This window comes from Coenobita brevimanus, chromosome 62, assembly GCF_032717465.1.
Source record: "Coenobita brevimanus isolate Jiangsu-jjx chromosome 62, ASM3271746v2, whole genome shotgun sequence".
Classification (NCBI taxonomy): Eukaryota; Metazoa; Arthropoda; class Malacostraca; order Decapoda; family Coenobitidae; genus Coenobita; species Coenobita brevimanus.
Genome location: NC_137015.1, coordinates 11,899,238 through 12,187,595, shown reverse-complemented (window position 1 = coordinate 12,187,595; position 288,358 = coordinate 11,899,238). Strand labels below are relative to the sequence as shown.

At 42.1% G+C, this 288,358-nt stretch overlaps 2 protein-coding genes and 1 non-coding gene across 3 annotated transcripts in view; 2 read left to right on the top strand and 1 right to left on the bottom strand.

Annotated features, from left to right (window-relative positions):
• sl (small wing phospholipase C gamma 1) overlaps positions 1-5,911 on the bottom strand; it is a gene marked incomplete at its 3' end in the record, with an annotated part of 811,582 nt that extends 805,671 nt beyond the window's left edge. Inside the window, exons 1-2 of the mRNA XM_080275567.1 lie at positions 5,740-5,911; positions 2,247-2,450 (exon numbers count right to left, since the gene is read on the bottom strand). Coding sequence (XP_080131693.1) covers positions 2,247-2,450; positions 5,740-5,911 — 376 coding nt within the window. The remainder of the gene's footprint in view (positions 1-2,246; positions 2,451-5,739) is intronic.
• A 69,484-nt stretch (positions 5,912-75,395) lies between these two features.
• On the top strand, positions 75,396-271,500 carry LOC145404107 (beta-1,3-glucosyltransferase). Its single transcript, XM_080275722.1, has 12 exons — positions 75,396-75,601; positions 75,892-75,951; positions 78,110-78,213; positions 104,156-104,229; positions 134,638-134,749; positions 152,363-152,499; positions 192,286-192,463; positions 213,475-213,610; positions 241,836-241,977; positions 265,345-265,489; positions 266,898-267,023; positions 271,216-271,500. Exons 1-12 carry the CDS (start codon positions 75,583-75,585, stop codon positions 271,459-271,461), a joined length of 1,479 nt encoding a protein of 492 aa, XP_080131848.1. The 5' UTR covers positions 75,396-75,582; the 3' UTR covers positions 271,462-271,500.
• On the top strand, positions 97,622-97,740 carry LOC145404198 (5S ribosomal RNA). Its single transcript, XR_013898130.1, has one exon. It is a non-coding gene; the product is annotated as a 5S ribosomal RNA (ribosomal RNA).
• Positions 271,501-288,358: the final 16,858 nt, after the last annotated feature.

Below are 288,358 nucleotides of genomic sequence, written 5' to 3'. Positions count from 1 at the left end.
AGGGTTATCTGCATTAACATGTTATAGTAATTACGAAAATTTGAGGTACCACTCCCTACATGGAACATATATAGGTATACCCTGGTATAACAATGCAATTGGTAAAGTAGAAGGCCATCATTAGGCAGGGTATCGTATCTCAGGATAGATTTAACATGTAAAGTATAGTGATGCATTTTTAAGCCTTGGGTTTCCCCCCTAACCAAGTCCTAAACCCACCCAAATGAGTTGAAAAAAAAGTTTCTAGCTAACCTAAATCCTCAAATAGCTTTAAATCTATCTATCTATAGCCCGACGCCCTAATCCCGCAAAGGGCGGCCGCAGACAAAACGCCTCCAAGTCACTCTGTCACCCACCATTTGACTACCCTCCCCCCAACTCACCCCCCCCCTCCCTCATATACCTCTCAACTCCATCCCTCCACCTCATCCTCAGTCTACCTCTCCCTCTCCCTCCCTCCACCTCACCTACATACACCCTCTTAGTCAGTCTTTCATTCTCCATTCTCTTCACATGTCCAAACCACCTCAGTGTATTTCTCCTAATCTTCTCAACCACATCCACATCCACCCCACAGCGTTCCTTCACTTCTTCATTCGTCAACCTGTCCCTCCACGTCACTCCACATGCTCCTCTCAAGTAACTCATTTCCACTGCTCTAACTCTTGATTTGTTCCCCTCTTGCAAGGTCCATGCCTCGCTTCCATACGTCAGGGTAGGGATCACAATACTATCATGCAGTGACTTATTAACTTCCATACTCACCTCCCTATTTCTCATCACTGCTTTCAGTGTACCAACGACCTTCGTTCCCTGCTGTACCCTTTCACGCACTTCATCTCCCAAAGTTCCATCCTTACTCATCACACTACCCAAGTACAGTACTTGAATGCACTCACATTCTCCATATCCTCACCATCCAACCTCACTGGACACTCTGTGACTTCATTCCTCTCAAACACCATAACTTTACTTTTGTTTACATTAACTTTCAGATTCCTCCTCCTACACACTGTCCTAAATTCATTCACCAAACCTTGCAACTCCCATCCATCTTCACTCAACAGTACTGTATCACCAGCAAACAGCAACACCGGAAGCTTCCAAAGCTCACCCTCATTCATTAGAGCCACCCCCACATCCACTGCCCTACCCTGCACCTCCTTTACAACCGCATCCATGTAAATATTAAACAGCCATGGAGACATCACACAACCCTGTTTCAGTCCCACATTGAGATTAAAGAACTCACTCAGCTCACCATCCACTCGCACCGTAACCCTAGCTCCCTCGTACATACTCTTCACAGCACTCAACAATTTCCCCTCCACTCCATATATTCTTAATACCTTCCACATACCTTGCCTATCTATTCTGTCATAAGCATTCTCCAAGTCCATGAAGGCAGCATACACTTTCCATCCCTTCTCTAGATACTTCACCACTAAACATCTTAGAACAAATATCAGATCTACACACCCTTTTCCCTTCCTAAATCCCCCTTGTTCTTCTCCAACTAGCTCCTCTGTCATATGCCTAACCCCATCAATGAGTATTCTACCATATATTTTACCAGTCACACTAAGTAGGCAAATACCCCTATGGTTACCACATACTTCTCTCTCTCCTTTTCCTTTGTATAAAGGAACAATTATACCTGATTTCCAGTCCTCTGGAACCCTTCCCTCTTCCCAAGCCAATCTACACAACTTCCTAAAAGCAGTTTATAACTCAAGCAAACCCAAAAATAAAATTTTCGTCAAATTTATCTGGAAAAAATCAAACAGTAAACTGTACCCCAAAATGACAATGATCATCCCATATGACTAAAACACATTAATCTACAGTTAAAAACAATTTACAACTCAACGTAAACACAAAATTTAAGTCCAAATTATCATAAAATGTGGTTAAAAAAAAATCAAAACCCATCGTTAAACTGGGGTTTGGCCATTGTCTGGTGAGGTATGGTGGTATTTCTACCCTCATCTTAAGCCAGGGTGTCACATCTAGGGGTATTGTATCTCAGAGTATACCTGTATTACAAACAAAATCAACACCATTCTAAACTAGCTCCTCACATTTACATGGAGTGGAGAGATGTATATCTAGCTGCTGAGGAGGGTGGCTTCCATTCAAACTCCCACAATTTTATGACATACAAAGGACTGCTGGTACATGTATGCTAATCTTTCTACCCTATGATCATGAAATCACATACTAAGTATCACTACATCCAAACTCACTGATAATCTCCACAGTATTCTGTGCTCCTTGCCATATTATGTGTCCTGTTTCACGCCGCACTCGTAACTTCCCGGATTCTGGTCTGTGTCGCCAAGAAAAGCGGCGGACAACCTTGCCATTCTCCAGCTGCTGTGCTATCATTTCTCCTTCAAGGTGGCACAGCATAGCTACATCCAGGGCACACCTGTCCTGCCTTACCTCACCTGTAAGAGAAATGACTTGATTAAAACTGTACACATAATTCTTAACTCCTTCAGATAAAGGATATGAGTTAGCTACTAAATATTTTATCCGACTATTGCCTAAAACTTTTGCTTAGCTCTGAACAGAACCCCTAAGTTGAAGGGGGTAAATATTTGAAGTCAACTGCTGCTGAGACTGTCAGTGTTACATCATATCTATTCTTTGGCTGAGACAGTCACAGTCACATTAAATCTGTTGTTTGGTTTGATACTTCTGCACCTACTGTAAATGATATATATACATGGTATACTAAATGATTTCAATTATAAAAACTACATTGTGTTGAACAAATATAGATAAAATATATCTATATCACCCTTTTTGGGTCCCAAAGGGCATAAAACAACGTAAATGTTGTCAAAATCAATTTAGCCACAAGAGGCTACCTTAAGCTCCTTAGTTTAAAAAAAAAAAAAAAAAAAAAAAAAAAAATCAACCCTCGGGTTTCTTGGATTTGAACCAATAGCATAATGAAATGGGAACTTAATTGGTTTATGCCAGGCAGAGGGACCACTGATGCCATATTCACTGTTTGACAGCTTCAGAAAAAATACATAAGAAAGAAAAGGGAACTGTACTTTGTTGATTTTGAGAAGGCCTTTGACAGAATCCCTAGAGAGGTAGTGAAGTGAGCAATGAGAAAGCTTGTAATCGAGGAAAGGCTGGTTAGGTTAGTTATGGCCATGTACGTGGGTGCTCGCACCCAGATAAGGGTGAATGGAGTTGAGTGAGGAGTTTTCCGTGAATGTTGGCGTGCATCAGTGGGCAGTTTGTGCCCATTGTTGTTATTATGGTACTTGAATCCTTCTCACATGACTTTGGAAATGGACTCCCATGGGAGATGTTTTATGCTGATGACTTGGTGCTGACTGCAGAGAATGAAAGGGATGCAGAGGAAAGATTTAGGAAATGGAGAGATGGTATGGGGCACAAGAGCTTAGGAGTAAATGCAGATAAAACAAAAGTGATGGTACGTAGGGCTGGGGGCAGTACTGTCAAAGAAGAGGGAGAATGGCCGTGTGCGATTTGCCACAAAGGTGTGGGAAATAACTCCATCTTATGCAGTGTTTATGATAAGTGGATGTATAAGTGATGCGGTGGTATCAGATGTAGATTACGAGGTAATGCTGATTTAATATGTGCCGTGTGTCGGGAACAGCATGTGGAGATTGCCAGGCGTGAATGAAATGAACTTCCTGGTGAGTCTCTTGAGTGTGTGGTAGAGTTTTGTTATTTGGGAGACATATTATGCGCTGGAGGTGGGGCTGGTGCTAGCTCTGTGGCTATAGTGAGGAGTGGTTGGAAGGAGTTCAGGGAGCTGTTGGCTCTTCTGACACTGAGAGGGCTCTCCCTTCATGCTAAGGGATCTTTGTATGCGACATGTGTTAGGAGTGTAATAGTGTATGGTAGTGAGACCCAGGCAGTATAGGAAGAGGATATTCGCAGGCTCAAACGTAAAGAAATGGCAATGATTAGATGGATGTGCAGTGCGTCCCTGAGTGCAAGGACTGAGGGGGCTAGGTTTACGATGGAAGAGTTGAGAGGTAGGATGACTCTGAAGTGTATTGGTGTTGTGATGGGGAGGGGCAGCCTGAGATGATCTGGGCATGTGGAGAGGATGGGGGATGATAATTGGGTGCAGAAAGTGAGAAGTGTTAATGTTAGGGGTAGGGCAGCAAGATGAAGACCAAAAAAGACTTAGGACGAGATCATTGAGTGTGACCTCAGGGATAAGGGACTAAATAGGGAAGCTGCCAGAGACTGAGCAGCATGGACAGCCACCATCAGGTATCCAAGGCCGACACATGCAAGCATGTTGGAGCCTTCAAAAGTGAAAATGACAAAAACATATTGGAAATGTTATTTTTTTTATTTACTTTGACACGTTTATGGAACTGGAAGGGGAAGGGGGTCTTCTCTGTTTCATCCGTTGGAAATGTTTCTTTTTCTATTTAGCAAATCTACCTTGTACATTAAAATTACAAAGGACTAGAAAGGATGTATACAGGGCAAAATCTGTATCTCAGAGAGTTTTTCTGGATAACCTAATTTCTTTTTTTTTTTTTTTTATAACAGAACAGAGGAAGGAAAAACAGAAACAAAAAAAAATAGCACTGAAAAAAAGAATAAGGTATTTAAGGTGGCAAATCAGATGAGGAGGAAAAGCAGGGATATCACAAGTGAGCAGTGCGTGAAGAATGATGAAGGAAAGGTAGAAGCAGACAGCGAAGCTAGTAAAGAAAGCATCATAACCAGTTGCTGAATGAGGAGTCTACTGCAACAGGAAAGGTTTGGATTTCAGTGGATTCACTGTTTGTCCTTGGCCTTTGACTGATGCTGCTGCTTTGAGCAGGAAAATGGGCAGGATGCAGTTAAGGAAAGCAGCAGATGTGTCTGGGTTGTGCTGATGTGCTGAGGAACTCAGAAGATATAGTACTGGGTTTAGTTACTGATTTGATAAATAAAATTATATATGAATGAGTTGTCCCAGATGAATGGCTGAAAAATGTGACTGCAAATGTGTACAAGAGGAGGGGTGATGTCTTGGAAAGTGGAAGTGATAGCGGTATAAAAGTACTGGACCAGATAATGAAAGTATGAAGGGAGTCCTAAAGAGAATGATTATGGAACGAGTGAATATTAATAAGATGCAGTTTGGGTTTATTCCAGGCAAAGGGAAGGCTGGTGTCAAATTCATTGTGTGACAGCTTCAGGAAAAGTATAAAGGAAAGAAAAGGGAGCTATACTTTGTTTTTGTTAATATGGAGAAGGCCACTTACAGACCACCTATGGAGGTGGAGTACGCAATGAGAAAGCCTGGGATTGAGGAGTGGCTAGTTAGAAAGGTTCTGGCAATGTATGCTGGAGCTCACACCAAGGTGAAAGTGAGTGGAGATTTGAGTGATGAGTCTTCCGTGAATGCTGGCATGCATCTGAGGTCAATCTTGAGCCCCTTGTTGTTTGTTATGGTGCTTGAAGCTCTCGAACTGACATTAGGAATGGACCCCCATGGGAGATGTTTTTATGCTGATGACTTGGTGCTGCTTGCAGACAGTGCAGCATTCTCGTGTATGTGATGATGGCCCTACCACCACCCGAAAAATGATAGAGGAAGGTTTTGACTCCGGAGAAGAAGTGTGGGATATTGAACAAGATTGACATAGGCTGGACCACTTGACACATTCTGCGGGAATATGATCTGGCCTGTTCAATCTTGTTTGACATCACGAAATCACAGGCCAAGCTGACTCTGTGTAGACAGGACTATGGCAATCCCACTCGGAATGGCGACAAGAAGGTGATATCTCAGACCCGCCACGCTGCCATCGATCAGTCGACTTTGGTTTGGATTCGCCAACAACGGGGTGCGGCGTGCTTGTACATGGGACCAAGTTGAGGGTGGCAGCTGAGAAGTTTGCATGCCTACACAACGTGCACGACTTCAAGGCATCTGAAAGTTGGTTCTTACGGTCCAAACTCTGACATGGACTTACTGGCTGTACGACACATGGCAAGGCTTAGGACTCGACAGCGGGGGATGCTGAGCCCTTTTCACCAGAAAGTGCAGCGTCTGATCAAGGACGAAGGCCTTGCTCTCGGTCAAGTCTATGATGCTGACAAAACTGGCCTCTTCTATTGCCCCTTGCCCACCAACATCATGGCAGAAGAGAAGATGACTGTGCCTGGTCAGAAGCTGTCCAAGCAACGTGTCTCAGCTTTAACCCGCCGCATCCTGGCAGATTTTTCAACAATGACCTGCCCCCACAATCCTGGCAAATTTTCGAATTTTTTTTTGGGGGGCTCAAACCTCCGCTTTTTATGAGAAACATTGGAAAATATAAAAGAAAGTTCTCACCTGAGCTTATAAGTGCACTATACAGGTGTCCCTCTGAACACCTGGTACTGTCTTCTCTAGGTGCACACTGCTGCTGTCACGTTTTCTATGGCAGGGGTAACCATTGCAAACCACTCAGAATAGGTAGATATTTGTTCATTTGGTACAAATTTATATGTAGTACAAGAATATATTGGTTTCACACAATAATATAGGTGATATAAACATTGTTTCACTCACCAAACACATCAACATACCGCAACTTTCTTGGTGACGGTACCTCCTCATCACTGCTGCTTGTTTCTTCCTCCAGTGCCACGTAATCTTTGTCTTCCACATTGTCATCGATTGGGGAATCACTCTTGCCTGTGAAGGCATCAAGGGCAGCCTGAATTTCGTCGTTGGAGAGACCGCAGTGTGACATGTCTTTATTGGCCAGGTCACTGCTAACAGGTGAGTTGCCAAGACAATGGCGTGCGGGGGTCATGCGGGGTCAGGCGGTGTCACCGTCTGGTGGCTGGTAGAGGAAGGTCTCCTACATATGCCTACCAAAAATCACCCGCAAAACTTGAAAAATGTGCAAATGACAGGCCCCACAATTGCAGAACATACCGGTAAGTCGTCAGGTCTCAGCATGAAAAAAAGTTGTGACCCATACGTCGACGGGACGCAGCGGGTTAAACTGCGCCAATGCTAATGGGATGCACTGCTTCAAGCCCGTTATTGGTGGACATGCAAAACAGCAACGCTGTCTCCATGGGTTGATGGAATACCTGCCTGCTATGTGGTGCCATTCTATGAAGGCCTGGTTTACCGCAAAGATCATCAGAGATTGGTTCCATAGACACTTTGTCAAGGAGGTTATCCGTTATGAAACAGAGGAACTTGGTACCCATCACAACCAGGTGAAGGCACTCCTGATCCTTGAAAATGTCCCTGCGCATCCATCTGAGAGGGAATTAGTTGCCGATAACAGTCATATCAGATGCATGTTTCTGCCACCTAATGCAACTGCTCTCATTCAAACACTGGACCAAGGTGTTATCACGGCAGTGAAGAGACTGTACCACTCAAGGTTCCTTGACAAGATGATGGTGGTGCTAGAGGAAGAGGAAGGGGTCAACAGATGTGGGGAACAGACCTTGGAAAATCTTTGGATTTACAACAGCAAGTCTGTGGTAAACACTTGGAAGGAAATCTCTGTTAAAACCCTCAAAAGTGGTTGGTCTCATCTCCTTCAGGGATACAAGGCCTTGCACGACTTTGAAGGATTTGACATGGATGATTTCCACTTTTGTCTATGTATGGCAAGCGAGGATGTGGACGTCAACAATGTGAGGGAGGGGTTGGATGATGACGGCAACCATTCTGGTTATCAGACGTTGCCTGATGAGATCGCCCGCTGCTGTCTCTGTGGGGCTGACAGAGGACAATGACATGGACAAAGATGAGGACCCTGACTCTGAGCACCCCGCCACTCTATCATCATGGTGTGCTACGTGCCGGTATAGAGCAGGTGCTGGAATATGACGACCACCCACATGTCGACAGGGAGTTGGTGCCACTGAAGCTGGCAATGGATCTGTGGGCAGTCAGGGATGCTGTCATCCTCCGTCAGAGTCATTGCTCCATCACTCCCTCATATTAGTGTGCTACATGCCAGCATAGAGCACATGCTCGAATATGCCTAGCACCCGCCCTGCAACAGAGAGTTGGTACCACTGAAGTTGGCGATGAATCTGTGGGCAATCAGGGACACTGTCATCCTCCGACAGAGTCATTTCACCTATCATCAGACCAAGATACACTCCTTTTCCAAGCCCACCACCCCCAAGCTTGCAAGCCTATTCTCCCCACCACCACCACCACCTCGTCCCCAGGCTTCACTCTTGGACCCACAACCTTGCACGTCAACAACCATTAAGTCACTGTTAGACATGAGCTTGCAGCTGTCTTCAGAGTCTCCTGAGGTGAGTAGGCCTCCATCACCTCACTGCATGTACCCACTCATCGACCAGCTCCAGCGGATAGAGGAGGAGGAGGAGGTGTCTGACATTTGTTAAGCAATGTTGATCGCCACTAGACCACATGCGATTACTGTACACTGGCTGGAGGCTAGGGTGGTTTTTCAAGAATACTCCCCCAGTATCCCTGCTTGTCGTAAAAGGAGACTAAAAGGGTTGGCGGAGGGTTAGTGCCCCTACCCGGAAAACAACTAACTAAAAAGACAAACAAGAAGCCTCGGACAAGGACTGACCAAAAGATGACAACCAAGGACAGGACAAAGGACACGGTAATCGGAACATGGAATGTAAGGGGAGCAAATGATGAGGTGAGAGAGAAAGAGATTGTCCAGGTGCTTGAGGGTGCGAAAGTTGATGTAAGCGGAATAACTGAAACAAAATGGAGAGGTGAGAGTGTGAGAGAATGGGAGTATGGATGGGGTATATGTGCAGGAGTAGGTGAGAATGAGAGAGCAAAAGAAGGAGTATGTATAATTGTGAGTAGAAGATGGAAGAGCATAAGAGAGTATGGATCAGTTGGGTCAAGGATTATGTGGGTAAGATTGAAAGTTGGAATACAAATGTGGGCGATTGTGTGAGTGTATGCGCCAACGCAAGATCATGCTAGCAGAGTAAGAGAAGAGTTCTGGACAAATGTGGAAGTGTGCATGGAAAAATTTGGAAGGAATGAGAGAGTGTTTTTGATTGGTGATATGAATGGTAAAGTAGGGAATGTGAAGGTGGATGGAATAGTTGGTGAGTGGGGTGTGCCTGCTGAGACAGATGAGAATGGCAGTGCGTTGGTGGACATTTGTGCTGGGAGGGGGTTGGTGACAGCCAATACCCTCTTCAGGCACAAAATGGTCACCAGGTATACATGGCGAGTGATGAGAAGGGTGGGTGGTGAACTGAATGAAAGGAAGGCAGTGACTGATTATGTGTGTGGATGAAAGGATGCGAAAATGTGTAATGGATGCAAGAGCTCATAGAGGTTGGGGGAGTGGACTTTCTGACCACTACTTGGTGGTGGCCAGAACCAAGGTCATATTAAAATGGAGAAATAGAAGAAGGGAAGGACGGGAAAAAGGAGTATTTGTAAGGAGAGTGGAAAGGTTACAAGAAGATGAGAAAAAGGCAGAGTTTGAGAGAAGTGGAGGAACGATTGGGCAAATATGAATTGGAGCAGATGGGGGACGTGGAAGGTGTGTGCAGGATATTTACAGAAGAAATATGTGCAGCATGTGATGTGGTGTGTGGGATGAAGCGAAGACGGAGGGGTGTGCAAGGAACAGCATGGTGGAATGAAGAGGTGAGACAGGCTGTGGCACAAAAAAAAATATATATAAAATAATTTGGTTTTACGCCAGGTATCCCCGAAGGGCTAAGGTGTTGCCCCTTGGTAGAGGACTTTAGGACTGGAGCGTGTAGCATTTTATGACCGGATGCCCTTCTTGATGTCTACCAATGACCCTTGGGTGGATTCGATCCTCCGACCATTCGGTCAGAGCGGAGCGAAGCGCTCTAAGCATACAATGAATCGATGAGAATAGGGGCGTGGAAGAAGTTGAGAGGCGGAAGAGAGAGTTATATGTAGAAAGAAAGAGAGAGACGAAAAGATTAGTAAGAGAGAGTAAGAAGAAAGCGGATGAGGAATTTGGAAGGAACCTGAGTGTAAAGTGGAGGGACTGTAAGAAAATGTTCTGGAAAGAGGTGAAAAGAGTAAGACAGGGTGGAAGTGAAGTTAGCAGGGGAGTGAAAGATAAAAATGGTAGATTACTAGTGGAGAAGGGAGAAAAAGTGAGCAGATGGAGAGAACACTTTAAGGAATTGTTGAACATACAGGAGGGAAGTAATGCAAGTATATGTGGCTGGGGAATGGCTGGGAGAAGGAGGGCGGTGAGAAGACAGGAAGAAATCAGTAGGATAGAAGTTGTGGAAGCAATGAAGAAAGTTAAATCGGGGAAAGCCCCAGGAATTGATGGAGTGTGTGGTGAAATGCTGAAGTATAGGGGAGATAGTAGTACAATGGATGTAGAAAATGTGCAGATTGGCCTGGGAGGAAGGTAGAGTCCCGGAGGATTGGAAGTCAGGTATAGTTATTCCCTTGTACAAAGGAAAAGGAGAAAAATAAGTGTGTGGTAATCATAGGGGCATCTGTCTTCTTAGTATAACAGGAAAAGTGTATGGTAGGATACTTATTGACAGAGTTAGAGAAAGAACAGAGGAATTAGTTGGAGAAGAACAGGGAGGTTTTAGGAAGGGAGGAGGTTGTGTAGATCAGATATTCATTCTTAGATCTTTAGTGGAAAAGTTTCTAGAGAAGAGAAAGAAGTTGTATGCGGATTTCATGGATTTGGAGAAAGCAAATGACAGGGTGGATAGACAAGGATTGTGGAAAGTATTAAGAATACATGGAGTATATGGGAAGTTGTTGAATGCTGTGAAGAGTATGTATGATGGTGCTAAAGCTGCACTGGGTGTGGATGGTGAACTGAGTGAATTTTTCTCTTTGAAGGTTGGGTTGAAACAGGGATGTATCATGTCTCCATGGTTGTTCAATCTGTACATGGATGGGGTGATAAAAGAAGTACAAGGTAGGGTAATGGATGTTGGAGTGGCCCTGGTGAGAGAGGGTACCAGTGTTTGGAAACTTCCTGTACTGTTGTTTGCAGATGATACTGTGTTGCTGAGTGAAGATGAAGGGGAGCTGCAAGGCTTGGCGGATGAGTTTGGGAGAGTGTGTAAGAAACGGAATCTAAAGGTGAATGTAGGGAAGAGTAAAGTGATGGTCTTTGAGAGAGGTGAAGTCAGTGAATGTACAGCGAGACTGGATGGTGAGGACTTCGAAAATGTGAGTACGTTTAAGTACTTGGGTAGTGTGATGAGTAAGGATGGAAGAATATTAACCACACACTGAGAAAGCGTTTGTGGCTAGAGAATTATGCGTTTCTCAGATTCAGTGCTTATACAGACTCACCTCAGGCATAAAATGAGATTTACGCGACCACACAGATCTTCTTTCTCGTCTTAAACGTCATGTCACCTCAGAACTTCCCCTTCCAGATGTAAACAGATATTTCTTCTCACGTTAGTATCGTTCGCTCTCCTCCCATTGGCTCTAAGAAAACTATACTTGCTGTTAATTCGCTGGTCGGCATCAAAGAACGAAACTGTTATGTGGTTGGTGGGAAATGCAGCCTAACAGCCAATAGGACAAACAGTTTGTGTTGTGTTTATGTCGGTGTCGGCACCCGGGCAGCGGGCGTGGCGGTGCTGGCAATCAGTTTTGCACCTCTCTGTCTCGCTACGGATCCGGTCGCCTTTCCCTGTGTAACGTTACAGGTTTAGCAGGTAGTGCAAGCATGTCTTACCGGACTGCAAACCATGCATTAGACCTCTCATCCACCTACTTGGGCCGCTTTCGCATTGACTCCTCTGCACACCCCTGGACTCGCCACCCACGTCAGGATGTTGATGTTCAGTTCAGTTCAGCTGCTTGGCGGAGGCCTTGCCTTTGCAACGGCGCCCCCCTAGTTTATTTTGCCGTTTTTTTCACATGTTTCTTTGTTGGTTGTTGCGGCCTAACTCTTGGCTTTTTGTCCCATTCCCCCCACACCGAGCTTCTTCCTTGTGTTGCCTAGACCCGGTTGCCATCGGACGTCCAGTTCAGTTGGTATGCGAGAGTATTGCCTTTGCAGCGGCACTCCCTGATGTGTTCATCTTATTCTTTTCTGACTAGTTCATTGAAGTATATGCCATTTTGACCGATTCTTTTTTAAATCTTCTGTTGTTTTGTTGTTGTTGCTGCTTTCCTTTTAACCATATTCAAATTTTTGTTTTTTAATTTGTTTCTTTAATAATTGTTTTCTTTTTTTTTCCACATATTATAGAGGACTTCCTTCTTCTCTTCCAGATTTTCATTCTGAAATAAAAATCGGCTAATTATATCTATCTCCTCTTCATGATATGGTCGCTGTAGTTCTACTGCTTTCATTCGTTCATTAATAATTTTCGGACATCTTAACATAAAATGTTTCAAGTCTTCATATTCACGTCCACATAACTTGCAGGCTACTTCTCCATGAGAGTGTCTTTTCATGTCATTTATAGTAAGGTCCCATTACTAGCCTTATTCCAAATGCACGATGATAGTCTACTATCGCATATCTGTTTTTCTTCTGTTTTCTTTTTCCATCTTTTATACACTTCTAGACTTACTATTAAGAAGCCTCGGACCAGGACTGACCAAAAGTTGACGACTAAGGATCGAACAAAGGACATGGTACGGATAGCTACATGGAATGTAAGGGGCTCAAATGATGAGGTGAAAGAGAGAGAGGGATTGTCCAGGTGCTTGAGGGTACAAAAGTGGTTGTAGGCCTTTGTGGATTAACCGAAACTAAATGGAGAGGTGAGTGTTTGATAGAATGGGAATATGGAAGGGGTATGTGCATGGGAGTAGGTGAGAATGAGAGGGCAAAGGGAGGAGTGTATATTGTTGTGAGTAACAGATAGAAGGAGAATATAAGAGAGTATGGATCACTTGACTCAAGGATTGTATGGGTAAGATTGAAAGTTTGTACTACAAATGTGGGCGATTGTGTGCGTGTATGTGCCAACACAAGATCGTGCAAGCAGAGTGAGAGGAGTTCTGGATAAATGTGGAAGTGTGCATGGAAAAGTTTGAAAGGAATGAGAGAGTGTTTTTGATTGGAGATATGAATGGAAAAGTAGGGAATGTGAAGGTGGATGGAGTAATTGGTGAGTGGGGTGTGCCTGCAGAGATGGATGAGAATGGCAGTGCTTTAGTGGACATTTGTGCCGGGAGGGGGTTGGTGAAAGCCAATACCCTCTTCAGGCACAAAATGATCCACAATTATACGTGGCGAGTGGTGAGAAGGGTGGATGGTGAAATGAATGAATGGCGGACAATGATTAATTATGTGTGAATGACAGGATGAGAAGGTGTGTAATATATGCAAGAGTTTATAGAGCTTGGGGGAGTGGATTCACTGACCACCACATGGTGATGGTCAGAATCAGTGTCCAAATGAAATGGAGAAATAGAAGAAGGGAAGGACAGGAGGAAGTAGCTCATAGAAGGAGGGTGGGAAGGTTACAAGAGGATGAAAAATGGGCAGAATATGAGAGAGAAGTGGAGGAGCGATTGGGTAAATATGGATTGGAGCAGATGGGGGATGTGAAAGGTGTGTGCAAGATATTCACAGAAGAAATCTGTGCATCATGTGAGGTGGTGTGTGAAGAAAAGACAAAAGGGGGTGTAGGGAACAGCATGGTGGAATGAAGAGGTGAGAGAGACTGTGGCACAAAAGAAGAAAGCATATATATAATGAGTGGATGAGAAACAGGGGCGTCAAAGAAGTTGAGAGACGGAAGAGAGAGTTGTACGTAGAGAGGAAAAGAGAGGTGAAACGATTAGTAAGAGAAAGTAAAAAGAGAGTGGATGAGGAATTTGGAAGGAATTTGAGTGTAAAGTGGAGGGAATATAAGAAACTGTTCTGGAAGGAGGTAAAGAGAGTTAGACTGGGTGCCAAAGAAGTTAGTTGGGGAGTGAAAGATAAAAGTGGTAAATTACTAATGGAGAAGGGAGAAACAGTGAGTTGATGGAGAGAACACTTTAACAAATTGCTGAATATAGAGAATTAAAGTAATGTGAGTATAAGTGGCGGGGAATGGCTGGGAGAAGGAGGGATGTGAGAAGAGAGGAAGAAATCAGTAGGATGGAAGTTGTGGAAGCGATGAAGAAGGTTAAACTGGGGAAAGCCCCATGAATTGATGGAGTGTGTGGTGAAATGCTGAAGCATGGGGGAGAGATAGTACTGTAGTAGAATAGATGTGCAGAATGGCCTGGGAGGAAGGTAGAGTCCTGGATGATTGGAAGTCAGGTATAATTATTCCCCTGTACAAAGGAAAAGGGGAAAAAGAAGTATGTGGTAATCATAGGGGCATTTGTCTTCTTAGTGTAATAGGAAAAGTATATGGAAGGATACTTATTGACAGAGTTAGGGAAATAACTGAGAAATTAGTTTCAGAACAAGGAGGTTTTTAGGAAAGGAAGAGGTTGTGTAGATCAGATATTCATTCTTAGATCTTTAGTGGAAAAGTTTCTAGAGAAGGGAAAGAAGTTGTATGCGGCCTTCATGGATTTGGAGAAAGCATATGACAGGGTGGATAGACAAGGATTGCGGAAAGTATTAGGAATTATGGAGTAGATAGGAAGTTTTTGAATGCCGTGAAGAGTATGTAGTGCGTGTGGATAGTGAACTGAGTGAATTTTTCTGTTTGAAGGTTGGACTGAAGCAGGGATGTGTCATGTATCCATGGTTGTTCAGTCTGTATATGGATGGGGTTATAAAAGAGATATATACAAGGTAGGGCAGTGGATGTTGGAGCAACACTAGTGAGAGAGGGCAGTGTTTGGAAACTCCCTGTACTGTTGTTTGCAGATGATACTTTGTTGTTAAGTGAAAACGAAGGGGAGCTGGAAGGCATGGTGGATGAGTTTGGGAGAGTATGTTTTCGTTTTCGTTCGTTTTCGTTTTTAAAGGCTCCAACATGCTTGCATGTGTCGGCCTTGGTCACCTAATGGCGGCTCTCCACGCTGCACGATCCATTGCAGCCTCCCTGTTCAGTCCCTTAACCCTAAGGTCACACTTAATGACCTCGTCCTATGTCTTTCTCGGTCTACCCCTCATAACCCCACCCCCAATATTAACACTTCTCACCTTCCTCACCCAATTATCATCCCCCATCCTCTCCACATGTCCAAACCACCTCAATCTACCTCTCCTCATCACAACACCAATACACTCCAGTCCCATCCTACCTCTCAACTCTTCCATTGTAAACCCAGCCCCTCCAGGCCTTGGACGCAGGGACGCACTGCACATCCACCTAATCATTGTCATTTCTGTACGTCTGAGCCGGCGAATGTCTTCCTCCTTCACTGCCCAGGTCTCACTGCCATACAGCATTACACTCCTAACACATGCTGCATACAAAGACCCCTTAGCACGTAGGGAGAGCCCTCTCAATGTCAGGAGAGGCAAGAGCTCCCTGAACTTCTTCCAACCACTTCTCACCCTAGCCACAGAGCTAGCTCCAGTATGTAAGAAACAGAATCTAAAGGTGAATGTAGGGAAGAGTAAAGTTATGGTCTTCAAGAAAGATGAAGTCAGTGAATGTACAGTGAGATCGGATGAGGAGGAAATGGAAAATGTGAGTGAGTTTAAGCACTTGGGTAGTGTGATGAGTAATGATGGAAGTTTAGAGGGTGAAATGCTTGAAAGGGTACAACAAGGAAGATAGGTTGCTGGTTCCTTGAAAACAGTGATAAGATACAGGGAAGTGAGCATGGAAGTGAAAAAGTTACTACATGACAGTATTGTGATACGTATGGAATTGAAGCTTGGACCTTATTGAAGGGACAGAAGTCAAGAGTGAGAGCTGTGGAAATGAGTTATTAGAGAGGAGCATGTGGAGTCACGTGGAGAGATAGACTGACAAAAGAGGAAGTAAAAGATCGTTATTGTGTGGATGTGGATGTGATAGGAAGTGTTAGGAAAAACACATTAAGGTGGTTTGGTCATGTGGAGAGGATGGAGAGTGAGAGACTGTCGAGGAGAATGTATGTGAGTGAGGTGGAGAGGGGAAGAGGGAGGGGGAGGCCAAGGACGAGATGGAGGGCTGGAGTGGAGAGGTATATGAAAGAGAGGGATGTGAGCTGGGAGCAGAGCAGGAAATGGCAGGGAACCGGGCGGCATGGTGGCAGTTTGTTTGTGGCCACCTCTTACAGGATTTAGGCATCTGGCAAGGGATAGATAGACATTTTTTTTCATCCCACTTCCTTGTTTTCTCTTTCATTTCTTTTTTCTCCATTATGCTCCACTCCACCTGTATTATATTTACATCATTCATATATACTTTTGTTACCCTCACCCATTTATTGCTAACATCCTCATTTATTGTTCTTAGAATCTCTTTTAGTAATTCATTTTCACCTTCTTTGAAATTTTTCATATATTGTAAGCTCCCTTTTAATATTCTAATCTTCATTAATGAAGTGCCTATTTCTCCTCTCAGTGTGCACACTGGAGCTCTTTTTGTTGCTCCCAGTATCTGTCTATACTCCATTTCCTGTTCTTTGTAACGTTTGTATCTCAGTCTCTGTCATATTTATTATATAGCTTCCATATAGTATTGCCGGTATTGCTATATTTTTCCAGTAGGTCTTACCAATTATCTTTTATTACGGCTCTTGGCTATCACTGAGTAAGTATTATTTGCTAATTTACAGGCCTTTTTTTTATCATTTCATTCTTTTGGTATTTAAATAAATTCCCTTTGTTTAATTTTGGTATTTAAATAAATTCCTTTTGTTTTCTAAATATATTCCCAGGTATTTTATCTGTCACTTTCACTCCTTCTGTCATGTCAGGCTGTTTTTTCATATTCCCTATCAGTATAGTACTCTTGTCTTTATTTATCTCCAAACCACACTTTTCATTTATGTCCGTTAGTATTTTCAATTTGTTTTCGCATCCACATTTTCAGCTAGCATCAAACCATCTATCTGTCTATCTATCTATTGCCAGACACCTCAATCCCGTTTGGGGTGGCCACAAACAAATCGCCTCCAAGTCGCCCTGTCCCCCGCCATTTCACTCCCCTGCTCCCAACTCACACCCCCCTCTCTCATATACCTCTCCACTCCATCCCTCCATCTCATCCTCGGCCTCCCCCTCCCTCTTTCCCCCTCCACCTCACTCACATACACTCTCTTCATTAGTCTTTCACCCTCCATCCTCTCCACATGGCCAAACCACCTCAGTGTGTTCCTCATAATGCTTCCTATCACATCCACATCAACACCACAACGCTCCTTTATATCCTCATTCGTCAGCCTGTCTCTCCATGTGACTCCACAGGCTCCTCTTAAATAACTCATTTCCACTGCTCTCACTCTTGATTTGTGTCCTTCCAACAACGTCCAAGCTTCACTTCCGTACGTTAGAGTTGGTATCACAATACTGTCATGTAGTAACTTTTTCACTTCCATGCTCACTTCCCTGTTTCTTATCACTGCTTTCAAAGAACCAGCATCCTTTCTTCCCTGCTGTACCCTTTCAAGCATTGCACCCTCCAAACCTCCATCCTTACTCATCACACTACCCAAGTACTTAAACGTACTCACATTTTACAATTCCTCACCATCCAACCTTGCTGTACATTCACTGACTTCACCTCTCTCAAAGACCATCACTTTACTCTTCCGTACATTTACCTTTAGATTCCGTTTCTTACACACTCTCTCAAACTCATCCACCAAGCCTTGCAGCTCCCCTTTGTCTTCACTCAACAACACAGTATCATCTGCAAACAACAGTACAGGGAGTTTCCAAACACTATCCTCTCTCACCAGGGCCACTCCAACATCCACTACCCTACCTTGTACCTCTTTTATTACCCCATCCATGTACAGATTGAACAACCATGGAGACATGACACATCCCTGTTTCAACCCAACTTTCAAAGAGAAAAATTCACTTAGTTCACCATCCACACGCACTGCAGCCTTCGCACCATCATACATACTCTTCACAGCATTCAACAACTTCCCCTCTACTCCATATATTCTTAACACTTTCCACAATCCTAGTCTATCAACCCTGTCATATGCTTTCTCCAAATCCATGAAAGCCGCATACAACTTCTTTCCCTTCTCTAGAAACTTTTCCACTAAAGATCTGAGAATGAATATCTGATCTACACAACCTCTTCCCTTCCTAAAGCCTCCCTGTTCTTCTCCAACTAATTTCTCTGTTCTTTCTCTAACTCTGTCAATAAGTATCCTACCATACACTTTTCCTATTATACTAAGAAGACAAATGCCCGTATGATTACCACACACTTCTTTTTCCCCTTTTCCTTTGTACAAGGGAATAATTATACCTGACTTCCAATCCCCCGGGACTCTACCTTCCTCCCAGGCCAATCTGCACATCTTCCACATCCATTCTACTAGTATCTCTCCCCCATGCTTCAGCATTTCAGCACACACTCCATCAGTTCCTGGGGCTTTCCCTGATTTAACTTTCTTCATTGCTTCCACAACTTCTATCCTACTGATTTCTTCCTGTCTTCTCACCTCCCTCCTTCTCCTAGCCATTCCCCAGCCACTTATACTCGCATTACTTCCATCCTCTACGTTCAACAATTCCTTAAAGTGTTCTCTCCATCTGCTCACTTTTTCTCCCTTCTCCACTAGTAATCTACCATTTTTATCTTTCACTCCCCTGCTAACTTCACTTCCACCCTGTCTTACTCTTTTCACCTCTCTCCAGAACATTTTCTTACAGTCCCTCCACTTTACACTCAAATTCCTTCCAAATTCCTCATCCACTCTCTTCTTACTGTCTCTTACTAATCTTTTCACCTCTCTCTTTCTTTCTACATATAACTCTCTCTTCCGCCTCTCAACCTCTTCCACGCCCCTATTTCTCATCCATTCATTATATGCTTTCTTCTTTTGTGCCACAGCCTGTTTCACCTCTTCAGTCCACCACGCTGTTCCTTGCACCTCCCTCCGTCTTCTCTTCCTTCCACACACCACATCACATGCTGCACATATTTCTTCTGTAAATATTCTACACACACCTTCCACGTCCCCCATCTGCTCCAATTCATATTTGCCCAATCGTTCCTCCACTTCTCTCTTATACTCTGCCTTTTTCTCATCCTCTTGTAACCTTTCCACTCTCCTTGCAACTACTCCTTCCTCTCGTCTTTCCCTTCTTCTATTCCTCCATCTTACTTGAACTTTCATCATTTCTTTTAAGGTGGCTTTCTACTTCTTCCTTCATTATGTTCATGAATAATTTATAAGATATATTTGTTAGCGCCAGCAGTCTTAATTTTTTCACTGTTGGTGTTTTAGTTTTCGGTAACATTCTTGTTTCTGTCGTGTTATTAACCGTCTTGATCTCGGGTGCTTAACCCATCTTAGCCAATAACCATCACAATCACCTTGTTTTAATGTATTGTGCAGAGTTATGACTTTGCTGCAACTTAATATAAGTCTGTATCGACCAGGTGTTAGGCCGGTGTCCTATGCACGGAGTGACTTATTTAGGAAGTTACCGTTCCCTGCTCTAGTTAGCCTAAATTAACCTAACCTAACCAAACCTAAACTAATGTTTATCTGACCTAACCTAGACCTATCCTAGATCAACCTTACCAAAATAAACCTAAACTAAACTAACCTCAGTTCATGAAATGACTGATTTCACAAGCTGTCTGTAACGTACATATACCGTATATATATTAATTTACATATACCGGTATCTATATATTGACCTAGAGTTACCTATATGTTGATAAGACTTCCAGCTATTTTCCTGACACATGTATTTCATAAAATGTTCATAAATGGCACAATACTTGAGATAACATGCAGATAATTTCAGCATAGCAGCTAAAAGGGCACTCACGCATGCACACTGAGCGGAATGGTAACTTCCAGCATAAGTCACTCCTTGCATTCTACACTGGCATGGAATCTTCCATGACCAGTTTCACCACTCAAAACATCCTTATGGACCTCACATCTGCTGCTGGGGAGGTTACTGTTTCTGGCAAGAGGGTGAGGACGATTTCCACTGCCAGTGATGAGGGTGGGGTCCCTGAAAAGTGGATACGCCCTTCCTCCCCAGACAGCGATGTCACCAGCCAAGCAAGGAGACTTGTCTACATTGTAAGGTCAGCAGACAACACTCCCACTCTTTGGAATCCCCACTATCGTATTTCATCCACAAGTCACCACTGGGGAAGTACTGTATTGAGGAGTCTTCTTAGGGTTGTGGGTAAAGGGTCAACCATTAGATTTTGTGTATCTGCTGATGATGTGGCCAAAATGACTGTGCTACCTGGATCACTCACAAAACTTGGGGACTGGCCTGTCAGGTGCTAGATGGCTTGCTCAGCTTCCAGTGGCCTGTTGCTCCCGACATCTCGGAGGAGGAACCATTAAGTTACCTTCGCTGTCTTGGCAACTGTTTCTCCCAGTTAGTGGAGGTTGCCCGCTTCATGGTCCATCCTCAGGATGGTGAGAATGCAGTGGTGGCCAGGGTGGTGCGACTTAAATTCAGGGGCTCCCTGCCAGAGCAGGGTATCTTTGGACACTCATGCTGCTGTGTAAGGACTTATACTTTTCCCATCCTGAGATACTATACATGCCATTGCTTTGAGATACTATACATGCCATTGCTTTGGGTGTGGCACAGTCTCCTGTAAGAACAAAGTTAGATGTTCTAGATGTAGTGGATTCCATCTGTGGAAGACCCCATTGGGTGGTCGGTGTTCCAATGACCCCAACTGCTTTTTCTGTGATGGTGCCCACCCTGTTGCGTCCTGCACTTGCCCAGTCTACCAGAAGGCACTTGCCACCTGTGATGCTGCCAGAGCAGACTTTTCAACCCTGACGGACGTCAACACCCATCTCCATGCCCTCAATCCATCCAGACACACCCCTCCCAGCTGTATCCCTTTGACAGCATCTACTGTATCCAGTCGGACTTCCCGGCCCGCCCAGGTGGGCCTTACCAATGCAGTGGTGGTCAGCAACCATTTTTCAGCTTTGGGGGACCTTACTGGAACATCTGGTGGAGAGTCTGCTGTGGAACCAAGTGAGGTGGAACACATGACTGCAACCCAGTGCCTCAGTCAGCAGTGCTGCTCTACCTTGCCGCTTCTTCCAAACCCCGCCGTCAACGTACAGACCCAACACATACCTCTTCCCCCCATGCTGTGCAAGAACCCTCAGGTCCCTCCCTCCGGCCTGATATCTTGCCTAGTATGTCAGCCACTTCTACATTGTCATTGGATACTACTACTGCCACTGGTTCTAGCAAGCCACTTGCACCCCCCCCCCCATTTTAATGAGACAGCCTCTGTACTTGGTGATTTTCATGCTCCTCCACATATGAAGGGCAACCTCCTTAGCTTCCTCCCATGCCAACATCATTGTGGACCTCCTGCTAATACAGTAGTCCTGTCCATGTAAAGAAGTGGACAGTCCTTTTATTGACATCTATGTCAGCCTCTTGCCTTAACTTTTCTCCCTCTCTTCCCAGTGATGGCCCCTCCACCTCTTTGTAGATTCCTTCTCTGGAATGCCAGCTCCCTTCTTCAGAAAACTTCCAATTTTAAACAAATGGTAGTGGACCTTGTCCCAGATGTTATTGGTCCGTGTGAGACTTGGCTTTCTCCACATATTCGTCTGTCACTCCAGGGTTTTAACATATTGGGCTGATCGTCAGGGTGTCGGAGTTGGTCTGGCTGTCATGGTCAGGGAGGACATGCCCAGCTCTGTTCTGTCTTTGACCTGGTCCCCTCAGTGGGTGTTGGAAGTTCTTGCGGTCCGCCTCTCCCTCATGACTGGTTGGATCACTGGCAGTTTGCTACAAACCTTGTAAGAACATTGGCCTAGAAGAGCACCAGGCCTGTCAAGACCAGCTCTTTTCACCCTGCCTCCTCGTGGGTGATTTTAGCGTCAGACATCCCCATTTAGATTCTTTCTTGGTGCGGGGATCTGGCAACAGGTCAGGATCTTCTCTCTTCCAGTTTCTCTTGGAGAGTGGTCGATATTCCCTGCTCATCCCGTTGGGGTTACAGACCGGAATAGACCTGCAATCAGGCTTGCCTTTCACACTTGATCTCTGTGTGGGGGACTCTCTTTGGTGGCTCGGCCATTTGGACTGACCCATATTTGCAGTCCGACCATCTTCCAGATGTTCTGGATGTCCCTGACCTTCCCCCACCCTGCCCTGCCCTGCCTTGTCGGCACTGGATCCTCACACGAGGCTCCTGGTCCTCCTTTATGGCAGCCCTTGATAACACTGGGGCTTTGCCAGGAGGACCCTTGGTTGAACGTATGGTGGTCTTTACTTCCTCTGTGATCTCAACAGATAAGGTGACCTTCTGAAAGTCCTCAGCATGTCCCTGAGGCACTGCTGCGGTACCTTAGTAGTCGGGGGATTGCACCAGGGTTGTCCAGGCTAGGCGGGTCATCCTGGAATGCCTGGCAGAGATGTCCCTGCCCTAACTACCGAGACCTTCACTGCTGTGGGGATGTGGAATGCAAGAGAACTCTCAGCCGGGCTTGGCATGCAGCTTGGTCAGCTTTCTGCTCAACCCTTTCATTCTCCAGCTTACCATCCTGGACTTGATCCTTTAATCAGACATTACCCTACCACCTACTCAATATCCCCTGGTGAAGGAGGGCAGCCTTCTGGTAGGATTCTAGGACAAGGCTGCCATCTTGGCCACCTTCTTTGGGTCTTAATTTGGTGCCCCTGCTCCACTTTCAGGTTCCCAGTGGTTGCCCAGAGTCATTTGGGCAGGCATCTCCTCCTCCCTCCCTGCAGGCTTAGCCTCCTCCTTTACGCAGGTGGAGCCTTCCTCCACGCTGTGAACCGTAACACCAAAGAAAGTGTGTGGCCCAGATTTTGCTCCCAACGAATTTTTGGTAAATCTGCCCCTTCCCCATCGGGTCTCTCTCCTAGATATATTTAATAACAGTTGGGCATTGGGAATCTTCCCATCATGCTGGAAAACCTCTGACCACCTCCCCTTCTCCAAGCCGGGGAGGGACCCCTCCTGTCCAGCTTCGTACAGGCTGATGGCATTGCTATCTAATGTCGGGAAGGTGCTTGAGATGATGGTGTGCCTTCGGGTTTCTTGGTGGCTGGAGTGTGACTGCCACCTGTCTGAGGTTCAGTGTGGATTCTGCTGAGGGAGGGGGACATCCGATGTCCTCCTCCAGTTTGATCGTCACATCCTTTAGGCATACAGTCATCAGCAGATAATCCTGGCAGTCTTCATGGATCTCCAGGGAGGCCTTTGACTCTGCCTTCCATGATGGGAAACTGGACAGGTTGTGTCGTCCCGGTGTCATGCGATCTTGCCTGGATTAGGATAAGGAGCTTTTTGGAGGTGCGATCCTTCAGTGTTTCTCTTGGGGGTACCTACTCCTTCCCCACCCCAGTGAGGAGAGGAGTACCACAGGGATCAGTTCTCAGGCCCTTTCTTTTTAATGTGTTAATATCTGACCTCCCTCATCTTCCTGGAGCTTCAGTCGTATCCTGTAGCTGATGATGTTTCCATCTTATGTAGTGCTGCCTTACAAAGGGATGCCTAACATCGCCTCCAGCAAGCTGTGGATGCTTTTGCCACCTGGGCTAAAGACTGGGGATTAATAATTAATACACACAAGAGTGCTGTCTTGTGCTTCAGCAATCTAAGGCTCCCCTCTATGCAAAGGGTTCAACTTACCAGAGAGCCTCTTACCCTACATACCTGGCACAAGTTTCTGGGCCTTCATCTGGATGCTCCCTGTCACACCTGGGGCACCCACATTGATCACCTTCAGTCAGCATGCCTTAAGCGCCTGGACATTATGAGGTATGTAGCAGGGGTTTGCTGGGTTGCTGATCGAAGCTTCTCCTCTGCCTGAATCTAGCCTTCATACGCTGCAGGATATCGTATGGTTCCCCACATTATAGATCGGCAGCCCAGACCCACCTAAAAAAGTGGGTTGTTGTCCAACACACTGCACTCCGCATAGCCCTAGGTACTTTCAAGTCAACCCCAGTTGTTTCACATCACACGGGGTCTGGGATGATGCTCCTCTTCATCTAACGCATGGAGTTGGGCTGTCAGCTGCTCCACCACATTTCTGCCCTTCCCTCCAGCCACCTGGTCTCCTCCCTCTGCTGCCTCCCCGCGGTCCTTCGCCAGCCCCCAGACTGGCCATGAGAGCAGTTACCGTTCATTCTCTGCAACATTCAGGCTTACCACACTCTATCCCTCGACCTGCCCCAGTGGCCCTTCTCCTCCCTGCCCCCCCTTGGATGGATTTGTCTCTATTTATCTCCCCCTGTATCCCAGTGCCTTTCTTGAAGTCAGCAGATGCAATCTTGGCATGACAGCTCTTCCTTAGTATGGACTCCTCATTTCACAAGGACTCCTTCAGAATTTACACGGATGGGTCCAACTCCTTCACTTTCCTTTGCCTTGGCAGCCTACTTTGAGGACCTTTCCTTATGCCGAACTTGGAATATCAGTGGGCGGTGTGATGTCCTGACTGCAGAACTCCTAGCCATCCCCCAGACCCTTGAGTTTTTACGGACCTTCCTTCCCCCCCCCCCCCAACCAGTGGTTTTACATACCAACCCCCAGTCCTCATTTACCCTCCTCCTCTCTGATTGTCATGTGACCTGTGTCAGACTTGTCCATGCTGTTTTGGAGTACCTCCTTCTCCTTGCTGCTACTCCCTGGCACTTCCCCTTTCAGTGGATTCCCTCACATGTAGGCATCCGTGGCATTGAAATTGCAGGTGCAGCAGCAAGGCGGGCACTGGTCTCCAACACATTGGTATACCGTATGTGGCACCTGATACTGCCGCATTCTCTAACCTCGCACACAATGCCTGCATGTCTAATTTGAATTCAAACCACGCAACCAATCTTCCTGTCTCCCACCTGGGACATTTTTGCTATGACTCTGCCCACCCTTGGGCTCACCATCCTTATTGGAATGTTGATGTTGCCAATACCAGGTTACAGTTGGGCCACACATCCTCATAAGCCACCTGTACCATTTGGGTATGATAGAGCACCCATGATGCCAGTGGTGTCCCCAGGTTGAAGAAACCATAGAACATTTCATGCTGTGGTGCCCTGGATTTCACTCTCATCTCACACTTTTGAGAGTCTGGCATCTCTAGGAGTTTTTGACCTATCTCTTCACATCTTCCTGGGAGGGGGTAATGGGGACCTTCAGTTATGACAGCGTGTCATGTGGTACACGTCTGACTTCATCTGTAAATCTAGGCAGCTCTCCCGCAAATAATGTTAGGCCCTAATTAGTCTGCATTGGAAAGGCATTGAGCCATTGTTTTGGCTGTGTCCCTCAAACCCACAAGAAGAAGAGGAGTATATTCCCTCCTTTTCCTTTATCCTCTCAGTACTAAAGAGGAAATCCCCAAAATTTTATTTTTATTTTCTGTATATGGCTGTTGAAAGTCATTTATTTCCTTCCTTTTTTCTGCCAGTGCCTCACAATCAACCAAGAAATGATAAATATCCTCTTTATCCTTCCCAAATAACTCACAATTTCCTTCTCCCATCCATTTTACTTTTCACTCTCTCAGCAGTAAACTTCCACATCTTCCTCTGAACATTATTAGCTATTGATGATTGCCTGTTATCATACCAGTTTTCCTCCCTAATCTTCTTTTCCCTCTCCCAGTATAGTTCTCGAGTTTTTTTTACTTCTTACTTCTCCTTCCCATCTCCTTGTGTCCCATTTCTTCACTAATTCTTTAAGATTCTGTATACTCTGAACACATACTTCATTAAAGTTTGTACTTGCTGCTTTCATATATTCTTTTACCTTCAGCCACTATTTACACTTTCTGTCTTCCCTCATATATCTTAGTATATCCTTCAGCAGCCCATTTTCTCCCTTCATGATGCCATTTATGTAGCTACTGCAATTTCCCAACTATTCATGTCTTCATTTGAGAACTTCCTATTTCACCTTGTAAAGCACAGATTACTGTATATCTTGGCACACCTAATATTCCTCTGTATACTCCATTTTCTACTTTTTGTAATGCCCTTACCTCATCCTCACTGAATGATATTACATTTGTACCATACAAAACTGATGGTAAAATTATACTTTTCCATAAGTTTTGGCTACTAATAATTACAACTTTTCTCCATATCTAGGTGTACTGGTATCATATTTGCTGCTTTTTGTGCCTTTTGCAGCATGTTTTTTTTGTGCCCTTGAAATGAATTTGTTATTTTTAGCCTTTATTCCTAAATGCTTGATATGGTTGCCGACATTTATTCCATTTATTTCCACTGGTTGGTTTTTCATATTAATGATTATACTGCAATGCTACTTTTTTCCTTAACAATCTCCAGGCCACAGCATCTACTACTGTAATATCCTTAAGTACAGTAACTTAATATTTTCTTTAGCTTTCTGGATTGTTTCTGCCATAAGCAGTCCATTGTCTGTGAAAAACAGGGTTGCAATTTTCAGATGTTCATTTTTAAAACCTTCCCCTTTTTCTTTCAGTACCATCATTATAATGTACCATATGTTATTACAGTACCTTGAACAATGTTGTGGATCCTCTACATCCCTGCATTATTCCACTTGTTATTTCCATTTCTACTTGTCTTTCTTCCGCCAAATCATTAATGTTCCATAACATACAGTTCTACTACTGCAGCCATTATTCTCGGGTCAGTTTTTTATTTTATCATTACTTTGATCAATTTCTCCCTTTTTACTGAGTCATATGCTTTACTGAAGTCCACTGATGTTACCATCAATGGCTTTTTCATCTTGTAGCTCTGCTCAACACAATACTGCAAAATAAACATATTGTCTTCAATTTTACCTCCCCATTGTGAAACCAGCTTGTGTTTCCATTACTTCATCATTACTTATTAAATGTTTTCCTGTAGTCTTTTACCATCATCATGAAAAATTTATATATTTGTCAGTGCTATAGGTCTGAAATCCTTTGTAGTGGGTTTCTTCTTTTTTGGTATTAATTTTTTTCTGGACTTCTCCCATCCCTCTGGCTTATGTTTATTCTCCATCCTTTTGCATACACCTTGTTAGAGCTGCAACTCCTTCCTTACTTTTCTTTAATGCTTTATACCATTCTGGTTTAATATTAAATGGACCTGCAGCCTACCTGTTCTTTAACCTGTTCCAACAAATTTTTATTTCTTCCTTAGTTGTTTTACTTTCTCCATGGGTATGATTTCCTATTCTGTTTTTTCCACCATATCCTCATGCTCTCTGAAGATACTCATACCGTGTATTCTTTTTACTCTCATCCACTTGTTCTCTCTTCATCTTCTCTTTGTAGCTCTGTTTTCTTTCCTCATTCCATACCTCCTCCAGCTTCATTTAATTTTTCTTATATATCCCACTCCAAAATTCTACTGTCTTTTCCTTAGCTTCTTCATCTTCCATCTTATTTCCATCGTTGTCATACATCTCTACCCTCTCGTTTTTGTTAATTTCTTGTGTCTTTGGTTTATTAATGTGTTCCCACATTTTTCTCCTCCTGTACTTACTTTCTCTGAGCTCCCTAGTTAATATCTTCTCATGTTCTGTTATCACCCCATACACTGTGCCTTGTATTCTTTTTTTCTGTTCTAAATGTCTTTCATTTAGTTTTCTTTACTCTTCCTTGTTTCTTTCATTTCTTTTTAATCAATGTATATACTTTCTTTCTTTCATCTCCCTTCTGATATTGTCATTCATCCATGGTTGTTCCTTGGCAATTCCCCGTTCTCGGACTCCTCTTCTGTATTTCTTTAGCTTTTCATCTGCCACACTTTTTAGGATTTCATTCATTCTTTGGATGTGAACTACCTCTTCTTCCTTCAGCTTGTTCCCAACTTCTTTAGTAAACATTTTCATATCTCCTTCTGTGCTATAATATGAAGTTTCTTCCCACTTCTTTTCCTTACCATTATAATTTATATTCTCTGTTTCTACTGAGAATGGTGCCTCTATTAACATGTGGTCCTGTATATCTGTTTTCTCATTGTTCTCATCTATTTTTGGCTCCCAGAACTAACTATACTGTACTCTACATCTTTTTATTAACTATTAAAAAATGCACAGCACTTTTCCTGTCTCCCCTGCTTCAAATATAAACTCCATTAGCTACATTTTTTATCTCCATTTAGTAATATCCAGGAAAAGTTATTCATCCATTCTACCACCATTCTTCCATTCTCATCCTCTTCTTGATGGCCTATAAAACCTAGATGACCATTAAAATCCCCAATATCATAAGGGCCTCATCATCCACCCTGTCTACAGCAAGTTTCATTATTTCATCCTTCATTTTTCTCTTCCAATGTTCTATTCCATTGCTTCTGGTCTCTCTCTTGTTGCAAAATAAACAGGTATTATTCTGATCATTTTGTCTAGAAATATTCCTCTAACTTCTAATATATCTCTAATTACTGTTGCATTCTTCTCTAAACGAATTTGTTTATCGTTTTTGTGCAACATCATCAGACCATCTCCTTTCTTGTCTTGCATTTCTCTCATTGTTTCTAGTTTGCATACATCATCACTTATCTAACTTTTACAGTGTTTCTGTGAAACATATCAAGTCATATTCCTTTTCTAACAAATCTTGAATTTCAACCATTTTTGCCTTTGTCAAACCTTCTGTACTCAGAAACTGTATTGTAAACTCTTTGTTTCTTTTCTCTCAATTTCCATTCATCACCATCCATTTGTTCTTTTACTGCTCTTACTAGGCACAACGAACTGTTTTTTAGTTACCATCCCTCGTCTCCATTCTCTCTTCTTTGTTTCAGCCCATTTTTCAGCATCTTCTCGTGTCATGTCCCTGTTTATTCCATTTTTTTCCTCACCGTCCCTCCAATTTTTTTTAGATTTTTAGCATTTTTCAGGACCATCCACTTTTCTTTTTCTTCTGCCATATCCACCAGCATAGGTCTTTCGTTTTGGTCTTCCCGTTTTTCATCCCAGTCTTCTTACATTCACTATCCTGTAGTCCTCGTTTTTCAAACCTAGGGAGTTCTTAAATAAATCAGTATGTTTCATCATATCTTCATTTATCCTGTCATCCACATTCTTCTTGCATTCTGATTCTTTTACCCTACTGTATATAAAACCACAATGTTTCTCCTTTTCTTCCTATCATCATCATCATCTTTTATCTTCCCCACTGTTGCCTGAGCTACCTTTTCTGCTGTTTTACTCTCATCAAATTTATTTCCCCATTCATCATTTTCTTCACCTCTTGTGCCATCTCACTTTTCACTCCCTCTCCTACTTTTTGCACTACTTCTTTCACTAAATCCTTTTTCACCTTCTCTCCTACTTTTTATGCTACTTCTTGCTCCAAAACCTTTTTGACATCTCCTACTTCCTGTGCAAGTTTCTCTTTGATCTCTTTCACCACTTTCCTCCTAACCTTCTTTATTTCCCTTTATCTCTTCCTCCAGTTTGTAGCAGCCGTTGCTCAGTGGGTTAGAGCGCTCCACTCTGACCGGAAGGTTGGAAGATTGAATCCACCCAAGGGTCGTTGGTAGACATCAGGAAGGGCATCTGGTCATAAAATGCTACACGCTTCAATCCAAAGTCCTCTACCCAGGGGCAACGCCTTAGCCCTTCAGGGATACCTGGCATAAAGCCAATTTTTTTTTTTCTTCCTCCAATTCCATTAGTTTTACATTCACTTCCTTTTGATATTCATCAAGTATTTTCATCATCACTATTGCTTACTTTGCCACAAAACAACATTTCACTTTTACATTTTTCTAGTGCATTGTACAGCTTTTCGGGAACCTTCTCACAGCTTGTTTGATGCCATACATCACACCCATCACATTGCAGGTCATACTCTCCCTCTTTTAACACCAACCTGCACACCCCACACTTACTCTTTCTCCTCTGATATTTCTATCTATATATCTATCTATCTATCTATTGCCAGACTCCTCAATTCCGTTTGGGGTGGCCACAAACAAATCGCCTCCACGTCACTCTGTCCCCTGCCATTTCACTGCCCTGCTCCCAACTCACACCCCCATCTCTCATATACCTCTCCACCCCATCCTTCCATCTCATCCTCAGCCTCCCCCTCCCTCTCTCCTCCTTCACCTCACTCACATATTCTCTTCGTCAGTCTTTCACCCTCCATCCTCTCCACATGGCCAAACCACCTCAGTGTATTCCTCCTAACGCTTCCTATCCTACATGAAAATTTCCCTATTTACTGCTAATTATGGAGTTTATAACTGGAACAACCACACTGCATCACAAGGTTGCAGTTGGGCCACACTAGCCTCTTGTGTCATGTAGGCAGTTTGGGTATAGTAGCTCGCCTGTGATGCCAATGGTGTCCTCAGATTGAAGACAGCATAGAAGACTTCTAGTTGTAGTGCCTGAGATTCCACTCCCTTCTTACTCCTAGGTGACCACCAAGCATCTCTGGGAGTTTTCAGTCAGTCTTCACGCCCTGTTGGGTGATGATGGGGACCCTTGGTTACGGCAATATGTTGTGTGGTACACATCTGCCTTTAAGCGATATAACTTTCTGAGTTTTCCCCTGTGGCAAGATGTCTCCTTGGTGTTGTGCACATGTGCAGAAATTGATAAGCTTAGAGCCTGTGGTCAGAGGTCCCTTTCCCATTTCTTGCCGGGGTTTGGGTTGTTACATTAGATTGTGCAGGGTTTGGTCATGGGTTAGGTAGGTTGGGTTGGGTTGTGGTGCACATGCATACTGTTAGTAGTTTTTTCAAGACTGCTCACTGTGGGAGGGAAAATTCACCACAACTTATAGTGGGGTCTCCCAGTATGTGAGAATATGGTCAACAAAATGCGCCACATATTGGAAATTTTGCATATTAGAAACCGTTGAAGCAGAGGAAATAAATGTAGCTATATGGTCAACACCTCACTCCATCTTTGTCATTTACAGTACTTCCTGATTATTGACTGTCATTTTAAGAAAGACTTCTTGCTCAAAGAAAGATAATAGAACTGCAAATGTAGTGTGCTAGGTAGTGCTCCATTTGTATAATTGCAGTTTAGCAACCTTACTGCATCTGTCCACTCGCTGGCCTTCTTAAGTCATGACGATTCATAGAATCTGCTCCTTGTTCTTGACAGTGTTCCTCACTGTCATTTTGCCTAAGACAAGTTCACAGCCAATGTTTGAGTTCCTTTTACTTTGCATATTTATATCTATAACCTTCATTTTCAGCTCCAGAGTGACCCTCTTATTCTTGGAATGAAGCAATGGGGCCATGATATAACAGGTGAGCAAGAGTGGGTCTTGTACAGTACTAAAAACACCACAATATTTGTGCGCAGGCAGACACAAACTGAGAGCCTTGAGACTTGAGAGATGCCATGAGAGAGGGATTGGGCGGGAAACCAATTAGCCATCATGTGGTGGCTTTGGATACTACCATATTGAGTGGGAACATCGTTTTTCCCTTGCTTTCAGATTTTTTTTTTTATGTCAGGAAGAAGGAACCAAAGGCCGCAAGCCCGCAATTATTGTTCCTTCCAAGAGAAAAACATAATACAAGAGAGAGCCAAATTCAAGATCCAATCATTTCGAGATGCCTGGACACACTGCATTTGAAAGACTGAAGATCATAGGAAGCACGAAATACAGACAGAGGGAGACAGTTCCAGGGTTGACCTGTTGCATAAATGAAGGACTGGGAGTAACGGTTAACTCTTGCAATAGAGAGTTAGACAGAAAAGGGATGAGTTTGCTGCTAGACGGGTGCTATGCACCCGTCGTAGAGGTGGAGGAATGCATGCAGACAGTTCAGAGGAGCAGTGACCATTAAAGTAGCGATAGAAAAGAGATAAAGATGCAACAGTGCGGCGAAGAGACAGAGGTTGAAGGGAGTCAGTAAGAGGAGGAGAGTTAATGAGACAAAAAGCCTTTGACTCCTTCCTATTGAGAAGAGCTGTATGTGGGGAGCCTCCCCACACATGAGAGTTGTACTCCACACAGGGGAGGATAAAACCCCTGTATAGAGTCAACAATTGTGCAGGGGTATAGAAAGAACGGAGTCGGCTTAGCACACCCAATCTCTTGGAAGCAGATTTTACAAGAGATGTAATATGATCTTTCCAAGATAAGTCCCGAGTAAATGAAACCCCAAGCATGTTCAAGGATGATGTAGGATTAAGCTGAATATTATTAAACATTAATGGGTATACCTGTGGAAGATTTTGTCGGGTTGATAGGTGTAAGAACTGAGTCTTAGATGCATTAAAAGCAACAAGATTATTTTTACCCCAGTCGGAGATACGAGCCAAGTCAGACATTAGGTGTGCCATAGCTTCATCCCTTGTTTGCTGAAGTAACTGCCGAGATGGACGTTGCGGGAACTGAATGGAAAGGTGAAGGGTGGAATTATCAGCTATGAGTGGATAGGGTTAGATGTACAGCTTAGAAGGTCATTGATGAATAAAAGGAAGAGAGTTGGTGATAGGTCATAGCCCTGAGGAACACCACTGTTAAAAGATCTAGGAGAAGAACAATGGCCGTCTACAACAGCGGCTATAGAACGACCAGAAAGGAAGCTAGAGATGAAGGTGCAGATAGGAGGATAGAATTCGTAAGAGGGCAGTTTGGAAATTAAAGATTTATGCCAGACTCGATCGAAAGCCTTTGAGATGTCAAGTGCAATGGCAAAGCTTTCGCCAAAGTCCTGAAAGGAGGATGACCAGGAGTCTGAAAGGTAGGTGAAAAGATCACCAGTGGACCATCCCTGACGGAACTGATACTGATGATCAGAAAGAAGGTTGTGATAGGAAAGATGCTTTAAAATTTTTCTATTAAGAATTGACTCAAAAACTTTTGAGATACAGGATGTTAGCAATTGGACGATAGTTAGAGGGTTGGGAATGGTCACCCTTCTTTGGGACTGGATGAATGAGAGCAAACTTCCAGCAAGAAGGAAAGGTACAAGTTGATAGACAAAGGCAAAAGAGTTTTCCTAGGCAGGGTGTAAGCACAGAAGCACAGTTCTTGAGTACAACAGGAGGGACTCCATCAGGCCCATATGCCTTATTAGTACATGTATTGAAGCCTGTGATGGCAGAAAATACATCAGCTGAAGAAATTTTAATATCGGCCATGAGGAAGTCAGAGGGGGGAAGTGATGGAGGAACAGCACAGGATTCGTCTAAGGTGGAATTGGAGGAGAAAGTCTGAGGGAAGAGATCTGCTTTATCATTAGAAGAAATAACTACAGAGCCATCAGAGTAGAAAAGAGGAGGGAAGGATGATGAGGTAAAGTTAGAAAGGTTTTTGGCAAGGTGCCCGAAGGAGCGAGAAGAATTCGAGTCGGAGAGTTGAGAGCATTTAGTATGGATGAAATTATTCTTAACCCCTACACCGCGGGCATGTTTACCGATGTTTTGCGTGTGCCGCGGGGTTATTCGGGCTCCGACAGACTCTCAAAAAATATTTGCCCAAAATCAGTTATTAGTCCTAGAATATTAAAATTATATATGCTTATGGCACATACCTTCAGCTTTCTCCTGGAATGTTTGTTGAGCCTTCGTCAGTTACCGTAGGACTTGTGGAGACCTCTGAAGTTGGGTAACGAAGTCTCCACTTTACAGTTCCCGACAACCCGTAATATGATTACCACAGCCAGATATTAACACTATAAATACTACTCTATGATTTTCAAGTAGTTTGGGATCCATACTCCAAGAAAAAACCCACTGTGAAAGCAATGAAAATTATGAGCGCGTCTGACCGCCGCACTTCCGCTAGTTTGCTCTTGGTACTCTGTCATTTATTATTCATAAAACCCCTCACACTTTATATTTCTATAACTACATAACACTTATATATATCTACAGTCTTTATCCATAAGTTTCCTTCAGTAGTATTAGTTTATTGCCACTGTAGGGATTCAATTTCTTTCAGTAAAATACGTAGCATTCACTTTCTCATCCTGTATACTGGCATTGAGAGTGAATGTCACTTTCATCTTCACTCTCATAACTCATTGTATTCAGACATGCTATAGTGAAACTTTCACTTTCATTACTCCTAGGGTATATACTCGTATTCTTATAATACTACTGTACTCATTTACATTTCTATTTACGTTCTCTATTTTATTTACGTTATTTACATTTCTATTTTATTTACACTGTGTTATGCACTGTCACTTGAAGTAACTTATAAAACTATTTTCCATTGTTCACGTATATTTACATTCATTACTTTCACTTGCTGTTTACACATTATTTACAATTCCACTTGCACTGTTTTACTCAATAGAAAGATCGTAGTCACTCTTTTATCAATTGTCAGCCCTTTACCTCTTTCCACACGAGGTTTAGTAGGGGGTAAAGGTCACAGGGCCCTTGCATGGGGGTGAAAAAAGGCCCTGAAGTCAGCAAGAGGATGAGCCGAACCTCCTCTTCGGAATCTGAGAGAGAACTGATAGGAGGGCCAGCCCGGGTTGAGGCCTACTTGAGGGTTATTCAGCACTACCAACGTAGCTCTTGAAACAGCTATGTATTTCACTGAAATGATTGGCAGGAAATCTAGACAATACATTATAAATTAGGTAGTTCCAGGTGAATGTAAATATCACTTAGGCTTCTCCCTTCCCTCCTTATATGTATATTTATTACGAAAATAAATTATATGGCATATTTCAAGGGGAAAAAAACAGCGAAAATTAGCGAACGAGTGCACGTGAGGTGTTGTCAGGTGATAATTAGCCGATTCCAGGTGTATGGCACTCTCACTTACCTTATTTCTTTCTTGTATATATTATTTGGTATAAGAATAGGGCATAGGGCTTATTTGAATGGATGAAATCAGTGAAAAATTCCAGGGAAGATTTACTTAGCGTAGCACGGCCGGGCAGGCGAGAGGATAGTGTAATGGAGGGGGGGTAGGGAGGGGAGTCAAGAATGGGGAGAAATGGCTAAATTGTCAACAATGGATGGGAGTACAGATGAGATTAGGAGTGCTGACTAGTGTTGGACATTGGCAGTACTGATAGATGATACAAGCCCCCACTTGGAAGCCCGGGTGAATTCAAAATAACACAGAATCATAAAAGCGACGCCCCGCGGTATGATCCCTTGCTCCCAAGCGTCACGAAAGTGACGCCCCGCGGTTAAGGGGTTAACAGAGCGAAGAACAGACTTAGCACGACTCCGGGCAGAAACATATAAAAGATGTGATTCAGGGGTGGGTTGGCTCCGGTAGGCCCTCTCCTTGTTGTGAACAGCATTAGAACAAGCGTGATTAAACCAAGGCTTTCTTGCATTAGTCAGAGGATATGAGAAAGGAATGTATGCTTCCATGCCTGAGAAAATAACCTCTGTAATGCGCAAGGCACACTTAGATGGCCCGGCCATGGAAGCAATAATCATTCCAGGGAAAATCAAAGAAGTACTGCCTGAAGGCCTCCCAATCCGCAGCTGCAAAGTGCCACAGACGACGTTTCTTTGGAGGGTCCACAGGCCGTACCAGAGCGATAGGACAGGTTAAGGTGATAAGGTTGTGATCGGAGGAGCCCAACGGAGAGAAAAGATTAACAGTGTAAGCAGAAGGATTAGTTGTAAGTAAGAGGTCAAGTATATTGGAGCTCTCTCCAAGGTGACGGATTTGCATTTGAAAATCACATTTCGCATATTAAAAAATGTATTTTTTTTCCTGAGTCGAGTTCATATATTAGGTGTTTCACACGTTGAGATCCCGCATATTGGGAGACCCCACTGTACTAGTTATCAGATGTCCTTTCAATTTCCACGCATGTGCACAACACCGAGGAGACAACTCACCATGGGGTGATGTCTCACCACATGACATCAGAATTTTAGGCAGCTCTCCCACATCTAACCTGAGGCCCTAATCACTTTACATGGTAAAGGCAGTGGACTGTTGTTGGCCATGCTCCTCAAGCCCACAAGATGAAGAAGAATTTTGCATCATAAATCCTGCAGTTTGATTCGATGATGTGCAGTACTGTATTGGGAGGTCTGGAAGTACATGGAGTCCCCAATAAATGAAAGGCTTAGGTACCTTTAAAATCTTTTGTATATCGCTTTTTTGTATATTGAAGCATTTTTCCTCAAAAAAATTAAGAAAATGAGGAGATGCATTCCAGGAGCCCCCCAAAATCAATGAACTAACTACTCTGTACTGTACTAGCGTGGTTGTAAGCTCTTAAATCTACAGTAGAAATGTTAGTAAATGCTAAATGAACTTTAAGCAGTTGTTTATTTATCAAATTACTGAGTAAAAAATAGAAAACAGTACTGTATAGTATATACAGACGAGGCCCGATCTCACTCATGCCCTGGCCTTCCTCGTGCCTCTTGATAATTTTGAGCTTGTGCTCCAGTGTCAGGGTTCGGCGTTGCTTCTTCTTGAAATGCTCCACAGATGATGATGAAGGTGAAGGACGCTTGGGTGGCATGACGCAAGGTGCGACAGATTCTCGGAGTACAGAAGGCATGCACTACGCAACTGGGGAGTGGGAACAGACTGGGACGTAGCGGAGGTAGTTGCTTTCCTCGCTATACACGATAGTAACGCTGCAGTCGTTCGCGAGCCAAAGTTGAATCATTTTCTCATAGCACTTTTTGTACCATCGAAGCATATGCCTTTCGTATAGGGGAATTTGTCCTATATTTTTCACTTTCGTACCTTTGAATTTTCGTATATTGGGGCTTCATTTATCTGGGACTCCCTGTACTGTAATATGGAAACTTCATTACGATAGCATTCCATAAATAATTAATAATCATGTATTTTGGTATTATTGCAGTTGCAGGTAGTTGTGTCTCCTTTTTTGTATTAGTATACAGTGATGTATTTGGATAGATATTTCATAGTTGGGTTAATTTATGTTTTATATTATTAATGTACTTATTTACTTTATTTATTGTAAGTTATGAGGGTTGAATCCTGCTGAATCACAGAATAATCTCAGGACTGTCCAAGACTTCAAATTTATTGGGTTAGGATCCAGCCTTTATTAACCTCTTCACTGCTAGGATTGATCAAACTTTATAGAGCTGAGTAGCCAATAAGACAGCTGGATTGTTTGTGTCACCACTGAGGTGTAGTTTGACCCTTAACTCATTTATTACTGTGGCTTTTCTACAGTTTAGTTCTTCATACTTCCAGAGTTTTATCCAACCTAGGAAAAATATCTCATAATAAACAGGTTAAGAAAACCTGTATCTAACATCTATGCCCTAAACTCAACAAAATTAATTGAGTAGCATGACCAAATTGAAAAATACTGCATTGGATTGAAGAGGTTGATTCAGGCTTGTGAGAGTCTCCAGGTCTGAATCAAATCATCTGTAGCAAGCTGATTAAAATTAGCAGTTAGCAGGCCAAAATGTTAATTGTGATAGTTATGTATTTTTGTTCTCCTTGTGTTTCTCAGGCATTGTAGAAGCACCTGACATTAGTAGAAGTTAAATGAAAAATATGTATTTTGCAGCTTAAGGGTTTGACCCTTAAATCCAGTGGTGTAGGCTGTTTTATGTAATCTTAACAGTGGGGTAAAAAGTAGATTACACTGGTGAACAGTTAGTGAATTTTAGATCAGATATGTTTTCCTAGCAGTTTACAGTGTTTTGATAGTGATTAATATGCAACTGACTTTTAAAGTTTGCATAGGTTAACATAACCTTACCTAATGTATTCTCATCTAACGTAGCAACCTAATCCTTGCAGGGCAACCTTCCAGTCCTGATCTAATGCCTTTACAAAAAATCTGCACACTCCTTGTTCTAGCCTTTTGGCTTTGCAAGGGTTGGTAATGTGAAAAAACCAGTCACGATGAAGCTTTTTTGTGGGTCGTGACTGCTGAGTAAACGGATGTAGATATTGTAAGTGATGTAAAATTGAACTGCAGAAGAAAACAGAGGTGTTTTGACACAGGAGACTATACATAACCAAAACTGTAATATATTATTTGTGTGAAGCTGGTAATTAACCATTATTCCCTTGCTTGAAAGGGAAAATTCTTTTATTATTATTAGTGTGCCTGGGTATTTTATACTTACACCAGATAATTTTCTTTAACTGAGTGAAATCCTTGGTGTCTAATGCATCATAAACTGTTTTAAGTAACCCTTTCACTACTACTGTACTAGGATACCTAGTTATTTTATTTTTGGCTAACACCAGTTGATTGTGTTTTGTCACATTATAGCAGTCAGAGGGTTAACTGTGCAGTTTAGCATTACTTGTCCTATAATGTTCCAGTGTATTGTTTTCTGATATAACATTCCTACATTAATTGTTCCCTTCACATGATTATCCATGAATTAAAGTAATTGCCACTTTTATCTGCTTTTCTGTAGTAAACTTGATGCTAAGTGATTCAGTAATGGTAGTGGTTGTTACATACCTGTATGTATATATCTTCACTTCATTGTTAATCAGATTTTTTTTTTTTTCATGCTCATGAAAACTTTCACTACCAGTATTCGTATTAAGTTATGAAATCTGTTTGTGCTTTTTTTTTTTTTTTTTTTTTTTTTTTAAATAACAAATCAGATACATATGAGAAGGACTTAAGAATTATTTTGGATTTGGGAAAGCACATAACAGGGTGAAAAGGGAGAGATTAGGGATGGTGTTACATAGCATGGAAAAACTGTCAATTCCTTCAGGGTTAATATTGAGTGTTACTATACAGTGGTCTGAGTGTGGTATCTACAACTGGCTTACATGATGGAATTTTAGTGTCACTCCAATGTACGAGTGTGAGACTAGGATGTGGCATGAAAATGAGAAATGAAGAGTAACAGCAGACAAGATGGGACTGTTGAGGAATGCATGTGGAATGTGTCGAGGAATACTGTAATGCGATTCATGAAAAATGTAGAGTACAGTAAGGAAGTCTGAGGAAACTAGAGTTGAAGAGAGAGCGCTTAGATGTTATGGGCATGTGGAGAGAATGGGTGTGAATAGAGTGGCAAAAAAGGTATTTCTGAATGAATTTGAAGGTGGGAGGAAGCATGGATAGCCTAGAAGGAGGTGGATAATTATGGTAAATGAATGTAAGAGAGGTGTAGGAGCTAACAAGGCCAAGGAATTAACAAGTGATCATACTGGTTGGGGATGTGTATGACCAGGGTTTGGCATCCATTTTTTAACTTTATAGTCATCAGACTGACTCTGTCAAATAGGTAAGTGTGAAGCTACATCCGGAATAAGTTCTGTTGACCCGTCAGGTTGAGCCAGGTTTCCAGGGGCTTGAATGGTGATTGATTTTGGAGAGTGGCTTATCAGTTGGGCAAACCTTAGTTAGTGTCTTATTATATAAAGTTTTTTTTCTGACTCTCTGGAATTTATCTTACTCCACATTGGAGCAGGAAAGGAGGTCTGTGTGATGATGATGATTTGATATTATACAGGATTTCATTCTGGCTCATGTTAGTTTATTTAAGTAAGGTATAGGAATGCCCTACCATTTATAGTTAATTTTAAAAACATCTGGTTAATCCCCATGAGTGATACTGACACGGCTACTGCTGCAATAGCTGAGCAGTTAGTGTTGCTAGCTATGAATAGCTCATTAGTGCCAGAATATGAATCTTGGTGCAGACAGCTGGTGTCGCGTGACCCAGGTGCTCATCCACCGTTTGCAGGTTGGTAGGTAAAATGAATACCTAAGGCAACACCCAGGGGAAGTAACCATAGTTTCGTAGATAATGCAATTGCCTATAGTCTGTCTCAGGAAAGATGAGGGTAGAATATCGTCTATTTTACTCCAAAGTCACTGTCAAAGGCCGAACGCACCTGACTTAACGACCTGTGGGAATACTGTACAGGCTGGCGAGGGACAAGTCCTGAGGGCAAGAAGCACACACACACACACACACACACACACAATGAATGAATGGGTATAAGTGACCCACTATGCTCACAGGTCAGTATGAACTGTGGTACCTGTTTCTGGATGCAACTTTTTTTTTTTTTTTTTTTTTTTTACAAAGCGCTAAAAATAAACGAAAAATATTGGACCAGTTATTCGTTGCATATTTAGATTTAATAGCATATTATTCCTTTTATTTTACTTTTTTTTTTTTTTCCTGTCATCAAGAATTTGTAAGTTGGCATCTCAGGTCACAGCACCTCCTGACTGACTCCTGGGAGATGACAAGACAGAGTTGTCTGCAGTTTTCCCCTTGCTTCAATCAGAGCTGGATATCCATATTCGCATTATCCCGCAGTCCACCACCTTCCTTGAGACGAGAGAGAGAGAGAGAGAGAGGGTGGCAAAGGAAAGATGGAGAGAACATGAAGGAAGGAAGGACGAAGGGGGAGAGAGAAAAAAAAAAATGGGAGAAATGGAGTTCCCCCGAGCTAAGCCCTGTATTGGACTATATAGCCCCGCTAGGGTTACAGGAGCGAGCTACCACTCCCAGCACGGCAGCCCGGGCTAGGCTCGAACTCGCAATCCCCCAATTACGAGTCCAGCACGCTACCACTGTGCTACCGCGCCCCCCCCTCAGGGGGAGAGAGAGAGAGAGAGGGTGGCAAAGGAAAGATGGAGAGAACATGAAGGAAGGAAGGACAAGGGGAGAGAGAGAGAGAGGGGAGGTGGCAAAGGAAGGATGGAGAGAACATGAAGCAAGGAAGGACAATGGAAAGGAGAGAGAGAGAGAAGGCAAAGGAAGGATGGAGAGAACTTGAAGGAAGGAAAGACGGTGGGAAATGAGAAGGAAAGAAGGAAGGCGAGGAAGGAATGAGGGAAACTTTGGTCAAAATATATCGTGTGTTCATTTTACTGTCATTTTTAAATTTTATGGTACCTATTGGTGTGTGTGCATGTGTGTGTATTTACCTATTTGTAGTATACAGGAATTGAGCAATGCTCGTGTTGTCCTGTCTCCATATCCACATTTATCAAGTCTACCTTTACACACATGAATGTTTTTCTCATGCACCACCTCTTTGTCTAAGTCGTTCCAAATATTTAAGTATTTACCTAATATACCTAATTGTGATATACACGGAATGTACTATGCTCGTGGGTTTTCGTCGCTGTTTCTCAATAAGTCGAATTTAGCTTTAAACTCATTTAAGTTTTTAGACCGGACGATCTCTTTGTCCAGGCTATTCCATAAGTCTATACTTCTGTAAGGAAAGCTATATTTCTTGATATCCTTCAAGCAGCTTGACTTTTTCAATTTCATTCCGTGTCCTCTTGTTGCTCTCTTATCCCATACAAACAGATCTTCTTTGTCAATTTTATCTACTCCCACCAAGGTCCTGAACACCGCAATCATGTCTCCCCTCTTTCTCCTTTCCTCTAACGAAGGCAAATCCAGTTTTTCCAGCCTCTCTCTGTATGACAGGTCTGTCAGACTGGGGACCATCTTGGTTGCTGTTCTTTGTATTCTCTCAATCTTGTTTATATCTTTCTTTTTGTGTGGGGACCACACTACCGCTGCATATTCTAACCTGGGGCGGATCATGGCCACTATCAATTTTTTCATCATTTCCTCATCCATATAATGAAATGCTACTCTTATGTTAGTCAAGAGTTTATAAGTCTCTCCAACTATCTTGTTAATGTGCTTTTCAGGTGACAAACTATCTTGGACCAGCACTCCCAAATCTTTCTCTTCTCTCCTTTTTGTGATTAATTCATTACCCAAAAAATAATTCAGTGATGGTCTCCTGGTACTTTTACCCATTTCCAATATTTTACATTTCTTTACATTAAATTTCATTTCCCACGTCCGGCTCCAATTGTGTATCCTATCCAAATCCTCCTGGAGTATTTTACAATTCTCCTCAACCTCTATCTTCCTCAAGATCTTTACATCATCAGCAAACAGACTTGCATAACTGTTCACTCCATCTACCATATCATTTATGTAAATCAGGAACATTACTGGCGCCAACACTGAGCCTCGAGGGACTCCACTTGTTACTTCCCTCCATCCAGACATCTTTTCCTTTATTACTGTCCTCATTTGTCTGTCTCTCAAAAAGTCTCTCATCCATTCCAGAAGTTTCCCCTTTAGTCCTCCTATATATTCTAGTTTCCACATTAGTCTCTTATGAGGTACCTTGTCAAAGGCCTTCTCTAAGTCTAAGTACACACAATCCACCCAACCATCTCTCTCCTGTACCACATCAATCGCTCTTGAGTAAAAGCTCAACAAGTTAGAAACACATGACCTTCCACTTCTGAATCCAAACTGACATTCAGCCAAAATATTCATCTCTTCCAGATATTTTATCCATCTGTCTTTCAGGATTCTCTTACACAATTTTGCGACCATGCTGGTTAGAGACACTGGTCTATAATTCAGGGGTTCTTCCCTGTTTCCTCCCTTGTAAATTGGTACCACATTTGCCCTCTTCCATTCTTTTGGCACTTTCCCCTCTTCCATTCTTTTGGCACTTTCCCCTCTTCCAGTGAGCATACAATTAAGCTGTGAATTTTATCCGCCAGTTGTTCTCTGCATTCCTTCAGTACCCAATTAGAAATTCCATCAGGTCCTGGGGCTTTCCTTACATCTTGAGTTTCCAGTAATTTATACACTTCCTGTACCTCCACTTTTATATCTTTCATCACCGGAACATTTCTAATCACTCCCTCCCCTTCCACAAGCTCCTTTTCTTTAGTGAAAACTGACTGGAAACGTTTGTTAATTATTTCTTCTTGCATTGCCGCATCCTTAAAGACCTCTCCTTCTACTTTCAGTTTGGTGATTCCTTCCTTTTGTTTCAGTTTGCCATTAACAAATCTATAAAACAGTTTGGGTTCATCCTTGCATTTGTCAATTATACCTTTTTCAAAATTCCTTTCTTCTTCTCTACGTATTCTTGTGTATTCATTTCTTGTTCTTTTATATTCTTCCTTTGTTCTGTCGTTACCTCTCTTTCTCCAGGTGTGTGTGTGTGTGTGTGTGTGTGTGTGTGTGTGTGTGTGTGTGTGTGTGTGTGAGAGAGAGAGAGAGAGACAGAGAGTAATCGACTGTAAATGTTCCTGTAAGTACTGACAAAAGAGGGTTTACAATGGGGGGAGGGGAGAGGGAGGGGAGGGAGGGAGTGGTGGGATGTGGAGAGAGAGAGAAGGCAAAGGAAGGATGGAGAGAACATGAAGGAAGGAAGGACGAGGGGAAGGAGAGAGAGAGAGAGATTGAGTATAATGAATATTTATTAAGGAAATGCTACTGATGATCCTTCGATCAGTAAAACTATTGTAAATCAGTTTATGTTTTTTCATAACATTTTTTTTCATAAAGAATAATAATAAAATAAAAAATAAAATAAAATAATTTTTCTTCTTCTTGATCTTTCATGGCTATTTCATTGGCTTCCTTACCCTAACCCTCCCCACATTCTGACCCGGGCCACCCCCATCCTCCATCCCTCCTCATTTGGACCGATATCCGGGCACTGATAGATAAACAGAGGCTACACATTGTTTTATTATTTAAGCGTTGTGTGTGTGTGTGGAGGAAAGAAAACGTAAGAGGGAAGGAGGAAGGTCCAGAATCCCGAGGGGACCTCTTAATCCTTCACACGGTCACTCGTGTTCCAATTTTGGCAAAGGCTTTGTAAAATTCTCTCCCTCATGTTTCCTGAGACAGACTATAGTATCCCAGGATAATGGGTGAATAACTTGTCACAGTCTCAAAAACCTAAGCTACCAGTATGGAGATGAGCACTGCAACTAAAATGCCTCATGGGATCCTTCCATACTGTTTACTATTATGGAAAGTCCTTGCCAGTCAGAGGACTGAAGACATGAAGTGGACGTCTCTCTTGACTGCTCCCAGCCACCGCTGCAAACCCTAAGTAGTTTTCAGGAATTATGTTTGTCCCGTCTCCTATGGTCTTGTCTCAAGTTTAAAATACTATAAGTTAATATAGACTACCAAAAATGTAAAGATTTATTGGCAAGAATGTACATGAATGTTTGTAGTATTTCTCAGTAACAGCTGTTTTTGGTAGTGTAACCAACCTCAAATATGGCCGAAAATGTAAACACTGAAGGACTCGAATTTCCAGGATTTGATAGAAATACTAATGTCATGGATCTGGTTAAAACATTGATTATGAGGATTAGTGAGCTTGAAAAGAAAGTCGAGAATCTAGTGTTAAAGGATGTGTCAGAGAATACGGAGATTACTATACAGAGTCTGATCCAGTCCAGTCAGATGGCGAATGAGGAGATTAGAAATTTGAAACGGGAAAATATCGAATTGAGGAGAAAACTAGAAGAGAGTACTAATAAAACGGAGAAGGTGAGTAATGTATTAGAAGAGCATAAGGCAAAGTGGGCACACGTAGAAGAAGAACAGAAAGAAGTGGTCAGCTTAAGAGAAATCATTCAGGAAGAAAGGGAAATGAACAAGAAAAAAAATGAAAGAAAATGTAGTGAAAATACTGAAGAAAAAAGAAAAAAATAGTGAGAGAAACTGTAGAAAGGAACAGATGCGTGGTATTATTTGGAAACAGGGAGGAGAAGGAAGAAAAGGTTAGATCCGTGAGACTTGAGAGAGACACGAAACTGGTGAGAAGAATATTAGGCAAGATTGATCCCGAAGGAGACAAGTGGGTAAAAGAAATTGAGGAAGTAAGGAGGATAGGGCCTTATAAGAAAGGGGAAACAAGACCAATGAGAGTCAATTTTTCATCAGAAAGTGTAATAAATGACATACTTAAAGTGACCTGGAAATTAAACAAAGAGGCAGGGATGGAAAATATTATGATAAGAAAAGACTTGAATGAAGAAGAAAGAGAAGTGTTAAAATCATTGAAGGAACAAGTAAAGGGAAAAAATGATAAGAGGACAGAGGAAGAATGTAATACTGTACTTTTTTTTGGAAAGTGATGGATATGAAAGTAAGAAAGTGGTATGTACGGAAGTAGAAGTGAAGGAAACTAAGGGGGAAAGCTACAAAAGATCAGAAATTGAGGAAGTGGTACTAATGGAGAGAAGGAGAGAAGAGGGTAAAAAAAAACATCAAAACTAATTTGAAGGCGATATACACTAATGTTGATGGTTTAATATCTGCAAAGCTTGAAATAAACGATTTCTCGAGAGAACATGAACCTGATGTCATGTGCTTTGTAGAGACCAAATTAAGAGAAGATATTGATGTTCATTTGGGAGACGGTAAATACAAACTGTGGAGAAGAGACAGAAAAGAAAAAACGGGAGGAGGAGTGTTGATAGCAGTGAAGAACAACATAAATGTAGATACCATGGAAATGGGAGAAGGCAGGGCTGAAGTGATATGAAATTAGAAACTGAAGAGAATGTTAAGAGAGATATGCCGGTAGTGTATGTTCCCCGTAAGACGAAAGCATGGAATGATGACGAATACCAGGAGATGTTGTCAGATGTGGCCAGTTATTTACAAAACATAATTGAGAAAAGCAACAATATAATTTTGGTGGGTGACTTTAACTGTAAAGATGTGAACTGGGAGGAATGGGACTCAGGAGGCAGTGAGGATTCATGGGGCACTATATTATTAAATATAATAATGAATAATGTGATGACGCAATGGGTCAAAGAAGAGACACGGTTCCGAGGTGAGGACACACCAGCAAGGTTAGATTTACTGTTTACCAAAGAACCCGATGTAATAGAATCATTGAAATATTTCTGTCCTATAGGAAAAAGTGATCATGTGGTCATTGTGTTCCAGATGATAATAAGGAAAGTCGAGCCAAGAAACGAACTTCATAGACAGGGAAGATATAATTTTGGGAAAGCAAATTTCACAGGGTTGAGAAAATTTTTTGAAAATGCGGACTGGAGAAAATTCAGAGAAACAAGAGAGATACAAAGGAAGTGGGATATCTTTCTAGACCTCTATAATTTGGGAGTGAAAAAATTTGTACCAAGAGTAAGAAGGAAAGAAAACAGGAAAAAGGAGTGGTTTAATAGAACGTGTATGATAGCAAAAAAAGAGAGAGATAAGGCGTGGAACAACTGGAGAACGAGAGGTAACAACAGAACAAAGGAAGAATATAAAAGAACTAGAAATGAATACACAAGAATACGTAGAGAAGAAGAAAGGAATTTTGAAAAAGGTATAATAGACAAATGCAAGGATGAACCCAAGCTGTTTTATAGATTTGTTAATGGCAAACCCTAAACAAAAGGAAGGAATCACCAAATTGAAAGTAAAAGGAGAGGTTTATAAAGATGCAGCAATGCAAGTTGAAACAATGAACAAATGTTTCCAGTCAGTCTTCACTAATGAAAAAGAGTTTGTGGAAGGGGAGGGAGTGATTAGAAATGTACCTTTGATAAAAGATATAAAAGTGGAGGTACAGGAAGTGTATAAATTACTGGAAACCCAAGATGTAAGGAAAGCCCCAGGACCTGATGGAATCTCTAATTGGGTACTGAAGGAATGCAGAGAACAACTGGCGGATAAAATTCACAGTTTAATCGTGTGTTCTCTGGAAGAGGGGAAAGTGCCAAAAGAATGGAAGAGGGCAAATGTGGTACCAATTTATAAGGGAGGAAACAGGGAAGAACCCCTGAATTATAGACCAGTGTCTCTAACCAGCATGGTCACAAAATTGTGCGAGAGAATCCTGAAAGACAGATGGATAAAATATCTAGAAGAGAGGAATATTTTGGCTGAATGTCAGTTTGGGTTCAGTCATGTGTTTCTAACTTGCTGAGCTTTTACTCGAGCGATTGATGTGCTACAGGAAAGAGATGGTTGGGTGGACTGTGTGTACTTAGACTTAGAGAAGGCCTTTGACAAGGTACCTCATAAGAGACTAATGTGGAAACTAGAATATATAGGAAGACTGAAGGGGAAACTCCTGGAATGGATGAGAGACTTTTTGAGAGACAGGCAAATGAGGACAGTAATAAAGGATAGGATGTCTGGATGGAGGGAAGTAACAAGTGTAGTCCCTCAAGGCTTGGTGTTGGCGCCAGTAATGTTCCTGATTTACGTAAATGATATGGTAGATGGAGTGAATAGCTATGCAAGTCTGTTTGCTGATGATGTAAAGATCTTGAGGAAAGTAGAGGTTGAGGAGGATTGTAAAATGCTGCAGGAGGATCTGGATAGGATACATGATTGGAGCTGGACATGGGAAATGAAATTTAATGTAAAGAAATGTAAAATATTGGATATGGGTAAAAGTACCAGGAGGCCATCACTGAACTATTTGTTGGGTAATGAATTAATCACAAAAAGGAGAGAAGAGAAAGATTTGGGGGTGCTGGTCCAAGATAGTTTGTCACCTGAAAAGCACATTAACAAGATAGTTAGAGAGACTTATAAACTCTTGACTAACATAAGAGTAGCATTTCATTATATGGATGAGGAGATTATGAAAAAATTGATAGTGGCCATGATCCACCCCAGGTTAGAATATGCAGCAGTAGTGTGGTCCCCACACAAAAAGAAAGATATAAACAAGATTGAGAGAATACAAAGAACAGCAACCAAGAAGGTCTCCAGTCTGACAGATCTGACATACAGAGAGAGGCTGGAAAAGCTGGATTTGCCTTCCTTAGAGGAAAGGAGAAGGAGGGGAGACATGATTGCAGTGTTCAGGACCATTGTGGGAGTAGATAAAATTGACCGAGAAGATCTGTTTTTATGGGATAAGAGAGCAACAAGAGGACACGGAATGAAATTGAAAAAGTCAAGCTGCTTGATGAATATCAAGAAATATAGCTTTCCTTACAGAAGTATAGACTTATGGAATAGCCTGGACAAAGAGCTCGTCCAGTCTAAAAACTTAAACGAGTTTAAAGCTAAATTTGACTTACCGAGATACAGCGATGGGAACCCACGAGCATAGCATATTTTGTGTGTATCACAATTAGGTATATTGGGTAAGTACATAAGTATTTGGAATGACTTAGACAAAAATGTGGTGCAGGAGAAAAACATTCATGTGTGTAAAGGTAGACTAGATAAATGTGGATACGGAGACAGGACAACACGAGCATTGCTCATTTCCTGTATACTACAAATAGGTAAATACACACACACACACACACACAAAGAAATGTGAAAAGGCTAAGGCCACAGCATTGTCTTATTGTGACTCATAGCTTTGAAAAATAGGGAGCAAAAGATGCAAATCTCAAGTTAAAGTGAGTGACCAATAGTAGATAAAATATCATTAATGAACAGAAGTATTGTGCTTGAATAAATGCAATGTAAGTTCAATATGATTATAGGATATGCAAGATGTATAAATAGTAATATGTGAGAGTGGGTGGAAGTGATGATTGGTGTAGTGCAGAGCCTTAAATTTGGGTGGTAACAATATTCAGTAGCCCATACATGGATGTTGTGGTGTAGTTGGTGATGGTATTTAAACCAGTTGTGACTCATAAAAGGTCTAAAACTAAGGGATGATTGGGGTTCATTACTTGCATAATGCTGGGGGATGAGTAACAGGCCATTCTTAACTTATATGTCTGGACTGAGTTGTCTAATCCCAGACTTTTATTTTCCTGATGATGGAGCAATAAAGGATGAAGCAATAAAAAGTGTTTGCATTATCTCTCCTCTTCAGATGTAGACATGTAGAAAAAGAACCCATGTATAACCTAAATAATGGCCATACAGTGTATAATGTTAGGTATAAACAGGTGTTGTAGACTCCCCCCCCCCCCATTTTCTTCATCCAGTATTTTCAAAACAAAAGAGTTAGGTAAAATTACAAGTTAAAGTTTAATACTCCAACTAACAACAAAACATTCAGGACTCATAAGGATAATGTAATGGCAAATAAACAGGTTAAATAAATGGTTAACTGCAATAGCCTCTAATAACACGAAATTAGCAAGAGTAAATTTATCTAAGTCAGCCCTGATAAAATGAGATACCAGATAATACTCAGTGAATGCCAGATAAATTATTACAGATACAAACTATTATCAAAAATGACTGACATAAAACCCAACATCAATCAAAAACCTCACTAGGCCTAAGAATTAACCTTATGCTACACAGTACAAGAAAAAATACAATAAAACTTATACTCAAATTACACACAGCTGCTAGATGTTTGGAGATTTCTTGAGCACTCACAATAATAATATCTGTACAGGGGAGGACAGAGATGTGAACAAAATGATATAACTGTGAGGGGACAGAATGCTACTACTTAGCTGAATAAATATTCTGTCATAACCCAGAGTAAAACTGTTAAGGTTTCTTATATCCTGAATGAACTAATGGCTATTCACTACGGTAGTTGTGAGGAATGGTGGCAGAAATTATCAATGCCGATGACACCATAATTTAAATAGATCGTCAGGTGATACAAACTGACAGACATATTGTCTCGTTTTGTTTTGTTTTTGTTTATAAAGGCTCCAACATGCTTGCATGCATTGGCCTTGGTCACCTAATGGTAGATCTCCATGCTACCAGTACTCAATCTCTGGCAGCCTCCCTATTCAGACCCTTATCCCTGAGGTCACACTCTGTGACCTCATCCCAGGTGTTTTTCAGTCTGCCTCTTGCAACTCCGCCCCCAACATTCACAGTTTTCACTCTCTGCACCCAAATGTCATCCTACATCCTCTCCACATGCCCAAACCATCTCAATCTACTCATTACAACACCAATACACTCCAGTCCCATCCTTCCTCTCAACTCTTCCATCGTGAACTTAGTCTCCCCAGGTCTCACATTCAAGGGCACAACACACATCCACCTAATCATTGTCATTTCTGTACGTTTGAGCCTACAAATATCCTCTTTATTTACTGCCCAGGTGTTACTACCATACAGCATTACATTCCTAACACATGCCATATACAAAGATCCCTTAGCAAGGAGGGAGAGACTTCTCAGTGTTAGGAGAGGCAACAGCTCTCTGAACTTCTTCCAACCATTCCTCGCTCTAGCCACAGAGCTAGCTTCAGCCCCACTTCTTGCACATAACATGATAATGAAATACTGGTATGAAATATGGATAATGTATTGTAATTCTGTGATGTTTTTTCACCTGATGGAAGTGGACCACGCTCATGACTATAAAAAGTGTGGTTGCATGAAAACTGATGAGCCATAGTTATGGGGTAGGTCTGAATCTCCTTGTTTACTATTCAAACTGACCCTCTAATCTCACTACATTTGCCATCAACTTAGCTGAATGGGATAAGGGATCTTTGTCATGTTAGAATAAGATGGTCAAGTCAACATATGACTGGTAAATGAAATGGATTATAATTAGAGGAAGGTCATAGAAGATGTGACAGATGATGAACTGCATATCAGTCACCGAGCCACTTGGCTAAAAGTTAACCCTTTGACTGCGGCTGGTTACTCTGAGAATAATAAAATTGTGGTGTTAGGAACAAAATACAAAGCTGTTGATTATTGCCAAAATGTAAAAAGAGTGTTTTTAATCTCACTCATTTCATGGTTGCACTAGAGTACTGTCACATTTATGAGATTTTCTGATGCATGCAGGGAGATCAAGGTTGTGCCATCATGCTGATATATTGGATAAGCCCCATTGCTCTCACACAGTTTTTTAAACACATGGTATTCTTATTAGGTTAAGGCACTTCAACGGGACGTGTCCTTTAGGGGCTTATTTGGATCCAAGGGGTGGTTGGGGTTTATTGCTTGTATAATATGGGCGAAGAGCAAAGCAACTGATCTCTCCCACATTAAATATCTTGACTGAGTAGCCTAGTCCTTAGCACTTGTGTTCCAGATGGAGTAACATTGGGTTGGATGATGAATGCATGGGTTTCTCAAAGCTGAAAAATAATTATAGGTATGTGACGTTATCCAGAAAATAAAAAAATCCGAAGTTTGTGATTTGCAGCCAAGGGATTAACTAGACCAGGAGAGTAGAATGTACTGTTAATTGGGCTGACCAGGGTAATGTTTAAATATTTGGATGAGGGTATATTCATATCACTGGAATGGTTAATCTCACTTGGATTATATACCTAACTCAAGTACAGTAAGGAGTTCATTCCTAGATGCAGATACTGAAGCACCGATCTATGTACAATGTAAAGCTACTAGACCTATGGCAGTATTGGAAAAATTTGCCATATGAGTTAAAACTGAAAAAAATAACTAACCTACACTGATCAACTGACCATGCCATCATGACTGAGGCATATGAAATGCATTATATTGGTACTCTGTGATGTTTATGGCATCATAAGATGTGTATCAGTAATTTGATTACATACAGAACATTAATAAATGCAAATAAACATCAGGAAACACAGTACTGTAATATATCCTAACCAAAACACTAGAGTCAGCAACTGGGGCAACTTACTTGTATAGGATTGTAAGTGTTGCAGAATCAACAGATAATGAGGAAAAGATTTAGATGATTTGTGATAAACCAGAAATTATTCTTTTCTTGTTAGAGTCAGATGCATTATAACTGATGTTATCACAGCTTACTGAGGGTGAAGCTGTACTTCAGGAGCTGTAGTCAGAGGCTGTACTGTAATGCCTCTTATCTGTGTGTCCACAGACTTGTTAGCAAGAGTTTTAATCTTGCCAGGAAGGAAGCTGTGCTTCATTATCAGCCTCAGATGTGATAAGTGTGTTCTCAGCTGAGTAGCATGCCAGAAACTAAGTTAGTAAAGTGACTGGCTCTTACCTATTAGATTTAATAATTGAATCTTTTATGTCAGTTCCCATGCCAACCCATCATGGTGAGGTATGGTTTACTTTTCCTGGGTGGAGAGATGTAGATTCACTGTTCATTATCTCAGTTGGATAGGTGTGTGATTCATATCTTGAGCAGGATTGTAATAGGTAATTGTGAAGTAGTCTGATGTATGCTCTCTCTCTCTCTCTCTCTCTCTCTCTCTTTTGCTAGATGCCTCAATCCTGTAAGGGGTGGCCACAAACAAATCATCTCAATGTTGCCCTGTCCAATGCCACTTCACTGCCTTGCTCCCAGCTCACGTCCCACTCTCTCATATACCTCTCCATCCCTCCATCTCATCTTCGGCCTCCCTCTCCCCCCCTCCACCTCACTCGTGTACACTCTCCTCATTAGTCTCTCACTCTCCATCCTCTCCACGTAGCCAAACCACCTCAGTGTATTTCTCCTAATACTTTCTATCACATCCACATCCACACCACAACGCTCCTTCACTTCCTCATATGTCAGTCTGTCTCTCCATATAACTCCACATGCTTCTCTCAAATAACTAATTTTCATTGCTCTCACTCTTGACTTGTGTCCTTCCAACAAGGTCCAAGCTTCACTTCCATACATTAGAGTTGGTATCAATATACTGTCATGCAGTGACTTTTTTCCTTCTATGCTCACTGCACTCTTCCTTATCACTGCTTTCAAAGAACCAATAACCTTTCTTCCCTGTTGTACCCTTTCAAGCACGTCACCCTCTAAACTTCCATCCTTACTCATCACATTACCCAAGTACTTAAACCCACTCACATTTTCCATTTAATTCTCATCCAGCCTCACTGTACATTCAGTGACTTCACTTCTCTCAAAGACCATAACTTTACTCTTCCCTACATTCATCTTTAGATTCCATGTCTAACACACACTCCCAAACTCATTCACCAAGCCTTGCTGTTCCCCTTCGTCTTCACATAACAATACAGAATCATCTGTAGACAACAGTACAAGGAGTTTCCAAACACTCCCCTCTCTTATTAGGGTTGCTTCAACATCCACTGTCCTACCTTGCATCTCTTTTATAACCCCATCCATATACAGATTGAATAACCATGGAGACATGACACATCCCTGTTTCAATCCAACATTCAGATAGAAAAATTCACTCAGCTAACAGCTCACTATCTACACACAATGCAGCCTTAGCACCCTCATACATACTTTTCATGGCATTCAACAGCTTCCCATTTACTACATATATCCATAATACTTTCCCTATTCCTTGTCTATCCACCCTATCATATGCTTTCTCCAAATCCATGAAAGCCACATACAACTTTTTTCCCTTCTCTAGAAACTTTTCCACTAAAGACCTAAGAATGAATATCTGATCTATACAACCTCTTCCCTTCCTAAAACCTCCTTGTTCTTCTGCAACTAATTCCTCTGTTATTTTCCTAACTCAGCCAATCAGTATCATACCATATACTTTTCCTATTGCACTAAGAAGACATATGCCCTTATGATTACCACACCTTTTTTTTTTTTTTCCCTTTTCCTTTGTCTATCTGTCTATCTATTGCCAGACGCCGCAATCCCATTTGGGGTGGCCACAAACAAATTGCCTCCACGTCTCCCTGTCCCCCGCCATTTCACTGCCCTGCTCCCAACTCACACCCCCCTCTCTCATACACCTCTCCACCCCATCCCTCCATCTCATCCTCGGCCCCCCCCTCCCTCTTCCCCCCTCCACCTCACTCAAATACACTCTCTTCATCAGTCTTTCACCCTCCATCCTCTTCACATGGCCAAACCACCTCAGTGTGTTCCTCATAACGCTTCCTTTGTACAAGGGAATAATTTTACTTGACTTCCAATCCTCCAGGACTCTACCTTCCTCCCAGTCCAATCTGCACATCTTCCTTATCCATTCTACTACTCTCTCCCACTTGCTTCAGCATGTCACCACACATTCCATCAATTCCTGGAGCTTTCCTCATTTTGACTTTCTTCTTTGCTTCCACTAATTCCATCCTACTGATTCCTTCCTCTCTTCTCACCTCCCTCCTCCTCCCAGCCATTCCCCAGCCATTTGTACTCGCATTTTTTCATTCTCTGTGTTCAACTATTTCTTAAAGTGTTCTCTCCATCTGCTCACATTTTCTCCCTTCTTCACTTGCAATACACTATTTTTATCTTTCATTGGCTTGGGAAGAGGGAAGGTATCCAAAGGACTGGAAATCAGGTATAATTGTTCCTTTATAAAAAGGAAAAGGGGAGAGAGAAGTATGTAGTAGCCATAGGGGTATTTGCCTTCTTAGTGTGACTGGTAAAATATATGGTAGAATACTCATTGATAGGGTTAGGCATATGACAGAGGAGCTAGTTGGAGAAGAACAAGAGGGATTTAGGAAGGAAAAAGGATGTGTAGATCAGATATTTGTTCTAAGATGTTTAGTGGAGAAGTATCTAGAGAAGGGAAAGAAAGTGTATGCTGCCTTCATGGACTTGGAGAAAGCTTATGACAGAATAGATAGGCAAGGTATGTGGAAGGTATTAAGAATATATGGAGTGGAGGGGAAATTGTTGAGTGCTGTGAAGAGTATGTACGAAGGAGCTAGGGCTACGGTGAGAGTGGATGGTGAGCTGAGTGAGTTCTTTGATCTCAATGTAGGACTGAGACAGGGTTGTGTGATGTCTCCATGGCTGTTTAATATATACATGGATGGGGTTGCAAAGGAGGTGCAAAGTAGGGCAGTGGATGTGGGGGTGGCTCTGATGAATGAGGGTGAGATTTGGAAGATTCCGGTGTTGCTGTTTGCTGATGATACAGTATTGTTGAGTGAAGATGAATGGGAGTTGCAAGGTTTGGTGAATGAATTCGAGACAGTGTGTAGGAGGAGGAAGCTGAAAATTAATGTAAACAAAAGTAAAGTTATGGTGTTTGAATGGAATGAAGTCACAGAATGTACAGTGAGGTTGGATGGTGAGGATATGGAGAATGTGAGTGCATTCAAGTACTTGGGTAGTGTGATGAGCAAGGATGGAACTTTGGGGGATGAAGTGCGTGAAAGGGTACAGCAGGGAAGGAAGGTTGTTGGTTATTTGAAAGCGGTGATGAGAAATAGGGAGATGAGTATGGAAGTTAAGACGTCACTGCATGATAGTACTGTGATCCCTACCCTGACATATGGAAGCGAGACATGGACCTTGCAAGAGGGGAACAAGTCAAGAGTGAGAGCAGTGGAAATGAGTTACTTGAGAGGAGCATGTGGAGTGACATGGAGGGACAGGTTGATGAATGAAGAAGTGAAGGAACATTGTGGGGTGGATGTGGATGTCGTTGAGAAGATTAGGAGAAATACAGTAAGGTGGTTTGGACATGTGGAGAGAATGGAGAATGAACGATGGACTAAGAGGGTGTATGTAGGTTAGGTGGAGGGAGGGAGAGGGAGGGGTAGACCGAGGATGAGGTGGAGGGATGGAGTTGAGAGGTATATGAGGGAGGGGGGGATGAGCTGGGGGGAGGGTAGTCAAATGGTGGGTGACAGAGCGACTTGGAGGCATTTTGTCTGCGGCCACCCTTTGCGGGATTAGGGTGTCGGGCTACAGATAGATAGATAGATAGATCTTTCATTCCCTGACTTACTTCTTTATCGTCTTGTTTAACTATCTTTACCTCTTTCCAGAACAATTTTCTTACATTCCCTTCACTCTCCACTCATACTCCTTCCAAATTCTTCATCCACTTTCTTCTTACTCTTTCTTACTAATCTTTTCATCTCTCTCTTCCTGTCTACTGTACATATAACTCTTTCTTCTGTCTCTCAACTTTCTCCATGCCCCTGTTTCTCATCCACTCATTATATGCTTTCTTCTTTTGTGCCACAGCCTCTCTCACCTCTTCATTCCACCATGATGCACAGATTTCTTCTGTGAAAATCTTGCACACACCTTCCACGTCCCCCATCTGCTCCAAATCATATTTACCTAATTGCTCCTCCTCTTCTCTCTAATATTCTGCCTTTTTTGCAACCTTTTGAAACCTTTCTACCCTCCTTGTATGGACTACTTCCTCCTGTCCTTCCAGTGCTGGGAACGCTATTAATAAAAAGTAGCGGTGCTCCCATTCCTGTTACTAGCTCAAAAAAGTAGTGGCGTTACTGGTTTCGTGTGTCTGTGTGTGTGTGCACCTTTGCGAAGCAAAGACGCAAGCTGCAAGTTCCCTATTCTGGTCAGTACATGGGTCAGGTTCCATAATAGGAATTGAAGTGCAACGAAATTTCAAAAAATCACAGTCTGCTGACCACGGGAAAAGAAACTGAGACTGGCTAGTCTGGCTCGTACTCCGTCCCCGTGCTGCTCGCCAAGCTGCCAGTTACTTAATTTAAATGATCGATAATTAACTAGCAAATTCCTGTCTAATTATTGCACATTACTAATTGATAAATTACTGATGTTATGTAGAACAAACATCATTAATCGACAGAATTGACGAAAGTATTTTTTTTCGTCATTAATAAATACATCCAAACCATCAACATATCTGTATGTACTCACCGACTCCAGACCTGTATTCGTCGCGTGAGTAGTGAGGAGCGCGTTAACGTGTGAGTACGGCCAAAAAGTAGCAGTGCTCTCAGTTCTGCCACTGGCTAAAAAAAAGTAATGGCGTTACCACCATCGCTATTAAAAGAGTAGCGGCGCTACGCAAGCGCCGCTACTTATAGCGGCGCTATTCCCAGCTTTGTATCCTTCCCTTCTCCTCCTTCTCCATTTCATTTGAACTTTGACTTTCACCACCATCAAGCGGTGGTCAGAAAGCCCCCTACCCCCAACCTCTGTATTCTCTTGCATCCATTACACACCTTCTCGTTCAATCATCCACACACACACAATCAATCATTGCCTTCCGTTCATTCAGTTCACCACCCTCCCTTCTCATCACTCGCCAATTTTCCTGTGGATCATTTTGTGTCTAAAGAGGGTATTGGCTATCACCAACCCCCTCCCTGCACTAATGTCTGCTAGAACACTGCCATTCTCATCCTGTTATGCAGGTACTCCATCCATCTTCACATTCCGTACTTTTCCATTCATATCTCCAGTCAAAAACACTCTCTCATTCCTTTCAGACTTTTCCATGCATGGTTCCACATTTGTCCAGAACTCTTCATTCACTCTACTTGCACGATCTTGTATTGGCACATACTCACACACACACAATCCACATTTGTAGTCCAACTCTCAATCTTACCCACACAGTCTTGAGCCGACGGATCCATACTCTCTTATATTCTCCTTTCATCTCTTGTGTACAACAATACAAACTCTTTCTTTTGCCCTCTCATTCTCTCCTACTCCTGCACATATACAGTACCTCACCCATACTCCCGTTCTCTCACAGTCTCATCTCTCCATTTTGTCTCAGTTATTCCACATACATCCACTTTTACATCCTCAAGCACCTGGACACACACTCTCTCTTTCACCTCAATCGCACCCTAACATTACCTAGTCACAATCCGTACCATGTCCTTTGTTCGGTCCTTAGTCGTCACCTGTTGGTCAGTCCTGGTCTGAGGCTTCTTATTCATATTTTTAGTTAGTTGTTTTCCAGGGAGAGGCACAAACCCTCTGCCAACCCACATGCTGTCACATAGGGAACACATGTTGGATGGTTATAAGGTTACCACCCAACACTGTAAATGATTTTGTGGTTTACAGGAAATCATTTGTTTTGACACTTAGTGTAGGGCTACCCTAAAACAGAGCATCGCTACAGTAAGTGGGTGGATGATGGGCACCCCCACCTACCCATATATGTACTGAGAGAGAGAAAGAGATAGTGTATACAGTACAGTGAGTCCTTGATAAATGAAAACTCGAAGTACGAATTTTCGATGTTACGAAAGCAATGAATCTAGGACAAATTCCACAATTTGAAAGCATCTGTCTGAATGATACGAAAGGAAATACGAAAAATTCAAATTGGGCGCTCGTTTGCAGCGAGGAAACGAACTAACCCCTCTCTGGTAAACAGTTTTTCACACCCTTCTCAGTTGAGTCCATGGTTTCGGGACAATTCGCCGTCAGATCAATTCCCCATCATTAATTTACATATCAGTTTATTAAGCAAGTATATTGGTTTTCGATTTTTATGAGATATAAAGGTGGTGATGGTGGTTTATTCTTTATATAATATATGTAAAATATGGCATAAAAAAAAAACTACAAATATATTGAAACGTGAATCAGGTGACATATGATGTTTCACTTCATCGTTTAACATAACACAACATATGAGACATTGGCATTTATACAAATGCCTAATAACCTCAAGTAAACGATAGACATACTTTAAAATTATATGAATAATCTTCATATTTCGTCTACATTCTCGGCTAATCAATCAATCTCAACCGACTGCATCCAAAAATTACAAAAAAAATTACTGAAGACAGCTATGGGAGACGCCAGATTATAATTCAAAGTCAACTACAGTGAGGTAGAAGCAAGTAAATTATTGACTACAAGTGCAAATTATAAATAATACCCAAAGCCTATGCTGTTGAATGAACATTATTAAGTAATCCCTCTAATATCCGAATGCCCAATATCCGAACATCCCCACTAACTGGACATAATCGTCCCAGGATCCAATATTCCCCAAATGGTCCGAAAACCGCAAAAAAATTGAAAAAAAAAAAAGAAAATTTCCCGCCCATAATTTGAACTTGGCACACAGGACGCGGGACAGCTTTGTTGTGGCGCGTCATTCCTCTGATGTCCGCTAGAGTGCCCGTGCATCCTCCCCACTTTCCGCCTGTCTCTTGTCACAAGTGAATGCTCGTCGTCATGGCTGCCCATGTGCTCACTTTTGTGGTGGTGCCTTACCTGCTGCAGGCACTCCTGCTGCTCTCGTGCCTCTCCTCCGTGTGTGTGATGATGGCCCTGCCGCCTGAGAAGAGGAAAAGAGAGGTGTTGATTCTGGAGAAGAAACGGGAGATATTGGAGAAAGTGGATGCGGTGTGGTCTTCTTCCTGCATCCTCCACGAGTTCAGCCTGGCCCGATCTACTTTGTTTGATATTAAGACATCCCGAGACAAACTCATGCAGTACACGGCTGACTTCTCGTCGAGAAGCAAATGCAACGTGGAGAGGAAGGTGATGTTTACTCCCAAGTTTGCTGAAGTTGACCGCTCCACGTTGATTTGGTATCGACAGCAATGTGCTGCTGGTGTGATGGTACGTGGTACAGAGCTGAAGGCTGCTGCTGAGAAGTTTGCCAGGCTTCACGACACCCTAGACTTCAAGGCATCTGAGGGTTGGCTTTTCGCGTTCAAGTTACGGCATGGCCTTACCAACGGTAAAGCTCATGGCGAAGCTTTGGACGCTAACGAGGATGGAGTTGACAAGTTTTGGCACAAGGTGAAGGGCTTGATCGACAGGGAGGGCCTCACTCTCGGACAAGTCTACAACACTGACAAAACTGGTTTATTCTATTGCTCTTTGCCAACGAACACTCTAGCCAAGGAGACAGAGAAGCGTGTACCTGACCACAAGCTCTCCAAGGAACGGATATCTGCTTTGTGTTGTGCCAATGCTAACGGCATGCACCTGCTTAAGCCCATTATTGTTGGCCGTACAAAGCAGCCTCGGTGTCTTCGTGGGGTGATGGATGTCCTTCCTGTCGTCTGGTACCATTCTTTGAAGGCATGGTTTACAGCCCAGATCTTCAAAGACTGGTTCCACCGCCACTTCGTCAAGGAGGTCATCCATTACCAGACGGAGACACTGGGAATCCCACGCGACCAGGTAAAGGCCCTCCTTCTCCTCGATAATGCACCTGCCCATCCATGTGACAAGGACTTGGTGGCTGAGAATGGCCGGATTAGGTGCATGTTTCTGCCACCTAATACGACTGATCTCATCCAACCAATGGACCAAGGAGTGATCGTGGCAACAAAGCGTCTATACCGACGGAAGTTCCTGGACGAGGTGATGGTTACTCTTGAGGACGAGGACGAGCGCAGGGAGTGACGGGACATGCGAGGCCAGCGGACTTTGGAAAATTTTTGCCGCTACAACATCAAGTCTGCAATCTACACTTGGGCCAGTGCATGGAAGGAAGTCCCTGTCTAGACTCTAGAAAATGGTTGGTCTTGTCTGCTTCTCGGAACGGATGTGGAGTATGATTTCCTAGGTTTTGACGTGGATGACTTCCATGCACGTCTACGTATGCATGGTGACGATGTTGATGTGGACGATGTGCGTGAGTGGTTGGATGACGACGAGGGCAATCCTGGGTATCAGACCTTGTCTGATATCGAGATTGCATCTTCAGTTGCAGGTGTCAGTACCCAGCTTGAAGGTTCCGACGAGGACGGCGACAATGATGCGGACTCCTCTCAGCATGACACAACTCCAGCCATCCCCAAGCTGAGCGCACTCCGGGAACACCTAGAGTTTGTTCTCGACTACCTGGAACACCCGGACTGCGACAGGAAATGAGTTATTAGAGAGGAGCATGTGGAGTCACATGGAGAGATAGACTGACAAATGAGGAAGTAAAAGATTGTTATTGTGTGGATGTGGATGTGATAGGAAGTGTTAGGAAAAACACATTAAGGTGGTTTGGTCATGTGGAGAGGATGGAGAGTGAGAGACTGTCGAGGAGAATGTATGTGAGTGAGGTGGAGGGGGGAAGAGGGAGGGGGAGGCCAAGGATGAGATGGAGGGATGGAGTGGGGAGGCATATGAAAGAGAGGGGTGTGAACTGGGAGCAGAGCAGGAAATGGCAGGGAACAGGGCGACATGGTGGCAGTTTGTTTGTGGCCACCTCTTACAGGATTTAGGTGTCTGGCAATAGATAGATAGACATTTTTTTTCATCCCACTTCCTTGTTTTCTCTTTCATTTCTTTTTTCTCCATTCTGCTCCACTCCACCTGTTTTATATTTACATCATTCATATATGCTTTTGTTACCCTCACCCATTTATTGCTAACATCCTCATTTATTTTTCTTAGAATCTCTTTTAGTAATTCATTTTCACCTTCTTTGAAATTTTTCAAATATTGTAAGCTCCCTTTTAATATTCTAATCTTCATTAATGAAGTGCCTATTTCTCCTCTCAGTGTGCACACTGGAGCTCTTTTTGTTGCTCCCAGTATCTGTCTATACTCCGTTCTTTGTAACGTTTGTATCTCAGTCTCTGTCATATTTATTATATAGCTTCCATATAGTATTGCCGGTATTGCTATATTTTTCCAGTAGGTCTTACCAATTATCATTTTATTACAGCTCTTGGCTATCACTGAGTAAGTATTATTTGCTAATTTACAGGCCTTTTTTTTATCATTTCATTCTTTTGGTATTTAAATAAATTCCTTTTGTTTAAATTTGGTATTTAAATAAATTCCTTTTGTTTTCTAAATATATTCCCAGGTATTTTATCTGTCACTTTCACTCCTTCTATCATATCAGGCTGTTTTTTCATATTCCCTATCAATATAGTACTCGTCTTTATTTATCTCCAAACCACACTTTTCAGTTATGTTCGTTAGTATTTTCAATTTGTTTTCGCATCCACATTTTCAGCTAGCATCAAACCATCTATCTATCTATCTATTGCCAGATGCCTCAATCCCGTTTGGGGTGGCCACAAACAAATCGCCTCCACGTCGCCCTGTCCCCCTCCATTTCACTACCCTGCTCCCAACTCACGCCCCCCTCTCTCATATACCTCTCCACCCCATCCCTCCATCTCTTCCTCAGTGCATGTATTTAATAGAAATAAGCAAGGTTAAGGGATCTCACCTTAATCCTATGACGATAGTGCTTAAGTGAATGAAGTGGGGTGGTGTTGGGAAGAACTCAGAACCTCTCAGCATGAGGTGGGGGTGCTCCCTCATGCTGTTCTCCCTGCTCCAGCTCCTCAGCCTCCCTCAGGAAGCCCTCAAAGTCTGCCTGGTTTTGTTTTGGTTTCTCCCTGGTTTCGTAGACCGTCCTTATGGTCGACTCGTTCCTCCCATATTCTTTCACCAGGCTTGCAAACTTCTCTTCCTTCTCAACACAACAAATGAGCTCCAAACGTTGACTGTACGAGAATGGTGGCTGCTTCTTGATGCCACAGGGCTTAGAGTGCTTCTTTGGGGGTTCGGGAGGGGCCATGGAAGGTAGGAGGTGGGGGGAAAGTGTACAAAAATAGGCAGGTAGCCCTCGTACCGCATGATGATCCTCTGTACTGTGTGGGTTGGCGGGCAGAACAACAACAACATGGCGGCATTAGTATGCACACTTGCCACCAGGGACAGGTGGTGATTGGTTGTTGGGTCGCGGTTATCAAATTGAATGCCGCGGTTTACGATTCTCCTCGGAAAAGGCCCACTTTGGTGCCTAGATCCGTGATTTTCGTGACTTAACAGTGGTTTAAGGGTGCTGGCAGTCTGACAGCCACTTTGCTGCGGATTACGAATCCTTGGTTTATAAACACGCAGTTTATGAGGATTGAGTGTAGTAGAAACAGGGTTTTCATTGTATTTCGCCTGGTGTAAATTTTCTTCAGACTGAACTGGGAAGATAGTTGTGTCTTTCATTGTACATTTACCGGTAAATACATCAATCTAACATTATTTGTGTTTTGTTTTCGCCAGATTAATCGTGATTTCAGACTATTCAAGCACTTCTTCACATCATATAGTCTGGATAATCGTGCTATCTCTGCATTTCGTTTCGTATCGAGTATCGATTTTCATATAATCGAGACAGATATTTTCGTACTGTGGAATTTGTCCTATATTAATCGATTTCGTACCATTGAAAATTCGTACTTCGGGTTTTCGTATATATATATATATATATATATATATATATATATATATATATATATACTGTATATACACATGGTATAGAGGAAACGCGGATTGTGTTGAAAGAGGCCTGATTGATTACATGCTTGTAGAGAGGTCGATGATGGAAATGGTTGCTGATATGAGGACCATGAGAGGAAGATGTGGAGGTCTGTCAGATCATATGATTGTGGTATGCAAGATCAAGCTGAAAGGAGTGAGGTGGATCAGGAGAGAAAGGAGCAGTCAGGGAGAAAGACTGAAAGTTGAGAAGCTGAGGATCAAAGAAATGGCAGATAATTACAGGACTAAAGAAGGGGAGGAGTAGGAATCAGTGAATTGGAATAACATGTGTCTGGACAGCCTGTGGAATGCATATAGGGATTTCTTAGTTAGGCATGCTAAAGCAGTGTGTGGTGTGGCAAGAGTAACAGCAAAGAAGAAAGGTACAGCATGGTGGGATGAGGAGGTTAAGAGTGCGGTGGAGGAAAGGAAGAATTGGCTAAAGTGGTTACAGGACAGGGGTTCATTTGAAAGAAGAACTGAATATATTGAGAGCAAGAAGAAAGTAGAGAGACTAGTGAAGAGGAAGAAGGAGGTAAATGATGATCTAGGAAGAAAAATGAATGCAAACTACTCTGAAAATAGGAAGTTATTCTGGTAAGAGATGCGGAAATGTAGAAGTGAAAGCGGAAAGAAATGTAGAAGTGAAAGTGGAAAGAAATGTGGCGGAGTGAAGGTTGTAGGTGGTAGATTATTAACCCATGGGTATGAAGTAAGGACCAGATGGAAAGAATGTTTTGAAAGCCTGATGAATGGGAACAGAGAGAACAGAGCAGTTGTAAACATGATTGGTTTTTGGGGGTGTGCAGAGAAGGAATGTAGTACCAGGAGACGTGACGCTCACACAGGTAAAGAGTGCTGTGAAGCCGCTGAAAAATGGGAAAGCAGCTGGGGTTGATGAGGTGTATGCAGAGATGATCAAGTGTAGTGGAGAGAGTGGAATGAAGCGCTTGTTGAAGATATGTAAGAAGGCATGGATGAGTGAAACTGTGCCTGCAGAGTGGAAAAAAGCTGTGATTGTACCTCTATACAAAAATAAAGGTAAGTGAAGTGAGTGCAAGAATTATCGTGGCATAAGTTTATTGAGTGTTGTAGGGAAGGGATATGGAAGAATTATTATAAAGTAAGTGAGATCTCAGAAGTGCTAGTGTGTGATAGGAGTGGCAGAGGATGTGTAGATCAAATATTTGCAGTGAGACAGATAGTAGAGAAGGCTTGTGAAAATGACCATAAGGTGTTTATGGCATTCATGGATCTGGCAAAAGCATACAACAAAGTGGACAGAGAAAGATTGTGGAAAGTTTTGCGCATGTACGGTGTATATGGTAAGCTGCTAGATGCTGTCAAGAGTTTTTATTACGGTAGTGAAGCATGTGTAAGGGTTAATGGTCATCAAAGTGAATGGTTAACAATTGGTGTGGGTGTGCGACAAGGTTGTGTGATGCCCCCATGGTTGTTCAATATATACAGTATATGGATGGGGTAATGAGAGACGTGAAAACACTAATGATGGAGAGAGGGATGGCATTAGTAATGAATGGTGATGGATGGAATATCTCAGATTTGTTGTACAGTATGCTGATAATGCAGTACTGCTTGCAAGCACTGGACAAGAATTTGCTAGGCTGGTGCAGAGTTTTGTTGAGGTCTATGAGCATCGTGCCTTGAGAGTAAATATAGAAAAGAGTAAAGTGATGGTTATTGAGAGAGAAGGTGACTCCTAGTGCGATGTAACAGTGGATGGAGAGAAACTGGAATTGGTGAGAGTTCAAATACCGGGGTACAGTGGTAGAAAAGAGAGGAAAATGTGCAAAAGAAGTGGAAACTGGAGAGACACAAGGAAGAAAGGCAGCTGGTGTAATGAAGGCCTTGATAAGAAACAGAGGCTTGAGTGTTGCAGCTGCATGAGACTTACATGAAGGAGTGTTACTGCCAACTTTAACATATGGATGTGAGACTATGGTGTGGCATGAAAAAGAAAAGTCAAGAGTAAGAGCAGTGGAGATGGGACTGCTAAGGATCTGGAGTACAGAGGGTGGATAGGATACAAAATAATATGATTCGTGAAAGATGTGGAGTGAGGAAGTTGGTGGACACCAGAATCGAAGAGAGTGTACCGAGATGGTATGGTCACGTGGAGAGAATGGATAACAATAGAGTGGTGAAAAAGGTATATCTGAGCGAATTTGAAGGAGAGAGGAGGCAAGGTAGGCCAAGGAGAAGGTGGAGAGATTTGGTGGATGAGTTTGTGAGGGAGAGAGGTTTGGAGGTCGGTGAGGCTAGGGAACTGACAAGAGATTGAGCTGGCTGGATGAATATTGTGAGAAGTGCATGATCAGGGATTTGGCACCCCTTTTTAACATGGGAGTGTCTGAATTGACTCTGTATGATACGATTATGTGAAGCTACAGAATGTGGTGAATGTTTTTTTGGCATATCCAATAGAGGCAGGATTTTTGGGGCTTGAATGATGAGTGAATGGAAGCGTGACCCATTGGATTGGGCAAATTTGGGCTGTCTGGACATTGCTACTCAGCCTGCCCTCGGGTGGGAAAGGAGGTCCGGATGAGGATGATGGTGATAATATATATATATATATATATATATATATATATCCGCACTAGATCTTCCTCTTGGGAACCTTTGTCTTGCCAGGAAAAGTAGTACCAACGTTGTGATGTACAGCATCTTCATTAATCCTAATGTTTCGGAGAGACAATCTCCATCATCAGTGGATCTTTAAAAAGACAATGGTCATCGATTAGTGTCAGGAGTAATATAAAACTGTGTACAAAACATAAACTTACATATAAAAAAAAGGAAAAAAAAAAAAAAGAGGGAAGCGATATAAATAAGGGGACAAAGTATAGAAGTAGTATGTTTAATCCTTCAAAATCAGAAAATCAGGACAAAGGCTAACCATGCTAAACATATATATTAAGGAAAAAAAAAAAAGTAGTTGACCTGTTAAAGTTATTGAGACCGGATCGTATTTTATAAATCAGGATAGATTCGGCAGTGATGAGGTCAGAGTAGGACTGGCATGCCGCATGAGGTTAGTATCCGAAAATCTGCAGAAGAGAAAGGATGATCAGAAAGGTGAGAGTGCTCTCTGATAGAAGAATAAGAGGGTTCAGAGAGGAACCTTCCAGAGATACCTTGGTGCTCAAGATTTCGGTGGAGCAGCCAGTGTGAAGTCGACCCCACGTATCTAGCAGGACAGCTAGACAATGAAAATAAATAAACCACATTGGACCGGAGGTTAGTATGAAGACAAGATGGATGCTTAAGAAAGCTACCTATAGTGTTTTTGTTTGTTAAGATTATTTTAAAATTAATTTGTGGATAACAATCACGGAGAAGTTTGTTTAGTATTTTCCTTATTTCGTAACTTAATGAACCTAAGTATGGGAACTTGATATACAAACACTCCTTATCTACAGTGTGAACAGCCTGATTGAAGAAAACTTTGAATTTAAAAACCTGCTTAATACAGCAGTTTCTCGAAAACACTGATGGGGTACTTATTATTTGCAAAATAGGTTCTTAAGAAACAAATTTCGTAGTGGAAAGTAATCCAAGAGGAGCAACAATTGTAGGCTCTGTTGAACAACGTTGTACTGTTCATCTTAAAACTGTACGGGATTTAACTGAGGAAGTTTGTGTCTAGGCCAGTGAAAGTTTCCGGTAAACACTCGTGTATAAATGAGAGGCGTGATTGTCCAGGAACGGAAGGCGTTCATCTTTTTCAGCTTCATGAGTGAATTTTATGTTGGGATGTTGGGAGTTTATATAATCCGTAAACTTATATCAGCAGGGTTTTTTAAATATAACGAAAGTATCGTCCATGTACCTTCGGTAAAATCAATGGGACAATTATTAAGCCAAGTTTGTTCATGGTGGCAAAGAAAAGCATTAGCATATGAAGGACCTAGTGGTGACCCCATCGCCACTCCATCAGTTTGAGTAAAATGTTTTCCATTAAATGTTTCCTGTAAGTCAAGAAACCATTTACAACATTGGGTGGTAACCATATAACCAACCCATGCGTGCTCCCTACGTGTCAACAAGAGGTTGGTGGAGAGTTAGTGCCCCTCCCCTTAAAACCAATAACTCAAAGTCAAATGGTCACCCCTTACGGGATTATGGCGTCTGGCAAAAAAAAAAAGTAAACAGGGATTGGTGGGTTGTTATCTCCAACAGGTTGTAAAATGAGTTAATGTCCAAGCCAACTGAGGTGCGAGTAGAATTACTGGTGTTATCCGTGATGAGCTGAGTAGTTTCATGCAAGGGAACATTTGTGAAAAGGGATTCTACATCAACCGGACAAAGGCAATGGTGTGGTACTATTAAACAAAGCTTTGTATTTGCTGAGGTTAGATATTTTAGGTGATCGTACAAAATTTGTGCTCGTAATTGAAGACTTATTCACAGTAATACTCAGGTGTGAAGATAAAATAAACATTTTTACGCACACTTAAGAGTAAGAACATCATTAGTGACTGTTTTTTCACAACTGTATGTAAGTGGTTCAAAACCTGGCATACTTTATAGCCTTTCTAAGATTCATAAAGAGGGTGTCCCTTTACGTCCCATCCTCTCTGCCATTGGTACGTGTAATTACGGCTTATCAAAATTCCTTGTCCCATTGCTATCACCCATTACCACCAATGAGTATACTGTGAAGGATTCTTTTAGTTTTACTAAAGAGCTGACGAATAAATCCTTCGGTGACTGTGTTATGGCCAGTTTTGATATGTCTCTACTAACATTCATGTCGCTGAAACTATCAACATTTGTTTGGATCGTTTATTCTTCAGTACCGGTACTCATAACAGTAATGGATTTGATTCTACTCAGTTTAAGAAACTTCTGGAACTGGCAACTAAGGACAACATATTTTTATTTGACAGTGAAGCATATTAACAATGTGATGGTGTTGCCATGAGATCACCTTTTACTACCACGAAGAGCGTTGGCTGGCTGTGTCCTACTGATTTTAAACCCTTGTTTTATCGTCGTTATGTTCATGACACCTTTTTGGTTTTTAGATCTACTGATCATGTCCCGTTGTTTTTTAGTTATTTGAATTCTTGGCATGGCAACATCAAGTTCACCTGTGACCTACCGGTAGAAAGTAATAACAGCTTAGCACATTTAGATACAGTATAAATATTCTCCGTAGGGACAATAGTTTTGAAACTACTTTATATAGGAAGCCAACCTTCACTGGGTTATGCATGAAATTTTCCTCTTTCCTTCTCTTGAGCTATAAACGTAATCTAGTCAGCACTCTCACCCATAGAACTTATGAGTTGTGCTCGAATTATTTTCACCTTGATAAGGAACCTAATTTTCTTAAAGATTTGTTTAAAAATGGTTTCCCCAAATGATTCACCGAAACGTGTACATTGGTAAGACCCTTAATAAATTCTTAACGGCTTCAAAGGTCCAATTCATTACTGTTCCAAAAAACATTATATACTTTCCCATAACATACACTGGACCCTTTAGCTTCACACTGAGGAACAAAATAAACTTCTAGCTGAACACTTCCCACAAGTGTCACTTAGAGTTGTGTTTAAAACCCAGAAAACAATCCAGAGTTTTTTCAAGGTACAAGACACCATTCCCTCACACAAGCATCCGTTGTTTACCTCTTCACGTGTGCCAGCCGTAGGGCGGCATATATAGATAAAACAAAAAGACACCTAATGACACGAATCCATGAACACTTAGGTCGTTCAGGTCGAACAGGCCAGTTAATCACCAATCCACCACACTCAGCAATACGAGACCACTCACAACAACACGACCATCCTTTCTCTCGTTCCCACTTCACAGTTCTTGGTGGTAGCAACAATGACACGGACCTTCCCATTATGGAAGCTTTGTACCAATATCGTTTTAACCCTTCAACTAGTGACATGGCTTCCTGTGAACTGTTTTGTTTTCCAAACTAGGCAAGTTTTTTTTTTTTTTTTTTTTTTTTTTTTTACAGTACTGCACTTAGTGAATGTACAGCGAGGTTGGATGGTGAGGAATTGGAAAATGTGAGTACGTTTAAGTACTTGGGTAGTGTGATGAGTAAGGATGGAGGTTTGGAGGGTGAAGTGCTTGAAAGGGTACAGCAGGGAAGAAAGGTTGCTGGTTCTTTGAAAGCAGTGATAAGAAACAGGGAAGTGAGCATGGAAGTGAAAAAGTTACTACATGACAGTATTGTGATACCAACTCTAACGTACGGAAGTGAAGCTTGGACATTGTTGGAAGGACACAAGTCAAGAGTGAGAGCAGTGGAAATGAGTTATTTAAGAGGAGCCTGTGGAGTCACGTGGAGAGACAGGCTGACGAATGAAGATATAAAGGAGCGTTGTGGTGTGGATGTGGATGTGATAGGAAGCGTTATGAGAAACACACTGAGGTGGTTTGGCCATGTGGAGAGGATGGAGGGTGAAAGACTGACGAAGAGAGTGTATGTGAGTGAGATGGAGGGGGGAAGAGGAAGGGGGAGGCCGAGGATGAGATGGAGGGATGGGGTGGAGAGGTATATGAGAGAGGGGGGTGTGAGTTCGGAGCAGGGCAGTGAAATGGCGGGGGACAGGGCGACTTGGAGGCGATTTGTTTGTGGCCACCCCAAACGGGATTGAGGCGTCTGGCAATAGATAGATAGATAGATAGACTTACTATTTTACAGATACATTTTGCTTTCTCTATCTCATTCATTTTAGTTTTTATTACTTATTGATTTACGAACACAGTACTTTAATGGACCTCGTTTTTGTACCTTCATGTTTTTAGTCTTGTTTTGATCATTATAACGTATAAAAATCTTAACTGTGTACCGGTATATTTTTTGAATGTAGATTTTGCTCTGATAATGGAATAAGTATTTTCCGAAACGTCAGCAAATAAAGAGCCTAACTTTGCCACAATGTTTGTGTTCTGCCTAGTGATCCTCTTCCTATCTATCTATCTATCTATAGCCCGACGCCCTAATCCCACAAAGGGTGGCCGCAGACAAAACGCCTCCAAGTCACTCTGTCACCCACCATTTGACTACCCTCCTCCCAACTCACCCCCCCCCTCCCTCATATACCTCTCAACTCCATCCCTCCACCTCATCCTCGGTCTACCCCTCCCTCTCCCTCCCTCCACCTCACCTACATACACCCTCTTAGTCAGTCTTTCATTCTCCATTCTCTCCACATGTCCAAACCACCTCAGTGTATTTCTCCTAATCTTCTCAACCACATCCACATCTACCCCACAATGTTCCTTCACTTCTTCATTCGTCAACCTGTCCCTCCACGTCACTCCACATGCTCCTCTCAAGTAACTCATTTCCACTGCTCTCACTCTTGACTTGTTCCCCTCTTGCAAGGTCCACGCCTCGCTTTCATATGTCAGGGTAGGGATCACAATACCATCATGCAGTGACTTCTTAACTTCCATACTCACCTCCCTATTTCTCATCACTGCTTTCAGTGTCCCAACAACCTTCCTTCCCTGCTGTACCCTTTCACGTACTTCATCCCCCAAAGTTCCATCCTTACTCATCACACTACCCAAGTACTTGAATGCACTCACATTCTCCATATCCTCACCATCCAACCTCACTGGACACTCTGTGACTTCATTCCTCTCAAACACCATAACTTTACTTTTGTTTACATTAAGTTTCAGCTTCCTCCTCCTACACACTGTCCCAAATTCATTCACCAAACCTTGCAACTCCCATTCATCTTCACTCAACAATACTGTATCATCAGCAAACAGCAACACCGGGAGCTTCCAAATCTCATCCTCATTCATTAGGGCCACCCCCACATCCACTGCCCTACCTTGCACCTCCTTTACAACCCCATCCATATATATATTAAACAGCCATGGAGACATCACACGCCCCTGTTTCAGTCCCACATTGAGATCAAAGAACTCACTTAGCTCACCATCCACTCGCACCGTAGCCCTAGCTCCCTCATACATACTCTTCACAGCACTCAACAATTTCCCCTCCACTCCATATATTCTTAATACATTTCACATACCTTGCCTATCTATTCTGTCATAAGCTTTCTCCAAGTCCATGAAGGCAGCATACACTTTCATTCCCTTCTCTAGATACTTCTCCACTAAACATCTTAGAACAAATATCTGATCTACACACCCTTTTCCCTTCCTAAATTCCCCTTGTTTTTCTCCAACTAGCTCCTCTGTCATATGCCTAACCCTATCAATGAGTATTCTACCATATATTTTACCAGTCACACTAAGAAGGCAAATACCCCTATGGTTACCACATACTTCTCTCTCCCCTTTTCCTTTGTACAGAGGAACAATTATACCTGATTTCCAGTCCTCTGGAACCCTTCCCTCTTCCCAAGCCAATCTACACAACTTCCATATCCACTCCACAACAATCTCACCCCCATACCTAAGTATTTCACCACACACTCCATCAATTCCTGGGGCCTTTCCCAGCTTAATCTTCTTCATCGCTTCCACTACTTCCGCCCTACTAATCTCTTCCTCCCTCCTAATATATATATATATATATATATATATATATATATATATATATAATTATAGTTATCTATGTATGTATGTATGCTTACTCCCAACTTAAATGTCAGGACCAACTTGCCTAGCCCCGGGCTCCTACGCTTCTCATGGGGCAATGTAGGATTGGAAGATGGATGGATGGATGTACAGTATATGCTGCATCTGACTTGGGTGCACAGTTGTTGTTTTCATTAAGCACAAAGCAAAAATCTATGATAGAAACACATGTTTACACTTGCCATGTTGAAAGTATAGTTGCCTGAGGGCGTGGACAGTGTCAAGCATGTGCTGTGATGGCACACAAAGTGAAAACTCACAACAGACACATGTTTATACTAGCAGTGATGAAAATGTAATTACCTAAGGGCATGGAGAATGTCAAGTATGTGTTATGATGGATTTTTAATTAATGGACAGTAATTCAGATTTAAGTTTGGTTGGAGAGAGGGCAGCTTGATGTTAAAGGACAGTGTGACATGGTGGCAATTATTCTGTGGCCACCTCTTCCTGGATTAAGAAGGCTGACTATAGACAGATAAATAAAATACTCGTAGTTTGATATACTATTATTGGAAACTGAGGTTTTCAGCAAAACAACATTTTTGTTTCTTAATGGAACTTTACCGTACAGCACAGTAAACTCTTGTCCGTCATTGCAATATCCAGCCCAACGCAATACCTGTCACTACTGGCTTGGCTGTATTAACTCTTCCACCCAGGGCTATTTATACCTCCGTTGTTCTCTCACTACGGGAATTTTTCTGAAAATAGCCTGTTTTCAAACTTTAACCCTCTCATGCACGGAAAGTTTCAGTAAGTTTTCCGGCTCACAATTTTTTTTGTGAAGCCACCCGGCCCGGCTGCCCGCGCGCAGCAAATAACATGTATTCTGTCCTTTTTTTCGCCACCCAAACATCAATTTACTGCATTGAAACCTATATCATCTTATTCGCCGATGTTTGTTCTAGCTGATAAGCACCACCAAAGAAAAGGAAAACACGAATAAAACAACATTAGGCGGCCGTGAATAAACATTTCGCTACATCACGTTCACTTCCCAACATCACCATTCGAATGTTTTCCATCATATAGGAAAATGTTGTTAGAAGTTTTGATAGAGAACTTCATCAGCTTTCTAAAGAGACAAATCTGGTGTTGATACGATTTGTAGTTTTTGAGAAAATAGCTAAAAACTGAAAGCCATTTTTGAAAAAATCAAGGAAATCTAAAACCGAAATTTTCTCGCACATTATGTTTTTATTGCATAATATTATGCAGAATTTCACCAGCTTTCTAATGAGCACCTCTTGGTTTCGATACGCCTCATAGTTTTCGAGTAAATTGCCAAAAATGACTGGGAACTCACGTCTGTACATCACTTTCGTGATGTGTGCACAGCATATGCAATATTCCCACCTACGTAACAACGAATTCTTATTGTAGATATTATATTGTTATGTCTTGTACATACGTAGAATTTACTGCTCTTTATCATGGTTCTTATAGGAAATTGACATGTCCAATAGTTTTCGAGTGGCTGACAAAGTGAGATTACTCCTCCAAGCGTTTTTGACTTTACCAAACAGTCTGTTCCCCCAACTTTTCCAACAGAAAATGCTCCCAGAGGCTTATATTCTGCAAATGAACATACGTAGAATTTACTGCTCTTTATCACAGTTCTTACAGGAAATCGATAGGTCCAATAGTTTTGGAGTAATTGAACGACAAATGTAGAATACTCTTCCTCACCCGCACATGAGATAAAAAACATTTTTTCTCTACCTCACCCACGGCTACATATTTTCGCTCATTACGTTTTATTATTTTCTTTTTTTACTCAAAGTATACACGTAAAATATCATAAGGTTTTTGATAGTGCTGTCAGAAACTCGACATGACCACAAGTCTTTTTGCAAGGTTCTGATAGTGAAGCTGAACTTTCTTCCATCTCATATGTGTGTATGTAAAAAACATTATTTATTTGTGTAAAAAATATTGAACTATAGAAATAGGTCAATTTACAGATCAACAAAATATGGGTAACTCACTTCCTCCAGAGGTGTTGAGATGCTGGCAGTAGCTTGAAGATGAGGAGTTATGTAGTATATGAGCATGAGCGTGTGTGGGTGAGCGTGTGTGTGTGTGTGTGTGGGTGAGTGTGTGTGTGTGGGTGGGTGTGGGTGTGGGTGAGTGTGTGTGCATGTGTGTGTGTGTGTCTGTGGCTGTGGCGTATTTTCTACTCTCCTTGCAATACATTTGCCTAAAACACATGCGATGCACACAATAGATTTCTCCACGAACATTCGCTGCATGACATACGTATGTATATGTGGCTGTGGCATATTTCTTGTCTCTGACGCGCTTTGTTTTAGCTAAGGCAGTCAATGCATGTAATATTTCTCTGTGAACACTCACTGCAACTCTATTGTATTGGCATACACCACACTCCTTCACGAACACCCGCAACATGTTTGACGTATATTTCACACAATTCCATACGCATTTCCACTATCAGAATCACAATAATTTCATCCCTAAACACCTCTAATTCTTCCTTCCCGACTGTAAAAACTGTACGTGATGCCTGCCCCATTCCACACTATGGTTCCATAATTTCACCAAGCCAGCCACAATATCTTTTACACAAAAAACAGTTTAGGCATTGGCTTCATTATATACGTATTTGTATTCACGCCATAGGGCCTTGAGGAGGGCGAGAGGCGAAACCCCGCCACAGTGAACACGCATATCGGCAGTAAGCCTAACGCTTGATAACGGACACAATTCCTTTTCGTGACATATATCTATGTTCCATCGACAATATCACATACAAATGTGCTCACAAATATTGCATTATCACACTGAGTCCATTGGGGCTTCGGCTCGGGCAGGAGGAGGAGAATCAGTAGGAGTTTAAAGGGACAGTACATGTGACGCAACCTCACCGCCTGGCTGCTTGGAAGAGACTGAGGTTTCTTGGTACGTGCTGGGCCCCGCTAGGCAGCTCAGTGTTGCCAATGCCTTACCATTGGAAAGCGCTACGACACGCCAAAATTTGACACAAATCTGCCAGAAACTTAATTTTTGGCAAATTTTTTGGTACTTATAAACGCGATTCACGTGACTGAACAAATTTAGAAAATCCACATGACACGTGAATCGCGTGACTGACACTGAGAGGGTTAATATCTCGAAAACTTTAGCAGTTTGGGAAACAAATTAAAGACCATGTTACTCACCAACTCTTCTTCTTGCAAATGAAAGTATCCTCTTGTCTGTAAGTCGTCGTGTTGATGAGTAATAATGTAAAGGAGAGTAATTTTTGGCATGAGAGGTAGGCTGTATTCATGCGCACGGCCTGGATTTTGGCTTCGCTCTTAACGTGATAACTTCTCCATTACTAAATAAACTAGACACAGTGGTGTCCGAGGCATGTCCTATGGCAGTATCACTGAGTCCTTTCTTAGCATCCATGGAAAGAGGCTTGGCAGGGGTGGATGAGGCAAAGGTCCATGTGAGGCAGGAACGAAATCAGACGAGAAGGATTAAGAAAAAATCATCTTACACTTGGCAAGTCACAGAGATGGCTGAGGTATGGTTAGCTCGGGTGGTGGGAGACCTCCCTATCTTTTGGTGACGAGATCAAGTGGTGGTCACTTCAAACTATGGCACGAAAACAAGTGCGGTTCCAACCGACACCTGGCAGTTAAGGGCTAAAGCAATATCCAGTGAAATTATGCAACATCTGGCACAGAAACTGGACGTAAACAGCGGTTCTTTGCAATATCCGGCATCGAGGTATATCAACTGGCTTGTAAACATAGCCAACCAATGTTGTAGTACTGTACTGACAATGTTTTATTATTGCTTTATTGCATTTTATGCTTAATTTTCATCTTTTGCTCATGGGAAAGATTTTAAGATAGAGGGTTAAGACAGATAATAACACAATATCTGGCCTGATGCTAAATATTGAGCCAGTGGGGGATACTCTGCAATATCCAGCATTTTGCAATATCGGCATAGGGCTTGGCTGAATTACACAGGATAGTTGAGAGTTTACCGTACTATGAATGTTCATCTTTATGGTATTAAACCACGTGTGTTTTAAGTTTTGCTTCAGCTATAGGACATTTTTTTTATATTCTGTTCTAGCTAACACCATGAAATTTTAGTTAGCAGAGGAGAGGGCCCTTGAGCTGCAGCAGTTAAAATATTGGTAACGGTTTAGTATTACAGTAGAGTACAGGTATATGGGCTATATTGCTCATATTCAGTGTCTAATAACACTGTGGTATTTTCAGGTTTCACATACTGAGTGAGAAAACAGGGATGGTGTGGTACATGATGTGGCATTGTCAAGATCAAAACATCTAGTACTGTCTCATACAGGAATTTGTCATCTGTTTGTGACTTAACCAAGATCTGTTTTCTGTTTGCTGAAATGGAAACAGAATAAAGGAATGATGAATTAGATTCATTCACTGTTTATAAGAAGAGAAGACAAAATGGGGTCAGTAATTAAAAGTGAGTACTATATTGCATAGTAATTTTGTTATCATACAGTATTGTCCAGTTTTCATATTTCCTGTTTAGGAGTTCTCAAGACGAAGCAAGATGTTGAGATATTGGTTGATGGTGATGATAATGGAGAAATGTGAATTTTGTATTGTAGTATAAAGTTTTGCCAAACTGTGGGCAGATTAATGGGAAAACTGCTGTTGACATAAATACCATTATATTTTCTTCCCATTATCAAATGGTATAGATGCAGTACAGTAAAATACTGTTTTTATGTGTCATGCATTTTGTTTCAGCCTTACTGGTACATCTACTTTGGTTGGCAGTCCTGTTCATTGCCAGTGCTTTAACCAATGGTAAGTTTTGAGGCATGTGATAGATATTGTACTGTTTTTTGTTTTGTTATGTTTCATTTTAAGAAGACTTCAACATGCTTGCATGTGTCGGCCTTGGTCACCTAATGGCGGCTCTCCATGCTGCTCAATCTATGGCAGTCTCCCTGTTCAGTCCCTTAACCCTGAGGTCACACTTAATGACCTTGTCCCATGTCTTTTTCGGTCTACCCCTTGCAACTCCACCCCAAGTATTAATGCTTCTTACTTTCTGTACCCAGTTATCATTCCCTATCCTCTCCACATGCCCAGACTACCTCAATATACCTCTCCTCATCATAACACCAATACACTCCAGTCCCATGCTACCTCTCAATTCTTCCATTATAAACCCAGCCCTCCCAGGCCTTGCACGCAGGGACACACTGTACATCCACCTAATCATTGTTATTTCTTTATGTACGAGCCTGCGAATATCCTCTTCCTTAACTGCTCAGGTCTCACTACCATACAGCATCACACTCCTTAAATATGCTGCATACAAAGATCCCTTAGCACGTAGGGAGGACCCTCTCAATGCTAGGAGAGGCAACAGCTCCCTGAACTTCTTCCAACCACTTCTTTCCCTAGCCACAGAGCTAGCTCCAGCCTCACCTCCACCATATGTCTCCCAAATAACAAAACTCTTCCAGACACTCGAGACTCACCAGCAAGTTCAATCCTTTCATGCCTGACAGTCTCCACCTGCTCTCTCCAACACGCCGCACACATAAAATCAACGTTAACTTGCAGTCTACTTCTAATATCACTATATCCCTTATGCACCCACTTATCACAAACACTGCACAAGATGGAATTATTTCTCTCGCTCTTGTGGCAAATTGCACTTGACCGCTCTCCCTCTTCATTGACAGTACTGCCACCAACCCTAGGTATCATCCATTTTGTTTTATCTACATTTACTCTTAAGCCCTTGTGTCCCATACCATCTCCCTACTTCCTAAATCTTTCCTCTGCCTCTCTTTCATTCTCTGCAATCAGCACCAAATCATCAACATACAACATCTCCCACGGGAGTCCATTTCTGAAGTCATGGAGAGGGCTAAAAGTACCATGTACAGAGAACCCATATTAAGTTAAGTATTGACCCATGCAGCTGTGGACATGATTAGGTACAGGTAGTGTACATCATCAGACATGAACATGAGTTTCTTCCTAACAGGAACATCATGTCAGTCAGGAAATTAAGTTTTGTCTCGGGTGGTAGGTGGTGGTGGCAGTCATCCATGTGATGTAGTGCCGTCAGCTTTTTCCATACCTATATCATTCTGTTTCAGTGTCTGCCCTCCTTTCTTCCAGCATCCCTCTTTTCTTCATGTGTCATTTATGACTCCTCTTCCCACTTCAGATGGCTCTATATTGAATGGCATCTAATGGTTCTTTAACCCATGAAACCATTCACAATTCTTAGTGGTAACCACAATAATGGGATGATGTGAAGCCTGCTGTGGTGCCCCTGCTATCTGTGTGGAGAAACTCAAATAATGTTTGTTCAGGAACTAAACCTCCACACTATTTCTCGCATCTTACTGTCACAAGGCGCTGTCAACTGCAAGGGAACATCGGTTCACTATGGAGGACGCTCCTGCAAGGGTGGTTGCCTGCCTGTGATTAATTGGTCTGTGCTGGAGAGATGGGTTGGTTGACAACAACAGTCTGCCCACTAATATGGATATGCTGTTCAGTAGAAGTCCTGTAATCTGGCATCCTTAGGGCCTATGCCGTGCCAGACTATTGGATATCCCTGACCATTGAGATGCTTGTCTAGAAATACTCCCAAATGCTTGTAAATAGTATAAAAATATATCTAATACAGTACAGTGAATTCTCATGTATTTACACTCCTCCCTTCATGCTCTTGGGTTTCCAAGGCTTCCAGACTAGGCATTTGATCAGGATCCTTTACATACATTCTTAGAAAGAAAGAAAAAATAGTATTTCCACAAAACAAAATTTATCCAGACTGAACACATACCCTGAATACTAAATGACAACAAAAAAGAGTGAATGCAGTACTATGGAGCCACCATGGCTATAAACTGACAGTAAAATCTAAAATCATTACAATCTAATTACTTCTGTTTCAACATTTCCAGTCATTCACTGACTATCCTTTCCACAGCCAGCTTAGTGTTTGTGATAGTGAACCAAGTGGCACCTCCACACTACCAAGCAGCTCTGAATCTGGCATTACAGTTGACATCCCAAGCAAAGCAACACAACATGGTAAGAATGCACTGACTGATAGAGTGCAGTACTCTATTGTTAACCCGTCCCGTCCTGACCGATTTCCCACCACTGACCCCCCCCCCATCCCCCCAATCTCAACCAATTTTGGATTTTTTATTTTTTATTTTTTGGCTCAAACCTCCGCTTTTGGTGAGAAACATCGAAAATTCATAGAGAAATCACTCACCTGAGGTTTAAAATACTAAATAAAGGTAGCAGTACCCCTTACCTTACTGGGTTTTCTATCAGGCTGGCTCCAAAGAAAACGAGTTCTGTGGGACGGTAACGATTCCACACCACTCATAAACGGTATTTATTTATTTATTTGGTACAAATTTATATGTACGAGAGTATATTGGTTTTCACACAGTAATATAGGCAATATAAGCATTGTTTCACTCACCAGACAGATCAGCATACCTGACCTTTTTTGGTGACATTACCTGATCATCTATTATGGCAGTTTCTTCCTCTAATACTCCGTAAACTTTGTCCTCCACATTGTTATTGATTGGGTAATCACTCTGGCCTTGAATTTTGTACCATGGCACGACATATCTTTACTGGCCAGGTCACTGGTAATAGGTGAATTGCAGAGACAATGGCATGTGGGGGGGGGGGAGGTCAAGCAGGGTAAGGCATTGTCCCTGCCTGGCATCTTGTAGAGGAAGGTGTCCTGTGCATATGTACCAAAAATCACGCACAAAATTTGAAAAATGTGCAAATGACAGACCTTGCAATTACGTCGCGTTTATATACATCAACAGGAGTCACAGTGACAAAACGTTTGGACGTATATATACTTCAACGGGACGTGGCGGCTTAAACTGGTGCTGGATAAAGATGCCTACCCAGAATGGGACTGATATATTTGGGTAGCTCCACTGTTCAGGTATACCAATGTCTCTCAACTCCCTCCCTCCAAAAGGAGGTTGGAATGTTGGAGAATGTGCCTGGAGTCCAAACAACAAAACTGTTAATGTCAGGAAATAGGGTCTAACTTGTGATAAACTGACGTAATCAGGGCTCTTGTAATTACTTTTAGAGCACACAAATATTGTTGTTAGAGCCACGGTCATGAAATGAAGGACATGGGAACCATCATATGTCACAAGTGGTCCGGTCACCTCCTTTGTCTATAAAAATGGATTATTGTATTGTATCATTTATAAAGGCTTCAGCATGCTTGTGTGCATCATTCTTGGTCACCTAATGGCACCTTTGACACTGCGTGATCTCTGGCAACTCCCTATTCAGTCTCTTATACTTGAGGTCACATTGTATGACCTCATCCCAGGTCTTTTTTTTTATCTGTCTCTTCCAGCCCTACCCTCAACGTACTTACCTCTCACCTAAAGCATTCAGTTGTCATCTTATCTAAAACCATCTCAATCTATCCCCCCCTCATCACAACACCAGTACATTCAGGTCCCATCCTTCCTCACCACTCTTCAGTCGCAATCCTAGCCCCCCCCAGACCTCATGAAGGATGCGCTACGCGTCTGTCTAATAATCTGAGTCTACAAATATCTTATTTCTTTACTGCCTGGGTGTCACTACTGTACAGATTTCACTCCCAATGCATGCTGCATACAAGGATCCCTTAGCACAGAGAGAGAGCCCTGTCAGTGTTAGGAGTGGCAACAGCACCCTGAACTTCCTCCAACCACTCCTTGACCCAGCCACAGAGCTCCAGCCCCACCTCCAGCACAAAACATGTTCCCCAGGTGACAAAACTCCACCACGCATTCAAGAGGCATGCCAGCAAGATCAGTCCTTCCAGGATGCTCAATCTCTACATGTTCACTCCAACATATGGCACACATGAAAGCAACATTATTACCTCTAGTACAGTAATGCACTCACTTATCACAAACATTGCACAAGATGGAGTTCCTTGTCTCATGATTGTGGCAAGCTGCACATGGCCACATTCTCTCTGCTTTGACAGTACTGCCACCAACCCTAGATATCATCACTCTTGTTTTGTCCCCTTTTTTTCTGTCATATATTTCTCGTACCAGTTTGTACGAGTTTCACTGCAGGACTGGAGCTTCTCCTTGGAGGGAGAGTGATAGATTCAACCTTTTCCAGTGCTGGCTAAGTATTGTATGAATCATAAAGTGATGTCTGGTGAGAGATTGTAAGTGGAAGAGTTGTGATTATTTTTGTGTATACAGTAATCCCCGTACTATCCGGACGCTCACTTTCCGGACATCCCCACTTACCGAATATTTTGGTCCCGGGATCCAGTATTCCCAAAATGGGCAAAAATTGCAAAAAATTCGAAAAAAATCCGACTTTTTTCCGCCCGTAATTTGAACTTGGTGTGGGGGGCGCGGGCCAGCTGTGTTTTGGTATGTAGTTCTGCCGCCGTCCACTAGAGCGCCCCTGCATCCTCCCCATTTACCACCTGTCTCTTGTTGTGAGTGCATGCTTGTGATCATGGCCACCCACGTGCTCGCTTTTGTGGTGGTACCTTACCTGTTGCAGGCTCTCCTGCTGCTCTCGTGCCTCTTGTTAGTGTGTATGATGATGGCCTTGCCGCCTGAGAAGAGGAAGAGAGCGGTTTTGACTCTGGAGAAGAAGAGGGAGATATTAGACAAGGTGGATGCGGGATGGTCTACCTCACGCATCCTTCGTGAATTCAGCCTGGCCCAATCTACTTTGTTTGATATCAAGAGATACCGTGACAAACTCATGCAGTACACGGCTGACTTCTCGTCGAAAAGCAAATGCAACGTGGAGAGGAAGATGATGTTTACTCCCAAGTATGCTGAAGTCAACCGCTCCACACTGATTTGGTATTGACAGCAACGTGCTGATGGTGTGCTGGTGCGTGGCACGGAGCTGAAGGCTGCTGCTGAGAAGTTCGCCAGGCTTCACGACGCCCTAGACTTCAAGGCATCCGAGGGTTGGCTCTTTGCATTCAAGTTACAACATGGCCATACCAACCGTAAGTCTCATGGCAAGGTTTGGACTCCAACAAGGATGGAGTAGAGGAGTTTCGGCACAAGGTGAAGCGCTTTATTGACAGGGAGGGCCTCACTCTCGGTCAAGTCTACAATGCTGATGAAACTGGTTTATTCTATCGCTCTTTGCCTACGAACACTCTAGCCAAGGAGATGGAGAAGCGTGTACTTGGCCGCAAGCTCTCCAAGCAACGGATATCTGCTTTGTGTTGTGCCAATGCTAACGGCATGCACCGGCTTAAGCCCGTTATTGTTGGCCGTGCAAAGCAACCTCGGTGTCTTCGTGGGGTGATAGATGTCCTTCCTGTCGTTTGGTACCATTTTTTGAAGCATGGTTCACTGCCCAGATCTACAAAGACTGGTTCCAACACCATTTCGTCAAGGTCATCCATTACCAGATGGAGAAACTGGGAATCCCACGCGACCAGGTAAAGGCCCTCCTTCTCCTCAACAATGCACCTGCTTACCCGTGCAACAAGGACTTAGTGGCTGAGAATGGCCGGATTAGGTGCATGTTTCTGCCATCTAATATGACTGCTCTCATCCAACCAATGGACCAAGGAGTGATCATGGCAACGAAGAGGCTGTACCGAAGGAAGTTCCTGGATGAAGTGATGGCTGTTCTCGAGGACGTGGACAAGCGCAGGGAGGGATGGGACACGTGAGGCCAGCGGACTTTGGAAAACTTTTGCCGCTAGAACATCAAGTCTGCCATTTACAACTGGGCCAGTGCATGGAAGGAAGTCCCTGTCAAGACTCTAGAAAATGGTTGGTCTCGTCTGCTTCTCGGAATAGATGTGGAGCACTTTTTCCTAGGTTTTGACGTGGATGACTACCATGCATGTCTACGTGCACATGGGGACGATGTTGATGTGGACGAAGTGTGTGAGTGGTTGGATGACGATGAGGGCGTTCCTGGGTATCAGACCATGTCTGATATTGAGATTGCATCTTCAGTTGCAGGTGTCAGTACCCAGCTTGAAGATTCTGATGAGGACGGCAACGATGATGCAGACTCCTCTCAGCGTGACACTACTCCAGCCGTCCCCAAGCTGAGCGCACTCCGGGAACATGTAGAGTTCGTTCTGGACTACCTGGAGCACCCGGACTGTGACAGGGAGATGGGGCCCTTGGGACTTGTGGAGGAAGTGGGTTCTTTCAGGCAGCGCATCATTAATTGTCAAAATCGTCGTTCCTTGCATCAATCAACCATTGACAGCGTTTTCAGACCCGTGACCCCCGCTCTGCGCAGCCCTGGCTCCACTCCATTGCCTCCCCAAGACAGGCCCTCATCCTCCAAGTTACAGCCCAGCACATCAGGCACGGTGGAGTCACCACTTGACTTGAGTTTGCGCCTCTCTTCAGAGTCGTCTGCAGTGGGTACTCCATCACCACGACCCAGCGACGCACCCCTAGGCCACCTGCATCAGCTACTCGCAGACTCTGACAGTGATTAAACGGCAAGAACTTCTCCACTAGACCACATGGGAATTTACAGTGTTGTGCAGTGAAATAAAACAGTGCATAGTGTTAAGAAATTAGAATTTTGAGTGCAAAGACTAAAGTGCAGAGTGCAACACTGATTTCATGGACTTTCAATGTAGCGCAAATAAACTAGTGTGTGTTATGTTTAGAAAACGGATTTATGAGTGCAAAGACTTTAAGTGCAGAGTGCAACACTTATTTCATTAAGGTACAATGGAGCTCAGGTAAGACTAGAGTGCGCAGTGTTAAGAGAATGGAATTCTGAGTACAAATGACTAAGTTCAGTGGAAGACTTCATGTACAGTGTACTGCAGGTGCTGCAGGAACTCCTTTTTACTGTCAGAGTCTGAGAGGAGGTGGGTTATTTATCGAGATGGCCAGGGACTTGTTGTTAATACCCAGAATGTTTCATATTGTACTGTATTTTCCATACTTACCTCTAAAACCTCGTTTCACTCTTTTATGTCCCTTATTGGTGTGAATAGGGTCTTAGGTGCTATGCATGTGCAGTAGGGAGGTGTTTTTCTGAGTTAGGCTAGGTAAGGGCCCATAACTACCAGTTCAGGAGCCAGGGACTTGTTGTAAGTACCCAGAATTTTAAATATTGTATAAACTCACCTCTAAAACCTCATTTTATGGTTCTTTTGCATTTATTTCAGTCTTTTAAGTCCCTTATTGGTGTGATTTGGGTCTTAAATAGGTGCTATGCATGTCCAGAGGGAGTTGTATAGGTGTTTTTCTGAGTTAGGGTCAATAAGTACAAGTCCAGGAGGCTGGGGCCCACTATCCGGACGGGACCACTTTCCGTACATGCCTTTGGCTCTGTTACATCGGATAGTGGAGGGATTACTGTATTGAGAACCCATATACTGTGCATATACAGTATATATATATATATATATATATATATATATATATCTATCTATCTATATATATACAAATAGATAGATAGATAGAGGCATATCCTAGTTTAACGATGTAATTGGTTAGGTAAAAACCCATCGTTAGGTGGGTTATCGTATATCGGGGTACTTTAACATGTAATGTGAAGTGTTTACCAGCCTTGGGTTTCCCTCTCAAACCAAGCCTAAAACCCACCCAAATAAACCTATAAATAAGTTTAAAGCCTATCTGAATGGCCTAACACTTGTCAAGGAAGCTAACCTAAGCCTAACACCTGTAAATAACGCACTAAAACCAACAAATAAAATCTGAAAACCGTCAAATATAAGTCTGGAAAAAATCAAGCCTGGTAAACTGTACCCCAAAATCACAATGTTCACCCCACGTATGGCTAAAACACATTAATGTACTGTGTGTGTGTGTGTGTATATATATATATATATATAATATATATAAAACTATATCTATCTATCTCTCTGTCTATCTATTTATCTATCTATATAAAACTATCTCTCTCTCTCTCTCTCTCTCTCTATCTATATATATCCATCCATCCATCATCCAATCCTACATTGCCCCATGAGGAGCGTAGGAGCCCGGGGCTAGGCAGTTGGTCCTGACATTTAAGATGAGAGTGACCAGCCTCACTCATCCCTGAGTGGCATTACATGAGCAGTCAACCTCAACCATCCCTTGGATATAAACCTTCACCATCTCAATCTGATTGGAACACAATAATTACCCACTGAACCACCAGGCACCAAAATTTGGTTATTTGGTTACCACCCAGCGTAGAAAATGGTTTCCTGGTGCACAGGAAACTATTAGGCTTGTCACTCAGTGTAGAGTCACCCACAGGCTGAAGGAAGTGGAAAGAATGAAGAAAAGAAAGACAGAAGAGAATGGAAGGAAAGAAGGATGGAGAGGAAAGGGCAGACATCTGATAGCAGAACTACATCGAGTGAGTGGATGGTGAGCGCCCCCACCTACCACGAATATATATATATATATATATATATATATATATATATATATATATACAGTAGAACCTCTCTCATTCGGGCTATATGGGGGGAAGGGTTGTCCGAATTAGCAGATAGTCCGGACCATCAGGGTAATCTCCAGTTCATACCAAAAACTATCTACATATGGTATGCTTGTTAATTATTAACATATGTTGCATATGTCAACCCTACATAACTGCAAAAGACGAAAGGATACTAAAATAACCAAACTAATCATGTACGATAGTTTTATATTGCATAATTTACAGGTAAGGCCATGACAAGAAACTAGCCTACATTTTAAATTGTAGTAAGTGAATAAGGCCCGTGCAGGCAAAAAAATAAATTAATTAGTTAACTGTAATATTTGGAATAAAAATAACACTTATGTAGGCAAAAAATACATTGTCATCTTTGGCATATTGATAACACCCATATGGGCAAGAACCTAATGTTTGATGTACAAGTAAAGTACATTTGAGTACAAAGAATAACCTACAGTAATCACTAAACACTGCAGAATATTCTGACCCATTTTTGTGTAAGCAAACTCCTCCTTTTAACACCTTTATTCATTGCAGAAGCTACACTTGCATTAAGGGGCATGGTAAGGAGGATTAACTTTTGAAATACAGCGTAAAAATATTAGTGGTTGGTGAACTAGTTGATGGAACGAATGCTAGCATGTGTTTAAACAGGCGCCCATGTTGAGACCTAGCGTGATCCGAGACTAAACGAATGATGATCGCTTTCCGCGCCGATACTGAAAATGACTTTAGAATTACTTTCAACATATTTTTGGAGCTTATTATTTTTAAATTTTGTCCAAATTAACAGAAGTCCGGATTAAAGGGGTCCGGACCAAAGAGGTTCTACTGTATATATATACAGTACAGTCCCAGTTAACCGGGCGGCATGGGGAATTTATCTTCCTGGTTACAGATTTTTCCCGTAGTTCTGATATTCAAATCTATACAAAGACGATAATTATCACAGCAGTAAATACAATTCAGGTACTCACCACTCATATCAGGGGCCACACTAAGAGATTCCACCTGAAAAATTGCCTCGTTAACACACACCATGGTCATAATGCATGTGCATGCAATGCCTTGCAGTACTGCAAAATGCACGTCAATTCTGTTAACTACCGAATAATTTGTTGTATGTACTGTACTCATAAAAATGGAAAACTAAAGAAATGAAATCCTGAATATTTATTGGTGAATTATCACGACACTTGTGCCCCCACATAAACTTTGTTTACAGTCCCGGCCCCGACTGACCGCCACTCATCTGTTTTGCACCATTCTGTTAACTACCGAAGTATTCGTTGTATGTACTGTACTCATAAAAGTGGAAAAATAAAGAAATAAAATCTTGAACATTTATTGATGAACTGATGTTAAGACTGCACTGTAGAATTATCACGACACCTGTGCCCCCACACAAGCTTTGTTTACAGTCCTGCCCCCGACTGACCGCCACCATTCCACCCTTCACCCACCAATCAGCTGTTTTGCACAAAATAAAATACAATATGTACATATGAAGTGCAAGCATATTATTTTTTTTTCTTCCAGCAAAGTAAACCTTCATTCCTATTAACATTTTTTTTTTTTTTCCATCTCTGCCAGCACACATGCATTCTAAGATGAATATATGTGGTGCAAGTTAGAGTCGGTCCGTTAGGAAGAAAAACACCAGCGTTTGCTGTTTGCTCTCTCCCAAGATGTCTGGTTTACAAATTCCATTCCTGTCTTTGAAACGATTTAACCATCCAATACTGAAATCACACTCGACTTCTATATTCATTTTACTGTGAAACTCTCTTGCTTTTTCTTGTATAAGAGGGCCAGAAATAGGTGCTCCCCTAGATCTTTCTAAGCAAAACCACTCGAACGATGAAGAGTATTGTCTTTTTTCAATGGACTTACTTGTCTCGCTTTTCATGAAAAATTCATTGAGCTTCGATGCTTGGGCCTCAATATTATAAATAGTTGAATTTCCTACATTACATTCAGTCATCAGTGTTTTATAATGTTCGCCTTTTTCAAGTCTATTGCATAAGTCCAGCTTCTGTTTCAAGGTAAGCACGACACGCTTACGTTTAGTTTGCTCTTTAGGCAATTTGGAGTGTTGAAATTACCGTCCATCAGAGCAACACAACAGCAAAAGAGTTTGTTTACTGTCTGGTGGTAAAAAGCAGACTGGTGAGTTGTGGAAATTGTGGAGGGTGTGGAGGAAGAGTGAATTCAAGTACGGGAAAGAGGGAAGAGGAGGACTGGTTAAGAGGATTTACTAGGGATCTACATTAGCCAGACATGCCTTCACCTCGCTTAGTCCGACTTCACCCAGCCTCGCATGACACGATAAAATGGCGGTTTGGCGGTCCATTCAAATTGGAGCACAGTTATAACTTACTGACATTTTTACCAGCCCTTGAATTTTCCCGTTTTTCTGAGCATTCCGTTTGTCTGGATACCGGATAGCAGGGATTGTACTGTGTATATATATATATATATATATATATATATGGTGGTGGGTTGGTGCCTCACCCCATAAAAAGAACTACTAAACAAGCGAATAAAGCGCCTCGGACCCGGTCGGACCATACGTTAACAACTAAGGAACAGATATAGGACATTCTTAGGGTGGGAACTTGGAATGTGAGAGGAATGAATGATGAAATGAAAGAGAGAGAGATTGTTCAGGTGCTTGAGGATGCAAGAGTGGATGTATGTGGACTGACTGAAACTAAATGGAAAGGTGAAAGGATGAGAGAATGGGAATATGGTTTAGGTATATGTGTGGGAGTTAATGAGAATGAGAGGGCAAGAGAGGGAGTATGTCTAATGATAAGCAAGAAGTGGAAGGAGAAGACAAGAGAGTCTGGAACAGTGGGTGCAAGGATTGTATGGGTGAGGATGAAAGTAGGTATACAAACATGGGCGATTGTATGTGTGTATGCTCCAACAGAGGACCGAGTGGCAAGAGTGAAAGATGAGTTTTGGGCGAGAGTAGAAGCATGTATCGACAAATTTGAGAGGAGCGAGAGAGTGCTTTTAATTGGAGACATGAATGGCAAAGTTGGGAATGTACGAGTGGATGGAGTGGTTGGTCAGTGGGGTGTGCCAGCTGAAGTAGATGGGAATGGTAGTGCTTTGGTGGACATCTGTGCTGGTAAGGGGTTGGCAATAGCCAACACCTACTTTCGGCACAAGATGATCCATCGGTATACATGGAGAGTAATGTGGAGGATGGATGGGGAGCTTGTTGAACGAAAGGCAATGATAGACTATGTGTGTGTGGATGAGCGAATGAGAAGACAAGTGTTGGATGCAAGAGGGTGGGGGAATGGAGTCTCGGACCATCACTTTGTGATGGCCAAGGTAAAGCTGCAAAGAAAATGGTTGAGGAGACTAAGGAGAAGACAGGAGGAAACAGCTCTTGTGAAAAGAGTGGAGAATTTGCAAGATAGTGAGAAAATGGCAGAGTATAAGAGCATAGTGGAAGAAAGATTGGGAAGGTATGAGCTAGAGCAGCTGGAAGGGGTGGAAGATGTATGTAAGATATTCACGGAAGAGATAGGTGCAGCGTGTGAGGTGGTTTGTGGAGTGAGGAGGAGATGCAAGGGTGTGCAAGGGACAGCATGATGAGGTGAAACGAGCTGTGGAACAAAAGAAGAAGGCATATATTGAATGGTTGGCAAGTAGGGGTAGGGGAGAAGATGAGAGAGAGAAAGAGGTATATGTGAGCAGAAGAGAGGTGAAGAGACTGGTGAAGGAGAGTAAGAAGAAAGTGGATGAAGAGTTTGGGAGGAATCTGAGTGTGAAATGGAGGGAGAATAAGAAATTGTTTTGGAAGGAGGTAAAGAAAGTAAGGCAGTGTGAAAGGGAAAATTATAGGGGAGTGAAAGACATGAATAATAGATTGTTGGTGGAGAAGAGAGAGAAATTGAGGAGATGGAAGGAGCACTTTGAGGATTTGTTGAATGTAGAGAGTGAGAGCAATGCGAGTATAAGTGGTTGGGGAATGGGTGGGAGAAGAAGAGATGAGAGGAGGGAGGAAGAGATCAGTAGGGCAGAAGTAGTGGAAGCAATGAAGAAGAACAAGTTGGGAAAGGCCCCAGGAATTGACGGAGTGTGTGGTGAAATGCTGAGGTATGGGGGTGAGATTGTTGTGGAGTGGATATAGAAGTTGTGTAGATTGGCATGGGAAGAAGGAAGGGTTCCAGAGGACTGGAAATCAGGTATAATTGTTCCTTTATACAAAGGAAAAGGGGAGAGAGAAGTATGTGGTAACCATAGTGGTATTTGCCTTCTTAGTGTGACTGGTAAAATATATGGTAGAATACTCATTGATAGAGTTAGGCATATGACAGAGGAGCTAGTTGGAGAAAAACAAGGGGGATTTAGGAAGGAAAAAGAGTGTGTAGATCAGATATTTGTTCTGAGATGTTTAGTGGAGAAGTATCTAGAGAAGAGAAAGAAAGTGTATGCTGCCTTCATGGACTTGGAGAAAGCTTATGACAGAATAGATAGGCAAGGTATGTGGAAGGTATATTAAGAATATACAGTATAGAGTGGAGGGGAAATTGTTGAGTTCTGTGAAGAGTATGTACGAAGGAGCTGGGGCTACGGTGAGAGTGGATGGTGAGCTGAGTGAGTTCTTTGATCTCAATGTAGAACTGAAACAGGGTTGTGTGATGTCTCCATGGCTGTTTAACCCCTAGGGTACGCAATTCTCCAGCCTTGACTGTCCCCCAGGACGCAAAAACAGGCCAATTTTTCGACTTCCTCAAAGATTAAAAGTTTTATGCCCAATTTATAGAGCTTGAATTTACACACCTTAAAATGCAAATCCCACCCTCCTAGACCCAATAGTTACCAAGCTATGGTCCGTCAAAATTTATAATAGTTAACCGTCGCGGCCCCTGTGAGAAAGAAAATACGCCGCTCGCACCTGTTTTCTTCGCAACAATACATACAAAAATCACCAAGATCAACTTTTTTTGGTGTGTATAGATGTTATAAACCATTGTAATGTGCCTAGAAAAAAATAAAATAGTAACAAACCCACTAAATAAATATGATAAATAAAAATTATCCTTTCCTCCTCTTCTCTCCTCATACCTCCAATTCCCTCCCTCCCCTTCCCTTCCCTTCCCCTCGCCTAACCTCCCCTCCCCTTCCCTTTCCTCTTCCCCCTTCCCTCCCTGCCGAGCTGTCAAATCTAGCAAGGGAAATAGGTTATGAACCCCCCAATAAAAATATGATAAATAGTAAAAATTATCCTCCCCTTCTCTCCCCTCTTCAAACCTCCAGTCCCCTCCATCCCCTTCCCTTCCCTCCCCTCCTCTCTCCTCTCCTTCCCTCCCAACGCCTCGCCTAACCTCCCCTCCCCCCTCCCCTCCCCTCCGAGCTGTCAAATCTAGTTTTCGTTTCATTTCGTTTTGTTTCGTTTTGAAGGCTCCAACATGCTTCCATGCGTCGGCATAAAATAAAATGTCTTTTTCAAGTGGGTTTCAACTAAAGACAGTTAAAGCAATTGTGGTGTGGATATCTGTATGCAAACACCAATAAATTACAGGTAATGATTCAAAAACACGTGCAATAAAGCGTAAAAAATACGCAAAATATTCGAGGCCGGGGAGGTGCTGGGGGGTGTGGGAAGGGGGTGGGGGGTAGGGGGAGCTGCTAAGGTCAGGAGGGGGTGGATGGGGATCGAGGGATGGGAGGAGACCACCACAAGACACAAAGGAAGGGCCAAAGTGGAGTACAGGTACATGGAGGGAGGGTAGGGGGGAAATACCCTCCCCACAGTTGACTGAGGAGGGGGACGTGGGGGGGGATCCACATGGGAGGGGGGGATGCATGAGGAGGGGGTGGGAGGGGTTGTTGTGGTGGTAAGAACGGTGAGAGGTAGGGTAGTAACAAGGTAGTGGAGTAGAAGGACATGGCGAAAGGGAGGTGGGGGGTACACCCCCCACCACCTGGTTACGGGCCTGGGTCCCCCCCTCCGATGTGTCCAATACCTATATAGTTCTGATAAAGCGTAAAAAAACGTAAAATATTCGAGGCCGGGGAGGTGCTAGGGGGTGCGGGAAGGGGGTAGAGGAGCTGGTTAGAATCCATCTACATCACAGCTGGGGTGGAGCCAGCTGCCACCAGTTTTTTGTGGATGTTGTACGATCGGTGTTGCTCGACCTCTTAAGAAATTGTGCAAAAAGCCCGATCGATGAGATTAGCACTTAAGGGGTTAATATATACGTGGATGGGGTTGTAAAGGAGGTGCAAAGTAGGGCAGTGGATGTGGGGGTGGCTCTAATGAATGAGGGTGAGATTTGGAAGATTCCGGTGTTGCTGTTTGCTGATGATACAGTATTGTTGAGTGAAGATGAATGGGAGTTGCAAGGTTTGGTGAATGAATTCGGGACAGTGTGTAGGAGGAGGAAGCTGAAAGTTAATGTAAACAAAAGTAAAGTTATGGTGTTTGAGAGGAATGAAGTCACAGACTGTACAGTGAGGTTGGATGGTGAGGATATGGAGAATGTGAGTGCATTCAAGTACTTGGGTAATGTGATGAGTAAGGATGGAACTTTGGGGGATGAAGTGCGTGAAAGGGTACAGCAGGGAAGGAAGGTTGTTGGTTCACTGAAAGCAGTGATGAGAAATAGGGAGGTGAGTATGGAAGTTAAGAAGTCACTGCAAGATAGTATTGTGATCCCTACCCTGACATATGGAAGCGAGGCGTGGACCTTGCAAGTGGGGAACAAGTGAAGAGTGAGAGCAGTGGAAATGAGTTACTTGAGAGGAGCATGAGCAGTGACAAGGAGGGACAGGTTGACGAATGAAGAAGTGAAGGAACGTTGTGGAGTGGATGTGGATGTGGTTGAGAAGATTAGGAGAAATACACTGAGGTGGTTTGGACATGTGGAGAGAATGGAGAATGAACGACGGACTAAGAAGGTGTATGTAGGTGAGGTGGAGGGAGGGAGAGGGAGGGGTAGATCGAGGATAAGGTGGAGGGATGGAGTTGAGAGGTATATGAGGGAGGGGGGGGGTGAGTTGGGGGGAGGGTATTCAAATGGTGGGTGACAGAGCAACTTGGAGGCGTTTTGTCTGCGGCCACCCTTTGCAGGATTAGGGCGTCGGGCTATAGATAGATAGATATATATATATATATATATATATATATACTGTATATATGTACAGTATATATATTTATATATGAATATACAGTACCCTCGCGTCCAACACGCGTTTGTCCAGCACGATTCGCATCCAGCACGGAGAGCAAAAAATTAGTACAATTTAATACAATTACTGTAACATGGGTGCATTATAGTAGGACTCGCGTAAATTTGCGGCTTTGGTGTGGCCCGCACCTGTGTACAATGTTGCCACGTTTCCTCAACTTGCGATGTGAAACGGAAGCTATTTATGTACAAGGCATCACAAATACGATAAATTCAGATGAATAAAACTTACACTTGTGTATTTAGATGGATGAATCAGCAGTAATCTTATTATGCATAAAATATTTATACAGTAACACAGAAACATGGCATACGTATTGTACAGTGTTGCTAAAAGAAATTGTAGTCACTTTTAATGGTTTTTAGCGTAGTTTTAGGGTGGGTAATAATATCACAGTTATGGATATAAGATAATGAGCCTGGAAAAAGAAGAAATATGCCAATATCCAAAGTAAAAGAAATAATTCATATAATTCTTTTGAGTGGCAACGCTGACACACCCAGTCTGGCCTTAGATAAAGTACGTACCCCTCCATAGACCCAAGCATAGCTTGGACAGGTGTTGCTAGGGAAAAATGCTCACATTTACTGGCTTTTACCATAATTTTAAGGGCGAGGAATTATCACATTTATAACCATAAGCTAATATGTAGGACAAAATAGTAGGCATATTCCAATACTGAAGTAAAAAAAAAAAAAAAAACATTATTCACTCGCGAATGGCAACACTTCCACACCCAGAGAAAGAGAATGAATGAATGAAAATCAATCATGGTACTGCAATAACGGATCATCTGTCGCCGTATACAAAAAATGATAAATATCACTAAATACTGTATAACAAAACCAAATTAACAAATGAAAGCACAATTATAAATAACTTATAAAAGAATCAAAAGCACTCAAGGTGGCTCACATCTCCCGCCAGGAGAGAAAGAGAGAGAGAGAGAACGGTATAGAAAACGTGGCAACACTGTACACAGGTGCGGGCCACACCACAGGCGCAAATTTACACGAGTCCTACTATAGCATAACATGCACGGAGCTCCGAGAAGTGGGCGAAATCCACAGAGTTCGCCTCTAGCACGATCACCCCCGGTCCAACACGGTCATACTGGACGTTCCTGTGATGCTGACAGCCAATCAAAACTTCTGATCAATTTGCCTTCCCCACCCGCTATCGTGACGTGATCGTGAAGTCGTCCAATCAAAAATACTTCTGCTTTCAATTATGTTCTGTTTAAATTTCAACCGCCACAGTGCCACTCATTCGCATAATTCGCATTGGAAGGTGCTTTTTTCTCGCGCATTTTCTGCCCTTGCAACTGCATTTTATCCTGCTCACGATGCCTAGGAAGCCTTCTGAGAACCCCAAGAAGCAGCAGCACCTCCCTAAGGCCACCAAGCTAGAAATCATTGAGAGGAAGAAGAAAAGGGAGAGGAAAGTGGACATCGCCAAGGCCTACGACGTGAATGAAGCCAGTGTGAGGACCATAATAAAAAACCAAGACAAGATCCTGGCAGCAATGAAGGCTAACGAAGTGCTAGGACAGGCAGAAGCAGGATTTTCCATGGATGTGAATGAGGATAGTGATTCTGAGTGTGATTTCGAAGGATTTATGAGGGACGTTGAGGAGGAGCAGCGGCCATTACCTGCTAGTGACGCCAGCAGCCATCCTCCGGGGACCCAGTAGGACTACCTACAGCTTCGGATACCACCTTCCATTCCCAGCAAGCCCACCACACTATCCTAAAAGGTTAGTTATCATTCATAGTACAGCACCATTTATTATAATTACAGGAGTACCAATATATGTAAAGGTATATGGTAGGTATTTAGGGTGACTTTTCCTAGTGTTGCTGACATAATTTATTTTTCCCCATAAGCTCTGTTATTTGTCCAACACGTTTTTGGTCCAACACGGGACCTGTGCATGACAATATTACCGTGTTGGACGCGAGGGTACTGTATATATGTATATATATATATATATATATATATATATACTGTATACAGTCAAAGCTCAGTTAAGTGGAATGCATGGGGATTCTTCCATCCCGGATATGGAATATTCTGGATAACCAAATGTTACTCTTAGAAATTTTCTGGGAGGTCAAACAAATGAAATAGGACCAAACTTGGGACTTTACCTTATTTCGTAACGTACATTATTCAGTATTAGATACAGTACAGGTACACTACAATACACAAAAAAAGACAGCAAGAGAAATTGTACAGGACTGAACACAAACCTGCAAACTTTACCAAAAATTATTTAAAGAAAAATGTAGCATATGTTACAGGCCAAAATAATTTTGAAAACTTAGCTGCATACATTACTTTATCCTGTTCTGTACAGAACTAATTAAGAATTATAGGGGGATCATCAGGATCATGAGATGATTCAGACAGTGGAGAAGGATAAGTGGAAGGAACAAGGTCAGGAGCTGAAGAAATGGAAGGAACTGGGTCAGGAGCTGAAGAAGTGGAAGGAACTGGGTCAGAAGTTGAAGAAGTGGAAGGAACAGGAATATTTTTGACCCCATGCAGGATCGAATTTGCGTTCCGGTTATATGCATGTGCCGATGCATCAGATGCTGGTTAATCGAGCTTTTATGGTATATTTATATATGTATATATATATATATATATATACATACAGTAATCACTCCAATATCCGGATCAATAGAGCCATCGGTAGGTTCGGATATTGGTTTTGTCCTGATATTGGGCCCCAGCTTATGGACTTGTACTTACGGACCCCAACACAGAGAAACACCTATACAACTCCCTCCGGACATGCATAGCACCTATTTAACACCCAATTCACACCAATAAGGCACATAAATGACTGAAATAAATGCAATAGACACATAAAATGTGGGTTTAGAAGTATGTTCATACATTAATAAACATTCTGGTACTTATGGACTCTAACCGAACCTAACCTAACCGAACCTAACCGAACTCTGAAAAACACATTCCTACTGCACATGCATGAGGTAAGTTTAGTATGGAAAGAAGTACAGTATGACACTTTCTGGTAAGTATAGTATGGGAAAAAATACAATATGAAACATTCTGGTAAATATAGTATGGAAAATAGTACAACATGAAACATTTTGGCTACTTACAGCAAGTCCCTGGCCACCTCGATGAATAACCGCCTCCTCTCGGACTCTGACAGTAAGAACGATTTCCTGAAGCACTTGCACTACACTCTTCCTGAAGTCTTGCACTGAACTTAGTCACTAACACACAGAAGTCCGTTCTTTTCACAGTGTTCACTTTAGTCCAAATAATGTTCCATTAAATTTAAGTGTTGCACATTAACTTTTCCCAAGTTTTTTTAAGTTTCCAAAGCCAAAACAAAGAAGGTTAGTTACGTTAAATTTCTTTTCTACTTAGTCTTTTCTCCCAACTTGAAAACCTTAACACAACACACCGTTTTTTTCACTGCACAACACTCAAAATTCCCGTGTGGTCTAGTGGAGAAGTTCTTGCTGTTTATTCACTGTCAGAGCCCGAGAGTATCACTGGCAGGCGTCCAAGGGGTGCATCGGTGGGTAGTGGTGATGGCGCACCGACTACAGAAGACTCTGAAGACAGCCGCAAACTCACGTCGAGCGGTGACTCCACTGTAGCTGATGTGCTGGGCTGTGGCTCGGAGCATGAGGGCCTGTCTTGGGGAGGCAACGGAGTGGAACCAGGGCTTGGCACAGCGGGGGTCACGGGCCTGAAAAAACTGTCAATCGTTGACTGACGCAAGGACCGACGATTCTGGCGATTGATGATGCGCTGCCGGAAAGCACGCACTTCCTCCACGAGTCCCAAGGGCCCCATCTCCCTGTCGCAGTCCGGGTGTTCCAGGTAGTCTAGGACGAACTCTAGATGTTCCCGGAGTGCGCTCAGCTTGAGGATGGCTGGAGTAGTGTCCTGCTGGGCGGAGTCTGCATCATCATCGCCTTCGTCGTCGGAATCTTCAAGTTCGGGACTGACACCAGCAACCGAAGACGCGATCTCGATATCAGACAACGTCTGATACCCAGGATCGCCCTCGTCGTCGTCCAACCACTCACGGACATCGTCCACATCAACATCGTCGCCGTGCGTACGTAGCCGTGCATGGAAGTCATCCACGTCAAACCCTAGGAAATCGTACTCCACATCTGTTCCGAGAAGCAGACAAGACCAACCATTTTCAAGAGTTTTCACAGAGACTTCCTTCCATGCACTAGCCCAGTTGTACAGCGCAGACTTGATGTTGTAGCGGCGAAGGTTTTCCAAAGTCCGCTTGCCTCGAGTGTCACGTCCTTCCCTGCGCTCGTCCTCGTCCTCGAGAACCACCATCACCTCGTCCAGGAACTTCCGACGGTACAGGTGCTTTGTTGCCACGATCACTCCTTGGTCCATTGGTTGAATGAGAGCAGTCGTATTAGGTGGCAGAAACATGCACCTAATACGGCCATTCTCAGCAACCAAGTCCTTGTCGCACGGGTGGGCAGGTGCATTGTCGAGGAGAAGGAGAGCCTTTACCTGGTCGCAAGGAATTCCCAGTGTCTTCGTCTGGTAATGTATGACCTCCTTGACGAAGTGATGGTGAAACCAGTCTTTGAAAATCACAGCTGTGAACCATGCTTTCAAAGAATGGTACCATACGACAGGAAGGACATCCATCACCCCACGAAGGCACCGAGGCTGCTTTGCACGGCCAACAATAATGGGCTTAAGCCGGTGCATGCCGTTAGCATTGGCACAACACAAAGCAGATATCCGTTCCTTAGAAAGCTTGCGGCCAGGTACACGCTTCTCCGTCTCATCGGCGAGAGTGTTCGTTGGCACCGAGCGATAGAATAGGCCAGTTTCGTCAGCGTTATAGACTTGACCGAGAGTGAGGCCCTCCCTGTCGATCAAGCCTTTCACCTTGTGCCGAAACTCGTCCACTCCATCCTCGTTAGCGTCCAATGCTTCGCCATGTGCTTTACGGTTAGTAAGGCCATGTCGCAACTTGAACGCGAAGAGCCAACCCTCGGATGCCTTGAAGTCTAGGGCGTCGTGAAGCCTTGCAAACTTCTCAGCAGCAGCCTTCAGCTCCATTCCACGTACCATCACACCAGCTGCACGTTGCTGTCGATACCAAATCAACGTGGAGCGGTCGATCTCTGCATACTTGGGAGTAAACATAACCTTCCTCTCCACGTTGCGTTTGCTTCTCGACGAGAAGTCAGCCGTGTACTGCATGAGCTTGTCTCGGGAACGCTTGATATCAAACAAAGTCGACCGGGCCAGGTTGAACTCGCGGAGAATGCGAGAGGAAGACCAACCCGCATCAACCTTCTCCAATATCTCCCGTTTCTTCTCCAGAGTCAACACCACTCTCTTCCTTTTCTCAGGAGGCGGGGCCATCATCACACACACTAAAAGTAGGGCAGAGAGCAGCAGGAGGCCTTGCAGCAAGTACGGCACCACCACAAAAGCGAGCACGTGGGCAGCCATGACGAAGAGCGTAGGTCTTGTCGCGGTGAGAGACAGGCGGGAAGTGGGGAGGATGCAGCGGCGCTCTATCGGACGTCGGAGGAATGACGAACCAAAACAATGCTCTCACGCGGCGCACGCGGCAAGTTCAAATTACGGACGGCAAAAAATCGATTTTTTTTTCCAATTTTTTTGGATTTTTGGACCATTTTGGGAATGTTTGATCCCAGGACGATAAGGTTCGGTTAGTGGGGATGTTCGGTTATTGGGCGTCCGGATATTAGAGGGATTACTGTATATAACTGCCAACGGCCATACCACATTGAGTACACCGCTTTCCGTCCGATCAGCGAAGTTAAGCAACGTTGGGTCTGGTTAGTACTTGGATGGGTGACCGCCTGGGAACACCAGATGCTGTTGGCATCCCTACGTGACAAGTGGGGTTGGTGGAGGATTAGTGCCCCTCCCTGTATAACAGTTAACTCTAAGCCCTTGGCCACCCCATTTGGGATACATGGCGTCTGGCAATGAATGAATGAATGAATATATAACTTCATCTTCACTCTCATCTTAAATGCCAAGACCATCTTTCCTAGCTCCGGGCTCCTACGCTCCTCATGGGGAAACGTAGGATTAGATGATGGATTGATATATATATATATATATATATATATATATATATATATATATATAGACATACCGTATATATAGATATAGATATATATACACACTATACTGTACCTGATTACAGCATACTAGCATAGTGCTGGGCAGCTCAGGTATATCTGTATCTGTATCTATCTATCTATCTGTGTGTATATATATATATATATATATATATATATATATATACAGGTAACTCGCATGGAACACGATCTCACGGAATGCGCTCGCAATTATACACGGTAAGGGCTGGGATGCATATAAGACAACGTAAGATTAAAAAACCATTATGAAAACTACAAATTAACGCAGGAGAGGCTTTTGAAAGATGAAATCCTCGAACGTCACCACAGCGCGCGGTTTGTTTTGATTACGTGACGATCTAAGCGGGAAATTATTTAGTGAGTGAGACATTCCCGAGTACAGTAGCACAGTATTTGTAAGTTAAATATTTACAGTACTGTACTGTTCTGGTAAGTTTATGTGCAACTTAAAGTACTATTAAATAACGTTAAAGCAAGAAATAAAGTCTTATAACCAGTTTACCTGATAGGCGTCAGAATATTGCCTATTTTATTTGTTCGTTTTTTCCACAATACTGTACAGTATTTGTAAGTTAAATATTTACTGTTCCCGTATGTACTGTACTTGTAAGCACTTAAAGTTAAATAAATAAATAAAGCCTTGTAACCAGTTAACCCGAATTATATGATTACCCATGATCGGCGTCGGAATATTGCCTTTTTTGTTTGTTCGTTAAACTCTTATTGTACTGCTTTTCTACAGTACTGTATTTGTAAGTTAAATATTTACTGTTCTGGTATGTACTTGTAAGCAATTAAAGTATTAAATAAAGCCTTGTAACCAGTTAACATGATTTATATGATTACCCATGATCAGCGTCGGAATATTGCCTTTTTTGTTTGTTCGTTAAAGACTTATAATAAAAGAAAAATACATTTTTTTCTTGGTATCTTTACCTATTTGCTCAGGATTGCTGTAATGGTTTGGATCATTTGATGCAATGCAACTTGTAGAAAACTATGAATAAACTTTCGGGAAGTGAACGAAAATCTGGGACATGAGACTGACCTTGACTTCACCCTCTCATGTATCATCTGTCAGTTCACCACCTGCTATCGTGATGAGTGGATGTACGATTTTTTCGCTCGTGGCCATGCCTAACCACGCATAGGTACACCCATTATCTCGACCCAGACAGAAAATACAATCTTTTTCCTCCCTTGCAAAACACAAACAACCACCCTGTTTACGAGACAGCAATATATATTGCGAAAATAACAAGGTAAAATGATAAAGATGAACGTAAAATGATAGAGAAAGATGAACATGTTATGACAGAAGAAGTACGTTTTCCCCGTCTGTAAACGTATTTATTTCTGCTTTGTATCTGTATTCGTAATAATTAGACTTATTGTTAGTTCTGAAACTGCATTACGATTCTATTTTTAGCCATTCTCGTGGTGTGGGAGCTGGAAGTTGTGACACAACTTCCTTATTGCTAATCGGACTGACCCTCCACTTTATTCTCCCGTGGCAGAGTCTAGCCTTGGAGGACGTGCAGTTTTCTCATTTAGGACTGAAAATTCAACTCTTTCGCTCCCTTTTCCAAGCATGGGCACAACGATACCGTAAAAAATAACTCGAAACTACCATAAATATATATCAAAAAGGTGAAAATGTATTCATAACATTTTTTTTTTTTTTTAGCCATTCCTAACAGATTATGTACTAAAATCATTCAATATCACAGTACTGCACTTCTAAGTTAAATATGTACTGTTCTGGTATGTACTTGTATGTTAAAGCACTGGTACCAGTTAACCTGATTTATAAGATTATCTATGATCAGTGTCAGAATGTTTCCTTGTGTTTATGTACAGGTAACTCGTACGGAACACGATCTCATGGAACGCGCTCGCAATTATACGCGGTAAGGGCTGGGATACATATAAGACAACGTAAGATTAAAAAAAACATTATGAAAACTACAAATTAACGCAGGAGAGGCCTTTGAAAGATCAAATCCTCGAACGTCACCGCAGCGCGCGGTTTGTTTTGATTACGTGACGATCTAGGCGGGAAATTATTCAGTGAGTGAGACATTCCCGAGTACAGTAGCACAGTATTTGTAAGTTAAATATTTACAGTACTGTACTGTTCTGGTAAGTTTATGTGCAACTTAAAGTACTATTAAATAACGTTAAAGCAAGAAATAAAGTCTTATAACCAGTTTACCTGATAGGCGTCAGAATATTGCCTATTTTATTTGTTCGTTTTTTCCACAGTGCTGTTCAGTATTTGTAAGTTAAATATTTACTGTTCTCGTATGTACTGTACTTGTAAGCACTTAAATAAAGTTAAATCATTAAATAAAGCCTTGTAACCAGTTAACCCGAATTATATGATTACCCATGATCGGCTTCGGAATATTGCCTTTTTTGTTTGTTCGTTAAACTCTTACTGTACTGCTTTTCTACAGTACTGTATTTGCAAGTTAAATATTTACTGTTCTGGTATGTACTTGTAAGCAATTAAAGCATTAAATAAAGCCTTGTAACCAGTTAACATGATTTATATGATTACCCATGATCAGCGTCGGAATATTGCCTTTTTTTTGTTTGTTCGTTAAAGACTTATAATAAGAGAAAAATACATTTTTGTCTTGGTATCTTTACCTATTTGCTCAGGTTTGCTGTAATGGTTTGGATCATTTGATGCAATGCAACTTGTAGAAAACTGTGAATAAACTTTCGGGAAGTGAACGAAAATCTGGGACATGAGACTGACCTTGAAATCACCCTCTCAAGTATCATCTGTCAGATCACCACCAGCTATCGTGATGAGTGGATGTACGATTTTTTCGCTCGTGGCCATGCCTAACCACACATAGTTACACCCATTATCTCGACCCAGACAGAAAATACAACCTTTTTCCTCCCTTGCAAAACACAAACAACCACCCTGTTTACGAGACAGCAATATATATTGCGAAAATAACAAGGTAAAATGATAAAGATGAACGTAAAATGATTGAGAAAGATGAACATGTTATGACGGAAGAAATACGTTTTCCCTGTCTGTAAACGTATTTATTTCTGCTTTGTATCTGTATTCGTAATAATTAGACTTATTGTTAGTTCTGAAACTGCATTACGATTCTATTTTTAGGCATTCTCGTGGTGTGGGAGCTGGAAGTTGTGACACAACTTCCTTATTGCTAATCGGACTGACCCTCCACTTTATTCTCCCGTGGCAGAGTCTAGCCTTGGAGGACGTGCAGTTTTCTCATTTAGGACTGAAAATTCAACTCTTTCGCTCCCTTTTCCAAGCATGGGCACAACGATAACGTAAAAAATAACTCGAAACTACCATAAACATATATCAAAAAGGTGAAAATGTATTCATAACATTTTTATTTTCCAGCCATTCCTAACAGATTATGTACTGAAATCATTCGATATCACAGTACTGCATTTCTAAGTTAAATATGTACTGTTCTGGTATGTACTTGTAAGTTAAAGCACTGGTACCAGTTAACCTAATTTATTACCTATGATCGGCGTCGGAATGTTTCCTTGTGTTTACGTACAGTATTTGTGTGTTGAAGTTTTGCTCAGGAGTACTGTATTTGTGAGTTATAACATTAAATAAACCTTCTAACCACTTAAAGTGCTTTCTAGTGACAGATAACAGCAAAACAACACATTTGGGGGGTCTAGGGAGCAAAATACGGAGTAGTTTAAATATACGCGATTTCGCACCTAACACGGCACGGTAGGAACGAAACCCTCGTGTTCCGTGCGAGTTACCTGTACAGTATTTGTGTGTTGAAGTTTTGCTCTGGAGTACTGTATTTGTGAGTTATAACATTAAATAAACCTTCTAACCACTTAAAGTGCTTTCTAGTGATTACCAGTGACAGATAACAGCAAAACAACACATTTGGGGGGTCTAGGGAGCAAAATACGGAGTAGTTTAAATATACGCGATTTCGCACCTAACACGGCACGGTAGGAACGAAACCCACGTGTTCCGTGCGAGTTACCTGTATGTATATATATATATATATATATATATATTTATTTATTTATGTATTCATATACAGTAAACTCTCTCTAATTCAATCCCAAATAATTCGGAAATCAGTTAATTTGGACCTTTCTTGACCACCAGACAAATAATTTTAATTCAGAGAGAAATTCAAATTAAGTGAGACATGTCCGAAAAGGGTTCCAGTGATAAGTGGACGTGAAGAGTTTTTGTAGTGATAAGTATAGTAATAAATGTAATTTTTAAGAACTGTAAAGTACCTTTAGTACAGTTGAGTGTACTGTACTCTACAACTGTGTTGCAAGACTTCATTATCAAGGTTTGACTATTTTATTGTGTTGTGCACTCTTTGAGTATAAAGGAAAAATATACAGTACTGTTCAATGTTTTTGTGAAAAAGCCATGTTTTAGTGAGAGTGGGTGTGATTTGGGGATAGGGGCAAGCATGAGTTCCAATAATTTTTTGTATAATTCAAGTGGTAGGTGGGGGTACTCACCATCCACTTACTCGATGTAGTGCTGCTCTCAGGTGTCTCCCCTTTCTTCTCCTCCCTCCTTCTTTCCTTGCATCCTCCTCTGTTTTTCATTCCTTCATTCTTTCTTCATCCTTCTGCCTCCAAGTGACTTTATGCTCCCTCTTCTGTCTTTCTTTCCTTCATTCTTTTCTCTTCCTTCTGTCTGTGGGTGACTCTACACTGAGTGACAAACCAAATGGTTTCCTGCACACCAGGAAACCATTTACAATGCTGGGTGGTAACCATATAACCAAATTTTGGCACCTGGTGGTTTAGCGGGTAATTATGGCGCTCCAATCGGATTGAGCCGGTGAAGGTTTATATCCAAAGGGTGGTTTGGGTTTATTGCTCACATAATGCCACTCAGGGATGAGTGAGGCTGGTCACTCTCATCTTAAATGTCAAGACCAACTTGTCTAGCCCCTGGCTCCTACGCTTCTCATGGGGCAACGTAGGATTGGATGATGGATGGATGGATAATTCAACATAGGGTTCCTCCCAATTAATCTGAATTATAGAGGGTTTACTGTATGTGTATATATATATATATATATATATATATATACACACACAGAATATCCATCCATCCATCATCCAATCCTACATTGCCCCATGAGGAGCATAGGAGCCCGGGGCTAAGCAGTTGGTCCCGACATTTAAGATGAGAGTGATGTACAGTATATATCTATCTATCTATTGCCAGATGCCTCAATCCTGTTTGGGGTGGCCACAAACAAATCGCCTCCATGTCGCCCTGTCCCCCGCCATTTCACTGCCCTGCTCCCAACTCACACCCCCCTCTCTCATATACTTCACCCCATCCCTCCATCTCATCCTCAGCCTCCCCCTCCCTCTTCCCCCCTTATATATATATATATATATATATATATATATATATATATATATATATATATATATATATTTCTACTAGACAGCCTAAGCCACTTGGTAGAGATACACTGGCTGTATCGTCCCTACTTTGGTCGGGATAGGCTGGTCCTGCAGTGGATACTCAAACGGCTCATGATGATGATGATGATGATGATGATATATATATATATATATATATACATATATATTTATACTGTACCTGATTACAGCATACTAGCATAGTGCTGGGCAGCTCAGTTTAACCCCATGAATCCAGTGATGTATTTTTATATTGTATTATTGCTGGAAAGTCTCTTGATGCATGGAGGAGTTTGTTATACAGTGGACATTATACATGGCAGAGGTAGGCCTGTAACTAGCTCAGTACTAAGGGTATGGAGTGGCTGGAAGATGTTTATGGAGTTTTTGCCCCTCCTGACATTGAGAGGGATCTCCCTCCATGCTAGGGTATCCTTGTATGCATTATGAATGAGGAGTGTAATGTATGATTGTGAGACTTGGGCAATCTTTTTATATATTACTGAGTACTTAATAAAAAAACAAAAATAAAAAAGGTAGCACATAATAAGGACTTACTGCAGACAATGACTTAATGTAGTTAAACAAAGAATGGAAAACCAAACAAAACATTCCTTTTACTGAATTGTATTAGGTAGTCATAATATAATGTTCTCATTAAAATAAAATCATTTCAGCCATGCAAGGTCTACATTGCTTCAGATGAGTGGCCAAATCTCTCAGCGTGGACCTATTTCCCCATACTGGAGAGGTGAGTATGGTGGATGTGAGAGGTGTGGATGGTTGGGGTGAGAGGTGTGGATGGTGGGTTGAGAGGTGTGGATGGTGGGTTGAAAGGTGTGGATGGTGGGAATGATAACATTAAAGTAAGAGAACTATCAACAGTGCCCATTGAAATAGGCCATACAATCATTTATTTATCATTCAAGTCTTTGAATTTTTGGCTCCACTTTACAGGCAACTCCCAGGTACAGAAAGAGGTGCAACTTTTGTCATACATATTTTAATACATACTCGATTTATTCATTTCAGTCCCTTTCTAGCTACTCAAGCAGTAGTTAATGAATGCGTTGGAGAGTGCCCAAGATCAAGGAGGGGTTTTGTCTCACCAGGGACACTGGCCAAAATTGAGGAGTCGTGCTGCCAGACTGGTTGTGGATGGGGAGTGGCACAGACTTCTGTCTTGGTGGGCAGGAGTACAGTATCCTCTAATATCCAACTCAAACCTGTATCATCTTTCAACATACTTGGGGTTTTATTCTCTTGGGGTTTATCTTGGAAAGATCCTATTATCATCATCATCATCTGGACCTCCTTTCCCACCCTTGGGCAGGGTGAGGAGTAGCAATGTCCAGACAGCCAAAGTTTGCCCAGTCCAATGGGCCACACTTCCATTCACTTTTCATTCAAGCCACCAGAATCCTGGCTCTATCTGATATGCCAAAAACATTCACGACATTCTGTAGCTTCACATAAACGTGTCCGATAGAGTCAGTCCAGACACTGTCACATTAGAAAAGGGTGCCAAATCCCTGTCATGCAAATACGATCATATTACCTCTTGCAAAATCTGCATCTAAGAGATTAGGTGTGCTAAGCCAAGTCTGTGCTTTCTCCACCCCTGCACAGTTGTTGACTTTATACACGGGTTTTATTCGCCTTATAGAGTACAACTCTCATGTGTAGGGAGGCTTCCCACATACAACTCTTCTCAACAAGGTGGAGCCAAAGGCTTTTCATCTCATTAATTCTCCTCCTCTTACTGACTCCATTCAACCTCTGTCTCTTTGCTGCACTGTTGCATCTTTATCTCTTTTCTGTCACTGCTTCAATGGTCACTGCACCTTAGAACTGTCTGCTTGCATCCTTCTACCACAACAGTGGGCACATAGCACCTGTCTAGCAACAAACTCTCATCCCTTTTCTGTCCAGCTCAAATGCAAGAGTTAACTGTTAGTCCCAGTCCTTCATGAATGCAACAGGTCAGCTCTGGAACTGTCATCCTATGTCTTTATTTCCCACTGCCTATGACTGACAGCCTTTAAAATGCAGTATGTCCAGGCACCTCAAAATGAAGAGATCTGGAACTTAGCTCTGTTATCTTGCTTTTGTTTTTTCTTGGAGGGAACAGTCTTGCAGGCTTCTGGCCTTTGGTTCCTTCTTCCTTGCATAAAAAAAAGGGGAAAAAAAATTGCTGGGAAGGGACAAGGAGAGGTATGTCAGAGAATTTGTTGAGGAGGTGGAAGGCCGTTTTCATATGAATGACCTTCGACCTGCTTACTGAGCCCTGAAGAAGCTCCATTCCAGACCCACCACTCAGGTTAACTCTGTTTGGACAGAGATGAAGAGCTTGTGTCAGGGGTGAATGAGTATAGGGCTTGATGGGCTGAATACTTTGAGCAACTGTATATGGCTGAACCTCCCAGTGGAGAGCTCCCATTGGCTGGTGTACAACCATAAACTGTTCTCCCACCAATTGATGATATCATGCCTTCTCTGGAGGAAATCAGGAAGGCAGTGGATGGGTTGAAAAGTAGTAGAACAGCCAGTACTTGTGGCATTCTGGCAGAACTTATCAAAGCTGGGGGCGAAGCCATGATCAGGGCATTACATGTGGTCATTGAAGCCACTTGGTGGACTGGTATCATTAATGTTCTTGCTCACATTCTCCTGACGCATATCAAGGACTATATGCTAAAGTTTTAGAGGTCTGAGCAATCCAGATTCACACCGAAAAAGTCTACAGTTGACTGAATCCTAGCTTTCTGAGTTCTCATGGAATGCCACTTTGAGTATCAAAAAGATTTGCTTGCAGCCTATGTAGATCTCAAGAAGGCATTTGACTCAGTAAATTGGGAGGTACTATGGGAACTCCTGCAACTCCATAGGATCCCGGCAGGGATAATCCGACCGATTGCTGGCCTGTAATCAAACACTGAGAGTTGAACTCAAATGCTAAGAGTGCTACTTAGTGTGGAAGAGGAACATCCAACTTCTTCCCAGTAAGTACTGCTGAAAGTCAGGGATGTCCTTGGTCTGACCCTTTTCAGCACGTGCATGGATTGGGAACTTGGCCAGGCTGTGAATCAGTCACAGTGGAGTATCAGTAAGCAGTTTCAGGGTTACAACCATGACTTTGCTGATGATGCTGCAGTTGTCCTAGCAGTCACTGGAGATGCTACTGAGTGCCCTCGAGGAATTTCATGAGAATGTGAAGCCTTTAGGACTAAAGGCCTCTTGGGCCAAGACCAAAGTCCATGCATTTGGTGGCCTGTTGAATGAAGCAGTTCAATCTGTCCAAGCAGGTGGCAAGAATGTGGAAGTCATGGGAAGATTCACTTATCTTGGTAGTGTGATAAATAACAACAGTAGGTCAGATGATTAGAATTTTCATCACACTGGCTTGGCTTACTGGGTTATAAATTCACTTATCTTGGGTATTTGGTGTTGCCATTATTTGTACAGGAAAAAAATTTGCATCTTCAAGACACTGATGGGTCCTGTCCTACTCTGTGGCTGCGAGACATGGTCCCTAAACGGTGGCATGAAATGGTGAATTGATTCATTTGGTACCAAGTACCTTTGCAGGATCATGGGATATTCTGGTACGAGTGGGTACATAACAAATGACTACTTCTTGAGACACAGTCAAATCCTGTTACCCACATAATACGTCAGCACCACCTTCAGTTGTATGAGCACATGGCCTGTTTTCCTGAGGCTGACCCTGCCCACAGGGTGATATGTTGTCATAAAGACTTTGTAGTTACTTGTAGAGAAGTGTATTTTAGACTTGTGGTCGAGCGGCTTTTATATCTTGTAGTAGTTTCCCCACCAGATGTCATGTAGTGACGGGAGAGGTAAAGAATAGTATGGGACTATTTTTATTTGTCTTAGAAATATTAAACAGGTTTCTCACATGGAAAGAGTATAAGTCCCGGGTAGCTACCTCCCTGTCTCGCTATCTCTCTCTCTCTCTCTGTTCTAAGGCTAATCTCCGTCTCGACCTCTCTCTAGGGTCGCTTGTCTCCTTCTAAACTCTCTTTCCTAAAATCTGGTGTAGCAGGGGTGTGTCACGTATGTTCCTCATGGTTACCAGATCTTTCTCACGAGAGGACTGCTGACAGCTAACTGCATCATCTCCTTACTGGCCGCTGTCGTCAGCTTTCCTCAGTGTTAAGAGAGTGTAAGCATGTTTAGCACTGCTGGATTCTCCTAGACACAACACCTTCTCATCATTTGACTTCCTGCTTCTATCTGTCTCTCTATCTATCTATTTATCTATTATGTAGTCCTATATTTGCTCGGCCGCGCGAAAATGGCGTACCATCGACATTTAATAGTTATAACATATTAATACATACTACATACACATTATAATGAACTTATAAGCTAATTAAGTGAAATACATAATATTGTAAAGTAACATAATTGTATGAATATTGTATACATATATTATTCATAGTAAATAGTGATTATTCAGTAATATTACATTTTAAATAAGTTGTATACATATTTGAATAAATGCATTAAAGTAAATTATTTAACTGTAATACAGTATGTACTTGGGATATTATAGTGAAATGCATACATGCAAGAATAAAAATAGTTTAAAATTAAGATTATTGTAAGAGTTATTAATATTTCATTCAAAGATAATGGTACTGGTCTGTCATATATGGGTCATTCTTCTTTGTATTATTATTATTATTATTATTATTATTATTATTATTTTTTTTTATATATATATATATAATTAATACTATATACAAAATATATACACTTCATTCAGGGTGGTTAACTGTGATGTTAACTCTCCCCCCACTAAACAATGACTCCAAATTAGCAATTCTTGCATGCATTCTGTGCATTGCCAACAGCAATACTGCAACTACAATGCAGATGATTATAAAGACAGAAGGTGCTTGGCTATACACATAATATGGGTTGAACATACTCAAACTCAAATCTTCCCAGGGCTTCATTGTTTCATTGATCAGCTGCATAGTTTCAAACTTAGGTGAAGTCAGCTTAATTTCCATTTCGCTAACTTCACCATTTCATCCACTTCCTTGGTGTTATGTGCTTGTGAAACATAATTCCCTATCTTGAAGTCCAGAGTTCGCATCGGCGTCGCAAGTCTTTCTACATAAGTAGGTAAGTCATACAAGTAATCTAGACTTATTTCAGTACTCATGACGTCCTTGACGATTGTAGTCGTTGCCGTTGGAGCTATGAGGCATCCTTGTCGTACTATATGCTTGGGGTCTAGGTGCGCATATACTCTTACTATGTATAGGAGAATCCATAGCATAAGTCCCTTCATCGTAACCTACCGAAAAAAAAAAATCTATTAATTTCCTATAAAGCTGTGGTTGATGATAGTGATGATGTGCGTTACGGTTGGCTGTTATTTCATTTATAGAAGGAGTTTAAATCGATATTTAATTCTCGTAAATGATGTACCGTAGATTTCATTGGAATAGTTGCACCTATGTTCGATTGTTTGGTATATGACCCTAATTTCTTTTTGTAATCATTGTTGTGTTCTCGCTTGGTTTCTTGAGGTACGTTCACCTGTTCGGTTGTATCCGAGGCTGAATAATTATGTGATAATTCCCTTGAAACTCGTTTTAAATGGTCAATATGAACTTGTTTTTCCTCGCCACTTGAAAGTGACTTAATTAAAACTTTGTTTGCTTTTATGTTAATTACTCTGTATGGGCCCTCAAATTTAGGGGATAATTTATTGTCTCGTATGAATGACTCCGTAAACAATGTCTCCTAAGCTGATAGGTGAATCTTTTGCCTTCTTGTTAAATGCCTCCGTCATTTCTTCCTTGGACATCGTTAATTGTTTTTTGACTCTTTTGTGAATGTCCTGGAATTCACGTAAACGGAGTTTAGAGTAATCATCGTAATTGTATATAGGCATGCTGTCACCTTCTAGGAGCTCATATGGTAATTTTTTATCTGTGCCATATATAATGAAATGTGGTGTGTCACCAATGGATTTATTTATAGACCCATTAATGGAGGCCTCTACTCTGGGAATCCAATCATCCCAGCTTGCATAATTTTCACTGAGAATGTGTCGTAGCACATCTAATACCTTTTTATTTTGTCTCTCTACCAACCCATTCGATGCTGGGTGATAGGCCAAAACGTTAACCTTTTTGATGTTGTATTGTTTACATATTTCTTGTAAGATCTCAGAATTAAATTCTCCTCCATTATCACTTATTAATACCTTTGGGGTAGTAAAGCGACATATTACATTATTATGTTATTGCCTTTGCTACTGTCTCTGCTGTCTTATCTTTAATTGAAGCTAAAATGACATAACGGGAAAAATGATCCGTTGCTACGAATAAGTATAGGTTATTATTGTATGATAATGGCATCTTGAGTAAATCAACAGCGACAACGTCCCATGGTTGATGTGGTACTGGGTAATTACCCATCGGTGCAGGTGTGATTGGGTATCCTTTGTGTTTCGCACATGATTCGCATCTGTCTATATGATTGTTTATATCTCTTCGTAATGAAGGCCAGTAATATAATAGCTGGGCTTGGTTGAATGTCTTATTCTTTCCAGGGTGTCCTGCATGTGGGCTGTCGTGTATCATTCGTAATACTTGGGGTATCATGTCATTAGGTACTACCAACTGGTTAGTATTTCTTTGGCGTTTTGGTTGTTTAGAGTTAATTTTGTATAATGTATTATTGACCACTGTGAATTGTTCAAGTGGGACATGAAGTTTGGGTAATTGTATGTCATCTCCACTTTCTAACTTGTATATTACTCTTGACCATACTGGGTCAAGTCTTTGTGCCTTTGCGATATCCTCGTGGTTTGGGATATTTCCTTTGAGATCTAACGCCGCGACCTGAATTGTGTTCGGGTTCCTAGATAATGCGTCAGCTACTATATTCATTTTACCTTGTATATAATGTAGTTGTACATTGTAGTTTTCAACTGTACATTTCCATCTTGTTCTCCTCCCAGAAAGGAGTTTTTCTTTAAACATACCCACCAGTGGTTTATGGTCGGTGAATAAGTGGATTTCGTAACCATATACCAAATCTCGAAACTTTTGTAATGCAAAAATCACTGCAAGTGCCTCTAAGTCTGTAGTGCTATAATTTTTCTCCGCACCTCTTGTTTGTCTGCTGGCAAATGCAATTGGTTGATTCTTTCCTCTTTTATCTTCCTGCATCAGTACAGCCCCTAATCCTTTAACTGATGCGTCTGTACAAATAAGAAATGATTTCGTGTAATTCGGATATGCTAAACAAGGTGCATTTGTTAGTTTAATTTTTAGATTGTTAAATGCCCTTTTTTGTTCTTCTTCCCATTGGAATACAGCATCTTTTTTGAGTAGTTGGAATAGAGGGAAGGCTATATGAGAGAACTGTGGTACGAAGGACCTATAGTACCCAGCCAGACCTAAAAATTGTCTAACTTCGTCAGTCGTAGTGGGTTCAGGAAAATCTCTCACTGCCTGTATTTTGTCATCAGTGGTGTGAATACCATCAGAGCTTAATTTGTGGCCTAAGAAATTTATTTCCTTAAAGCAAAATTTGCATTTAGAAAGTTTAATTTTTAATCCAGCATCACTAAGCTTTTGTAAGAGTAAGTCTGATTTCCTGAGATGATCCTTAATATTCTTCGTTGCGATAATAATATCGTCAAGATAAACAAATATGCCTTGTCCTAAAATTCCGGACAATACGTAATTCATAAGACACTGGAACGTACCGGGGGCTGTCCTCAGTCCCATTGGCATTCTTGTATATTGATAATGGCCTCTGTTTGTTGAAAAGGCAGTGTATTTACGTGACTCCTGAGATACTGGAATCTGATAGTATCCGTTTAGGAGATCGATGGTCGAGAATATATTATTCTCAGGACCAATATTCTGTAGAACATCACTTAGCAATGGCATGGGAAATCTGTCTGGGATTGTGTGATTATTTAGTTTACGGTAATCTACTACCGCACGCATTTCTCCATTTCTCTTGGGCACAAAGAAAAGGGGAGCGTTCCACGGAGAAACTGAAGGTTCAATAATTCCAAGCTTTAACATTTCATCGACATACTGATTTGCAAGTGTACGTTGGGAGTGTGGTATGCGATAAGCTGGTACGAAAATTGGTGGTGTTTCTGGGTGCACATTAATCATGTGATTAATCAAGTTAGTACACCCTAATTGTTCTCCGGGCAATGCTACGGTGTCCCTGTGTGTTTCCAGCAGGGTTAACAAATCATTTTCTTCGTCAAATTCACCTGAGTGAATTAAATTCTCATTTATTCTTTCTCTATCCGTAGATTTTATCTCACTTGTTACTCCACCAATATTTATTTCCTTCACAGGGGCGAAACATTTTTCAATATTAACTATGCAAGTTCCCTTCTTCAACTGAACTTCCCCATTCATGTGATTAATAATGAATATCTGAGTTAGCCCTTCGTCGTTCGTATGACATAATGCGTTTTCTACTGACAATCCCTTTACTTTACATAATTCTTCTAAGACAAGAACAGTACTATTCCATAATTTGCTCTTTATGGTAACCTTCATGTATGAATTAGGTGGTATAACCAAATCATTAGTGAGATGGGCTGGAAAAATTGATAAATCAGTACTGTTATCTGGGTCACTAATTCTGGAGGATGGGGTTGCTGGTGTAAGTGGATTTATACACTCATTTGTTTGTGTATGTTTGTTTAAGCCTTTAATATTACCAATTCTTTTTGGCTCTCTTCTACCAATCGGTGAGGGCTCTGAAAGTATTTCCTCTATGAATTCATTATCATTTGTGGGAGTATAGTTATGTTCTCAGTTCTCATGGATCTTAAGCCCAGTAACATATGAGCTTTAATTGCCAAGTTTTCAACGATATAGAACAATGCAGAGAATGGTCTTGTAGTTTCTGTGAAACTGAGATTTAATCTTATCATACCTTTTACTGTAATCTCTTGACCATCTACTGTGTATAATTCTAAATCAGCTTCATCCAGAAAAGTTACTTTCTTTTTATTTTTAAGAATTCTGTTTAGTTCTTCATGTGTTATTAAGTTCATTGGAGAGCCTGTATCTAAAAATAAGGAAACGTTTTGATCCTCACATACACAGCTGGTATCAAGATACACTCATTTCCCAACATGCCTCCTATGTGAAGTTTAACCTTGTTCTTCTTTACGTTTGTTCGTTTTTTGTCATGACTTGGTCTTCCCCCGATTTGAACATAGACACAATTTTTTCTACTGTTTTGCAATCACTAGTCCAGTGCCCTTGGTATCTATGATGCCTACAGTAAGGACCAAATCCTTGTGTCTTTTGATTATCCTCTTTTGCCTTGATAAAGCATTCATACCTTGTGTGTCCTGGTTTTGCACAGTAATGACACAGAATGGACCTATCCCTTGACTGTGACCTACGAGGTGATTTCCCATAAGAAGTGTTGTTTATGGCGCGAGACCTGCTCAGGCTGCGCGAAAACTTATGAAACTGCCTGTAGGAAGGCGTGTGGGAACGAGGTCTAGGCGTCTTTGTTTGTTTGGGCTGCCTCATTTCTGGTCGCGATCGATTTTGTTCTCTGTTTGGGGTCGGTGTAGATGTTTTCACAGCTGATACTGTCTCAGGTACCCTGATTCTACCAGAATGTGCATGAGTGTCGACCACACCTGCTTTACTGCACTGCATCTCTACCTCGTTCATTAAGTCTAGTAAGCACATTCCAGGGGTGTACGCGATTGTTTTGGCAATCTTAAGGGTTCTATCAGGTAATTTACACAAGGCAGCTACATAACCAATGATGTCCACGACGAGGTCTGGGGACATCTTTCCATCATCTGTTATCCACTTAGAATTCTCCAGAGTAGCTTATAGGGTTCTCTTGATTGTGGAGACATCAGCAGTTATTTCACTGAGCACATGGTTTGTAGTGTGCTCCCTTACAAGATCTACAATTTTATGTAATTCTGGAATTATACCTGGCAAGAAGTTCATACCTCCAGAAAATTTCTTCAGAAATTCAGTTTTAAATTCATCATATGTCCTAGCACGATGTAGCTTATCGGAGCGCAATAAATTGCTTGCTGGACATCTTTCCTGGCTTATGCAAGATGAAAAAATAGCAATTTTCTCTTGTTCATCTAGTATGTGGCGCTTGATGAACATTTGTTCGCACTGACTGATTAATGAAATGACATCAATGCGATCCTTGTCTGTGCCAGAGAATTTTGGGGCAGTCTTATCCTCGTGATACACAAAAACGTGAGGTGTGGTTTTTAGATCAGCAGTATTTGGTTCTTGATTCATATTTAATGATTGCCCTGTTGATTCAACTTGTACAAGTTTATCGTTATGTGAGGGAATGGTGGAATATGTATGACCGGACCGGTGAACCCTGTTAAGTATATTGGCATACGTATGCAAGGCAGCTGCAAAGTCGACACTCTCTATGTCTGAAGGGGTTTCCCACTCATCATCCGAAACTCCCGCATTTGTTTCTTTATCTTTAACGTGTGGTGTGGGTTGTACAATGGGTGGGCTGTCTCTTAATTGTGAGTCTGATGTTGTGGCAATTTGTGTGTCATCTGGTATTAACGTGGGTGGTGGCGAAAATATTCCTGTCATTAAGATATGATGTTATGAAATACGCCTCTTGTTTATTTATGTCCTAGCAAACTAAATGATTAAATAAGTTGAATATAGCTAATTTTAGCACTGAGAAGAAATGAGCAAGTATAATTTTACCCACTTGATACAGATCGTAGAGGTGTGTCGATACAAAAGTCGATCTCGGAAGAAAATACAGGTTTGATTGAAGATCTCTTGATAATTCTAGTGGTGTGTTGATGGACGATATTACTCAGGAAACTCCATGGCCTGGTATTTGTAGTGGTTAACGGCTGTCCCAGGCAAACCTCAGCATAGAACGTCGAATTTCCAACTTAACTGTGAAAATAAGTGAATATGAGTTGGAGCTATGTGAATAATGAGTAATGAGTAGTGGGTGAGAAGAGCCTGGTGTCAGTCACATGTTGCTTGGCATGGCAGACTCGCGTTGTGATGTCATCTCAGCACATGGTAACGTCGGCTTCCCACACTGGTAGCTGTGGTGAGTGAATGAGTAGCGATGAGTAACTTGAGTGAAGACGAGTGAGTAAAATGAGTTGTGAGTCGTGTATTACTTTTCGTTTGTTTGTTCCGTTTTTCTATGTGGAAGTTTTCTCGGTCCTTTTCTCTAGTGATTTACTCGTTGTGGGATGAAGACTGCCGCTACTTGTAGGTGCGTGTAGAAGATTATACAGACGACGTAGAGTTGTTAATTGTAGTTGATTGTAGATGGCTGTAGACTTTGTAGACTATTTGCACTGTAGGCTGTATTTTGTAGGATTCAATGTAGAACTGAAGCTAATCTTGTAGTCTCGGTTGCTTTTGTAGAAATTTGCTTTTAATTCGGAGACGATGTCCGCAGATTTGCTGGTTTGTCGTTAAGCTACTTGCAAGGCGTCGAGTGATCTCTTGACCTCTGCATCAGCGTAATGATCTGGGAGACGGAGGGGGCAGGATGGAGAGAATACTGTCAGGAGCTGATGTTGTTGGTTGTTTTCAATCTTGATATTTTGTAGGAATTTAATGTTGATTCGTAGACGAGGTTCGTATACGTTCGCTGCTACCAAATGTCATAAAGACTTTGTAGTTACTTGTAGAGAAGTATATTTTAGACTTGTGGTCGAGCGGCTTTTATATCTTGTAGTAGTTTCCCCACCAGATGTCATGTAGTGACGGGAGAGGTAAAGAATAGTATGGGACTATTTTTATTTGTCTTAGAAATATTAAACAGGCTTCTCACATGGAAAGAGTATAAGTCCCGGGTAGCTACCTCCCTGTCTCGCTATCTCTCTCTCTCTCTGTTCTAAGGCTAATCTCCGTCTCGACCTCTCTCTAGGGTCGCTTGTCTCCTTCTAAACTCTCTTTCCTAAAATCTGATGTAGCAGGGGTGTGTCACGTATGTTCCTCATGGTTACCAGATCTTTCTCACGAGAGGACTGCTGACAGCTAACTGCATCATCTCCTTACTGGCCGCTGTCGTCAGCTTTCCTCAGTGTTAAGAGAGTGTAAGCATGTTTAGCACTGCTGGATTCTCCTAGACACAACATTTTCTCATCATTTGACTTCCTGCTTCTATCTGTCCCTCTATCTATCTATTTATCTATTATGTAGTCCTATAATGTGAGAGAGTTAACCCAGGGTGGAGGAGACCAAGGGGAAGGCCACGGAACTAATGGCTGGAGCAGGTTGATCATTCATGTCGAGAGATACTTTGAGGGGGAAAGAGTTGCTGCCTGGAGGGTTGCATGAAGAGACCCTTCATGGATGAAATCTGAAGGTGAGTGAGGCTATGCATCCCTATGGCAATTGCCCCCACCATGACTATGATAGAGCTAGGAGTAAGTGAATGGCTACTGCCAGTATGAAAGATACAGATATACCTCGATGTACGATACCCATAGATGTGATACCCAGGCTTAGATTTGGAGGTAGAAATACCATCATACCCTGCTTTATGATGGCCAAACCCCGGTTTAATGATTGGTTTTGATTTTTTTTTTTTATTGATTTTTATATTTTAGACTAAAATTGTGTGTTTAGGTTGATTTATAAACTTTTTAGACTTAGATGAATGTGTTTTAGTCATAGGTGGGTGAACATTATCATTTTGCAGTACAGTTTACGAAGCATGAATTTTTTGACAAATTTCAAATTTTATATGTTGGTTTTAGCTAGTTATTTACAGGTGTTAGGCTTGGGTAACTTCTTTTACAGCTATTAGGCCATTTAGATTGGTTTTAAACTTGTTTTTGGACTCAATTGGGTGGGTTTAGGACTTTGTTGGGATGAAAACCTAAAGCTTAAAAATGCATCCCTATACTATACATGTTAAATCTACCCTGAGACACGATACCCTGCCTAACGATGGGTTTTTACTTAACCAATTGCATCATTAACCCCTTAACCGCGAGGCGTCACTTTCGTGACGCTTGGGAGCAAGGGATCATAGTGCGGGGTGTCACTTTTGTGATTCTGTGTTATTTTGATTTCACCCGGGCTTTCAAGTGGTGGCTTGTATCATCTATCAGTACTGCCAATGTCCAACACTAGTCAGCACTTCTAATCTTATCTGTACTCCCATCTATTGTTGACAATTTAGCCATTTCTTCCCGTTCTTGACTCCCCTCCCTACCCCCCCTCCATTACCCTATCCTCTCGCCTGCCCGGCCGTGCTACACTAAGTAAATCTTCCCTGGAATTTTTGACTGATTTCATCCATTGAAATAAGCCCTATGCCCTATTCTTATACCAAATAATATATGCAAGAAAGAAATAAGGTAAGTGAGAGTGCCATACACCTGGAATTGGCTAATTATCACCAGACAGCACCTCACGTGCACTCGTTCGCTAATTTTCGCTGTTTATTTCCCCTTGAAATATGCCGTATAATCTATTTTCATAATCTATCTATCTATTGCCAGATGCCTCAATCCCATTTGGGGTGGCCACAAACAAATCGCCTCCAAGTCGCCCTGTCCCGCGCCATTTCACTGCCCTGCTCCCAACTCACACCCCCCTCTCTCATATACCTCTCCACCCCATCCCTCCATCTCATCCTCGGCCTCCCCCTTCCTCTTCCCCCCTCCACCTCACTCACATACACTCTCTTCGTCAGTCTTTCACCCTCCATCCTCTCCACATGGCCAAACCACCTTAGTGTGTTCCTCATAACGCTTCCTATCACATCCACATCAACACCACAACGCTCCTTTATATCCTCATTCGTCAGCCTGTCTCTCCACGTGACTCCACAGGCTCCTCTTAAGTAACTCATTTCCACTGCTCTCACTCTTGACTTGTGTCCTTCCAACAATGTCCAAGCTTCACTTCCGTACGTTAGAGTTGGTATCACAATACTGTCATGTAGTAACTTTTTCACTTCCATGCTCACTTCCCTGTTTCTTATCACTGCTTTCAAAGAACCAGCAACCTTTCTTCCCTGCTGTACCCTTTCAAGCACTTCACCCTCCAAACCTCCATCCTTACTCATCACACTACCCAAGTACTTAAACGTACTCACATTTTCCAATTCCTCACCATCCAACCTCGCTGTACATTCACTAACTTCACCTCTCTCAAAGACCATCACTTTACTTTTCCCTACATTCACCTTTAGATTCCATTTCTTACACACTCTCTCAAACTCATCCACCAAGCCTTGCAGCTCCCCTTCATCTTCACTCAACAACACAGTATCATCTGCAAACAACAGTACAGGGAGTTTCCAAACACTATCCTCTCTCACCAGGGCCACTCCAACATCCCCTACCCTACCTTGTACCTCTTTTATTACCCCATCCATGTACAGATTGAACAACCATGGAGACATGACACATCCCTGTTTCAAACCAACTTTCAAAGAGAAAAATTCACTTAGTTCACCATCCACACGCGCTGCAGCCTTTGCACCATCATACGTACTCTTCACAGCATTCAACAACTTCCCATCTGCCCCATATATTTTTAACACTTTCCACAATCTTTGTCTATCCACCCTGTCATATGCTTTCTCCAAATCCATGAAAGCCGCATACAACTTCTTTCCTTTCTCTAGAAACTTTTCCACTAAAGATCTAAGAATGAATATCTGATCTACACAACCTCTTCCCTTCCTAAAGCCTCCCTGTTCTTCTCCAACTAATTTCTCTGTTCTTTCTCTAACTCTGTCTATAAGTATCTTACCATACACTTTTCCTATTATACTAAGAAGACAAATGCCCCTATGATTACCACACACTTCTTTTTCCCCTTTTCCTTTGTACAAGGGAATAACTATACCTGACTTCCAATCCTCCGGGACTCTACCTTCCTCCCAGGCCAATCTGCACATCTTCCACATCCATTCTACTACTATCTCTCCCCCATGCTTCAGCATTTCACCACACACTCCATCAATTCCTGGGGGCTTTCCCCGATTTAACTTTCTTCATTGCTTCCACAACTTCTATCCTACTGATTTCTTCCTGTCTTCTCACCTCCCTCCTTCTCCCAGCCATTCCCCAGCCACTTATACTCGCATTACTTCCATCCTCTATGTTCAACAATTCCTTAAAGTGTTCTCTCCATCTGCTCACTTTTTCTCCCTTCTCCACTAGTAATCTACCATTTTTATCTTTCACTCCCCTGCTAACTTCACTTCCACTCTGTCTTACTCTTTTCACCTCTCTCCAGAACATTTTCTTACAGTCCCTCCACTTTACACTCAAATTCCTTCCAAATTCCTCATCCACTCTCTTCTTACTCTCTCTTACTAATCTTTTCACCTCTCTCTTTCTTTCTACATATAACTCTCTCTTCCGCCTCTCAACTTCTTCCATGCCCCTATTTCTCATCCATTCATTGTATGCTTTCTTCTTTTGTGCCACAGCCTGTTTCACCTCTTCAGTCCACCACGCTGTTCCTTGCATCCCCCTCCGTCTTCTCTTCCTTCCACACACCACATCACACGCTGCACATATTTCTTCTGTAAATATCTTACACACAGCTTCCACGTCTCCCATCTGCTCCAATTCATATTTGCCCAATCGTTCCTCACTTCTCTCTTATACTCTGCCTTTTTCTCATCCTCTTGTAACCTTTCCACTCTCCTTGCAACTACTCCTTCCTCTCGTCTTTCCCTTCTTCTATTCCTCCATCTTACTTGCATTCTAATTCTGGCCACCACCAAGTAGTGGTCAGACAGTCCACTCCCCCAACCTCTATACACTCTTGCATCCTTTACACATCTTCGCATCCTTTCATCCACACACACATAATCAATCATTGCCTTCCTTTCATTCAGTTCACCACCCACCCTTCTCATCACTCGCCATGTATACCTGTGGATCATTTTATGCCTGAAGAGGGTATTGGCTATCACCAACCCCCTCCCAGCACAAATGTCCACTAACGCACTGCCATTCTCATCTATCTCAGCAGGCACACCCCACTCACCAACTATTCCATCCACCTTCACATTCCCAACTTTACCATTCATATCACCAATCAAAAACACTCTTTCATTCCTTCCAAACTTTTCCATGCACACTTCTACATTTGTCCAGAACTCTTCTCTCACTCTTCTAGCACGATCTTGCGTTGGTGCATACACACATACAATCGCCCACATTTGTATTCCAACTTTCAACTTTACCCACACAATCCTTGACCCAACTGTTCCATACTGTCTTTTGCTCCTCTTCCATCTTTTACTCACAACTATACATACTCCTTCCTTTGCCCTCTCATTCTCACCTACTCCTGCACCTATACCCCATCCATACTCCCATTCTCTCACACTTTCTCCTCTCCATTTTGTTTCAGTTATTCCACATACATCCACTTTCATACCCTCAAGCACCTGGACAATCTCTCTCTCTTTCACCTCATCATTCGCTCCCCTTACATTCCAAGTTCCAATTACCATGTCCTTTGTCTGGTCCTTGGTCGTCATCGTTTGGTCAGTCCTTGTCCGAGGCTTATTGTTTGTTTTTTTTAGTTAGTTGTTTTCCGGGGAGGGGCACTAACCCTCCGCGAAACCCTTTTAGTCGCCTTCTACGACAAGCAGGGATACTGGGGGAGTATTCTTAAAAAAACCCCAGGGGTAATAAATATACATATAAGGAGGGAAGGGAGAAGCCTAAGTGATATTTACATTCACCTGGAACTACCTAATTTATAATGTATTATCTAGATTTCCTGCCAATCATTTCACTGCTATATATTAGCTGCTGTCAAGAGGCTAACGTTGGCAGTAATGCATTTCCCTAGGTAGGCCACCACCCCGGCCCACCCTTATCAGTTCACTTTCATCTTCCAATGTGAACATACGTCTGTTTGCTCTTGCTAACTTCAGGGACTTTTCACCCCCATGCAAAGGGCCCTGTGACCTTTACCCCCTACTAAACCTCGTGTGGAAAGAGGTAAAGGGCTGACAATTGATAAAAGAGTGACTACGATCTTTCTATTGAGTAAAACAGTGCAAGTGGAATTGTAAATAATGTGTAAACAGCAAGTGAAAGTAATGAATGTAATTTTTTTTTTTTTTTTTTTTATGCGAGGAAGAAGGAACCAAAGGCCATGAGCCCGCTGAAACAGTTCCCTCCAAGAGAAAAAGAAAATACAATATAAAGCCAAATTCAAGATCCGATCATTTTGAGATGCCTGGACACACTGCGTTTGAAAGACTGGAGATCATAGGCAGCAGGAAATACAAACAGAAGGAGACAGTTCCAGAGCTGACCTGTTGCATAAATGAAAGACTGGGAGTAACGGTTAACTCTTGCATTAGAGAGTTGGACAGAAAAGGGATGAGAGTTTGCTGCCAGACGGGTGCTACGCGCCCGTCGTAGAGGTGGAGGAATGCAAGCAAACAGTTCAGAGGAGCAGTGACCATTAAAGTAGTGATAGAAAAGAGGTAAAGATGCAACAGTGCGGCGAAGAGACAGAGGTTGAAGGGAGTCAGTAAGAGGAGGAGAGTTAATGAGACGAAAAGCCTTTGACTCCACCCTATTGAGAAGAGCTGTATGTGGGGAGCCTCCCCACACATGAGAGTTGTACTCCACACAGGGGCGGATAAAACCCCTGTATAGAGTCAACAATTGTGCAGGGGTAAAGAAAGAGCGGAGTCGGCTTAGCTCACCCAATCTCTTGGAAGCAGATTTTACAAGAGATGTAATATGATCTTTCCAAGATAAGTCCCGAGTAAATGAAACCCCAAGCATGTACAAGGATGATGCAGGATTAAGCTGAATATTAATAAACATTAGTGGGTATATCTGTGGAAGATTTTGTCGGGTTGATAGGTGTAAGAACTGAGTCTTAGATGCATTAAAGACAACCATATTATTTTTACCCCAGTCAGAGATACGAGCCAAGTCAGACATTAGGTGTGCCATAGCCTCATCCCTTGTTTGTTGAAGTAACTGTTGAGATGGGCGTTGCGGGAACCGAATGGAAAGGTGAAGGGTGGAGTCATCAGCGTATGAGTGGATAGGGTTAGATGTACAGCTTAGAAGATCATTGATGAATAAAAGGAAGAGAGTTGGTGATAGGACAGAGCCCTGAGGAACACCACTGTTGATAGATCTAGGAGAAGAACGATGGCCGTCTACAACAGCGGCTATAGAACAACCAGAAAGGAAGCTAGCGATGAAGGCACAGATAGAAGGATAGAAACCGTAGCAGGGCAGTTTGGAAATTAAAGATTTATGCCAGATTCGATCGAAAGCCTTTGAGATGTCAAGTGCAATGGCAAAGCTTTCACCAAAGTCCCGAAAGGAGGATGACCAGGAGTCTGAAAGGTAGGTGAGAAGATCGCCAGTGGAGCGTCCCTGACGGAACCCATACTGACGATCGGAAAGAAGGTTGTGATAGGAAAGATGCCTTAAAATTTTTCTATTAAGAATTGACTCGAAAACTTTTGAAATACAGGACGTTAAAGCAATTGGACGATAGTTGGAGGGTTGGGAGTGGTCACCCTTCTTTGGGACTGGCTGAAAGAGAGCAAACTTCCAGCAAGAAGGAAAGGTACAAGTTGACAGAAAAGGCGAAAGAGTTTGCCTAGGCAGGGTGTAAGCACAGAAGCACAGTTCTTAAGAACAACAGGAGGGACCCCATCAGGCCCATATGCCTTGTTAGTACTGAGGCCAGTGATGGCAGAAAATACATCAACTGAAGAAATTTTAATGTCAGCCATGAGGAAGTCAGAGGGGGGAAATGATGGAGGAACAGCACCGGAATCGTCTAAGGTGGAATTGGAGGAGAAAGTCTGTGCGAAGAGATCTGCTTTATCTGTAGAAGAAATAGCTACAGAACCATCAGAGTAGAAAAGAGGAGGGAAGGATGATGAGGTAAAGTTGTTAGAAAGATTTTGGCAAGGTGCCAGAAGGAGCGGGAAGAATTCGAGTTGGAGAGTTGAGAGCATTTAGTATGGATGAAATTATTTTTAGTAGAGCGAAGAACAGACTTAGCACGATTCCGGGCAGAAACGTAAAGATGATGTGATTCAGGGGTGGGTTGGCTCCGGTACCTTTTGTAGGCCTTCTCCTTGTTGCGGACAGCATTAGAACAAGCGTGATTAAACCAAGGCTTTCTTGCGTTAGTCAAAGGATATGAGAAAGGAATGTATGCTTCCATGCCCGAGAGAATAACCTCCGTAATGCGCAAGGCACACTCAGATGGCTCCCGGCCATGGAAGCAATAATCATTCCAGGGAAAATCAAAGAAGTACTGCCTGAGGGCCTCCCAGTCCGCGGCTCCAAAATGCCACAGACGACATTTCCCTGGAGGGTCCACATGCCGTACCGGAGTGATAGGACAGGTTAAGGTAATAAGGTTGTGATCGGAGGAGCCCAACGGAGAGAAAAGATTAACAGAGTAAGCAGAAGGATTAGTTGTGAGAAAGAGGTCAAGTATGTTGGAGCTCTCTCCAAGGCGGTCAGGGATACGGGTAGAGTGCTGTACAAGCTGCTCTAGGTCATTAAGGATAGAAAAGATGTAGGCTTGTTCAGCAGGTGGATCCGTGAAAGGAGAGGAGAGCCAAAGGTGGTGGTGAACATTGAAATATCCAAGAATGGAGATTTCAGAGAAAGGAGAAATGGATAGAATGTGTTCCATCGTAGAAGTAAGATAGTCGAAGAATTTTTGATAATCAGTAGAATTAGGGGATAAGTATACAGCACAGATATATTTAGTCAAAGAATGACAGGAAAGCCGAAGCCAGAGTGTGGAGAATTCAGAAGAATCAAGTTCAGTGGAAAATAGTTTTATAAGTTACTTCAAGTGACAGTGCATAACACAGTGTAAATAAAATAGAAATGTAAATAACGTAAATAAAATAGAGAACATAAATAGAAATGTAAATGAGTAGTATTATAAGAATACGAGTATATACCCTAGGAGTAATGAAAGTGAAAGTTTCACTCTAGCATGTCTGAATACTATGAGTTATGAGAGTGAAGGTGAAAGTGACATTCACTCTCAATGCTAGTATACAGGACGAGGAAGTGAATGCTATATATTTTACTGAAAGAAATGGAATCCCTACAGTGACAATAAACTAATACTACTGAAGGAAACTTATGGATAAAGACTGTAGATATATATAATTGTTATATAGTAATAGAAATATAAAGTGTGAGGGGTTTTATGAATAATAAATTACAACACCAGCGGCGAACTAGCGCAAGTGGGAAGGTCATACGCGCTCGTAATTTTCATTGCTTTCACAGTGGTTTTTATTTGGAGTATGGATCCCAAACTACTTGATAATCATAGAGTAGTGTTTATAGTGTTAATATGTGGCTGTGGTAATCATGTTATGGGTTGTCGGGAAGTGTAAAGTGGAGACTTCGTTATCCAACTTCAGAGGTCTCCGCAAGTCCTACGGTAATCGACGAAGGCTCAACAAACATTCCAGGAAAAAGCTGAAGGTATGTGCCATATGCATATGTAATTTTAATATTCTAGGACTAATAACTGATTTTTGGCAAATATTTTTTGAGAGTCTGTCGGAGCCCGAATAACCCCGCTGGAGACACAAAACATTGGGAAACATGCCCGCGGTGTAAGGGTTAAACCGGGGTATACCTATTCCATGTGAGTAAGAGTGAAGTGTGGTAGCAAGCTCAGTAACTGGCTTTATAACCTTCACTGATTGACATATTCACAATTCAGCCATAAATACATGAAATCCAAGGCCAAGTTGAGATTTTCACAGTTATAAGTTGTCAAATAGATTCCTAACCTCTATCCATCTGGTATTCTGGGGGTGAGGGATAATGGAGACTGTTCACATGTTCCCTGCCTAACAAGACAACTGAAAGAGATGGGATGGTGTGAACTGGTAGTCTCCAGACCTTCAAAACAGCTACTTAAAAACAATTGTGGAAACCTTGAATTTGAGTCCTTTGCTTGCCCATGGCCTAGTAAAACTAAGCAGGCATATATGATGATGTGAATAAAGAACACAATAGAGTCAAGGCAGGGAAGGTGTGATAATAAGGAATATCTGATGTGAAGGCACATTGTGAGAAGAGGAATGCAGTGGAACAGTATAGGATGTTAAAGTTATATCAACACTTGGGATGGAGTATGGAGAGGGTTATTTGTTAGTTTTCCTTCTCCTAGGCCCCATCCAATGGTAGAGTTCAGTCTGCCTCCCAGGAAATTGTTTCATTTCATTTCGTTTATAAAGACTTCAGCATGTTTGCCTGCGTTGGCCTCGATCACCAAATGCTGGCTGTCTGTGCTGCTCGATCTCTGGCAGCCTCCCTATTCAGTCCCTTATTCCTCATGTCACACTCTGTGACCTCTTCCCAAGTCTTTTTTGGTCTATCTCTCACAACCCCACCCCCAGCATTCACACCTCACACTTTCTGCACCCAACTACCATCCTCCATCCTCTCCACATACCCAAACCTTCTCTGTCTGTCCCTCCTCATCACAACACCATTACACTCCAGTCCCATCCTTCCTCTCAGCTCTTCCAGCCCCTCCAGGCTTGACATTCAAGGATGCACTGCACACCCACCTAATCATTGTCATTCAGTTGAGCCTACGAATATCCTCTTCTCATACTGCCTAGGTCTCACTACCATACAGCATTACACTCCTAACACATGCCACCTACAAAGATCCCTTAGCACAGAAGGAGAGCGCTCTCAATGTCAGGAGAGGCAGCAGCTCCCTGAACTTCTTCCAGCCACTCCTCACTCCACCCCCATCTTTAGAACATAACATGTCTCCCAAGTAACAAAATTCTTCCACACACTCAAGAGACTCACCAGCAAGATCAATCCTTTCACATGTGACACTCTCCACATGCTCTCTCCGACACACTGCACACATGAAATCAGCATTATCTCGCAGTCTACCTCTAATACCACTTCATCTGTTATGCACCTACTTACCACAAACACTGCACGAGATGGAATTACTTCCCACGCCCTTGTGGCAAACTGCACATGACCACTGTCCCTCATCTTTGACAGTACCACCACCAACCCAGGATACCAATCACCTTTGTTTTATCTTCATTTACTCAAAAGCCTTTATGTCTCATACCATCTCTTCACTTCCTAAGCCATTCCTCCACCTCCTTTTCATTCTCTGCAGTCAACGCCAAATCGTTGGCATACAACATCTGCAGGAGTCCATCTCTTAAGTTACGTGAGAGGGCTTCAAGCACCATCATGAACAATAAGGGGCTCAGGAGTGACCCCTGATGGGTACCAACATTCGTGGAAAACTCATCACTCAAATCTCCATTCACTCCCACCTGGGTGCAAGCACCCACATACATAGCCATAACCACTCTAACCAGCCACTCCTCAATCCTGAGCTTTCTCATTGCCCACATCACCACCTCCGTGAGGACTCTGTCAAAGGCCTTCTTAAAAAAAAAGTAAATTAAAAATAAAAATGAATATGGCATCAGTGGTCCCTTTGCCTGGCATAAACCCAAACTGCATCACATCAGTATTCACTCTCTCAAAATCATACCATTTAGAAACAGAGACCATAATTGTTATTGTTGTTCTTGTAACCCCAGTGGACTTCAGCTGGTCACTCCCAGAGTACTTTTGTGGAGGTTATGTTGAAGGACTGTCTGTGTTGTGATGGTATAAAACATGCGAGTAAGTGTGCTGTGGTGTGGGTGGCTGCATTTCAGCATGGGCAAAGGGGATTGTTCATGATGTTTTGGTATTGTAGCAAGGAAGGATGGTGGCTGCATTGCATTGTGGCTAGATGTACTTGTGCCTCTCTGGGTAGGGAGTTTCTAGGGAGTGTATGTCTGGTGGTGGTTCTTGAAGGATGCTGCTTGGCTGGAGGTTTGTGGTGGCTGTGTGTTTACACTATGTGTTTAAAAATTGTAGTGTTGGGTGGAGGAAGGGGGATGTTGCCAAGATACTGTGTAGTGTTCAGCAGTTTTTCATTTCTTGTTTCTTTGTGGCTGGGTGATGCAGCATGAGAGGGCTGCCTTGTCGTGGTGGCACGGAAGGGCATGAATGGAGGATTTACCTGAAAGAGGAGATATTCCACTGTGTGTGAAGAATCAAGCTTGGCCTGCAAATGACCCTTGTGCCCCCCCAAAGGGAGGTTGGTATACTGCAGTGTCAGCACAAAGCCACACTTTCAAAGATCCTTTCTTCAGACTGTACTTGTGTAGAAGCAATGTGTTTGTGTAGAAGTCTCAGCCCAGACTTTGACCACATAAATGGGTTTGAATCCCCTGCCTAGAAGTGTTGAACAAGGCCAGCTGCTGGTCTTATGGCCTCACACCACTCCCACAGTATTACTTCCCAATGATAATGGTAACCATCCATACATGGAAGAATGAAAGTGGAGAAGCTAGAAACAAATCCATGGTAGATGAATATGAATGAAAGGTAATGGATAGGGTAAGTGAAATGAAAGTACTGTAGTAGATTGAAAACATTTGTGGAGTGCATAGTTGTAATGAAAGGGTGTTAGCTCATAAGACAGGAAAGCTTGGAGGGATGTGGAGGTTGTAAAAATGATGAAGTGGCGAGAAGTGATTGGGGTGGATGCAGTTAAGGAGCTCAGATGAACACATTTGAATAAAGAAAGCATAAAAATGCATAAGGTGTTCCAGAGGGTTGAAGGTGGCTGGATAGAAATATTAATGTAAGTTCTAATACAGTAATATAGAGCTGACTTCGAAGTAGCCTAGGTGCAAAAGTATAGGAATGAATGTGGAAAAAATAAAAATTTAAGGCAGGAAAATGAAAGGGAGCTAAGGAGCAGATCAATAGGTTGTTGCAAAAAACTGATGAGTTAAGAGGGAGAAAGCATATTGGTGCCAAACATAACTGCATTTCTTAGTGTACAGTGAAGGAATGTAGTGCCCAAGAGTGTAAGAGCGACAGTAATGAAGAATGGTGTAAAGTAGTTGAAAAATAACAAACCAGCAGGTGTTGGTAAGGTTGCTAATAAAATGTAATGACACTGAAGTGAACTATTTAGGTGAAACATACCAGAAGGCTTGGATGAGTGGAGGATATACGAGGTGCAATCAAAAAGTTTTGAGACTGTTTCTGATGTGAATGAACGGAGCATGGCATGGTCATGCATGAGCAGCAGGTTTGAGCAGTAACCTTCATGAATCAATATGCTGTGTGGTGTTACACTGTCAACATCGGGACCTGTGTTACACACATTTTTGTGACCACATGCATGTGCTCATTTGCTATCTTACTGCGGACCTCAAACTTGAGCAGAGAGCAAACATCAAATTCAGTGTCAAACTCAGGGAATCAGCAATGGAGACCCTTGAAATGCTTCAGCAGGCCTACGTCAATGAAGAAATGAGCACGACGAGGTGTTTTGAGTGGCACTCATGCTTCAAGAGGGATAAAACGTCACTGGAGGACAGTAAGAGGTCAGGGTGACCCTCCACTAGCAGTCACTAAAAATGTCAAAAAAATTCAATGGATTGCACACAAGGATCATTGAATCACCAACAAAGAAGTAGTAGTTGTTCCCTAGGCAGTCTGGCTGAACTGCCCCGAGTCCCTAAGGAAGACCACGGCCGGGACCGGGCTTTCCCACAGAGCTGTCAAGGAGTGTATGTTGTGTTGTTGGTGTAGGTGATTATGTGCAATGCAGTCTTCCATAATGTGCTTAATAGTATGGGGTGCTGTGTTACATCCTGGACAGGCATCAGCAATGGAGTCATACAGCCTCTTCTGGTAACTTAAGAGGGCTGGATGATGCCCACATCTCAGCCTGGCCAGGTGGACCTTGTCCTCATGAGGGAGATAGGATTCAGAAGGGTGGATATCAGGAGGCCGTGCATGCAGCTGTGTGTTGTCTTTAAGTGACTGAATGGAGTGCGAGTGATTTGAGCATGGATATGCTTCTGGAAGCTGGTCTGAGGCAGGCGAGGGGGGAGAGATGACAGTATTTATGTATGATATCATGTGCTGGGTGTTGTTTTGATGTTCCTTGGTGTGTGTGGTTGTGCTGCTATTTAGTGTAGTGGATGTTGTGGGTTTGTGGAGGCTGCAGTGAGAATTTGGGTGCTTCTCATGTCTAGGTGATCCTTGACTTTGAGAACATTGGTTTTTGGTGTAGGTGGTCTGTGGATGTAGTAGCATTGCAGCCTGTGATTATTTTTAGGGCCTTGTTCTGTATGGTCTGTAGAGTGTTGTAGTGTGTTTTATTGAGGTTAGGAGCCCGAGCAGGGCTTGCATAATTCATCACTGAATGTATATATTGTTCGTATACTGTGGTGGTGGTTTCTTCGAAGTGTTCAAATGTTGTATGGGCAAGTGACCTCAAGGCATTGAGTCTTGGTGTTATTTTATTTTTAATGTTTGTGATGTGTTGTTTAAATGACTCTGATGTACGTCACACCAAGGATTTTGGGTGTGTGTGTGTGTGTGTGTGTGGTAGGAGAGTGTTGTTTATGGTGAGGTGTGGAATGTGACTGTGTTCTGCTGTCCAGTTTGTGAGAAGGGTCACTGTAGATTTGGCTGGGGCTATTTTGAGCCTGTTTGTGGTGAACCATTTATGTAGTGTGTTGAGGTAAGGTTGGAGGATGTGTGTGGCTGTGTTTGCATTTTGGTGTGTACAAGTAAGTGTTATGTCATCTGCATAGGAAGCTATGTGTATCTGTGGTGTGTGGAGTGTGGGTATGTCGTGCATGTATAGGTTAAAGAGTGTAGGGAACAGAACAAATCCTTGGGGGACACCATTTGTAATGTTTCTGGTGTTCAAAGACCGACCGGCAAATGTTACATGTTCACATCTGCCTGCTGAGTAGTTTGCCAACCATCTTTTTGTGTTATTGTGCATGTTTATGTTGAATATTTTGTTTGTGAGGTTGTGGCGAGGGATGGGATCAAAAGCTTTGTTGATGTCTAGTGTGAGTAGGAGTGTTCTGTGTGGTGGCCTAGCTGAATTCATGCCATCAAAAACTCTCTGTGTAAGGTCTGTAAGAAGTGTGTTTGTGGAGTGTAGTGGCCTAAAGCCATGTCATGATGGGGCTAGGGGGGTGTGAGGTGTAACTAGTTGTAGTACCAATTGTTCAGTGACTTTGGAGGGGGTGCAGAGGAGTGTGAGGGGTGGTGTGAGGAAGGTAACATGGGGTCATTGTTGGGTTTGGGGATAGTGATGATAATGCCATGGTTCCAGATGTTGTGTATTGTTGTGTGAGTAGCTGTAGTTTGATATGTTGGTGAGTGCTTGTTTGCCTTGTGGTCCAAGGTGTTTAAGGTGAATGTTGCTTATGTTGTCTGGTCCACAGGCAGATGAGTGCTTAAGGTTGCTAATGATGTGCTTCGTCTGGTTGTAAGTGAAAGGTGCATAATCTGGGTCTGTGGGGAACTGTCTTTTACTTCAGATGATACATCGGTCATCGCAATGAGGGTTTAGATGGCTGACATGTGAAAAGTGATTGATGAGAGTGCTTGTTGCTTGTTTGAAGGTATGGTGTCTGTTGTTGTGATGGCAGCATGTGATTGTTTTGTGTTGCTGTTGGAGAGTGTGATGCTGTTTAGTGTTTTGTAGAGTATACTGGTGTTTGTTTTGTGGTTAAGTGTTTGGAGACAGTTATTCCAGTTTAGTGTTTGTTCTGATTTTTTTTTTTTTTTTTGAGTGTTGAGTTCTTGTATTTGTTGTATGGTGTCTTGTGTATGGAGTGTTGGGGAGTGTCATAGTGTGTCCCATTGACTGATGAGGCCTTGAATTTCTGGTGTGAAGTTGGGGTTGTGTTTCTGTTGCCTCTAGGGAAGTGTCTTTTGTCTGCATTTGAATAATTGTATTGAAAGTGTGCACAGCAGTGTTTATGTTTGTGATGGATGTACTGTTTAATGTTCTGAAATGTTGTTCTGTTTCAGTTGTGAAGGCCTCCCAGTTGGCTCTCTTACAATTAGTGTATGAGTGTCTGTGGCCAGCTGAGGTGACTCTGGTTTTGGTAGTGATGATGATTGGGAGGTGATCAGATCCAAAAGTTTTGACCATTCTCCAGGATGTTGTGGGGGCAAGGTTTGAGGAGCAAAAGGTGATGTCTGGGGATGATGGAAGGAAGAGGACTTGGTGTGGGATATGGGTATGTTGATGGAGATTATTCAGTAAGAAAAGATGATCTATCTGGGATTGTAGTACCAGCCGTCTGTCTGTGTCAGGGTTGTTGACGTGCCAGGCTGATGCCTTGGCATTGAAATCACCACCCAGGATGATGTTGGGTATGTTAGTGATGTGGTGTATTTGTGGAGAGTAATTGTGTGGTACTGTGGGGGACAATTGGGGGGGAATGTGTGTGTTGGCGATTGTTATATGTGATTTGTTACCAGTGCTTATTTTAATTGTTTTTCTGTTGCGGTGTCATGTGGGGGGAGAAGTGACTTTGAGTGTGCACTGGTATATGCAAAGTTGATGGATTTGTGTATCAGGGTGATGAGTCCACTGCTACTGCCGTGAGCCCAGTCTTATCGAATGGTGGTGAAATTATGAAATGTAGGTGTTTTTTGTGTTGTGTAGTTTTGTTGCTTGTAAGATGGCAATGTGTATGTTTTGTTGTTTGATGAATTGTGTGAGTTCTTGTTTTTTGGTGTTTATGCCATCTGTTTTAACTGAAGGATGTTTATGTTGTGTGTGCAATGTGTGTTGGCTGTGGTAGCATGAGGGGGGAGATGGTGGTGCGGGTGGAGGGGAAGGGGTAGAAGAAGGGTGTGATGGAGGTAAGGGTTGGGGTGGAATGGGAGGGGTTGGGGGATTGGATGGTGTGGGACGTATTGGTGGGTTAGGCTGAGGAGGTGTGGAGGAAGTAGGAGAAGCATTGGTGGGTGGGTTAGTGGGTGGGATGAAGGAGCAGGTTCAGGTGTGTGTGTGTAATGTTTTCCAGGTGCAAGTGTTGTGCAGGTGTAATGGGTCCAGTTCTTGTAGGAATTGCACTGAACTAAACCCTTTGTCTGTCGGCTCAATGTGATAGGTTTTGAGCGTGTTGGACATGTGTATTTGTTGGTGGGTCCTGGATTGCTCTCAATGTCCCCGGCTAGAAGAAGTCGTCGAGAAATGACCTCTGGGGAATCATTTCTCGGTGTAGAAGAAACAGTGTTATTGTATGTGTTGTGTTGAGAGATGTGGTACTTGCCCACGCGACTGAAGCCACTCTCAGGTTCTCGGGACCCGGGAGGGGCCAGGGGCGTTTACGGTGATTTGGCCCCGATGCTGTCCTCCTCTTCTGCTTCGACACCCTCTGGGGGGTAGACCCACGGTGAAGATGCCACTGCTCCAGGTCCCTATCAAAGAAGTTGCTAGCATCATCAGCTTGTCCTTTAGAACAGTTCAGGCAATCCTCATATCCAGTTTGAACATGTACCGTGTCACTGCCAAGTTCATGCCCAGGCTTCTGACCTTCGAGCAGGAGCAGCACGGTATCGAAGTTTGCCAGGATCTCCGTCAACAGGCCCAGGATGACCTAATCTTCATATCAAGGGCCATCACCAGTGGCAAGAGTTGGGTCTACGGTTACAATCCAGAGACCAAACAGCAGTCATCGCAGTGGAAGATTCCACACTCTCCAAGACCAAAGAAGGCAAGGCAGGTCAGGAGCATGACCAAAAGCAATCTCATCCCTTTTTTCTATACAGTAATCCCTGTACTTTCCGGATGCCCACTTTCCGGACTCCCCACTTACCGGACATTGTGGGCCTGGACCTTTGGAACCCAAAAATGGCCAAAAAAAGAAAAATATCCCCCCAAAATTCGATTTTTTTTCCCCACCCATAATTTGAAATTGCTGTGCGCTGCGCGGTGCCAAACAGCTGTTTACACCACGGCCCCTTCACCCCTTCCTTCCTCCCCCCTCCCCAGTCATGGTTGCCGCTTGGTATTTTTCATTACCAAATGTGGGCCAATTTGGTACTGAAAAGTTCGTTTGGTAGTGAATCAGCATGATCCATTACCAAACAGATTTTTCACATGTATGAAGATATAGAGAATGGAGACTGTGGACTGTCTGCTTTCTTTGATTATTATGCTAGCATACATAGTGCAAGAATAAACATGCTGCTGATTGTAAGGAGAGTGATTATTTCCATTTGTACATATAATTAGTGAAGAATAAATGCTTCCTTTAAGAATTTGGTAATGAAAAGTTAAATTTTGTAATGAGTTAAGTTTGGGAAGTTTGGTAATGTGGCTGAGCTCAGATCTGGCAACCCTGTCCCCAGTTACTGCCTAACCTTCATCCAGGGATGACGTTCATCGCAATGGATGCCGCACATGCTCATTTTTGTGGATAAACAGTGAATAAACTGCAATACCTCATCACTAACATCGGTATTTACAGTGTTGTGCAGTGTTAAGAAATTAGAATTTGGAGTGCAAAGGATTAAGTGTGGGGTGCAAAGTGGCAGTTGAAACTGGCGTGGTGTTAAGAACAGAATGTGCAGTGTTAAACAATTATAACTCACAGTGCAAAGAATTAAGTGTAGCACAACACTGGATTACTATACGTGCTTCAAGAGCATTTTCAAAACTACCAGAGCCTTAGAGAGTTAGAGGAGGCGGCCACAGATGTGCTGTAAGTACAGTACCCTGTACACTGGTAGGCCTAAGTATTTTCCATACTCACTCACCATCCACTCACTCGATGTAGTGCTGCTGTCAGGTGTCTGCCTTTTCCTCTCTTCCATCCTTCTTTCCTTTCATCCTCTTCTGTCTTCCTTTCCTTCATTCTTTCCTTGTCCTTCTGCCTACGGGTAACTTTACACTCCCTCTTCTGTCTTTCTTTCCTTTATTCTTTCCTCTTCCTTCTGCCTGTGGGTGACCCTACACTGAGTGACAAGCCAAATGGTTTTCTGTACACCAGGAAACTATTTACTATGCTGGGTGGTAACCATATAACCAAATTTTGGCATCTGGTGGTTTAATGGGTAATTATTGCGCTCCAGTCGGATCGAGCCGGTGAAGATTTATATCCAAGAGGTGGTTGGGGTTGATTGCTTATGTAATGCCACTCAGGGATGAGTGAGGCTGGTCATTCTCATCTTAAATGTTGGGACCAACTGCCTAGCCCCAGGCTCCTACGCTCCTCATGGGGCAATGTAAGTTTAGATGATGGATGGATGGATGGACTTCTAATTCCTCATTCTCTGGTTCCTTTTCATTTATTTCATGCTTTATGTCCATTATTGGTGTGAATAGGGTCTTAAATAGGTTTAATTAAGTGCTATGCATGTCCGGTAGGGAGTTATTAGGTGGCTTTCAAAGTTAGGCTGGGTTAGGGTCATAAGTACCAGTCCAGCAGGCAGAGGCCCACTTTCCGGACGGGACCACTTTCCAGACATCCCTTTGGCCCTATTACATTGCATAGACTGTATTCGCGGGGTTGTGCACAGTGAATTCGTCCCCAGGGTCACACTTTCAATGCCGGGTTCTGCTTTAATGCCCTGAAACTTCTGAGGGAGGACATTCGATGCAAACGACCTGAACTGTGGCACAAGGGCAATTGGATGCTCCATCATGACAGCGCACCTGTTCATAGTGCATTCAAAACACGCGAGTTTTGAGGCTGTGCCAATATAACTGTCACTCCCCACCTCCTGTACTTGCCGGATTTGGTCCCCCTGCAACTTCTTCCTCTTCCCCAAGATGAAGTAGGAGCTGCAGGGTCACAATTTTGACACTGTGGAGGAGATCCAGCATGTCACAAATGGTGCTTGGCACGCTTGCAGAACAGGAGTTCCAGGGAGTGTTCCAAGCATGGTGAAAGCACTTGGAGTAGTATATTGCTGCACAAGCCAACTACTTCCAAGGGGATGTTGGTCAAATTTAAATCAGGTACAGTTTTTTGCCTTTTATAGGCCTAGTTTCAGAACTTTATGATCGCACATAGTACTGTGGGAGGAAGACATGTATCAGAATGTATGGGGAGTGATGAACAGAATGGTTTTCAGAGTGGTTGGGAATGTGTGGATCAAATTTATGCAGTTAATACTGTGTTTGTACAACCTGAACTTAGACTGTAGGTGCCTGTATACTGCTGTGAAATTGAACACATGTATTTTTGCATGTTTCAGTTTGAGCAGCAGACATGGAAGGAACAGCTCATGGGTGGTGCTAGTTGGGGAACAGACGGTAGTGAAGCTTCCCACACTCTTAGATGTCCTTCATGGCCACGACCCAACACAGGTCAGTATGGTCGCTTTGAGTAAGTGAGGGAAGTGAGACAGCTGCCGAATAGATGTTGCCTCTATGATGATGTCTCATTTCAATTATTTTAAATTTGTTATGGATGGGCATCCTAAATTATATATTAATGGTGGGCGTTTATATGTTGAACAGAGCAGTACGGCTTATCTTTGGTCTTCCCCGCAAGGACCAACCACCACATTTCTAATTGAGTTGCATTGGTTGCTGGTAAAGGCTAGAATATGTCTTATTAATTTCAAGGTTCTTAAGTTTGGTGAACCAGAGTATCTTGCTGAATGGTTGGCATGCTTTGGTTTGATGTTAAGAAGTGAAGTTGATTCCATGTGCCTTGGTGGACCTGTGGCTGCCCATCATTCATCTTTCTCTAGTCAGTCTTCTCCATTACAGTCCCATAATTCATGAGGCAACTGACTTCTCTTGAGTCTTGTAAAGGGCAGCTCAAAACCTTTCTATTTTCAAGAAACTATGGTTTGGGGAGAGACGTTGTGACAGATGATTATAGGGTTTAATTGTTGCAATTTTTTTTGTTTCTGATGAAGTCTGTATTGTACAGTGATGTCACAATTCCTGTAATTGTAAAAGTGTAAATGAGTGCCAAACACTAGTGAATTTCTTAGGAAAAACTGGTGGTTATGTTTATTATTATTATTATTATTATTATTATTATTATTATTATTATTATCCATCCATCCATCATCCAATCCTATGTTGCCCAATGAGAAGCGTAGGAGCCAGGGGCTAGGCAAGTTGGTCCTGACATTTAAGATGAGAGTGACCAGCTTCACTCATACCTGAGTGGCATTATGTGGGCAGTAAGCCCCAATCATCCCTTGGATATAAACCTGCACCGGCTCAGTCTTATCATTAGTACATTGTAGTAGTAGTAGTAGTATCATCACAGTGACAGTTTTATTTTTATCAGAATACAAGGAAACAGTTTTATTCAACTTAGAAAGGCCCTCTTGTATTGGAAAGGTTAATCATGGCACTGTTTAACCCACTGAGCTCTATAGTATGGGGAGGCTATCTCTGCAGTGAGCTTGTGACTTTGGCCGCCACATTGAAACACTCACAATCATTGCCTCTAAACTGTTCTTAGCTTGCTGTGTCTGTTTCACTGTAGTTTACATAAGCTGAGCAGTGGGCCATGGTGCTATATTTTAGCTCTGTAGTGGACCAGGGCACCATATTTCCCTAATTCATCTGCTGATTTCAAAAGGATGGGCATCAGGTGTAGTGCATAAACATCATCAGTACTGGCCTGGGCCCCTGGCAGCAGGCACACAAACTTTGCGGCGCCACCTATGAGAAAACCTCTCCATACAGTAGAGCTCAGACGTTTAACCCCACCAATGATTAGTAAAATCACATGGAAATAGCAAGCATAAAATGAAAACTATATCATCATTTTAAAGAAGTTAGGAAGATGAGAGCCAAAGAATTTTAATGGACTGTTCATAGTTCTCTTACTTTCATTCTCTTAAATTTTTGGTTTATGGTTCTAACCCACCCTTGCTTATTATGGAGAACAAAATCAGGATGATGATTTCAGATGCATGTGCAATGAAGAATAGTAAATGAAAGGCACATTAAATGAAGAAGTAACCCTTTCCTCTCTTCCTTCCTTCTTTCTTTCCTTCCTTCCTCTTCTGTCTTTCTTTCCTTCATTCTTTCCTCTTCCGTCTGTCTACAGGTGATTCTACATTGAGTGACAAGCCAAATGGTTTCTTGTACACCAGGAAACCATTTACTATGCTGGGTCATGACCATATAACCAAATTATGGCTCCTGGTGGTTTAGTGGGTAAATAAGGTGCTCCAGTCGGATAGAGCCGGTGCAGGTTTATAACCAAGGGATGTTAGGGTTTATTGCTCACGTAATGCTGCTCAGGGATGAGTGAGGCTGGCCACTCTCATCTTATGTCAGGACCAACTTGCCTTGTCCTGGGCTCCCACATTGCTCACAGGGCAACACAGGATCAGATGATGATGATGTTTCATTTCGTTTCATTTTTAAAGGCTCCAACACGCTTGCATGCGTCGGCCCTTGGTCACCTAATGGCGGCTCTCCATTCTGCACGATCTGTTGCAGCCTCCCTGTTCAGTCCCTTAACCCTGAGGTCACAATGACCTCGTCCCATGTCTTTATCAGTCTGCCCCTCATAACCCCACCCCCAGTATTAACACTTCTCACCTTCCTCACCCAATTATCATCCCCTATCCTCTCCACATGCCCAAACCATCTCAATCTACCTCTCCTCATCACAACACCAATACTCCAGTCCCATCCTACCTCTCAACTCTTCCATCGTAAACTCAGCCCCCCCAGACCTTGCTCGCAGGGACGCACTACACATCCACCTAATCATTGTCATTTCTGTACGTCTGAGCCTGCGAATATCCTCCTCCTTTACTGCCCAGGTCTCGCTACCATACAGCATTACACTCCTAACACATGCTGCATTCAAAGAAGCCTTAGCACGTAAGGAGAGTCCTCTCAGTGTCAGGAGAGGCAAGAGCTCCCTGACCTTCTTTCAACCACTTCTCACCCTAGCCACACCTCCAGCACACAACATGTCTCCCAAATAACAAAACTCTTCCATACATTCAAGAGATTCACCAGCGAGTTCAATCCTTTCATGCCTGACAATCTCCACCTGCTCTCCCCCGACACGCTATACACATAAAATCAGCATTATCTCGCAGTCTACCTCTGATACCTCTGCATGTCTTGTGCACCCATTTATCACAAACACCGCACAAGATGGAATTACTTCCCACGCCCTTGTGGCAGACTACACATGGCCACTCTCCCTCGTCTTTGACAGTACCGCCACCAACCCTAGATATCATCACTTTTGTTTTGTCTGCATTTACCCTTAAGCCCTTGTGCCCCATACCATCTTTCCACTTCCTAAATCTTTCCTTTGCCTCCCTTTCGTTCTCTGCAATCAACACCAAATCATCAGTATACAACATCTCCCTCGGGAATCCGTTTCTGAAGTCATGTGAGAGGGCTTCAAGTACATGGTAAACAACATGGGACTCAAAACTGACCCCTGATGCACACCAACGTTCACAGAAAACTCATCACTCAAATCTCTTCACTCTTACCTGGGTGCGAGCACCCACATACATAGCCATAACCACCCTACCCAACCACTCCTCCAAGCCAAGCTTTCCCATTGCCCACTTCACCACCTCTCTAGGGACTTTGTCAAAGGCCTTTTCTAAATCAACAAGAACAAAATACAGATCCCTTTTCGTATAGCATAAACCCAAATGATAATAAATGAGTTTGAAGAAAACAGATTTCAACACTGACATTTATGGAAAGTGTGAATGTTATGGCAGGGAAGATGAAAGTAATGAAGGAAGACAGGTAAGCAAGCTAGGGCTGGAATAAAGAGAAGAAAACTCTGAGTCAAGGGGAAAGAAGGGAAAAAATATTGGTTGTAGGGAAAGAGGGGAAGGAGGAAAGCAGATGCAGGAAGAGAAGGAACTGCATGCAAAAGGGAAAATGAATAAATTTTAAGATAGGGGGGAAAAAAGGAAGAAAGGGCATTTAATCATCATCATCATCAAGACCTCCCTTCCCACCTTGGGATAGGGTGAGGTATGGTTCAGAGAGCCAGAAAAAAAAAAAATAATTACAATGAGATACTAACCCAAAGTTTCCCCAACTGAATGGGCCACACTCCTATTCACTTACCATTTAGACTTCTGGAATCTTGGTCCTACCTTTTGGCATACACTTATTCCTCACATAGTTTCACATTTATGTATCAGCAGTCAGTCCAACAGCTGTAAGTTTAAAAAGGACTATAAAAACCTAGCCATACACTCTGCTCAAAATTCACCTAGCCAGCTCATTCCCTTGTTAGTTCCCTAGCCTCATCAGTTTTCATAACTCTTTCTCACACACTCATTTACTATACCTATCAACCCAACTGTCTGTTGAAAAAGGGGTGCCAAACCCTGGTCATACACCTCCCCTGCACAAAATTCATCCAGTCAACTCAATCCCTTGTCACTTCCTTAACCTCATCAGTTTCCACATCTTTTTCACACACACTCATTTATCATACTTATCCACTTTCTTCTTGGCCTGTCACACCTCCTCCCACCTTCACACTCACTCATTATGCCCTTTTCACACTGAGGTGGTTTGGCCATGTGGAGAGGATGGAGGGTGAAAGACTGACGAAGAGAATGTATGTGAGTGAGGTGGAGGGGAAAAGAGGGAGGGGGGAGGCCGAGGATGAGATGGAGGGATGGGGTGGAGAGGTATATGAGAGAGGGGGATGTGAGTTGGGAGCAGGGCAGTGAAATGGCGGGGGACAGGGCGACTTGGAGGCGATTTGTTTGTGGCCACCCCAAACGGGATTGAGGCGTCTGGCAATAGATAGATAGATAGACTCCTCTGTTCACACCCATTCTCTCCACATGACCAGTCTAAGCAAACTCTCCTTGAATGGTGTCCACAGACTATCTTACTCCGCATCATTCATGAATCACGTTGTTCTCTATCATATCGACTCACTGCACCCCACACACAGCCGCATCTCCACTGCTTTTACACATATCTTTTCATTTTCATACCACACTATAATTTGTTGTCGAAGTTCAGTTACCCTGGTGTGTCTGGCCAAGCATGCCCATCAACCACAGGCAGGTGATCATTCCCGCAGGGCCATCCCATGCAGTGAACTGATGTTTCCCTGCAGCAGACAAAGCCTTGCCATAATGAGGCACAAGAAAAAGTGTGGAGGTTTGGTTTCTGGATGGATGCCACATATCTCATCCTCAAACAGGGACACTGTAGTAGACTCCGCATCGCCCTGTTATTTGGTTATATGGCATTGAACAGTAAAACCTCAATTTAACAGCACCCTAGGGAGCCCTGAGCATGCTGAAAAAAACGAAATTCCGATAGATTGGGGCTTACACCTATCAATACCCCCGTAACTCACGCTAACACATTTTAACACATTTTTAAGCATATAAACATGTGCAGACATACAAAATCAATAAAAAAATTTTATATTTAGAACAAAAGAAAGCAGGTGGGTGTGATGTTGTAGTAAAGGACTGTACAGTAATCCAGGTAAGTACATTACAGTAATCCAGGTAAGTACAGTACAGTACAGTTGTCTTCATACAGCACGAAATAGGTTATGCAGAATCTCGTGCAAAATCGATTTTGTGCTTAAACGTGACATATATTTACATGTAAAGAAGGGGGTTAGGTTCTAGGAGCCTCATATTTTTCATTAAAAATATATTTAAAGATAGATTACTAGCAATACGTCAGCCTTAAGACACCAAAGACAGTGTGTTTACACACGACCTCACCTGCTGGACACATCGTTGCATAGCTACTGCAGTCTAACCTAACCTAACTGATTAGTTTTGCGCCCTAATACTCCCCATAAAAATTTTAATCACCAAGGATTGCTAAGCCTCTTGAAAGTCCTCATTAGAATTTAAGCAAAAACTTGACCTAAACAACATGTGAATAATGGCCGGCCAGCATCATGCATATTTCGTCACGAATCACTTTCGGTACTAATAAAAAAAAAAAAATGCAGTGTGAAACTTTTTGAAAGCCGTTAGTCATCAACAATAAAGGAAAAAAAAACTGTAGAGAAGTCGTCAGCATGGAGTGATTGCGTATCTCACTTCTCAGATACACACGAATGCAGAAATTGTGAAAAATAAACAAGTCAGCCAAACAGTATACAGTAATCCCTGTAATATCCGGACGCCCATTTTCTGGACATCCCCAATAACCGGACATTTTCGTCCCGGGATCCAATATTCCCAAAATGGGCCAAAAACCGCAAAAAATTTGAAAAAAATCCGACTTTTTCCCGCCTGTAATTTGAACTTGGCGTGCACGGCGCGGGCCAGCTGTGTTCTGGTGTGTTGTTCTGCCGACGTCCGCTAGAGCGCCCCTGCATCCTCCCCACTTACCGTCAGTTTTCTTGTGTGTGCACACTCGTCGTCATGGCCGCCCACGGACTTGCTTTTGTGGTGGTGTCTTACCTGCTGCAGGCTTTCCTGCTGCTCTCATGCCTCTCCTTCGTGTGTGTGATGATGGCCCTACCACCTGAGAAGAGGAAGAGAGTAGTTTTGACTCTGGAGAAGAAGAGGGAGATAATGGACAAGGTGGATGCGGTATGGTCTTCCTCACGCATCCTTCGTGAATTCTACCTGACCTGATCTACTTTGTTTGATATCAAGAGATCCCGTGACAAACTCATGCAGTATGCGGCTGACATCTCGTCGAAAAGCAAACGCAACGTGGAGAGGAAGGTGATGTATACTCCCTAGTATGCAGAAGTCGACCGCTCCATATTGATTTGGTATCGACAGCAACATGCTGCTGGTGTGATGGTACGTGGTACGGAGCTGAAGGCTGCTGCTGAGAAGTTTGCAAGGCTTCACAACGCCCCAGACTTCAAGGCATCCGAAGGTTGGCTCTTTGCGTTCAAGTTACGACATGGCCTTATCAACCGTAAGTCTCATGATGAAGCTTTGGACGCCAACGAGGATGGAGTAGACGAGTTTTGGCACAAGGTGAAGGGCTTGATTGACAGGGAGGGCCTCACTCTTGGTCAAGTCTACAACGCTGACGAAACTGGCTTATTCTTTCGCTCTTTGCGTACGAACATTCTAGCCGAGGAGACGGAGAAGCGTGTACCTGGCCGCAAGCTCTGCAAGCAGCGGATATCTGCTTTGTGTTGTGCCAATGCTAACGGCATGCACCGGCTCAAGCCTGTTATTGTTGGCGGTGCAGAGCAGCCTCGGTGTCTTCGTGGGGTGATGGATGTCCTTCCTGTCGTCTGGTACCATTCCTTGAAGGCATGGTTCACAGCCCAGATCTTCAAAGACTGGTTCCACCGCCATTTCGTCAAGGAGGTCATCCATTACCAGACGGAGAAACTGGGAATCCTATGCGACCAGGTAAAGGCCCTCCTTCTCCTCGACAATGCACCTGCCCACTCGTGCAACAAGGAGTTGGTGGCTGAGAATGGGCGCATTAGGTGCATGTTTCTGCCACCTAATACTACTGCTCTCATCCAACCAGTGGACCAAGGAGTGATCGTGGCAATGAAGAGGCTGTACCGACGGAAGATCCTGGATGAGGTGATGGTTGTTCTCGAGGACGAGGACAAGCGCAGGGAGGGACGGGACACGCGAGGCCAGCGGACTTTGGACAACCTTCGCCGCTGCAACATCAAGTCTACCATCTACAACTGGGCCAGTGCATGGAAGGAAATACCTGTCAAGACTCCAGAAAATGGTTGGTCTCGTCTGCTTCTCGGAACGGATGTGGAGCACGATTTCCTAGGTTGTGACGTGGATGACTTCCATGCACGTCTACGTGCGCATGGGGACGATGTTGATGTGGATGATGAGGGCGATCCTGGGTATCAGACCATGTCTGATATCGAGATCGCATCTTCAGTTGCAGGTGTCAGTATCCAGCTTGAAGATTCCGACGAGGACGTCGACGATGATGCGGACTCCTCTCAGCGTGACATTACTCCAGCCATCCCCAAGCTGAGCGTACTATGGGAACACCTAGAGTTCGTTCTGGACTACCTGGAGCACCCGGACTGCGACAGGGAGATGGGGCCCTTGGGACTTGTGGAGGATGTGCACGCTTTTAGGCAGCGCATCATTAATCGTCAGTCAACCATTGACAGCTTTTTCAGGCCCGTGACCCCCGCTGTGCCCAGCCCTGGCTCCACTCCATTGCCTCCCCAAGACAGGGCCTCATGCTCCGAGCCACAGCCCAGCACATCTGGCACCATGGAGTCACCACTCGACGTGAGTTTGCGCCTCTCTTCAGAGTCATCTACAGTGGGCACGCCATCACCACGACCCAGTGATGCACCCCTAGGTCACCTGCATGAGCTACTCTCAGACTCTGACAGTGATTAGGCGCTTAGAACTTCTCCACTAGACCACACGGGAATTTACAGTGTTGTGCAGTGAAAAAAAAAAACAGTGCATAGTGTTAAGGAATTTGAGTTCTGAGTGAAAAGACATAGATTTAATTGACTTTCAATGTAACATAAATTAACTAGAGTGTGTTATGTTTAGAAAATGGTTTTATGAGTTGAAAGACTTTAAGTGCAGAGTGCAACACTTATTTCATTAAGGTACAATGGAGCGCAAGTAAGACAAGAGTGCGCAGTGTTAAGAGAATGGAATTCTGAGTGCAAATGACTAAGTTCAGTGCAAGACTTCATGAAGAGTGTACTGCAAGTGCTTCAGGAACTCCTTCTTACTGTCAGAGTCTGAGAGGAGGCGGGTTATTCATCGAGATGGCCAGGGACTTGCTGTAAGTACCCAGAATGTTTCATATTGTACTGTATTTCCATACTTACCTCTAACACCTCATTTCAGTCTTTTATATCCCTTATTGGTGTGAATAGTGTCTTAGGTGCTATGCATGTGCGGTAGGGAGGTGTTTTTCTGAGTTAGGCTAGGTTAGGGTCCATAACTACCAGTCCAGGAGCCAGGGACTTGTTGTAAGTACCCATAATGTTTGATATTGTATAAACCTACCTCTAAAACCTCATTTTATGGTTCTTTTGCATTTATTTCAGTCTTTTATGTCCCTTATTGGTGTGATTTGGGTCTTAAATAGGTGCAGTGCATGTCCAGAGGGAGTTGTATAGGTGTTTTTCTGAGTTAGGGTCCATAAGTACAAGTCCAGGAGGCTGGGGCCCAATATCCGGACAGGACCACTATCCGAACATGCCTTTGGCTCTATTACATCGGATATTGGAGGGATTACTGTAATTTGTATGACAGTATAATTCACAAGAACTGAACTCACATAATTATCTTGCCTAAATGTTTATGTCAACACCTAGTGTCTTCACATATCGTAAGATCCGAATTTACTTGACCAAAGATCGTCAGTTTATAACAAAAAGATCGAGCACAAAGCCTTTTTTCTTCTTTTTTTCACACTTGTTGCACTTAAGGCGAATACATGAGTTTTACTGCTCCATCATTAACTTTTTTTCCAACAAAGAAAACTATCCACATCGTAAACATCGCGACTCATTTTATCTGTCTGATGATTTGCATTTAAGCTGCAACGCTACATGCCACTTCCTCCAACTATTTTACTTTTTCATTTAGAATAAATGCTTGTGTTCATAGCACTTTCAGGGTGCTTAGGCATAACTAAAGTTAGTTTGGAACCATGTGCTCAGTTCTGAGAGGAAACGAGGAGCAAGGAAATAAGCAGATAAACTTCTCATCACAACGACCGTTCACCCAACACTGAGGTAGGCAGCAGGTTGTGGCTGGTGGTATGGGGGTCACATGGGTCGGGTTGGGTCAAGGAAACTAATCAGTGACAGACAAAAACATAACACACGAGTTGTATCTGGAAATCCATTACCAAAACACGCATTTCCCAGAGTTTCTCTCGCGCAATTGAGTGGTATTACTGCGCTATTATATAATTATGGGAGAAATTAAATGCTCATGTTATTCTAAGATCGTTGTTTCGTTTGTCTTAAATCAGGACTCTACTGTAACCCAGGTAAGTATTAGTTGGCAGGTTGGAGTAGAATAGGTGGCACTATGTAAATAAGTTCACTAAGTTATGAAGTCTACATAGCTAGTTCTTAAATCTAACCTTACATGCTAATTTTTTTTCACTTTGGGGTCAGGCTAGGTGGGAGGAAGACTTTGTGAGCATAAACATACCCAGTTGGCAGGAAACTGCAAACAGACGATCGAGATGCACACAGTGCCTGCCACATTTGAATTTCTTTCTAATTTTTACCCATTTGGGAGGAATTTTTTAAATTTTTTTGCATAAATATTCCTCGGGAGATTTGGGCCATTAGTTTGGGGTTGCCATTAGAATGAATGCCGTTAAATCGAGGTTTTACTGTAATTGGTTTCTTGGGTTAGAGGAAACCATTAGGTTTGTTACTCAGTTTAGGATCACCTGAAGTGGAAAGTAGAGTAATAAGAGGTGGCAGGAGGGATGGGAGAATATAGGAAGATTGGACAGCAGACAGAAAAGTTATGATAAAGGTGAAGGAAGAAGTAGGCCACACTAAATCAGGTGATTGGATGATGCTTACCTCCACCTACCACTGCTGCTTTAAGTGAAGTAGCTTTAAGTGAGATGTACAGTACAGTAATCCCTCATTTATCTGGTCGTGCAGTATCCAAACCTGTTCATTATCCAGATGCTGGACCTTGGCTCTATTAACCCATTGACTGCAGCTGTATCATATATGATTTCCTGCTTTCAAAAATTCCGCCATCAGAAATGGCACAAAATAAATCAGCTAGCAATTCATGGCACCCTATAGAATATTGCCATACATAGCTTATGCATTTTTACGAGGTGCAGAGCTCAGCTCAGTTACCTACAAAATGCCAAAGGTAAAGGTATGAAATCTTCTCCATGCTGCTGCTAGCAGTAACCCAAGCAAATATTGGATGAAATCTCTGGATGAGTGTAGTAATGATAGTGACTTGTTATTAGATAATGAAAAGGATGGTTCAGATGCTGTTTTACACCTTATCTGATCGCAAGATTGACACTGACGACACAGTGCAACCATAACACATCGTTCGCCTGGCACCACCACACAGGGAATATTTATTACTTCATGTACCTGTATCATTGGTTATTTTTTTGTTTGCTATATTGTGTTATATACCATTGAACTCGGGATTTTTTTCGCTATCTTTTGACAATATATATATTTTTTTTCTAATATTTTTTTCTAAATATTTGAAAACTGCCACACATGGGATGTACATGTAAACAAACACTGATGCAGTGAATGGGTTAAACTGTTATCTGAAATTAATAGGTATTATCTGGATGTAAAAGTCTCCGAGAACTTCAGCCAGCCAGTCAACATGTTCATACATTTGGTATTGTGGCTGCTGGGCTCAGGCCATGAGCAGGAAGTATGCCATAACTCACAACCAGAGCTAAAATGTCCATCCGCTCCTCTACTGAATGGTCAGTCACACTCGCATCTGATCACTTCCAACGAACCTCGAGCACCTGAGTAATACAACTATAACCCACAAGCGGTGTCAAAACATCCGTATGCATCCCCATCGAATGTCCAAAGTTGCGCAGCCACTGGGCTGAGCCTTTCCTACCTGCCACCGAGCCTGTACCACAGACTGCATGCCACGATTACAGGTTTGGTGACAACGGCTGTCTGCCTCTCTTTTGAATATTCAAAGCCAACCAGTCACCGGGAGTTGTGTTTCGGCATGGCCATCGGGCATGTAACACTGACTGCAAGCCATGACTAAGTATACAGTAAAGCACCCATCTGCCTCTACACCAAATGGCGGGAGTCCCCCCGGCCTCTGGGATTATTGCAGAAACTCCCCACCACACACACCTGACCACTTCCCTACCGAATGGCGAGAGTCGCCTGGCAGGCGGCATCAGTCATACACTGCCTGAGGCGGTGATGTACTGGTAATTCCATTGTCGTCGCATGATAACCCTCGCCTGGGCAAATGGAATTGAATCTTATGTGCAGATGTCAATTTGCCATGTTTTTGTGTCCTCTGTGCTTGGAGGCAAGTGTGGGGTGCAGTATGGGAGCGCTGTACTGCTTACCGGGCTACAAGCCTGCACCTCAGTTCCTGCCTTTGTCTTGCCCATGAGTGGTAACGCTTGCAAGTATGGCTGTGAATGCAGTTGCTTTTGTGGTGGTCCCCTACGTTCTTCAGGCTGTGGCCCTCCTCTGCTTCATTCTCGTGTGTGTGATCATGGCCTCCACCTGAGAAGCAGAGGAGGAAGGTTTTGACCCTGGAGAAGAAGCGTAAGATATTGAGCAAAGTTGACGTGGGCTGGACCACATGACACATACTGTGGGAATATGATCTAGCCCGTTCAACATTGTTTGATATCAAGAAGTCATGGGATAAGCTTACGCAGTACAGACAGGATTTCGGCAAAAGCACACGCAGGGACAGCAGGAAGGTCACGGCCCAGGCCCGGCACACCATTATTGACCGGTCGACATTGATGTGATTCCTCCAGCAACATGCTGCCAGTGTGCTAGTGCATGGGACCAAGGTGAAGGCTGCAGCTGAGAAGTTTGCATGCCTGCATAAAGTACATGATTTCAAGGCTTCTGAAGGATGGCTTTCTGCTTCAAGTTTCACCATGGACTTATTGGCTGTAAGGCACATGGCGAGGCCTTGGATGCAGCAGCGGTGAAAGTAGACCCGTTTCGTCAGAAAGTGCAGCGCCTGATCATGGAGGAGGGCCTTGCCCTTGGTCAAGTCTATAACGTTGATGAAACTGGTCTATTCTACTGCTCATTACCCACCAACACCCTGGCAGGGGTGAAGGAGAGGACTGTTTCTGGTCATAAGTTATCCAGACAACATGTCTATTTTGTGCCGTGCCAATGCCAGTGGGATGCACCGCCTCAAACCCGTTATTGTTGGGTGTCCAAAGCAACCACTTTGTCACCGTGGGTTGATGGATAGTCTGCCTGTTGTGTGGTACCATTCTGTGAAGGCCTGGTTTACTGCCAAAATCTTCAGAGACTTGTTCCACAGACACTTCATCAAGGAGGTTGTCTGGTATGGTCCTTGCTATCGCTCGCAACCAGGTGAAGGCACTCCTGCTCCTGGACAATACCCCTGTGCATCCATCTGAGAAGGATTTGGTTGCTGATGATGGGCAGATTAGGCGCATGTTTCTGTCACCTAATACGACTGCTCTGATTCAACCGATGGACCAAGGTGTTATCGTGGCTGCTAAGAGACTGTACCGGCAGAGGTTCCTGAACGAGGTGCTGGTGGTATTGGAAGATGAGGATGAGGCTGAGGACACACAAGGGGAGCAGAGCTTGCAGAATATTCGGCGCTACGACCTGAAGTCTGCAGTGTTCAACTGGGCAAATGCGTGGAAGGAAGCCTTCATGAAAATCCTTGAAAACGGTTGGTCACATTTCCTCTAGGGAATCAAAGCTGAGCACGACTTTGAGGGTTTTGACGTGGATGATTTCCACCGCTGTCTTTGAACAGCAGGAGAGCAGGTGGACGTTGACGATGTGAGGGATTGGCTGGACAATGACAGCGGCGATCCTGGTTATCAGACCATGTCTGATGAGGAGATTGCTGCTGTTGCCTCTGTTGGCATGAAAGAGGACAGCGAGACTGACAGGGGCTAGGATGAGGACCCTGACTTGCAGACCTCGCAGTTCTTTCACTCTCTCAACTCTGTGCTCTTCATGCGAGTCTGGACAGGGTGCTGGAGTACGCTGAGCACCCACACTGTGTCAGGGAGCTGGTGCTGCTCAGCCTGGCGATGGAGCTGCAGGCAGTTCCCAGCAGAACCATCTATCCGATCGTCAGACCAGGATCAGCTCCTTTTTCAAGCCTGCCACTCCCACGAGTGTCAGCCCATTCTCACCACTGTCACCACCACCACCACCGTCACCACCACCACCACCTCTTTCCCGCCTTCATCACTGGAGTTGCAACCGAGCACATCGACAGCCATTGAGTCTCTGTTGGACGTAAGTTTGCACCTGTCTTCAGAGTCTCCTGCGGCTGGTAGGTGACCATCACCGCACCACACATCACCACTCCTCCCCCAGCTCCAGCAGCTACAGGAGGAAGAGGAGGAGGAGGAGTTCTTTGACCTTTGTTAAGTGCAAAGGTTAGCCACTGGACCACGTGGGACAACTTTACACCTGCTGGAGGTGTATGAGTTACAAAGCGTGTCTGCGGTGCACTAGGTGGTAAGTACCCCAATCGAATGTTTTTTGGTAGGGAACTTTAGGTTTTTTTCATAGAGTCCTTGGTGTTAAAAATTATTTAGGACATTCTCAAGTGTGCTTTGATGTCAAAATATGGCAGATTGACCTGAAAACAATACCAAAATTTGGAGGGGTACTTTACATACAGTAGTGTTTAGGTGGGTATTTTTTGGTTTTCATTTTTTTTTTTTGGTGTCGTTTTCTTGGTGTTAAAAATGATTTTGAATATTGCTTTGTGTGTTTTGATGTCAAAATATGGCAGAATGACTAAAAAAGACTGCCAAAATTAGTAGGGATACTACACATACATTTGTGTATAGATAGGGTGTTTTTTGGTTTTCAGTGTTTTTTTTTTTTTTTGTACAGTACGGACAAAGGACATTCTGAGGGTAGGAGGAGTGAATGATAAAGTGAAAGAGAGAGAGATTGTCCAGGTGCTTGAGGATGCAAAAGTGGATATATGTGGATTGACTGAAACTAAATGGGCAGTTGAAAGGATGAGAGAATGGGAATACGGTGTAGGTATATGTGCGGGAGTCAGTGAGAATGAGAGGGCAAGAGAGGGAGTATGTCTGATGATAAGCAAGAAGTGGAAGGAGAATATAAGAGAGTATGGAACAGTGGGTGCAAGGATTGTATGGGTGAGGATGAAAGTAGGTATACAAGCATGGGCGATTGTATGTGTGTATGCTCCAACAGAGGATCGAGTGGCAAGAGTGAAAGATGAGTTTTGGGCGAGAGTAGAAGCATGTATGGACAAGTTTGAGAGGAGCGAGAGAGTGCTATTGATTGGAGACATGAATGGCAAAGTTGGGAATGTATGAGTGGATGGAGTGGTTGGTCAGTGGGGTGTGCCAGCTGAAGTAGATGGGAATGGTAGTGCTTTGGTGGACATCTGTGCTGGTAAGGGGTTGGCAGTAGCCAACACCTACCTTCGTCATAAGATGATCCACCGGTATACATGGAGAGTAATGAGGAGGATGGATGGTGAACTTGTTGAACGAAAGGCAGTGATAGACTACGTGTGTGTGGATGAGCGAATGAGAAGACAAGTGTTGGATGCAAGGGTGTGGAGAGGGTGGGGGAATGGAGTCTCGGACCATCACTTAGTGATGGCCAAGGTAGAGCTGCAAAGAAAGTGGTTGAGGAGGCGAAGGGGAAAACAGGAGGAAGCAGCTCCTGTGAGAAGAGTGGAGAAATTGCAAGATAGTGAGAAAAGGACAGAGTATAAGAGCATAGTGGAAGAAAGATTGGGAAGGTATGAGCTAGAGCAGATGGAAGGGGTGGAAGAAGTATGTAAGATATTCACGGAAGAGATAAGCGCAGCGTGTGAGGCGGTTTGTGGAGTGAGGAGGAGATGCAAGGGTGTGCAAGGGACAGCATGGTGGAATGATGAGGTGAAACGAGCTGTGGAACAAAAGAAGAAGGCATATGGTGAATGGTTGGCGAGTAGAGGTAGGGGAGAAGATGAGAGAGAGAAGAGACAGGTATATGTGAGCAGGAGAAGGGAGGTTAAGAGACTGGTGAAGGAGAGTAAGAAGAAAGTGGATGAAGAGTTTGGGAGGAATCTGAGTGTGAAATGGAGGGAGAGTAAGAAATTGTTTTGGAAGGAGGTAAAGAAAGTAAGGCAGTGTGAAAGGGGAAATAGTAGGGGAGTGAAAGATAGGAATAATAGATTGTTGGTGGAGAAGAGAGAGAAATTGAGGAGATGGAAGGAGCACTTTGAGGATTTGTTGAATGTAGAGAGTGAGAGCAGTGTGAGTATAAGTGGTTGGGGAATGGCTGGGAGAAGAAGAGATGAGAGGAGGGAGGAAGAGATCAGTAGGTTGGAAGTAGTGGAAGCGATGAAGAAGATTAAGCTGGGAAAGGCCCCAGGAATTGATGGAGTGTGTGGTGAAATGCTTAGGTATGGGGGTGAGATTGTTGTGGAGTGGATATGGAAGTTGTGTAGATTGGCTTGGGAAGAGGGAAGGGTTCCAGAGGACTGGAAATCAGGTATAATTGTTCCTCTGTACAAAGGAAAGGGGGAGAGAGAAGCATGTGGTAACCATAGGGGTATTTGCCTTCTTAGTGTGACTGGTAAAATATATGGTAGAATACTCATTGATAGGGTTAGGCATATGACAGAGGAGCTAGTTGGAGAAGAACAAGGGGGATTTAGGAAGGGAAAAGGGTGTGTAGATCAGATATTTGTTCTAAGATGTTTAGTGGAGAAGTATCTAGAGAAGGGAAGGAAAGTGTATGCGGCCTTCATGGACTTGGAGAAAGCTTATGACAGAATAGATAGGCAAGGTATGTGGAAGGTATTAAGAATATATGGAGTGGAGGGGAAATTGTTGAGTGCTGTGAAGAGTATGTACGAGGGAGCTAAGGCTACGGTGCGAGTGGATGGTGAGCTGAGTGAGTTCTTTGATCTCAATGTGGGACTGAAACAGGGGTGTGTAATGTCTCCATGGCTGTTTAATATATATATGGATGGGGTTGTAAAGGAGGTACAAGGTAGGGTAGTGGATGTGGGGGTGGCCTTAATGAATGAGGGTGAGATTTGGAAGCTTCCGGTGTTGCTGTTTGCTGATGATACAGTATTGTTGAGTGAAGATGAATGGGAGTTGCAAGGTTTGGTGAATGAATTTGGGACAGTGTGTAGGAGGAGGAAGCTGAAAGTTAATGTAAACAAAAGTAAAGTTATGGTGTTTGAGAGGAATGAAGTCACAGAGTGTGCAGTGAGGTTGGATGGTGAGGATATGGAGAATGTGAGTGCATTCAAGTACTTGGGTAGTGTGATGAGTAAGGATGGAACTTTGAGGGATGAAGTACGTGAAAGGGTACAGCAGGGAAGAAAGGTTGTTGGTACACTGAAAGCAGTGATGAGAAATAGGGAGGTAAGTATGGAAGTTAAGAAGTCACTGCATGATGGTATTGTGATCCCTACCCTGACGTATGGAAGCGAGGCGTGGACATTGCAAGAGGGGAACAAGTCAAGAGTGAGAGCAGTGGAAATGAGTTACTTGAGAGGAGCATGTGGAGTAACGTGGAGGGACAGGTTGACGAATGAAGAAGTGAAGGAACGTTGTGGGGTAGATGTGGATGTGGTTGAAAAGATTAGGAGAAATACACTGAGGTGGTTTGGACATGTGGAGAGAATGGAGAATGAAAGACTGACTAAGAGGGTGTATGTAGGTGAGGTGGAGGGAGGGAGAGGGAGGGGTAGACCGAGGATGAGGTGGAGGGATGGAGTTGAGAGGTATATGAGGGAGGGGGGGGTGAGTTGGGGGGAGGGGAGTCAAATGGTGGGTGACAGAGTGACTTGGAGGCGTTTTGTTTGCGGCCACCCTTTGCGGGATTGGGGCGTCGGGCTATAGATAGATAGATAGACATGGTTTTCTTGGTATTTAGCATTGCTTTGGATATTCTTATGTGTCTTTTGTTGTTTAAATATGCCTGAATGACTGGAAAACATTGCCAATGTAAGCAGAGGTACTGTACGAATAGGTTAGGTGTACGTTGGAGGTTGGTTATAGTTAGGGTCTGGGTATATTAGGGGGATATTGTTCTGTCCAGACATTGCCACTACCTGGACATGCCTTTGGCTCTATTATGTAAGATAATTGAGGTATTACTGTAGTTTGGTTCATGAAGGAGGGGATAGACTCAAAAACACTCACCACTACTTCAAAGAAACTAAGTAAAAGATAGATCTTAATTCATCAACAAATTACCAATGAAAGAAACTTAAGTGAATCAGTTTTAAACAAGAAGTAACTGTACGTCATTACTATTAGCTGATGTTTCTGGGGCGAGGTGTGAGCGACCTTGAGGAGACCATCATCCACCACTATGCATCTGTTGACCCTGAGCACCCATTCCAGTATGTAGATGCCAGAGCTGGGATGGTCCTCTCCATTACTCTTGTTGGCAGGTACAGTACCTGTTTTAACCCTGAGTCATATTTTCATAGGCAGGAAGAGCCATGTAACATGTCTTTCTCAGTAGTATGTGCATCATACTTGCATTTTCTTTTTTGTCATTTATATGTATATATACCGTTTTCAGTACTGACCTAGTTTTCATTAGTAGGATACCAGAATATATTAAGTTGTAATGTGCAAAATAACTCTCCTTTTTCAGTGATATTATGGCCTTCAGAAATCAATAGTCAACCTTCACCATACTTCACCCCTAACATTTTACTCATCTTGTATAATTTTCCATGTCAGAGCACTAACTGACTTTGCCATAACATCATCCCCACCCCACCCCACAACTCATCACCCTGGTATTGGTACAACAAACACTTATTTATTTGGACCATAATTTGGCCAGAGGTGGTCCAGATATTACAAGATCCGTCCATCCATCCATCCATCATCCAATCCTATGTTGTCCCTTGAGGAACATAGGAGCCCAGTAATACCAAGTTTTTCCCCCACCCTGTGCAAAATAATGCCACAAGTAATACAGGTAGATTGTGGTAAGATAGCAACATATACAGTGGAATCGCCTAAATTGCTGTTATGAGACTGAACACATGCTGCGATATGAGAATTTCATGATTTAGAAATAACCAATCATACAGGAAAAATTATTTGTAAGTCTGTCATTTTGGAAAAGTTGCCCCCCTTACCCCCAAACCAGCATCAAACTGGTCACCAGTGAACTCTAACAGCCTGGAAAAGAAATTAGTAAAGCATTTAATGGAAATTAACAAATTGTAAGATTCTTACCGGACTATGACTGACGACATTGCTTGAATGGGCAGGGGAGGGGGGAGGGGTTCCTCCTTATTACATCTAATTTCTGGGTGTAAGTTAATGTTGGCTTGTTCTCCTTGTTCCCCTTCCTCGAAGAAGTTGTAGGCTGAGGAGGGTTATGATTGGCTGTAGCAAAAACTGAGCAGGTGGAGGAAATACAAAAAAAAAAAAAAAAAAAATGGACAGCACACTGGAACCACACGTCAACTGAGAGGAGACACGAGCAGGATCCAGGGGGCTGGGCTCTCGCGTATGCATGCCCTTTATGCTTGGTGTGGGAGGGAAGGGCTGTAATTGACTTAGAGTAAGTGCTATGCATGAATATGATCGGTTTAGTAATTAACAGAGCCCCTGTAGAGGGACTGGACAGTCAATATTTTCAGCAGCTTGTCAATTGGTTGGCCAACGTGGTGGCATTTTCGTGCAGACGCCTCACAGCCTGGGTGCTGGCTGAGTCAGCTGACTGCAGATTCATCTAAAAATACATCTCGTCGCCTGCTGTGGTACATAATTGTTTGATCAGTAAAATATTGCTTTAATTTTGTTAATCTGAGCTACTGAAGATTTCCATTTTAATCCTTATCTCAACATATGTAAACACTGAGATGAATGCCAGATTTTAATGCTGACAAATCAAACTGCTGGTAACTGCAAAATGGGGGGGGGGGGATCTATCTATCTGTCTAATGCCAGACGCCGTAATCTCGTAAAGGGTGGCCACAAACAAATCACCTCTATGTCACCCTCTCCCTTGCCATGTCACTGCCCTGTTCCCAGCTCACACCTCCCTCTCTCATATACCTCTCCACTCCATCCCTCCATCTCATCCTTGGCCTCCCCTTCCCTCTCCTCCCCTCCACCTCACTCACATACACACTTCTCATCAGTCTCTCACCCTCCATCCTCTCCACATGGCCAAACCACCTCAGTGTGTTTCTCCTAACGCTTCCTATCACATCCACATCCACACCACAATGATCCTTCATTTCCTCATTTGTCAATCTGTCTCTCCATGTGGCTCCACATGCTTCTCTCAAGTAACTCATTTCCACAGCTCTCACTGTTGACTTCTGTCCCTCCAACAAGCTCCAAGCTTCCCTTCCATGTGTTATAGTTGGAATGACAATACTCTCATGTAGTAATTTTTTCACTTCCATGCTCACTTCCCTGTTTATCACTGCTTTCAAGGAACTAGCAACCTTTCTTCCTTGTTGTACCCTTTCAAGCACTTCACCCTCCAAATTTCTATCCTTACTCATCACACAACCCAAGTACTTAAATCTATCCATCCATCAATCCATCATCCAATCCTACGTTGCCCCATGAGGAGCGTAGGAGCCTAGGGTTAGGCAGTTGGTCCTGACATTTAAGATGAGAGTGACCAACCTCACTCATCCCTGAGTGGCATTATGTGAGCAATAAACCCCAACCACCCCTTGGATATAAACTTTCACTGGTTCAATCCAATTGGAGCACAATAATTACCCACTAAACCACCAGGCGCCAAAATTTGGTTATATGGTTACCACCCAGCGTAGTAAATGGTTTCCTGGTGTACAGGAAACCATTTGGCTTGTCACTCAGTGTAGAGTCTCCCACAAGCAGAAGGAAGAGGAAAGAATGAAGGAATGAAAGACAGAAGAAGGAGTGTAAAGTCACCCGTAGGCAGAAGGATGAGGAAAGAATGAAGGAAAGAAAGATAGAAGAAGATGGAAGGAAAGAAGGATGGAGGAGAGGACAGGGCAGACACCCGAGAGCAGCACTACATTGAGTGTACTTAAATGCACTCACATTTTCCATTTACTCCTCATCCAACCTCACTGTATGTTCACTGACTTCACCTTTCTCGAAGACGATAACTTTTTCCCTACATTCACCTTTATATTCCGTTTCTTACATACTCTCCCAGATTCGTCCACCAAGCCTTGCAGCTCCCCTTTGTCTTCACTTAACAAAACAGTATCATCTGCAAACAACAGTACAGGGAGTTTCCAAACACTGCCCTCTCTCATTAGGGCCGCTGCAACATCTACTGCCCTACCTTGTATCTCTTTTATAACCCCATCCATATACAGATTGAACAACCATGGAGACATGACACATCCCTGTTTCAATCCAGCCTTCAAATAGAAAATTCACTCAGTTCACTATCCACACTCACTGCAGCCTTAGCACCCTCATACATACTTTTCACAGCATTCAGCAGCTTCCCATCTACTCCATATATTCTTAATACTTCCACAGTCCTCATCTATCCACCCTGTCATATGCTTTCTCCAAATCCATGAAGGCTGCATACAACTTCTTTCCCTTCTCTATAAACTTTTCCAGTAAAGATTTAAGAATGAATATCTGAGCTACACAACCTCTTCCCTTCCTAAAACCTCCCTGTTCATCTCCAACTAATTCCTCTTATTTCCCTAACTCTCAGTAAGTATCCTACCACATACTTTTCCCATTACACTAAGAAGACAAATGCTCCTATGATTACCATATACTTCTTTTTCCCCTTTTCCTTTGTACAGAGGAATATTTATACCTGACTTCCAATTATCTGGGACTCTGCCTTCCTCCCAGGCCAATCTGCACATCTTCCACATCCATGCTACTGCTATCTCTCCCCCATACTTCAGCATTTCACCACACATTCCATGAATTCTTGGGGATTTCCCCTTTTTAACATTCTTCATCGCTTCTACAACTTCCATCCTACCGATTTCTTCCTCTCTTCTCACATCCCTCTGTCTCCCAGCCATTCCCCAGCCGCTTATACTTGCATTACTTTCATTCTCTATGTTCAACAATTTGTTAAAGTGTCGGCTGAAGAGTCATACTATCGTGACCATGAAATAAGATACAAAAACCCACACTGGCAGACGAAAAAAGATGTATTCCAAACAGTTTCGGCAACAGCTGTTGCCTTCTTCATTGGATCTACAGACCAAGAGTGGTTCATACAAATGCTGAGAAGCTGCTTATATGCCGGGTGAGGACATGTTTTCCCAACCACACCTGATGTGACCTCACCAGCCTCTCCCTCTACTCTGTCCACGACCTGAGTGAGGGATTACAAGAGGCGGCAAGGACCTTGCCACTAATCCTCTCATCACCGGATCTAATTTATACATTCCTTCACTATGGTTAAAATTATTATATCTCTTTATACATACAGCTTCCACAATCCTATGTTTCTTATAGTTACTACATTTGTACAATATTTGGCTAGAATTCCAGTCGATTCTATGGTCATTTTCTGAAGAGTGAACATACACTGCGTTATTTATGTTGCCTATCTTACAAGCATACTTGTGTTCCTTAACCCCTTAACCTCAGGGCGTCACTTTCGTGACGCTTGGGAGCAAGGGATCATACCGCTGCGCGTCGCTTTTGTGATTCTATGTTATTTTGAATTCACCCGGGCTTGCAAGTGGGGGCTTGTATCATCTATCAGTACTGCCAATGTCCAACACTAGTCAGCACTCCTAATCTCATCTGTACTCCCATCCATTGTTGACAATTTAGCCATTTCTCCCCGTTCTTGACTCCCCTCCCTACCCCCCCTCCATTACCCTATCCTCTCGCCTGCCCGGCCGTGCTACACTAAGTAAATCTTCCCTGGAATTTTTCACTGATTTCATCCATTGAAATAAGCCCTATGTCCTATTCTTATACCAAATAATATATACAAGAAAGAAATAAGGTAAGTGAGAGTGCCATACACCTGGAATTGGCTAATTATCACCTGACAACACCTCATGTGCACTCGTTCGCTAATTTTCGCTGTTTTTTTCCCCTTGAAATATGCCGTATAATCTATTTTCGTAATAAATATACATGTAAGGAGGGAAGGAAGAAGCCTAAGTGATATTTACATTCACCTGGAACTACCTAATTTATAATGTATTGTCTAGATTTCCTGCCAATCATTTCAGTGCTAAACAAAGCTGTTTCAAGATCTAACATTGGTAGCTCTGAATATATATCTCCTAAGTAGGCCTCTAATCTATTTTCGTAATAAATATACATGTAAGGAGGGAAGGGAGAAGCCTAAGTGATATTTACATTCACCTGGAACTACCAAATTTATAATGTATTGTCTAGATTTCCTGCCAATCATTTCAGTGCTAGACTTAGCTGTTTCAAGAACTAATATTGGTAACTCAGAATAACCCCTAAGCAGGCCTCCACCCTGGCCCTCCGTTATCAGTTTACTCTCATCTTCCGAAGCGAGGGTACGTATGTTTCTACTTGCTGACTTCAAGGCCTTTTTTCACCCCCATGCAAATGGCCCTGTGACCTTTACCCCCTACTAAACCTCATGTGGAAAGAGGTAAAGGGCTGACAATTGATAAAAGAGTGACTACGATCTTTCTATTGAGTAAAACAGTGCAAGTGGAATTGTAAATAATGTGTAAATAATGTGTAAACAGCAAGTGAAAGTAATGAATGTAAATATACGTGAACAATGGAAAATAGTTTTATAAGTTATTTCAAGTGACAGTGCATAACACACTGTAAATAAAATAGAAATGTAAACAACGTAAATAAAATAGAGAACGTAAACAGAAATGTAAATGAGTAGTATTATAAGAATACGAGTATATACCCTAGGAGTAATGAAAGTGAAAGTTTCACTCTAGCATGTCTGAATGCTATGAGTTATGAGAGTGAAGATGAAAGTGACATTCACTCTCAGTGCCAGTATACAGGACGAGAAAGTGAATGCTACGTATTTTACTGAAAGAAATTGAATCCCTACAGTGACAATAAACTAATACTACTGAAGGAAACTTATGGATAAAGACTGTTGATATATATAAGTGTTATATAGTAATAGAAATATAAAGTGTGAGGGGTTTTATGAATAATAAATGACAGAGTACCAAGAGCGAACTAGTGCCAGTGCGACGATCAGATGCGCTCGTAATTTCCATTGCTTTCACAGTGTTTTTTTTTTTTTGAGTATGGATCCCAAACTACTTGAAAATTGTAGAATAGTGTTTATAGTGTTTGTATCTGGCTGTGGTAATCATATTACGGGTTGTCGGGAAGTGTAAAGTGGAGACTTCGTTACCCTACTTCAGAGGTCTCCACAAGTCCTACGGTAACCGACGAAGGCTCAACAATCATTCCAGGAGAAAGCTGAAGGTATGTGCCATAAGCATATGTAATTTTATTATTCTAGGACTAATAACTGATTTTTGGCAAATATTTTTTGAGAGTCTGTCAGAGCCCAAATAACCCCGAGGGACACGCAAGTCATTGGTAAACAAGCCCGCGGTGTAGGGGTTAATGCAAGTGTTCAAATCCCTTCCAGTTTCACAATATAAACCAAATCACAGTCTCTACATGGAATTTTGTATACCCCTGCCTTTTTGTTACTAATGGGTTTATTCTTTACCAGCATTGATCTTAAGGTGGAAGTATATCTAAATGCAATGTTTACATCCAAATCATGACTCACAGACTTCACCAAGCTAAGATTTGACACATACGGAACCGTGATGTATGGCTTATTTTGCTGACTTTGTGATGTTGGTTTAGGTACAAAAAAGGCTTTTCTGGCTGTAAAGTATGCTTGCCTTATAAACCAACTGGGATATTTTAGATCTAAAAATATTTTCCATAACTTGGCATTTTCTGTATCCAGATGTTGGGGAATACTAATTCTGAGTGCTCTAAGGAACATAGAAGAAATAACTGACATTTTAGTGGAACTGTGGTGATATGAATAATAATGTATATACAAATTGCACTGGGTGTTTCCTGTACACCGAAAAGCTAAGTGTCCCAAGTTCATCCCTGTGCACACATACATCTAAAAATGGAAGGGAACCATTATTTTCCCATTCAACTTTAAATTTAATTGAGGGAACCAGTGCATTTAATTTTGTAAGGAAATCGTCAAAGTTAGCGTATATGTCTGGCCAAAATGAAAACACATCATCAACATACCTATACCAAATTAAGTTTTGAGGAGATATGGTGGTAAGGTTGGATTAAAAATATTCCATGTACAGGTTACTAAGAATTGGAGAGAGGGGCGAGCCCATACCCATACCAGACTTTTGCATGAAAAACTGATCACCAAAAGAAAATGCATTACACTGCACACACAGGCTAATAAGTTGGAGAAAGACATCATGTGGCATGCCGAGATCAATGTTACAATTAGGTAATTTTTCTTCCAAGAAACTAATTACATCTGTTTGGAATACATCTTTTTTCATCTGCCAGTGTGGGTTTTCCTATCCTATTGTTAAAGTGTTCTTTCCATCTACTCACTTTTTCTCCCTTCTTCACTAGTAATCTACCATTTTTATCTTTCACTCCCCAGCCAACTTCTTTGGCACCCTGTCTAACTCTCTTTACCTCTTTCCAGAACATTTTCTTACATTCTCTCCACTTTACATTCATATTCCTTCCAAATTCCTCATCCACTCTCGTCTTACTCTCTCCTGCTAATCTTTTCACCTCTCTTTTCCTCTCTACATACAGCTCTCTCTTCCATCTCTCAACTTCTTTGACGCCCCTGTTTCTCATCCACTCATTATATGCTTTCTTCTTTTGTGCCACAGCCTCTCTCACCACTTCATTCCACCATGTTGTGTTTTTTTTACCAGTGCTTATTCCCCTTATTAATGGTTTGATTGTGCTGCATTTGGGTGCAGTAACACTGATAGACCTTCTGTGCGACTTCTCCGACTCCCTCTTGATCCACCAAAAAGGAAATTATGGGATATTAAGGTGAGGAAAGCAGGCTGGTCTGCAAGTAAGTGGAGTGAGTGTCGTCGGTTTCACAAGGCAAGTTTTATTTGGCCCACATCCACACAGGGAGGTAAGCTTAGATAGCATACCGATGGAAGCCACTTTACCACAGTTATGGATATCAAGAGGAACAACAATCTTTACATTCAACCAACACTCCATCGGAGTTAAAAACCGCAGGGAAAATAAGTAAACACTGCTGGTGTTAATTGATCTGGCATCGTCTGGCAACTCGTCCCAGATCTTTATATTGTTTAAAATTAGCCTCCCAGATGCAGAGAGGAAAATCTCATTTTAGACAGCTTTACTTATTAAGAAACTACCACTTGTGCAAACATAGCATAACAGGTGTTCAAAAATCCATCGGAAAACCTTCGCTTTTAAGATTTTATCTATGTCTTTTGCCAGATGCCTTAATCCCATATGGGGTGGCAACAAACAAATTGCCTTCAAGTCACTCTGTCCCCCGCCATTTCACTGCCCTGCTTCCAGCTCACACACCCCTCTCTCAAATATCTCGCCACTCCATCCTTCCATCTCATCCTTGGCCTCCCCTCCCTCTCCCCCCTCCACCTCACTCCCATTCACTCTCCTTATCAGTCTCCCACCTTCCATCCTCTCCACATGGCCAAACCACCTTAATGTGTTTCTCCTAATGCTTCCTATCACATCCACATCCACACCACAATGCTCCTTCACTTCCTCATTGTCAGCCTGTCTCTCCATGTAACTCCACATGCTCCTCTCAAAAAACTCATTTCCACAGCTCTCACTCTTGACTTGTGTCCCTCCAACAAGGTCCAAGCTTCACTTCCATACATTAGAGTTGGTATCACAATACTGTCATGTAGTTGCTTTTTCACTTCCATGCTCACTTCCTTGTTTCTTATCACTGCTTTCAAGGAACCAGCAACCTTTCTTCCCTGCTGCACCCTGTCAAGCACTTCACCCTGTAAACTTCCATCCTTACTCATCACACTACCCAAGTACTTAAACGCACTCACATTCTCCATTTCCTCCCCATCCAATCTCACTGTACATTCTCTGACTTCAGTTCTCTCGAAGACCATCACTTTACTCTTCCACACATTCACCTTTAGATTCTGTTTCCTACACACTCTCCGAAACTCATCCACCAAACCTTGCAGCTCCCCTTTGTCTTCACTTAATAACACAGTATAATCTGCAAACAACAATACATGGAGTTTCCAAACACTGTCCTCTCTCACTAGGGCCACTCCAACATCCATTGCCCTACATTGCATCTCTTTATAACCCCATCCATATACAGATTGAACAACCATGGAGACATGACACATCCTTGTTTCAATCCAACCTTCAGAGAGAAAAATTCACTTGTTCACTACCCACATGCACTGCAGCCTTAGCACTCTCATACATACTCTTCACAGCCTTCAACAACTTCTCGTCTACTCCATATATTCTTAACCCCTTAACCGCAGGACGTCACTTTCGTGACGCTTGGGAGCAAGGGATCATACTGCGGGGCGTCACTTTTGCGATTCTGTGTTATATTGAATTCGCCCGGGCTTTCAAGTGGTGGCTTGTGTCATCTATCAGTACTGCCAATGTCCAACACTAGTCAGCACTCCTAATCTCATCTGTACTCCCATCCATTGTTGACAATTTAGCCATTTCTCCCCGTTCTTGACTCCCCTCCCTACCTCCCCTCCATTACGCTCTCCTCTTGCCTGCCCGGCTGTGCTATGCTAAGTAAATCTTCCCTGGAATTTTCCGCTGATTTCATCCATTGAAATAAGCCCTATGCCCTATTCTTATACTAAATAATATATACAAAAAAGAAAAAAGGTAAGTGAGAGTGCCATACACCTGGAATTGGCCAATTATCACCTGAGAACACCTCACGTGCGCTCGTTCGCTAATTTTCGCTGTTTATTTCCCCTTGAAATATGCCGTATAATCTATTCTCGTAATAAAAATATATGTAAGAAAGGAAGGGAGAAGCCTAAGTGATATTTACATTCATCTGGAACTACCTAATTATTGCAGGCCACCACACTGTATTCTACGCTAAGTAAATCTTCCTTGCAATTTTCCACTGATTTCATCCATTGAAATAAGCCCTATGCCCTATTCTTATACCAAATAATATACTGTATACAAAAAAGAAGTAAGGTAAGTGATAGTGCCATACACCTGGAATTGGCTAATTATCACCTGACAGAACCTCATGTGCACTCGTTCGCTACTTTTCGCTGTTTATTTCCCCTTGAAATATGCCATATAATCTATTCTCGTAATAAAAATATATATAAGGGGGGAAGGGAGAAGCCTAAGTTATATTTACATTCACCTGGAAGTACCTAATTTATTATGTATTGTCTAGATTTCCTGCCAGTCATTTCATAGCTATATATTAGCAGCAGTCACAAGGCTGACGTTGGCAGTATTGCACTTCCCCTAGGCAGGCCACCAGTATCAGTTTACTGTCGTCTTTCAAGGTGAAAGTATGTCGGATTTGGTCCTGTCAAATTCTGCCGCTTTTTAGCCCCATGCAAAGGGCCCTGTGACCTCTACCCCCTACTAAACTTCGTGTGGAAAGAGGTAAAGGGCTGACAAATGATAGAGAGTGACTGCGATCTTTCTGGTGAGTAAAACAGTGCAAGTGGAAATGTAAATAATGTGTAAACAGCAAGTGAAAGCAATGAATGTAAATATAAGTGAACAGTGGAAAATAGTTTTATAAGTTACTGCAAGTGTAAGTGCCTAACACAGTGTAAATAAAATAGAAATGTAAATAATGTAAATAAAATAGAGAATGTAAATAGAAATGTAAATGAGTAATATTATAAGAATATGAGTATATATACTAGGAGTAATGAAAATGAAAGTTTCACTCTAGCATGTATGAATACTATGAGTTATGAGAGTGAAGGTGAAAGTGACAGATTCACTCTCAATGCTAGTATACAGGACGAGAAAGTGAATGCTACGTATTTTACTGAAAGAGAAATTGAATGCCTACAGTGACAATAAACTACTATTACTGAAGGAAACTTATGGATAAAGACTGTAGATATATATGTGTTATATAGTAATAGAAATATAAAGTGTGAGGAGTTTTATAAATAATAAATAACAGAACACCAGCGGCGAACGATCGCAAGTGGGAAGATCATACGCCCTCGTAATTTTCATCGCTTTCAGTGTTTTTTTTTTTTTTTTTTTTTTTTTTTTTTTTTTTTTGATTCCAAACTATTTGAGTATCATAGAATACTGTTTCTAGTGATAATATCAGGCTGTGGTAATCATATTACGGGTTGTCGGGAAGTGCAAAGTGGAGACTTCGTTACCCAACTTCAGAGGTCTCCACAAGTCCTACGGTACTCGACGAAGGCTCAACAAACATCCCAGGAGAATGTTGAAGGTATGTACCATATGCATATGTAATTTTAATATTTTGGGACTAATAACTGATTTTTGGCAAATATTTTTAGAGAGTCTGTCAGAGCGTGAATATGCCCGTGGGAGCCGCAAGTCAAAGCAAAACAAGCCCGCGGTTTAGGGGTTAATAATTTCTACAATCCTTGTCTATCCACCCTGTCATATCTATCTATCTATTGCCAGACGCCTTAATCCTGTACGGGGTGGCCACAAACAAATCACCACCACGTCGCCCTGTCCCCCACCATTTCAGTGCCCTGCTCCCAACTCACACCCCCCTCTCTCATATAGCTCTCCACTCCATCCCTCCATTTCATCCTCGGCCTCCCCCTCCCTCTCCCCCCTTCCACCTCACTCACATACACTCTCTTCGTCAGTCTGTCACCCTCCATCCTCTCCACATGGCCAAACTACCTCAGTGTGTCCTTCCAACAATGTCCAAGCTTCACTTCCATATGTTTGAGTTGGTATCACAATACTGTCATGTAGTAACTTTTTCATTTCCTTGCCCACTTCCCTGTTTCTTATCACTGCTTTCAAGGATCCAGCAGCCATTCTTCCTTGTTGTACCCTTTCAAGCACTTCACCCTCCAAACTTCCATCCTTACTCATCACACTCCCCAAGTACTTAAATGTACACACATTTTCCATTTCCTCATCATCCAACCTCACTATACATTCACTGACTTCACTTGTCTCAAAGACCATCACATTACTCTTCCCTACATTCACCTTCAGATTCCGTTTCCTACACACGCACCCAAACTTATCCACCAAGCCTTGCAGCTCCCCTTCATCTTCACATAACAACACAGTATCATCTGCTTTCTCCAGATCCATGAAGGCTGCATACAACTTCTTTCCCTTCTCAAGAAACTATTCCAATAAAGATCTAAGAAAGAATAGCTGATCTACACAGCCTCTTCCCTTCCTAAAACCTCTCTGTTCTTCTCCAACTAATTCCTCTGTTATTTCCCTAACTCTGTCAATAAGTATCCTACCATATACTTTTCCTATTACACTAAGAGGCAAATGTCCCTGTGATTATTCTTTTACTTTGTACAGGGGAATAATTATACCTGACTTCGAATCCTCCGGGACTACCTTCAAGATTGCAGTAGCGAAGTATGTATAATTTTCGCAGATTATTGATATTGTAAACTGTTGCTTGATGTTGCCGCATATTATGAATTTGCTGATTAGAAGCACGATTTATGAGATTCCACTGCACTGTATAAAAACTCAGCAAAAAGCAACACTGACCCCCTAAATCTTCTTCTTAGTCTCGAAGATAAGCACTCTCTTAATTCTCATCTTATACACATACATTGTGGGTATTGTCTGATAACAAACAAATATCACTTGTTTCCTTAGGATGGAAGTGGACTTGAGTGCAGTGCAGAGGTGAGTCAAGGGGCAGGAAAGCAGCTGCTTATGAGTCTGTCAGTGCACCAGATGCCTCCATGTGGGAAGGCAGAAGACTGAAACAAACTTCTGTCTATCTGTCTGTCTATTGCCAGACCGCCATAATCCAGTAAGGGATGGCCATTTGACTTTGAGTTATTTGTTTTACGGGGAGGGGCACTAACCCTTCACCAACCCACTTGTTGACACGTTGGGAGCATGTATGGTTTGTAATATGGTTACCACCCAGCGTTGTAAATGGTTTCTTGGTTTACAGGAAACCATTTGGCTTGTCACTCAATATAAAGCCACCTGTAAAGGAAAGAAAAGCAATAAGAAATGACAGGAAAGATGGGAGAAATAGGAAGAGAGGAGGGCAGGCAAAGAAAAAGAATGATAAAGGCTAAGGAAGAAGTAGGCAGCACTACATGAAGTGAGTGGATGATGGTCGCCACAAATACCATACTACAGTAAACCCTTAATATAATTAACCCCGGTATTGTGAATTTTGGATATAGTGAACGGCCAAATCGCGACCGAACTTCCCCCGAATTTTGGGAACAAAGGTCGCTAAATGCGGGGGAAGTTCATGAATCAGTCCATGGTGACAACAGCATCACTTCCAGGCACAGGAAGTGTACTTCAACAGCATTCCCTCCTGGCACAGTAAGTGTACTGTAACAGTACTACATTATACTGTATTCTTATTACAGTACTGGTATAGGTATTGTATTTATATGTACAACTTCATACTATATTGTATTTACATGTACAACTTTATAAACCATTGGATTCTCCATGTAAAACTTCATAGAGTAAGTTTAGATTGTGGTTGCATACGTATGACCGAATGACTCCCCGGATATAGCGACCTACGTTCGGTAATCTCTCGGATAATAGCAACCCTCGGATATAGCAAAATTATCGGATATAGCAACCCGCCCCTCCCCCCCAATTAGTCTGTTATATCAAGGGTTTACTGTATAGTAAAAAGAATTATGTTAACAATTGTTGACTAGGTTGAAATAACAGTGCTTTCTGGATACTGTACAGTAAACTCTCTCGTATATAGTGTAAAGCTGCTGATTGGGTGCTAGAAATTGATGTACTGCAAGACTGTGTGAACTTGGACGCGTTGTGAACTTGAACATTAAAAAAAAAAGTTTTTGTTGTAACTGTGTGGAAAGTAATAATAGCAGAGTTAATGTAATAGCACATATTTTTAGCTATATAAATAGGTAACTTACGGTACCATCAGCATCTTTGCCAGTTTGCATGTGTTTACAATGGTGACATTTGAACCTTTAAACTGGTGATTAAAAAGCCAATTTTTTAATTGGCAGTCAGACAAGATGAGAAGCATGTGGGGATTAGTGACCATGGCTTTTTATTCTTCTACCATCGGTGATATGGCTTTGTAAATATTATGGCTGATGATTTATATTAACTTGCAGAACCAGTGATTATTTTAAAATATTTACATTTTTTTTTTACCTCGTGGTGTGAATTCAGACATGCACAGAATGCTTGTTTTTGTGTTTGTACCATAAATGTTTTCCCTTCTTTTGCAGTAAATAGTGTTAAGCAACGTTGGGTCTGGTTAGTACTTGGATGGGTGACCACCTGGGAACACCAGATGCTGTTGGCATAACATTCTCCCTACGTGTCAAGTGGGGTTGATGGAGGATTAATGCCCCTCCCTGTAAAACAATTAACTATAAGCCCTTGGCCACCCCATTTGGGATACATGGCATCTGGGAATGAATGAATGAAAAAGATCTTTGTGTGATGCCTAAACCATATAAAAGAAAGGATTGTGGCCGGCAAGCTAAAGAAAAACCTGCAAAATCCACCTTTGTGAAGGCAGTTAAAGATGTGTGCACAGGAAAATTAAGTATTAGAGAAACTGCAATAAAGTACAACATCAGCAAAAACACTCTGTATTGATCGTGTGGCTGAAATCCAAAGTATGAAGCAGGGAGGGCAGCTAGCAATTAGTTGTGAGGAGGAAGAGCTCCTTGTGAAGCGTATCATAGTTTTGTCTGACAGGGGCTTCCCTTTAGATCAAATGGACCTCTGCTACCTCATCCAGGCATACTTAGACCAGAGGGGAGTAATTATTAAGTGGTTCAAGGACAACTTTCCATAGGTAGACTGGGTGCATTCTTCCTGCACCATCCTAAGGACAAGCTAACTCTCTGAATCCCATAAAATGTTAAATCAAACTGCACCAGGGTTTCTGCAGATCAGCTCCAGGCATATATTGATCAATTGGAGAAGAAACTTGAAGGTGTGCCCAGAAGGAAGGAGGCAGCCAAAAAGGGAACCTATCAATATAAACACTTCATTGCAGTAATTGAAAGTACCACACCAACAATCCATGTCAGGTTCTGGAATCATATCCCTGGCACCAGAAACATGTTTATAAACCCAACTATTGATGACCACAAAGAGGACATTATTCAGATTCTACAGGAGCCTACTATAGACTCTAAACTTCGAATGATGTTTGATGTTAATGTTAATGCATGGCCTTATTTCCTGCAATGATCAGGTAATCAGTTCTTGCAAAGTTGCATTTAATTTTTTTGTTTTTCAATAATGAGATAAATGTACTATTTTTCACTTCATTTATCCCCCTGAAGGCATAGGATTTCAATTGTGCTTTTTTTTAAAAGCTGAAGGGTGTCCGAAACCCAGAGCAGATATGCTCCTCTCACTGTTGACGAATAAGTTGAGGACCGTCCGGGGTCATACAAGGGGTGTCCGAATTCATACCATGCAGTGATATGAACTCGGACGCTACTTCCGGTGCTACGACAAGGAAATGGTTGTGAACTGAAACATTTACTTTGATTCATTGAAAGCCCTAACACATAAGCAGGTGTTGATATACAACATTTTGCATTTGTGCTTTTTATTGCAACGTGCCATGCAGATAACCGTCAAAACTCAGAGTTCACGCCACCTTACAGTACTGATGGATAGTGACATAATACTCTCCCAAACCACCCCCAAGAGGGATCTAACTGCCTTTAAAACCTAAATACTGTACACTGCCTGTGCTATATAACTGTTCAGACATAGAAAAAATACTATAATAAACATGATGTACAGGGGATTCCTTATGTTACAAATAGTTACATAGTACAGTATATAACCTATGGGAAAAAGGGGGTTCAGTGTTTGCCCATCACCATTTTACACCAATAATGTTAAGAAAAGCAGTTTTAAACAAGAATTAACATTAGTTACATCTAAGACATACACATACAGTAGGCCCTCCATGCTTACCCAGTATGTGATTGTACATTGCAGTACCCAGTTTATGCAGTCATTTGTTAAATTAGGGGTACCATGCAAACTGGTCTTGTGTATGTAGGGATATGTTTTTCATTTTAAAAGCTCACATTGACAGACCACAACATAATCTGTCACCTTTTCTCCCACCCACTCTTTTTCTCTCACTGTTCCTCTAGAGAAATTAAATAAAAAGGGAAAATAAAACTTGCATTCCCCTATCAGTGACAAAGACAATGATTACTTAAGACAATGCATTCAATTTTAGCCTCCATGCAGCAGGCAGAAGTGTTCAACACACACACACACACACGTAAATAAGACAAGACGACACGCATCTGCAGGAAGACTCTTGAAAATTTGCCAAATTTTATTATGTAGGATTAGATCCTGTCTCTAAACTGTTGGTGATTGAAGTCAAAGGTGGAGAGATTCACCTGTTCATTTGAAACATTTGGATGCTCTTTGGGAGCAGAAACTGGCAAGTGGGGGAGGCAGAGCGGAGCAGCATATGGTTGACGAATGTGGTGATTTCGAGGAATCTGACCATCAAACCAACATGCATGAATTAATAAAGGCATTATTAATTAGAATTTCAAGGATGGAAGCAGTAATCGAGAACATGAAAGTGATAGTTTAAAGACAAAGAAAGGTGAAACAAAAGATAAGCAAGAGCTGAGTACCACTAAGGAGAGAGCCCTCAAGAGAAAATAAGTGATTTAGAAGAGGAAAATAACGAACTGAGAAAGTAATTGAGTGAAACTGACCGTAAGACCAAGAAGGTATGTACAGCTCTGGAACGAGTGCAAGAACAAACAGGTTGAGTAGTTAAAGGGTGTGAAGAGCTGTCAGAACTGAGAGAAATAATAAAACAACAAAGTGAAGAAAATAAAAAATCAGCAGACAAACAAAGAGGCATCTTCGAAAGTGATTGGTGAAAGTTTTGCAAAAAAAAAGAGGCAGTTGTGAGGAACACATTTGAAAGGAATAGATGTGTGATCATTTTCAGTGTTGAGGAGGAAGAACAGAAATCAAAGCAGGCTAGGAAGAATGAAGAGATGACCAAGATCAGTGAATTATTTACAAAGATAAATGAAGAAGGAAGAAACTGGGAACGAGAGATAGAGGAAGTAAGAAGATAGGTTAGTATAAAACAGAAGGACCTAAAATAGGCCCATCCAGGATAAATTTACAAATGAAAATGTGGCAAAAGAAGTGTTGGTAGCAGTACATTGGCTGAGTGATGATGAAATTCTGAAAAAAGTAATGATAAGAAAGATCTAAACTCAGATGAGAGAACTAAACTGAAAATATTCCTGGAAGATGCTAAAAACAAAAATGGGGAAAGACTAGAGAAACAAAGAAAAGTGTTTTGGGGGGGAGTGAAGGACATGAAACTCAAAAAGTGGTATATAAAGAAAGACTAAAGAGAAAAGTACAAAATGACTTGGTAGGCATAGGTAAAGTTAGAGCAAATAAGGAAGTGATTAAGAAGACTCAGGCTCATATGATAAAAGTAATGTATACAAATGTGGATTCATTGATAATGAGGAAACTAGAACTTGGTGACTATATTAGGGAAAAGAAGCCAAAAGTGGTGTGTTTAGCTGAAACTAAATTAGAGAGTGAATTCGACACAGATGTGCTTGATTGGAAAAATTATAATGAGTAGAGGTAAGACAGAGAAGGAAGGTTTGGAGGAGTGATGATTATGACTGATGAAAAGGTAAGTGCAAAAAGGGTACATTTAGAAAATACCCTATGAAAGTGGAAATATGGGAGTGGAAATAGTGGAAGATGTTGGAAAAAAGTTAGACATGGTAGTATGTACATGCTACCATGGACCAGAGCATGGAATAGAGATGAGTATGAACACTTATGGAGTCAGTCTTTAGATATGCTAAGGAAGATAATGGAGTGGAGAAATAGATTGCTGCTGGTGGGTGATTTTAATTGTAGAGAGATCAGTTGGGAAGGAATTGATGCAGGGAACAGTGTGGAACCCTGGGGATATGGATTGATGGAGCTGATAGTGGAAAATATGGTAATGCAGTTGGTTAAAGAAAATACAAGAATTAGGGGACAGGATATACCATCAAGATTGGATCTGATTTTTACAAGAAACTATAATGATATACAGAAATTACAGTATCATTGTCCCCTAGGAAAGAGTGACCACCTGGTTATGGAGATGGAGGTGTTGGGTGGGGACACGAGAGAAAGGGAAGGGATGACAAAATAGGTATAACTATGGGAGAGCGGATTTTGACTCCTTATGACAATACTGTATTTCCTACATAAGGACTGGAGTGAAATGGAGTGGGGGGAAAATATCCAGGAGAAATATAATTATCTTTATGAAAATATATGAGGAGGGAGTCAGAAATCATGTTCCTAGAGTCGCTGCAGAAAAGGAAGACAGAAAGATTGGTTTACTAAAAGGTGTAGGAAGACACTTAAAATTAGGAATAGAGTCTGGGATAGAGTAAGGAAAACTTATACTGGAAAAGCTTGGAAAGAGTACAGAGAAGTAAGAAATGAATATGTAAAATTATGAAGGAAGGAGGAACAAAATTATGATAGGATATTATTAATAAAAGCAAGAAAACCCCAGCTGTTCTACAGGTTTGTTAATAGTAATTGAGAACAAAGAACAGCATAGTGGGACTGAGGGATGGCGATGTAGTATATGAAAAAGAAGAGGAAATATGTACCATAATGAATGATAAATTGCATTCTGTATTTGTAACACAAGAGGAATTCCTAGAATTTATAACAAACATGCAGCTCCTAAAATTGGAAACAGTAGTAGTTGGGAGGAGAAATGAGGTACAGTACTTCAGAGGATGAAGGATATAGATGTGAGAAAGATTATGGGACTGGATGAAGTCACTGGTTGGATCTTGAAAGAATGTGCGGACCAGTTAGTGGAGCCTCTCTGTGTTATTATAAGGGTTTCCAGAGAAAGTGGGGAGCTATGTACTGAATGAGAAAGAGCAAATATAGTTCCTCTTTATAAAGGTGGTGACAGGGAGGACCTACTTAACTACAGACCAGTGTCCCTTACAAGTATAGTCAGCAAACTGTGTGAAAATGTCATTAGAAAAAGATGGATAAAATTCATGGAAGGACATATGATAATAACGTCCAAGTAATTTGAATTTAGAGAAGGGTGTCTTATGAAATTATTGAGCTTCTGTAGTAGAGTGATAGGCATTGTTCAAGAAAGGGAAGGATGTGTAGAGTGTATTTACCTGGATTTAAAGAAGGCTTTTGATAAAGTGCCACACAGAAGATTATTATGGAAACTGAAAAGTGTAAAGTGGAGGGACTGTAAGAAAATGTTCTGGAAAGAGGTGAAAAGAGTAAGACAGGGTGGAAGTGAAGTTAGCAGGGGAGTGAAAGATAAAAATGGTAGATTACTAGTGGAGAAGGGAGAAAAAGTGAGCAGATGGAGAGAACACTGTAAGGAATTGTTGAACATAGAGGATGGAAGTAATGCGAGTATAAGTGGCTGGGGAATGGCTGGGAGAAGGAGGGAGGTGAGAAGACAGGAAGAAATCAGTAGGATAGAAGTTGTGGAAGCAATGAAGAAGTTAAATCAGGGAAAGCCCCAGGAATTGATGGAGTGTGTGGTGAAATGCTGAAGCATGGGGGAGAGATAGTAGTAGAATGGATGTGGAAGATGTGCAGATTGGCCTGGGAGGAAGGTAGAGTCCCAGAGGATTGGAAGTCAGGTACAGTATAATTATTCCTTTGTACAAAGAAAAAGGGGAAAAAGAAGTGTGTGGTAATCATAGGGGCATTTGTCTTCTTAGTATAATAGGAAAAGTGTATGGTAGGATACTTATTGACAGAGTTAGAGAAAGAACAGAGAAATTAGTTGAAGAACAGGGAGGCTTTAGGAAGGGAAGAGGTTGTGTAGCTCAGATATTCATTCTTAGATCTTTAGTGGAAAAGTTTCTAGAGAAGGGAAAGAAGTTGTATGCAGCTTTCATGGATTTGGAGAAAGCATATGATAGGGTGGATAGACAAGGATTGTGGAAAGTGTTAAGAATATATGGAGTAGATGGGAAGTTGTTGAATGCTGTGAAGAGTATGTATGATGGTGCGAAGGCTGCAGTGCATGTGGATGGTGAACTAAGTGAATTTTTCTCTTTGAAAGTTGGGTTGAAACAGGGATGTGCCATGTCTCCATGGTTGTTCAATCTGTACATGGATGGGGTAATAAAAGAGGTACAAGGTAGAGTGGATGTTGGAGTGGCCCTGGTGAGAGAGGATAGTGTTTGGAAACTCCCTGTACTGTTGTTTGCAGATGATACTGTGTTGTTGAGTGAAGACAAAGGGGAGCTGCAAGGCTTGGTGGATGAGTTTGGGAGAGTGTGTAAGAAACGGAATCTAAAGGTGAATGTAGGGAAGAGTAAAGTGATGGTCTTTGAGAGAGGTGAAGTCAGTGAATGTACAGTGAGGTTGGATGATGAGGAATTGGAAAATGTGAGTACGTTTAAGTACTTGGGTAGTGTGATGAGTAAGATGGAGGTTTGGAGGGTGAAGTGCTTGAAAGGGTACAGCAGGGAAGAAAGGTTGCTGGTTCTTTGAAAGCAGTGATAAGAAACAGGGAAGTGAGCATGGAAGTGAAAAAGTTACTACATGACAGTATTGTGATACCAACTCTAATGTACGGAAGTGAAGCTTGGACGTTGTTGGAAGAACACAAGTCAAGAGTGAGAGCAGTGGAAATGAGTTATTTAAGAGGAGCCTGTGGAGTCACATGGAGAGACAGGCTGACGAATGAGGATATAAAGGAGCGTTGTGGTCTGGATGTGGATGTGATAGGAAGCGTTATGAGGAACACACTGAGGTGGTTTGGCCATGTGGAGAGGATGGAGGGTGAAAAACTGACGAAGAGAGTGTATGTGAGTGAGGTGGAGGGGGGAAGAGGGAGGGGGAGGCCAAGGATAAGATGGAGGTATGGGGTGGAGAGGTATATGAGAGAGGGGGGTGTGAGTTGGGAGCAGGGGAGTGAAATGGCGGGGGACAGGGCGACTCGGAGGCGATTTGTTTGTGGCCACCCCAAACGGGATTCAGGCGTCTGGCAATAGATAGATTATTAGATAGAAAACCTATGGAGGTGTATATGGGAAATTGTTGAAATGGTTGGAAGTTATGTGACAGAAAGACAATGAGAACTGTAATAAGAGACAAGTTTTGCTAGTGGAAAAAAGTAACTAGTGGAGTGCCCCAAGGTTTAGTGTTGGCCCCAATTATGTTCTTGATATATATAAATGACATGCCTGAAGGGTTGAGTACTTGTATGAGTTTATTTGCTGACGATGCAAAAATTGTGAAGCATATTAAAGGGGTAAATTGTTGTAAGGAATTACAAAATGATCTAGATAAACTCTACAAGTGGAGTCAAATGTGGAAAATGGAATTCAGTACTAATAAATGTCCATCCATCCATCCATCATCCAATCCTACGTTGCCCCATGAGGAGCGTAGGAGCCCAGGGCTAGTCAGTTGGTCCTGACATTTAAGATGAGAGTGACCAGCCTCACTCATCCCTGAGTGGCATTACGTGAACAATAAACCCCAACCACCCCTTGGATATAAACCTTCACCGGCTCAGTCCGATTGGAGCACAATAGTGTTGTTACTCACTAAACCACCATGCACCAAAATTTGGTTATATGGTTACCACCCAGCGTAGTAAATGGTTTCCTGGTGTACAGGAAACCATTTGGCTTGTCACTCAGTGTAGAGTCACCCATGGGCAGAAGGAAGAGGAAAGAATGAAGGAATGAAAGACAGAAGAGGGAGTGTAAAGTCACCCACAGGCAGAAAGACGAGGAAAGAACGAAGGAAAGAAAGACAGAAGAAGATGGAAGGAAACAAGGATGGAAATGTCATGTATTGGAAATGGGAGTCAGTGCAAAGAGACCAAGGTACTGTATGTGTATAAGATGGGAGATGAAATAGCTAATAAGGAAGACAAGAGTCAGTGAAGAGACCAAGGTATGTGTGTAAGATTGGCGGTAAAATAATAAGGAAGACAAGTGAAGAAATGGATCTTGGTGTGACTGTACAGGATAACCTGTTGCCAGAGAAACATAAAACCAGGATTACTGTACTTGAGATTACTGGAGGAACTTACAGACTGCTGACCAACATGAGAGTGGCATTTAATTATGTGGATGAAGATATGCTGAGAGAGTTAATAGTGACCATGACAAGACCAGGACTGGAATATGCAGCAGTGATATAGTCACCACACTTGAAAAATCATAGAAGTAAACTAGAAAGAATATGAAGGATAGCTACAAAATTGACACCAAGCTTGAAGGAGTCTTATGAGGAGAGATTACAGTTGCCGAAATTGCCAACGCAAGATCGTGCTAGAAGAGTGAGAGAAGAGTTCTGGACAAATGTAGAAGTGTGCATGGAAGAGTTTGGAAGGAATGAGAGAGTGTTTTTGATTGGTGATATGAATGGTAAAGTTGGGAATGCGAAGGTGGATGGAATAGTTGGTGAGTGGGGTGTGCCTGCTGAGATAGATGAGAATGGGAGTGCGTTAGTGGACATTTGTGCTGGGAGGGGGTTGGTGGTAGCCAATACCCTCTTCAGGCATAAAATGATCCACAGGTATACATGGCGAGTGATGAGAAGGGTGGGTGGTGAACTGAATGAAAGAAAGGCAATGATTGATTATGTGTGTGTGGATGAAAGGATGCAAAGAAGTGTAATGGATGCAAGAGTTTATAGAGGTTGGGGGAGTGGACTTTCTGACCACTACTTGGTGGTGGCCAGAATCAAGGTCCAATTAGAATGGAGAAATAGAAGAAGGCTAAGACGAGAGGAAGGAGTAGTTGCAAGGAGAGTGGAAAGGTTACAAGAGGATGAGAAAAAGGCAGAGTATAAGAGAGAAGTGGAGGAACGATTGGGCAAATATGAATTGGAGCAGATGGGAGACGTGGAAGGTGTGTGTAGCATATTTACAGAAGAAATATGTGCAGCATGTGATGTGGTGTGTGGAAGGAAGAGAAGACGGAGGGGGGTGCAAGGAACAGCGTGGTGGACTGAAGAGGTGAAACAGGCTGTTGCACAAAAGAAGAAAGCATACAATGAATGGATGAGAAATAGGGGCGTGGAAGAAGTTGAGAGGCGGAAGAGAGAGTTATATGTAGAAAGAAAGAGAGAGGTGAAAAGATTAGTAAGAGAGAGTAAGAAGAGAGTGGATGAGGAATTTGGAAGGAATTTGAGTGTAAAGTGGAGGGACTGTAAGAAAATGTTCTGGAAAGAGGTGAAAAGAGTAAGACAGGGTGGAAGTGAAGTTAGCAGGGGAGTGAAAGATAAAAATGGTAGATTACTAGTGGAGAAGGGAGAAAAAGTGAGCAGATGGAGAGAACACTTTAAGGAATTGTTGAACGTAGAGGATGGAAGTAATGCGAGTATAAGTGGCTGGGGAATGGCTGGGAGAAGGAGGGAGGTGAGAAGACAGGAAGAAATCAGTAGGATAGAAGTTGTGGAAGCAATGAAGAAAGTTAAATCTGGGAAAGCCCCAGGAATTGATGGAGTGTGTGGTGAAATGCTGAAGCATGGGGGAGAGATAGTAGTAGAATGGATGTGGAAGATGTGCAGATTAGCCTGGGAGGAAGGTAGAGTCCCGGAGGATTGGAAGTCAGGTATAATTATTCCCTTGTACAAAGGAAAAGGGGAAAAAGAAGTGTGTGGTAATCATAGGGGCATTTGTCTTCTTAGTATAATAGGAAAAGTGTATGGTAGGATACTTATTGACAGAGTTAGAGAAAGAACAGAGAAATTAGTTGGAGAAGAACAGGGAGGCTTTAGGAAGGGAAGAGGTTGTGTAGATCAGATATTCATTGTTAGATCTTTAGTGGAAAAGTTTCTAGAGAAGGGAAAGAAGTTGTATGCGGCTTTCATGGATTTGGAGAAAGCATATGACAGGGTGGATAGACAAAGATTGTGGAAAGTGTTAAGAATATATGGAGTAGATGGGAAGTTGTTGAATGCTGTGAGGAGTATGTACGATGGTGCGAAGGCTGCATTGCGTGTGGATGGTGAACTAAGTGAATTTTTCTCTTTGAAAGTTGGGTTGAAACAGGGATGTGTCATGTCTCCATGGTTGTTCAATCTGTACATGGATGGGGTAATAAAAGAGGTACAAGGTAGGGTAGTGGATGTTGGAGTGGCCCTGGTGAGAGAGGATAGTGTTTGGAAACTCCCTGTACTGTTGTTTGCAGATGATACTGTGTTGTTGAGTGAAGACGAAGGGGAGCTGCAAGGCTTGGTGGATGAGTTTGGGAGAGTGTGTAAGAAACGGAATCTGATGGTGAATGTAGGGAAGAGTAAAGTGATGGTCTTTGAGAGAGGTGAAGTCAGTGAATGTACAGTGAGGTTGGATGGTGAGGAATTGTAAAATGTGAGTACGTTTAAGTACTTGGGTAGTGTGATGAGTAAGGATGGAGGTTTGGAGGGTGAAATGCTTGAAAGGGTACAGCAGGGAAGAAAGGTTGCTGGTTCTTTGAAAGCAGTGATAAGAAACAGGGAAGTGAGCATGGAAGTGAAAAAGTTACTACATGACAGTATTGTGATACCAACTCTAACGTACGGAAGTGAAGCTTGAACGTTGTTGGAAGGACACAAGTCAAGAGTGAGAGCAGTGGAAATGAGTTATTTAAGAGGAGCCTGTGGAGTCACATGGAGAGATAGGCTGACGAATGAGGATATAAAGGAACGTTGTGGTGTTGATGTGGATGTGATAGGGAACGTTATGAGGAACACACTGAGGCGGTTTGGCCATGTGGAGAGGATGGAGGGTGAAAAACTGACGAAGAGAGTGTATGTGAGTGAGGTGGAGGGGGGAAGAGGGAGGGGGAGGCCGAGGATGAGATGGAGGGATGGGGTGGAGAGGTATATGAGAGAGGGGGGTGTGAGTTGGGAGCAGGTTAGTGAAATGGCGGGGGACAGGGCGACTTGGAGGCGATTTGTTTGTGGCCACCCCAAACGGGATTGAGGCGTCTGGCAATAGATAGATAGATAGAGAGTGAAGAGAGAGGGGAGATTTATTTGCAATGTTTAGAAGAGTAAGAGGACAAGAATGTGTGGACAGAGAGGACCTCTTTGTGAAAGATGATGGAAGAACAAGAGGACACGAATTCAAGTTGAAGAAGTTGATGCCTTAGTAATGTAAAGAAATTTAGTTTTCCAAACAGAATTATAGACAATTGGAATAATTTGGAGGGGAAGGAGGTGTGAGTAGAGAGCATCCATGTGTTTAAATCTAGATTGGATAATAAACAATTGTGGAAAAAGAGATGGGACAACATGAGCTTAGCTCAAATCCTGCATAATAGAATTAGGTAAATACACACAGAGGCCAAGATGAAGAGGAAATAAAAAAATAGAATCTCTAGGGACCAAAAGGAAGCAGTAAATATAATGAATATATTTAAAGAAGTAACAGAGAATCTAAAGGTGAATGTAGGGAAGAGTAAAGTGATGGTCTTTGAAAGAAGTGAAGTCAGTGAATGTACAGCAAGGTTGGATGGTGAGGAATTGGAAAATGTGAGTACGTTTAAGTACTTGGGTAGTGTGATGAGTAAGGATGGAGGTTTGGAGGGTGAAGTGCTTGAAAGGGTACAGCAGGAAAGAAAGGTTGCTGGTTCTTTGAAAGCAGTGATAAGAAACAGGGAAGTGAGCATGGAAGTGAAAAAGTTACTACATGACAGTATTGTGATACCAACTTTAACGTATGGAAGTGAAGCTTGGACGTTGTTGGAAGGACACAAGTCATGAGTGAGAGCAGTGGAAATGAGTTATTTAAGAGGAGCCTGTGGGGTCACGTGGAGAGACAGGCTGACGAATGAGGATATAAAGGAGCATTGTGGTGTGGATGTGGATGTGATAGGAAGCGTTACGAGGAACACGCTGAGGTGGTTTGGCCATGTGGAGAGGATGGAGGGTGAAAGACTGATGAAGAGAGTGTACGTGAGTGAGGTGGAGGGGGGAAGAGGGAGGGGGAGGCCGAGGATGAGATGGAGGGATGGGGTGGAGAGGTATATGAGAGAGGGGGGTGTGAGTTGGGAGCAGGGCAGTGAAATGGCTGGGGACAGGGCGACTCAGAGGCGATTTGTTTGTGGCCACCCCAAACGGGATTGAGGCGTCTGGCAATAGATAGATAGATAAAAGTAACAGAGATCACCTGTGAGAAAGACACAGAGGGATTTAAAAGGCTAGGGAAATATGAGAGAAGTAAGTCAAGGCCGCTGAAAATAACCTTTCAAAGTGTGAACACGAGGAGAAGTGTTGAAAAATGCTAGCAGACTTAAGGAATCAGAGAAATTCAGAGAAGTATGGATTAAAAAAAAAAAAAAGATGCCCAACTCAGGAAGAATGGAGATTACTAAAGGAAAAGAGGGAAGCAAAAATAAAAATGATAAAGGTCAGATAAATTTGTTTTACAAAATAGTAGGGTTACAAATAAGAAAATGGTATATAAACAGCAGGAACTAAAAAATAAAAAATTAGAGTAATAGACTCAACCATTGTCAAATATATAATCAAAATGACTAAGTTGATGTATTGAAATGTAGATGGAATGGTATCCAAATTATTAGAGATAAAAGACTGCCTAACAGAAACAAAATTAACCACAAGGATATCCAATGACTTAAAATTTTTATGAATACGATGTATGGAAAAGCAACAGAAATGAAAAAAAGAGGAGGAGGAGTTATTAACAAAGAAAAAACTCCGAGTCAAAGAGATAGAACTAGATATATGGTACCCTCACAATTAGAGTAAATTGCAGTTGAGATTAACATATCTGAAGGGAATATAATTGTGGCAAATTTACATATGCTACCGAAGACTAACACATGGGATAGAGGTGAATATAAAGATGTAGCAGAAAGTACAGTACAGAGTTTAAAAACCCTACTACATAGAATGGAAGAAAAATCCAAAAGAGTTATACTAACTGGAGATTTCAATACAATTATAAATTGGAATAATCTAGATGTAGGTAGCTATGAAAGCTGTTGGGATCAAAAACTCCTAGATCCTATACAGGAGTTTTTCCTAACACAACATATAAAGAAAAATACCAGAAAAGGAGGACCAGAAGAATCATCATTATTAGGTCTCATATTGACTAGGCAAGAAAGCGAAATTGACAACATAATTTATCACCCTCCTTTTGGCAATAGGAACCATGCAGTGTTAGATTGTAATTTCTGGAAAGCATATGATGTTAGTGTTAATGAAAATTACAAAAAGAGTCAAAACTACAAAAAGGGCAACTATCATGACCTGAAGAAGTACTTTATAGAAATAGATTGGGAAAAGCAGCTAAGATATGAAGGTTATAAATAGAAAATTCTCTGAATTTTATAAAACAAGAATCCAGTGGTATGTTGCACTGCACAAAGAAAAACAGAAATAGAGATAAAGAAAAGGTTTAACACCGAATGTAAAAGAGCAAAAGAGAATAGAGATTTGCTGTGGATTAGATACGGTACAGACAACGTAATAGCAAGAGGTCACATAACAGCTACAAGCAGGCAAGAAATGATTATACAAGGATAAAGAGAGAAGCTCAGATGCAGTTTGAGGAAGACATTATAAATAAAAGTATTGATCAACCAAAGCTATTTTACAGCTATGTAGGAAGTACAGTAAAATTAAAGTCACAGATAAAATACAGTTATGTCCCCATCCCACACTGCCACAGTCTCCAACAGCAGTAGTACAGCACAGGAAGGTCGTTGCCCAGTGAATCGTTCTTCCTATGGTCAGCCTTTAGGTGTATAGTACACAAGATTAACTGAGGAGTTGTAAACAGACACTGGCTCGTAAGTTCACCATCTTTATTTTCCAGATAATTACTTTTAATGCTTTCCAACTTTACTTCACTATTCTCACAAGCACTGGAGCTATACAAACTTTACTGACTGCAATTACACTTAATGCCTGACAACACTTCACTATTTTCACAAGTACTGATGATATGCAAACTTCAGTAATACAGAACTACACTCATACTGAACTGAAAACCAACTGAACTTGGTCTAGTCTCTTCCCCATCCTTATATAGCCTTACATTACTCAAGAAACTTCTAGCACAAACTCGACGGGGAAACACTTAGCAGTTACCAACTAGGAGACATCAAAACATGCCAGAGTTTTCTTACATTACATAACACTGTAAATTATTTAGCATATAAACTTAAATTACATAATTTAACAAGCAATCACATAAATAAAACATTATAAAGAAAAAGAGCACATTATTAATGCATCACTTAAGAAACAACAATGCACACAAACAGCAGACAAACTGGCAACTCTGACTCATACCGGAACCTGTGGTAAACAAGGGGAAATGTTGAGAAGCTTCATGACTACCTAACTGGCAAATCTTGCTTCTCAACACTACCCCCTCCCTAGTCCTTTGTCATCCTGACAAAACTACACAATATTTATAAACATAAACCATAATCATAATGAAACATTTAACTATACTCAAAATAATCCTTCAGCTAATCAGGTCTTCTTGTATTCTGCTTCCGATGGCATGTTTGCTCCTCCACACAGTCCACTTCTTCAGGAAGGTCTTGATCCTCTTCCCGATTCACTTCTTCCCTCAGGAAACTGTCACCTTCCTCTTGCACTTCAGCTCCATAGTCCTCCTCAACATCCTCGGCTGTGGGAGAGCATGATTCCTTGGAGACGTCCCAGCTGTACTGTGCTGGCTCATCGTACTGTCACAGATGTTTCACGTGTACCACCTTTGGGCGAGACTTCCTGCCTCCCCTAATCCAATATGTTACATCTGACAAGTGGGGTTGGTGGAGGATTAGTGCCCCTCCCTGTAAAACAATTAACTCTAAGCCCTTGGCCACCCTGTCTGGGATACATGGCGTCTGGCAATGAATGAATGAATGATAGGTGGTCCAACACAGTGTAAGGCCGTCCCATGGGCTCTGCAGCTTCAGTGACTGTCCCTTCTTTTGCTGAGGATTGTATGACCAAACTTGGTCACCATCCTTGAAGATCACCTCACTTGCCTTGGCATCATACTTGCACTTCATCACCTCTCCTGAAAACTTAAGGGCTCCTCGCACTTGATGATGTACCTCAGCCAGCCTTTCCTGAAGATGCTTCACATAGCTGGTGGTGTCTTTAGGCAGCTCTTCAGCAGGTGGTCTTCCCATTAACACAGCAATGGATAAGCCCAACATCAGTTTTGCAGGGGTGTAGCCAGTAGACTCATGGGATGCACACCGATATGTCATCAGCAACGCAGGTAGTTTCTGGTCCCATTCTGTTTGTCCCTCTATGCAGTACTTGGCCAGTTCTTGTCCTAGGGTCCGGTTGAATTTCTCCACCATCCCATCTGACTGTGGCCTTAAGGGGGTTGTCCTGATCTTCTTGATCCCCAATAACTTGCAGCACTCATGGAACACAGCAGACTCGAAGTTTCTACCCATGTCTGAATGTAGCTTTTGTGCATCCCAAAACGACAGAAAAACTGGTCACCCAACACCTGAGCAACAGTCGCAGCCCCTTGATTGGGGATGGCATAGGCTTCTGGTCGCTTTGTGAAGTAGTCCATGGCGACACATATACCAGTTTCCTCTTTCAGTGAGTAGCAAAGGTCCAGCAATGTCCACCGTGACTCTTTCCATCGGTGCACCCACTTGGTACAGCTGGAGAGGGGCACAACCACGTTTCTTAGGTCCCTTCTTGGCACGACACACATCACAGGCCCGACACCACTCTTCAACATCCTGATGCATGCCAATCCAGTAGAACCTCTGTCGCAGCCGGCTTAGAGTTTCTTCACTCCCAGGTGCCCATTAGTGATCTGGTTATGGGACTCATCCTAGATCTCGGACCGTATTTTCTATAGAACCACCAGTTGCCAATACTTGCCAAGGCCATCGGGTGTCTCCCACTGACCCTCCAGTAGTTGGTTATTCAAATGAGGAAGGTCCCACTGACTCCAGTAGCTCTGCGTCGCAGGGCTTAATCTGGGAACTTCTTCCCAAGATGGTCACACTGTACTCCACTGCAGCCACTCTACCACTGGGTGTTAATCTGCATCCTCTTCAGGTCTTCTTCATCTGCCACTGGTCCTGTCACAACAGTACGGCAGCATCTCTTGCCAAGATTCTCATTCCCACTACACTCCTTGCCGTCTGTTCATCTGTCTCCTTGCACACTATTCATCAAGGTTTTCCTGCATTTCTTCAGTGGTGGGAGTTCTTGGGAAAAACTGGCTGGTTGTTGCCTCTCGTCACCAGCCTTCAATAATTTACCCTCATCCTTCTCAGTTGGACACTCATAGCTGAAGTGTCGCACCTCACCACATGTCCAACACCCGTTTGTTGCAATCTGAGATTTCCTTGCACTGTTCCATTTTTGCTTCTTCCTCCATTTGTAACAATCCACCTTCTTGTGTCCCAGCTTTCCACAGAACCAGCAACCTCCTCTGATCTTCTCCTGTTCTCTCTTCCACTTGTAGCAGTCCTCTTTTCTGTGTCCTGGCTTTTCACAGTACCTGCAACTTCCCTCAAATTTTTTTCATTTTACATACCTGTTCCTTTCTTGCCTCGAATCCTGCACTACGACCTGTCTGACGTGGGCATACTGGACCTGATGTAGGACTCAAACTCTAGAGCCCTGGCTAGTGCTTCTTGCATGCTTCTTGGTTATGCCTGCTTACTTGCACTTTCAACTTTGCAGTGTCAAGAGCATCGATGAACAGGTTCCTCAGAAGAAGAGCCAGCAGGTTAGGTGCAGTTCCAGGGTACATCTTATATGCCATACTCTCCAGGTCATGAGCAAGCTGCGGTAGGAATTCTCCTCAAGCCCGTACACGGCTCCGGAATCTTGCTTTGTAAACCTCGGTCTGGTACATGGTTCCATATCTGCGCTCCAGCACTTCTACTAGGGACTGATAACGATTCCTCTCCATAACTAACATCTAACCCAGAATTTCCATTGCTGCACCCTTAAGGCTAATAGCAAGCTGCACTGCCCTCTGCCTATCATCCTAACCATTCTGATCCACAAGTAACTCAAACTGTGCACGGTAAGCTTCCCAAGATGCTCTACCATCAGATTCCTGAGGTTTCTTTTTAATTGGACCCTATTATAGCCATGCACTTCAGTGGTTTGGGGCCAAAAAATTGGGGCATCATAATTAAGGCCAGGACTTAAAACTTCTGCGTTCTGATTATTCAGCCTGGTAATGCTACCTTTAGATGCCTGGGATCTGTCAAGATTCACCATGCACTACCCATGCCTTTCATATACTCCCTGTACACTAACCTGAGGCTTAGCAGTGCAATATTTCTTTACAGCCTCAATTTTCTCACTAATTATCTTCACATGGTCAGCCACATGCTTGCTGCCCTCCGCCACTATTCCCTCACTAATCTTTAGCTGGTTGTCTACCTGCTGTCTGTACTCCATCACATTATTGCATACCTCATATTTCTGCTGCTCTAGCTTGGCATCTACTTCCTCTTTAAGCTGTTGCTGTTCTTCCTTCATTTCCCCCATGAATGCATCTAGCTGTCCTTGCACCCTCAGTTGTACTTCCCTCTGTTGCTCCTGTAATGCCTCCTGAAGCTGTTCATATCGTTATTTCTGTTCTTCGTTCTGTGCCTGCAATTGTTCTTTGATTTCGTTCTTGAGCTCTTTTTGTTCTTCACTTTGGGCCTGTAATTGTTCTTGGAGTTCTTTCTGTCCTTCATTCTGTGTCTGTAATTGTTTTTTGAGTTCTTTCTTCTGTGCCTGTAACAACTTCACAGTTGTTGCCAAGAACACTTCCTCCTCCTGCCCAGTTTGAGACTTTATCTGCACACCTTCTGCATCCATGTCGAAGATTAGCCTCACTGCAGTCCTTAACAATCCACACTCCTGACACCAGTGTTATGTCCCTGTCCCACAGTGCCACAGTCTCCAACAGCAGTAGTACAGTATAGGAAGGATGTTGCCCAGTGAGTTGTTCTTTCTATGGTCAGCCTTTATGTGTACAGTACACAAGATCAGCTGAGGCATTGTAAATAGACACTGGCTCCTAAGTTCACTGTCTTTATTTTCCAAATAATTACACTTAATGCTTTCCAACTTCACTGTTCTCACAAGCACTAGAGCTATACAAACTTTACTAACTGCAGTTACCCTTAATGCTTGACAACACTTCACTATTTTCACAAGTACCGATGATATGCAAACTTCAGTAATACAGAACTACACTCAAACTGAACTGAAAACCAACTGAACTTGCTCTAGTCTCTTCCTCATCCTTATATAGCCTTACATTACTTAAGAAACTTTAGCACAAACTGAATGGGGCAACAGTTAACAGTTACCAACTGGGAGACATCAAAACATGCCAGTGTTTTCTTATATTACATAACACTGTAAATTATTCAGCATACAAACTTAAATTAAATTACATAATTTAACAAGCAATCACATAAATAATACATTATGTGGAAAAGAGCTCAGAAATTAATGCATAACTTACAAAACAACTACGCTCACAAACAGCAGGCAAACTGGCAACTCTGACTCACCCGGAATCTACGGTAAACATTGGGAAACATCAAGAAGCTTCTCAACTACCTAACTGGCAAATCTCACTTCTTAACAATACAGACCATCATGCATGAGGGGAAAATCCATATCAGGGAAGATATGAAGTACTAAATAAAAAATTCTAATCAGTTTTTACAGAAGAAAGATTTTAGAGAGATGAAAATGAACAAGCTTGCCCACAAATATTAACAAATATAGTATATGTATATTGGAATAATAGGTCCAGGAAGAGATGAGTAAATTAGACAAAGGAAAAGCAATGGTCCTGATGAAATTTCAGGTCGGGTATTACATAAATGTGCAGAAGAGTTAAGCAGACCAGTACATTTAATATTCAAGGAATCCTTATGACAAGGTAAACTACCTGATATTTGAAAGAAAGCTAACATTGTCCCCCTCTTCAAGAAAGGAAATAAACAAAATCCACTTAACTACCAACCAGTAACACTGACCAGCGTCGTAAAATAATAGAAAAGCTGATATGGAAAATATGGGTAAATCATCTGGAAAAACACATTATGATAACAGAAAGACAGTTCAGTTTTTAGAAAGGGTAAATCATGTGTTACTAATCATTAAGCGACTATGATAAAGTTGTAGAAACTACAGAAAAGAGAAGAATGGGTATACAGCATCTATCTGGATTTTAAAATGGCATTTGACTGAGTACTACATCAAAGACTTTTATGGAAATTATACCATCAGGGAGGAATCCAAGGTAATCTGTACTGTTGGTTGCAAGATTTTCTCAGGAAGAGGGAAATGAGAATAGTATTAAGGGGAAATAACGCACAATGGAGAGAAGTCACTAGTGCGAGTCCTACAGGGCTCAGTGCTGGCACCAACTATGTTTTTAGTATATATATATATATACAGTAACCTCGCAACTAACGCGAGTTTACAAAACGCGTTTTCATTTTAACACGAGCAACTATTTAAGGAGATACGTTTAACTAACAAGCGTTTCTCGATTTAACGCGTCTTTAAACGTAAGTGATGGTTTCAGATTAGCCCCGCGCGCCTTGGACAGTCCCGAGCTGATAGACCGTGTGTGGCAGTTTATGCATAAATACAATTTTTTATTTGTCTGTTGCTTAAACTGGTTTTATTCGATCTATAATAATCGAAAATGAAGTTTGGCCCCATTCTGAGCAATTTGGCTCCTTTTCGAACAAAATTTGGCCAGGAAAGTGATGGCAGATCTAAACTGTTACAACTTGAAGCTGCAGAACAGAAAGATGAAAACCACTCAGACCAAGATGAAGCAGTTCTTTATGAAGAAGACAGAAAACTTAAGGGAGTTATCTTCATCACCAGTAGCACGGGAGTCAGAGGAAGAGGAAGAGGAAGGACAGCAGAGTGAGGAGGGACAGCAGAGTGAAGAGGGACAACAAATTAAGGGTGGGGAGCAGTGGGAGGTGGGGGAGCAGGGTCAGGAGGGACAGCAGCAGATGACAAGTGATGCATAGATGAAGTGAGGCTGTGTGTTGTTATTGTTTGTGACCTTCATTCATTCATTCATTGCCAGACGCCATGTATCCCAAACGGGGTGGCCAACGGCTTAGAGTTAATTGTTTTACAGGGAGGGGCACTAATCCTCCACCAACCCCACTTGACACATAGGGATGCCAACAGCATCTGGTGTTCCCAGGCGGTCACCCATCCAAGTACTAACCAGACCCAACGTTGCTTAACCTACTTACTGTAATGAAAATGTTGCTTTTACTGTAGTGTTTTTATGACCTACTAATCCATTAATAATATTGAGGAACTTTCACAATACCGTGAATGAAGCAGAATTGAAAGAAAATCCATTTAAAAAATGAAAACAGTATGTATATGGGGAGAAGTAAACAATGCTTTGGCCCAACTAGGGCTCAAATGTTGTTTATTTCTCCCCAAATATACTGTTTTTGTTTTTTATGTGGATTTTCCTTGAAATTAATATCGTTGCTTTTAAGTTTAGAGCAGCATAACTCCCCAAATGGGTAGACATTCCTAGAGTCCAGGAACGTAACCCACAATATGAGCATTGTTTCTTATGGGAAAATTATGTTTAAAAAACGCGTTTTTAACTAATGCGACCTCTCCAGGAACCTAACCCTCGCATTATTTGAGAGGTGACTGTATATATATATACCCTGTATATATATATAAAATAGACAACAACATTGGAAATGGAAGGTATCTAAATATATTTGCAGATGATGCAAAAATTCAAAGGAGAATTACAAACACAGACTCTTGTAGAGAGCTACAAGAAGAATCAAGTAAGCTTTATGAATGGAGCAATAGATGGCAAATGGAATTCAGTATGGACAAATGCCATGTAATCAAGTTTGGTAAAAGTGATAAAAGACCAGACTGGGATTATAAGCTAGGAAGTTCAGCCCTACACATATCTGAAGAGAAGGACTGAGGAGTCATTATCAGTAACAGACTATCCCCAGCTGACCACGTCAATGAGAAAGTACAGAACATTTACACATTGCTTGCTAGAATGAGAGTAGCATTCTCATATATAAATGAAGACATGCTGAGAAAAGATAATCACAGCATTCATTAGACCAACTCTGGAGTGTGCATTGTTGTCTGGAATCCACTTCTCAAAAAACACATAGATAAGATTGAAAAGGTACAAAGGGCCAGTGCAAGATGGGCACCAAGCTTAAGGGATCTAAGGTATGAAGAAAGACTAGAAAAATTAATCCTACCAACATTACAAGAGTGAAGGAGAAGAAGAGACATGATTATGCCATATAAAAGCATTGCAGGAAAAGAGAAAATAGACATAGAGGAATATGTAACCTTTGGGGATGCAGTATCAAGAGGACACTGCCAAAAACTTCACATAAAGAGAGGTGATAAAGATGTAAGGAAATTCCGCTCCCCAAATAGAGCAATCAAGCACTGGAATGCACTAGTAAATGATATAGTGTGTGCTAAAACTATTAGTAAGTTCAAATATATGTATGATAAAAATGGTTCAAAACTCGGGACAGTGTGAGCTTGACTTGTTCCTGTAAAGATACAGTTATGTAAGAACAATTTGGTAAGAACACATTCTCCCTATCTCTCTCTCTCTCTCTCTCTCTCTGTCTCTCAAGTAGTGGAGGGACAAGTAGGAAGAAATATCTCTGTTGAACAGGGCAGCATGGCTTATCTTTGGTCTCCCTCCAAGAACCTCAACTACCCCATTTCTGATTGAGTTGCATTGGTTACCAGTAAAGGCTGGAATTGAATTTAAACTGTGTCTTATTACATTCAAGGTTCTTAAATTTGGTGAACCAAAGTATCTTGCTCAATTGTTAAAACTCCCATCAGCACACCTGGGTGTGATGTTACGCAATGAAGATGATTCCTTGCGTCTTGATGAGCCAGGGGCCATTCACCAGTCATCTTTCTCTGATCGTTCTTTTGCATATACAGCCCCTAGATTATATAACAGATTGCCATTGCCCATAAGACAACTGTCTACTGTTGAATCCTTTAAGAGACAGCTGAGAGCCTTTCTTTTTTTCAAAATGCTATGACCTGGAGAGAGGTAGTATGACGGATGATTATAGGGTTTAATTATTGCCACTTTCATTCATGCACATATGATGTAGCTTGTATTATATACAAAAAATGTCACAATTCTTGTAATTATAAAAATAATGTATGGGTGTCGAGCGCTAGTGAATTCCCAAAGGAAGAACTGGCGCTTTTGAGAAACAAAAGGCCAGATTATTATTATTATTATTAAGTATGGGCCTGATGTGATTTTTCTCTTAGAATAAGAATAATATGATGTAGTGGAATGCAAGCATGATGATTCCATGTATATAAGTTTTTTTTTTTCTTATTGCAGTTTTGAAAAATACACAAATTTAACTAGGTAAGATATGTTCATTTCAGTAATAATAATGCTAAGTAAAGTAGGAATACATTTGATTAAGTAATAATAATCTTGAGTACAGTAGGAATACATTTGATCCTCAGATCACATGCTTGGATACACAGTATCAGCACTGCTACATAAAAAAAAAAAAAAAAAAGTAAAATCAATCATGTGCAGGTCATATCTATCATTCTTATCATTTATAAAGGCTCCAACATGCTTGCATGCATCGGTCTTGGTCACCTAATTGCAGCTCCTCATGCCACTCGATTAATGGCGGCTTCCCAATTCAGCCCCTCCCTCCATCCTCTCAGCATGCCCAAACCATTTCAGTCTACCCCTCCTTGTTACAACACCAGTACATTCCAGTCCCATCCTTCCTTTCAGCTCTACAGTCACAATCCAAGCCCCCCCAGGTCTCGCTTTCAAGGACGCACAACACTTCCATCTAATCATTGTCATTTCTGTACTTTAAAGTCTACGACTATCCTCTTCCTATACAGTCCAGGTCTCTCCGCCATACAACATTGGACTCCTAACATATGCCACATACAAAGATCCCTTAACACGGAGGGAGAGCCCTCTCAATGTTAGGAGAGGTTGTAGGTCCCTAATCTTCCTCCAACCACCCTTTACCCTGGCCACAGAGCTGGCTCCAGTCCCATCTGCACAGAACATGTCCCCCAAATGACAAAACTCCTCCACATGCTTAGGAACCTCTCCAGCAGGATCAGTCCTTTCACGCTTGACAATCTTTATATGCTCTCCCAGACACGCCATACACACAAAATTAGCATTATTTTGCAGTCTGCCTCTGATACCACTACATCCCTTATACGCTTACTTATCACAAACACTGCATAAGTCTAAGTCGAACACTGGAGTCTATTTTTTTTTTTTTTTTACCCGCCCCGTCCCGTCGACGTATGGGTACGTTGCAACGATTTGCATTTGCCAGTCCCGGCGACGTACCAGTACGTCGTGCAATTACAAGGTCCCTAATTTGCAAAATTTTCAATTTTCGTGCATGATTTTTCGTATGTATACACTGGACACCTTCCTCTATTCCTCTACAAGATGCCAAGCAGGGACAATGCCTTACACCGCATAACCTCCCCCCTCCCCCCCTCACGCCATTGTCTCGGCAATGGACCTGTTACCAGTGACCTGGCTAGTAAAGATATTCAGGGCCAGAGTGATTCCCCAATCGATGACAATGTGGAGGACAATGTTTACATAGCATTAGAAGAAGAAACAGCCAGAAATAATGATCAGGTAATGTGGCAAAAAAAGGTCAGGTATGGTGATTAGTTAGTGAGTGAAACAATGCTTATAATGCCTTTATTACTGCTTGAAAACCAATATACTCTCATACTACATATACATTCGTACCAAGTAAATAAATAAATACCGTTTATGAGTGGATAAAATAGTTACCCTCCCATAGAACTCGTTTTCTTTGGTGCCAGCATGTTAGAAAACCCAGTCAGGTAAGGAGGAACTCCTACCTGGATTGGGTATTTTAAACCCCAGGTGAGCGATTTCTCTATGAATTTTCGATGTTTCTCACCAAAAGCGAAGGTTTTAGCCAAAAAAAAAATTTTTGAAAATACCTCGGGACTGGGGGATGTCGGAGGTGTGGAAAACCTCGGTACGTGACGAGTTAACAGAACAGAGGAAGGAAAAACAAATGAATAAAAAATAATCTAAGTCTAAAACATATTCTGAGTCTGCTTACATGTCAGAGTCTGTTCATGTAGTAACAACAATGAAATGAAGGCCAACTGTTGTGGACCAAAATTCCAAGTTATAAGTAAAGCTGCTAGGAAATTGTGTTTGGGTGACAAGATGAATGACGTGGATTTCAATTTGGGGACTTCCCTAGGTGACTGTAAGGCTGACACATGCTTGTTAGAGCCTTTATAAATGAAATGAAACAAAATGAAATGTAATTCAGCCATTTGCAGTGACGAATAATGATGCATGCCAGGTAATGCTCTGATGAATAATTGAGACTTTTTTTGTAATAGCAGTCTGCATATGGAGAGATTACTGTACTTTACTATTCCAATTCCACTTTACTTCTAACTGAAGGCAAGTTTCTTCACTCCCAACTTGACCTTGTGGTAGCTATCACCACATCCCTGTCACCAATCCACCTTTTACTGACATTTCTATACAAAATTTCCTTCTTTTTTCCTTATTTAGAATTATCTTCATTTAGGATCACTTAAGCTTTCTGAATTCCAGATATATTTTGGTAGAGCAGCACAATTAAACCTCAAGTTATCTTAACCATTTATTCTTATGGCACTATCATACTGTAAAGTCCTTATCTTCAGAGAGGCCTTTTATAGTGAATGGTTTAGAAACAGTCTCCATTAACCCTTTCCGTACTTTGATGTCTTCACTTAGTTTGTTGAAGATACCTTCAGACAATTATATCTGGCCTAGGGAGGGCCTATCACAGTGATGTGGTATATTGTGTACACCCTCCCACATACATATTACTATTCTCATTAACTTAAGAAATTTCATAGCACCCCTTCCTTTATGATTTATATTTCTTGATAGGCCATAACCCCTTCACTTTCATGATGTATTTTTTTTAGTTCATTATTGCTACTGCTGAACAGTTTTTTCTCACACTGAGAAATTTATCAAACTGGAGGATTTATACATTGCCTTCGTTCACCTTTTAACCATAAAACATCTCCAGTTGTTGTTGAGTAATCCTGGTCTGTTTAGCTGAACAGACCCATCAACTGCAGGCAAGCAGCTGCCTTTGCTGGGTCATCCTGTGCTGTAAACCAAAATTACCTTGCAGTAGAAAATGCATGGGGAAGAATGTGAGGTGAATAAATCATCTGGAGGTAGCAAAAATAGAACCAAAAAGTACATCATCAGTGTGAAGGGGTTATTGCTGCTTTTTCTTTACTATGTATATCTTGCTTCATATCCTCATATCCAAGGAGATAATTATGTAACAAATGGAGAAATACACTGATAAGAAACTGTGATGACTGTATGCTCAAACCTAAAATCTCAAGGGGAGGGCAAGGCACTAATTTTGATGGACATTAATGGAACGCCAGAAGTTATTTGGTACGATAAGACTGCATACCACATTACTCAGTACAGTCAACAATGATAAATGGGCCAGACATGTATCTTTGCCATGGGCTTTAATAATTATCATAAAAATTGGGTATCTGCCTCTCCCCTATCTCCTATGCAATTTTTAGCCCCTTTGGTTTGAGGATCTGTTTTCAGGTATATTCTTGCTAGCTCCAGACTATTTTATTGAGCTTAAGTGACATTCATGAAACTGGATGGGTGAGTTATAGCTATTTAACTTGTTCAGTGCTAGTTATCTAAAATCGCACTGTAATACTGTAAGTGATTAATATAAACTATACATCATCAGAGTGAAGTGGTTAACATTTAAGCATAGAGTCAAGAGTTCCATATGCAAAATAACTGATAAGGAAGAGGTGATACAGATCCTTCTGTGTTGATGAGACTATGAGACTCTTGACAGATTGGCCAGACGATGGAGTGATCCGGCAACCCACCCACACTCTGAGTTCACCATCGATGCTGCATATGAATTTTCTACCTTTGTCCAGTCAGCTGGGGTGAAACTGACGAACCACTCAGCATTTTGTATCTCCAACCAGCAAGGGTGTGCCATAGTCTTCTCCAGGCTGTTTCAGTGTGTGAGTTATATTTTTCAAGAACTTTTTTTTTTTCTGTCACTTTTTATACTGTATAGGATCTTATATTTAAAAACTCATATATTAAAGATGCCTGGAGAGAGCATTATAACTGGCTGCTGAAAGAGGAGTTTGACTGGTACAGGGAAGGTTTGAAGTCAGTGGATTCAGTGTTTGGCCCTTGGCCTTTGGCTGATACTGCTACTTTCAGCATGGCAATAGAAAGGATGCTGTTGAGCAAGGTGGCAGGTGTGTTTGGGTTGACTGCTGAAATATTGAAGCCCTGAGGAGATATTGGAACAGGTTTAGTTACAGATTTGATTGATTCAATTATATATGAAGATTTTGCCCCACATGACTGGGCTGAAGAGTGTGATTGTAAGTGTGAATAAGGGGAAGGATGATGCCCTAAAAAGAGGAAATTGTAGGGGCATAAAACTTTTGGACCAGATATTAAAGGTGATGGATTGAGTCCTAGAAGGATGATAAGGGAAAAGAGTAAATACTGATGAGATGTACTTTGGGTTTATGCCAGGCAAAGGGATCACCGATGTCATTTTCATGGTGCAACAGCCATAGGAAAAACATATAGGGAAGGAAAGGGAGCTGTACAGTACTTTGTTTTTGTTGTTTCGAGTCCCTAAGGAGGTGGTGAAGTGGGCAATGAGAAAGCTCTGATGATGGAGTGGCTGGTCAGAGTGGTTATGGCTGTGTATGTGGGTACTCACACCAAAGTGAAAGTGAATGGAGATTTAAATGGTGAGTTGTCTGTGAATGCTGGCATGCATTAGAGGTCAGTCATGAGCCTCATATTGCTGCATGGAGTTATCTCCCATGGGAGATGTTGTATGCTTATGACTCGTTACTGACTGCAGAAAATGAAAGGGAGGTGGAGGAAAGACTTAGGATGTGGAGAGATGGAATGGGGCACAAGACCTGAGAGTAAATGTGGATAAAACAAAGGTGATGATTGCTAGGGCTACTGGTGGCAGTACTGTCACAGCAGAGGGAGTGTGGCCATGTGCAGTTTGCCACTAGGGTGTGGGAAGGAACTCCCATCTTGTACAGTATTTGTGATAAGTGTAAGGCATCTAATGCAACAAGCTAATGAGATGAAAATGCCACTTAGTATGTGTTTTGTGGATTTTGAAAAGGTGTTTGATAGTGTTTCATGTGGAGCTATGTTGAAAATTATGAGATTCTATGGTATACCAGAAAAGTTTGTAAATATTATTAGAAACCTGCATGAAAGGACTTTTCGTAAGGTAATGGTGGGTGGTTCTTTGAGTGATCCATTTGAAGTTAGGTCTGGCGTGATTCAAGGCGGAGTTCTTTCGCCATTGCTGTTTGTTTTGGTTATGTATTATGTTATGAGAAAGGTTGTAAGGAGAACAGGTGCAGGAATTAACTGGAAAGAAAATAAGAAGCTGATGGATTTGGACTATGCTGATGATATTGTACTGATTTGTGGAAGTATTTACGAGATGCAGAGGGTGCTTGATTGTTTGGTGGAGGAAGGAGAAAAAGTGGGATTGTTAATAAATCGTGGAAAGACTGAAATTATTAATATGAAAGTGGAGAACCAAATCGATTGTGTAATTAGAGGCTTCACCAAACCCTGTTTCAAAGGTATGCCACCAGGTGGTCTAACGTTGCCCAGCCTCGATTAAATATTTTTGCGGGGTTTTAAAGACCTGTGAAATTGTACCTAATACTAAGTTTATAATAATACAGTAAAACCTCAATATAACGGACTTCAATAGACCGGAATTCGCTTTTATCGGACTTGAGGAGCTACTGGACTAATTCCTATATATCGGAAAAAGTCCGATAATGCCAGAAGCAGTCCGGACTGCCTGACCACTTCAGGTATGTTCACCACAATAAGGTAAATAAAAGACATGTTCATCACTGTACAGTACAGTATTATTATATATACTATACCATTTGATTAATGTAGTGAAGCTATAACACAGTACAGTACTGAAGTGGTAGTCAAAACAGTTCAAAAACTGTTCATGAGATCCGAACTGATGTCTGATATATCGGAAAAAGTCCGGGTTAGCAGAGGGAAGTCCGGATGTCGCTTTTATCGGAATTTCGCGTTTTTTGGAATGGCTTGTGCCCCAATTAGTCCAATATAGTGAGGTCTTACTGTACTGCTATTTATAAGAATCTTTTTTCCTATTCGATCCAGCGCATATGTTAATACCTATAAAGAAAAAATAACCAGGCTTTCAGAGAATCTTAGCTTGGGGACTAAAATAGCGTGCTGTCTATTTACATGTATTTGAAAAATCGTGTGCAGTTTGTAAAGGGAGATAACCTTCAGGACTTCTGATGTGTGTATTTTAGCATGCTTTAAAGAAGTAAGCTGTTCCACTGAAAATAATGAACTGAACGAATGCTTAGTTGGTGAATCAGCCAGGTTAATCCAAACAAACGGCAGTGTGGTACGACACTATAATCATAACACAGTATAAGGAGTTGAAGTGTAAACTTACTAAACTGTGCAGTGGAGCCAGGGGAACATTTAAAAGCATTATTTATGTTGGACTTTAGTTACTAAGATGATCAAGACGTCCAACAGGTAGGTATCATTAGGAAAAGTCATACGTCAGGCAGGGCAGCACATTGAAAGGTGCTGCCAAACCTGCGGCTACATATCTACTTTCTTTCGTGGATACTAACAAATGACAAATATTTTAATCACTGTTATCCTGTTTTATGGATGATTCTAGTAAAATTGCCTAGGTATTGTCTCTATGTTATGTTTACAGAGATGAGTAAAGTGACGAAAGCTGAGTTTACAATATGTCACTTATACAGTAATACATTATATATAATCAGAAGGCTCCCATATTGTAATTTCTTTGTAGCATATCATGCCAACTGAGTAATTTCTTGAGTAAAATCTGTTTTGGAGTGTTTTACTTTGTGTCAAAATTAAAAAGAAATTATGCACTGGCTACTTTTTCAATGCCTAACCCGCATCAGAGCTGGGCGACGAAAGTGAACCTAGTGGCAGATTTCTGAAACAGGATCTGGTGAAGTGTCTAACTGGGAATAATGTGGTAAAGAATTTATAAAACTTTAAATGTCTGGGAATGATTGTATCATCTAATGGATCATTAAACAATGAAATTGAGAAGAGGATTAGACAAGCTTGGCGAGCTGTTGGAATGTTGAAATCTGTTTGGAATAATAACATGCTTTCGGTACCTACTAAAGTGAAAATTTACAAGCCCATGGTTAAACCAATTTTAAGTTATGGGCATAAGCCATGGTACAGCACAATTGCAACAGATCAGAAAGTATTAGGTTTTGAGAATAAAATACTGAGAAGGATTCTTGGGTTAAAGTGGCAAGACAGAGTTACAAATGAAAGAGGAAGGGATATTACGAGAGTGGAACCATGTAATGAATATGTGAGACTGTCTCGCTGGAAGTGGCTGGGTCACATATACAGAAAAGAAGGCAGTTTAATACAGGATGTGCCAGAGTGGACTGCTAGAGGAAGAAGAGGTAGAGGTAGGCTGAGGGAAACCTGGTTGAGGACAATGAAAAGAGAAGCAGGAGAGGAGTGTTGGTGGGACTTGAAGGAGATGGCAAGAGACAAATATTGGTGCAGCGAGTTCATCGAGGCCCTATGCATCCCGTGGAGTTCCACAGGAAATGATTGATTGATTGATTGATTGGGTACATAAGAGATATAGCGGTATTAGAGGTAGGCTGCAAAATAATACTAATTTCATGTGTGATGTGTCAGGGAGTGCAAATAGAGACTGTCAGGCATGAAAGAATTCTTCTTGCTGGAAAGTCTTGAGTGCATGGAGGAGTTTTATTATTTGGGGGACAAGTTATGTGCTTGAGGTGGGGTAGGAGCTAGCTTTGGCTTGGGTAAGGAGGGGTTGGAGGAAGTTCAGGGAGCTATTGCCTCTCCTAACACTGGGAGGGCTTTCCCTCTATGCTTAGGATTCTTTGTATGCGGTATGTTTTAGGAGTCTAATGCCATACGGTTGTAAGATATGGGCAGTAAAGGAAGGGGATATGCGTTGGCTCAGATGTACAGAAATGACAGTGAGTAGACGGATGTGCATTATGTTCTTGAATGCGAGGCCTGGAGGGACTAAGACTGCGATTGAAGAGTTGAGAGAAAGGGTGGGACTTGAATGATTTGGTGCTGTGATGAGGAGAGTTAGATTGAGATGGTTTGGGCATGTTGAGAGGATGGAGGATAACAGTTGGGCGTGGAAGATGAGAAGTGTAAACATCAGGGGTAGCATTGAAAGAAGCAGACCAAGAAAAGCATGGGACAAGGTCATAGAATGTGACCTCAGGAGTTTAGGACTGAATAGGAAGGCTCTCAGAGATTTAGCAGCATAGAGTGCAGCCATCAGATGACAAAGGCCAATGCATGGAAGCATGCTGGAGCATTTATGAAATTACAGTTTATGCCACTCTGTTTGAACTTATTTTTCTTCTTCATTTGTTGCAGTCACAATATTTGCTGTTTCTTCACTGTGCCTCAATTTCTTCTTCAACTCATTATTTTCTCTCTTCAGTTTTTTTATTTCTTTATCTGTATATTTTTAAATTTTCTGTTAGTTTTATGGACAAACTGCTGTCACAGTCCTCATCCATTTCCCTCTCAGTCCTTACTTCTCTCATCTGACTCTCCAGTATTTCAGTTTTCGAAAATAGCGTCATAAACTTTCAATCTTCTCTTCTCTAAAGCCTTCAAATCCTTCTAGATCACCCAAAATTTCTGTACTCTCATTTTTGTACTTGTGTTTTTTCCCACAGCCTAGATTTGCCTACTCCTCATGGACTTCATAATGCCACCCTCCTTTCACTTCAACTACTATAGTGTGTTAGAATGTCCATGGTTCTTTGTCATAGTAAAGGATAGCACTGAATTCCTACACAACAAAACTAGATAATCTTGAACAGCTGGGTAAGCTGACATCTGCTCCATATGTGTGTGTGTGTGTGTGTGTGTATTTACCTATTTGTATTTACCTATTTGTAGTATACAGGAATTGAGCAATGCTCGTGTTGTCCTGTCTCCATATCCACATTTATCAAGTCTACCCTTACACACATGAATGTTTTTCTCATGCACCACCTCTTTGTCTAAGTCGTTCCAAATATTTAAGTATTTACCTAATATACCTAATTGTGATATACACGGAATGTACTATGCTCGTGGGTTTCCATCGCTGTTTCTCAATAAGTTGAATTTAACTTTAAACTCGTTTAAGTTTTTAGACTGGACGATCTCTTTGTCCAGGCTATTCCATAAGTCTATACTTCTGTAAGGAAAGCTATATTTCTTGATATCCTTCAAGCAGCTTGACTTTTTCAATTTCATTCCATGTCCTCTTGTTGCTCTCTTATCCCATACAAACAGATCCTCTTTGTCAATTTTATCTACTCCCACCATGGTCCTGAACACCGCAATCATGTCTCCCCTCTTTCTCCTTTCCTCTAACGAAGGCAAATCCAGTGTGTGTGTGTGTGTGTGTGTGTGTGTGTGTGTGTGTGTGTGTGTGTGTGCTTGCGTACATGCATGCATGCCTGTGTGCATGCACGACCAACTGATCAAGTGAAAAACAGACCATTTCATGTGCCATAATATTAACCATGTTTTATTTACAACCATTTAACAAAAAGTACATAACGAATGGTGGTGAAAAGGTGAGAGAGATGAGAGACAGGCAGTGAGTTATGTGTGTTTGTTCATGGCCAGCTGATTGAATGTAAACAGACCATTTCATGTCCCATAATTTTAGTCATGTTGCATTATGACCATGAGGGGGAAGGCGGTGGCTGAATCAGTAGAGGCACAGCATGCAGTTCTAATGGACCCAGGATCGAATCCCAGCTTAAGGATTTGAATTTCATAAAGGCAGACTTTACTGATCTACCAGAAGACCCGCCAACTTTTTGTAAAAATATCCCCACTACTAGCAGTACACCAGTCCTGTATGAGACAGCCCTAGCATGTACAGGTATTCAGTATGGACGTTGGGTGTTAGCGCCAAATTGGTGGCATATGGAGGTGTGTAGGAGGACTATTGGGCCTTGGGATAGGCCCTGAAGACTTTGCCCAGAGTCGGACACACACACACACACACACACACACACACACACACACACACACACACACACACACACACAGTAAGAGGGAAAGAAAACAGGAAAAAGGAGTGGTTTAATAGAAGGTGTATGATAGCAAAAAAAGAGAGAGATAAGGCATGGAACAAATGGAGAAAGAGAGGTAACAACAGAACAAAGGAAGAATATAAAAGAATTAGAAATGAATACACAAGAATACGCAGAGAAGAAGAAAGGAATTTTGAAAAAGGTATAATAGACAAATGCAAGAATGAACCCAAAATGTTTTATAGATTTGTTAATGGCAAACTGAAACAAAAGGAAGGAATCACCAAACTGAAAGTAAAAGGAGAGGTCTGCAAAGATGCAGCAATGCAACCAGAAATAATGAACAAATGTTTCCAATCGGTTTTCACAAATGAAAAAGAGTTTGTGGAAGGGGAGGGAGTGATTAGAAATGTACCGGTGATAAAAGATATAAAAGTGGAGGTACAGGAAGTGTATAAATTACTGGAAACTCAAGATGTCAGGAAAGCCCCAGGACCTGATGGTATTCCTAATTGGGTACTGAAGGAATGCAGAGAACAACTGGCGGATAAAATTCACAGTTTAATCGTGTTCTCTGGAAAAGGGGAAAGTGCCACAAGAATGGAAGAGGGCAAATGTGATACCAGTTTATAAGGGAGGAAACAGGGAAGAACCCCTGAATTATAGACCAGTGTCTCTAACTAGCATGGTCGCAAAATTGTGCGAGAGAATCCTGAAAGACAGATGGATAAAATATCTAGAAGAGATGAATATTTTGGCTGAATGTCAGTTTGGATTCAGAAGTGGAAGGTCACGTGTTTCTAACTTGTTGAGCTTTTACTCAAGAGCGATTGATGTGGTACAGGAGAGAGATGGTTGGGAGGATTGTGTGTACTTAGACTTAGAGAAGGCCTTTGACAAGGTACCTCATAAGAGACTAATGTGGAAACTAAAATATATAGGAGGACTGAAGGAGAAACTTCTGGAATGGATGAGAGACTTTTTGAGAGACAGACAAACGAGGAGAGTAATAAAGGATAGAATGTCTGGATGGAGGGAAATAACAAGTGGAGTCCCTCAAGGCTCGGTGTTGGCACCAGTAATGTTCCTGATTTACGTAAATGATATGGTAGATGGAGTGAACAGTTATGCAAGTCTGTTTGCTGATGATGTAAAGATCTTGAGGAAGGTAGAGGTTGAGGAGGATTGTAAAATACTGCAGGAGGATCTGGATAGGATACATGATTGGAGCCGGATGTGGGAAATGAAATTTCATTTGTTCATTCATTGCCAGACGCCATGTATCCTAAACGGGGTGGCCAAGGGCTTAGAGTTAATTGTTTTACAGGGAGGGGCACTAATCCTTCACCAACCCCACTTGACACGTAAGGAGAACGTTATGCCAACAGCATCTGGTGTTCCCAGGCAGTCACCCATCCAAGTACTAACCAGACCCAAAGTTGCTTTTAAATGTAAAGAAATGTAAAATATTGGAAATGGGTAAAAGTACCAGGAGGCCATCACTGAATTATTTGTTGGGTAATGAATTTATCACAAAAATGAGAAAAGAGAAAGATTTGGGAGTGCTGGTCCAAGATAGTTTGTCACCAGAAAAGCACATTAACAAGATAGTTGGAGAGACTTATAAACTCTTGACTAACATAAGTGTAGCATTTCATTATATGGATGAGGAGATGATGAAAAAATTAATAGTGGCCATGATCCACCCCAGGTTAGAATATGCAGCGGTAGTGTGGTCCCCACACAAAAAGAAAGATATAAACAAGATTGAGAGAATACAAAGAACAGCAACCAAGATGGTCCCCAGTCTGGCAGACCTGTCATACAGAGAGAGGCTGGAAAAGCTGGATTTGCCTTCCTTAGAGGAAAGGAGAAAGAGGGGAGACATGACTGCAATATTCAGAACCATGGTGGGAGTAGATAAAATTGACAAAGAAGATCTGTTTTTATGGGATAAGAGAGCAACAAGAGGACACGGAATGAAATTGAAAAAGTCAAGCTGCTTGAAGGATATCAAGAAATATAGCTTTCCTTACAGAAGTATAGACTTATGGAATAGCCTGGACAAAGAGATCGTACAGTCTAAAAATTTAAATGAGTGTAAAGCTAACTTTGACTTATTGAGAAACATCGACGGAAACCCACGAGCATAGCACATTCCGTGTATAGCACAATTAGGTATATTAGGTAAATACATAAATATTTGGAACGACTTAGACGAAGAGGTGGTGCATGAGAAAAACATTCATGTGTGTAAAGGTAGACTTGATGAATACGGATTTGGAGACAAGACAACACGAGCATTGCTCAATTCCTGTATACTACAAATAGGTAAATACACACACACACACACACACACAAAACAGGAAAAAGGAGTGCTTTAATAGAAGATGTATGATAGCATGTGGAGAGAATGGAGAATGAAAGACTGACTAAGAGGGTGTATGTAGGTGAGGTGGAGGGAGGGAGAGGGAGGGGTAGACCGAGGATGAGGTGGAGGGATGGAGTTGAGAGGTATATGAGGGAGGGGGGGGTGAGTTGGGGGGAGGGGAGTCAAATGGTGGGTGACAGAGTGACTTGGAGGCGTTTTGTCTGCGGCCACCCTTTGCGGGATTAGGGCGTCGAGCTATAGATAGATAGATAGGTAGATAGATAGCTGATAGCAAAAAAAAAGAGAGAGACTCGGCGTGGAACAATTGGAGAAAGAGAGGTAACAACATAACAAAGGAAGAATATAAAAGAACTAGAAATTAGTACACAAGAATATGTAGAGAGGAAGAAAGGAATTTCGAAAAAGGTATAATAGACAAATGTAAAGATGAACCCAAACCACTTTATAGATTTGTCAATGGCAAACTGAAACAAAAGGAAGGAATCATCAGACTGAAAGTAGAAGGAGAGGTCTATAAAGATGCAGCAGTGCAAGCAGAAACAATGAACAAATGTTTCCAATCAGTTTTCACTAATGAAAAGGAGTTTATGAAAGGGGAGGGAGTGACTAGAAGTGTAGTGATAAAAGATAGGAAAGTGGAAGTGTATAAATTACTGGAAACTCAAGATGTAAGGAAAGCCCCAGGACCAGATGGAATCTCTAATTAGGTACTGAAGGAATGCAGAAAACAACTGGCGGATAAGATTCACAGTTTAATAGTGTGTTCTCTGGAAGAGGGGAAAGTGCCTCGAGAATGGAAGAGGGCAAATGTGGTACCAATTTTTAACCCGCCCCGTCCCGGCAACTTTTCGACCACTGGTACCCCCCAGTCCCGGGCAATTTTCGACCTTTTTTTTTTTTGCTTAAACTTTCGCTTTTGGTCAGAAACAATGGCCGGTGGCAAAGAAAGTGGTCCCTGGGGTCCCTAATTAGCTTAACCAGGTATGCGATGGTCCCACCTGGCTCCGTGTTCTCCCTATGCGGTGTGAGCATCAAACGTTTTCTATGGTATTATAAGTTTGGGAAACCAATGAAAGTAAGTAGAAATGAATTTATTACAAACATAAAAACATGTGATAAAAGAGTATATTGGATTTTATACAAAAATAGAGCAGAAATAACCATTGTACCATCGTGAGAAACGAGCAAAATCGGCCAACTTGGTTCCCATGAATCGCTAACATTCTAAAATCATGATACATATAATTTTTTTTACTTACATAATACTTCTACAATAACATTATACCATTTTACATTATATTGAACTGTTTTTACGTATTCACAGGCCTTTTGATAACATTTAGCGTAATGCTAGTGCTAATTTACGTAGTGAGTGAACTCGCTGTGACTGATGTTTCAACTCGTATTGTGCTTTTTCTACTAACATAATACCTTTCTAATATTATTATACACTTTTCAACTTTATAGAACTGTTTTGAGATTATTTCAGGCCTTACGTAAATATATAGCGTAATAATAGCGCATAGTAACACACACGGTGAAGTCGCTATGACAACTAATTCAACTTACAACCTATTTTTTTACTTATATAATTATTCTACACTAACATTGCACATGTAAACACTTGATATAATTGATATTACATCATTTCTGAACGTACGATGGAACTTAGCGTCATATTTGCGCGTACTTACACAGGGAGTGTTATCGCGATATCATTTGTTTCATCTTACACAAGTAATCAACTTATAAAATACCTTACTACTAACATTACAACATCATCCACTGTATATAATTCCTATCACATACTTACTGACCAGAATGTGGGTGTAATCGTGACATCAATTATGACAACTTACAGTAATGTTCAACTTATACGTTTTATTCATGCTAACATTACACCCGTTTCCACTTTATTTCCTTGCTATCACATATTTACTGACCAGATTTACACAGTGGGTGTAGTTTTGATAACAATTCTTTCCACTTACACTAATTCTCATCTTATACATTACTTTTCTGAAAAATAACACCCGTTTCAACTTTATATTTGACTTAGCACCTACTGACTGGCCTTACCATTACCATGAGCGTCATTTCGCCTTCCCACACAGTTTCAGAAGTGTACGAGATTATGGTATTCCTTGAAACAAGGCTGAAGGCACAACGCAACATTGCACTCGACACACTCGTATCTTGTGTCTTTTCTCTGCGTTGATGGTCTGACTGTCGAGTGCTTACATACATGGCAGCGACGCTGGGGTTTACGACGGTTTGGTTCGGAAGGGATTGCGCTGGGGTAGTGGCGGGCTGCAAGACGTAGGGGAGTCTGAGCAGCACGGGGGGCGCGGGGGCGGTGTGGGGGTCTTTCCTGGGCATGCTTGGCGATTATTTCACGTGCCAGCTCCCTCACAAACCCCTCAAAGGTCTCGGATACTCCGGTGGTCATTGCGTGCAGGTAGTGGGCATTCAGGACCATGATGTCGAGCAGGTGGAAAAAGAGTTTCTTGTACCACTTCATCGTTGTCCTGGCACAGTCAACACTTGAAATCATCGAGTCTGACTGATCAACTTGCCTCATGTTCAGATTATAGGCAAGTACAGACTCTGGTTTCCATACGTTGCGCCTCCTCTCGCTACGGTGATCCACGGAGTCTGTGCGGTGCATTAGGGGGCTGTGAACAGTTGATAGGAGGCAAACTTCCCTGTTGTGGTTCCACAGGGTTGCAAGGATGTTATTGGCCTGGAAGAAAACCACCTCATTCTTGTCAAGTTTCCTCCCTATCTTGACCATATGGCGACGGTTTCTCTTGACTGTACCACAGACTCCGGTGTCGTGTTGGTGGAGGAACCTAGCGAGAAGAGGGCTAGTGTACCAGTTGTCCAGGTACAAAACATTACCACGATGAAGGTACTCTTCTATCATTGTCTTCACCACGGCCCCAGAGAGTCCTATACTCCGATCTTCTATTATATCTGTCTGTGCGCCCGTGTACAAGACTATGTCTTGCACATAACCAGTCTTACAGTCACACATAACAAAGATCTTGAACCCGAAACGGTGTCTCTTGCTGGGTATATACTGCCTAAAGGAAATATTGCCTCTCCACAATACAAGACTCTCGCTATGACGAGGTCTCTGTAGGGATAAAATGAGGAGCGGAACATTTCCCGTAAATGATCAAATACCAGCCTAATTCTCCTCATTTTATCGGTGTTATGTGCATTGGCTGGATCATCTGCATCAAACAAGTGGAGGCGGCCGAGAATAAACTGAAATCTATTACGACCCATCACCTTTCCAAAGAAAGGTGTTAGGATGATTGGGTCCGTTGTCCAATATGCAGGAATTTGATTTTTCTTCACCACACCCATCAAGATTACCAGGGCCAAAAATAGGAACATCTCTGATATAGTCAATGTGAAAGTCATACTGTTCTGCATGCTTGCTTGTGGTTCCTAGGCGTTCACTTTCAAGGCGCTGGGATTGTGAAAATATATTCGTCTGTTCTACTATGCGCCCAACAAACGCCTCATCAAAAAACAAATTGAAAAAATCTAAACGTGACGACCCAGCATTTACACCTGGAGCCGTGCAACCTGACCGCCACTCCTCAGTGAACTGGTGAATGATGGGAGTAAAATTACTCCCATCCTCCCAGTTCCACGTGACACCACCGTCTCTAGCCACGTCACCATCGTCCCCTTCGTCAGGGTAGGGAGGTGTGGGTGGGGGGGGTGGTTGGGTTGGTGGAGAGCGGCGCCTCTCATCACTCGCACTTCTCTTCCCTCTCCCTTTTCCTTTACCCTTTCCCTTCCCTTTCTTTCCTTTCCCCACATCCCGGGGCTGTGGGGAGGAAGTTTGGGCATATTCAGGGGCGAAAGAAGTGCTGGGGAGTGACTCAACCTCCTCTCCCCTAGGCCTACGAGCACCACATGCTCGTGCTGCCTCCCTCCCACCAATGGCCCCTTCACCCCGCACTACCCCCACACCACTCTCACTTTCACCCCGCGCTGCCGCCACAACACTTTCCCTTTCTCCCAGCAATCCCACCACACCACTTGCTACTTCCCCAGACAAAGTACTTGAACCATACCTTAGGTGTCGTCTCGCTCCACCTTCTGATCCACGTGGTGATATTTTTTCCTTTCCCAACCACTCGGCAATATCACGTCCTAGCCCTCCGTCATCCTCATCGTCCTCATCCTCGTCCTGATCAGAATCGTGATGGAGAGATAGCTGTGCACGTGGTTGGGGAGCAGCCTGGCCTTCCCTTGCCTTACGGTATGTCACATACCGCGTTTTTCAGGGCGAAGGGACCTACTCATCACTGCTACTTATTTCTTCCTCTGGCTGGACGTAATCGCGATCCACCACATCATCATCGAGTGGAGAATCACTGTCTCCAGTGAAGGCTTCCAGGACGGATGCAATTTGCTCATCTGAGAGACCTTTCCGCGCCATGTCTGACCTGGGTCACTGCTGGCAGGTGAGTGACCAAGACAAGGGCGAGGGCGGGTCACGCGGGGTCTAGGATGCTGCCCGCCTGGCGGCAGGTAGGGGAGGCTTGGGTACCCGGGCGAAACGAAAATCTCCCGCGAATTTTGAAATTTGTGGAAATTATGAACCTTGCAATTGCAGGACGTTGAAGTACGTCCTCGGGACTGGCTGTGACAAAACGTGAGGACGTGGAAGTACGTCCTCGGGACGGCGCGGGTTAAGGGAGGAAACAGGGAAGAACCCCTGAATTATAGACCAGTGTCCCTAACCAGGATGGTCGCAAAATTGTGCGAAAGAATTCTGAAAGATGGATAAAATATGTGGAAGTGATTAATATTTTGGCTGATAGCCAGTTTGGATTTAGAAGTGGAAGGTCATGTGTTTCCAGCTTGTTGAGTTTTTACTCGAGCGATTGACGTGCTACAGGAGAGCGATGGTTGGGTGGATTGTGTGTATTTAGATTTGGAGAAGGCCTTCGACAAGGTACCCCATAAGAGACTAATGTGGAAACTAGAGCATATAGAAGGACTGAAAGGGAACCTCCAGGAATGGATGAAAGGACTTTTTGAGAGACAGACAAAAGAGGACAGTAATAAAGGATAGGATGTCTGGATGGAGGGAAGTAACAAGTGGAGTCCCACAGGGCCCAGTGTTGGCGCCAGTAATGTTCCTGATTTACGTAAATGATGTGGTAGATGGAGTGAACAGTTATGGAAGTCTGTTTGCTGATGATGCAAAGATCTTGAGGAAGGTAGAGGTTAAGGAGGATTGTAAAATGCTGCAGGAGGATCTGGATAGGATACACGATAGGAGCCGGATGTGGGAAATGAAATTTAATGCAAAGAAACGTAAAATATTGGAAATGGGTAAAAGTACCTAAAGGCCATCATTGAATTATTTGATGGGTAATGAACCAATCACAAAAGGAAGAGAAGAGAAAGATTTGGGAGTGCTGGTCCAGGACACATTAACAAGACAGTTAGAGAGACGTATAAACTCCTGACTAATATAAGAGTAGCTTTTCATTATATGGATGAGGAAATGATGAAATAATTGATAGTGGCCATGATTCGCCCCACGTTAGAATATGCAGCAGTAGTGTGGTCCCCACACAAAAAGAAAGATATAAACAAGATTGAGAGAATACAGTGAACAGCAACCAAGATGGTCCCCAGTCTGGCAAATCTGTCATACAGAGAGAGGCTGGAAAAGCTGGATTTGCCTTCCTTAGAAGAAAGGAGAAAGAGAGGTGACATGATTGCAGTATTCAAGACCATGGTGGGAGTAGATAAATTGACAAAGTAGATCTGTTTTTATGGGATAAGAGAATAACAAAAGGACACGGAATGAAATTGAAGAAACCAAGCTGCTTGAAGGATATCAAGAAATATAGTTTTCCTTATAGATGTATAGACCTGTGGAATAGCCTGGACAAAGAGATCGTCTAGTCTAAAAACTTAGACGAGTTTAAAGCTAAATTTGACTTATTGAGAAACAGAGATGGGACCCCACGAGCGTAGCTCATTTCCTGTATATCACAATTAGGTAAATACACACACACACACACACACACACACACACACACACACACACACACACACACACACACACACACACACACGAACGAACAGCCGGAGAGAGCAGACATCCCAGCCATCGCTGCTAACCTTAAGTAGTTTCAGGAATTTTGTCTGTCCTGTCTCCTAAGGTCTTGTCTTAAATTTAAAATAATGAAAGTTAATAGACTACCAAAAATGTGAAGATTTATTGGCTAGAATATACATGAATGTTTGTAGTTTTTTTTTTTCGGTAACAGCTGTTTTGGTACTTAACCAACATTAAACATGGCTGAAAATGTAAACAATGAGGGACTCGAATTTCAAGGATTTGATACAAATACCAATGTCATGGACTTGGTTAAAACATTAATTATGAGGATTAGTGAACTTGAAAAGAAAGTAGAGAATCTAATGATAAAGGATGTGTCTGAAAATACGGATACTACCATACAGAGTCTGATCCAATCCAATGAAACAGCGAATGAAGAGATTAGGAATTTGAAGCGGGAAAATGTTGAATTGAGGAGGAAACTAGAAGAGAGTACTAATAAAACGGAGAAGGTGAGTAATGTATTAGAAGAGCATAAGGCAAAGTGGGCATATGTAGAAGAAGAACAGAAAGAAGTGGTCAGCTTAAGAGAGATCATCCAAGAAGAAACGGAAATGAACAAGAAAAAAATGGAAGAAAATGTAGTGAAAATACTGAAGAAAAAAGAGAAAATAGTGAGAGAAACTGTAGAAAGGAACAGATGTGTAGTAATATTTGGAAACAGGGAAGAGGAAGAAAAGGTTTGGTTCGTAAGACTCGAGAGAGACATGAACCTGGTAAGAGGAATATTAGGCAAGATTGACCCCGAAGGAGACAAGTGGATAAAAGAAATTGAGGAAGTAAGGAGGATAGGGCCTTATAAGAAAGGGGAAACAAGACCAGTGAGAGTCAAGTTTACATCAGAAAGTGTAATAAATGAGATACTTAAAGTGACTTGGAAATTAAGCAAAGAGGCGGGGATGGAAAATATTATAATAAGAAAAGATCTGAATGAAGAAGAAAGAGAAGTTTTAAAATCATTAAAGGAAGAAGTAAAGGGAAAAAATGATAAGAGGACAGAGGAAGAATGTAATACTTTTTTTTGGAGAGTATTGGATATGAAAGTAAGGAAGTGGTATTTAAGGAAATAGAAGTGAAGGAAACTAAGGGGGATGTCTGTGAAAGATCAGAAGTTGAGGAAGTGGTACGGATAGAGAGTAGGAGAGAAGAGGGTATTAAAAACGTCAAAAATAATTTGAAGGTGATATATACTAATGTTGATGGTTTCATATCGACAAGGATCAAAATTAACGATTTCTTGAGAGAACATGAACCTGATGTCATGTGCTTTGTAGAGACCAAATTAAGAGAAGATATTGATGTTCATTTGGGAGATGGTAAATACAAACTGTGGGAGAAAAGACAGGAAAGAAAAAAAGGGAGGAGGAGTGATGATAGCAGTGAAGAACAACATAAATGTAGATACTGTGGAAATGGGAGAAGGCTGGGCTGAAGTGATATATATGAAATTAGAAACTGGAGAGAATGTTAAGAGAGATATGGCGGTAGTGTATGTTCCCCCAAAGACGAGAGCATGGAAGGATGACGAATACCATGAGATGTTGTCAGATATGGCTAGCTATTTGCAAAAAATAATTGAGAAAAGCAATAATATAATTTTAGTGGGTGACTTTAACTGTAAAGAGGTGAACTGGGAGGAATGGTACTCGGGAGGCGGCGAGGATTCATGGGGCACTATGTTATTAAAGCGAGAGAAGAGAAAGACTTGGGAGTGTTTGTCCAGGTTAGTTTGTCTCCTGAAAAACACATTAACTAGATAATTAGAGAGATATACAATCTCTTGACTAACATAAGAGTAGCATTTCATTATATGGATGAGGAGATGATGAAAAAATTGATAGTGGCCATGATTCGCCCCAGGGTGGAATATGAGGGAATAGTGTGGTCCCCACATTAATAGAAAGATATAAACAAGATTGAGAGAATACAAAGAACAGCAAGCAAGATGGTCCCTAGCCTGGCAGATCTTTTGTAAAGAGAGAGGCTGGAAAAGCTGGATCTGCCTTCTTTAGAAGAAGGGGGAGAGAGGGGCGACATGATTGCAGTGTTTAGGGCTATGATGGGAGTATATAAAATTGACAGAAAAGATCTATTTGCATGGGATGGGAGAGTAACAAGAGGACACGGAATGAAACTGAAAAAGCCAAGTTGCTTGTAGGATATCAAGAAATATAGTTTTCCATATAGCTGCATATACCTGTGGAATAGCCTGTACAAAGAGATCGTCCAGTCTAAAACCTTAAATGAGTTCAAAGCAAAATTTGACTTATTGAGAAACAGAGACGAGACCCCACGAGTGTAGCTCATTTCCTGTATATCACAACAAGGTAACACAATTAGGTAAACACACACACACACACACACACACACACACACACACACACACACAAATGTTTTAGTAAAATCCTTCAAAAAAGACAATGTTTTGTTTATTGTAGGTGGGGTGTGCATGCATCTGCATGGTCTGAAAGTGGAAGTTTAGGGGAGATGGTTGCAGATGGGGGCCAACTTCTGGGATTTTCCCACGTAAATTCCCCCATCCCTCCCCCCCTACATTTACTAGTCTGGGTCAGGGTTTATCTTTCTATGAAAATTATGGCCCACACAGATTGAGGGTCTACTGTACGAGGCACTCAAAGTCAGAAGAACAAATCAGCCAACCAATGCCTTTTGGATTCTATGATGCCAGATGGGACAAAGTACATAAAATAATCATATGGTTAGTTTAAAAGATATCATCATCATCTCAACCTCTGTTACCCACCTAAGGCTGTGGTGAGGTATGTTTCAAAAAGCAAAGCAAGAAAGAAAAAAAAATAGAGAGAGAACTATTAATAGCATGCCTTGTGAAAAGGTTCATACACACATTCATTCACCATTCAGTATCCTGGGATCCTGAATTTACCTCACTGAAACACTTTAAAAAATGAAGGGTAGATTTCAGGAAGGAGGATGGATAGATGGAGGAGGAGAAGGTAGGAAGGAAGGATAAGATGATAAAGGAGAGGGACTGGGGGAGGTAAGGAGATTCCAGGAAGAAGGATAGAGGGAAAAAGAGAAGGTTGTTTCTTTTTTGTTTCATTTTTGAAGGCTGCAACATGCTTGCATGCATCGGCCTTGGTCACCTAATGGTGGCCCATCATGCCGCTCGATCTATGGCAGCCTCCTTTTTTCAGTCCCTTAACGCTGAGGTCACACTTAATGACCTCGTCCCACATCTTTTTCGGTCTGCCCATCGCAACCCCACCCCCTATATTAACGCTTCTCACTTCTGCACCCACTTATCATCCCCCATCCTCTCCACACACCCAAACCACCTCAATATATCTCTCCTCATCACAATAGCAATACACTCCAGCCCCATCCTACCTCTCAACTCTTCCATTCTAAACCCAGTCCCCCAAGGCCTTGCACTCGGGGATGCACTTCACATCCACCTAATCACTGTCATTTCCGTACGTTTGAGCCTGCGAACATCCTCTTCCTTTACTGCCCAGGTCTTACTACCATACAGTATTACACTCCTAACACACTGTTGTTATTGAGTAACCCTAGCCAATTGGACCTATCAACCACAGGCAAGGAACTGCCTCTGAAGAACTGTTTCATGCAGTGTACCAGTGTTTCCACGTGGCAGATGGTGCCTCGCTGTGTTGAGCCACTGGGAAGAGTGTGGAGGTTTGGTTCACAGATGGATGTTGCATTTGTGTCTTCATATCATCCCTTTATTTGATTATATGGTTATCACCCAACATTGTAAATGATTTCCTGGGTTACAGGAAACCATTAGGCTTGTCACTCAGTGTACAGCTACCTGAAGTGGAAGAGGAGCAATAAAAAGTTACAGGAAAGATGGGAGAAGCAGAAAAAGAGGAGGGCAGCCTGAAAAAAAAATGATAAAGGTGAAGGAATCCATCCATCCATCATCCAGTCCTACATTGCCCCATGAGGAGCGTAGGAACCAGGGGCTAGGCAGTTGGTCCTGACATTTAAGATGAGAGTGACCAGCCTCATTCATCCCTGAGTGGCATTACATGAGCAATCAACCCCAACCACCCCTTGGATATAAACTTTCACCGGCTCAATCCAGTTGGAGTGCAATAATTACCCACTAAACCACCAGGTGCCAAAATTTGGTTATATGGTTACCACTCAGCATAGTAAATGGTGTCCTGGTGTTCAGGAAACCATTTGGCTTATCACTCAATGTAGAGTCACCCACAGGCAGAAGGAAGAGGAAAGAATGAAGGAAAGAAAGACAGAAGAGGGAGTGTAAAGTCACCCGTAGGCAGAAGGACAAGGAAAGAATGAAGGAAAGAAAGACATAGGCAGCATAATGTCAGGTGAATAAATGATGGCCACCACCACCTACCACCTAGCAAGACAGGGTAAAGTGAAGGAGTCCAGTAGGGAACACGTGGAAGGATTACCATTGAAATAGCAAGTATAAGAACTACAGTACTTTAGCAACTACAGTAAAACCTCATTATAATGGACTAATTGGGGCACAAGCTATTCTGAAAAAAGCGACATCTGGACTTCCCCCTGCTAACCCGGACTTTTTCCGATATATCAGACATTAGTCCGGATCGCCTCAAGGGTTTTTAAACTGTTGTCACTACCGTTGCAGTACTGTACTGTAATATACATTCACCGCAATAATCGAATGGTATCAATATATATAATAATGTTGTACTGTACACTGATAAACATGCTTCTGGCTTTATCAGACTTTTTCCAGTATGTAAGAATTTAGTCTGGTAGCTCCTCAGTTCTGATAAAAGTGAATTCCGGTGTATTGAAGTCTGTTATATTGAGGTTTTACTGTAGTTAAAGTTTCATTCCAGCAGTATTGGGTTCTCTGCTGATTACATATGAGGATATCTGTTGTATAATAATGTACTGTAGTAAACTGTATACCATGCTTAAAATATAAAATATTAAACTATTGAAGTTAAAAAATGGAAGAATGTACTGTTTGAATATTGATTCGCAAGAACAGAAATGTCATACTGTGCTTAGGTAATTAGGAAAGTTTTTATTTTTATTTTTTCACTGTTCAGTAATTAAATCAGGTGAAGATGTGGAATAGGATTTTTTTTTTTAAACATGCAAAACATCTCCTGAAGTCACTCTTCTTTTCTCTGCTTTTTTGCACTTGCCTCTATCTCATAAAGAAGTCATTGCCAAAATCCCTGAAAAGCAAGGTATACCTTTCCTATTCTAACATATGGATCAGAAACCTGAAGCCCAACTAGACCCAAGAATTTATCATCAGAGCATGGAGAGGAATGAAGAGTTAGGGTAAGATTGTTGTTGTTGTCGATCAAGCCCAGTCTGTAGTTGTGAGCCATGTGTGGATATAGTCTTCAGATTTGCAGGACAGGAATAGAACAAACTACTGTACCAACCACCAGGCCAGTATGATGCAAGATGGCAGAGGTCTTAGTCCTACAGGTTTTTACTGTTACTTCCATGACCTGTAGTTTTATGGCACATAAATTTATCAATGTCAGTCAGATTAGGTGAATACTGTTTACTACTCACTGCAAGCAGCCATTCTTACCCTAGGTGATAGAAAGGTGAGATTGAAACAGTACAGATTTCCATTACATACTAATTTTTGGCACATGGCATGTTAATTTAGCAATATCAGTAGAATAATGCAATTACCTTTCACTGTTCACTATTTTAGTTTGTCCACCTTAACTTGGCCAGATATTTTCATTCTTTTGCATATTATATTTCATAGTGTTCAAGGGCAGAATAATATAGTGCTACATCTCTGCATCCTTTCCATATCACATCTTTGTGACTAGGATCATATTCTGTTGCTAACTTCTTTTTACAGCTTAGCATTAAAGATGCAGAGGTAGCAATTTTAGGCCAAAATAAAAAGGACAGAATATAGGTCATTGCAGAGTAAGGAGAGGTCTGTTGTCTTCCAGCTGCATAAGTTCAGTGGCATACGTTTTTGCAGCATATGAATTTAATATTGTATTGTCAGCAGAGCAGTGCAGATACAGTACTGTTCATTTCTCGTTGCAGTACATTCTCATTATACGTTGCCCATTTTTCAGCTGAATCCATAATGAAATAAAGAAAACTGCCAAGTAAATTTTCATTGGTACTTATGAAGCTCATTTGCCGTTTCCTTCCAATGTACTTAACTGATTGTATGGAAAGATGAAATAATCTAGAACACATCCTAAGCCTATAATGAGGACTGTATATTAGTATCCAGATAACATAATTTCTCAACACAATTACCTCCCTTGCCGGCAGAAAGGTGAGGTTCGGACAGAGGATATCCACTTTGCTGTAAAGAGCTGCAGTAAATTCCACTCTGAGCGCTTGCCAGTGATACAAGACACTTGGTTGGGTGATGCCACAAACCATGCCATCTATAGTGACATTCAAGGTTGGTGAAGCACTGTGTGCAAGTTTTGACTTTATAATCACTTGAATTTAGGTAATGTCCTTTCTATTTTATTCTTTCCGCCACCAAGTATTTTTATTCAGTTTAAAAAAGGTTTCTTGTATTTTTAGGATTTTAAGACTTACTCCTCCAATTTGAATAGTCTACCCTAAGCTGAGTGAAATCATCAGGAGAAAGCAAAGACAGAATGAAGATGTCCCCAGGCTCATTGGATTCATGGTATCTGTTTTCCCATAACTGAGCTTGTCCTTGTTTAATTGAAACCATATTTACAGACTCCATATTTACACTCTCTGCAAAAAACCTTGATCCCATCACCCCTCTGAGACCTGTGAAGAACACATTTAAGGTAGGCTTAACTCCAACCATCTCCTGAGTTAATCCGGCTGTTAATGTTCATCTGGCAACACCCTGGACACTCCCAGACTCACTGATGCATGAGATTCGCCAGTGCTCGCCGAGCTGTCATCAGGGGAAGGTGTATGTTGTTGATGCTTTTGCTGCATAAATTCTCAGTTTCTTCCCTACATCTTACTAGTGTTATTTTTTCACCTGACACGTTCCAAAATGCTTGTAAAGTACTTGAGTGATGTAAAAAAGTAAAAAATATTAACTCTGATAGGCGAAAACATCACTTTAAAGTGACGTTTTCGCCTATCAGAGTTATGTTGAAGTTTTCAAGCTAAATATAGGAGAGTATCAAGGTTTTTGCAGTGGGTGTAAAACATTCTATGTCAGTTATATCCTGTATTTTAGAAACTCCCCAAGATATGAATGTAAAGAATCATATGCTGGAAATTAAATGCTGTTCTTACACCAGTGCAGCACTGAGTGGCCATCAGTTGATCATGCCATACTTAATAACTGACATCCATCCATCATCCAGTCCTTTGTTGCCCCACAAGGAGCATAGGAACTCGGGACTACGCAAGTTGGTCCTGACATTCAAGATGAGAGTGACCAACCTCACTCATCCCTGGGTGGCATTAACTGAGCAATAAACCCCGACCATAAAGCTACACAGGCTCAATCCGGCTGGAACACTTAAGTAGATTGTAGCAGCAGTCGAGCAAGGCAGTACTCCCAAGGTGGATGGAAAGCTGATGACAGGGAGAGCTGGAGCTCCTGTTTCATCAGCCCTCGGGACTAGTTCCTGACAATCCCCCTTTGCTGAACATTTTCAGTGTTTCAGTTACACAGAGAGTAGGCCAGCATCCTCTCCCATACAAGTTTCTCCAACTGTCAACATCAGTATACATGCACAGTACATACTACACTACCTTTTCTAAATTAAAGAAAAATGGCGAACTGTAACTATGCCTCGGAGTCCCCGGGGGGGGGGACCATAAATGTCCCCATCATCCGCTCCTCTCCTGGTGATGACCCTACATGACTGGAACCACTGTCTGCCTCGCTTCTTTTTCATATCTGCACCATTCGCGGCCTTTCCTCTAACTTTCTCTCAGTTGAACACCACCTCTCCTCCTCTAAACCTCACCTTCTCTTTTTAACAGAGACTCAGCTGTCTGAGGCAGCTGACAGCAAACCCTTTTCTGTATCCTCCTACTTTCTCTATACACATTTGAAAGCCAAAGGTGGCTGTTGTGTATATGCACGTAGTGACGTATCTTGCTCTCATGTTCCTGAACTTGATTCTTCTGAATTCTCTACTCTCTGGCTTTGGCTCATCTGTCATTCTCTGACTAATTATGTCTGCGCTGTTTACTTATCTCCTAATTCTACTGACTGTCAAAAATTCTTTGACTATCTTACTTCTACGATGGAACACATTCTATCCATTTCTCCTTTCTCTCAAATCTCCATTCTAGGAGATTTCAATGTTCACCACCACCTTTGGCTCTCCTCACCTTTCACTGATCCACCTGGTGAACAAGCCTACATCTTTTCTATCCTTAACCCCTTAACCGTGGGGCGTCACTTTCGTGACACTTGGGAGCAAGAGATCGTACCGCGGGGCGTCGCTTTTGTGATTCTGTGTTATTTTGAATTCACCCGGGCTTCCAAGTGGGGGCTTGTATCATCTATCAGTACTGCCAATGTCCAACACTAGTCAGCACTCCTAATCTCATCTGTACTCCCATCCATTGTTGACAATTTAGCCATTTCTCCCCGTTCTTGACTCCCCTCCCTACCCCCCCTCCATTACCCTATCCTCTCGCCTGCCCGGCCATGCTACGCTAAGTAAATCTTCCCTGGAATTTTTCACTGATTTCATCCATTGAAATAAGCCCTATGTCGTATTCTTATACCAAATAATATATACAAGAAAGAAATAAGGTAAGTGAGAGTGCCATACACCTGGAATTGGCTAATTATCACCTGACAACACCTCACGTGCATTCGTTCGCTAATTTTCGCTGTTTTTTTCCCCTTGAAATATGCCGTATAATCTATTTTCGTAATAAATATACATGTAAGGAGGGAAGGGAGAAGCCTAAGTGATATTTACATTCACCTGGAACTACCTAATTTATAATGTATTGTCTAGATTTCCTGCCAATCATATCAGTGCTGCACAAAGCTGTTTCAAGATTTAACATTGGTAGCTCTGATTATATATCTCCTAAGTAGGCCTCTAATCTATTTTCGTAATAAATATACATGTAAGGAGGGAAGGGAGAAGCCTAAGTGATATTTACATTCACCTGGAACTACCAAATTTATAATGTATTGTCTAGATTTCCTGCCAATCATATCAGTGCTAGACTTAGCTGTTTCAAGAAGTAATATTGGTAACTCTGAATAACCCCTAAACAGGCCTCCAGGCTGGCTCTGCGTTATCAGTTTACTCTCATCTTCCGAAGTGAGGGGACGTATGTTTCTTCTTGCTGACTTCAAGGCCTTTTTTCACCCCCATGCAAATGGCTCTGTGACCTTTACCCCCTACTAAACCTCGTGTGGAAAGAGGTAAAGGGCTGACAATTGATAAAAGAGTGACTACGATCTTTCTATTGAGTAAAATAGTGCAAGTGGAATTGTAAATAATGTGTAAATAATTTGTAAACAGCAAGTGAAAGTAATGAATGTAAATATACGTGAACAATGGAAAATAGTTTTATAAGTTATTTCAAGTGACAGTGCACAACACAGTGTAAATAAAATAGAAATGTAAATAACGTAAATAAAATAGAGAACGTAAATAGAAATGTAAATGAGTAGTATTATAAGAATACGAGTATATACCCTAGGAGTAATGAAAGTGAAAGTTTCACTCTAGCATGTCTGAATGCTATGAGTTATGAGAGTGAAGATGAAAGTGACATTCACTCTCAATGCCAGTATACAGGACGAGAAAGTGAATGCTACGTATTTTACTGAAAGAAATTGAATCCCTACAGTGACAATAAACTAATACTACTGAAGGAAACTTATGGATAAAGACTGTAGATATATATAAGTGTTATATAGTAATAGAAATATAAAGTGTGAGGGGTTTTATGAATAATAAATGACAGAGTAACAAAAGCAAACTAGTGCCAGTGCGACGATCAGACGCGCTCGTAATTTCCATTGCTTTCACAGTGTTTTTTTTTTTGAGTATGGATCCCAAACTACTTGAAAATTGTAGAATAGTGTTTATAGTGTTTGTATCTGGCTGTGGTAATCATATTACGGGTTGTCGGGAAGTGTAAAGTGGAGACTTCGTTACCCTACTTCAGAGGTCTCCACAAGTCCTACGGTAACCGACGAAGGCTCAACAATCATTCCAGGAGAAAGCTGAAGGTATGTGCCATAAGCATATGTAATTTTATTATTCTAGGACTAATAACTGATTTTTGGCAAATATTTTTTGAGAGTCTGTCGGAGCCCAAATAACCCCGCGGCACACGCAAGTCATTGGTAAACAAGCCCGCGGTGTAGGGGTTAATAACCTAGAGCAGCTTGTACAGCACCCTACCCGTATCCCTGACCACCTTGGAGAGAGCTCCAACATACTTGACCCCTTCATTACAGCTAATCCTTCTGCTTACAGTGTTAATCATTTCTCTCTGTTGGGCTCCTCTGATCATAACCTTATTACCTTAACTTCTTCTATCGCTCTGATACGCCCTGTGGACCCTCCAAGGAAACGTTGTCTGTGTCACTTTGAGGCTGCGGATTGGGAGGCCCTCAGGCAGTACTTCTTTGATTTTCCCTGGAATGATTATTGTTTCCATGGCTAGGAGCCGTCTGAGTGTTCCTTGTGCATTATGGAGGTTATTCTCTTGGCCATGTAAGCATACATTCCTTTCTCATATCCTTTGACTAATGCAAGAAAGCCTTGGTTTAATCACGCTTGTTCTAATGCTGTCCGCAACAAGGAGAGGGCCTATAAAAGGTACTGGAGCCAACTCACCCCTGAATCATATCTTTTTTATGTTTCTGCCCAGAATCGCGCTAAGTCTGTTCTTCGCTCTGCTAAAAATAACTTCATCCTTACTAAATGCTCTCAACTCACCTACTCAAATTTTCCCACTCCTTCAGGCACCTTGCCAAAAACCTTTCTAACAACTTTACCTCATCATCCTTCCCTCCTCTTTTCTGCTGTGATGGCTCTGTAGCTATTTCTTCTACTGATAAAGCAGATCTCTTCACTCAGACTTTCTCCTCCAATTCCACCTTAGACGATTCTAATACTGTTCCTCCATCACTTCCCCCCTCTGACTTTCTCATGGCTGACATTAAAATTTCTTCAGCTGATGTATTTTCTGCCATCAGTGGCCTCAATACTAACAAGGCATGTGGGCCTGATGGAGTTCCTCCTGTTGTCCTCAAGAACTGTGCTTCTGTGCTTACACCCTGCCTTGGTAAACTCTTTTGCCTTTGTCTTTCAACTTGTACTTTTCCTTCTTGCTGGAAGTTTGCTCTCATTCAGCCAGTCCCAAAGAATGGTGACCATTCCCAACCTTTTAACTATCGTCCAATTGGTTTAACATCCTGTGTCTCAAAAGCCTGTTCTTAACAGAAAAATTTTAAAGCATCTTTCCTATCACAGCCTTCTCTCTGATTGTCAGTATGGGTTCTGTCAGGGACGTTCCACTGGCCATCTTCTTACCTACCTTTCAGACTCCTTGTCATCCTCCTTTCGGGACTTTGGTGAAAGCTTTGCCATTGCACCTGACATCTCAAAAGCTTTCAATTAAGTCCTGTTACGGTTTCTATCCTTCTATCTGTGCCTTCATCTATAGCTTCTTTTCTGGTCATTCTGTGGCTGCTGTTGTAGACAGCCATCTTTCTTCTCCTAGATCTGTCAACAGTGGTGTTCCTGAGGGTTCTGTCCTATCAACCACCTCTCTTTCTTTTATTCATCAGTGACCTTCTAAGCTGTACATCTAACCCCATCCATTCATACACTGATGATTCCACCCTTCACCTTTCCTTTCGGTTTCCGCAACGTCCATCTCAGCTGTCACTTCAATGACCAAGGGATAAGGCTATGGCACACCTAACCCTATCCCATGAAGGGAAGAGCGTAAATTCTGGCTGTGTGTGTAACTCTCGCTCGAGAGCTTTCAGAAGTGTCGCGTAGAGATATTTTAATTCTAACGCTTGTAGGTAGACTGCGAGATAATGCTGAATTTATGTGTACGGTGTGTCGGGGTGAGCAGGTGGAGATTGTTAGACGTGAAAGGATTGAACTTGCCGGTGAATCTCTTGAGTGTGTGGAAGAGTTTTGTTATTTGGGAGACATGTTGTGCGCTGGAGGTGGGGCTGGAGCTAGCTCTGTGGCTAGGGTGAGAAGTGGTTGGAAGAAGTTCAGGGAGTTCTTGCCTTTCCTGACATTGAGAGGACTCTCCCTACGTGCTAAGGGGTCTTTGTATGCAGCATGTGTTAGGAGTGTAATGCTGTATGGTAGTGAGACCTTGGGAGTGAAGGAGGAAGATGTACAGAAATGACAATGATTAGGTGGATGTGCAGTGCATCTCTGCATCCAAGGCCTGGAGGGGCTGGGTTTACGATGGGAGAGTTGAGAGGTAGGATGGGACTGGAGTGTATTATTGTTGTGATGAGGAGAGGTAGATTGAGATGGTTTGGACATGTGGAGAGGATGGGGGATGATAATTGGGTGAGGAAGGTGAGAAGTGTTAATATTGGGGATGGGGTTATGAGGGGTAGACCGAGAAAGACATGGGATGAGGTCATTAGGTGTGACCTCAGGGTTAAGGGACTGAACAGGGAGGCTGCAATGGATCGTGCAGTGAGGAGAGCCGCCATTAGGTGACCAAGGCCGACACATGCAAGCATGTTGGAGCCTTTAAAAACAAAACGAAACGAAAACGAAACGTAGGAAAGTTACTATTCATCATAGAAAGGCCACTTTGGTCTCATTTTGGAGATGAAGAGTTTTACTCTGTCGTACATTGTCCGAAAAGACAATATATACAAAATAAAATGCAAAAAAGTGAGTTGAAGTTAGCTCACATGCTAAAGTTTAACACTGTCCTTTAAAAAAATATTCTCCAAAAAAAAACTATTCGAGAAGTAATAATATTTTTTGCTTCAGTACGTAGCAGAATAAATTTCCTTTCCAATAATGCATTTTTTGTTGTATTTTCCTAAATAATAATTCCACATATGTGCGAGAAAAAGAAGCATAAGTGTTCAGTGAGAGGTCAAGAGGTGTACATCCCACCTGTGAGGAACCTCACACCACACTGAGCCAAGCAAATCAATTGAGCACACACGCACCTTCTGTGGCAGGCTTAGCCACGCCCAATTTTGCCCGTCATCCAACAAAAATGACGACTCCCTAAATATTTCTTTAGAGATTACATCAGATGACAGGCAGAGTCGTCATACTGACGTCAGAGGTTGACAAATGCATGACGACCCAGGTCATCATTGGTAAGTCTAAGGGTTAATGTCTGACTTGGCTCGTATCTCTGACTGGGGTAAAAAATAATCTTGTTTTTAATGCATCATAGACTCAGTTTTTACACCTATCAACCCGTCAAAATTTTCCACAGGAGTACCCACTAATGTTTAACCCCTTAACCGTGGGGCGTCACTTTCGTGACGCTTGGGCGCAATGGGTCATACCGTGGGGTGTCACTTTCGTGATTCTGTGTTATTTTGAATTCTCCCGGGCTTACAAGTGGTGGCTTGTATCATCTATCAGTGCAGTACTGCCAATGTCCAACAATAGTCAGCGCTCCTAATCTCATCTGTACTTCCATCCATTGTTGACAATTTAGCCATTTTTCCCCGTTCTGGACTCCCCTCCCTACCTCCCCTCCATTACTCTCTCCTCTCGCCTGCCCGGCTGCGCTGCGCTAAGCAAATCATCCCCGGAATTTTCCACTGATTTCATCCATTGACATAAGCCCTATGTGCTTTTCCTATACAAAATAATATATACAAAAAAGAAATAAGGTAAGAGATAGTGCCATACACCTGGAATTGGCTAATTATCACCTGACAACACCTCACGTGCACACGTTCGCTAATTTCCCCTGGTAATTTCCCCGTGAAATATGCCGTATAATCTATTTTTGTAATAAAAATATATATAAGAAAGGAAGGGAGAAGCCTAAGTGATATTTACATTCACCTGGAACTATCTATTTTTTTATGTATTGTCGAGATTTCCTACCAATCATATCATAGCATGTAAATTAGCAGCTGTCACCCTATTGACCTTGTCAACCCTTGCATGCCTATATATGCCGCGGGAATCAGTTCCTTGTCGTCCTCTGATGTGAAACCATGTCGCACTCGTGCCCCGCCATTTCCGCCGCTTCTGCGCCCATTGCAAAGGGCCCTGTGACCTCTACCCATAGAAAAACTCATGTGGGAAGCAGTAAAGGACTTATTGACTTGGCAGTGGAACGTGAACTGGCAGAATTATCTGTGATAATGAAGGATAGTGACTTTGATCCTTCGGGTGAATCGTGTGATGAGCCTGGGGAGGAAATCGTTACAGAAACTCCTAGTACAAGTGCTTCAGTGTCCCAAGTTATCCCTAGCTCCAAGGGAAAGGAGCCCTTAGTGCAGCAAGGGAAGGAATTTGGGAAGGGAGTGAAAAGGCGGTGGGTTAGCCCCGGAACAATGGCCCCGCATGACCCAGCCTGCCATGAGTCCCGAGGTGAATCACCTCCCCGCTCCCACTTCACTAATTTCTTCCTCATCTTCAGCGGAATTTTCTCCTGAGTCTTCGTCGTTGGAGTCTCCACCAGCATCTACAGTGAAGGCAGGCCATAGGGGAAGAGGTAAATCCCTGACTCGTTGTAAAAGTAGAGTAGCAAGTACAGTCAGGGCTGCTAGTGCTACATGGCAACCTAGGGTCAGTGAGAGTTACTTTGAAACAGCCCAGTCTGCCTCACAGCCACCCTCCACCCTCACCCACCCTGCACTGCCACGACAGGGAATCCTGGATGCCTTTGTGTGGACGGAAGGTTCCGATTTCGTCCCTGAACATCTTCATTTTGACGAGAGTTCCTCAGGGATACAGCCTGCCTTCACACTTGATGAGGATGCTGAGTGTGTGGACTTCCTTTTGGCCTTCCTCGATGACGAAGTCATACAGCACGTATGTGATGAGACAAACAGGTACGAATCACAACGTGCTGCAAGTGGTGCAGGTGCAGCAGTGGACTGTGCTAGGAGTGCAGGAGCTGTATGTGTTCTTCGCCTTCATGCTTCTCATGCCACACTCAAAGAAGCATGAGTTGGAAGAATACTGGTCCATGGACCACTTACTACATCACCCACTGTCAATAAGTACATGGCCAGAGATCGCTTCCGGAACATCATGGGAAACCTGCACTTCGCCAACAATGATGTACCTTCCCAAACCGACCCACTCTGGAAGATCCGGGAGATTCTGAGCAGAATGAAGGATAAGTTTATGTCATTCTTCCACCCCTTTCAGAAGGTTATCATAGGTGAATCCTTGGTTTTGTTCAGAGGACGTCTTAGGTTTGTACAGTACATTCCAAGCAAACGCCATCGCTTTGGAATCAGGTTCTTTGTACTGTGCGACTGTAAGACAGGGTACATCCTTGACTTTGTCATCTATTCAGCCAGCACTGTTTGATCTGGACAAAACACACCCCCTTGGCTTCTCAGGCTGTGTAGTGAAAGTGCTGCTTGAAAAGTATATTGGTGGGAATCGTGCTGTATACTGACAATTATTATACAGCACCGATACTTGCTAAATATCTTTCAGAGCATGGCATCGGCTCCTGTGGCACTGTGAAGAGCAATCGTGCCCACTTCCCCAAATTCCCAGAGGCAGGAAACTCGCAGCGAGGAGATGTGCACCTACGCAAGTCTGAGAAGATGCTGGCAATACGGTGGCATGACAAGAGGGTTGTGCACAAGCTCACCGCCGTACACAAGGGGGAAATGAAAGACAGTGGGAAAGTTGACTGTAGGACAGGTGAACCTGTGAGGAAGCCTGATGCTGTCATAGACTATAATATCAACATGCAGCTGGTGGACAAGTCCGACATGATGATTGGAGAGATCGACTGCCTCAGGAAGAACACGAGGTGGTACAGGAAAGTTTTTCTGCATCTCTTAGACATGACGATGCTGAACGCCTTCATCCTGAAGGTAAAGCCACCCAAGTCCTTCTCCCTGAGGTTGTTCGCCAGGACTTGTGTTCAGCAGCTGCTTGAGAGATATGGTAGGGTGACAGCAGCAATACCAAGGCGCCATGCAGTAAGATTTCCCGACAGACTTGAGCAGAGGGCGTACATGGATCGGCACAGACTGGTGCAAATGCCTGCCACAACCAAGAGGAAGGCTGCGATCCGCAGGTGCCAGGTATGTGCACATACCACCTGACACACACCTGAGCACAAACGCACCTCTTGGCAGTGCACTGAGTGCCAGGTTCCCCTCTGCATTACCTGCTTCTTTGATTACCACAGCCTGAAGCTATTCTAAAAGTGCAAGTGGGAAATGTAAATAATGTGTAAATAGCAAGTGAAAGCAGTGGATGTAAATATGATGGAACAGTGTAATATAGTCTTATAAGTTACTGCAAGTGACAGTGCATTACATAGTGTAAGTAAAATAGAAGTGTAGATATTGAAAATACAATAGAAAATGTAAATAGAAATGTAAATAATTAGTAATATAAGAATATGAGTACAGATACTTGAAGTTATGACAGTGAAAGTGAAACTGTGGATCTCTACGTATTTTACTGAAAGAGAAATTGAATGCCTACAGTGACAATAAACTACTATTACTGAAGGAAACTTATGGATAAAGTCTGAAGATATATATAAGTGTTATATAGTAATAGGAATATAAAGTGTGAGTGTTTTTATGAATAATAAATGACAGAATACCAGCGACGAACGAACGCAAGTGGGAAGTCATACGCGCTCGTAATTTTCATTGCTTTCACAGTGTTTTTTTTTTTTTTAGTATGGATTCCAAACTATTTGAAAATCATAGAATAATGTTTCTAGTGATAATATCAGGCTGTGGTAATCATATTACGGGTTGTCGGGAAGTGTAAATTGGAGACTTTGTTACCCAACTTCAGAAGTCTCCACAAGTCCTACGGTACTCGACGAAGGCTCAACAAACATCCCAGGAGAAAGCTGAAGGTATGTGCCATATGCACATGCAATTTTAACATTCTAGGACTAATAACTGATTTTTTCAAATATTTTTAGAAAGTCTGTCGGAGCGTGAATATCCCCGCGGGACACGCAAGTCGAGCCAAAACAACTCCGCGGTTTAGGGGGTAATAATATCTAGCTCAATCCTGCATCATCCTTGAACATGCTTGGGGTTTCATATGATCTTGGAAAGATCGTGTTGCATCTCTTGTAAAATCATCTTCCAAGAGATTAGGTGTGCTAGGCTGACTCTGTGCCTTTTTTACCCATGCACAGTTGCTGACTTTATACACGGGTTTTATTTGCCCCTGTTTAGGGTACAACTCTCCTGTGTGGGGAGGCTCCCCACATACAGCTCTTCTCAATAGGGTTGAGTCAAAGGCTTTTCGTCTCATCAACTCTCCTCTTCTTACTGGCTCCCTTCAACCTCTGTCTCTTTGCCGCACTGTTGCCTCTTTATCTCTATGCTATCGCTACTTCAATGGTCACTGCTTCTCTGAACTGTCTGCTTGCATCTTTCCATCTCCGCGACGAATGCGTAGCACCCATCTAGTAACAAACTCTCATCCCTTTTCTGTCCAACTCTCTAATGCAAGAGTTAACCATTACTCCCAGTCCTGCATTTATGCAACAGGTCAGCTCTGTAACTGTGTCCCTCTGTCAGTATTTCCTACTTCCTATGATCTCCAGTCTTTCAAAAGCAGTGTGTCCAGGCATCTCGAAATGAACGGATCTTGAATTTGGCTCTTTTTTTTTTTTCTTGGAAGGAACTGTTTTGCTGGCTTAGCCTTTGGTTCCTTCTTTCTCACATAAAAAAAAAATTACCCACTAAACCATCAGGCGCCATAATTTGGTTATATGGTTACCACTCAGCTTAGTAAATGGTTTCTTGGTGTACAGGAAACCATTTGGCTTGTCACTCAGTGTAGAGTCACCCATAGGCAGAAGGAAGAGGAAAGAATGAAGGAAAGAAAGACAAAAGAGGAAGGATGGAAGAGACGAAAGGGTAGACACCCAAAGCAGCACTACATCGAGTGTGTGGATGGTGAGCATCCCCACCTATTTTAATTCTCCTGATACAAATCGATTCCCCCCCTCCCCCCCGACTATGAGATCATGTTAACCTGCCCCGTCCCGACTGATTTTCCACCACTGACCCCCGAATCCCGACCAATTTTGGAAAAAAAAAATTTTGGCTCAAACCTCCGCTTTTGGTGAGAAATATCGAAAATTCATAGAGAAATCACTCACCTGAGGTTTAAAATACGCGATACAGATGGCAGTACTGCTTACCTTACTGGGTTTTCTATCAGGCTGGCTCCAAAGAAAACGAGTTCTGTGGGAGGGTAACTATTCCACGCCACTCATACACGGTATTTATTTTTTTATTTGGTACGAATTTTTATGTAATACGAGAGTATATCGATTTTCAAACAGTAATATAGGCAATATAAGCATTGTTTCACTCACTAACACATCAACATATCTAACCTTTTTTTGGCGACATTACCTGATCATCATTTCTGACTGCTTCTTCCTCTAATGCTACGTAAACTTTGTCCTCCACATTGTCATCGATTGGGGAATCACTCTGGCCCTGAATGTCTTTATTGGCCAGGTCACTGGTAACAGGTGAATTGCCGAGACAATGGCATTCGGGGGGAGGAGGAGGTCATGCGGGGTAAGGCATTGTCCCTGCCTGGCATCTTGTAGAGGAAGGTGTCCTGTGTATACGTACCAAAAATCACGTGCGAAAATTGAAAATTGTGCAAATAATGAACCTTGCAATTGCGCGACGTACTGGTACGTCGATGGGTCTAGCTGTGATAAAACGTTGCGACGTACTCGTACGTCGATGAGACGCCTCGGGTTAAGGAAGAGGATTTGAAAACAAATCTCTCTCACTTGATTAGGTAAAAGAAAACATCACAAAAGAAAATGCAGTCATCCCAGTGGATAAGTTCCACTGAAAATTCACTACTTTGGAACACCAGTTATGTTTAAATGCTAATGGAAACCACTTTTAAAACTTGGTTTAGCTGTGGATAAATTGTAATGATGTGAAAAAAGGAAATGCCAGTTTCACTTAAATTAGTACATTAATCAGTGCATAAGAGATGCACTGGTATTAGAGGTGGACTGCAAAATAATGCTGATTTCATGTGTGCATTGTGTCAGGGAGAGCATGTAGGGTCTGTCAGACTTGAAAGGATTGATCTTGCTGGAGAGAGTCTTGAATGTGTGGAGGAGTTTTCTTACCCGGGAGACATCATTTGTGCTGGAGGTGTGACTAGTGTAAGGAGGGTTGGAGGAAGTACAGGGAGCTGTTGCCTCTCTTAATACTGACAGGGTTCTCTCCCTGTGCTAAGGGATCTTCGTATGCAGCATGTGTTAGGAGTGTAATGCTGTATGGTAGTGAGACCTGTACAATAAAGAAAGAGGATATTCAAAGGCTCAGATATCCAGAAATGACAGTGATTAGATGGATTTGTGGTGCATCCTTAAATGCAAGGCCTGGGAGGCTAGGATTACAACTGAGGAGGAATGATGGACTGTTGTGATGAGGAGGGGTAGATCGAGATGGTTTGGGCATGTGGAGAGTGTGGAAGCTGACAGTTGTGTGCAAAAGGTGAATGCGAACGTCAGGGGTAGGGTTGCGAGAGGCAGACTGAAACAGACCTGGGACGAGGTCATAGAGTGTGACCTCAGGGACAAAGGACTGAATAGAGAGACTGCCAGAGATCGAGCTGCATGAAGAGCTACCATTAGGTGACCAAGGCCAATACATGCAGGCATGATGGAGCCTTTATAAAAGATACAATTAATTACAGAAATATTGACATCCTCCTGGGTCCTCAAAGTAGTACAGTATCAGTAAATCACTCTGTATAAGCCAGCTTTTAAAATGTATTCATTGTAAGTCATCCTGTGTTATATGTTGTTGTGGCACACTGTTTAATTATCTCAGTCCTATATAGGCACTTTCATAGTCATCATGGCTAATTCTTTCAGCCCAGGGACATCTTTTCTATCTCATTCATACTACATGTAGTTGGAGATTACCTAATTCAGCTTCAGAGAAACTCTTCATATTGGAGGGGTCAGTTATAATTCCCTGTAACTCCTTATAACACAAGGCATTTTGTAAATGGAGTAGAATTATTTGGAAGGACAGTAAAAGCTTGATTGACCGGCATCTGATGCATCGGCACTTCCACATAACCAGAACATAAATTCAGTCAGCATGGGGTCGAAAATATTCTGGATACCGGTCGTCGCCAATTCAAATTGTCCGCAAGGACAGAAAATTAATCCCTTTGCATCAGCTTCTGACCCTGTTCCTTCTACTTATTCGTCTCCTGATCGTGTTCCTTCCACTTCTTCAGCTCGTGACCAAGTTCCTTCCACTGCTTCAGCTCCTGACCCAGTTCCTTCCACTTCTTCTGCTCCTGACCTTGTTCCTTCCTTTTCTTCTTCTCCACTGTCTGAATCCTCATCTCATGATCCTGATGATCCCCCTATAATTCTTGATTAGTTCTGTACAGTACAGGATAAAGTAGTGTATGCAGCTAAGTTTTCAAAATTGTTTTGGCCTATAACATATACTAATTTTTTCTGTAAATAATTTTTGGTAATGTTTGCTGGTTTGTGTTTAGTCCAGTACAATTGCTCTTGTTGTCTTTTTTGTGTATTGTAAAATACACTGAGGTGGTGGACATGTGAAGAGAATGGAGAATGAAAGACTGACTAAGAGGGTGTATGTAGGTGAGGTGGAGGGAGGGAGAGGGAGAGGTAGACCGAGGATGAGGTGAAGGGATGGAGTTGAGAGGTATATGAGGGAGGGGGGGGTGAGTTGGGGGGAGGGTAGTCAAATGGTGGGTGACAGAGCGACTTGGAGGCGTTTTGTCTGTGGCCACCCTTTGCAGGATTAGGGCGTCGGGCTATAGATAGATAGATAGATAGATAGTAGTGTACCTGTACTGTATCATACCTGTACTGTATCTGATACTGAATAATGTACTTTATGAAATAAAGTAAAGTCCCAAGTTTGGTCCTATTTCATTTGTTTGACCTCCCAGAAAATTTCTAAGAGTAACATTTGATTATCTGGAAAATTCCATATCCAGACTGAAAGAATCCCCAAGCATTCTGGTTAATTGAGCTTTTACTATAACAAGAATAATATAAGATCCCCTTGGGCGTAGGGTCAACAGTTGCTGAAATCTCATAACTTTCTTTATATATAAAAACTAATGAAGTTTTTGTAACAACATGCAAAGTCATGGATCCATAACTGTGCAGCGCACCCTCATTTTACAATTGTTTAAGCATTTTTTAATAGTGGTAGGTGAGGGCACTCACCATCCACTCACTTGATGTAGTGCTGCTCTCAGGTGTCTGCTCTTTCCTCTCCTCCATCCTTCTTTCCTTCCATTCTCTTCTGTCTTTCTTTCCTTCATTCTTTCCTCTTCCTTCTGCCTACGGGTGACTTTACACTCCCTCTTCTGTCTTTCGTTCCTTCATTCTTTCCTCTTCCTCCTGCCTGTGGGTGACTACACTGAGTGACAAGCCAAATGGTTTCCTGTACACCAGGAAACCATTTACTACGCTGGGTGGTAACCATATAACCAAATTATGGCGCCTGTTGGTTTAGTGGGTAATTAAGTCGCTCCAATCGGATTGAGCCGGTGAAGATTTGTATCCAAGGGGTGGTTGGGGATTATTGCTCCTGTGATACCATTCAGGGATGAGTGAGGCTGGTCACTCTCATCTTAATTGTCAGGACCATCTTACCTAGCCCCGGACTCCTATGCTCCTCATGGGGCGAAGTAGGACTGGATGATGGATGGTATACTCTGTTCCATGTAAAGTGGCGGAGAAGCTACGCCCAAGTCCTAGTCGAACGTAGGTGACCGTACAAAGGGATAAAAGTGACCTCACCTGACTCTTTCTCCTGGGAGAGAGAGAGAGAGAGATTTGAACTGTTTATTGTCTAAACTTCAAATATAGCAATAATATTTTCTCTGACTAAATATTAATTAATCCAACATCCAATCCAAACATGAATTTGTAATTTGAAGGCATTATTACAAGTTCTATCCTGATTTGCAAACCTAAGAAAATCATCAATTCATCGCAAAATGGTGAACCGTTATAATTATTAAAATATCAGTCATATGATTTGTTGAAAATAACTTCTATCAAGATAGAGTTTTATATAAAAAAAAAAATAATGGTGAAATACGCATTACCCTCTCTCTCTCCCTCTCTCCCTTCTAGTGTGTGTGTGTATGTGTGTGTGTGTGATTAATAGGAAAAGGGAAAGTTTCTCCCTCTCCCTCCCCACCCTCTCAGTTTGCTCTTTCCTCCTTCCCTCCCTCCCTCCCTTTCTCCCCCCTCCCCTGTCTCTCTCTCTCTCTCTATCTCTTGTATAATATTAAACAAATTATGTTCAGTATATGGCTTATATTTATATTTACAACTCTTATTTACCATAAGTATACACAAGACACCTCACACAACACTTGTTTATTCATCTTCATCGCTGCTGGACTCGTTCGATATACTGATAACAAAATTTTCTACCATGTGGTTTACAGCAATGTCATTTCTCATAAATTTTTCGTTAATTTTTTTTGTGTGTGTGTGCCACACATTTCTGCCAGTTTTCTGCTGTTACGTTTTCAATCGCATTTCTCGTCAGCTTTTCGATCACTCGTAATTTTTTAGAAGAATTTGAGTTTCTCTTCCTCACATCATCCTTGACCTGAGCCCAAATCATCTCTATGGGGTTGAGCTGGCAATGATAGGGAGGAAGCCGCAGCACCTGGTGACCAGGATTATTGACGATTTCATCAATTTCAGACAATTGTTTGTCTGTTTCCCCCCCCCCCCACTTGGTGTAGCAGCTCAGCCTTTGTGTGCAGAGGGTTATGAGGGAGGTTGTTATCAAGAAGCCACTTTATAATTTCTTGTTTTCGTAAGCTCTGTGTTGGTGCTTTATTTATGATTTTGCAGTGGTATGATGCGTTGTCCATTATTATAAGTGACCTGGGCGGGATGTTGAGAAGCGTCATCAAGGGTGTTCCAGGAAATGCTGCATGTGACCTCAGGGCAAAAGCTCCACCCATCTTGACCTGAAGCCAAACGCACACCTGAAGCAGTACGGGTCAGCAGGTGCTCCACTCATGCATTCCATCCTTCCTCTTCTTTGTTACCATTCAGCTCAAGCTATACTCACCCAAGAGTCCCAGCATGTTCCACATATTTTCATAAGAACTGTCGATAGAGAATATACCTTATATGCGGCTGCGTGGGAGCATGTGGGTGTGTGTTCCTACCTAATTGTATCTTTACAGGAATGAGTCAAGCTCGTACTGTCCCGTGTCTTAAACCATATATATCGTACATATCCTTAAATTTGTGAATTGTTTTGGCACACACTATTTCATTTGGTAGTGCATTCCATTGATCAATTGCTCTGTTTGGGAAACTGAATTTCCTTACGTCTTTATCACCTCTCTTCTTATGCAGTTTTTTGCAGTGTCCTCTTGCTGATGCTTCTCCATATGTTAAGTAATCATTTATGTCTATTTTCTCCTTCCCTGATATGCACTTATATAGCATTATCATGTCACCTCTTTTCCTTCTCTCCTATAGTGTTGGTAGATTCAATTTATTTAGTCTTTCTTCGTAGCTTAGGTCCCTTAAGCTTGGTATCCATCTTGTAGCGGCCCTTTGAACTTTTTCAATCTTGTCTATGTTCTTTTTGAGATGAGGACTCCAGACTACTGATGCATATTCCAGGGTTGGTCTAATGAATGATGTTATTATCCTTCTTAGCATGTCTTCATTTATGTATGTGAATGCTATTCTCATATTTGCAAGCAGTGTATGCATGTTCCGTACCTTCTCACTGATGTGGTCAGCCGGAGATAGTCTGTTATTGATAATCACACCTAGGTCTTTCTCTCTTTCTGATGTGTATAGGGTTTTATTTCCTAACTTATAATCCCAATCAGGTCTTTTTCCACTTTTACCAAACTTGATTACATGACACTTGTCCACATTGAATTCCATTTGCCATGTACTACTCCATTCATGAAGTTTATTTAATTCTTCTTGTAGCTCTTTACAAGAGTCTGTGTGTGTGTGTGTGTGTGTGTGTGTGTGTGTGTGTGTGTGTGTGTGTGTGTGTGTGTGTGTGTGTTTCTATGATGAATGGGAAATTTTGAAACCGGTCTTAAATAGTTTTTAAATATTAATACAACAGTCATGTAAGTTGCTAAAAGTAACATAAAAGAACATACTGTAAGAAGAGAGGAAAACTGCAGTAGGTCGTTTGGTCCATGCTAGGCAGCTCCAACAGAAATAAGACTAATCTATGAGAATAACACAAGGATAGCACAGAAGAAGGCTCTCCACAGAAAATACACACACACACACATGCACCTACACCTACATGTGTGTGCGCACACACACACACACACACACACACACACACACACACACACACACACACACACACACACACACACACACACACACACACACACACACACACACACTCTCTCTCTCTCTCTTTCTCTCTCTCTCAGGAGAGGAAGGAGAAGGGAGGGGCTGGAGGAAAGAGGGGGATAATCCTTCAAAGGTCACCTGCATTCTACGTATGACCCAGACTTGGGAAAGAAAATACAGGTTTCTCTCCGCCAGTTTATATGGAACAGACTATAGGTGGAGGCACTCACCATCCACTCACTCAGTGTAGTGCTGCTTTGGGTGTCTGCCCTTTCCTCTCTTCCTTCTTTCCTCTTCTGTCTTTCCTTCATTTTCCTCTTCCTTCTGCCTACGGGTGACTGTACACTCCCTCTTCTGTCTTTCTTTCCTTCACTCTTTCCTCTTCCTTCTGCCTATGGGTGGCTCTACACAGAGTGACAAGCCAAATGGTTTCCTGTACACCAGGAAACCATTTACTATGCTGGGTGGTAACCATATAACCAAATTTTGGCGCCTGGTGATTTAGTGGGCAATTAAGGCACTCCAGTCGGATTGAGTCTGTGTAGGTTTATATCCAAGAGGTGGTTGGGGTGTATTGCTCACATAATGCCACTCAGGGATGAGTGAGGCTGGTCACTCTCATCTTAAATGTCAGGACCAACTTGCCTAGCGCCAGGCTCCTACGCTTTTCGTGGGGCGGTGGGATTGGATGATGGATGGATGGAATTAAGCATTTTTGAAAGCCAATCATATAATGAATCTAGCACTGTAGGGATGATATAAGCAAGAAAACCTGTCATATAATAAGAAATTGGCCATCACAACAATAAACAAAAAAATAAATAAATAAATAAAAGGGCGATGATGGATGGAATTAAGCATTTTTGAAAACCAGTCATATAATGAATCTAGCACTGTAGGGATGATATAAGCAAGAAAACCAGTCGTATAATAAGAAATTGGTCATCACAGCAATAAACAAACACACAAACAAAATAAAAATAAAAAAAGGGGGATCCTAAATTCTTACTGCTCATATAAGCAAGTGATTTCTTTTGTTTTTAAGGCAGGAAGAAGGAACCAAAGGCCAGAAGCCTACAAGGTTGTTCCCTTAAAAAGAAAGAAAAAAAAAAAATTTTGAGGTCGGTGGACACTTTGCATTTAAAAGACTGGATGTCATAGACAGTAGGAAGTACAGACTAAAGAATACAGTCCCAGAGCTGACCTGTTGCATAGCTGAAGGACTGGGAGTAATGGTTAATTCTTGAATTGAAGAGTTTGACAGAAAAGGGACGAGTGTTTGCTGCCAGACTTGTGCTACACGCCCACCATAGGGGTGGAGGAATGCAAGCATACAGTTCAGAGGAGCAGTGACCACTGAAGTAGAAATAGAAAAATGATAAAAGATGCAGTAGTGTGCCATAGAGATGGGTTGAAGGGAGCCAGTAAAAGGAGGGAAGAGACAGAGGTTGAAAGGAACTATTAAGAGGATGAGAGTTAATGAGACAAAAAGCCTTTGACTCCACCTTAGAGCTGTATGTGGGAAGCCTCCCCACACGTGAGAGTTGTACCCGACACGGGTGAATAAAACCCCCGTACTGTATGATGTCAACAGCTGTGCAGGGGTAAAGGAGGCATGAGTTGGCTTACCACACCTAATCTTTTGGAAGGAGATTTTATAAGATAGGTAATATAATTTTCCCAGATAAATCCCGAGAGAATCAAACCCCATATACTGTATGTTCATAGATGATGCGAGATTGAGTCGGATATTACTGAAAATTAAAGGATACTCCCGCAGAAGATTTTGATGGGCCAAAGGATTTAAGAACTGAGTTTTTGATGCATTAAAAATAAGATTTTTACCCAATCAGCGATATGAGCCAAGTCGAACAGTTGGTGTGCCATAGCCTCATCCCTTGCTTGTTAAGTATCTACTAAGATGGATGTTGCAAGAAATGAATGGAAAGGTGGAGGGCAGAGTCATCAGCGTATGAGTGGTTAAGGTTAGATGTACAGTGTTGAAGGTCATTGATGAATAGAAAGAAGAGAGTTGGTGACAGGACAGAACCCTGAGGAACACCACTATTGATAGCTCAAGGAGAAAAACAGTGGTTGTCTACGACAACAGCTATAGAATGACCAGAATGGAAGCTAGAAATGAAGGCACAGATAGAAGGATAGAAACTGTAAGAGGGCACTTTGGAGATTAAAGATTAATGCAATGCTTGACTTTGAGATGTCTTTTGCCAAAGTCCTGAAAGGAGGAGGACCAGGAGTGTGAAAGGAAGCTGAGAAGTTCACTGGTGGGGTGTCCCTGGCAGAACCCATACTGGCAGTTGGAATGAAGCTTGTGATAGGAAAGGTGCTTTAAGATTTTTTTTTTTTTTTTTAATATAGATTTTAAACATTTAGAACTATAGGATGTTAAAGCAGTTGGGAGATAGAGGGCTGGAAATGTCACTCTTTTTTGAGACAGGCTGAATGAGAGTAAACTTCCAGTAAGAATGAAAGGTACAATGAGAAAGAGTTGTACCTATACAGGGTGTAAACACAGAAGCACAGTTATTGAGGATAAGAGGAGGGACACCATCGGGCCCATATGCCTTGTTGAGGCCAGTGAGGGCAGAAAATACATCAACTGTGAAATTCTAATGTCATTCATGAGGAAGTCTGAGGGGGAAGAGATGGGGGAACAGCACTGGAATTGTCTAAGGTGGAAATGGAGAAAATGAGGAAACTGTTCTGCATTTTCAGTGGAAAAAAGCTACAGAGCCATCAGAGCAGAAAAGAAGAGAGAAGGAGGATGAAGTAAAGTTATTAGAAGGGTTTTTGGGAAGATGCCAGAGGAAGCAGGAAGAATCTGAGTCAAAGAGTTCAGAACATTTAACCCTATAACGCCTGCATTATGATATGACTAGAAAAAATAATTATTCTTGCCTTTTTTTTTTTTCTCAGTGCTGAAATTAAGCCTTAATTTCATTCAGTTTTGAGAAGTATATATTATACAAAATTTTATTCAAACATAACCATATCGTCACAGTCATCTTTTACAATATAAATTACCTGTATATACATAGATTCTAATGTTTTTCCTATACTGTGCTAGGCATAATAAATTGCAGAAAAATACCAAAACAAGTAACACAATGTTTTTTTCCACAAAAAATACAATACAAAATCTTGTTATCAACTGGTTATCTGAGTATGTATCAAACATGACATAAAGGAAATGTAGACTGAAGTTCTCTCTCTCTCCCTCTCTCTCTCTCTCTCTCTCCTGCCTGGCTCTAACTGGCTCTGTTGGATATGGTGCTACCCATCTGATGCTGCTTGCCTACCTTGCTTAGATTTGCTTGTTCTCTCTCCCTATATCTGTCTGTCTGTCTGTCTCTATCTCTCTCTCCTGCCTGGCTCTAACCGGCTGTATTGGATGTGGTGCTGCCTAATTGATGCTGCTTGCTTGCCTTGCTTAGATTTGCTCTCTCTCTCTCTTTCTCTCTCCTGCCTGGTTCTAACCGGTTGTATTGGATGTGGTGCTGCCTAACTGATGCTGCTTGCTTGCCTTGCTTAGATTTGCTCTCTCTCTCTCTCTCTCTCTCTCAGGAGGTTTTATTGTTTTTTCCTCTCTTCTGCAGTCATTTACTCGTATTTACCTTCTCGTCTTTCAGATTCAGTCTCTCTCTCTCTCTCTCTCTCAGGTTTTATTGTTTTTTCCTCTCTTCTGCAGTCATTTACTCGTATTTACCTTCTCGTCTTTAATTTTCTCTCTCTCTCTCTCTCTCTCAGGTTTTATTTTTTTTTCCTCTCTTCTGCAGTCATTTACTCGTATTTACCTTCTCGTCTTTAATTTTCTCTCTCTCTCTCAGGAGGTTTTATTGTTTTTTCCTCTCTTCTGCAGTCATTTACTCGTATTTACCTTCTCGTCTTTAATTTTCTCTCTCTCTCTCTCTCTCTCAGGAGGTTTTATTGTTTTTTCCTCTCTTCTGCAGTCATTTACTCGTATTTACCTTCTCGTCTTTAATTTTCTCTCTCTCTCTCTCTCTCTCTCTCTCTCACTCCTGCCTGGCTCTAACTGGCTCTGTTGGAAGTGGTGGTGCCTAACTGATGCTGCTTGCTTGCCTTGCTTAGATTTGCTGTTTCTCTCTCTGTCTCTTTCTCTCTCTCCTTATCAATGTCTATCGATATATCTATCTATCTATCTATCAAGAAAAAAAACTCCCAAAATACTCAACAGGATGATTTACTCATGGCAGGTTCAATGTTACCTCGCTGTTCAGGTGTGTCCAAAGCACTATTTGTACCATCCACTTGAAAGACGAAGTGTACAAAATCGTTACATATGAATAATCACGGTGAAATGTGTGTATTTCATGTGTATTATGCCTGCTTTTCACACCTATACAATCAGCAGTGACTTATCTTCAAATTCTAATTTTACTAAGCATAGCACTCACCTGTGAAAGTACATAAACAGGTGAAAAAACAGTAAAGTTGCTCCACCACATACCACCTGACTCTCTGTAAACACTGAGGCAAATATGCAAGATACCGCCAACGAGTGGTGTTACCAACCCCTCCCCTGTGCTCAGTAGAACGTGACAGAATCGTCACACTCGCCAGCCACTTCATCTAATTGGTAATTTCTGCCTAGCGACCATTTATTTCAAGCGTTACAAAATCGTTATGGTCAGCAATGTAGGGTATGAATGAAATTATTTTAGCAGAGTGGAGAACAGATTTTAGCACAGTTCTGGGCAAAATAGAGGTGAGATTCAGGGACGGGTTAGCTCCAGTATCTTTTGTAGGTCATCTTCTTGTTTTGGACAGCATGAAAACAAGTGTGATTAAACTTTTTTTTTTTTTTTTTTATTAGTCATAGGATAAGAGAAAGAAATATATGCTTCCATGCCTGAGAGAACAACCTCAGTAATGCACGAGGCACACTCATGGAAGCATTAGACATTAGTCATTGCAGGGAAAATAACAGAAGCACTGCCTGAGGGCCTCCCAGTCCCAGTCAGCAGCTCCCAAGTGCCACAGCTGCCATGTCATGGGAGGGTCCACAGGCCTTACTGGAGCGACAGGACATGATAAGATGATAAGGTTGTGATCGGAGGAGCCCGAAGGAGAGAAAAGATTAACAGAGTAGGCAGAAGGATTAGTTGTAAGAAAGGCCATGTGTGCTGAAACTCCAAGGCAGCTGAGGATGCAGTGTACTGTACAGGCTGCTCAAGGATATTCAGGGTAGACGAGATGTAGATCTGTTCACCTGGCGGATCAGCAGGTGGAGGGGAGAGCCAAAGGTGGTGGTAAGCATTGAAATCACCAAGAATGGATATTTCAGAGAAAAGAGATTTTGATAGCATGTATTTATCTATTTGTATTTACCTATTTGTAGTATACAGGAATTGAGCAATGCTCGTGTTGTCCTGTCTCCATATCCACATTTTTCTAGTCTACTTGTACACACATAAATGTTTATCTCCTGCACCACCTTTTCGTCTAAGTCATTACAAATATTTATGTATTTACCTAATACAGGTATACCTAATCGTGATATACACGAAATGTGCTATGCTCGTGGGTTCCCATCGCTGTTTCTCAGTAAGTCAAATTTAGCTTTAAACTCGTTTAAGTTTTGAGACTGGACTATCTCTTTATCCAGGCTATTCCATAAGTCTATACTTCTGTAAGGAAAGCTATATTTCTTGACATCCTTCAAGCAGCTTGACTTTTTCAATTTCATTCCGTGTCCTCTTGTTACTCTCTTATCCCATACAAACAGATCTTCTCGGTCAATTTTATCTACTCCTATCATGGTCCTAAACACTGCAATCATGTCTCCCCTCTTTCTCCTTTCCTCTGAGGTAGGCAAATCCAGCTTTCCCAGACTCTCTCTCTATGACAGATCTGCCAGACTGGGGACCATCTTGGTTGCTGTTCATTGTATTCTCTCAATCTAACCTGGGGCGGATCATGGCCACTATCAATTTTTTCATCTTCTTCTCATCCATATAATGAAATGCTACTCTTATGTTAGTCAAGTGTTTATACATCTCTTTAACTACCTTGTTAATGTGTTTTTCAGGTGACAAACTATCTTGGACCAGCACTCCCAAATCTTTCTCTTCTCACATTTTTGTGACTAATTCATTACCCAACAAATAATTCAGTGATGGCCTCCTGGTACTTTTACCCATTTCCAATATTTTACATTTCTTTACATAAATTTCATTTCCCACATCCGGCTCCAATCATGTATCCTATCCAGATCCTCCTGCAGCATTTTACAATCCTCCTCAACCTCTACCTTCCTCAGGATCTTTACATCATCAGCAATCAAACTTGCATAATTGTTCACTCCATCTACCATATCATTTACGTAAATCAGGAACATTACTGGCGCCAACACCGAGCCTTGAGGGACGACTCCACTTGTTACTTCCCTCCATCCAGACATCCTATCCTTTATTACTGTCCTCATTTGTCTGTCTCTCAAAAAGTCTCTCATCCATTCCAGGAGTTTCCCCTTCAGTCCTCCTATATATTCTAGTTTCCACATTAGTCTCTTATGAGGTACCTTGTCAAAGGCCTTCTCTAAGTCTAAGTACACACAATCCACCCAACCATCTCTCTCCTGTACCACGTCAATTGCTCTTGAGTAAAAGCTCAACAAGTTGGAAACACATGACCTTCCACTTCTGGATCCAAACTGGCATTCAGCCAAAATATTCATCTCTTCTAGATATTTTATCCATCTGTCTTTCAGGATTCTCTCACACAATTTTGTGACCATGCTGGTTAGAGACACTGGTCTGTAATTTAGGGGTTCTTCCCTGTTTTCTCCCTTATAAATTGGTACCACATTTGCCCTCTTCCATTCTTGTGGCACTTTCCCCTCTTCCAAAGAACACACGATTAGACTGTGAATTTTATCTGCCAGTTGTTCTCTGCATTCCTTCAGTACCCAATTAGAAATTCCATCAGGTCCTGGGGCTTTCCTTACATCTTGAGTTTCCAGTAATTTATACACTTCCTGTACCTTCACTTTTATATCTTTTATCACCGGTACATTTCTAATCACTCCCTCCCCTTCCACAAACTCTTTTTCATTAGTGAAAACTGATTGGAAACATTTGTTCATTATTTCAGCTTGCATTGCTGCATCTATATAGACCTCTCCTTTTACTTTCAGTTTGGTGATTCCTTCCCTTTGTTTCAGTTTGCCATTAACAAATCTATAAAACAGTTTGGGTTCATCCTTGCTTTTTTCTATTATACCTTGTTCCATCTCAGAAGTAAGATACTCAAAGAATTTTTTGTAGCTGGTAGAGCTAGAGGATAAGTACACAGCACAGATGTATTTACAGTAGTCAGAGAATAACAGGGTAGTTGAAGCAAGAGTATAGAGAATTCAGTGGATTCAAGTTCAGGAACACAAGAGCAAGATATGTTGTTGCATAAATATACACAAAAGCCACTTTTGGCTTTAAAGTGAGTATAGAGAAAGTAAGAGGATAAAGGAAAGGGTTTGCCATCAGTCACCTCAGACATCCGAGTGTCAGTGAAGAAGAGGGGGTGAGGGTTACAGGAAGAAAGGTGGTGTTCAACAGAGAGAAGATTAGAGAACAGGCAATGAATGTTGCAGAAATAAATATAGAATAAATCAGCCAATGGTTCTATACATCTCACTTAGTCGTCACCAGGACCCCCACCCCCCCTCCCCCCAAAGCTGAGTGTTGAGATGCCAATATTACTAATTTTGGAACTGGAAGTGTGGTGTGTAATGTACATGTAGTTTGATGTTGACTGAGGAAAATGTATGGGAGAGTATGCTGGCCTACTGTCTGCATTACTGAAACACTGAAAAAGTATACCAAGCAAATGCTGATGTTTAATCCTAATTTAACACAAAATTCAACCTATCACAACATGTTCATTGGGAAATTTTACCACTTGCATATTCATGATTACTAGACTTTTGAGAAAATCATCCTAAAAATGAGTTCACATTTTAATAGAGTTGTTGCTCAACCACAGTCTGTCTGGTTGAACAGACCTGTCAACCACAGGTAAGCAATTGCTATTATGGGGCTGTCCTACAGATACAGTACAGTATGAATGCTGTGCAGGAAACTGGTGCCCCTTTGTGGTTGACAGTGCCACACCAGGCTCAGACTAGGATCCTTCTCCACAGCAAGATGCAGTGAAGTATGAAGAGATTTGGCTCCTAGGTGGATGCCATAGTTACATAGCTTTGCCCAGAGTGCACAAAGCCATGATGTGTAGGCTTCTTATCAGCACCATTACTGAAGAATGGCACTGCACTGCATTACCCTACTAAAACAGAAGTTATCATCATGACCTGAACTCTCACCTTAAGATGGGATAAGGTGGAATCCAGAAAAAAGCACATCAAATATTGGAACTATCAGTAGTGTGTTCAGTGAAGTGAACCATCCAATCATTCACCCATCACTCAAGCCTTCAGAATCCTGGATCCACCTTGGAAAAGGGGACATATGGCAGAATTGGTCTAGAATACAAGTTAAGTAGCCCTTAGTCATCTGACATTAAATCTGCATGTGAAGAAATATGATACATTTAGGGAAAGCCCATATAGATTTTTGGAAGTAAGGAATTGGCATAAATGGAGGCCACAGCCATGGATGGATCCTCCACATTGACATACAGCATTCTGATCATCCACAGACCTCATTGTATTACATGAGTACTGTGATTCTGGCAGGATAGTCCCATATGTAGAAGCCTGATGATTTTGTACTGTTGTTGTTGTTGACCAACCCCAGTCTGTCTCACCAAGCAGACCTATCAACCACAGGCAAGCAACCACCCTTGCAGGTTTGTCCCGCACAGTCAACTGAAGCTCCCTTGTTGCTGACAGTGTCTCACCACATTGACACATGGGGAATAGTGTGGAGGTTAGGTTCCTGGATGGATGCTGCATTTATGTCTCTCCACTCAGCTAACTAGGGCACCATAGTAGGCTCTGCTTCAACCCATAAATTGATGATATGGTTATCACCCAGCATTGTAAATGGTGTCCTGGGTTGCAGGAGACCATTAGGCTTGTCACTCAGTGTAGAGCCACCTGAAGTGGAAATAAGAGTAATAAACAGTGACAGGAAGGAGAGAGAGAGAGAGAGAAGTAGGAGGACAGGAGGACAGACACAGAGATGGAATGAGAAAGGGGAAGAAAGAATGAGGCAGCACTACATCTGGTGAAAGGATGATGGTCACCACCTCCTAGTACGAGCTTTGTACTGTAAGAAAGGCATTCCCAAAAGCTTCACCCAGGGTGTCATGCTTGCCAGAGAACCACTTTCTACAGGATCTCAATGGATATAGGAAGTCTTCCTCAAGACTTCCAGGGGCCTTCACACATGGTCCTTTCAGATCCTGATAGCTCCCCTTCTCACCGCATTTCAGTGGTGGCCCCCTAGGAAACTTTGTGCTCCGAGATGGACTTCATTAAGGGAGCATACTAGTATAGTAGTACTGTACCTCTACTATTGTAGAGGTACAGGACTGTGAAGTCTAAATATGCCAGCCCTTCACACTGGAACAAGAGTGCACTTGCTTGACTGCACAATGGCACTACCCATTCATGATAACCAACATAAATTATAAATTAGATAATGCTCACACTTCAGTAGGATAATGTGATGTTGCCCTAGTAAGTGAAATTTCTACACCGCAGGTTCTTGATTTGATGCTTGTGAAGGTAATGATGAAGTTGTTAACAAATCTGTATGACTTATCTGCAGTGTACCTGTTGTACTTCAAGACTCACCACTTGCATCATACATGCAACTAACAATTCTAAAGCTTTGCAATGTTTATCTAGCAGAATCTGTGGAATTCCTGTGTTCTGTTATGTTCATTAAATCAGGGTCACAGCAGCAGTGGCATCCCCACATCCTTCAGTAACAAAACACTGGCAACCCTTCAACATAATTTTCATGAAACTCTGAAAGTGTTTCCAGTAGTGTGTTTATAATAGTATTATAATTGCATGATGGTGGGACCACAAAGCACAAACACTGTGAAGCCTCAAATACTAAGTACCCTAAAATAGACCTGTAATTCTTTCTTTGTCTCAGACACCAGGTTTGGGACAGTGTTGCTTGGTGTCACCAACACTGAACGTGGCCATTGTGGCAAGACTCTTGCCATAATTCGCCATGCAGCACAGCTTCCACACCTCCACTGGCTGGCTGTGGTGGATGACGACACGCTTATAAGGTGGATATAACTTAGGTGGATATTACTTTGTTTGCAGATTTGCAGTGCTTTTGTTATTAATGGTTGTAGTTTGTATGACTTAGAGTGTTTTTTTGGTATGACAATATAGTACATGTTTGATTCTTTGTGTGCAGAGTTTCAAATACACATGCATTTAAATAATAAACAGTCATGGATTAAAATGGAATGGATAATGAGTTGAGTTCAGTGCTAGCAGTTGACCCTCTTCAACCTGAGGACATACTGTTTTACTGATGCTCATTGCTATATTATGTTCTTCAAATTTCAGTACCATATTTTCAGCCAAATAATGCACACTTTTTCACAATTTTTTTTTTTCATAAATTGCCCTGCGCAATATACCACAAAGATCATGATTTGGGGAAGGACTTTGTGTTGAGGTGACTTGTATGAAGGCCGTCAACAATCAGACGCAAATCTCTCGATGGCCTGACTAAGTATTAATTGAAATTTTAATAATGCACACTGATTTTCATAAATACATCATAAATAAACAGTAAACTACGAATTATGTGGGTTAGCTATGCACACACATGCAGCATAGAGTGATTGCACCATGCCAGATGTGTCGGCCCGGCAACAGTCATCAGCTAGGTGACGTGGTTGCTGACCTCAGTGATGCCTTTGATGACGTAGCTTGTGACGCTATCTCCACACCCTACCACATGGCCCCTTCAGCCAGAGGTCCGGGCTGGGTGGGAGCAGAGGAAGAGAAGGAGGTAGAGAAAGGAGGGGTGAAGAAGAAAGAGGATGTGGAGCAGACAGCGCAATTGCCAAGGACAGGGAGCGACGCTGGTTATTGAAAGCAGCGTATAAAACTGTTCGACATAAACATCGCGCAGAGGTCATGGCGCAGGTACAGGAAGCATTGGACCAAGCAGCAAGGGATCAAGCAGAGGAAGCTAGAAGACGACTAGGGTTGAAAAAGATTGCAGAGGAAGAAAATGAAACACTGGGAGGGGCAAAAGGAATGAGGAAATAGTGAGAGAAGGAGGACACTAGATAACAGACAGAGAACACTCAGGGCACAGAGTTACGTGAGAGAGCCTTGAGGTACCTGGATGATGAACAACCAGCTGCGAGGGTTAATGTACTAGCCATGTACCTTTAGGGCGGATACTTATGGGGTAGGGTTGAAGTGATTAGTGACTTAGGGATAAGGTACTTCCTGTTGCAAGTGTATATAAGCATGCTCATAAGAGCGATGTAGGCAGTAAGAACTTTTAACTGGTCCTAGCTGGACGTAGGCATAGCCAGTCTGTCTGGGGAGACAGACAGACACACGATCATAGGCATCGTGGCTATGGTGAGTAGAAGTGTTTGAAGTTCAGAATCTTGTGGAAGTGTGAGTGTAAAGTACCGTAAGCGTGACGTGAAGTGCCAATAAGACTTCTCCTCAGATCCAGCAATAATACTTTTGTCGTGTTTGTCCCTGATCATGGGGTGAAGTTAGTAGCATGAGTAATTCAGTTATAAGTCTTATAGTGTAAAGTGATCATTACATACTCGATGAGGGAACTATTAAGTAACTGTGTAGCACCTCATCGTATGTACATAATCGAGTTAAGCTTGTGTATTAAGTGACGTAGCATATTTGTATTAACGTAGCTGACTTATGTAACTTGTTTGTTAAGCAGTGTAAATATTCTGTATACAATTGTCCTTATTGAAGATAGTCTTTCTGTTTTACAACCTTAGTGTGTGGAACAGCTATTTATTGTAGTCCGGGAGGGAAATGGGGCAGAAAGAGACACAGTATCTTGTTGTCCTAGCTTTAATGTTACAGGTTCTCCCTGGACTTGTCTCTGCAATCCCCACTGTCATTGTCCACGCTACCATTAACAATTAATGGCAGTCATTCATTGCACTGAGAGAGACTGAGTTCGAAGTATACCACTGGATACATAGGGAGTGTAGGATACAACAAATGCATCAGTATACAGTAATCACTCCAATATCAGACGTAATAGAGCCATAGGTAGGTCCGGTTATTGGTTTTGTCCGGATATTGGGCCCCAGCTTATGGACTTGTACTTATGGACCCTAACTCAGAGAAACACCTATACAACTCCCTCTGGACATGCATAGCACCTATTTAAGACCCAAATCACACCAATAACGCACATAAATGACTGAAATAAATGCAAAAGAAACATAAAATGAGGGTTTACAAGTATGTTCATACATTAATAAACATTCTGGTACTTATGGACCCTAACCTAGCCTAACTCAGAAAAACACATTCCTTCTGCACATGCTTAGCTACTAACACCCTATTCACACCAAAAAAGGACTTTAAAGAGTGAAATGAGGTAAGTATAGTAGGGAAAAAAGTACAGTATGAAACATTCTGGCTACTTACAGCAAGTCCCTGGCCACCTCAATGAATAACCGCCTCCTCTCGGACTCTGACAGTAAGAACGATTTCCTGACGCACTTGCAGTACACTCTTCCTGACGTCTTGCACTGAACTTAGTCAATAACACACAGAAGTCTGTTCTCTTCACAGTGTTCACTTTTGTCCAAATAGTGCTCCATTGTAACTTAGTGTTGCACTTTAACTTTTCCCAATTTTTTTTAATTTTCCAAAGGCAAAACAAACAAGTCTATTTATGTTACATTAGTTTTCTATTGAGTCTTTTCTCTCACAACTTTAAATCCTTAACACAACATACCGTTTTTTCATTGCACAACACTCAAAATTCCCATGTGGTCTAGTGGAGAAGTTCTTGCTGTTTATTCATTGTCAGAGTCCGAGAGTATCACTGGCAGGCGACCTAGGGGTGCATCGCTGGGTCGTGGTGATGGCGTATCCACTGCAGAGGACTCTGAAGAAAGCCGCAAACTCACGTCGAGCGGTGACTCCACCGTGGCTGATGTGCTGGGCTGTGGCTCGGAGCATGAGGGCCTGTCTTGGGAAGGCAACGGAGTGGAGCCAGGGCTGGGCACAGCGGGGGTCACGGGCCTGAAAAAACTGTCAATGGTTGATTGACGCAATGACCGACGATTCTGACGATTGATGATGCGCTGCCTGAAAGCACGCACTTCCTCCACGAGTCCCAAGGGCCCCATCTCCCTGTCGCAGTCCGGGTGTTCCAGGTAGTCTAGGACAAACTCTAGATGTTCCCGGAGTGCACTCAGCTTGGGGATGGCTGGAGTTGTGTCCTGCTGAGAGGAGTCCGCATCATCGTCACCTTCAGCTTCAGAATCTTAAGTTCGGTACTGACACCAGCAACTGAAGACGCGATCTCGATATCAGACAACGTCTGATACCCAGGATCGCCCTCGTCGTCATCCAACCACTCACGAACATCGTCCACAGTTACATCGTCGCCGTGCGTACGTAGCCGTGCATGAAAGTCATCCACGTCAAACCCTAGAAAATCGTACTCCACATCCGTTCCGAGAAGCAGACGAGACCAACCATTTTCAAGAGTTTTCACAGGGACTTCCTTCCATGCACTAGCCCAGTTGTACAGTGCAGACTTGATGTTGTAGCGGCGAAGGTTTTCCAAAGTCCGCTTGCCTCGTGTGTCCCGTCCCTCCCTGCGCTCGTCCTCGTCCTCGAGAACAACCATCACCTAGTCCAGGAGCTTCCGACGGTATAGGCGCTTTGTTGCCACGATCACTCCTTGGTCCATTGGTTGAATGAGAGCAGTCGTATTAGGTGGCAGAAACATGCTCCTAATACGGCCATTTTCAGCAACCAAGTCCTTGTCGCACGGGTGGGCAGGTGCATTGTCGAGTAGAAGGAGAGCCTTTACCTGGTCACGCGAGATTCCCAGTGTCTTCGTCTGGTAATGGATGACCTCCTTGATGAAGTGACGGTGAAACCAGTCTTTGAAGATCACAGCTGTGAACCATGCCTTCAAAGAATGGTACCAGACGACAGGAAGGACATCCATCACCCCACGAAGGCACCGAGGCTGCTTTGCATGGCCAACAACAAGGGGCTTAAGCCGGTGCATGCCGTTAGCACTGGCACAACACAAAGCAGATATCCGTTCCTTGGAAAGCTTGCGGCCAGGTACACGCTTCTCCGTCTCCTCGGCTAGAGTGTTCGTTGGCAGCGAGCGATAGAATAGGCCAGTTTCGTCAGCGTTGTAGACTTGACCGAGAGTTAGGCCCTCCCTGTCGATCAAGCCTTTCACCTTGTGCCGAAACTCGTCAACTCCATCCTCGTTAGCGTCCAGTGCTTCGCCATGTGCTTTACGGTTGGTAAGGCCATGTCGCAACTTGAACGCGAAGAGCCAACCCTCGGATGCCTTGAAGTCTAGGGCGTCGTGAAGCCTGGCGAACTTCTCAGCGGCAGCCTTCAGCTCCGTTCCACGTACCATCACACCAGCAGCACGTTGCTGTCGATACCAAATCAACGTGGATCGGTCGATTTCTGCAAACTTGGGGGTAAACATAACCTTCCTTTCCACGTTGCGTTTGCTTCTCGACGAGAAGTCAGCCGTGTATTGCATGAGTTTGTCTCGGGACCTCTTGATATCAAACAAAGTAGACCAGGCCAGGTTGTACTCGCGAAGAATGCGGAAAGAAGACCAACCCGCATCCACTTTCTCCAATATCTCCCTCTTCTTCTCCAGAGTCAACACCACTCTCTTCCTTTTCTCAGGTGGCGGGCTCATCATCACACACACTAAGAGGAGGCCCGAGAGCAGCAGGAGGCCCTGCAGCAGGTAGGGCACCACCACAAAAGCGATCATGTGGGCAGCCATTACGAGGAGCGTACACTCGCGGTGAGAGACAGGCGGGAAGTGGGGAGGATGCAGCGACGCTATATTGGACGTCGGAGGAATGACGCGCCAAAACAATGCTCTCCCGCGGCGCGCGCGGCAAGTTCAAATTACGGACGGGAAAAAATCGTTTATTTTTTTTATTTTTTTGGGTTTTCGGGCCATTTTGGGAATGTTGGATCCCAGGATGATTAGGTCTGGGTAGTGGGGATGTTCGGTTATTGGGTGTCCGGATTTTAGAGTGATTACTGTAAACAGTTAGCTGATTTCTGGAAACGAACGCAAGGCGGCGGTGAAAGATTTGTTTATTCTTGTACAGTAAAACCTTGATATAAAGAACTTCAGTATACAGGAATTCGCTTTTATCAGAGTTGAGGAGCTGATCAGACTAAATTCTTGTATGCAGTCACTACTCGTTATACGATGGGGTTACGTAAGGTCATAGCTTAACGTATAACGATTTTATCGTAAATCGGGAGAATAAAACACATTATAAAAGGGGGGTAATGTCAACTTAACCTCCCAAAGTCACCTACCCAAGGGTGAAACAAAATGACAACCCACCTTAATCACTTCCTGTGTCGGTCCAAGTTGTCTCCAAGACCAAAACAAACACTGTCACACCAATACAGGTGGCATTACTCACATACAGTAAATCGTTGCAACAACACAACAGTCACACTTGCATAACGTTGGCCTGGTGCTACACAATGTATTGGCGTACAGTAGCATAATGCTTGGCTGAGAGGTGATGATAGCAGGGGGGCACACATGAAACAGGGCTTTGAAGGGGTGGCAGGATCGCAACTGAACCAAAACAATGCTCTGCACGCTGGGGCCGCCATCATGCCTGAGACAAGCGAGTGTTGCCTTGCGTGTGTCTGGCGCTTTGTACGAAATATTCCAAGGGCAATATCGTTATAGCGGGAAATTCAATGCAAATTGGATTTTGGGGTGGAACTTTTCTGTTATCGTTGTAGTGAATTATGATATACCAAATCATCGTATAACGAGTAGTGACTGTATGGGGAAAAGTCTGTGGGTGATGAGTGATAAGTGAAATATACAAAGTGAACACTTTAGTTTGTAATATTGTAAATAACAATGTATATAAAGTGTACAGTACAGTGTTTGAAAAGTGTTTAAAATTAAATTGTTACAATAAAATATTTTTGAAGTGCATCACCTCTTCCTAGGTTAAAAACGAGCCCTTCTGAACGCAGACGTGGTGGTGTACTCAGCTCTCTCGGTCCTCCCTCCATCCCTTTTCTTCTCCCCCCATCCCTGCTTCTGCGGGGGCACAAAGAAAAAACTCCACAACAAAATTTGCTCCCGGAAATTGGTTATATTGGTATAAATTGTATACCATCATCTTCAGTGGTGTATATACTATAATATAAGCTAATAAAAACACACAAAACTGATGAATAAAAGTACAGAAATGCAGTCAGAATAACACTTGTTCAAGTGTAAAAATAACAGTCAGATAGATTATTTTCTGGTCAGGAGGGCAGATAGGAGGTTAGTGAGGGATGTTAAAGTTATAGGAAGTGAGGAGTGTGTGCTGTAGCACAAATTATTGATTTGTGACATGGTGCTTATAAAACAAGTGATGAAAAAGAGGACTTATGTACCTAGGAGGAAAATGTGGAAGCTGGAAAACCAAGCAGTAAGGGATGCCTTCTGTAGAGAGAGGAGGAGAATGGTGGCTGAACAGGGAGCCATTGACAGAGGCATTTATGAACAGTACAGAGCCCTTAAGAACAACCTCTTGAGAGTTAGTGATGCAGTATGCAGTTGGACAAGAGGCCCACCAAGACATAAAGTAACTTGGTGGTGGGATGAAGGAGTAGAAGCTACAGTTGAGGAGAAAAGAAGGCATTTCTGGGAATGGAAGAAAGGTGGTAACAAGGAGGAATATTTGGCTGCCAAGCGTAGAGCTAGAAGAGAGGTATACAGAGCGAAGTCTGAGCCACAGAGACTTTTATTTGATAATGCAAATCGTGTGGAAAGGAAAAATATGATACTTAAGGTGGCAAATCAAGTGAAGAGGGATAATCAGGATATTATAGGTGAGCAGTGTGTGAAGAATGATGAAGGAAGGGTAGTGGTGAACAGTGGTGATATTAAAGATGCGTGGAGAGAGATTATAGCCGGTTGTTGAATGAGGAGTTTTGCTGGGACTGGGAAGGCTGGAGCCGGCAGATCCAGTGTTTGGCCCTTGGCCTTTGATTGATGCTGCTACTGTGAGTAAGGCAATAGGCAGGATGCAGGTGGAGAAGGCAGCAGGTGTGTCTTGGTTGACTGCCAAAATGCTGAAGGCCTCAAGAAATATTGGGGTGAGGTTAGTCACTGACCTGATAAATATGATTTTATGAGTGTGTTGTCCCAGATGATTGGCTGAAGAGTGTAATTGTAAATGTGTACAAGGGGAAGGGTTATGCCCTGGAAAGAGGAAATTATAGAGGTATAAAGCTTTTAGATCAGATAATGAAGGTAATGGAGAGAGTTCTAGAAGGTATGATTAGAGAAAGAGTAATTATTGATGAGATGCAGTTTGGGTTTATGCCAAGCAGGGGCACCACTGGTGCCATATTCATTGTTCGACACTTCAGGAAAAATATCTAGGAAAGAAAAGGGAGCTGTACTTTGTTTTTGTTGATTTGGATAAGGCCTTTGACAGAGTCCCTAGAGAGGTGGTGAAGTGGGCAATGAGAAAGCTTGGCATGGAAGAGTGTCTGGTTAGGGTGGTTATGGCTATGTATGTGGGTGCTTGCACCCAGGTAAGAGTGAACGGAAATTTGAGTGATGAGTTTTCTGTGAATGTTAAAGTGCATCAGAGGTCAGTTTTGAGTCCCTTGTTGTAGTAGTAGTGGTAGTAGTTGTTCCCTAGGCCGTCTGGCCGAACAGCCCCAAGTCCCTAAGGAAGGCCATGGCTGAGACCAGGCTTTCCCACAGAGCTCTCAAGGAGTGTATGTTGTGTTGCTGGTGAAGGTGATTGTGTGCAATGCAGTCATCCATAATGTGCTTAATAGTATGGGAAGCTGCGTTGCATCCTGGACAGGCATCAGCGATGGAGTCATCTAGCCTCTTCTGATAACTTAAGAGGGTTGGATGATGCCCACATCTCAGTCTGGCCAGGTGGTTCCTGTCCTCATGAGGGAGATAGGATTCAGAAGGGTGGATATTGGGAGGCCGTGCATGCAGCTGTGTGTTGTCTTTAAGTGACTGAATGGAGCAGCGAGTGATTTGAGGATGGATATGCTTCTGGAAGCTAGTCTGAGGGGGGAGAGATGACAGTATTTGTGTATGATATGGTGTGCTGGGTGTTGTTTTGATGCTCCTTGGTGTGTGTGTCTGGATGTGCTGCCATGTAGTGTAGTGGATGGTGTGGGTTTGTGGAGGCTGTGGCAAGAATTTGGGTGCCTCTCATGTCTATCTGATCCTTGACTTTGAGGACTTTGTTTTCTTGGTGTAGGTGGTCTGTGGGTGTAGTAGCTGTGCAGCCTGTGATTATTTTTAGGGCCTTGTTCTGTATGGTCTGTAAAATGTTGTAGTGTGTTTTAGTGAGGTTAGAACCCCAAGCAGGGCTTGCATAATTCATCTTTGAATGTATATATTGTTTGAATACTGTGGTGGTGGTTTCTCTGTTGTGTCCAAATGTTGTATGGGTAAGTGACCTCAAGGCATTGAGTCTTGGTGTTAATTTATCTTTAATGTTTGTGATGTGTTGTTTAAATAACATTGATGTATTGTATGTTGCACCAAGAATTTTGGGAGTGTGTGTCAGTGGTAGGGGAGTGTTGTTTATGGTGAGGTGTGGGATGTGACTGTGTTCTGCTGTCCAGTTTGTGAAAAGGGTCACTGTAGATTTGGCTGGGGCTATTTTGAGTCTGTCTGTGGTGAACCATTCGTGTAGTGTGTTGAGGTAAGGTTGCAGGATGTGTGTGACTGTGTGTGCATTTTGGTGTGCACATGTAAGTGTTATGTCATCTGCATAGGAAGCTATGTGTATCTGTGGTGTGTGGGGTGTGGGTATGTCATGTATGTATAGGTTAGAGAGTGTAGGGGACAAAAGAGATCCCTGAGGGACTCCATTTGTGAAGTTTCTGTTGTTCGAAAACTGACCGACAACTGTTACATGTGCACATCTGCCTGCTAAGTAGTTTGCCAGCTATCTTTTTGTGTTATTGTGCATGTTTGTGTTGAATATTTTGTTTGTGAGGTTATGGCGGGGGATGGCATCAAAAGCTTTGCTACTGTGTAGGGTGACTAGGAGTGTTCTGTGTGGTGGCCTAGCTGAATTCATGCCATCAAAAACTCTCTGTGTAAGGTCTGTAAGAAGAGTGTTTGTGGAGTGTAGTGGCCTAAAACCATGTTGTGATGGGGCTATGGGGGTGTGAGGTGCAACTTGTTGCAGTACCAGTCATTCAGTGACTTTGGAGGGGGTGCAGAGGAGTGTGATGGGGCGGTGTGAAGAAGGTAAAGTGGGGTCTTTTTTGGGTTTGGGGATAGTGATGATAATGCCATGCTTCCAGATGTTGGGTATTATGTTGTGTGAGTAGCTGTAGTTTGATATGTTGGTGAGTGCTTGTATGCCTTGTGGTCCAAGGTGTTTAAGGTGCATGTTGCTTATGTTGTCTGGTCCACTGGCAGATGAGTGCTTAAGGTTGCCAATGATGTGCTTCATCTGGTTGTAAGTGAAAGGTGTGAACTCTGGGTCTGAGGGGAACTGTCTCTTACTTCAAATGACACATCGGTCTTCGTGGCGGGGGTTTAGATGGCTGACATGTGAAAAGTGATTGATGAGATTGTTTGCTTGTTGTTTGTTTGAAGGTATGGTGTCTGTTGTTGTGATGGCAGAATGTGATTGTGTAGTGTTGCTGTTGGAGAGCATGATGCTGTTTGTTTTTTTGTAGAGCTTGCTGGTGTTTGTTTTGTGATCAAGTGTTTAGAGATAATTATTCCAGTTTAGTGTTTGCTGTTGTGATATTTTATTGTTTATTTGAGTGTTGAGTTCTTGTATTTGTTGTACAGTGTCTTGTGTATGGAGTGTTGGGGAGTGTCGCAGTGTGTCCCGTTGACTGATGAGGCCTTGAATTTCTGGTGTGAAGTTGGGGTTATGTCTCTTTCTGTTGCCTCTAGGCATGTGTCTTTTGTCTGCATATTGAAAATGTGCACAGCAGTGTTGATGTGATGGATGTATTGTTTAATGTTTCAATATTTCAAAGCATTGTTCTGTTTCAGTTGTGATGGCCTCCCAGTTGGCTCTCTTGTAATTAGTGTATGTGTGTCTGTGGCCAGCTGGGGTGATTCTGGTTTTGGTAGTGATGATGATTGGGAGGTGGCTCTGACCATTTTCCAGGATGTTGTGGGGGCGAGGTTTGGGGAGCAAAAAGTGATGTCTGGGGATGATGGGAGGAAGAGGGCTTGCTGTGGGATATGGGTATGTTGATGGAGATTATTAAGTATGAAAAGATTATCTGTTTGGGTCTGTAGTACCTTGTTGTTTATCACGGCACTTGAAGCCCTCTCACGTGAATTCAGAAATGGACATCCATGAGAAATGTTGGATGCAAACGATTTGGTGTTGATTGCAAAGAATGAAATGGAGGCGGAGGAAAGATTTAGGAAGTGGAGAGATGGTATGGGGCACAAGGGCTTAAGAGTAAATGCAGATAAAACAAAAGAAATGATATCTAGGGTTGGTGGCAGTACTGTCTAAGAAGAGGGAGGGTGGCCATGTGCAATCTGCCACAAGGGTGTTGGAAGTAATTCCATCTTATGCAGTGCTTGTGATAAGTGGGTGCATAAGAGATGTACTTGTATTAGAGGTAGATCGCGAGATAATGCTGATTTTACGTGTGCGGCGTGTCATTGAGAGCAGGTGGAACCTGCAGTGTTTGTGATAAGTGGATGAACAAGAGATGTAGTGGCATTAGAGGTAGATTGCGAGAAATTGCTGATTTTATGTGTGCGACGTGTCAGAGAGAGCAGGTGGAAATTGTCAGACGTAAAAGGAATGAGCTTGTTGGTGAGTCTTTTGAGTGTGTGGAAGAGTTTTGTTATTTGGAAGACATATTATATGCTGGAGGTGGGGCTGGAGCTAGCTCTGCGGCTAGGGTAAGAAGTGGTTGGAAGAAGTTCAGGGAGCTATTGCCTCTCCTGACATTGAGAGGACTCTCCCTACATGCTAAGGGGTCTTTGTATGCAGCATGTATCAGGAGTGTAATACTGTATGGTAGTAAGACCTGGGCAGTAAAGGAAGAGGATATTCGCAGGCTCAAATGCACAGAAATGACAAGGATTAGGTGGATGCACAGTGCGTCCCTGCGTGCAATGCCTGAGGGGGCTGGTTTTACGATGGAAGAGTTGAGAGGTAGGATTGGACTGGAGTGTATTGCTGTTGTGATGAAGAGGTAGATTGAGATGGTTTGGGCATGTGGAGAGGATGGGGGATGATAATTGGGTGCAGAGAGTGAAAAGCATTAATGTTGAGGGTGGGGTTGCGAGGGGTAGACCAATAAAGACGTGGGATAAGTTCATTGAGTGTGACCTCAGGGTTAAGGGACTGAACAGGGAGGCTGCCATAGACTGAGCAGCATGGAGAGCCGCCATTAGGTGACCAAGGCTGACGCATGCAAGCATATTAGAGCCTTAAAAAAAAAAAAAAAAATCCTAGCCAAAATTTTTGCCCACACTGTGCAGAAGCAAAACATATGTCTAGCTGCAGAATTTCATGGGCTTTCTTGTGGTGTTTTTGGAATTTTGATACAACCAATAGTTTTTTAGTATATTGCAAAAAAAAAAAAAAAAAAAAATTGCCGAGCGTGGCAGGGGATGCAGGAAGGACGGATGAGGATGGTGGGAGAAGAGAGAGAGGGGGGGATGGAGGGGATATGTGTGTGTGTGTGTGTGTGTGTGTGTGTGTGTGTGTGTGTGTGTGTGTGTGTATGTGTGTGTGTTCTTACCTAATTGTTCTTACCTAATTGTATCTTTACAGGAATGAGTCAAGCTTGTACTGTCCCGTGTCTTAAACCATATTTATTGTACATATCCTTAAATTCGTGAATTGTTTTGGCACACACTATTTCATTCAGTAGTGCATTCCATTGATCAATTGCTCTGTTTGGGAAACTGAATTTCCTTATGTCTTTATCACCTCTCTTCTTATGCAGTTTTTTGCAGTGTCCTCTTGCTGATGCTTCTCCATATGTTAAGTAATCATTTATGTCTATTTTCTCCTTCCCTGATATGCACTTATATAGCATTATCATGTCACCTCTTTTCCTTCTCTCCTGTAGTGTTGGTAGATTCAGTTTATTTAGTCTTTCTTCGTAGCTTAGGTCCCTTAAGCTTGGTATCCATCTTGCAGCGGCCCTTTGAACTTTTTCAATCTTGTCTATATGCTTTTTGAGATGAGGACTCCAGACTACTGATGCATATTCCAGGGTTGGTCTAATGAATGATGTTATTATCCTTCTTAGCATGTCTTCATTTATGTATATGAATGCTATTCTCATATTTGCAAGCAGTGTATACATGTTCCGTACCTTCTCGCTGATGTGGTCAGCCGGAGATAGTCTGTTATTGATAATCACACCTAGGTCTTTCTCTCTTTCTGATGTGTATAGGGTTTTATTTCCTAACTTATAATCCCAATCAGGTCTTTTTCCGCTTTTACCAAACTTGATTACATGACACTTGTCCACGTTGAATTCCATTTGCCATGTACTACTCCATTCATGAAGTTTTTTTAATTCTTCTTGTAGCTCTTTACAAGAGTCTGTGTTAGTAATTCTCCTTTGTATTTTTGCATCATCTGCAAAACATATTCAGATAGCTCTCATTTCCAGTGTTACTGTTTATATCATTTATATACAATAAAAACATGATTGGTGCCAGCACTGAACCCTGTGGTACTCCACTAGTCACTTCTTTCCATAATGAGTAGTTTCCTCTTAGTACTGTTCTCATTTCTCTTTTTATGAGAAAGTCTTGCATCCAACAAAACAGTTTGCCTCGAATTCCTCCTTGATGGTACAGTTTCCATAAAAGTCTTTGATATGGTACTGTGTCAAAAGCTTTCTTGAAATCTAAATACAGTAGATACTGTCCACCCATCCTTCCCTTTCCTGTATTGTGTTTGTTACTCTGTCATAGTAGCTCAACAGATTAGTAACACATGATTTTCCTTTTCTGAAACCAAACTGTCTTTCTGTTATCATACTGTGTTCTTCTAGATGATTTACCCAAGCTTTTCTTATAAGCTTTTCTAATACCTTGCTTACAACACTGGTTAGTGATACTGGTCGGTAGTTGAGTGGATTTTGTCTATTTCCTTTCTTGAATAAGGGGACAATATTTGCTTTTTTCAAAATATCAGGTAGTGTACCTTGACTCAAGGATTTCTTGAAAATTAAAAATAATGGTTTACTTAACTCCTTTGCACATTCTCGTAGTACCCAACATGAAATTTCATCAGGACCACTTGCTTTTCCTCTGTCTAATCTACTTGACTCCTCCTGTATTACTTTTTCTGCTATTTATATATCTGGTAGTATGTGTGGACATGCATGTTCCACATAGTCCCTCTCAAAATTTTTTTCTTCTGTAAAAACTAATTGGAAATTCTTATTTAGTGCTTCTCAAATATCTTTCTCTTGTGTATAAGTGATTCCCTCGTCCGTAATGGATTGTATTATATCTTTTACTTTGGTTTTGCTTCTGATATAGCTGTAAAACAGCTTTGGTTGATCACTACCTTTATTTATTATGTCCTCCTCCAACTGTTTTTGGGCTTCCCTCCTTATTCTTGTATAATCGTTTCTTGCCTGTTTGTAATTATTATACACCCTTTCACTATTATGTCTTCTGTATCTATTCCACAACAAATCTCTTCTTTCTTTTGATTTTTTACATTCTGTATTGAACCATTTCTGTATTTTCTTATCTGCTTCTTTGTGCTGTGGGATGTACTTTTGGACTCCTATTTCATAAAATTCACAGAATTTTTTATATACAGCATTTAAATCTTGTCCTCTAAGCTCATTTTCCCAATCAACTTCTAAGAAATACTTCTTTAGGTCTTGATAATTTCCCTTTTTATAGTTTAGGCTCTTTTTGTAACTGCCATTGCTGTTTGCTGTGTCATATGCTATCCTGAAGTTATAATTTAGTACTGCATGATTGCTTTTGCCGAGTGGAGGGTGATATATTAAACTGTCAATATCATTTTCTTCCCTAGTAAATATTAGATCTAGCACTGAAGGTACATCAAGTCCTCTTTTTCTGGTGGTTTCCCTCACATGTTGCGTTAGGAAGAACTCTTGTACGAGATCCAGGAGCTTTTGGTCCCAACAGTGTTCTTGGCTAATTGTATCGAGAGTATTCCAATTTATATTTGTATTGAAATCCCCAGTTAGTATAATTCTTTCCGATTTCTCTTCCATTTTATGTAGTAATGATCTTAAACTCTGAATTGTACTCTCTGCCAGGTCCTCATATTCATCTCTTTCCCATGTGTTTGATCTGGGTGACATGTACAAATTGGCTACAATTACTTTACCTTCAGATGTGTTGATCTCTACTGCAATCAGTTCTACTTGTGATAGTATATATAGTTTTATTTCATTGACTTTTAGATTTTTCTTAGTTAATATTATAATTCCTCCTCCTTTTTTTAAATTTCTGTCTCTTCTCCATATATTGTATTCCTCTAAGTTTAGTATGTCATTGGATATCCTTGGTGTTAATTTTGTTTCAGTTAGGCATATTATTTGTGGTTCATTTTCTCTGACATAATCATTTATCTCTAGTAATTTAGATACCATTCCATCCACATTTGAGTATATCAACTTTATCATCTTGTTTATATACTTGCCATGACATGGTTCTACTACCTTCCTCCTTTTTATTCCATCCTGTTTGTGTACCACTTTCGTACCTGCAATCCTATTACTTTGTAAAAAAATTTCTTCTTCTCCTCTTCTGATCTTCCCTCATTTATTGTTTTTGCTTCCTCCCTTTTCTCTTTCAGTAATTCCAGTTCCTCTTGTGTTAGGCTTCTTTTTATTCATACATTTTTGAACTCCTCTTTTTCCATAAGATTCTTTGTATTTTTTAGTATCTCTTCCACAGTGTTTACACTCTGGAAAGTCACCTTTAGAGGTCTTGTCTTGATTTTCTCATATTTCCCTAACCTTTTGTATTCCTCTATGTCTTTACTACAGGTTTCGTCTGATACTTCTTTCAGTAAGCTCATTACATTTGCCATCTCCTTTTTGTCTCTTGTGATCTTGTTTTATACTTCTTCCTCTTCTATACCAGTGATTACTATAGATTTGTTTATATCTACTGAATCTCTGACTAACTTTGGATTGTTTTGGATTATTCTTTCCACTTCCATTTTAATGCTTTTTTCTTCCACCCTTGTTTTCTAAGTCTTTCTTTACTTTCACCATTTCAGCAAACGTGGTTTCCACATCATTTTTGTAGCTTTGCACAGCTTCATTCACCTGTGTTATCTTCTCCTCAATATCACTGCTCTGGTCAATAAGACTGCTTACTTGCCTAATTGTCCCTGTGTCATTTTTGAACTCTTCCATAACACTCTCGTGATTGACTACTGTACTTGCCATTTCACTCATTTTCTTCCTAAGTGTACTCAAGTTCCACTGTTAGTTCACTGATGATTGTGTCTTTCTTATTGGCCTCCCTTCCTAGTTTTTCTATTTCTTCCTTTTGCAAGTGCATCTGCTTCTTTATTTCATCAGTTTCATTTTTGAAAGCCATTTCTAGTTTGTTTACACGCTCAACCAGTCTATTGTGAGTCTCCACTTCAACCAGTTCTTGGTAGAAATCATCATTTATGCTTTTTACCTTTATCCCTTTTCTTTTCCAAATTTGCTTTACTAAAGTACAGTGCTCGTCAGAAGTATGGAGCGCCCTGCGTCCCTCCTGAGAAACAAACCTTTCAACATTGAAAAAAGATATAAATAATGCATTTTATATACCTTTAGTGCTTCGTAGGGTAGCCTTTACGTTTCTTCACGGACCTGAGACGTCTTGGAAGTGAAAGGGCGAGGCTCCTGAGGTGCTGGAGGGGTATTTTGTCCCAGGAGTCATGAATGGCGGCTTCCAGCTTAGGCAGAGAGCTCACGTCCTTCCCTTGGAGACTCTTCTTTACGAGGTACCAGAGGTTTTCAATCGGGTTGAGGTCTGGGCTATTTCCTGGCCAGTCTGTCATGAATGATACCTCGCAGTCACGAAGCCAATTGGTGACCGATTTGGCCTTGTGAGCAGGTGCGCTGTCCTGCTGAAACACTCGTGCACCTGTTAGCTCGAAGGAGTCTGGTAAATGATCACACAGAAGCTCCAGGTAAACATCCTGATTCACTCTGAGGTTCTTGGGAAGTACAACAAGCTTCCCCAAACCCTTCCCTGAGAAACAACCCCATACCATGAGTGAATCAGGATGTTTAACTGTGCTTTCTACATACTGTGGGTCAAGTGGGTCACTACCTTTGCGTCGGTACACACGTGCTTCTCTGTTACAGGTGACACTAAACGTTGCCTCATCAGACCACAACACTGACAACCATAGCTTCCCACCCCAGTTAAGGTATTTGTTAGCAAAAGCAAGCCTACGAAGTCGCTGGCTGCTAGAGAGAAGAGGCTTTTTCAAAGGCCTGTGACTTGTGTAACCAAGTTCATGGACCCTACGAGACACTGTTCTCACAGACACCTCACCAAACACTTCCGGGTTGCTCTCCTTAATTTTCCTTGCACTCACACGAGGATTAAACTCCACTGCACGTTTTAAAACATTAACAGACCTTGGGGAAGTTTTCCTAGGCCTACCAGACCTTGGTTGCTTTGTGGGAACTTCACCACTGTTTTCCTCCTGAAACCGCGCACACCAACGATGCACTGTCGATCGTGCCACACCAACCGATTCACTAATTTCCTTTGTCTGGTGGCCTGCCTCCTTTAGAGCAATGATCTGGGATATGATTTCACTTGATAGTTCACGGGTAGGTGCCATAACAAAGTTTTGAAGGCCAAAACACTGCGGGACACTCGGTAAAAAATGGCGCAATTTGAGAGGGACACTCGACGGAGTTCCTCTCTCTCAGGCAGCCCGTGGGCGACTGAGGCGGGAACCAACCAGCGTGTTGGAAGGCCTCAGGCTACCGTGATGTCATGCTCGGAGTTCAAACTTGTGGCTCAATACCCCCAAAAATGGGTGATTCTTTTTGGGCCATAAGTATTGCGCGCTCGGCGAACAACGCTGAATATTTTTGATGAGTACTGTATGTATCCATTTTGCAATACTAAAAGTGCAGAGTATGTACCCACAATCCCCGTGTTGTTGTAGTCTAAACAAACCTCAGATGACTCAGCGAATTCTTTCGTCTTGGTTCCATTTCCTGTTTGAACAAGTCTTGTTTAAACTTATTATTTTTTTCCTTTTAATAATGAAAAATCATTTAGTCTAACCTGGTACAGACCTTGACTCATACAAAGATACTAATTTAGGTAATGCCACTGGCCTTGTTGGTTCGGTACGGAGTGCTGATGTCGCACGTCCGCCTCGATTGAATCCCTATGTGTGTGTGTGTGTGTGTGTGTGTGTTTGTGTGTGTGTTTACCTAGTTGTGATATACAGGATATGAGCCATGCTTGTGGGGTCCCATCTCTATTTCTCAATAAATCAAATTTTGCTTTGAACTCGTTTAAGTTTTTAGACTGGACACTGTCTTTCCAGGCTATTCCACAGGTTTGTGCATCTATATGGAAAACTACATTTCTTGATATCCTTCAGACAACTTGGCTTTTTCAGTTTCATTCCATGTCCTCATGTTACTTTCCTATTGCATACCAACAGATGATCTGTGTCTATTTTTTCTACTCCCATCATGGCCTTGAACACTGCACTCATGTCGTCCCTCTCTCTACCTTTCTTCTAAGGTAGGCAGATCTAGCTTTTCCAGCCTCTCCCTGTACGACAGATCTGTTAGGCTAGGGACCACCTTGGTTGCTGTTCTTTGTGTTCTCTTGATCTTGGTTTTATCTTTCTTTTTATGTGGTGACCACAATACTGTCCAACCTGGGGCAGGTGATGGCCACTATCAGTTTTATCATTATTTCTTCATCCATGTAATGAAATGCTACTCTTATGTTAGTCAAGAGATTATACATCTCTGTAACTATCTTGTTAATGTGTTGTTCAGGTGACAACTTCTGGACCAGCACTCCCAAGTCCTGCTCTTCACTCGCTTTTGTAATTGGTTCATTACCCATCAAATAATTCAGTGATGGTATCTTGGTACTTTTACCCATTTCCAACATTTTACATTTTTTTCGTTGCATTTCATTGCCCACATCCAGCTCCACTCATGAATCCTATCCAGGTCCTCCTGCAGCATTTTAATTTTCTTGCACTTCAACTTCTACTATCCTCATGATCTTTGCATCATCAGCAAACAGACTTGCATAACTGTTCATTCCATCTACCATATCATTTATGTAAATCAGGAATATTACAGGCGCTAACACTGAGCCCTGTGGGACTTCACTTGTTACTTCCCTCTATCCAGATATCCTGTCTTTTATTACTGTCCTCATCTGCCTGTCTCTCAAGAAATCTTTCATCCACTCCAAAAGGTTCCCTTTCAGTCCTCCTATGTGTTCCAGTTTCCACATAAGTCGCTTGTGGGGTACCTTATCAAATGCTACTCCTAAGGAGTAGACTGTAGCACCAGTCGAGCAGGGCAGTACTCCCAAGGTGGATGGAAAGCTGATGACAGGGAGTGCTGGAGCTCCCGTTTCATCAGCCCTCAGGACTAGTTCCTGACCATCCCCCTTTGCTGAACTTTTTCAGTGTCTCAGTTACACAGAGAGTAGGCCAGCATGCTCTCCAGTACAAATTTCTCTAACTATCTACACCAAACTACATGCACAGTACACACTACACTTCCTATTCAAAATTCAACAAAAATGGCGTCTCTTCACCAAGCCTCGGAGTCCCCGGGGGGGGGAACATAAATGCCCCCACCATCCGCCCCTCTCCCGGTGACGACTCGAGGTGCCTGGAACCACTGTCTGACTCTCTTCTTCTTCATTTCTGCAACATTCGCGGCCTTTCCTCTAACTTTTGCTATGTTGAGCACCACCTTTCCTCCTCTAAACCTCACCTTTTTCTAACGGAGACTCAGCTGTCTGAGGCAACTGACAGCAAACCCTTTTCTGTATCCTCCTACTTTCTCTATACTCATTTCAAAGCCAAAGGTGGCTGTTGTGTATAAATACACGACTTATCTTGCTCTCGTGTTCCTGAACTCGATTCTTCTGAATTCTCTACACTCTGGCTTCGGCTTTCCTGTCATTCTCTAACTAAATATATCTGTGCTGTTTACTTATCCCCTAATTCTACTGACTATCAAAAATTCTTCGACTATCTTACTTCTACGATGGAACACATTCTATCCATTTCTCCTTTCTCTGAAATCTCCATTCTAGGAGATTTCAATGTTCACCACCACCTTTGGCTCTCCTCTTCTTTCACGGATCCACCTGGTGAACAAGCCTACATCTTTTCTATCCTTAATGACCTAGAGCAGCTTGTACAGCACCCTACCCGTATCCCTGACCGCCTTGGAGAGAGCTCCAACATACTTGACCTCTTCCTCACAACTAATCCTTCTGCCTACTCTGTTAATCTTTTCTCTCCGTTGGGCTCCTCCGATCACAACCTTATTACCTTAACCTGTCCTATCACTCCGGTACGGCCTGTGGACCCTCCAGGGAAATGTCGTCTGTGGCATTTTGGAGCTGCGGACTGGGAGGCCTTCAGGCAGTACTTCTTTGATTTTCCCTGGAATGATTATTGCTTCCATGGCTGGGAGCCATCTGAGTGTGCCTTGCGCATTACGGAGGTTATTCTCTCGGGCATGGAAGCATACATTCCTTTCTCATATCCTTTGACTAACGCAAGAAAGCCTTGGTTTAATCACACTTGTTCTAATGCTGTCCGCAACAAGGAGAGGGCCTACAAAAGGTACCGGAGCCAACCCACCCCTGAATCACATCATCTTTACGTTTCTGCCCGGAATCGTGCTAAGTCTGTTCTTCGCTCTACTAAAAATAATTTCATCCATACTAAATGCTCTCAACTCTCCAACTCGAATTCTTCCCGCTCCCTCTGGCACCTTTCCAAAAATCTTTCTAACAACCTCATCATCCTTCCCTCCTCTTTTCTACTCTGATGGTTCTGTAGCTATTTCTTCTACTGATAAAGCAGATCTCTTCGCTCAGACTTTCTCCTCCAATTCCACCTTAGACGATTCCGGTGCTATTCCTCCATCACTTCCCCCCTCTGACTTCCTTATGGCTGACATTAAAATTTCTTCAGTTGATGTATTTTCTGCCATCACTGGCCTCAGTACTAACAAGGCATATGGGCCTGATGGGGTCCCTCCTGTTGTTCTCAAGAACTGTGCTTCTGTACTTACACCCTGCCTAGGCAAACTCTTTCGCCTTTGTCTGTCAACTTGTACCTTTCCTTCGTGCTGGAAGTTTGCTCTCATTCAGCCAGTCCCAAAGAAGGGTGACCACTCCCAACCCTCCGACTATCGTCCAATTGCTTTAACGTCCTGTATTTCAAAAGTTTTCGAGTCAATTCTCAATAGAAAAATTTTAAGGCATCTTTCCTATCACAACCTTCTTTCCGATCGTCAGTACGGGTTCCGTCAGGGACGCTCCACTGGCGATCTTCTCACCTACCTTTCAGACTCCTGGTCATCCTCCTTTCGGGACTTTGGCGAAAACTTTGCCATTGCACTTGACATCTCAAAGGGTTTCGATCGAGTCTGGCATAAATCTTTAATTTCCAAACTGCCCTCCTACGGTTTCTATCCTTCTATCTGTGCCTTCATCGCTAGCTTCCTTTCTGGTCGTTCTATAGCCGCTGTTGTAGACGGCCATCATTCTTCTCCTAGATCTATCAACAATGGTGTTCCTCAGGGCTCTGTCCTATCACCAACTCTCTTCCTTTTATTCATCAATGATCTTCTAAGCTGTACATCTAACCCTATCCACTCATACGCTGATGACTCCACCCTTCACCTTTCCATTCAGTTCCCGCAACGCCCATCTCAACAGTTGCTTCAACAAACAAGGGATGAGGCTATGGCACACCTAATGTCTGACTTGGCTCGTATCTCTGACTGGGGTAAAAATAATATGGTTGTTTTTAATGCATCTAAGACTCAGTTCTTACACCTATCAACCCGACAAAATCTTCCACAGGTATACCCACTAATGTTTAATAATACCGTATTCAGCTTAATCCTGCATCATCCTTGAACATGCTTGGGGTTTCATTTACTCAGGACTTATCTTGGAAAGATCATATTACATCTCTTGTAAAATCTGCTTCCAAGAGATTGGGTGTGCTAAGCCGACTCCGCTCTTTCTTTACCCCTGCACAATTGTTGACTCTATACAGGGGTTTTATCTGCCCCTGTGTGGAGTACAACTCTCATGTGTGGGGAGGCTCCCCACATACAGCTCTTCTCAATAGGGTGGAGTCAAAGGCTTTTCGTCTCATTAACTCTCCTCCTCTTACTGACTCCCTTCAACCTCTGTCTCTTCGCCGCACTGTTGCATCTTTATCTCTTTTCTATCGCTACTTTAATGGTCACTGCTCCTCTGAACTGTCTGCTTGCATTCCTCCACCTCTACGACGGGCGCGTAGCACCCGTCTGGCAGCAAACTCTCATCCCTTTTCTGTCCAACTCTCTAATGCAAGAGTTAACCGTTACTCCCAGTCTTTCATTTATGCAACAGGTCAGCTCTGGAACTGTCTCCCTCTGTCTGTATTTCCTGCTGCCTATGATCTCCAGTCTTTCAAACGCAGTGTGTCCAGGCATCTCAAAATGATCGGATCTTGAATTTGGCTTTCTATTGTATTTTGTTTTTCTCTTGGAGGGAACTGTTACTGCGGGCTCATGGCCTTTGGTCCCTTCTTCCTCGCATTAAAAAAAAAAAAATCAACACAATCCACCCAACACTCTCTTGTATTACATCAATCGCCCTAGAGCAGAAGCTCAACAAGTTGGAAACACACGACCTTCCACTTCTGAATCTAATCTGACTTTCTGCCAAATGTCCATCTCCTCCAGATATTTTATCCATCTGTCTTTCAGGATTTTCTCATACAATTTTGCGACCAGGCTGGTCAGGGACACTGATCTATAATTCAGGGGTTCTTCCTTGTTCCCTTCCTTATAAATTGGTATCACACAGGCGCTTTTCCATTCTTGAGGCACTTTCCTTCTTCCAGAGAACGCACAATTAAACCGTGAATCTTATCCGCTTGTTGTTCTCAGCATTCCTTTGGTATCCAATTAGAGATCCAGTCTGCTCCTGGGGCCTTCTTCACATCTTGAGTTTCCAGTAATTTGTACACTTCTTGCACTTCAACTTTTACTTCTTTTAGCACTACATTTCATGTCACTCCCTCCTCCTCCACAAAATCACTTTCTCTTGTGAAAACTGATTGGTGTGTGTGTGTGTATTTACCTATTTGTAGTATACAGGAATTGAGCAATGCTCGTGTTGTCCTGTCTCCAAATCCACATTTATCAAGTCTACCTTTACACACATGAATGTTTTTCTCATGCACACCTCTTCGTCTAAGTTGTTCCAAATATTTATGTGTTTACCTAATATACCTAATTAAATCTAAGCCATTGGCCACCCCGTGTGGGATACATGGCGTCTGGCAATGAATGAATGAATGAATGTGATATACACAGAAATGTGCTGTGCTCGTGGGTTTCCGTCGCTGTTTCTCAATAAATCAGATTTAGCTTTAAACTCGTCTAAGTTTTTAGACTGGACGATCTCTTTGTCCAGGCTATTCCATAAGTCTATACTTCTGTAAGGAAAGCTATATTTCTTGATATCCTTCAAGCAGCTTGACTTTTTCAATTTCATTCCGTGTCCTCTTGTTGCTATCTTATCCCATACAAACAGATCTTCTTTGTCAATTTTATCTACTCCCATCATGGTCCTGAACACTGCAATCATGTCTCCCCTCTTTCTCCTTTCCTCTAAGGAAGGCAAATCCAGCTTTTCCAGCATCTTTCTGTATGACAGGTCTGCCAGACTGGGGACCATCTTGGCTGCTGTTCTTTGTATTCTCTCAATCTTTTTTATATCTTTCTTTTTGTGTGGGGACCACACTACCGCTGCATATTCCAACCTGGGGCAGATGGATGTAGTGGAGTGGTATATGAGAAAGGGGAGTGAGAGCTGGGAGCAGGACAGTGAAATGGCGGGGACAGGGTGACATGGAGGCGATTCGTCTGTGGCCACTCTTTACAGGATTAAGGCATCTGGCAGTAGATAGATTGATAGATAGATAGAAAATTAAATAAAAGGCACATCAATCGCAGTAGATAGATAGACAGACAGATAGAAAATTAAATAAAAGGCACATCAGTGGACTTAAGTGGATAATCATTTAGCCTAGTGGACTTAAGTGGTTAATCATTTAGCCAGGCAGACACATATCTCACCCAATCTTTCTCTTCAGTGTTAATCGACTTCGTGAGCTGTTAACCTGCTATGACTACAATGAACCAGTTGCAGTGGGTGAGAGGTATGGATTTGCGGCTACAACCCCTCAAGGCTATGATTATCTCACTGGGGGTGCTGGGATGGTCTTCAGCAAGACACTGGTATGTATTACAGATGACTATAAGAAAAGAATGATAACAGTCCCTTATTACTCCTTCTGGGGTGTAAGGGTGGGTGGGACAAGGGTAGGCTACTCTAGTCCACATTCTTTAAGGACAGGAGACTGATTTACTTCCATGGCAAATAGAAAAATATAGAAAACCTCCAATTACCTCTGAAGGATCAGTACCATTTAAGACATGGCCTTTACCCACAACTTTGAGTGGAATGACAGCTCTGTACTTAACTACCTGTACTGGTTCAAAGATTCCCTACCAAAAACACTTACTGTAATTTCCATAACCATTTCTGTAATGGTTCAGAGATTCCCCACCAAAAACACAATAATTTTCATAAACATTCTTTAAACACTATAAGGTATCAGCATTATGTAATTATCAGAGTAGAGGGTCTCCATAGTGAACAGACAGACATAACCAAAACTTTCTGTGTATCTAAATAACAAGACACCATAATCTGGTAAGAAAAGGCCATATGTCTTTAAGTTAGTTGTTTTACGAGGAGGGGCACTGACCCTGCGCCAACCCACTTGTTGACATGTAGGGAACACATGAGTTGGTTATATGGTTATCACCCAGCATTGTAACTGGCTTCTTGGCTTACAGGAAACCATTAGGCATGTTATTCAGTATAAAGAATGGAAGGAAGAGTAATAAAATGTGATAGGAAGAAAGAGATACAGGCAGAGAAGAGGGCATACAGAAAAGGAAATGATAAAGGTGACTGAAGTAGGCAGTAATACATCAAGTGGTGTAGTCTCCAACACCTTCTACTACATTCTGTGTATGAGATGGAGAAGTAGCACTTTTTAACCCCAAGGCTGTATAAACATTTCCTATGTCTGTGGTGCAGGAAAACTAGTAAAAAAAAATTCATGTTGTCATCATGTGTCTTGACCCACTTATACTTAATCAAGCATGACAACATTTTAGTCATATAAAGTTTACACTCCACCCTGACGATTCACAACCCACTCATCAGGCATAAACATGCAGTGGGTATGAAAAATGGCTGAAAAGTTCACAATACTTCTCATAGCTCTTCTGGAATGTACAATGCAGTCTACCAATTGCCATTTCTGGAATGTTTTATGCAACCAGGGGGTTAAGAGGTACATGAAAGAAGGATAAATATAATTATTAATTCTGAGAAAAATTCTACTAGCAGTTCTACAGCAGAGTACCACCCCTTACTCTCGTAGCAGCTGTGCAGTAGTGTGCCGCCCCTTACCCTCTCCTACCTATTGTTTTGGTTGATTTAAGGAAAACGTGGCTTTTGACGCATTGCAGATGCAGATATATGGCTGTATCTCCTCTTATAATCATCATCCTTTCTTTCCTTCATGTCCCACCCTCCCCTTTCTATACTGGTCCTCCTCCTCCCTGGCAGGTGGATCGTCTGGCCTCTTCAGGTGTGTGTGAATGTCCAAGCAATGAAACCCCTGATGATATGTATCTAGGCATCTGTCTCAGACGCCTTACTATTCCAGCCACACATTCTTCAGCCTTTCATCAGGTAATGCAATGGTTTATTCTAATCACAACATAGATCTTACAACAGTACAGTATGTCATCATTAGAAGCAAACTTTTTATGTTCATTTTACGTACTAAGTCCACAGTAAATTACAGAAAAATTACCAAGAATTGCCCAGTACCAGTTGTGAAGAATGGCTTGTGATGTTTTCCAACACACAACTAACTGCAGTGTAGAGGGGCAGGGGGAAGTGAGGTAGTATGGACTTGCTGACAGCTTGTCAGAAGATGAGGTAAATGGTCATTTTGTAGGTATATGTGAACAGCAGCTATTAAAATATATATATATATATATATATATATATATATATATATATATATATATACAGTGGAAGCTCGATTATCCAGGCTCGGATAATCCAGCTTTCGGTATATCCGGGCCGTGACCCAATGGTTCAGTGGTATAGTAATTCATAGAATTATCCGTACGATAGCTCCGGTTTAAACAGGAAGCATCCAGTTTCTAGGGAGAGAGGCATGGATAAACCAGAGAGAGTCTTGCTCACCCTGCCCCCACCCACACCTCCTGCTCACAACTCGATCAAAAGGGTGGTAGGATGGAGTTTGGTGAGGCAACTGTTACTCCTGACGTAGCCTAACCTTGCTTAACTACTTAATAATTTAACCTAACTTGACCTAACCTGGGCTCCAGTTGGGAAATTGGGAAACTAAATCCACTTTTGTGTACGATGAGTTTCATCCATTATGCCCGAAGCAATCGTAGGTACGGCTTAAAGAACGTGATAAAAGAGAAAATCTTTCAGCAAGAGAAGGTAATTTACTACCCTCAAAATAGAAAAACACAGAAAACAAACTGGAGGAATATGAAGTGAATTGGTGAGGTCTTTAGGCTGTATGCTTAGACGAAAAGTAATGGGTTTCCTAGTTTTAGGGAACGAAATGAAACAAGAATGTCTGCTAATCAGAAAAAAATACTCATCTCATGTGTTCTCGTAAGTTAGCATTGAGTTCTGCATTTTTCGTTAGGTATCGCGCCTCCCAACACATTTCGGACCAACAGAGCATTGTTATTTCTTCCTCTTACATTTACTGTTCACTCTTTTGTTCGTTCTTAAGTGTACTGTATGTGTGAAAGAGAGAATTAATACAAACAATAATGCATTCCATTAACCCCATCATAGCTGTCAGCCTCGAACAATGCTTTACTGTACCGGTGTCAGGGATGTTGGGTTAGGGAGAGCTATAAAAAACTGCGAACAATTATGGGAAGGGAACGAAGGTCACTGGTATGTTTTCACGACCCTCCTCTACCATCTCAAACAGTCAGGCGGCCTGCCACTTCATCTCAGATGTTTTCGCCGATATGTTTAAATGCTAATGTAACATGCACCCTAATTATGAGTAAGTTTCTTCCAATATGCCGGAAACAAACGTAGGTAAGGCTTAAGGAACGTTATGATAATAAGAAAACAAACTAGAAAAATACAAAAACAAACTAGAGAATATGAATTGAATTGGTAAGGTTATTACGCTGTATGCTTGGACGAAAATTTAAGAGTTTCACAATTATAGGGGACGAAATGGAACAATTATGTTTACTAATAAGAAAAAATACTTTCATCTCAAGTGTTCTCGTAAGGTGGCATTCAGCTCCACATTCTTTGTTCGATGTCGCTTCCCAACACATTTCGGACCGACAGAGCATACAGTTATTTCTGCTCCTTACAGTTAAGTGTACATTTATTGCACATTCTTTTGTTCGTCCGTGTATGTGTGAAAGAGAGTATTGATACAAACAATAATGTATTCCATTAACCCCTTATGGCTGTTAGCCTTGAACAATGCTTTACTGTACCGGTGTCAGTAACGTTAAGTTAGGGAGAGCCATAAAAACTGCGAACAATTATGGGAAGGGAACCAAGGTCACTGGTATGTTTATACGACCCTACTCTACAATCCCAAACAGCTCGGCGGTCCTTTCATCCCAGATGTTTTCGCCGATATGTTTAAATGCTAAAGTAACATGCACCCTAACTTTATGTTTAAATTCTAATGTAACATGCCCCCTAATTTTCTTTCACGAATCATAACAAATCACAAGATGGGTTTAGGGAGGAGGGGAAAAAGCCAGGTGTACCAGACGAGTCTTTTCACATCTGTAAGAAAAAGAAACTGACTTTATAACTTTGAAAAATGGTTTCAAGGTCTGCCACGGGAGTACACAAATTTCTGAACTCACGAACATTGAGTATTTGAGGGGGGTAAACATACGCTTTGCTGTAAGCAGTAAAAGCACCTTACCAAATCAGTTCATCCTGATAGTCTGTTATATTTTTCTGATTATTTCTGGGTTGGTAAATAAACTTTTCTTGTTAAATCTTTCCCCGCTGTTTTATCTGTTCTGGTGTGACGACTCTTTGATTCGTTAACGTAATGGCAGAAGACACTGTTCTAATCTAAGTGTTTAAACCTGGCCTAACCTAGCTTAACTGCACCTAATAATGTAACCTAACCTAATCTTCAGTTGGGAAGTTGGGAAACGAAGTCCACATTTGAGTACGATGAGTTTCGTCCATTGTGCTGGAAACAATCGTAGGTACAGCTTTAGAACGTGACGATACTAACAGGGAGGAAATCTTTCAGTAAGAAAACGTGATTTACCGAACTGAATATAGTCTGAAAAATACTGAAACAAGCTGGAGGAATATACATTGAACTGGAAAGGTCTTTCTGGTACTTAAGTGTACATTTACCGGTAAATAAATCAGTCTAACAGTACAGTACTTGTGTTTCCGCCGGATTAATCGTGCTTTCGGATTAATCAGGCACCCCTTAACACCATATAGCCCGGATAATCGGGCTATCTCTGTATATATATATATATGCTTAAGTTTTGGTAAAGAAGGACTTTTCCTATGTTTAATTTTTCATTTCCATGACTGATCTTTTCAAATGGAGATGAAAAACAAACAAAATGTGTACTTGTACATTATTCAGTGGTTTATTGCCTTATCAGGAGCACAGGAGATCAGGACTCATTACTAAGTCCAGACATTTTAGATGAGGGTAACTAGTCACTAGCCCCCATTTGGCAGTGTTGGAGTAGTAAACCCCAACTAACTCTTGGGTTTAACCCGTGGATTGCGAGCCATAGCTCAGGCTGGGTAGCATCGTGTTGCGAGCCACAGCTCATGCTGTGCAGGCCGTGCATCACCGCTACTTCTCCATCCCTATGCAGAGTTACGCATGGCACTATGCAAAGAGAGAGAGAGAGAGAGAGAGAGAGAGATTTTTTTTTTTTTTTCCACCAGATGATGCTTTGGATGTTTATCTTCAAGTTTGTAATAAACAAAAAAAAACTTTTTTTTTTTTTTCTTTTTTTTTTCACTACTCCTCTGCATAAACTTATGCATGGCCTTGTGCAAAGACAGAGAGAGATTATTTATATTTATATTTTTTTACCAGATGATGCCATGGATGTTTATCTTAAGTATATAATAAACAAAAAAATAATCTTTTTGTCATTTTTTGCACACCAGAGGGTGAGATAAAAAAAAAAAACGTACCGGTAACTGCGCAATCCATAGGTTAAATCTTCATGGGTGACATCCATTTGGAGGTCTTAACCCATTACTGCAGTTCACCATACATTCACATGGTTGTATGGTTACCACCCTTATTTAGTAAATGGCATTGTGAGAGCCATTTCTGGGTGGGTGGGACAGGGTGGTATGAGAGCAACCATCCAATTCATTTTCCCCCCTTACTGATCTTTCCTGTACTGGATTGGTGATCCAATTCATTTTCCCTCTCACCAGTCTTCCCTGTATTCAGTTTCCACTCATACATGTTTGTTTGGAATAGCTCTTTTTCATGACAATAACATTCTTGCAAATAACTTCCTAAATACATCTGTATGGTCAACAAGTTGATCTCTCATCTGTTTTTGTGTTCTCCCCCTCCCCCCCTCACTTTCATGGCAGGTTCTTAATTCCTTCACTACAAGGACACTATTGTTTTATGTGTTTATTCAGAAGATTTTATTCAACTTGGAAGAGACTTTTGAACTTCAGGGGTTAGATGTTGAGTACATTAACCACTTCATTACTAAAGTCTCTGTATTAAAAAAAAAAAAAAGTAAGACTGGAATTAAGTAATTAAAAGAATAAAGTTACAGCCATTCACTTAACACTTTCTCTCTTGCTTGGGCAGGCCAAGCCCACAGACTACCCTGCTGCAGTGTTAGAGGGGGAGGCACTGGTGTCTTTCCACAAGTACTGGCAGATTGATCCCCGCCAAGTCTATCAGCAATATCTACATTCCACTGGCCAGGTCCACAAGCCATCTGATCAGCCCAAACTTGACAATACTCTGCATATAAGTGAAAACATTCATGCAGTTAATGATCATCTTACAGGTGATGATCCCTCAACTAACAATGACCATGATGAATTGTGATTTCCTTTGCCATAATATATTTGCCTCATAATCTCTGAATCATCCTCTGTTCTCAGACTTAACTCTGATCCAGTCAAATCTTGATGCTTTTTACCAGGGTTATTGTACAATATAACTGACTACTCAGCAATGCCTCTCATACAGTAGAAGTACGATTTTTCGGCATCTATGGGACCAGGCTAGTGCCGAAAAATCAAAGTTGCCGAATTATCAAAAACCCTACCCACTCAGTACCTTATATGTTTCGGTGAACACTATCATCACTACTCATATCATTACAAATGTGTTTGGAGAGAGTACTGTATACTGTTTGATACTGTACAATACTGTAATGAATACAGTACTATACATGAATATGAAATATAAAGAAATTAGTGAACATACTGTATATAAATGTAACAGTACAGTAGGCCTACAAGTTCACATCCACTTACCTAAACTTACAGTAGGTTCCTTATTTACATATGTACAATAGAAGGGGTTGATTGGAGTCTGCTACTGCTGGAAGAAGTCCCCAGCAGTAGAGGGTCCTGCAACAGGCTTTAAGGACTCTTCTCCCTGTTGCCGCAGCAACAGGGAGAAGAGTCCTTAGAGCCGAAAAAAATCTGAAAATCTGCCGAACGATCAGAGATTTTCATAAATGGGACTATTTCTCAAAACTGCCGAAATGTCAGATTTGCCGGGGAATTGGATGCCGAAGAATTGGACTTTTACTGTATGCAGTACTGTAATATAATTGGCTTAATTTCAGTTTTGAGCAATCGTTCATATTTAGTAGTAGAGTAACCACAGTCTCTCTGGCCAAGCAGACCTATCAACTGCAGGCAAGCCACTGTCCCTGCATTCTGTACAGTGGACCAATGTTCCCTTGTGGTGTAAAGCATGTCAACACAGTGAGATGCAGGGAAGAGTACAGAGGCTTGCTTCCTGAAGAGATGCTGCATTTGTGTCTCTCCATCAAGTTAACAGGGGCACTATAGTAGGCTCTACATCACCCTGTTATTTAGTTATATGGGTACCAACCAGTATTGTAATGGTTTCCTGTATTACAGGAAACCATTAGGCTTCTTAGTGTTGTCACATTAAGAAGAAATAGGCAGCACTAGATCCAGTGACTGGATGATGTTCACCACCACCTGCTGTACCACTAGTAGTACAGTCCCAGATATCCAGTATCCAGATAACCAAGATTATCAAACAGGAAAATTCATGGACAGGCAAAAATAAAAATATAACGGTGTGCACCACTTTGAATGCCCGCCACACCACAGAATAATCACATGTTGCATGATACTGAATGAATTAGGTGATGGGAAATGAAGACATTTCTTGGTAAGGTCATTTCTTACTTAATCCCCTTCCCAGCCTTCTTCTCCCATCTGTTTCGCCACCTCCAATTCAGTCACCCTCCATACCTCCAAAATCACTAGTTTGCTTACTGCCACTGGTTAGCAGGCAAGCTCTCCTGCTGCTGTATTGTTATGACAGACAGCGATTCTACAGTGAGTGATGCCTGAAGTACACACTAAACATAAGCACATTGCGCTTACCTTGAAACAGAAGCTGGACATATGCAATAGACCTGAATAGGATGAACATTACAAGATGCTCCCCCCCCCCTTACCGCTGTGACCTCTTCTTTTCGATAAGGGCTAAGGTGTTGCCCCTGGGTAGAGGACTTAGGTTTGGAGCAGGTAGTACCTTATGACCAGATGCCCTTCCTGCTGTCTACGAATGATCCTTGGGTGGACTTGAACTGCCGACCCTTCGGCCAGAGCAGAGCGCTCTAACCCACTGAGCCACAGCTGCTACTGATGACAAAATTAAATACTCTATAGGAAATTGCACAATTTATGAGATCAAGTCTCAGGTCTATAGGATGGAAGCAATGAAAAAAAGTCAAAGTGGAGAAAGCCCAGGAATTGATGGAGTGTTTGGTGAAATGCTGAAGCATAGGTGGTAGTAGAATGAATAAGAAAAATGAGCAGATTGGCATGGGAGGAAGGTAGAATTCTGAAGGATTGGAAGTCAAGTATAATAATTCCCCTATACAAAGGACAGGTGAAAAAGAAGTGTGTGGTAATCATAGGGACAATTGTCTTCTAAGTGTAATAGGAAAAGTATATGGTAGGATACTTATTGACACAGTTAGGGAAAGAACAGAAAAATTAGTTGGAGAAGAACTGGGAGGTTTTAGGAAGGGAAGAGGTTGTGTAAGTCAGATATTCATCATTAAGTTTTTAGTGGAAAGGTTTCAAGAGAAGGGAAAGAAGTTGTATGTGGCCTTCATGAATTTAGAGAGAGTATAAGAGAGTAAAGACAGGAATGTGGAAAATATTAAGGATACAGGATATGGAGTAAATAAGAAGCTCTTGATTGCCATGAAGAGTATATATGAGGGTGGTAAGGCTGCTGTGCATGTGGATGGTGAAATGAGTTAATTTTTCTAAATGCCATGAAAAGTATGTATGAGGGTGCTAAGGCTGCTGTGTATGTGGATGGTGAACTGAGTGAATTTTTCTATCTGAATGAGGAAAGACTTAGGAAGTGGAAAGATGGTATAGGGCACAAGGACTTATGAGTAACTGCAGATAAAACAAAAGAGATGGTATCTAGGGCTGGGGGTGGTATTGTCAGACAAGGAGAAGGGCCATGTGTGATTTGTCACAAGGGCATGGGAAGTAATTCCATCTTGTGCAGTGTTTGTGATACGTGGGTGCATAAGAGATTTAGTGGTATTGAAGGTAGACTGTGCGATAATGCTGATTTCGTGTAAGGTGTCGGGGAGAGCATGTGGATATTGCCAGGCATGAAAGGATTGAACTTGCAGGCGAGTTCTATTGAGTGTGTGGAAGAATTTTGTTATTTGGGAGACATGTTATGTGCTGGAAGTGGGGCAGGAGCTAGCTCTGTGTCTAGAGTGGGGAGTGGTTGGAAGTTCAGGGAGCTGTTGCCCCTCATGACATTGAGAGGGCTCTCCCTCCGTGTTAAGGGATCTTTGTATGCGTCATGTGTTATAAGTGTATTGCTGTATGGTAGTGAGACCTGGGCAGTATAGGAAGAGGATATTTGCAGGCTCAAACGTACAGAAATGGCAATGATTAGGTAGACGTGCAGTGCGTCCTTAACCGCGGGGCGTCACTTTCGTGACGCTTGGGAGCAAGGGATCATACCGCGGGGCGTCACTTTTGTGATTCTGTGTTATTTTGAATTCACCCGGGCTTCCAAGTGGGGGCTTGTATCATCTATCAGTACTGCCAATGTCCAACACTAGTCAGCACTCCTAATCTCATCTGTACTCCCATCCATTGTTGACAATTTAGCCATTTCTCCCCGTTCTTGACTCCCCTCCCTACCCCCCCTTCATTACCCTATCCTCTCGCCTGCCCGGCCGTGCTACGCTAAGTAAATCTTCCCTGGAATTTTTCACTGATTTCATCCATTGAAATAAGCCCTATGTCCTATTCTTATACCAAATAATATATACAAGAAAGAAATAAGGTAAGTGAGAGTGCCAAACACCTGGAATTGGCTAATTATCACCTGACAACACCTCACGTGCACTCGTTCGCTAATTTTCGCTGTTTTTTTCCCCTTGAAATATGCCCTATAATCTATTTTCGTAATAAATATACATGTAAGGAGGGAAGGGAGAAGCCTAAGTGATATTTACATTCACCTGGAACTACCTAATTTATAATGTATTGTCTAGATTTCCTGCCAATCATATCAGTGCTAAACAAAGATGTTTCAAGATCTAACATTGGTAGCTCTGAAAATATATCTCCTAAGTAGGCCTCTAATCTATTTTCGAAATAAATATACATGTAAGGAGGGAAGGGAGAAGCCTAAGTGATATTTACATTCACCTGGAACTACCAAATTTATAATGTATTGTCTAGATTTCCTGCCAATCATATCAGTGCTAGACTTAGCTGTTTCAAGAAGTAATATTGGTAACCCTGAATAACCCCTTAGCAGGCCTCCACGCTAGCCCTCCGTTATCAGGTTACTCTCAACTTCCGAAGTGAGAGTACGTATGTTTCTTCTTGCTGACTTCAAGGCCTTTTTTCACCCCCATGCAAATGGCCCTGTGACCTTTACCCCCTACTAAACCTCGTGTGGAAAGAGATAAAGGGCTGACAATTGATTAAAGAGTGACTACGATCTTTCTATTGAGTAAAACAGTGCAAGTGGAATTGTAAATAATGTGTTAATAATGTGTAAACAGCAAGTGAAAGTAATGAATGTAAATATACGTGAACAATGGAAAACAGTTTTATAAGTTATTTCAAGTGACAGTGCACAACACAGTGTAAATAAAACAGAAATGTAAATAACGTAAATAAAATAGAGAACGTAAATAGAAATGTAAATGAGTAGTATTATAAGAATACGAGTATATACCCTAGGAGTAATGAAAGTGAAAGTTTCACTCTAGCATGTCTGAATGCTATGAGTTATGAGAGTGAAGATGAAAGTGACATTCACTCTCAATGCCAGTATACAGGACGAGAAAGTGAATGCTACGTATTTTACTGAAAGAAATTGAATCCCTACAGTGACAATAAACTAATACTACTGAAGGAAACTTATGAATAAAGACTGTAGATATATATAAGTGTTATATAGTAATAGAAATATAAAGTGTGAGGGGTTTTATGAATAATAAATGACAGACTACTAAGAGCGAACTAGTGCCAGTGCAATGATCAGACGCGCTCGTAATTTCCATTGCTTTCACAGTGTTTTTTTTTTTTAGTATGGATCCCAAACTACTTGAAAATTGTAGAATAGTGTTTATAGTGTTTGTATCTGGCTGTGGTAATCATATTACGGGTTGTCGGGAAGTGTAAAGTGGAGACTTTGTTACCCTACTTCAGAGGTCTCCACAAGTCCTACGGTAACTGACGAAGGCTCAACAATCATTCCAGGAGAAAGCTGAAGGTATGTGCCATAAGCATATGTAATTTTATTATTCTAGGACTAATAACTGATTTTTGGCAAATATTTTTTGAGAGTGTCGGAGCCCAAATAACCCCGCGGCACACGCAAGTCATTGGTAAACAAGCCCGCGGTGTAGGGGTTAAGTGCAAGGGCTGGGGGGGGGCTAGGTTTACAATAGAAGAGTTGAGAGGTAGGACGGGACTGGAGTGTGTTAGTGTTGTGATGAGGAGAGGTAGATTGAGATGGTTTGGGCTTGTGGAGAGGATGCAGGATGATAATTGGGTGCAGAAAGTGAGAAGTGTGGAGAGGTTGACCAAAAGAGACCTGGAATGAGGTCATTGACTGTGACCTCACGGTTAAGGGACTTAATAGGGAAGCTGCCAGAGATCGAGCAGCATGGAGAGCTGTCATTAGGTGACCAAGGCTGACACATGCAAGCATGTTGGAGCCTTCAAAAATGAAACTGAAAACGAATGCTGGATTGAAACAGGGATGTGTCACGTACCCATGGTTGTTCAGACTGTATATGGATGGGGTTACAAAGGAGATACAAGGTAGGGCAGTGGATATTGAAGCAGCCCTAATGAGTGAGGGCAGTGTTTGGAAACTTTCTGTTATGTTGTTTGCAGATGATACTGTACTGTTAAGTGAAGATGAAGGAAAACTGCAAGGCTTGGTGAATGAGGTTGTGAGAGTGTGTAAGAAATGGAATCTAAAGGTGAATAAAGGGAAGAGTGAAATGATGTCAGTGAATACACTGTGAGGTTGGATGATGAGGAAATGGAAAATGTGAGTGCATTTAAGCACTGTGGTAGTGTGATGAGTAAGGATGGAAGTTTGGAGGATGAAACGCTTGAAAGGGTACAACAGGGAAATACTTGTTCTTTGAAAGCAGTGATAAGAAATATGTGAGTATGGGGGAAAAAAAAAAAAAAAAAAAAAAAAAAAAAAGTTGCTGCATGCTTAGCATTGTGATACCATCTCTAAAGTGTGGAAGTGAAGCTTGGACTTTATTAGAAGGACACGAGTCAAGAGTGAGAGCAGTAGAAATGAGTTATTTGAGAGGAGTATGTGGAGTTACATGGAGAGACAGACTGGCAAATGAGGGGGTGAAGGAGCATTGTGCTGTGGATGTGGATGTGATAGCATTAGGAGAAATACACTCAAGTGGTTTGGCCATGTGGAGAGGATGGAGAGCAAGAGACTAATGAGGAGAGTGTGTGTGAATGAGGTGGAGGTGGGGGAGAGGCAGGGGAAGGACAAGGATGAGATGGAGGGACAGAGTGGAGAGGTTTATAAGAGAGGGGTGTGTGAGCTGGAGGGAGGACAATGAAATGGCGGGGGACAGGGTGGCATGGAGGCGATTTATTTGTGGCCAACCCTTGTGGGATTAAGGCATTTGGCAATAAACAGATAGATAGAAGTCTCAGGGACCCCACCTCTAGGAACTTTTCATGAAAAGTTTCTTAATTCATTCATCATCTAATCCTGTGTTGCTCCATGAGCAGTGTAGGAGCCCAGGGCCAGCTTCACCCATCCCTGAGTGGCATTACTTAAGCCACAAACCCCAACCATCCCTTGGATACAAACCTGCACTGGCTCAATCCCACTGGAGCACCTTAATTACCCACTAAACCACTAGGCACCACAATCTGGTTATATGGTTACCATCCAGCATAGTAAATGGTTTCCTGGTATACAGGAAACCATTTGGCTTGTCACTCAGTGTAGAGTCACCTATAGACAGAAGGAAGAGGAACGAATGAAGGAAAGAAAGACAGAAGAGGAAGGAAGGAATAGAGGAAAGGGCAGCCACCCGAAAGCAGCACTACATCGAGTGAGTGGATGGTAGGCGCTCGCCCCCACCACAAAATAAGAACGCATTATGCCAACTGCATCTGGTGTTCCCAGGCAGTCACTCATCCAAGTACTAACCAGACCCCAACATTGTTTAACTTTGCCAATTAGACGAAAAGCGAGGCACTCAACGTGGTATGGCCATTCATGAAAAGTAAGATGAATAAATCCATTGAAAAAAAGGCACTGTCATGAGCCAAAAGTGTGTGGTACTGGTACGATTTTCTCTAATGAACTGAACTACACATGTGCTTGCAGTGTCTTACAGTACCTTGGTAAGTCCATGCTGTTGATTATTATTTATTATTTTATTCCTTGGATTTCATTTTTTCTTACTTATTATTTTATACATAAAAACATAGACACCTAGAGAGATACATTTTTCTCATTTATTGGTGAACTGATGATATGGAAATAAATGGTGTCATGTACAATAGAATTATCACAACTCCCATGGTTACATGTCAGCCATGTGTACAGCTGCAGCCTGCCTATCAATTTCTTCCCCATCTGACTGCCATCACTCCACCTGTTACTCACCAGTCTACTGTTTTGCAGAGAATAAAATAATTATTTAGGAACTGCAAATACAGAAACTTTATCCAACAAAGTAAACCTTAATTCCTATCCATCCATCCATCCATCATCCAATCCTACATTGCCCCATGAGGAGCGTAGGAGCCTGGGGCTAGGCAGTTGGTCCCGACATTTAAGATGAGAGTGACCAGCCTCACTCATCCCTGAGTGGCATTACATGAGCAATCAACCCCAACCACCCCTTGGATATAAACCTTCACCAGCTCAATCCAATTGGAGTGCAATAATTTTTTTCATCTCTGCCGGTGCAAAAGCATTTTACATAAGTTCATCTTTGAATGAATTTACACTGGCAAAGAACTGAAAATCTGATTGAAAGGAATGAAGGCTTGCTTTGCTGGACTAAATCTCTGTGCTTGCAATTCCTACTATTTATTTTCTGAAAAACAGCAGAGTAGAGATTTAGGCATGGAGTGACAGGGGTCACATGGAGAAGAAATAGACAGGCAGGCTGGGCTGTATACATAACTGACGTGTGAGCATAGGAGTCATAACTTTACAGTACATTTATTTTCACAGCATCAGTTCACAAATATATGTGAAAGATTTGTTCCTTTAGTTTATTTTTCCACATTTTTATGATAATAATGGATTATATTTAACAGCATGACCTAACCTTGTGCATGTTGTTCTACTGTACGACATTGCAAGCACACACTGTATGTTGTTTGTCCATGGGATGTGTTTAAGAAGAGGTAATGTTTCAACTGGACACTGTGAAGTGTGACTCCAGATAGGCCAGTACTGTATAATACTGCATTGAAATAGCCTATGTACAGTATATAAGGACTGTATATGTCAGATATCCAGGAAACATCTGTAACCAGAAAGGTAAAGTCCCCAAACTTTCTGGTTAACTGGGATTGTACTATATATATATATATATATATATATATATATATATATATATACTTTATATATATAATTTAATAACACTTAGTATCCCATTTAAATTCACCAGTATAACTGACCATAATATATTTCACCAAAAACATTGGAAAACAACTACTGTACCATTATTTTAGAACACTCATTATTCATTATGCTAAAGTGGTAGTGCAAGATTTATATGGTATTCACGTTACAATTGGAATCTGCATTTCCAGAATTCATGTACAGTTGAGACCTTTCAAAGGTACCATTCCTTAGCACTGTGAAAGAGAGAAATATAATAATGTTCATATGTTGAATGAAAATGTTCTTAGGTGGTACCACATAATCCCATGAAACTACCATATAACGCACACCTTTTTTCCCCACAAAGTTGCTTCGGAAATCACCCTGCACATCGTACAGTACCATGAAGGTCATGGTTTGGGGTAAGCCTATGGGTTGAGTTGGCTGGTACCCACAAAACCTTGTTTGCCAGAATGGCAAAAATAACAATGATGTATACAAGCCAAGGTCACCAAGTGTCAGGTGCAAATGCCTCACTAATTTTTTATTAAGGTTTCAATAATGCATTATCATAAATACATCATAAATAAACAGAAAACTAAGCATTCTAAGGGTTATATATGCACACACCATATGACGCATGGAGTGATTGCATTGGTAAACTATACACAAAACTCTGCTCATTACCTGATAGCAAATGCAGGGTGGCGGTGAAAGAATATGTACACCTAGGTCCCAGTTAGCACGTGATCAAATAACACAATTCCCAAATAGTGTGAGCTGTCTCTTAATACTGTATCCAAAACGTTTGACATTAACAATGCTGATGAAGTCACCACTGCAGATGATTACTGCAGCATCTTTCGATGATGCATTACAGGAGGTGAGGCAAGAGGAGGTTACACTGATGCCAGCACCACCAGAAACACCAGGAGAGCTCTCCATGATGCAGATCAGCCAAATCTTGGCTGCCATAGATGCTTTTAACCCTTTGGCTCTGGTGGTCATGATGACAACCTACTGAATGTGCTCAGTGCGGAGAAACAGGAAAAAAATGGTGTGTTTTCGACTCATGTTTTAACCCATTTATCCTTAATCCTGAGAGCTACAATCTTGAGAGCACAAATTTTTGTCAGACAGACTTCAATCTTTCCACTATCGCTTGCAACAAACTGCATGTCCGTAGGCACTCCAAGTCCGGAGAATGATTTGAGAGAATGCATGGTGTGTTTTGACAGTCTGATGCAGGAAATAGCCCAATGAGATGGAAATTTCCACCAAACTACAAGATTTTTTCCATACAAAATAGGGTTACTGCCAAATTACCTCATCACAATAATTACGATAATAATAATAGTAAAACACTTCTAGCCAGTCTCGTATGATTTTATTAAAATATTCCTCAGTTTAAGCTAGATATTAGCGAAACATTACCGACGTAAGGAAATTCATTACAAACTTTATAAAACTTCATGAATGACTTTTATTACCAGTTTCTTTTATAAAACATTGATAAAATGTCATTAGTCATTTCACAGCATAGCTGTACAGTTTGCAACTGCAAAAATGTTCGCCAGATAATGTGATTAGCATATGACTTCTCTGATTATTGCAAAACTATCACTAAATCACTTGTATTTTATCACAATAATTCACAATATAAAATAACACTTTCAGTCACTCTCAGATGATTTCAGTGCGCTTTGGGTGCGTATTACTTCGTATTAGTTATGAGAGAGAGAAAGAGAGAGAGAGAATGACAGCAAACCAGTTTAGACCAGCTCATCGAGGGTATGTGTACACTTGTGCATGTATGTACATATACTATTATTTAGTACTATAGTCGCGGCGCGCGACTCTGAGGTTGTTGTTATCGTGCCCTGGCAACTTACCATTGAAAAGTGCGTCTGATTTCATGTATAATATGAGACACATCTGATTCATGTATTATATGTCCGTATATAATAGTATTCGTGTATAATATAATCATGCATAATAATATGATTCGTGTATAATATGATACGAAAATGGATGAACATTTTGAATGATAGGTTGCCAGGGTACGATAATGACAACCTCAGAGTCGTGCACCGCGACTATAATTATCTGCGTTTAAAAGTTTAACTCCTAAAGTTGGAGCCATTCATGAGAAAGAGAGAGAGAGAGAGAGAGAGAGAGAATAACAGCAAACCAGTTTGGACCAGCTCATCGAGGGTATGTGTACACTTGTGTGTGTATGTACGTATACTATTATTTAGTACTAGAGTAATTATCTGCGTTTAAAAGTTAAACTCCTAAAGTTGGAGTCATTCACCCACCAAATGAATTTTTCCTCGTAAGTTATGTGTATCAATTAGTGTGATATCAAATAGCACGCACTCACACATCCACCATATATGCACGTTAATTGGGACCAAGGTGTATATTGGCCATGTGGAGAGGATGGAGGGTGAAAGACTGACGAAGAAAGTGTATGTGAGTGAGGTGGAGGGGGAGGCCGAGGATGAGATGGAGGGATGGGGTGGAGAGGTATATGAGAGAGGGGGGTGTGAGTTGGAAGCGGGGCAGTGAAATGGAGGGGGACAGGGCGACGTGGAGGCGATTTGTTTGTGGCCACCCCCAACGGGATTGTGGCGTCTGGCAATAGATAGATAGACAGATAGTGTATATTTGTGTATTTCCATATTAAATATGGATATGAATAATCAGTAAATTATCAGTAACTTGTCCCCCTAAATGCTGCTTGTCAAATCATGGGTGCTCATTATACACCGGTCGGCACATAACAGGAAATACAATATATGGTAAAGCAGATCAACAAAATAGGGAGGGAATGATATAAGGAGTACCCGGATGACACAGAAACTGGTACATAAACGTGCATGGACGTTAAATTATGAATGGCAGCACTGAATAAATGGAGTTTAAGATGAACATAATTATACACCATACTTGTAGCTTTGCTGTTGATGGAATAATTCTACCCTCAATGTATTGATGACATATCTTTCTGTGAATGATATAATGCAGCCTGTTGGAAGGAACCTAGAACACTTAAATAGTGAAGACTGGATATGTTATCTATATGATAAGAGTGCTGCCACAGTTATGTGTTACTTAATGCAGCTAGATATATCAACTGCTGCAACACGTTTTGCTTTGAAAATACAGATCACCTGCTAATTTTCACTTTAAAAAATAACAAAAACAGCAGTTTAATCTATTATGTTTTACAAAAGAAATGTCATTGTTATAAAAATGTCAACTTTGGACCTTCCACAGTAGTTTCTGATAACTCATAATCAAACAGAACAAACATTTGTCATCATCATCAGCATAATTTAGATCTTTACCACCAAGAGCAGAGTGAGGTGCGGCCGAAAGACCCAGAAAAAAGTTAACAGGATGAGATATAAACAACTATAATTTGCCCAAGTACTGTAAATGGGCCACACTCCCATTCAATCACCATTTAAGCCCAGTTCAAATGTGTATGCACTGCCACTGGAATGACATTAAATACCTGCACTAATAATATAGCTACAACCAAATCTGAAATATACTGTACATTACCATATACTATGATTAAGTAATTAAACAGTTCAGACAATGTATAATTTAGCTGATTTCCTTAACCACTAAAGCATTCATAAAGCAGAAGATTTTTTAAAGTAATGGTCGTATATATAAACAAAAATTGTTGCATTCCACATTTGTGCTTCGGTACACTCAAGTGGATTCTACATTTTGTCCATGTGCCTGATCACCATTGTGAAATGGGGTGTGACTGTCAAGCGTGACAATACAGGAAGAGCAGTTTTATGGTACATCATCATGCCATTTGTATCTGAAAATCGCAGATTGTGAAGAACTTTCTTACATTTCATATATTTTCCCAGTAAATTTGACATTTAAAAATGCACAAATTTGGCATCCCAGAAATGTGGATTCTACAATTTAATATTTATATTAATATGCATGTTAATTAGTGCCAAGTGCGAGTAATGGCTTTCACAGTTTTGTTTATGCATACGACCATAAGACTAAGGCAGACAATAAAAATTACATCAGCTAAATGAAGAATAATTCAGACAAAACTCAGCCTTTTCACTCCTAAGGACAGACTACAAATTTTGTTCTGGCTACAACAGCGTATTTTGTTAAGCTGAGAAATACTTGCAGTCAAAGACCTACAAAATACAGTAAACTCTCAATAATCCATCTGCACGCATCATCTAGCAGGCATCAATATCCATCACAGTGAATGGGGCTGAAATTTTAAAATTCCGTGGGAAGCCCCCAAACTTAAATCCACACCATTTGTTGGGAGTTCCACCACCAAAACAATTCAGCACCATGAGTCTCTCGACCAAAACACCACCATTATTCTCATCACCAAAAACTGCCATTGAAGTTACCAGATTTGGCAAGTTTCTTTCTAATCTGTTACCTGTACAGGAGGTCCCTATCTTGTTTTCTTCTCATGTTCAGTATTAAATACACTTACTGTACATATATACCTCCTTCTGAATACATTTCATACTCTTCCCCCTCCCCCATTGTATCTCATCCCAAAATGGATGGCACGTCAATCCCCTCCCCTGACTCTTCCCCTCAAGCTGCTGCTCTGCAGGCTTTCTCCAGTACTGAAATGCCACATGGCAACTGTGCCGACAATGGAGTTTGCCATTATTTTGTCATCCCTGTCCTTCTGCATGTCATGCTGACCTCATGCCTTCTGCTGGCATGCATCACTAAGGCACCTCCACCTGCCAAGTTCCCCAGGAAGGTCCTATCTCTCAAAAAAGAAGCTGAACATTATTGGGAAACTGCAAGAAAGATGGACAGGGAGTTGGGTGGCTGATTTTTTTTCTGGTGTCCCTCATATGACCCTGCAGGACATCTGAAAGACATGAATATAAATTTTGCAGCACATAACCAAATACAGTAAACTCCTTGATATACTGAACCCTCTTTTAACAAATTTCAGTTTTAATAACTACCATGAGCTGGCCAAATATAAGATTCATTTAAGAAATTTTGTTCAGTAAAAGAATGGATGCATGGGAAACACCAAACTGCATGAAGTCCCCCCCGTTCCCCCCACACACACACTGCTCGCCGGCTCGGTGGTAATGCTCTCACCTAGCATCTGCTGAGACGGGTTTAAGACTTGCTCGGGATGCGAAAAGTTTCACTGACGATGCGGGTGGTCACTGTCCTCCATGAGCAAGAGGATGGGTGTGTGTGTGTGTGTATGAAGATCAAGGCTTTGCCCTTAGATCAGATATGAGCTATCAGCTGTCTTCCGGGAGGGTAAAATGCTGATGATCACAACCATCACTTGATCCTGACTGACCCGGTGAATTACACAAATGCACGCACACACACTAGACTAGATAAATGTAGATATGGAGACAGGACAACATGAGCTTAGCTCAAATCCTGTATACTTCAAATAGGTAAAAACACACACACACATCTGCACTCCTCTACATCCTGCAGAATGCCGTATCAGTCTCTGGGTGACCAGCATCATGAGAGGAGTCATAAACAGAGCATCTATTGAGAAAAAGAGCCATTCAGACCTAGCTGTATGTTATTGTGTATGACTGTACAGCCAAATGAAACTCTATATTTAATGATCTTTGTTCAGTAAAAGCCATGATGCCTGGGAAATTACCGAACAGCATGGTGTTTGGCTTTAACGTCAAGGGTCTGGTACCAATTAGTTTGTTATATCAAGGATGTACTGTACAGGCAGACATCCTGATGTGCTGAAGTGATACTGTCAGCAATGAAGCAGTGGTATGATGGTGCAGGTGGTGGAGCTCAAGGATGCGGCAGTGAAATATGCTTGAAACCTGGCCATAGCTGCCATTATCCACACAGAATTTACTGTATGATGATATTCTCCTGCTAATTTCTGGTGAGTTTATTCCCTTTATGATCTTCTGTTTTATTTGTCACTCACAGCCCAACCATCTCTCTCTCTCTCTTTCCTCATGCTTGATTAGGTCTTCCTATCTTCTTTTCTGTCTGCCTTGCTAAACTGTCTCACACTGCCTCTGGGTATAGAGTGTACAGTGTATGTAGAGTACAGTACAATGACATTTTATGATGCTTATTACATTATTCAAGGATGTGTCTATGTCTGAGCAGCTGTATCATACAGTTACAGGGCTTTATAGGGGGTTAGACCCCCTTTGGGTGCATTGGGAGAGGCCCAATATATGCTGGATAAATGAGAGTTTATTGTATCTTTATTAGCGTTTTCCCGGCTATAGATAGTCTTAATGTATCATATTCAGGCTAAAACAATATAATTTTGTTCAACTTACTGGAATCCAAGCAGTCAAGGGCTTGATGCTCAAATGACTTTTGCATAATAATGCAAAATCTTCATCAATGCACATACAGTACTGAAAAAGCTTTAACATTACCCTTGTGCTAAGAAGATATGTCCATACTTTGCTATGAAAACGACTGAGTAACAGCAGGTAAAAATTATTTTTAAAAATACTGATGGCAAACCAAATGCTCCCAATAAGGAAGGAGGTAAAGAAAATGGAATATAGTCAGTCTGGACAAAAAAGAAAAACATGGTATCTACAAAGCCCTTCTGGATGTACAAAAATTTACTGCATGTACTGTAAATGTCCTCATTAATTGTGATGTGGTAAGAAGTTAACCCTTAAAAAATTTCAAGTTAGTCTTCCATACAGAAAAGATACATCTCAATATGTTAAGCTGTTTACATGCAATGAACATTTTGTAAACCCAGCAGGACTTTGTGGATGCCTTGTTCTATAGACTGTACTTCAGAGAATCTCATACTGAAGGTGTAGAGGAGTTTACTATCCTCCCACTTCTTTTTTTTCTTTAACAATAATAATCAGGAGCACTGGGGACTGGGGCTAGGCTATTCAGTCCAGATATTTAACCCGTGGATTGCAAGCCACAGCTCAGGCTGGGTAGCCTTGCGTTGCGAGCCACAGTTCAGGCTGTGCTGGCCGTGCGTCACTGCTAACTAACTATAGTGAATGCTCACATTTGGCGAGTTTTTATCGGGCGAATTCACTTTTGGCGATGGGATGGGATTATACACAACACTCTAATTTGGCGACAGAAGTCTCACATTTGGCGAGTTGTTTATAATAAAGAGTCGCAACAGTGGCATCGACATCAGCTTCATCACCAGATAAGGCCTTACCTATCAATATGCCAAGGGAGATGGTTACTGTCAAAACATTCTGGAAACGTTTTGATATCAGACAGGCTGTCAACTTTATGGTAGATGCCTGGCATAAAATTAATAATGCTACCATTAGGCACGGGTGGGCACCACTTCTCCCTCACCTCATCATGGACGGTGCCGACAGTAACACGGACACACTGACATAACGTTAACAGAAGGAACAACTCAATGAAAGAAGTGGTAGAAGCAGGAAGAGGTGTTCCAGAATTTAATAAAATTAATGAAGAACAGTTGGGCGAGGTGATATTCGAAAACACTTAACAGAGCATTGAAGAAATGCTGGATAATGATGATGACGATGAAACAGAAGGCAACGAACAAGAATATAAACCCGTGCAGACTCCTGTGCAACTGACAATGACGAAACTCTCTCACATATTGAGTGACTGTTCCCGTCTCCAAGAAGAAATACAGAATGTTATGGCCAGTGAGAGTGATCGTGTTCAGCTGTTACAGAAAATGAATATCATCTTTCTTCTTGATGGAATACAATAAGTGAACAACAAGCGCTCATCACTCGTTACCTGGGCTGATGACAGAATGAAGATACTGCACCAGCTGAAACTTCCCTCTCCAATGATCCTGGCCAGTTGATGACAACATAGACATTGCAAGCATTCCAGATGATTTTGCTTTTCAAGGATTTGGCTCAGATGAAGATCCACAGGAAGAAGGGACAACAGAAGCTACAGGGAGCGAGGCTTCAGGTGCCAACTAAGGCATCCACGTACCATATACCACGTGTACATCAAGCTCATTATTTTCTTATGTGAGTTTTTCTGTGTTTTATTGTTTCTTGGCTAAAATAAATTAAAATGAATCATGTTATGTGTGTTTATCACATGATTTACACTCAATAATGTTATAATATAGGTGGAAAATCAGTCCATTCATGAATGCCCAGAAACAATTTTATTCCCATTAGTTATTCAGTTCAGATTTGGCGAATTCAAGTATGGCGAGGTTTTTTTCACACATATTACTCGTCAAATGTGAGAGTTCACTGTACTCCACCCCTGCGGAAACTTACACATGGCGCTATGCAAAGACAGAGTGAGCTTTTTTTTTTTTTTTCCACCATATGATGCCATGGATGTTTATCTTCAAGTTTATAATAAACAAAAACTTTTTTTTTTCTCGTTTTTTCACTATTCCCCTACATAAACTTACGCATGGCCCTACACGAAGACGGAGTTTTTTTTTTTGGTCTTTTTTTTACCAGATGATGCCCTGGATGTTTATCTTCAAGTTGATAATAAACAACAACTTATTTTTTTTTTTTCCCTTCATTTTTTGCACACCACGGGGTGGGATAAAAATACCTGTAGGTAAATGCGCAAT

Excerpts from the sequence above, each read along its gene's own strand:
- LOC145404107 (XM_080275722.1), top strand. Across the intron at positions 75,952-78,109 it reads TGCCAGTGCTTTAACCAATG|CCAGCTTAGTGTTTGTGATA; the intron begins GTAAGTTTTGAG and ends TCCTTTCCACAG. Across the intron at positions 192,464-213,474 it reads TCTCCAGGCTGTTTCAGTGT|AAAGGTGAGGTTCGGACAGA; the intron begins GTGAGTTATATT and ends CCTTGCCGGCAG.